General features: G+C 42.3%; 1 protein-coding gene and 1 pseudogene across 2 annotated transcripts; both read left to right on the top strand.

Moving 5' to 3' along the window:
- Positions 1-50,013: 50,013 nt before the first annotated feature.
- LOC126938203 (uncharacterized) lies at positions 50,014-50,223 on the top strand (annotated as a pseudogene).
- Positions 50,224-68,283: 18,060 nt separating this feature from the next.
- ERCC6L2 (ERCC excision repair 6 like 2) lies at positions 68,284-201,145 on the top strand. Of its 2 annotated transcripts, XM_050761827.1 has the most exons (19): positions 68,553-68,832; positions 72,842-73,266; positions 90,030-90,152; positions 97,610-97,803; positions 106,691-106,852; positions 107,248-107,455; positions 112,193-112,333; positions 113,325-113,438; positions 114,308-114,427; positions 119,112-119,183; positions 119,804-119,949; positions 133,049-133,144; positions 146,144-146,243; positions 154,890-155,042; positions 158,895-158,975; positions 160,250-161,399; positions 166,716-166,870; positions 188,892-189,073; positions 196,968-201,145. In XM_050761827.1, exons 1-19 carry the CDS (start codon positions 68,787-68,789, stop codon positions 197,953-197,955), a joined length of 4,656 nt encoding a protein of 1,551 aa, XP_050617784.1. In that variant the 5' UTR covers positions 68,553-68,786; the 3' UTR covers positions 197,956-201,145. The 2 variants fall into 2 exon arrangements, with proteins under 2 accessions (XP_050617785.1, XP_050617784.1); XM_050761828.1 differs by lacking the exons at positions 188,892-189,073; positions 196,968-201,145 and adding an exon at positions 171,253-177,717 and having other exon boundaries at positions 68,284-68,832.
- Positions 201,146-288,358: the final 87,213 nt, after the last annotated feature.

The raw sequence follows: 288,358 nt of genomic DNA, 5'->3' as shown, positions 1-288,358 counted from the left end.
ACAAAAACTAGAATGGCTGCCTTAGTCCCACAGGTGGAAGCTACATTTTAAGAATCATAAAGATGACCTTCCAACCCAGATTGCTTCTCTCGAGATCATATCAAACAAGAGAAAGTTATACCTATCTCATTTAAGTTTCTGTATTTTGGTGTCTTTTTGCTAAAGCAGCTTAGCCCTTTAATTTCATCCATATTGCATGTTTAAACAAACAATTGTATGTTTAAACAACATACAAACAGTCTTCCCCATCCTCTTTTCTTTTTCCCAGAAGCACCACCATATGTTTAAATATTACGTTTCTATTAGATATTTCATGTTTAGGCATTATCTATTGAGTTTCCAATTTGGAAGATGAATATTTCACCCTCTCCTTCTCTCCCACCTTCACCTCAGCCTCCCTTCTCCCATATACACTCAGCACCCACTCCTCCATCTTCCAAATATACTTATGTTGTAATTTTGGATAGATCAATAGATATTTAATATTTATACAATTATGACACTGCAAGTGGTATATAAAACAGTGTATGGGCCAGGTACGGTTGCTAACGCCTGTAATCCCAGCACTTTGGGAGGCTGAGGCAGGCAGATCACAAGGTCAGGAGATCGAGACTATCCTGGCCAACACAGTGAAATCCCGTCTCTACTAAAATTACCAAAAAAACTAGCTAGGCATGGTGGCAGGCACCTGTAATCCCAGCTGCTTGGGAGGCTGAGGCAGGAGAATGGCCTGAACCTGGGAGGCGGAGCTTACAGTGAGCCGAGATCGTGCCACTGCACTCTAGCCTGGGCGACAGCGAGAGTCTGTCTCAAAAAAAAAACAAAAAACAAAACATAAAACAAAAAACAGTGTGTGATGGATGCTTTTGCTTTCTTGAATAACATTTTGTTTTCCCTTTGAACTTTTATTCTTTACATTTGCTTAGCATCCCATTTGCTTGCTATTAATTCAACCCTAAACAGTGTCCCTTTTATGTGATCTCCTCTCAATATATTCAAACACACTAGGGATATCATTAGTTTCATCTGCTTGAAGAAATCTTCCTAGGGCTTCCTTTTTTTTCTTTTCTTTTTTCTTTTTGAGACAGAATTTCACTCTTGTTGCCCAGGCTGGAGTGCAACGGCACGATCTCGGCTCCCCACAACCTCTGCCTCCCGAGTTTGAGTGATTCTCCTGCCTCAGCCTCCTGAGTAACTGGGATTACAGGCATGCGCCATCATGCCCGGCTAATTTTGTAGTTTTAGTAGAGATGGGATTTCTCCATGTTGGTCAGGCTGGTCTCAAACTCCTGACCTGAGGTGATCCATCTGCCTTGGCCTCCCAAAGTGCTGAGATTACAGGCGAGAGCCACCATGCCCAGCCCCTAGGGGTTTCTGAGTATGGTTCCCTCTGGATTGGCTGCTCACTAAGCCTGACGTGTGTGTGTCCCATCTGCCATCTTATAACTGGATATCAGTCTTGGTTCTGTGTCTTCTGGTTGCCATGCAAGTCTTGCTGCCTTCAACAGCTGCAAAGGCTGCTGTGGCTACATGTCATAGCATGTTTCCTTAGTCTCAGTGGAGAGGGCTCTGCACGGAAGCATCCTCTTGGTGAAGGGCTTCTCCTGAGAGCATTAGCAACCTTCTGCACAATGAAGGGATTGGAAGTCTCCAAGCTGGATGAATTTCTTCATGCTGGGATTTCAAACTTCAAACTCTTCCTGGTTGGCAGAAAAATGGACTCCAGTTAACAGCCTTTTCAAAAACATGAATTCAAGATATTACTGTTTAATTGCTTCAATTCAATATTCTCTTCACTACGTCATTGCACATGGACGCTAGTCAATCTTCAATTTGACAGAATCCTCAAATATCTTGGGTATGGCACTGATGCACAATCTTTTGATCCTTGTCCAAGTACAGGTTTAGGTATAACTTATCAAGAATGCCTGGAATCTAAACAGCCTAGTTTAGAGCTTAAACAGAGTCACCTTCCTCTATACCCTTCGCTGCCAGCATAGTCAGAGCATGCCCCAGCTGCCAGTGGGCTCTGAGAAGACCACTTTCTTTGGTGTATTATATTACAGGCTAAACAACACCCCTAAACAACAACAGAAATTCTCTGAGGTTTCCCAATGCCTTCAAGTGGCTCTGGGAAGGCACTGGAAGGTTCTGGATGAAATTACAGGCTAAGCTGCTTTAGCAAAAAGACACACAAAATACAGAAGACTAAACTACGCAGGGAGTCTGGGAGAAAAGTTAAAGAGGAAACTGGTCAACAATTGTCAGCCTTATCTTCGCTTCAATTATCTTTCCTGAATTCCAGTATTTCGATTGCTTGAACAATCAGTGTGGTCTGATGAGAGTTTATCAGCTGAGAGTAGCAGGAGAAAGAAGTGAAGATAATTATTTCCCACTTGGAGCTGAATAAAGTGGAGATAAACCACTAAATGCAACTCCCTAAACACACACACACATACACACACACACACACACTCACACATACACACACAGAGCAATATACAAACTCAAAGCTTGATCATTTCAGTCGGGCTACTGATACTTCAAAATTGCATGGGAGGAAATTGTTATGAGTTGAATTCCAGTTGAATTTCTAAATGGAAATGCCTTTGACATTTGTGCTTTTATACCAGCAGTCATTACTTCACGTTTCTGAACATCTTCTACAGAGCCTATGCCAGGCGCTGCTGGCTGCATACACAGGTGATTAACAACAGATCAAGGTGGGATACATTAAATAGCCAACGGGATGGGAGAGGAGGAGATGGGACTTTATCAGCATTTCAAAGATGCAATGCAATGCCACGGAGGGGCAAGGAGTCCGTGCAAGGGGAGCGGCATGAACTTGGGGAGCAGGGGAAGAGGTGGGCCTGGCATGAATCTGGCACACTCAGAGAGCAATGAGTTTGTGCAGCAAAGCGGATTAAGGTATAGGAGTAATAAGGGCCCCTGTGAGGGGGTAAATGGACTCTAAATTTCGGTTGATGTAAGTTGGTCAATGCCATCTTGAAGGCATTGGGAAACCTGGGAGGGTTTCTGTTGTTGTTTAGGGGTGTGGTTTGGTTGGGGAGGGAAGGAAATGTGATATATACAAGACGCTGCTTTGGGATGAGTCATTTGACCATGGTGTAGGATGGATCAGGATGGAGAGAGAGCAGGAGCGTTGGGATTACTGCCGAGGCAGGGTGAGGAGCTGGGGGTCTGTGCTGAGGCTACCCCTGACCTACAGGCTGTGTGAGCCACGTGTTTCCCATCTTGTCTCCGTTCATCTTCATCATGCCCTGGGAAGTCGGTATCCTGCTCCATCTTACAGGTCAGGAAACTACTAGCAGGCAAGGTCCAAGGCCACGCAACTGGTAAATGCACAAGTGGGACTGGAACCCATATTTTGGTCTTGACTTGGAAGTCCATGTTCTTTCTACTATGACACATCAGCCTCTTGTTTTAAAGAAAATGGTGAATAATAGCGGGGACAGAGGACGTGGGAGGGACGCTGTTTGGAACTGAGTTAACTATCCTTGCAGACTCAGCGCCCTTACATTGTACCTCGATCGCATGAGTAAGTCCATATCCTGTTACCTCCCACCTGGGACTCAGGGAGTAAAACCCATTCCATGCTGTAAGAATCTCCCTGAGTGCTAAGTCTGGTGATCGCGGTGAGAGGGAAAGTGAGTAGCCAAACACGTTTCAGGTTTGTGGGAAATTGCAAAGGACAAGACAGAAATAATAAAGACGCAATTGAATTACACTGAGCCGTGGCCCCTGGGATAACAGCTGTTTTCCAGGTCTACAGTGGTTCTCATTAGGAAATTAAAAGCTCGAAGCTCCCCGTCCGCGGCCCTCGCACCGCTGGGCCACGTGGTGACAGGAAGCCCTGTGTTTGCACAGGTGGGGGAGCCAGGAGGCCTTTGCGAAGTGGGTGGCTGCAAGCTCGGCCTGGAGCGCAGGTGCGGAGTCCAAAGCGGACCCCGGCAGGCAGAGGCCCGAGTGTCCGGCGCTGTCAGCTCCCCTCTGGAGGGTGGCGTGGAGGGCAGCCCTCCTCCGGCGCTGGGTCAGCTCAGGGCCAGATTCGGGGAATGGTCGGGGGCTCTGTCTCCACCGAGGGATGCAGAAGGGTTTGGTCCCGTGCGAGGCCAGTTCCTCCTTCCGAGCAAGTCCCAAAAAGTGACCCCCAGCATGATACCTCTGTACACAGCTAAAAGCAACCCAAACTCAACAACATTCCTTTTGAGAACACAGGGAGGAATGTCAACTATTTCAGGAAGGACAAGTGTTTAAAAGCAAAGGGAAAAAGCCTCACCAGACCCAGGAAAGGGACCTCCTCCAGTTGAGGGTCTGGGGAGGTAGAGGCCAGGCTGGGGGCCCCTTGGGTGGAGGCACAGCGTTGTCAGGGTTCTGGTTTCCGGGTTGCCAGGTGAGTCCGTGGGAGTTGATATAATTATTTTAAAAAAAACAAACAAATCTCCATAGAAACCGTAGAGGGGCGTGCATGGACCAACGGGGAGAGTATGTCAAGAACCAAAGATTATTATTAATCCATTTCTGTTCATCCAGGTGCAAAAAGAGAGACTGGAGGGAGATGTATGCCAGGACCCCCAGCCGGCCCTCTTAGTTTGCTGGAGGGCCTGGGTGCAGCCCACTGTCCCGGCCTTCACCGTCTGCTGATCTCTTGGCTGTGGAGCCACTGATGCCCGCGTGTAAAGGGCACAGACCTGGACAGAAATTGCTCATTGAAATGAGTAATGCTAGAAACATTCACTTGAACACGGAGAATGGTAATAAATATTTAACTCAATCGGACATGTAGATGTCAATGATCATTTCGTCTATTAAAGGACATTTAATATCAAATAGAAAGTCAGAAAACTTAAATTTGGGAGCCTGACCTACAACAAAACAGCTTTGTAATCTCAAGAAATTAATTTTCTCCCCCGGAGGCAGAATCATCCAGGTATGCCTTTTATGGTTTCTTTTCCCTCCTTTCCTTCCCTTTTCCTCCACTTCCCTCCCATCTACTGTCTTTTTCTCCTTTTCTTTCCTCTCGGCTCCTTTCCATTTTGTTTTGTTTTACTTTCTTTCTTTGCTAATCTGACACATCGTTTCCACTCCGAAAGAACATAAAATGTTTAGAGTTTAGGCTACATGACCTCAGAGACACCGCGGGCACTCACATTCCTGTCCTGCGTGGGTCAGAGCAGGGCCCTGGGACCTGTAGTCATGACACCAGGCAGCGGCCACCCTCTGCAGCTGAGCCCGTCCCACTCAGAGCCATCTGGGGGCTTCTTCGGATATCTCACATGCCTTATCTTGTTTCTCTGTTTTTCCTTCTTTCTTTCTTTCTTTCTTTTTTCTTTTTCTTTTCTTCGAAGAGAGAAACAGGCATGAGCCTCCATGCATGGATTCTCTCTTCGATGTTTAAAAAAAAAATCTCAACTTTTCCATACCTTGTGTTTAAAACACAGAACTAGAGCCATAGAAAACCAGGGAAAGAGAAAGAGGGAAAAAAAAAAAAAAAGGCAAAGAGACTAAGATAAATGTGACTTTATGGTAGTCTGAGAAAAGCCAATTGACCACAATTAAAATAAAACAATGTATCTTTCAATGTGTCCTGTGAACTTCTCTCCAAATTCATAGGATTAAAATGTGTTCCTGGTGAGATGTCACCATTCATGGTATGGCTGGGAGGTAAAACTTAGCTCAACAAAAACATATTGTGGAACATCTGTGTGCCTGTGTTAGGCCCCGGAAAAAAGAAATGAACAAATCAGACAATGTCCCTGCCCTCAACAACCTTACATGGGGAAAACAAGAACCAGCTTCGTATTAGGAACTATAGAACATCAAGCCAGGCTGAGACAGGTGGAACGTCACGGAGGAGGTGGCCGCGGGGGCTGAGGGGCATTGACACCATGACAGAGTGGCCAGAAAGTTTTCTCTTCTGGGGAGACGTTGGGTTTTTTGTTCGTTTGTTTTTGTTTTATGTTTTTTGTTTTTTTTTTTGAGACAGGGTCTTGCTCTGTCTCCCAGGCTGGAGAGCTGTGACCCAGTCATGGCTCACTGTAGCCTCGACCTCCTGGGCTCAAGCAATTCTCCCATTTCAGCCTCCCGTGTAGCTGGGATGACAGAACTGTGCTACCACACTCCACTACTTAAATATATATATATATTTTTAGAGGTGGGGTCTCGTTATGTTGCCCAGGCTGGTCTTGAACTCCTGGGCTCAAGGGATCCTCCCGCCTTGGCCTCCCAAAGTTCTGGGATTACAGGCATGATCTGTGGCTCCCAGCTGCTGGGGAAACAGTTGACCTGAGCCCTGAGTGAACGGGAGAAGCAGCCAGGTACACATCTCTCAAATGAGCTTCCTTGGCAGAGGGAACGGGCCGCCGCTGCCTGACCCCTGAAGCAGCTGAGATGTGCCTGGCCTGACTGAATATCAGCGGAGGCCTATGTGGCTGGAGCCGCTATATGATTTGCAAGGCCCAGTGCAAAATGAAAATGCAGGGTCTCGTGTTCAAAAATTATTTAAACCTTCAAAAAGGCAACAGTAGAACACTGAACCGATTGTGGGGATCGTGGGGCCTCCAGGCTGGGCCCTGGGTGACCGTATGCGTCACCTGACCAGCTCCAAGCTGGGGCCTGGGTGACCGTACGTGTCACCTGGCCAGCTCCAGGCTGGGGCCCTGGGTGGCCGTACGTGTCAGCTGGCCAGCTCCAAGCTGGGGCCTGGGTGACCGTACGTGTCACCTGGCCAGCTCCAGGCTGGGGCCCTGGGTGGCCGTACGTGTCAGCTGGCCAGCTCCAAGCTGGGGCCTGGGTGACCGTACGTGTCACCTGGCCAGCTCCAGGCTGGGGCCCTGGGTGGCCGTACGTGTCACCTGGCCAGCTCTAGAGGCAGCAAGGCAGGTGATGAGGTCTTTCTGAGGACTTAAGGCTGATCCGATGGCTTGGTAAGCCATTATGGGGACCTTCGATTTTCCTCCAAGTGCAACAGGAAGCCATTGTCAGGTTCTGAGTGGGGAGGGGGTGGCCCAATATGCTTCTAGCAGGATCTCTGACTCCTGTGTGGAGGGGAGCCTGGGGAGATTAGGGTCACAGCAGGGACACCAGTGAGGGGTTCCAGCAGGGGCCTGGAGAATGGCAACAACTACAAGAGAGAAAGAAGGACATGCCAGGTGCAGTGACTCACGCCTGTAATGCCAGCACTTTGGGAGGCCGAGGCGGGCGGATCACCTGAGGTCAAGAGGTCGAGATCACCCTGGCCAACGTGGCAAAACCCCATCTCTACTAAAAATTAGCCAAGTGTGGTATCTCGCACCTGTAATCCCAGCTACTCGGGAGGCTGAGGCAGGAGAATCACGTGAACCTGGGAGGCAGGGGTTGCAGCGAGCTGAGAAGGCAAAGAGCCTTCACTCCAGCCTGGGTGACAGAGGGAAACTCTATCTCAAAATAATGTAATAAAAGAGAAAGAAGGACACCGCTCTCTCACCATAATTGGATGCAACGCTGCCCTCACCACCCCTAGTATTTGGAGCTTTCTGTGCGTTCTTTGGCTCCAGCCATCAGTGAAACTGCTCTTGGGCTGGAGTAGATGTGGGTCTCATGCTAAAAGACGTGGGGCAGAAAGAGAAGCCAGGGCTGCAGGCACCCTTTAGCTTCCAGAACGCACGCACCTCTGCTGCTGTGATGCCCAGTGAGGACGGGAAGCAGAAAGAACTTAAATACATCCCGCAGGAAAATCCTCTCCTGCAGGACCCTTACTTGGAATTCCATTTCTCTTTCTTTAAAGGGAAAGGAAATTCCTGAGGGCTTAAAGAATGTCTGTCAGTGCCTCCCTCAGGTGTCACAAGAGGGGAGGTTTGGAATTCTAACGGAGCTGAGCCGAAAGGAAGGGCCAGGCTTGAGGCGTGACCTCCTAGGTGGCCTCTGCAGGGTGCGACTGCATGCCCCTGCTCCATGGAGGGGCCCAGGAGACGCTGCCCTCTGAACAGTGCTGTGAGGGCAGACTTGGGTGGCGCTATGGGAGGGAGATCAAAGATGCTCCTCCCCAAAGAAGGAGGCAAAAGTGATTAAGACACAAAAAGGAAGAGGAAAGAACAATGAATGGATGAAAATGACCTGATACATCAATACAACAGAATAATGTTCAACAATAGAAAGAGTTACAGATGAACAATACATACAACATGGAGAATCTGAAATAATGTATGCTAAGTGAGGAAGTCAGACAGGAGTACTGTTGTGTGACTCCACTCACGCAACACTTCAGAAGATGCAAGCCCAGTCTTATAACAGGAAGCAGATGAGTCCGTGGTTGCCAGGGATGAGGAGTGGAAGGGGGAGCGAGGAAAGGGAGGATGGAACTTTTGGGGTTGTTAGATATATTCATTGCCTTCTTTGTGCTGATGGTTTAATGGGTATAATTCATACATCAAAATGTATCAAATTGTACAGTTTAATATATATGTACTTTATTGCACTAATTGTATTTTGATAAAACTATACTTTTTTAAAGAAGAAAAAAAGGGCTGGGCGCAGTGGCTCACGCCTGTAATCCCAGCACTTTGGGAGGCCGAGGTGGGTGGATCACGAGGTCAGGAGATCGAGACCATCCTGGCTAACACGGTGAAACCCTGTCTCTACTAAAAATATGAAAAATTAACCTGGCATAGTGGTGGGCACCTGTAGTCCCAGCTACTTGGGAGGCTGAGGCAGGAGAATGGTGTGAACCTGGGAGGCGGAGCTTGCAGTGAGCCGAGATCATGCCACTGTACTCCAGCCTGGGCGACAGAGCGAGACTCCGTCTCAAAAAAAAGAAAAAAAAAGGAGTAGAGTAGTAGAGTAGGACTAGCGGACTAGCATCACTAGCCAGCCATTTATGAACCACAGATACACTTTAATATGGATTCGTGCCTATTCACAGCAACGTTCCGGTTACTTCTTACCGACATTTGTACAGGAAGGAAGAGGTCGAGTAACTTGCCTAAGGTCACTATTTGGAAACAGAGGAATTTGGCTTCAAAGCCAAGCTCCTGGTTTTTCCATCTTGCCAAAACCATGATAGTGGGGTTGGATTTTTGTTCTGTTTTTAATGGTCACATATTACTCTCCCCTCATTAACTTCTCCCCTTCATTCTGTATGGGCTTCCAACTGCTTCAGCCAATGAGTATGAGGAAAGTGACTATATAGCTTCCGCTGCTAGGTCCGAGAAAGTGACACCACGTCTCTTCTAGCCTCCTGGGACTCTTGTGCTTGAAATACTTGCTCCTAGAATGTTTCCTCTTGGAACCTGTCAGCCGTGCTATGAGAAGCCCAAGCCATGCCGAGAGGCCACATACTTGTAAGTGCTCTGGTCAACAGTCCCGGTGAGCCCAGCTTGGAGCAGCTCAGCTAGGCATGTGGGAGAAGACACCATCTTAAAAGTAGATCCTCCAGCCTCAGTTGTTCCAGTCTTCCCAGCTGAGGCCCCAGACACCACGGAGCAGAGACAAACCATCTCTACTGTGTCTTTTCCAAATTGTCAGTCCGCAGAATATGTAAGCCTACTCTAAAGGCTATTGTTTTACGCCACTAAATTTGGAGTAGTTGGTTATGCCAGACAACTAGAGTAGTAATTTTGTCTTGGGCTGACTTGATGGTATAAATGGATCTAAGCAATAGATCCACGGTTTGGGACTATACTGACTACAAAAACAACAAATTAATCCTTCATCTGTTATCAACTCTAGTCCAGTTTTTTAGAAATATCATGTGGTCTTTTAAATGCTGTCATTCAAATAAGACCTTCCTGGGCCAAACAACCGATACATCTTCTTATGCAAGTTTAAATAAAGTCTTTCTGGTTTATGTGAGATCGTGAAAGCCTCCTTCTGACACAATAATCCCATGCTCTGTAGTCTGTAAAGTCATTTGGAATTACATGGCAAATGACATTTATAAAGCAACAACTAGCTGGTGAAAGCAACGTTAAATCAGAACATTTTAATAACTTCAATTTTTGTCAAGAGTAGTATGTTTTAGGCTGTATTTCTCAAACAAGAAGGCTTGGTCAAGTTTATATTTATTCAGATACCCAAACCATGTCCAGATTACATTTGAACATTTCTTTGAGGGCTCTATGTCCCATTTAACTGCTTTTGACAAGCGTGATACCCTCTAAACCTAAATAATGTGTTTCCCCTGAAAACCCCCTCAGCTAAAAACACATTGTACTGCAAGTAAAATGGTTGCATCATCTAAATTCCGTTATCTGTAGCGTTTTGTAAAAGGCCTTGTTCTTGATCTCGGGGTGTCTGAAGCAAGGCTTGAGCATGAAGCCATGAGGGTGCTGCCCTGCAGCCAGGGGTCCGGCCGCTCGTCCAGGACTTGATCTCCAGGCTCTTAGCTCACCAAGGTGGGATGCAGCAGCTTGCAACTTCTTGGGGGAAAATAATTCTTGAGAAGTAATTTCAAGGGGTAAACTGGTGATTTTTTGGACAGAGCTTGGGAGAATATCTGGGGCAGAACCAGAAGAAGGGAGAATGTGTAAGAGCTAAAAGGAGGCAACAATAGGAGCTAAGAACAAAGACAGGAGAGGAAAGAGTGGGCTCAGAGCAGGGGAGGGGGGTGAAGTAACACCTAGAACTCTGAAAACCCTTGTCTCCAACTGTGGCTGTCTTCACAAATCCAGACGGCAAAGGCTGCATGACCGTCCTGGTAACCCTCTGCCTCGAGGGCCTTTGGCCCTGCCCAAACCCATGGCCATGCTGCTGTGTTGGACCCATGAAGTGCAAATCCCTTTAGTGAGTGTGTGCAGAGGACTATGGCAGAAACCCACACGAGAGACTTGGGTACTGCAGCGATCCGTTGTCGGGGAAGATGAAGTGGCTCTGCTGGCTTCCATGCTGCCATCTGACTGTGGTCACCTTGAAAGTGAAGTGTTCACTTGTTTTGATCAGTGTGGCTGGCCTCGCTTCTGTTCTTAGGTTAAAAATACAACAGGGAAAACCCACTCCACCGCCACAAAGCGTAAGGCCTGGACGTGGCTAGAGGTTGGTTTTATGAGCTTGTCAGAAATGAATCATCAAGCTACTTGAAGCCAGAGACTCCAGGAAATCTAAACATTTGATAATGCTTGTTTTTGCTTAATTTAGTGAAGCAAGACTGGAGTCAAACCTGCTGCCATGCACAAGGCAGGCAGATTTTTATAAAAACAGGTTTGTCCTCAAGATTCCCAAACGCCTGTGTCATCAGGCTCTGTCTAGATCTATTGAAGGCCCACCCTCCTGTGAGAAGCACAGATGCAATTCAAGCCAAGTTCAACTGGATTGAAAGCTCCTTGGGGGTGGTTACTGCACCTCATACAGCTTTGTGTCCCTCAGAGTAAGCATGTGTGCAAGATCAGGTTCCCCAGAAACAACTCTGTGAGGTGAGGACGGAGTGGGAGGTGTTTGCTAAGGAAGTGTGCCGGGGAAGGCTGGGCAGGAGTGAGGGAAGCAGGATGGTGAGGGGGAGAAGAGCCACGCCAGGGGGTTATCTCAGGCTGCAGCCTGTGGGGTGGCGTCAGCCAGATCCTGCAGGGACCTCAAGAGGATAAGGCACCCGTCAGAGCTTGTCCCCGCTGGCAGCAAAGGACCTGAGCTTTCCTATTCTCCAGGCGTGAAGCCCCTAGGAAATATGGCCAATATTTTCTCCCATGGAAATATAATTTGGGTAGGGCTCAAGATCTGGAAAATGATGTGTGAGCTGATTGTTTTGCCACCTGCTACACAGGTGTTCAAACATGGCAGAATGTGAGTGAGCTTCTCCACTCCCGGTAAGGATCAATGGGGTTCCGAATGCTGAGTTCCTCCCACATTGGTGCTCCTCAGGGAGTGAGCCTCATGGCCCTGGAGTTCTCCTTTAGACTAGGTCAGCAAAGCGGGGCATGTCCTAACTATCAAGAAAACCATGCTCCTTACATATTTAGCTATTATGATTGCTTGCCACCACAGCAGTGCTAGCCTCTGTGGTACAAAGAAATCAGAAAAAAAAATGAATTCGATCCAGTCTATACTGAATGGCTGTTTTCATTAATTCAGTTACCTATGCCACAAATATGTACCGTGTGCCTTCTGTGCTCCAGGCATCATGCTTGGGTTTTGGAGACACAGAGCAGCAAAATATATAGTTTACGAATGAGTGGACATTCTTGAAACAGAGGCTGGGAGGGATGGAGGGAGGCGTGAGCCTGGAGGCTTAAGCAGGAGTCCTACTGGGAGCGACTTGGTGAAAACTGCGCTAGTGACCAAGCATTTTCACTGCTCATCTACCATGGGAGCTCTATGCCTCTTAAAATTTTATCAATGTCCTCATTTTCTTCCACTGCATCCTAGGAGAACCAAAGACCACAGGACGAAAACATGTTCAGACACACCCTCTCTCACTCCAAATCACAATTTTCACATCAAGCTCCCCTCAAAGGGATGCATTTCATAGAACTGGGTGATTGTGTTCTTTTAGGTGTATTGTCCATTTTTCTTGCCCTTTTTCTAAATTCTTTTATCTTTCGGGAACATGAGACTCACATAAAATAATAAAGGGTTAGGTTATCTTTTAAAATCCGCAATAGGTTAGCAATATTTACCTCCTTCTAACTTCAGTTATTGTGTGCAAGCTTTTATTATTGGCATGACATTTTTAAGTTCCTCAATTGACCACATATTGGGGTTCATTTTTTGATGTGCAGTATCTTATAATCCTAAGAGTACAATCCTTAAAAGGAGAGAGAAGGCCGGGCGTGGTGGCTCACACCTGTAACCCCAGCACTTTGGGAGGCTGAGGAGGGTGGATCACAAAGTCAAGAGATCGAGACCAGCCTGGCCAACATGGTGAAACCCCGTCTCTACTCAAAATACAAAAATTAGCCGGGCCTGGTGATGCATGCCTGTAGTCCCAGCTACTCCAGAGGCTGAGGCAGGAGAATCACTTGAATCCAGAAGGCAGAGGTTGCAGTGAGCCGAGATCAGTCACTGGACTCCAGCCTGGTGACAGAGCGAGACTCTGTCTCAAAAATAAATAAATAAATAAATAAATAAATAAATAAATAAATAAAATAAAAAATAAAAGGAGAGAGAAACGCCCTAAGAATGGTGCCCCAGTTCATAATCTCTACTTGGGTTCAGCATTGTAGAAATGTCGGCTTTCTCAGCCTGCCTATCTCTCTAGGATTCAAATTGCCTGATTGAGGTAATGTCGATTTCTTTTTTTGATGGATTTAAATTTTCTGGCTTAGACTAACGTCCACCAGATATCCAAGCCGGTGGCACAGCCCAGCCACGTTTCGTCACCACCCCAAGTTCAGGATGTCCTCCCATGGCCCGTGGGCTTTGAGCTGGAACTCCTGCTTCCCTGGGGAGGCACAGGCACATCCGTGTGCTCGGGGTGTTTGCAGAGAGCTGTCCCCTAAAGGGCCCCACACGGAGGAGTGGGCTCGGGCCCCTGGATGGTGCTGGGGCAGGGGAAGGTCACAGATGGGTCTCAAGCAGAAGGACGATGGTAAGAATGAATAACAGTCCAGGTTTATCACACTCAGACATGGAATGCAGTACTATTTCCACAGTCTAAGAGAAATAACCATTTCATGAAACTCTATAAATAATTTACACTCTTTAAAAAAAATTCGAAGTGGAAATATTTTATACCACCACTTAAGAATTTGTAACTTCAAATTGAAGTCGTGAGGTTTGCGTCTCTATTCCACAATTTATTGACTCTATGAGTCTGATCATGTTATGCAAAGTGTAAATAATACGCAGAGTGAGAATAATCATAACAATGTTATGGGCTGAACTGTGTTCCCCCGAAAGACACGCTGAGTCCTAAGCCTTAGGATCTGTGAACGGGACCTTCTTTAGAGACCCTACTACACACCTAATGAAGTTAAGGTCCGGTCACGAGGGTGGGCCCTAGTCTAACATGATTGTCCTTATGAGAAGAGAAGGGACGCGGAGACAAGTGCAGAGAAGGCTACGTGAAGATGGAGGCAGAGATTGTAGTGATGCACCTGCAGCAAGGAGCTGCCAACCACAGCTCGGAGAGGCGCCTGGAACAGACTCTCCCAGACCCTTCAGAGGAAGCGTAGCTCCGCTGACCCCTTGATTTTGGACATGTAGCATCTAGAACTGTGAGAGAAGAAATTTGTGTTGTTTTAGGCCACCCAGTTTGTGGTATTTTGTTACGGCAGCCCTATGAAACTAAAACAATACCTGGTGTGCCTTTCGCAAAGGCAATTGTGCCTGGGTGCCCTTTGGAAGCTATTATAGAAGGTTATTATTATTAGGACACTTTCTCTTGTGTGGAAACAGAAACAGAAAACTTAACTCATACTCACTTCAGTTTTTTAAACAAGGAAATTTACTGACTCAAGAGGTAAGTGAGTCGAGGCCTGGAGGGACTCAGGAGTGCAGATGAATCTCTCGGTTCTGCTTTCCAGAATATTTCTTCTTGTTCTAAGGACTCGTGTGGTAACTTCTTGCTGCTCCAGATGCACATCCTCCGAAATTCAGATTCAGGGGAAAAGACAGAGTGTCTCCCCTGTAGCTCCTAAAGAAGTTCAGGATTGTACCAACACAAGTCACAAGCCCATTTCTTAACCAATAACATGGCCAGGGGATGTGACGCTCCACGTGGCCAAGCTGAGTCACGTGCAGCAGCAGAGATAGGGCCTGAGCCGCTCTCAAACCATATGCGCTGAGCATGGGAGAGCAGAGATTCCTCAAAAGAAGCTCATGAACTACTAAAAGAAAGGGAAATCAATATTCCATATCTTCCTCCAATTTCTTTGCTCTTCTTCAAAGCAAGATGTCTGCAAAGAGTTTTTCTATTGTCACAACCTCTCCGCCTCTTGTCATCCCCAGGTGGGGTTCTGTTCCATCATCTCCAGAATGCAAAGCCAGGTCTCCAGTCTGTCCTCTCTGCTCTTGGCCTCTTGTCAGGTCGTCTCGGTGGCCCCTCCCTTCTTCCTGCGCACCTGCCCCTCACCCTGTCCTGTCTGACCCTGCTGCCTCTTGCCCTCTCGACACCATGCTGGCTTCTCAACATCGCAGGGCTGCCGGCCTCCCTTGGCCACACCCTCCCTAGCTGCCTGAGTGCTCAAACACAGCTGCATGCCACAAGCCCCAGGTGAAACCCCCAACCCTGACCTCTATCCTGGGCTCCAGATTTACAGCCCCTCCTGCCCGTGTCACCTTCAGAACATATCCGGCCTCTATGCACGTTCCCACATTGCTCCATCGGACGCATGTGCCTTGGTCCCAGCCAGCGGGATGGTATCCCCTGGACTCCCACGTCAATCTCCCTTCCAGTGTCCTGGCTTCCTCCCTGGCCAGAATGATTTGATTTGAAAACACAGTTCAGATTCTGTTACTCCCCTGCTTCCTCCCCTCCACCAACTTTCCACGGCACTTAAAATGGAAGGAAAATGACAGCCCAAGTCTTTACTGCAGCTTCCGGAGTTGCATATGCTCTGGCCCCTGCCTCCTGGAGATCTCATCTCCTGCCGCCTTTGATCCATCCAGGGCAGAGAGATGGGAGTGGCCAGCCCTAGGTGCAGGCTATAAGTGCATGCACTGACCGCAGAATATTAACAGATTGGTAAAACCATCACAGTTGGTATGATTTTTATTATCACCATGAGCCAGCAATTCTAAACAACCTCAGGGATAAAATACTCCTTCCCTGAAAAATAAAGCATGTGTTGGTCTGAGTTATAAGCTATTGCTGAATGTATGTGGAATTTTAACAATGTATAGGTAAGCTTAAAATTAGCACAATTGTATTACTTATCCTTTAATAGACATTGCATTTTACATGGAAGTTAGTTTAGAGATCCCCCAGGCACAGCAGTTGGGGAAGGTGCTACTACATACACTGGTTTGGAGAGTGAGTGTGTAACAGTTTGTGACCATTCAGGCTGTCTTTGGGCACAGTGTGCCTCTGATCCAATGATCCCATAATGCTTTCAAAGATGAAAAACAGAGGTTGACTTAGTTCAATTCAGTTTTCTATGTGGCTCTTAGAAGCTTTTAGTTTCAAAAAAAAAAAAAAGTGTTCTTTTTAAATTGCTAGCTATTTTATAACTTACAAAAAATAAAAAATAATGATGGCTCTGGATTGCTACGTGATTATTATAGAAAAGGATTTTGTCATAGAGAGGAAGCAAGCGTTAACAAGCACCTCCTGGCGTTGCTGTATTTCCTCGGACACATCGAGCTTGATCTTGACTCTGAGCCTTCACTCTAGCTCAGTGGTTCGCAACCAGGGCAGGGCAGTTTGGCCCCCAGGACATTGGCCAAGGCTGGGGACATTTTGACCATCACAACTAGGGATGGGGTATGGGAGTTGCTACTGGCATCCGGTGGTCAGAGCCCCGGGATGCTGCTGAGTGTCCTGCAGTGCACAGGACAGTGGCCCGAAGGAAAGAATTATCTGGTCCAAAATGCTGATAAGGCCAAAGTGAGAAGGTTTAGAAACGCTGCTGTCCTCTCTGCCTAGAACACGCCTGCATGAGAGCTTCTTGCGGCTCATTCCTTGACACTGAAGTCTCAGAATCAAAGGAACCTCCCTGTAGAGGGTTCCCCTGACCAGCCCCCCAGAGCGGAACTGAGTCGGTGTTGAAGGGTGGAATGGGTTTGAATGTGAAGGGATGGAAGTCGGTACTGAAGGGTGGAATGGGTTTGAATATGAAGGGATAGAAGTCGGTATTGAAGGGTGGAATGGGTTTGAATGTGAAGGGATAGAAGTCGGTGTTGAAGGGCGGAATGGGTTTGAATGTGAAGGAATAGAAGTCGGTACTGAAGGGTGGAATGAGTTTGAATGTGAAGGGATAGAAGTCGGTATTGAAGGGTGGAATGGGTTTGAATGTAAAGGGATAGAAGTCGGTATTGAAGGGTGGAATGGGTTTGAATGTGAAGGGATAGAAGTCGGTATTGAAGGGTGGAATGGGTTTGAATGTGAAGGGATAGAAGTCGGTGTTGAAGGGTGGAATGGGTTTGAATGTGAAGGAATAGAAGTCGGTGTTGAAGGGTGGAATGAGTTTGAATGTGAAGGGAGAGAAGTCGGTATTGAAGGGTGGAATGGGTTTGAATGTGAAGGAATAGAAGTCGGTGTTGAAGGGTGGAATGGGTTTGAATGTGAAGGGATAGAAGTCGGTATTGAAGGGTGGAATGGGTTTGAATGTGAAGGGATAGAAGTCGGTGTTGAAGGGCGGAATGGGTTTGAATGTGAAGGGATAGAAGTCGGTGTTGAAGGGCGGAATGGGTTTGAATGTGAAGGGATAGAAGTCGGTGTTGAAGGGCGGAATGGGTTTGAATGTGAAGGGATAGAAGTCGGTGTTGAAGGGTGGAATGGGTTTGAATGTGAAGGGATAGAAGTCGGTGTTGAAGGGTGGAATGGGTTTGAATGTGAAGGGATAGAAGTCGGTATTGAAGGGTGGAATGGGTTTGAATGTGAAGGGATAGAAGTCGGTGTTGAAGGGCGGAATGGGTTTGAATGTGAAGGGATAGAAGTCGGTGTTGAAGGGCGGAATGGGTTTGAATGTGAAGGGATAGAAGTCGGTGTTGAAGGGCGGAATGGGTTTGAATGTGAAGGGATAGAAGTCGGTGTTGAAGGGCGGAATGGGTTTGAATGTGAAGGGATAGAAGTCGGTGTTGAAGGGCGGAATGGGTTTGAATGTGAAGGGATAGAAGTCGGTAGTGAACGGTGGAATGGGTTTGAATGTAAAGGAATAGAAGTCGGTATTGAAGGGTGGAATGGGTTTGAATGTGAAGGGATAGAAGTCGGTACTGAAGGGCGGAATGGGTTTGAATGTGAAGGGATAGAAGTCGGTACTGAAGGGTGGAATGGGTTTGAATGTGAAGGGATAGAAGTCGGTATTGAAGGGTGGAATGGGTTTGAATGTGAAGGGATAGAAGTCGGTATTGAAGGGTGGAATGGGTTTGAATGTGAAGGGATAGAAGTCGGTGTTGAAGGGCGGAATGGGTTTGAATGTGAAGGAATAGAAGTCGGTATTGAAGGGTGGAATGGGTTTGAATGTAAAGGGATAGAAGTCGGTATTGAAGGGTGGAATGGGTTTGAATGTGAAGGAATAGAAGTCGGTGTTGAAGGGTGGAATGGGTTTGAATGTGAAGGAATAGAAGTCGGTAGTGAACGGTGGAATGGGTTTGAATGTAAAGGAATAGAAGTCGGTAGTGAAGGGTGGAATGGGTTTGAATGTAAAGGAATAGAAGTCGGTATTGAAGGGTGGAATGGGTTTGAATGTGAAGGGATAGAAGTCGGTATTGAAGGGTGGAATGGGTTTGAATGTGAAGGGATAGAAGTCGGTACTGAAGGGTGGAATGGGTTTGAATGTGAAGGAATAGAAGTCGGTGTTGAAGGGTGGAATGGGTTTGAATGTGAAGGAATAGAAGTCGGTATTGAAGGGTGGAATGGGTTTGAATGTGAAGGGATAGAAGTCGGTGTTGAAGGGCAGAATGGGTTTGAATGTGAAGGAATAGAAGTCGCTAGTGAACGGTGGAATGGGTTTGAATGTAAAGGAATAGAAGTCGGTAGTGAAGGGTGGAATGGGTTTGAATGTGAAGGGATAGAAGTCGGTAGTGAAGGGTGGAATGGGTTTGAATGTAAAGGAATAGAAGTCGGTACTGAAGGGTGGAATGGGTTTGAATGTGAAGGGATAGAAGTCGGTACTGAAGGGCGGAATGGGTTTGAATGTGAAGGGATAGAAGTCGGTACTGAAGGGCGGAATGGGTTTGAATGTGAAGGGATAGAAGTCGGTAGTGAAGGGTGGAATGGGTTTGAATGTAAAGGAATAGAAGTCGGTACTGAAGGGTGGAATGGGTTTGAATGTGAAGGGATAGAAGTCGGTACTGAAGGGCGGAATGGGTTTGAATGTGAAGGGATAGAAGTCGGTACTGAAGGGTGGAATGGGTTTGAATGTGAAGGAATAGAAGTCGGTATTGAAGGGTGGAATGGGTTTGAATGTGAAGGGATAGAAGTCGGTATTGAAGGGTGGAATGGGTTTGAATGTGAAGGGATAGAAGTCGGTGTTGAAGGGCGGAATGGGTTTGAATGTGAAGGAATAGAAGTCGGTATTGAAGGGTGGAATGGGTTTGAATGTAAAGGGATAGAAGTCGGTATTGAAGGGTGGAATGGGTTTGAATGTGAAGGGATAGAAGTCGGTGTTGAAGGGCGGAATGGGTTTGAATGTGAAGGGATAGAAGTCGGTGTTGAAGGGTGGAATGGGTTTGAATGTGAAGGGATAGAAGTCGGTATTGAAGGGTGGAATGGGTTTGAATGTGAAGGAATAGAAGTCGGTGTTGAAGGGTGGAATGGGTTTGAATGTGAAGGAATAGAAGTCGGTAGTGAACGGTGGAATGGGTTTGAATGTAAAGGAATAGAAGTCGGTAGTGAAGGGTGGAATGGGTTTGAATGTAAAGGAATAGAAGTCGGTATTGAAGGGTGGAATGGGTTTGAATGTGAAGGAATAGAAGTCGGTGTTGAAGGGTGGAATGGGTTTGAATGTGAAGGAATAGAAGTCGGTGTTGAAGGGTGGAATGGGTTTGAATGTGAAGGAATAGAAGTCGGTATTGAACGGTGGAATGGGTTTGAATGTGAAGGGATGGAAGCAAGAGCAATGCAGCCAGAGGGCATTTCATGAGCAGAGGCGTGAAAGCTGACGCAGTGCGGCACAAAAGAAAGCAGCAAGCATTTTGCTTTGACTGGACGGGGGATATGGAAGGGGAGTAACGGAGAACAAGGTTTCAATGGCAGTGGGGGCTGGGTGCTCCAACACACCAGAACTGTTGGCTGAAGTGTTGGGCCTCCCTGAGCTGTGGACGTGAAGCCACTAAGAGCTTTAAAGAATGCAGGCGAGATGACCGGAGCTTCAGGAAAAGGAACCTTGAAACACTGCTGAAGAAGAATCAGGTTTTTTGCTAAATCAGTGCAGTGACTCACACCTGGAATCCCAGCACTTTGAGAGGCTGAGGCGGGAGGATGCTTGAGGTCAGGAGTTTGAGATTAGCCTGGGCAACATAGCAAGACCCTATCTCTGAAAACAGATTAGCTGGGCATGGTGGACATGCCTTTAGCCCCAGCAACTTGGGAGGCTGAGGCAGCAGGATGCTTGAGCCCAGTAGACTGAGGCTGCAGTGAGTTGGGATTGCACCACTGCACTCCAGCCTGGGTGACAGAGTTAGATCCTGTCTTTAAAAAATAATAAAGAAGAAGAGGGCTGGGTGTGGTGGCTCAGGCCTGTAATTCCAGCATTTTGGGAGGCCGAGGTGGGCAGATCACGAGGTCAAGAGATCGAGACCATCCTGGCCAACATGGTGAAAACATCTCTACTGAAAATACAAAAATTAGCCGGGCGTGGCGGCGGCGCCTGTAGTCCCAGGTACCCGGGAGGCTGAGGCAAGAGAATCGCTGGAACCCGAGAGGCGGAGGTTGCAGTGAGCCGAGATGGCGCCACTGCACTCCAGCCTGGTGACAGAGTGAGACTCCAACTCAAAAAAAAAAAAAAAAAAAATCTAATCGCTGATAGAAAGAACCGATCTGGTTGGTGGACTGAAGAGGTATCTCTGTGATCCACCCTAGTAGATCCACGCTTTGAAAACAAGAAGCAAAATCTTCTTACACCAAGTCTAACCACCCCACCTAAGGGTAAAAGATGCTGATGATGCCAGTCCCCCACGCAGAGTGCTCCATCCCCTGGGGCCGCTGGGTCACCATGGCCCGCTCTCCCACTCAGACTCACCAGCTGTGTCTCCTGCTGCCAATGCCCTGAGCAGCAGTTATGCCACCAAAGCCATCACAGACACAGTCATTGCTGCCGACACACGTGGAAACTTCTGCATTGGGATAGTCTCCCACCCAAGTTGCTATGGCCAAAACCCAGGGCCCCTTACACCCCTGCTGCTAAAGCTGATGCTACTATCTTCAGCGGCTGCAGAGCTGCCAAGCAGGCATCCCTGCCATGATGTCAGGACCATCTTTTGAAATGACCACACTACTGGGGCCAAAGCTGCTGACACCCTGTGGCCTCAATGGCCCATGAAGGCTTTAATTTTTTGTTATACCCTCTGTCATTGTAGCACGTGATCATTACAACTCAGGCACAGGCCCATGAGGTCTGAGCTGGAGGAAAAAGTCAGTGAGACGGACACTGGGCTTGGGCTTGTCACTGTAGCAGACCCCAGCTCCCGGCCTCACTCCGCCCCACCTCAGCTGGGGCTACTCGCCGGATGGAGAGCACCAGTCAGCCCTGCTGTCTCCTCATCTCCCAGCCCCAACAACTGGCTCTCTGGCACATTTTGAACAATGAGAGGCAGGAGACCAGGGGGTGGGAAGGAACCAGCAGATAAATTCTTACCCGTCTCCATCCCCTGTTCCTACTTCTTCATAGACAGACTCTTCCAAAGGCTCTGTGGCTCCTGTCCAGAAGGCATCAGTGTGTGTGTCTCCTTGTGAAGGGGTAATCACCTCGGCAACGTCCGCCTTCCATTTGAATCCACTTTCCTTGTCTCAATTCCTTTTCTCCCCTCCCTTTACTCCCACTGCCTGTGATTACACACTCCGAGAAAGCTCTAGTTTTAGGCCACTCTGGTTAAACTGCCCCCTCTCGGACCCTGGCCTAATGTCCATTCTGTCCTTCCTGAGGCTGAGTTTTCTTAGAAGCTCCTTGAGTCTTCGTAACATAGGTTCCTTCTGCACTCTCTCAAGCTGCCAGGTTTGGCTGAGTTCTGTGAACCCAGCTCGGGCTGTGGGTGGGAACCCTGTAAATCAAAGTCCAATCAGGAAAACAGAAGCCAGGCCAGGGAGTCCCTCTGGAGTTTTATCGATAACAAGGATTCAGTAGAGAGAATAAAATGGCCAGTGAGGAAGGGGACTGGTAGAGCTGAAGGGGAAAAGAAGACAGAAGATAGTGAGGAAAACAAAGACACTGGCAACGCTAGGAAGTCGATGTCACCCTAAAGGTGGGAAGGACGCGGGACGGAGGTCGTGTTACCAGACTTAGCGGAGGGGAACCGCGGCCAGCAGCAGAGCCCAGGAGCTGGGCTGCAGAGAGGTTGGGGGAGGAATATTCTGGTTGCTCCCTTCTTCCTACCCTCCAGCCTCTAACCAGTTCCCCTCTTTCACCAAACCTAAGGGAAACTATTTGGTAAAAGAGCTTTTGGGAAATGAAGTTAATGAAGATCAGCGTCCAGTGAAACAGGAAAGGCGGGAGAGAGCGGGGAATGAACGGAAAGCAAGGAGGCCAACGCATAGCCCAGGATCCAATGTCCCCAAAGCTGAGCGTCTTCCAAACAACTGGACCCTCAGAGACACTGGGCTGGGCTGAAGGCGCTTGTTCGTCATGAAGTTTCAATGATGATTGCCTCATGTTTTAGGTGCTCAAGGGTTTTCTTTTAAACTGAGTTTTATGATTGGGGTTGGAGGTGGGTATCCCTATTTTCCTAGATCCAAGTATATCCAGCCTATGCTTGGAGTTGACACACGGCATTAGAATGTACAAGGCAGAAAGAAAAGGTTGACATGAACATATTCCTGAAAACAGTAATAATTTTCCAGGGGAGGGATAGCATTAGGAGAAATACCTAACGTAGATGACGGGTTGAGGGGTGCAGCAAACCACCATGGCACATGTATACTTAGGTAACAAACCTGCATGTTCTGCACATGTATCCCAGAACTTAAAGTATAATAAAAAATGATAATAATAATAATTTTCCATTTGCCAAAGCATGTAGTAATTTTTGTGACTAAGAAGCAAAGAATGTTGATTATATTTATTTATGATTAAATATTAAATTGATCAACATTAAAAGAAACTAATCCAGGTAAAGGATGCATTCATTGTTATTATATATAATATTAAGAGGGGTTAATCCATTTTAAATGAATTTAAAAATCAAATATAAGCTGGACTTTCAATTGAGATTTTACTTTTCAAATCTTAGGCTTGATCTTATTAATTTTGATGAAAGATCAGATATGACTCTTACATAAAAATTGTTATCTCTGTTTTGCCAATTAATGTTTTATGAGGTTTTCTACACAACAACCTCAAATATTTTTACATTTGAGGTTTTACATTGTAACTAGTTACAAGTTAAAATTTGTAATTTCAAATAAAATTATCTAGATTTTGAAATGGATAGGTTTCACTAAATAATTGCTAAATATGCAATCAACTCCATGCTAGGTAGATGTAGAGATATGTGCTTTATATGCTTTTATGGGTCTGTGGCTGTGCCTTGGCTAAAGCAGGGGAATGCTTCCTGGCAGCCAACATAAAAAGGAAAACAGGATACATGGCCTTCCTCGTTTGACATGAGGAAGAGTTCTAATTCACTGGAAGAGAGACGCTTTCCTGGAACTGCACCTCAATGTACATTTTGTCAAAAAGATCCAGATGCAAAGGGTATTCGAGCAACATTGCAGATAATCTCTTTAATAACAACAGAAAAAAAAAACCGAAACATATTTACGTGGGTTATTCTTAGAAAGTGTATACTCTCTCACTCTGCCTGAGCAATGCCAAATACGGCGGAGGAATGACACACGAATCTCTGCAAGATTATGTTGTCTTGTAAAGAGTTTTTAAAGTTCTAACTTAGTATAGAGGTAGGGGTTTGAAAACCTTAAGAACAAACTTAGCGTGTCTCATAGAATATGTTTCTGTAAACAGAAATGATCTTGAGCAGGTTTAGGCGAGGGCCGCTGAGCTGCCAGTTCTTGTTCCACTCAACGCCAAGTTGCCGGAGAGTGAGCAGCGTGTGTGCCTGGGTGGAAAGATTCCTATGCGTTAGGTGTTGCGTGCGGATTGTCAGGTTGATATTTTGTCAGGAAATTTAAACAACTTGAGTTACTTTTCTTTTTTCCTGGATGGAGGGCCATCCAGCTTCCTCACAGAAACGGGCTTGCAAACCATTCAGTCATTCACCCATTCAAACATTTGGTATTACTGACCAAAACCGATATGACGGGCACTGAGAAAACAGTGAACCAGAAGAGATTCTTCCATCCTTTACATTCAAGGAAAGGGAAGTATTTAAAAATAAACAAAATAACTTTTAGCTAACCCATGCCTCTTGAAAATCTTACATTCACCATTTAGAGAATGTATCATGACAGTCAACAAGCCACTCCTTTCTCCAATAAAAACGCACTTTGTGACTTTCAGTATGCTAATTCAAGCAGCCCCAGCTGTTGGTTAAGGAACGCCTGAGTGCGGCCTTTCTGATAGAATGCTAGCTCCCATCTTGGATGGTGGATTCTTGGTCAGGGTAACTGATAGAGCCTGTCTCGGTGGAAGTATTTTGTGACCAGTTGCTGACGTCATTATTGTCCACATTTGAAGGGAGGAGGAGAGTGAGGACACATCAAAGGCAGAATCCACATCCTTTACATTTTGGGTAAAACCCACATACCCACCAGAGTTTTCCAGCCAAATCGATTTTGATTCCTCAGGCCTTAGAATTTCTAGGAAAATAAAACTGCTGGCTATACTCCAATAAAGAAAAATGTTTACAGTTTTCTTATCACTCTGGAGACATCCACTTTTCTTACCTCACTCCTCCAGTAAACCGAAAAGATAAAAGCTTGAAATGATAACAGATTTCAAAGGAAAAACTTTAATCTTACCTCCTGCCCATCTAGCAACTGCAGGGTACCAAGCTGATTTTTATAAAATCCTGTGTAACGTATCTTTAAATAACAATTTGAAATGTAGTAACTATTTTCATTTCTGCATCTTCTTGGAGTTAAGACACCAAAACTGCAGGCCCATCATCCTGAAACATGTCGGGGGCGAACACTCTGGGCAAACAGTCTTTTAAATTGCCGATGCAGGCAATGGTTCTGCTAAGGTTCTACCAATAAGTAATCAACGTGGAAAAACTAGGCGTTCTTAGGAATCAGAAGAGGAGGACTCGGAGAAGAAAATACTTGCCCAAATTCACATATAATCACAAAGTAATGTTGGTCATTGGCAGAGAAGTGCAAAGAGACTTTCACTGTCATCTCTCATCAAGAGATCAGATTGGCCGGGCGCGGTGGCTCAAGCCTGTAATCCCAGCACTTTGGGAGGCCGAGACGGGCGAATCACGAGTTCAGGAGATCGAGACCATCCTGGCTAACACGGTGAAACCCCGTCTCTACTAAAATACAAAAAAAAATTAGCCGGGCGAGGTGGCGGGCGCCTGTACTCCCAGCTACTCGGGAGGCTGAGGCAGGAGAATGGCGTGAACCTGGGAGGCGGGGCTTGCAGTGAGCTGAGATCCGGCCACTGCGCTCCAGCCTGGGCAACAGAGCCAGACTCCGTCTCAAAAAAAAAAAAAAAAAAAAAGAGATCAGATTTGGGGATTATTTATAATGAGCCCATATAATGGGCTGAAAAATAATTCCTACTTGAAATACCCTTAACATTGAAGTTCTTAAGTCTCACTAATCCTGTGTAGAATAAATATAAAGGTTAATGAAACTGAAATAAAATGAGGCATCACCAAGTTTATAAAACTTATTTGGTGGGGCAGAGAATTCATGAGCCTCGGTTCAGTTATTTCAAGGGAGTAGCTTCCTTGCTAGGCAGATTAATGGACAGTTAATAGACAGTTAAAGCAAGCTGTGACTACCCCAAGCCTAGCAACCCTGTCTCTTGATTTAATAGACACGATTGGAACAAATAGTCTGGCAAAGTAAAAAAGGCGGCCTCTTAATGAAAACTCCCAAAACAAACAGAAATGTATTTACTTTTGAAAATAAACTGGTCTTAAAAAATAGAAATAAATGAAATCTTAGAGGGAGACAGCCACATAGCCTGCCAATGAATAAAGGTTTGGGGACACAGTGGTGCAGGAGAAGGATCCAGTGTGATATTCTAAGTGTTTCATTGCTGGAGTCTGGTAGCTCTTTCCTCTACCCGCCCTCAGTACAAGGTAAATGATTACTAGTGATGACTTAGAAAATGGCACGAAGTGAAGATCCTTATGCCTCCAGAGCTGTCTCCCTCCTGCTATGGTCCTGGATCTTAAATAACGATCCACCATAATGAAAGAACAGGAATGGCTGCTTCAGAACAGACTCACATGTCATCCATCATATTGTCCGAAGACCTACTCTCCATCTCCCTCGGTCATGCATGAACCAGCGTCCCTACTCCAGGTAAGAATTCTTCTCAACAAGATGCAGGTCTCTTCATCTACTATGTTGTATGAGGCTCGAACAGCCTTCATCTAATGACAACGGCTTTTCTGCAGATCTTTTCTACACTTGGCTTTTTCTTACTGAGAAGGTTTTTGAAACATGCTTTCATATTTATTCATCTCATGCTGTCGGCTAACCTGTATGATCTCAGAAAATTCCAGAATACAAATATTCCATCAGAGCCTATGAGGCTGGTTATACCACTTGTAGAAGCAGTGTGGATCAGAATAATAAAAATCAGATTCCAAGCTTCTATGGTATAAAATAGGAGAGTGTCCTAGCTTTCATTTCCATTAAGCTTAAATCTATGTAATGATGCTACATGTCAATGTCATGGTTTTTAATAATTTAATCCAGTAGTTATCATAAGAAACAATCAATTTGTTGGATAAGTGTTATTAGAAAAAGCACTCAATGGAAAAAGCAGAATTATTGTTAGTACAGAGGCTTTAGCATTCAGATGGAAAATGCAAATAATTCCAATGAACAGGTCACCTTTGTTTGTTTGTTTGTTTTTTCTGTAGAAGTAGAGAGTTCAATTCCAACAGACTATTATTTTGCTTGAAAACAGATACCATATAGTAAAAAATACAGTTTTTAGGAATTCAAATTTTTAATGGCCAAAGTGAGTGTATTAGTTTGCTACAGCTGCTGTAGCAAAGCACCACAGATTCGGTGGCTTCAATTAGAGAAATCTGTTTCCTCACAGTTCTGGAGGTTGGAAGCCTGAACTCCAGGTGTCAGCAGGGCAGGTGCCTCCTGAGGCCTCCCTCCTTGGCTTGTAGACAGCGTCTTCTCCCTGTGTCTTTACATAATCTTCCCCCTGTGTGCCTGTGTCCTCATATCTGCTTCTAATAGGGTCACCAGTCAGATTGGATTAGAGCTTTAATGACCTCATTTTAACATAACTACCTTTTTAAAGACTGTATCTCCAAATACAGTCACATTCTGAAGTACTGGGGTTAGGACTTCAACATAAGAATTTCGGGGAGGACAGAATTTAGTCTATAAGAGTGAGCAATTAAAATACTTGTCTTGGGCTGGGCACGGCAGCTCACACCTACAATCCCAACTCTTTAGGAGGCCAAGGTGGGGGGATCACTTGAGGTCAGGAGCTCGAGACCAGCCTGACCAATGTGGTGAAACCCCATCTCTACTAAAAATACAAAAATTAGCCAGGCATGGTGGTGCATGCCTGTAATGCTAGCTACTTGGGAAGCTGAGGCATGAAAATACCTTGGACCCGGGAAGCAGAGGTTGCAGTGATCCAAGATCATGACCCTGCACTCCAGTGTGGGCAATAGAGAGAGACTCTGTTTCAAAAAAAAAAAAAAAAGTCCTGGCTCAGTGCAGTGGCTCACACCTGTAATCCCAGCACTTTGGGAGGCTGAAGCAGATGGATCACTTGAGGTCAGGAGTTCGAGACCAGCCTGGCCAACATAGTGAAACCCCCATCTCTACTAAAAATACAAAAATTAGCGGGGTATGGTGGCAGGTGCCTGTCATCCCAGCTACTCTGGAGGCTGAGGCAAGAGAATCGCTTGAACCCAGGAGGCGGAGGTTGCACTGAGCCGAGATCACACCATTGCACTCCAGCCTGGGCAACAAGAGCAAGACTCCATCTCAAAAAAAAAAAAAAAAAAAAAAAAAAAAAACTTCTCCTGCAAATTCTAGGCAAAGTTATCTCTTGCATATTCTGAAGTACTGGACTCTGAGACACCAGAACAGACGAAAAACTCTTGAGCTTTTTGAGGAAAACGTGGGCCACTCCTCGCTGCTACTGGACGTCTCTATCACTAGGCCTAATTCCCATGTTTAAAACAGAACTAGTTTCCTGCCTCCCTCACCCTATCCTCCCCCAAATCCCAGTCTTTCCATTTCAGCAGGTTTAGCACCTTCACCCAGTGTCTTTGCCAAAACCCTCAGCATCATCTTTAATTTCTCTTCTCCTTTCACAACCCATATTCTACCCCTCAGCAAATCCCACCTAGCTACTTTCACAGCAGGGTCTGAACCCTATCCTGTCTCACTGTCTCCACCCTGAGAGCCCTTGCCTGGATTCCTGCAATACTCCCACTGGTCTCCCAGCTCCACTCCTGAGCCCTTTATATTTTCTTTGCAGGAGCCAAAGTGATCCTTTTAAGGTGTAAGTCAGATCATGTCACATCTAAGAAGATAAAATCTGAATTAAATTCTGTCCGGTTTTTATAAGGTCACATCATCTGGCCCTGGCTAAGTCATTGGCTTCTATTTCTGTCAGTCATCCTCACGCAAGATTCCATGCTGTGAATAGTTTCCAATCTTCTCCCACTGTAAAAACCTCCTGTTGTTGTTCATTTCCTTAGCATCTAGCATTCTGACAAAACCATCATGGCGAGGTTCTCGGTAAAGCTTGCGGGTTCGTGTATTATTTCAAAGTGACCTCTTTCATCATCACCAAGGGCCTTTTATGTGCCACATTCAGTGAAGGAACCAAAGTGGCAAATGTTAGGGGTCAGAATGGTCCAGAGGAGGAGGTCATTTTTAAGTGGGAGTCTTTACCTATGTCCCAAAATGTATAATCCATGGCCTCACAAACTGCTAGTCCCCAGTGCTGACTTCCTATTCATGAACAACATTAACTAGGCTTTCTGTTAGCGATTGTTAACGTTTTTTTCCTCTTGTTTTCTAGATCAATGGGTTATTGCCAATCATTGTCATTTTTATGATGATGATGATACACTAAACATCTTGTCTTTCTCTTATCTTTCTCTTGTCTTTCTCACTTTCTATAAAAAATACAATTGTATCTATTTTTTACATTAGGATATTCCCATTAAGCTAATGTGAGATGGTTGACTTTTTAAAATATACGGGCAAAGCAATTGTAGCAGATGCTGTTGGTGCCCCACCCATACTCCGGGTTCTATCACTTCAGTGCTGGCCTGTCACTTGATGGCTGATGGGAGCTGCATCTCTTTGCTTAGGAGGGGCAAGGCCACTCCTCCCACTCACTGGAGGCAGAGGTGCCAGGGGAATCAAGGGTTCCACCCCAGCAGTCTTTACAATAAGAGATTGCAGTTGGTGTATAAATACCCCAGCTCCCTCTATCCTCAGGCAGGTGAAATTTGCAATGTGTCCTATAACACTTCTCAGAGTTTCTTCACAGAAGCAATCTCTAGCTTTAATTTTAGGGGTAGCAGGCTTTAAAATGTCCCCTAACTGGAGGCTTTCCCTTCCTTGTCTTACTCCTCCACTCCTCTGCTGAGTTGCCCGTACCAGCAGCACGCTAGTAAACCAGTGCTCAAAATACAGAGGAAAACAACAAGTGGGACAGAAACAGCCCCTGCGGGAAGCAGCTGCTGGTCTCCATGGTGTCTATGCTCTCACCATGGCCTGTTTCAAGCTCTCAATGGGACATCCCTGAACCTGGAAAGGACAGCACTGTCAGCTCTCCCCAGTTAGGACAAACTGCCTCCAGCATGCTTCGTAAATAAAGTCCTTATTTCAGGGTGTGCCACAAAGGAAACACAAACTAAGACAGAAATGAAAGCTCAGAGAAAGTAATGCAGTTTTCTTAGGTATAAACACCTGGTCAGTGGCTGAAGGAACGCCTACTGTTACCTGATAAATTATACGGTAAACTGTGATATTAGCATGTTAATTACTTAGGCATTTACTTATTTGTCAAATAGTCATGCATTAAATACAGATACTTTATACAGAAGAGTGAAAGGAATTATAATTTTATTATTTTAAAGACTGTGAAGTAGATAATGAAATCCTGTATTGCAACATTATATCACAATGTTCTATCAAACGGCTTGATTTCCTCCTATTCACTATTTGCTGCATCAGTTTCACTGGCCCTGTTCTCATGTCTGCTTCATGTGAGATTAATTTTGCACAGTAAGATTAAGAGCCATAGCTATATATTGTATTCTTCAGTAGAACAGAAATCATCAGTCTCGGGCTTTTCCTTTAAAAGCATGTTGCTAAAATATATGTAGAACCTCGTAACTTTTGAGAACACTGCCTAGAAGATGCTTGTTTTTGAAAATATTTTCCACTGCCAAGAAATTCTAAGCAGCTCAACTCCTTTTGCTTTTCCTTTGCAACATGGGCTCCATTTTGCCAAGCTCGTGAAGCCTAATCTGCAGGAATGGCCCTCCAGTGTGCAAAATGAAAGAATTTCAATTAGCAGGAACATTCTGTTTGAACTACAAAAATGGGTCAGTGTGCCAAGTATGATACGTGATATGAATTGGATGCTAAGAGAAACTTGGCTGATTGATTCATACATAATTTTTCTTTTTTTTTTTTTTTTTTTTTTTTTTGAGACAAGGTCTCATTCTGTCACCCAGGCTGGAGTGCAGTGGCATGAGCATACCTCACCACAGCCTCAGACTCCTGAGTAGCTGGGACTACAGGTGTGCGCACCACACCCAGCCATTTTGTTTTTTTAAAGAGACGGAGGTCTTGCCATTTTGCCCAAGCTTGTTATTCCTACTTCTCATCATCTTTTCCTCTTCAGAATCTCTTCCTGCTCATCTGGTAGAAACAAACATGAGTTTCAGAGGTAAATCATTTCCTTTAACGCTATGAACCCCACGTGCAGATTTTAACTCTCTTTTACTATATTTGTGACTTTCTCAATACCCTCCTCTATTTAAATCCCTCTTCAAGTTATTCTTTATTTAGATTGTAGATTGTAATGTAGATTGTAATGTCCTCAATTGGAGAAGCCCAGGTCTATAAAGAATTTCATGACTATTAATGCTGTAATCATATGATTTTGTGGCACAGAAGTAGATATTGGGTCTAATTAGGCAAATTAACAGTGCATAAATTGTAAGCTAGGTCATTGGTGGGCTGTTTAGGTCTGGGAAGAGATAATACTCATTTAATTCATTCAAAGAACCATTTATCAAATGCCTACTTTTGTATCAGGAACTGGGCATGCTAAGAGTATTCTAATGGAATATGGAGGAGTTAACACCTTACTTGCTGTTTTGTTTTGTCCTTTTTAACTTGGTCAATGTTTTACTTGTATTACTCTCCTAACATCTTCAGTACTCTGTCTTGAATTTATTGATTTGTGTATTTATCTTCCCCCCTTCATTAGATTTTTAAGCACTTTCAAGAAAGGGACTTGGTCCTATTTACAGACCATGCATCCAAGTGCCTCACAGAGAGATCCTTGAGAAATACTGTTAAACTGAACTGAACTGAGAGGTGAGCACCTATGTTTTTCATCTGCACTTGAGTTAGCATCAAAACATAGGACTCTTGACTTCATATTCCCAGATGCTTTTCCCTCTATTTATAACTTGTACAGAATTTGTGACACAAATGCTTTTTGTGTCTGAAGAGTTTATTACTAATGGGACAGATTGCATGTTTCATATGGCAACATGTATGAGTGCCTATTTGGATAAGAGCTTTTAAAGTGTTGACTTTTATTCTGACTCAGCAGACTGATTCTTTCACTGGCTCCTCTAAATGTGGTCCAAAGTTGTGGGTGGCAAAAATGCAGGCTGTGGACCACCTGTGTTCTCTCGGCTGTATTTGAAACAGGGAGAGTTCTTCAATTCCAGATGTAATCCAGGCTTCCAGCACAGCTTGCTGAGAAGAGCCATGCCTAGGAGACTCTGAGCCAGTGATGGAGCTGGTGCCTGCAAATGCATTGTCCACCCTTTCCCCTCACAGTCCTTAGCCTTCAACCCAATTCTCAAGTTTTGGTCTGCTTTTAATTGAGTACTTAGGAATTCACAAGAAATCTTTGCACACACTTTTCTATTTCCCACTATGTTCTCCAACTTGATTCCATATGTCAGCTTTCTCCCTTGTGCCTTCCTCTCTTCATTCCAATCCTCTCCTCTTCCATGGGTAGAAAACCCTAACACCCCGGCTGGGCCATTTTGCTGAAGTCTTGCGTCAAAGACATATAACTCTGTGATGTAAATTAAAGTCAAGTGTACGAATGTGATTGTATTAAAAATGGATATGACAAGCACAAGATTAAGACCAGCCAACCTTGTGGATGATAAATATGTGGATCTGTGTTGTCAGTTCCTCCCCCTGTCCCGTAGTATGTCAGCCGCTCTCGTCCTGGAGCTCTTTCCCATTGAGCCTGGGCATGACTACAGCATCCTCTTCAGCGCTGAGTTTCAAGTGTCAATGACCTTCTATCAGAGTTGGCCACAATTTGGAAGCTTTCTTTAAAATCGTCTTTTGCATTCCTTCTCCTCTTGGGAGACAAGAACTATTTTCTAAAGGAGAGGTTTCTTCAAGTGTGGTTTCTCTGCCAGCAGCATAAGCATTACCTGGGAACTTGTTAGAAATGTAAATTCTCGGACTGGGCGCGGTGGCTCACGCCTGTAATCCCAGCATTTTGGGAGGCCGAGGTAAAGAGATCAGGACCATCCTGGCCAACATGGTGAAATCCCGCCTCTACTAAAAATACAAAAATCAGCTGGGCTTGATGGTGGGCGGCTGTAGTCCCAGCTACTCAGGAGGCTGAGGCAGGAGAATCGTTTGAACCCGGGAGGTGGAGGTTGCACTGAGCCAAGATTGTGCCACTGCACTCCAGCCTGGCAGCACAGCAAGACTCTGAAAAAAAGAAAAGAAAAAAAAAAAAGAAATGTAAATTCTCTGACTCCAGCCCAGACCTACAGAGTCAGAAACTCTGGGAATAGGACCCAGCAATCTCTCTCTCTCTCTCTCTCTCTCTCTCTCTCTGTCTTTCTTTCTCTCTTTCTCTCTGTGTGTGTGTCCATTGTGGCAAAATATACATAATATAAAATTTACCCTTTGAACCACTTGTAAGTATACAATTTAGTAGTTTTACATATATTCATGATATTGTGCAACCATCACTGCTACTCATTTCCAGAACGTTTTTTATCATCCCAAACAGAAACTCTATACCCAATAAGCAATAGCTTCCCACTCCCCCAACCCCATCCCTAGTCCCTGGTAACCTCTATTCTACTTTTTGTCTTTGTGAATTTTCGTCTGTTCTAGGTATCTCAGATAAATGGAATCATAAAATGTTTGTCTTTTTGTATCTGTTGTTTTTTTTTCACTTAGTATAATGTTTTTCAGGCTCATCTAGACTGAAGCATGTACTAAATTTCACTCTTTTTTGAGGCTGGATAATATTCCATTGTATGTATATGCCATATTTTGTTTAGCTGTTGATCTGTTGATGGCCATTGGAGTTGTTTCAACGTTTTGACTATCATGAATTATGCTGTTATAAACATTGTACCAATATCTCCTTGAGTCCCTGCTTTCAATTCTTTTCAGTATAAACTGAGAATGAGGATTGATGGATCACAGGATAATTCTCTGTTAGCTGTTTGAGGAGCTGTCAATCTGCTTTCCACGGCAGCAGCACCATTTCACATTCCTGCCAGCGTGACACAAGTGTTCCAATGTGTCCACATCCTTGCCAACATTTGCTGTTTTCTACTTTTTTGATAGCAGCCATCCTAATGGATGTGAAGTTACAGCCTATTATGGCTTTGATTTGCACTTTGCTAATGATATTGAGCTTCTTGTCATTTGTATATATTCTTTGAAGAAATATCTGTTAAAGTTGTCTTTTTTTTTTTTTTTTTTTTTTTTTTTTGAGATGGAGTCTCGCTCTGGCTCTGTCACCCAGGCTGGAGTACGATGGTGCAATCTTGGCTCACTGCAACCTCCACCTCCCGGGTTCAAGCAATTCTTCTGCCTCAGCCTCCAGAGTAGCTGAGACTACAGGCACGAGCCACCATACCTGGTTAATTTTGTATTTTTAGTAGAGCTGGGGTTTCACTATATTGGCCAGGCTCGTCTCAAACCCCTGAGCTCAAGTGATCCACTCACCTCCGCTTCCCAAAGCACTGGGATTACAGGGGTGAGCCACCGTACCCAGCCAAGTTATCCCATTTTTGAATTGGATTGTTTGTCTTTTTCTGTTGAGTTGTAGGAGTTCTTCATATGTTTTGGAATTAATCTCTTATCAGATAGATGATCTGCAAATTTTTTCCCATTTCGTGAGTTATTTTTTTCACTGTCTTTATAGTGACTTTTTTTTTTTTTTTTTTTTTTTTTTTTTTTTTTTTTTTTTTTTGAGACAGTCTCGCTCTATCGCCCAGGCAGGAGTGCAATGGCCCGATCTCAGCTTACTGCAACCTCCGCCTCCTGGGTTTAAGTGATTCTCCTGCCTCAGCCTCCTAAGTAGCTGGGATTACAGGTGCCTGCCATCACGCCTGGCTAATTTTTTGTATTTTTAGTAGAGACAGGGTTCTGCCATGTTGGCCAGGCTGGTCTCAAACTCCTGACCTCAGGTGATCTTCCTGCCTCAGCCTCCCAAAGTGCTCGTATTACAGGTATGAGCCACCACACCCAGCCTATAGTGACTTTTGATAGGCAAAATTTTTAATTTTGATTAAGTTCAACTTCTCTATGTTTTCTTTTGTTGCCTGTGCTTCTGGTGTCATATCCAAGGAATTATTGTCAAGTCCAATGTCATGAAGATTTCCCCCATGTCTTCCTCTAAGAGTTTTACAGTTTATGCTCTTACATTTTGAGTTAATTTTTATATATGATATGAGGTTAAAAGTCCAACTTCATTCTTTTGCATATGGATATCTAGTTTTCTCACCACCATTTGTTGAAAAGACTGACCTTTCTCCATTGAATGATTTTGGCACCCTTGTCTCAGTCTGTGTTTTAACTAGCATCCAGGTAATTCTGATGCTGTTTTGTGTGTGTTTTATCCTTTATCTTATGCTTAGCCAGTCTAAGATTGAGAGGGTCATAATCAAATGGCTTTCCCAATGCACAGAAGGCATTTTATCTTGAAATTATGATGACTCTCACCTCAGTATTCTAATGGGAATCCTAGACTCTGACATGACTTTTTGATATGACTCATATCAGAAAGGAAAATAACCAACTTAATCCATTCTTGGTATAACCAGTAAGTGATCCCCTGAGTTTCTCTCATGGCCCTGTGATAATTAACCACCAAAGAACACCGATGATATTCAGCTCATTGGACTCAAGAAATAAAGTTTTCTAACAGATACTCTTAAAAAGCTTTATATATAGTCTTTGAACATTTTTTTTTTTTTACCAAACTTGAGTTTAAACTTATTTATGGTAAGCAAGGTTCACCTCAAGTTTAGTGCTGTGAGTTAACAAAAATAAAATTGAAAAGCTCAGCTCAATTTTGTATTAAAACCTGATTTGAACCACGCTAAATTGGTACTAAGCTTTCATGTATTAATTTTAAACAGAGTCTAACACACCATAAACAGATCTACTTGTATAGTTAAAAGCTGGTGTGTGTATAGCCAAGCTCAATTAGCTACATCTAAGCATGGCATCTACATGCATGCCCGAGCTTTGTAGCAATACCCAGAGATTGATCTTCCACATAGTCCTGGGAGAGAAAGAGTTATGTTAAAGCTGCCAAACGTTCCAAAATTCAGTGACACAGACTGATTTCTACTTATTATTTAGATACTCAGGTTTACTTAACTGACAAACTGGACTTATTTATTAGTCAGCTATATCTTTCAATGGTCAGTCATCATCCAACCTTGAAATAAATGTTAGTTGATTAAAGCAGTAATGGTTCAAACATTTAAACCACATGCTGTGGATCTGAAAAATCAAGTCAATATGTGTAAAGGGAAGAATTATTAGAGGACTTATGAAATCTGGCCTGAACAAATTAATTCATCAGTTTAGCCAAAGGTCTGTCAATGAATTCAAGAACCTTTTCGAAAAGGGAAAGATCTGTTGTAATTTAAGTTTCTGTTTATATGTGAATGTGGTAGATTGTTCTTTCTGAAAAGGGATACAGTTTACACAAACAGATTTGAAAGTTAATTTGAAATTGCTCAATGTCTTTGAGAATTGGAGTGCAATCCTTCAGGGATTGGAACAATTACTGTCCTCTCCACCCCTTCGTGGTGATGGAAGGGAATTTGAACCTCACCAGGACTGCAAAATGTTCCAACAAACCACGATGCCAACTGTCCAGGAACAGACTACTGTCTAGATAATAATGCGAAGTTTCTACCTACCTGCGTTGGATTTGTTAAAATCATATACTTAACAGAAGATTTAAAGGTACTTCCAAGCATGTACATATACATACACCATACACATACATCTATTTCTGCCTTATACATTTACTTAGAATCTAACTTTTAAGTTAGAAGAAACTCCACTAGAGCCGGGTGCGGTGGCTCACGCCTGTAATCCCAGCACTTTGGGAGGCCGAGGCGGGTGGATCACCTGAGATCAGGAGTTCGAGACCAGCCTGATCAACATGGAGAAACCTCATCTCTACTAAAAATACAAAATTAGCTGGGCGTGGTGGCGCATGCCTGTTATCCCAGCTACTCGGGAGGCTGAGACAGGAGAATTGCTTGAACCCGGGAGGCAGAGGTTGTGGTGAGCCGAGATCGTGCCGTTGCACTCCAGCCTGGGCAACAGAGCAAGACTTTGTCTCAAAAAAAAAAAAAAAAAAAGAAGAAGAAGAAACTCCACTATATTTTGAGCTAGTGAGGTGGGTAATGCACACATTTAACAGACAAGAAAACTGAACCTCAGAATCATCGCCTGAATGTGTTCAAGACTGCACAGCTAGCAAGTGGCAGGACTTAAAACTGAACTAGTGTCATTTGACACAGATATTGCTTTTCCTGTTGCAACACACACCTAGCTATTCCCGGCTGTATTTTCCTAATAACGGGGGCTCATCACTTTGCTACTCAATCTGTGATGGTGGATCAGCATCATCAGCGTTTCCTTAGAGCTTGTTAAAATGCAGAATCTCAGGCCCTACCCCAGACCTAATGAATTAAAATACACATTTTGACAAGATCCCCAGGTTTGAGTTATTGTTTGAGAACCTCTGTTTTAGAGCTCACTTTGGGAAACCTGTGCTAGAATTTATTGAAATGCTGAAAAAGACCAGCTGAAACTCTTAAGATTCGATTTCAACATTCAAAAACTAATTTTCTATAGTTCAAAGATGCATAATGATTGATTTTTGTAGGTTTTGTTCCAGCTTTATTAAAGATAGAAGATCCACTAATTATTATGCATTTGAAACTAAATTTTTAATTTTTTTGTTTGTTTTTGAGACGGAGTCTTGCTTTGTCACCAGGCTGGAGTGCAGTGGCACGATCTCGGCTCACTGCAACCTCCACCTCCCTGGTTCAAGGGATTCTCCTGCTTTAGTCTCCCGAGTAGCTGGGACTACCGGCGCACACCACCACGCCAGCTAATTTTTGTATTTTTAGTAGAGACGGGGTTTCACCACGTTGGCCAGGCTGGTCTCGATCTCCTGACATCGTGATCCACGCGCCCCGGCCTCCCAAAGTGCTGGGATTACAGGCGTGAGCCACCGCACCCGGCCAAAGATATGTATTTTTATCAGCACAAAGATGTCAGAGGCGTTTGAACCAGAGCAACTCCATCTTGAATAGGAGCTGTGTAAAACGAGGCTGAGACCTACTGGGCTGCATTCCAAGGAGGTTAAAGCATTCTAAGTCACAGGGTAAGATTAGGAGGTCGACACAAGACACAGGTCATAAAGACCTTGCTGATAAAACAGGTTGCAATAAAGAAGCTGGATGCAGCTGCAGCAGCCCTCCTAGGGGCAGGACCTGGGCACCTCTGCAGCCTGCATCCTCGCGGGACCTGGGAAGGCCCACACTCCCCCCACCACATGCCCCTCCACCCCCACTCCCCACCCCCATCCCTGCTACCGGTGCCTGGCCTCTCTCCTCTTCCAGTGCCTGCTCTGATCTCAGAGGGGGATTGAGGCCGAGGCCCAGGACCATGAATGGCAGCGGGAGGCAGACAGATTCCTGGGCGGAAGTGGGTGGTCCCCAGTAAGTCCCCTCCTTCCGGCCAGGGAGGGCCTGTATGCTGGGAGCCTGGCTGCCAGTCCCAAGGACCAGAGCGGGGACTCAGGGCGCCTCTTCCAGGCTGCCTGTGGCCACCCACCAACTAATTAGCATGCACTTCCTCCCCTCTGAAGGCCATAAAAGCCCCCAGCTCAGCCGGAGCAGAACAGGGGATGGAGAGGCCCCCAGGTGACCAGTTGCAGAGAGGAACTACCTTCTCTGCTGACAAGACAACCAGCTGGCAGAGAGGAGCTGTCCTCCCTGCTGAGAGCTTCGGAGACCTGCAGCGATGTCCAGACCACTTGTCTGTGCAGAGCAGCCGCCCTCTCCAGGGCCTTCTCTCTGCTGAGAGCTGAACACTCCACTAGATGACCTGCATACAGCGAGGAGCTACCCACTGTGGGTTTCCTCTGAGCTGTTGCAACACTCAGTAAATCTCTTCATATTGTTCATCTTCCACTTATCTGCACACCTCACTCTTCCTGGATCCAGGACAAGAACTCGGGCAAAGGCCCCGCCGGCATGGAGGTTTCCAGACAGAAAAGCAACACCCCAAAGATCCCATCACACCACCAGCTCCAGCTCCATGGCGCTTTATAAAATGCATGGCGACGTCAGAAAGTTACCCTATATGGTCTAAAAGAGGGGAAGCATGAATAATCCACCCCTTGTTTAGCATATCATCAAGGAATAACCATAAAAATGGGCAACCTATGGAGTAGTCATTCTTATATCCCTTTGCTTTCTTAATAAACTTGTTTCACTTTACTCTATGGATTCGCCTGGAATTCTTTCTTGCACAAAATCCAAGAGCTCTCTCTTGGGGTCTGGATCAGGACCCTTTTCCCATAACAAAGGTAGAAGACAGCTTCTATTATCAAAAGGTCTTTATCAAGCTGTGGCTTCACAATAACCAGCCCTCCATGTCAGGAGCTGATGACAGTCACTCAATATTAAATTTTGGTTTGGGGGTCTTTGTGAACTGCAAATTCTCACTGGCTTTTAGAAAAAAAATTTGCAGCCATGACAAAAAGTATTCAATTCCTATCTCTGATATTTTCTGTTCAATAAAACTCCATAGAATTAAAACTTGAAATTCTCTAATTGTGCCTGTGATATACTTAAGCATAGCAGAGCCTCCACTGGTGATGGGACGGTACTCACCATGAGACCTGGCCACACTCAGACCTGTCAAGAGACCTGGCTGGGCTCCTAAGGGTCTATGCACATGAGAATCCAGGAGCTTTGGTGGGTCTGGCTTTCAACAGAAAATTACAAGGCATACTAAAAGGCAAGAATTACACTTTGAAGAGACAGAATAAGCATCCAAATCAATTCAGGTATGGCAGGAATGTTAGAATTATCAGACTGGAAATTCAAAACAACTGTGATAAATACGCTAAGGGATCCAGTGAAAAAACTCAGTAACACGAAAGAATCGATGTGTAATATAAGCAGAAAGATAGGAGTTCTAGGAAAGAATAAAAATACTACAAATCAGAAACACTGCAACAGAAATGAATACTTTTGATGGACTCATGACTCATGAGCCCATCATCCTGGATAGATGACGAAAGAATTTCTCATCTTGAGGATTTGTCAGTAGAAACTTCCAAAATTGAGAAGTCATAGGAAAAGGACAAAAACAAAAAACAAACAAAACCCCAGAATATCTAAGAACTCTGTGTAACATTAGCATAATGGAAACAAGAAAGAGAGAAAGGAACAGAAGAAATAGTGGCGGCAATAATGACTGAGAATTTCCCTAAATTAATGTCAGATACCAAGGCAGAGATCCAGAAAACTCAGAGGACACTGAGCAGGATTAATGCCAAAAAACCACACCTTAGATAGATCGTATTCAAACTGCAGAAAATGAAAGATAAAGAAAAAAATGTGAAAGAGGCCAGAGGAGAAAAACACCTTATCCACAGAGGAACAAGGATAAGAATTATGTCATAATCTCCTCAGAAACTATGCGAGCAAGAAGAGAGTAGAGTGAAATATCTGATGTGTTGAGAGAAAATAGCCACCAACACAGAGCTCTCTACTCTGCAAAACTGTTCTTCACAAGTGAAGAAATACAGACTTTCTCAGACAAACAAAAATTGAGTGAATTTACTGCCAACAGACTTGCCTCGCAAGAAATATTACGGGAGGTTCTTTAGAGAGAGGGACTACGCTACAGGTCAGAAACTGGGATCTGTATAAAGAAGAGTATTGGAGAAGGAATAAGTGAAGGAAACTTTTAAACATTGATTTTTCTTATTCTTAATTGATCTAACAGAGAACAGTTTCTTCAAAATAATAGCAGCAACAATGCATTTGATTATGCGTGCTTGCGTATACGTAAATGAATACAACGTGTGTGTGTGTGCTTATGGACAAGTGAAATGAATGACAACAATGATACAAGGGACAGGAGGGAAGAATAAGATTTTTTTTGTCGTAAAGTACTTGCACTACCTATGAAGGGATATAGCGTTATTTGAAAGGTGACTTAGATTAGTTGTAAATGTATATTGCAAACTCTAAGGCAACTACTTAAAAAACCAACAAAAAAAGTATCTTAAGAAAGGAGAGAAAATGGAATAATCTAAAATTATCAATTATGACCTCCAAAGGCAGAAAAGGAATGGAATTCAAAAATAAAAACAAAAAACAAAGGCAGTTGATAGAAAACTGTAATAAATATGGTAGATATTAATCCAACTATATCAATAATTACTTTAAATGTCAATGGTTAAACATATCAACTACAGCTTGTCAGGGTACATCAAAAAACAAGACCCAGCTATACATTCTCTACAAGAAACCCATGTTAAATATAAAGACACATATATTAGAAGTAAATGGATGCAGAAAGATATACTGTGCCAACACTAATAGAAAGAAAGCAGGAATAATGATATTAACTTCAGAAAGAGAAGAGTTCAGAGCACGGGAGTTGTTAGGGATTTTGGAGGGGTATTTCATAATGAAAGGGGTCATTTTGGGTGAAAACAATGTGTCAATAAAGGTTTATTGATCGTAACAAATGTAGCACTCTGTAGGGAGATGTTGATAGCGGCCGAGGCTGTATGTTTGTGGAGCCAGGGAGTTGATAGAAACTCTGTACCTTCTGATTAATTTTGCTGTGAACCTATAACTGCTCCATAAAGTCTATTTTTTTTTTTTAAAGAGTCTTGCTCTGTTGCCCAGGCTAGAGTACAGTGGTGCAATCTTGGCTCACTGCAACCTCCGCATTCCAGGTTCACGCCATTCTCCTGCCTCAGCCCCCCAAGTAACTGGGACTACAGGCGCCCACTACCACGCCCAACTAATTTTTTGTATTTTTAGTAGAGACGGGGTTTCACTGGGTTAGCCAGGATGGTCTCAATCTCCTGACCTCAAGTTCTGCCTGCCTCGGCCTCCCAAAGTATTAGAATTACAGGTGCCTGGCTTATAAAGTCTATTTTTTTAAAGCACACATGTCCATGAAATGACATATTTTGTAACAACCAAAGCAACAGAATGGAAATGGAAGCATTTGCATATAATGGAATACTCCATAGCAATGAAAAAGAACAAACCACAGCTGCATGTAACAACATGAGTGTATCTCACACACGTAAAAGACACGAGAGAGTACATATTGTGTTGTTCCATTCACATAAAGTTTAAGAACAGGTGAAATGAATTCCTGGTGATAGAAATCAGGATCATGATTACCTTTAGGCAGAAGGAGGTTAGGGTTGGGGGAAGCATGATAGAATCTTCTGGGGTGCTTTAAATGTTCATCATTTTGTTCCAGATGGTGGTTACACAGGTGGATTCGTATCCAAAAATTCACCAAGCCATATGCACTGAAGTTTTGTGCACTTTGCTGCACGGCACAGTCTTTCCCTCGGCTTGCTTTCAGCCTGGTTCCCACCTCTGATTTAAAATGAAATCAACAGCCACATCACAAAACAGAATTCACTTGAAAAATATGCTTTATTTTTTAAACTGAAATTCCAATTGTCCATAAGCCACTTTGCCATGAAATACACATGGAGGGTTTCAAATTGTTTACTGGCCAGAGTATCAAGCTATTTAGCACGCCCTTGGGGGAAGAGGTATGTTCTGGTGGAGAATCCGAGAATCATGAGCCTGAATGTACACCAAGGAGGCACGACCAGAAGTGAAAAGACAGGAAGGGACAGAAATTGGAGAGGATGGTTTGGTCCAGGGAAGGCTGTTAGAAATTTCTTTCACCTCACAGTCTTGCAAAAGACCTGGGTCTCAACTTCCAGCAAATCGAGATGGAGAATTTTTTAAAACCATAATTAGGTACTTTTAAGAAATCTTCAGGTTTTGCTTTAGTTATTGGCATAATTTCCTCTATTCTCTGGGTTGCCACAGTAATGAGGATCTGCAAACAAAAAGGCATTCTTCATGGAAACAAGGAGAAAATAAACGGTTCTTGTTTATATCAGCACTGTTTTTTTTCCTCTCTGACTTACTCATTCATGAGTTTCTCCAACTGTCTGAGTCTCTGGGAAAGGGTGTGTTTGCCCATTAATCAAGGAATAGCTATTCTCCCCTTCCTGCACTACTAATCAAGAGAAGCAACGTTTTCAATTTCTGAAAAGTCCATTTTAGATATTCCCTGTATGACTCAGTTGACATGTTCACTGGTGACAGCAATCTCGCTATGACTAACCAGCTTCTACTTTTGACATCTTCTAGTAGAAGAAATGAGTTGCTGTGTAGACATTTCCCTCCAGGTGGTCTTCACCTAGAGTATAACAATTAGCCGAGTCTATAACGGGAAACTTTCTTGCAAAGAGATCAGAATGTTGATGTACTATTGCAGAGTGTATGCTGCCTCCAAGTTCTACCTCTCATAATGTCAGAAGATGATGACTTTCTGTGGCAATAAGGATTTTTACCAGGTCTTTATTTGGTGCCCAAGAATAATACTTTTCTTGTGTTTCAGATTTTCAAAAAAATAAGAACATTCCTTCTAAGAAGCTGTTATCCAGCATCAGATCTCTGAATGCAGCTGACTGAAAAGTGGGCTTTTGCATGCAAGGTGGATTCAGTTGAAGGTAAATAGAAAGCTAAACTCCTTCCTGTTACACTGCCATGCATGCCAGGTCTTCTCGTCCTAATTGCCCTGAGGCCTCTGCACATCACCCACCGTGGGTTTTGAAGCCCACTGGGATCATCTAGGACCTTGAGCCGGGGTTGGCTGTTACAGGAGCGCTGGTCTATAACTGACAGACATTTCCTCCGTTCCATGTTTCATTTTCTTGTTTAACAGGTAGACCAATTTGCTACTAAGTTGGTTTCTCCAGCCTGGGCTGTGAAAAAGCAGTGTCCTTTGGGAAGCATTTTGCACTTACTGCAATATTCCAGCAATGCCAAGACACAATCTCAGTGAGCTCCACACTTACTCAGGTAAATTCAACTGATTCATGTGCTATGTTAGCTAAACGGAAAAATATTTATTTAACCATTCTGCTTACAAAGATTGTTAGATTTTATACTAAGTCAGAATTTCATCTGCCTCCTTTCTGACATCTGTGTAAAGGTTGGATGCCTATAACATTGACAATAATTTATAATATACTGACCTCTATGAGCCTACAGAGGTATAGTGCTGTAAGCTATTAACATCCTTATTTACTCTGAGAGGATGCAGGATAGTTAGAAACACAGATAATCAGTATTGTAAGGCCAATTGCCTATGTCTTAAGAATAATTACCATTATTTGCCTGGCATTTTATTTGGGTATAGGCGAATGGCATTCTTTATGAAGAGTGTTGTCTTATTGTTAAGTTTAGCTCTGTATCTTTAATGAAGATAATTCCTTAAGATCCTTTTTTCAAAATTCTAAAAAGACCTGTCTTTTACTACAAAAACTTTAATAATTTTTATTTTTTCCAGTGTTTAATTATGAACATTTTCTAACATATAGAAAATTCAGAAGAAAAATACAATGAACACTCATGTCACTTAGACACCTACCATTTAGATTCAACAATTGTTAACATTTTGCCAGATAAGTGGATGTGTGCACTTGTGTGTGTATGTTGTTTGCTTAACCTATTTCAAAATAAGCAGCAGACTTCATGATATTCTCCCCTAAATATTTCAGGGTCATCTCCTAAAAATAGGGCATTCCACTACATGATCACAATACTATTAACACATCCAAGAAAATTAGCAATTATTACAATACTATCTTATACCCAGATCATGTACAAATTTTCTCATTTGTTCCTCAGATATATATTTAAGCAATGTGTTGAATGGCTGGGTTTTGTTTTAAATCCAGATTATATATCGCATTTTGTTTCTGTATTTCTTTTAATCTCTTTTAATGCAACAGTGTTCTCAGTAGCACCCTCATGCCCCAACACATCTTCTTTTCTTTGGCATTGAATCTTTAAAGCATCCAGGACCGTTGTTTTGTATCATGTCTCAAATATGTTTATTTCTTCATAGTGTCCTATAGCTGGTTCATCTCCTGTGTATTTCTCATAAAAGTTGAGTCCTTTAGTTGCATCTTAAATATTTGATCCTAGTTATAGCCACTTATGTTGGCTTTTATATCCTTGCATGTAAATAAGACTTGACCTTATTCAACAAACTAAAGTCTTTCTGATTTTATAAAATATAAGTGCCTCTAAGTGAGACCTCTCTCCTGTACTTTATGACTTCTAAGTAAATGCATAGCACATATTTACCAGCTGAATCACACCATTCAGATTCAATCTCTCTGGATTCTTGTAAGTCATCCAAAATTTTTCATTTAGAATGTGGTGTACTACACTCAAAATTACTCTTTTCCTGCCAATATGCTGTCTTTTTTTCCTTAGGATTATCTCTTTGGAGATTTTTAATTAAATATATTCTTTTGTACTGAAAGGCAGTTAAAGTCTGAAACTTTAAACAGCTGGTTATCTACTTCTAGGGTAATAAGGTATTTTAGAAAAACCTAGAAATTCATGCAATTTATAAAAATAACTGAATTCTTTAGTGTATCAACTAAGTATGAGGGAAATCTGTACGCTAATTCTAGAGTGTGCAGTGAGTAACATGAAGTAGAATAGTCTCTAGACAAGTGTGAAATTTTTAATTAATCCAAGCTATAAATATCTGAAAAAGTGATGTTTGAGGGTTTCAGAGTGATTGTAAATTAAACTAATTACAAATTACCATTGCTAAGTTGGTCCTTTACATTTTTCTTAAGATAAAATGAAAGCTGAATTTTTATTTGTGACTGATTTGACTATTTCTGTACAATATTTGCTTTAGGGAAACCTTTTAGTGTTTTCAAAATTCACCTTTTAGCTGGATCCAGTGACATGTCTGACAAAATGACAGGCAATTTGGAAAGTAAACATGAAAATATCTGGGGAAGGGCAGTCCAGACTGAAGGAACAGCAAATACAACAAACCTAGAGACAAACCCTTAACCGATACTTAGTAAAAAATAAACTAGACTAGGAAAAATGTCTGAAAAACACTAGACCACCTACGTCCTCACTTGCTACAACTTGAATAGTCCTAAAAATATTCCCATGAATACTACATTTAAGAAGAATATTCAAGAAGAATAGTCCTTAAAAATATACTTGTGATAAATTGGGTAAATTTAGCAAATTGTTTTTAGGCAATTTGATGCTTTGCTAAGTTGACTTATAGAGGACTGGTTTTCAATCAATTGATTTCTGGCTAATTTACCTGCAGCTGTGCCTGCTGCAGAATAGACATTTAGTAAATGTTTATTGAAAGAATGATAGGAAAAAGCTTGCATGTGAAACAAAATGTCAAGGATTGTATTGAGTATTGTATCTGAGAAAATAACTTAACTGGAACCTAATTTGGGTTTGTGGCTTATCTGCCTTTCTGATATTTGATCCCATCCAAAAACCATCTGCAGGTTTTTTAACTGCAAAGCCCCACAAGACCTATCTCTGGGCCAGTTTATCTCCTGGTGCCTTCCTTTCATCTTCAAAGCAGGCCCCAGGAACTCAGCTTTCGTTCCTCTCCAGCAACTCAACCATCCTTTCTATCCCTTCAGATTTTGTTTCATATCACTGCATAATCTCCCTCATTTTGCAATTTCTTCTACATCTGTAGATAAGCGCAGAAACCTAAAAAATTTAAGGATCTGATTCCAGATCTCTGAAAAGAAATAGGATAATGAAGCCAACAGGATAATAGCCAATCTGGTAGAAGTGAGTAAGGTTATAGAATCCTTCCACAATTATCAGGTTATCTGTTCCTTGTCCCTTTTAAGACGGTAAATGGATCTAGGAGGATGAGACTTGTGTGTGTGACTTTTTCTCTCCCCGCTCAGTTGTATGAATTAGTTTTATCTCTTTAGGATTTGCCAAAAAGCAAAGCGGTTATCATTACTGGTTAAACACATTGATACTTATTTATTGTAGCAAACATGAAAGCACTTGTTACAACAGGACTACAACAGTCAGCAGAACTGGGTCCCAGCTGGTGGTGACTCCAGCAAATAGTCAGGGTCCCACCTTGTGCCCACTCTTCCATACCTTTCCTGAACAGTCAGTCATCGGTGTTCTAGGTCTGGTGTGTGTTCCCTGAAAGGCAGCAAAGAAAGAGAGTACAGACTGTAGTGTCCCTGATGAGATCATGTGTGGAGCTCCTAATATCAATTTGGCTTGAATTCAAGGACTGCTTTCCTGTTCCAAGGGCAGGGTGGAGGTACATTCCTAGGACAGGGAATGGCAGATGTCTGAAATATACCTTGCAGACCACTACACTTCGCTGAGGTGTTGCCCTCTGCATTTATCCTGAGGGTGGAGTTCACTAAACCCCTTTCTTCTCACCCCATTTTTAGATACAATCAAGGTAGAATAATAGGTGTTTCCTAAACTCAAATTGGCAGTTTGCAGTTTCTGGGACATCAGCAATGAATGACACCCTTTTAACGGACCCCCCGCCCTCCCTCTTCCCCCGAGGAATGATGAACATAGTTCATGTCCTTACTAATTGTCTGTGGCCCAATCACCATACAGAGTACAACGTGTAACTATCATGAAGACAGTGTTCAAGGGCAAGGCTTCAGTATATGAGGGGCAGCAGAAGTGATGGGGGGAGGAGGAGGAGTGGAAGACCAAGGCTGAGCCATTCCCCAGAGGGATCTTGTTACCACCAGGAATGTTGCCAAGGCAGGGGCTTTTGCAGCTGTGTAAAGAGCAGATTAGGAGCAAGATAGAAGCCTGTTGTTAAAACTGGGGCCCAAGATCAGGGCTGGACAACATCAAGCATCTTTGCTGCCAGAGTACCTAAGTGTTGAGTCACAGCAACTTAATCCCTCCTATTAATACCTGGTTTGATTCTGGGGACTGGAGTGAGGCTGAGTCCCCTATTGGCTGCCAGAATTTCAGCTGCAGGGAGAGACAAACTCCAGGAAATCTACAAGTTAGGCAAGAAGGATACGGGGAAAGAGAGGTCAGTTTCCAGAGAATTAAACAACTGACATCAAAGACGTAAGGGCTGTTCTTGGTAAAGGAATGTTTTGCATGTAGGAACTGGGCAAGGAGAAAAAGATAGTCCAGTTGCATTCACACTCTCACCTGAGTGACAAGGGAAGGCAAGATAACTAAGTGGAACTTTTTTCATTCTGTTGCTTTCTAAATTTTCGAACTAAGTTTAAAAAACAATGAGACTAAGTCTGAAGGTCACGACAACCTGGCTACTTCAAGCTAGACCCCGTGATCATGAGTGTTTGCTCTCACCTATCAATACCATGCCATTCTGAGACTGCCAGACCAACCTTCTTCCCAGCCCTGGCACCCAAGGCTCTGGCTCAGGTCTTTAATATCTACTTCCCTGCACTGACCTGATGCAGTAGCTGCTGGCCTTCCGGCTTGTCCAATGTCAGCCTAGCTCAAAACTGGGTCTTCATACCAAAAAAGTCCGAAAAAGGTGTTGAACTTGCAAATCTAAAGGCATCAAAGGGCTGCAATATGTTGGAGTGGAAAGAGGAACAGAAACTTAATGAAGTTGCCGGAGAGCAACAAGAAACCAAGAACACGCAGAGCTTAATTTTAGGCTCCAGGGATTTTCCCAGACTTATTTTCACTGTTTCTTAGGACTCCAATTTTCTAAGTCCTTTGTTCTTCAGTCAAATGGAAGTACAAGGAAACATGAGAACTCTAGATGAGGTCCTTAAGTCATTGCTACTAATCGAATGGCCCTGGCAGCTCAGATCAGCAGGTACTTTGGGAGCATCAGCAATGACCCCTGTGTCCTTGGGACGTCACTCTCCCGCTATAAAGTCTTCAGTGGATCTCTACTGCCTTGGAAGAATTGGACTCTCTGGCCTCACCTTTAAAATCTTCCAGGAACCTTTTCTCTCACTAATCCCCTTCAGGCAGCAAATACTCCAGCAAAACTTAATCACCGGTTTTTCACACTTGACAGGAACTTTTTCCATTTTCTGACTTTTCTCAAAGTTTACTTTGTGTAGAATAATATTTTATCTAACTGACACATCTAAATATAACTGTTCTTCAATGCCAGCTAAAAGCTTCTTTCTTCCAGAATGCCTTCTTTCTGATTACACTAATCTCTGATCACACTTACATTTACTTGACTTATATTACTCAGCATGTTTTTACTATAAAGTAAATCTTGTGTCATCTTCCTCATTTACACTGCACATTCATCAAATACAGATATTATATCTTATCAATGTTTTCAACTGACCTCAGTGCCAGAGAGTTGAACTAATCATATTCCTCAGTTCGTATCACCCAATCATTACAGTTGAAGCAAAATACTTAATTTAGATATTGATTCCTTTTTCATCTCATTCTCTGTTACCATTCCCTCTCCCATTCCCCCCTCTTTCCAGAGGCAAACGCTCTAACGAGTTTGAAGTCTAACATACGTGTATACACACTCTTGCAAAATATAATAATATAGTCCACTGTATCTTATTAGACCTTGTTCTACTTCTTATTTTTTTACTAAGCGCCGTGGGTTTTTGTTTGTTTGTTTGTTTTGTTTTGTTTTGTTTTATTGAGACAGGGTTTTGCTCTTGTCGCCCAGGCTGGAGTACAATGTCGCGATCTTGGCTCACTGCAACCTCCGCCTCCCGGGTTCAAGCGATTTTCCTGCCTCAACCTCCCGAGTAGCTGGGATTATAGGCACCCACCACCACGCCTAGCTAATTTTCGTATTTTTAGTAGAGATGGAGTTTCACCATGTTGGCCAGGCTGGTCTCAAACTCCTGACCTCAGGTGATCCACCCGCCTCGGCCTCTCAAAGCGCTGTTTTAAAGATCTATTCATATTGCTCTGTTGACACTTGGTTTGTTACTTCAAGCTGCCAAAAAATACTCAGTATTATGCAGTCTGCACATTTCACTCACCCCTTCCTCCAGGAGCGAACACCAAGATTTCCCCTCATCACTGGAAACACCACAAACAGCACTTCAGTGACTACATAATACATGACTCCTATGTGTGAAAACTTCTTTACAATATATATACCCAGGTAAGGGTTGGCTGGTTAATAAGGTGTATGCATGTTGAAATTGACTAAGTACTGAATTTGACGAGCTGAACCAGTCTGCTCTCACTAGTAGTTCACATAGGTTATTGTTTTCCCACATCCTTGCAAATACTTGGCCTTATCTGATTTTCTAATGCTTGTTTATCTCATGGATATCTAGTTGCAGTTTTTGAATTTGTTTAAATCACTCTTATCTGATTTTCAATACATTTGAGCATTCTTCATACATCCTTTAGCCATTTAGGTTTCCACTTCTGCGAATTGCCTATATATATTCTTTGTCTATTTTTCAATTAGTTTTCCTCTTTATTATTGAATGATTTGCATATGTTTTCTTGTACATCCTAAATACCAGTTAGCACATAGCTTCTCCGCCTTTTGGCTAAGATCAAGTGTGGTATCTGTTCTTATCAGTTTAAATACTACTTAGCAAATTGGTTTCAGTTTGGCTGTGGGGTCCTTCATTGAACAATTCTGATGAAGTCAAATTAACAATTCCTTACGTTTTGTTTCTGCTTTTGGTATCTTGCTTAAGAGTTCTTTCCCATACCAGGGTCATAAAGTTAGCCTATAGTTTCTTCTGTAGCTTTATAGTTTTGCCATTCATATTTAGATGTTTAGTATGTATACACATATATACATATATATTTTCACACACATATAAACACACACCCCTCTATATGCATATATATATGTATACAGTATGAGATATAAATCTGTTTTTCCTCAATATGGTAAACTTACTTTCCCATTATCATAAACAGGTTTTTTCTTTCCCCAAGGATTTGTGGTATCATGTTTATGGTATCTAAGACTTCCATCTGAGATCTCCGTTCTGTTCCATTTCTTCATTTACGTTTTTACACCAGTACCATACTATTGTTTGTGTTTTTTAAAAAATTATTATAGCTTTGTTTTAATCTTGAGTGTGGTAGAACAAATTCCTGCCCTTTAGTCTTATTTTTCAAAACTGATTTAACTATTTGTGGATCTTCATTCTTCTATATACATTTTAAAATAGGTAAAGTCCTTAAAAACATCTGGCTACAATTTCAATTGGCATGCTGTAGACTGATGCATCATTTGTCGGTTGGGGGCGTGGATGCTTTTAGAATGTTAGATGATCTTATCTGTAAAGATAAACTATTTCTCCATTTATTTAGAACTTCACGTCTTGTAATAGGTTTTTAAAACTTTAACCATGGAGGTCTTTCACATTCTTTCAAAAGTTTACTGACTTGTTATAGTTGTTTTTATTGCTGTGTATAGCAGCTTATTTCCTAATTATGTTTTCTAGATGGTCTTTACTGCTGCAGAGAAATGTTATTGACTTTTTAAAACTGATCTTGTATACAGCAACTTTGCTGAACTTCCTGATTTGTTTTACCTTCCTGACCTGTTATAATATCTATGTATAATACTGCTCTTTGCCTTTAGAAGATAATTTTGGCCTGAAGTCTTTTGATAGATTTAAGATCAAGATTGGTATTCTGACCTTTTTAATTGTTTATATTTCTTTTGTATATGTTTTTAGTGCTTTTAATTTCTACCTTTCTATGTCTTTTTGTTGTAAAGTGTAAGAATGTCTTATTCTCATACTTAGCACTTTGTTTTATAATCCAATATGAGTGCCATTTACTATAATTACTGCTATATCAGGATTTATTTTTTCATTTTATACTTCCTTTTACTATGTGGCTTCTTCTTCCTCTTCGTAGTTCATCTTGTGTTCTTCCAAATAAACAAAAATGATTTCTGCTGCTTTGAGTTTTATATTCTAATTTATTCATCTAGCAAGTTATCTCTAAGTTGTCCTTTTTGACTGGGGCTTATTTCACTTAACATAATGTCTTAAAGTTTCATCCATGTTGTAGTATGTATCAGAATTTCATTCTTTTTAAAGGCTGAATAATATTTCATTGGATGTATATACCATATTTTGTTTCTGCATTCATCTATCAATGGATAGTTGAGTTGCTTCCACTTTTGGCTATTGCGATAATGTTGCTATTATTCACAATAGCAACAACATTGCTCTATGTCTGTCTTTCTGTCTTTCAGTATCACACTATTTTGATTACTGTAGCTTTGAAATAAGAAAGTGTATGACTTTCAACTTTGTTATCTTACAAGATTGAGTTGGCTATGTGCAGTCTCTTGAGATTCTGTATGAATTTTAGAATGGATTTTTTATTTCTACAAAAAAGCATTGGAATATCAACAGGGATTGCACTGAATCTGTAGAATGCTTTGGGTAGCAGTGACATCTTAACAATATCAAGTCTTCCAATTCATGAACACAGGTTTTGTTTGCCATTTATTTGTGTCTTCTTTAATATTTTTCAGCAATATTTTGTAGTTTTTAGTGTACAAGTCTTTCTTTCACCTCCTTAGTTGTATTAATTCCTAAGTGGTTTTTGTTGTTATTGTTTGTGGCTGAAGGAGATGCTATTGTAAGTTGAAATATTTTCTTAATTTCCTTTTTGGATTATTCATTGCTAATGTATAGAAAAGCAATGATTTTTGCATGTCAATTTTGTGATTTTGCAGCTTTCCCAAATTAGTTTATTAGCTCTAACAGATTTGTTTGTGTAGAATCTCTAGGGTTTCCTACATGTAAAATGATATCATCTGTGAACAGAGACAATGTTACTCCTTCTTTTCCAATTGCGATGCCTTTAATTTTTCTTTCTTACCTAACTGCACTGACTACAAATTCTAGTACTATGTTAAATAGAAGTGGCAAAACAGCATCCTTGCCTTATTCCTGATCTTAGTGGAAAAGCTTTCAGTCTTTCACCATTGAGTATGATGTTTGAGCTGTGTGTTGTTCATACATGGCTTTTATTACATTGTGGTAATTTCCTTCCAGTCCTAGTTTGTTTGTTTGTTTGTTTTTAAATCATGACAGGGTATTGAACTATGTCAAATGCTTTCTCTGTATCAGTTGAGATGATTGTGTGTTTTTATTTCCTTTACTTGTTAATGTGGTGCATTACACTGATTGATTTTTGTGTATTGAACCATCCTTGTATTCCAGTAATAAATCTCACCTGGTCATGGTGTGTAATCCTTTTAATATACTGTTGAATTGGGCTTGCTAGTATTTTGTTGAGTATTTTGCCTCAATAATCTTAAGCGATATTTAGTTTTCTTTTCTGGTAGCATGTTTCTCTGGCTTTGATATCACGTAATGCTGGACTTACAGACTTAGATAAGAACAGCTCACTCTTCTTCATTTTTTTTTGGAAGAGTTTGAGAAGGATTGGCATTAATCTTTCTTTGAATGTTTGGTAGAATTCACCAGTAAAGACACCTGCTCCAAGGCTTTTCTTTGTTAGAAGGTTTTTGATTATTAATTCAATTGCCTTACTCATTAAAAAGGTCTACTCAGATTTTTATATTTCTTTATAATTTAGTTTTGTTAGGTTGTGTGTTTCTAGGAATTTGTCAGTTTCATCTAGGTTATCTAATTTGTTGGTGTACAATTATTCATGATACTGTCATAATTCTTTTTATTTCTATAAAATCAGCATTTTTTATTTTTATTTCAATCACTTGAGTCATCTCTCTTTTCTTAGCCAATCTAGCTAAAAGTTTGTCAAATTTCTTGAGCTTTTAAAATAACCAACTCTCAGTTTTGTTGATTTCTATATTATTTTTCTATTCTCCATCTCTATTCTAATCTTTGTTTTGTTTTTTTCCCCCTCTTTGCTAGGCTTGGGTTTAGTTTGTACTTGTTTTTCTAGTTCCATAAGGTAGAAAGTTAGAGCACTGATTTGAGACCTTTCTTCTTTTTTAATATAAGCATTTACAGTTATAACTTTCCTTCTTCACACTACATTCACTGCATCCTGTAAGTTTTAGTATGTTGTTTTTATTTTCATTTGTCTCAAGATATTTTCTAATTTCCCTTGTGATTTATTCTTTGACCCTTTAGTTGTTTAAGAGTTTGTTGTTTACTTTTCACATACTTGTGAATTTTTTTCTTCTGCTGTTGATTTCTAGTTTCATTCCATTTTGATTGGGAAAGATACACAGTATGATTTCAATATTTTTAAATTTGTTCAGGCTTGTTTTGTGACCTAACACATGGTCTACCCTGAAGAATGTTCCCTGTGCAGTTGAGAAAATATATGTATTCTGCTGTTGTTGGGCATAGTATTCTCTATATGTCTGTTAGTCTAATTGTCTACAGTGTTGCTTGTGTTATTTATTTATTTATTAATTTTCTCTCTACTTGTAATACTCACCATTGAGAGTATGGTATTAAAGTCTCCTACTATTATTGTAGCCAAGATTTTCAAGAGGGTCTTTTTGTTGCAACCTTTCTGAGGTTTTATATGGCTGAGATTATTTCCATTGCACTTTTCATATTTAAATGCCAATCTAGATGAGTGCAAGATTCTAGCTTCAAAGATTTTTTTCTGCAATACTAAAAAAGTATAACTCAGGCTGGGCATGGTAGCTAACGCCTGTAATCCCAGCACTTTGGGAGGCCAAGGCAGGCGGATCACGAGGTCAAGAGATCAAGACCATCCTGGCCAACATGGTGAAACCCCATTTCTACAAAAAACACAAAAATTAGCTGTGATTGGTGGTGCACACCTGTAGTCCTAGCTACTTGGGAGGCTGAGGCAGGAGAATAGCTTGACCCTGGGAGGTGGAGATTGCAGTGAACCGATTGCACCACTGCACTCTAGCCTGGTGACAGAGCGAGACTCCATCTCAAAAAAAAAAACCCAAAAAACTGTAACTCAGTGTTTTGTTTTGTTTTGTGAGACAGAGTCTCGCTCTGTCACCCAGGCTGGAGTGCAGTGGCACAATCTCAGCTCACTGCAACTTCCGCCTCCCAGGGTCAAACGATTCTCCTGCCTCAGCCTCCGGAGTAGCTGGGATTACAGGCACATGCCACCATGCCCAGCTAATTTTTGCATATTTAGTAGAGGTGGGCTTTTACCACTGGTCTTGAACTCCTGACTTCGTGATCTGCCCACCTCAACCTCCCAAAGTGCTGGGATTACAGGCACGTGCCACCATGCTGAGCTAATTTTTGTATATTTAGTAGAGGTGGGCTTTCACCATGCTGGCCAGGCTGGTCTCTAACTCCTGACTTCGTGATCTGCCCACCTCGGCCTCCCAAAGTGCTGGGATTACAGGTGCATGCAACCATGCCCAGCTAATTTTTGTAAATTTAGTAGAGGTGGGCTTTCACCATGTTGGCCAGGCTGGTCTCGAATTCCTGAATTCGTGATCCACCCACCTCATCCTCCCAAAGTGGTGGGATTACAGGCATGAGCCACTGCACCCGACCAACTCAGTTGTCTTTTTGCAGAAGTTTTTGAAGTGTCTAATATGAATATGTTACCTGTTCATTTGTAAGTGATCTGTTTCTTTCTGAAAGCTTTTAGAAATTTGCCTTTGATATTCTTAAATTTTACTATATAATGTGTCTAAGTATGAAAATGATTCCAATAATAGCTGTATTATTTAACTACATAAGAATTTGTGTACTCTCCATGTTTTAGCCAAAATTTTTGGATGCATTGATTTGACTTTGGGTTTTATGAGGGTAGGAACTATGTTTTTCTGTTTCATAGCTATATCTTCAGTGCCTAGCAGTGTTCTTAGTATATGGTAGATGTACTAAATAAATATTTGTTGAATGAATGAATAACTGAATAGTCACCCAAGTGACTGGCAACTTTTCTAAGATTTTCTAAAATATATTATTTCTTTTGTAATTTGTCTCAATAACTAGGGATTTTTTACAGCAGACAAATAAGACATTTAATAGAATTTAACACTAAACTGAGTTAGTTTCAGTAGATGGTCTACAGGTTATAATAAATCTTTAAAAATACATAGTTAGGAAAAGAACCATGCAAATTACCATTGGCTTATACACTCATATCTGAAATCTGAAAGATACTAGTCTTGGTCAAAAACACGTCAGTATGTATTTATACAGTATAGTATCACTCTGTACTTGTACTTGATTTACAACCCTTTCTTCCCTACTAAACTGTGACCAACTTGGAAAAACCACGTTTTTGAAGGAATAATATAGACCACAAATTTGTACTATACTCCTTTAGACTAGTGATACGTACCACTATATAATAAGTAAAATACTTAAAAGCAGAAAAGAGTGGTAATTTTAACTTTTTTCCTTCAGGAATATCCTCTTTTATCAATGAATGCTAAGTTAAAACACAAACAAAAGTGGAAGACAGAATGGGGACTTTCTTCATTTAATTCATCTTTGTTATGGTCTTAGGCTTATTTTGCTTAGTGGATTTATTATTTTCTAATGATATTCAACCATGTGTGAACTCCCCCCATCATCTACTTTTCTTAACTATCATCTAAAAATACAGTACAAATGTCCACCTTTAACAGGCATGTAAATTTTCAGGGTGCCACAGACTTAGGAACTGACATAATCTTTCTTTAAGAAAAGTAATAGGGCCACTGTGGTGGCTCACTCCTGTAATCCCAGCACTTTGGGAGGCCGACGCGGGTGGATCACGAGGTCACAGATCGAGACCATCCTGGCTAACACGGTGAAACCCCGTCTCTACTAAAAATAACAAAAAATTAGCTGGGCGTGCTGGCGGCCACCTGTAGTCCCAGCTACTCGGGAGGCTGAGGCAGGAGAATCGCTTGAACCCAGGAGGTGGAAGCTGCAATGAGCCAAGATCGCGCCCGTGCAATTGCACTTCAGACAGAGCAAGACTCCATCTCAAAAAAAAAAAAAAAAAGTATTAAAAAGGTTGATAGAAAAAGAAAAGAGATCCTCTTCTGGTTGTGAATATAAAAAGCCCAAGGACAATTCACAGTCATACGAGGCCTTATTGTGACAACACTAGGAAATGTATAAAAAATTTAAGAAAATGGTTTCAACTGTGAAATTATTGCAGGCGTTTAGATATTGAGAATCTATTTGTGAAACTGAGCTATATAAATAATTAATAGTAAGAAAAATAAAGTTCATGTTTTTCTACAGAAATTGAATGAATTATAGAAATTTGAGAAGGTGTTAACAATCTTGAAAATATGAATTCTTTGGGTTTTGCATTTCCACTGTGCAAAAGTGGTGTGGGATATTTCAACCAGTCTGTCAAATAATCTATGCATAAATTGGAGGGAGCAGTTCCCCTGAAAGAGTTGCTTTATATTAAAAAATAATAGTATCCAGTTTAAAAATAAACTCACTTACCTTTTACATCCTTTTTATGTTTCCCTTAATTCCTCAAGTTAATTTCTTTTTAACCAAACATTGTCAATTCCCAGATCATGCCATTGCATTCTAATTTAGGGCAATGTGATAAAAATGATCCTTATAAATGAAGTATAATATTATATTTGCATTCAGAATCAACTATTCAAGTCTGCATATCTTGTAATGGCCATAGAATTCTCTTTACCCTTGTTTCGTGGTACCTAAGCTGTCAATTACTTTGGGAACATTTTTGAAAAGTAAAACTTTGGTAACAATCTTTACAAAGTATATAGACATGGTTTAAAATTTGAACTTAAAAAATTTAAACCATTTCTATATAGCTTCTCTTTTGAAAAAGTCTGCCTTGCTTGAAGAATTTAAGCAATCAGAATTCAATTCAAGGAAAGTTGCCAAAGATGAGGTGATGCATTCTAAAATAACAGAGAGAAAAGTGATCTTCAGCAGAAATCACATAGAATTTTAGACTTGAAATGGATCCTATAGGTCATGTAATCTGAAGACCACTAGGGAAGTCCATGGTAAGAAGAGAAAAAAATTTTCACCCTATGATTTTACATATGATTTAAATATGTAATGTTTCCATGCAGATTTACACAATATTATAAATCTACATTTTGGGGGAAGATTATCTTGATGTCCTTCAAATGTAATTCATATTACTTTAGAATCTTTACGGGGTGGAGGAGGTAAGATTCTATTATGAATATGTAATTGATTTTTGGAGCTTATTCGTTGGAAAAATACATTTTTGTATTTTTCTAGATGGGAAAAAGTCTTTCTGTGGAACTTGTATCAGCCAGCTTTCTATGCTACACCACTTTTGGATATGTATGAGGGAAGGATAATAAGGATTAAGTACAAGTATTATTTGTCAATATTTTATGTGAAATCTTATTCAATTCGTAATTTAACTTTCAAGAATTAGTTTTAGCATTTTAAATTTTATTGTAATTAAGTCTGCATTTGTTGTATTTATTAAAGCAATGTTAATCTATTGATTTATGTTTACATTTTAAACATCCTACCTTTGTTTATTTAAAGCTAACAAAGGTGAGTAGCATGTTCTTATACGGACATGCTAGTGTTTTATGCTGATTATTTTTATAATAAGTTAATCACATATAACACAAATCTCATAAATGTTTCATGTTTATATTTTTTGCATTTGTCATTAAATTAAAATCTGACATTAAAAAACAAAAGAATGCCAAAAGGAATGCTCTGAACATAACCATATATGCATCATTGACATGCAAATTTTGACATGTAAACAATATAATACAATCCTATTCATTTAAAGAGTTAGGATAAAAGCATGTCTAGGAAGGCAGCTGCTTTATAAATAGTCCTACAAGTGGCATAACTATACCACTTCTTTTATCATTCTAGTACTTTACCACTCATTTGATACTTGACAGCTGTGCGGGGATGACTGGAAAATTTGAATGTGTAAAAATAACTTGTTGGATTGGTTTTTACATTTTTTCTAATTTTAAAGTTTTCTAAAAGTTTTGCACTTTACATTTTGCTTTTAATTTACTTTGAATTTAACTTTGTGTATAGGATAAGAAGTTCAACCCTATTTCCCTCCTCTGTGAAAAAAAAGTTCCATCACCATTTATTCCTCTTTTCCTTTTTGATGTTTTATCAAAATTGCCTTGATCATTCTTGGCACTTCACACTTGCATATAAATTTTACAATCCTCTTGTCAAAGTCCAGGGGAAAAAAACCTGCCAGTAATTTGGCAAGGAATTGCACTATGAATGATTTTGGAAAAACTGACATCTTTATTATTTTTTTATACCATGAACATGGTATATCTCTCCTTCCATGTAAGTTTACAATATGGTTTTATTATTGTCTCTATAAGCAACTTGCACACATTTTTAGATAATTATTAGCTATTCTTACATATTATTGGTTGCTACTGTAAAAATACATTTAAAAAATTATACCTTTCTAACTTGTGTAGCTACAGAAATAGTTGATTTTTATAAATTGCACTTGTATCCTCAAACTATGTTGAATTCTCTTATTCTAAAGATTTATTTGCATATTCTCTTGCTTTTTGTGTGAATAATAATATTGTTTGTGAATAGTAGCGGTTTTGAGTCTTCCTTCTCAATATCTATAATTTACATATAGTATCTTTTATTATTGAAATGGTTAAGATCAATGATGAGTAGAAGTAGTGATAACAGACATCATTGTGTTTATGGTTTTAATCTATTGTCATTAACATTTCATCATTTCTAACATTTCATCTAACATTTCATCGTTAACTATCATGCTTGTTGCAGGTTTCGAATAGATATTCTTTAATAAAGAGTGTCTTTATTCCTTAACTTAATAAGTTAAGGAATTTTCCTTTATTGCTTTTTATTTATTTATTTATTTTTTTGAGACGCAATCTCGCTGTCACCCAGGCTGGAGTGCAGTGGCGCGATCTCAGCTCACTGCAAGCTCCACCTCCCGGGTTCACGCCATTCTCCTGCCTCAGCCTCCCGAGTAGCTGGGACTACAGGCGCCCGCCACCACGTCCGGCTAATTTTTTGTATTTTTAGTAGAGATGGGGTTTCACCGTATTAGCCAGGATGGTCTTGGTCTCCTAACCTCGTGATCCGCCCGCCTTGGCCTCCCAAAGTGCTGGGATTACAGGCGTGAGCCACCACGTCCAGCCCTTTATTGCTTTTTTGCCAATATTTGGTTGGATTTTAGAAAATTTTTTGGTTCATTGAGATGACATAATTTTTCTTCTTTATTTCTTAGAGTGGTAAACGTCACTACTAGATTTTCCACTTTTAAACTATATTTGCATTCCTGAGATAAACCCAACTTGGTCATGATGCATTATTATTATTATCATTATTATTATTATTATTCTTGCTAGTATTATTCAAAATTAGATTCAGTTGTCCAGTATTTTGTTTAGAATTTTTGTATATAACTGTAAGTAAAATTTGCTTATGATTTCATGTGTCATGGTGTCCTTATTAAATTTTGCTATCAAGATTTAACCAAGTTTATAAAATAAGTTGGGGGGAGTGTTCCTTTTCTTGTATTCTCCAGAAGAGTTTATGTGATATTTATCTATTCCCTTTGACATTTGGCAGAACTTTCCTGTAAGTCACTTATGTCTGGTCTTTTCTCAGAGGGACATTATCAACTACTGACTCAAGCTTCTCCAATGGTTATAGATTTCTTCAGTGCTTCTTTTCCTTTTAGTTTTTTTTTTTTTTTTTTTTTTTTTTTTTTGGCGGAGTCTCACTCTGTCACCCAGGCTGAAGTCCAGTGGCACCATCTTGGCTCACTGCAACCTCTTCCTTGCGGGTTCAAGCGATTCTCCTGCCTCAGCCTCCTGAGTAGCTGAGACTACAGGCATGTGCCACCATGCCCAGCTAATGTTTTGTATTTTTAGTAGAGACAGGGTTTCACCGTGTTAGCCAGGATGGTCTTGATCTCTTGACCTTGTGATCCGTCCACCTCAGCCTCCCAAAGTGCTGGGATTACAGGTGTGAGCCACAGTGTCTGGCCCCTTTTTAATATATATTTTTAAGGCAGTGTACATTTAAACACTTTGGCATGAAATCATTTTTATTATACTCCCATATTTTTCTAATATTTGAATTCTCTTTAACATTGCCCTATTTTTCATTCCTAATGTTTGAGTTTTTTCTCTACTTTTCTTGATTCATTTCACCAGTGGTTTGCCTACTTCATTAATCTTTTTCAAAGAATCAACTTTTGGCTTTGTTGATCATCTCTATTGTGTTTTTTTAATTACTCTTTAACTTCTGTTTTTTATTTTTTCCTTTTATTCTAGTTTCTTTAGGATTAGTTTGTTGTCCTTTTTTAAAGTTGGAAGCACAGACAATTAATTTTCAGCTTTTCTTCTTTTTCAATGTAAGCATTTTTTACACTTTAGCAATGTCCCACAAACTTTGATATGTAGTATTATTACTCAGTTCTAATGGATGTTGAAACAGCAGGACTCTGGGGATGAAATATGAATATAAGTTCATTTATTTGAACAATACTCATTCAAACCCACTTTGAGAACCATTTTTTTCTTCATATTCTTGAAAGGCGACTAGGAAAAGTCTCATGATTCTTCTAGTCTCTCTTGATAATAAAAAAAATCCTGGGGTCACTTCTAGCCACTAAAAAGAGACAAACAAAAAGTTAGTTTGGTAAAGTCCATGTAATGAAAAAAAAATTAAGACTTCAACACTTGTTCAACCCTAAAGGCTTCTCCTTTCAGAGCTCACACTTGGTACAGGCAAGTGGTTGGCAGGGGAAAATGTGGGGGTGATTGCTTCTTTTATATGATTTATGCCTCACCTTCCTCTCCTACTTTCTAAGCTGCTTCCAACTTCTTTAGGGTTGATTTGGAAAAAGAGATAAAAATAAGGAACGAGGGCCAGGCGAGGTGGCTCACTCCTGTAATCCCAGCACTTTGGGAGGCCAAGGCGGGCGGATTACTTGAGGTCAGGAGTTTGAGACCAGCCTGGCCAACATGGTGAAACCCCGTCTCCACTAAAAATACAAAACTTAGCGAGATGTGGTGGCGCTCGCCTGTGGTCCCAGACGCTCGTAAGCTGAAGCAGGAGAACTGCTCGAACCTGGAAGGTGGAGGTTGCAGTGAGCAGAGATGGCACCACTGCACTCCAGCCTGGGTGACAGAGCAGACTCTGTCTAAAAAAAAAAAAAGGGAACAGGAAAGGTCTTATTTAACCAGCACTGCCGTGAGATTGCAGAGGTTCTCCTTGGGTGTCTTTCTCTCTTGGGTGCTTTTCTGTGTTCTTCAAAGTCACTACTTTCCGTTAGACATCCGGCTGTTCAGATCTCCTCCTGGGGTCATCTTGATAGTTCCGCTGGCTTTCACTTACCTATGACCTACATTTACACCAGAGGAAATGTGCATCCTTTCCTAACAGTAAACTCTGGGAGTGAAGTGGCCCCAAAAGTGTGAATCTTTCCTATTACATTTCAGAGCAGTTAGCCATCCATAGTACCTCCCCTTCAGATATCTAAAGTTTGAGTCAAATAGTTCACCATATCCCACAAATTCTAGGGAATGCATACCAAAATTTTCAGGTGATCCCTCTGAAGCCCCTTTTGTTTATCTGGAGGAGAGACATGCCACTGCAATAGCTGTGTCAAAAACATCTTCTCTTCCTCTAATCTCCCATTGCCAATCCTTTTATATTCTACATGTAGGCGAGGAATTAGGATAGTAAAATCTGTGTTAATGACTTCCTTTGGTAATCTTACATGGAATATTACCTTATAAGAAAATGTGGGCTTTGTCATCTTAGGACCAGCTGAAACCGTCTAAACACATTCCATTTTTGGGGTCTGTTGCATATTTACTTTCTAGTCTTCATCATTGTTGGGAACAGGCCCCCCAAAATCTGGCTATAAACTGGCCCCATAACTGGCCATAAACAAAATCTCTGCAGCACTGTGACATGTTCATGATGGCCATAACGCCCACACTGAAGGTTGTGGGTTTACCGGAATGAGGGCAAGGAACACCTGGCCTGCCCAGGGCAGAAAGCTGCTTAAAGGCGTTCTTAAGCCACAAACAATAGCATGAGCAATCTGTGCCTGAAGGACATGCTCCTGCTGCAGTTAACTAGCCCAACCTATTCCTTTAATTCGGCCCATCCCTTTATTTCCCATAAGGGATACTTTTAGTTAATTTAATATCTACAGAAACTAAGTTATCTTAGTTATAATATCTACAGCAAGCTAATGACTGGCTTGCTGTTAATAAACACGTGGGTAAATCTCTGTTCGAGGTTCTCAGCTCTGCAGGCTGTGAGACCCGATTTCCCACTTCACACCTCTATATTTCTGTGTGTGTGTGTCTTTAATTTCTCTAGTGCTGCTGGGTTAGGGTCTCCCCAGCCGAGCTGGTCTCGGCAATCATGATTTTTTCTCTGGCTCGTAAGTTATTTAGAAATGTGTTTTTACATTTCAGAATATATCATCCTTAAAAATATTCTTCAATACTGATTTCTAGGTGGAGAACATTTTTACCTCCTTGGTTTAAAAAAAAAAAAAAAAAGAGGCTGGGCATGGTGGCTCATGCCTATAATCCTAGCACTTTGGGAGGCCAAGGCGGGTGGATTGCCTAAGCTTAGGAGTTTGAGACCAGCCTGGGCAAAATGGTGAAACCCCATCTCTACTAAAAATACAAAAAAATTAGCTGGGCGTGGCAGCGTGCGCCTGTAGTACCAGCTACTCGGGAGGCTGAGGCAGGGGAGGGTGCAGTAAGCTGAGATTGCACCACTGCACTCCAGCCTGGGCAACAGAGCAAGACTCCATATCCAAAAAGAAAAAAAAGCCATTTATCATTTATGTAGTTAATTTATTTGTCCCTAAAGCTTTTTGCATTAAAGCTTGTTTTGTATAATATTAATATTTTGAGCTACCCCAACTCTTTCATTTTTTGCCTCCTAGTCTCCATTTCTTTAGACTTTTCTCTTATGTTTTCTACTTGGACTTTTTGTCCTGCATTTTGGATTGTTTATTTAGATCTTTCAGTTCACAAATTCTCTAGTAGGGTATGTTGAATTTGCTCTTTAAGTTACCATTGAGTTTTCCATCTCAATAATCAATTTTATTTTAAGAAGTTCCGGTTCTTTTTAAAAAATCTGTTTTAACAATGCCTTGTTTCCTAAGTTTTCAGTTCAGTTTTTAAAAATATCAACATGTATTTTAACCACACTTTATAAACCCCTTTCTATCGATTACTTCGATTAGCTAAAATTTCTAGGGCTCTATTTCTGTTGTTTGTTTTCTCTCCTGGCCCTTGTTCATGATGGCTTGTTTCTGTGTATGTTTTGCAGCTTTAGGGTTGTGAATTGTTAGATGAGACTTTATCTCCAGAAATTCCGAGGAGTCCTTGTTTTAACGTTTCCCTCTAGAAAGGATGTGCATGCTTCTTTCTAGCAACCTAGATGCAATTAACCGGGCACTACATTACGCTACTATCTTGGCTTGGGGTTTCCTAGGTAATGCAGATTGTATACATTGAAATCCTAAATTTGAGGGCATAGCTGTGGTTTCAACATTTCAGATGGAATTAACAATACCCCTTCAAAAGTCCCATGCCAAGACAGACAAATCCTTCTTCATCCTCCTCCTTTTCTGCTGTCCAGACTTTTTTCTTCTAGCTCACCTTGCAAGCTTTCTGATTTCAAATGAGAGGCTCCGTTTCAATGTGGGACGTTGTGGGAGCTTAAGACTATGTCTTCTGCTCCCAGAAGCCTGTTAAAATCCAGACCTTTTTGTAACTGAGCCAGACAAATGTGTCCAGGAAAGGAGTGGTATAAGTGCCATCTTAATAAACTAGTTTTCAGTTCCTTCCTTATTTTTGGTCTATGAGTATTTCACATACTTCTTGAAAGCTCAGCTATGTATTTTGAGATTTATTTTTTAAATGTTTATAGATTCAGAGGGTACAGTACAGGTTTGTTACATGGATATATTGCATAATGGTAAGGTTTGCGCTTCCACTGTACCCATCACTCAAAAAGTGAACACTGTTCCCAATAGATAATTTTTCAACCCTCACCTCTCTCCCATCCTACCCACTTTTGGAGTCCTCTGTGTCTATTATTTCCTTCTGCATGTCCATATGTACCTATTAGTTAGTTCCCATTTTTAAGTGAGAACACGTGGTATTTGATTTTCTGTTTCTGAGTCATTTCGCTTAGAATAATGGCACCCAGCTCCACCCATGTGGCTGCAAAAGACATGGTTTAATTCTTTTTTTTTATGGCCGCATTATATTCCATGGTGTTTATATACTACATTTTCTTTATCCAGTCGTCTCTTGATAGACACTTAGATCGATTCCATGATGTTGTTATTGTGAACTTCACTGTGATAACATACAAGTGTGGGTGCCTTTTCAATATAATGATTTACTTTCCTTTGGATAGATACTCAGTAGTGGGATTCCTGCATCAAATGGTAATTCTATTTTTAGTTCTTTGAGAAATCTCCATACTGTTTTCCATAGAGGTTGTACTAATTTACATTCCCATCAACAGTGTATAAGCATTGGCTTTTACATCTTGAGAGTTTTTATAAACATATTTCAACCAGTAGTTCTTGGTGTTTTGTTGCAGGATTTTTATACTTATCTGACATGAGGTATTAAATGTTCTATTATTTGAGTCTATTGAGTCTATGAAGTAAAAATGGTGTTGCTGAATATTCTAACACTTACTCTATATATCTTTCACTATACCTCGTTCAAGCCTCAAATTCTTCTTTCTTTGGCCGGAGCTTTTTTGCTGTGTTTTGCTTTATAATTGTGGTAAGAAAGAACACATTATATAAAATGTACCTTCTTAACCATTTTTAAGTGTATGGTTCAATAGTGTTAAGTATGTTCACATTGTTGTGCAACGTTGAGTTTTAAACTTTAAGATTTAGGTTATTTGTGGCAAGGAAGGACAGATCTATTTTATCTTCTTTCTCTTGCCTTCACTCATCTTTGCTTCCTTCTTCTTTTTTTTTCCATTGGCTGGAACAATGTATGAATGGAGAAATGCTGCAACCTAAAATCATCTAACTGAAACTCAAAGACTTAATTTCTCGTGTTGTCTTAAGAGTTTCACATCTATTTTTCCTGGAGCCTTTTTGCTACATTAACTCACAATTCTGGAGATCTGTCAATCACATACAGATATGTATTTGACTCTTGTAGTATGAAGATAAAGAGAGACTATTTTTTGGCAAATTACTGGTGGGTTTAACCTTCCTTCCATGAGCCTCTTTTGAAATGGCTGTGTTATCACCATCTGTGTTATTTTTTTCTCTTCTGTAGTTATAATTGGCTTAATTTTTGCTAGATCCTCCTTTGCCAAAAGTTTTGTATGTGATTCAGTTCATTTATGTGATTTATCTAACATCACACATATTAACTACAGGAATTCCGTAATATTTTACAAGATATTCAATTTAACTTTGAAGTGACTGGACTGACAGTGGTAGATGTCACAATATCAGCACCTACACAAGGATGTCAATGCAGAGACAAAAGCTACTGTTAGGTGGGGGAAGGAATATTTGAGGATATCTAGTTTTATGAGGCAACTAGTTCACTAGGACATATTTTCATGTCATGATTATTTCTGCTTCAGTATACATTGTAAGTACAGCAGTGAGGTTAAATAATAAACACTCAGAAAATGAGGTATCCTCCTGTTTTGTTAGTCACAAGGGTATTCCTTCAACCAGATGATACCTTCCATTTAAACCAAAATTTATTTCTGAATTTGCTTATCCCTTCTAATTAGAGGTCAGCTCTGTCAAGAGCTACATCTTAACTCAATGGACCTCTGGAAAAATAAGACAAAATTACACAACTAGTCATTTCAGAGAGGGAAAAAAAATCAAACTTCTTCCCTGGTAGTTGTAGGGGAAAAAAATAAGCTTGATTAAAATGTCAATTTGCATTTTGATTTTAGAGACAATGTGAAAAGAGATACAATCCATCAATAACAAGAAGCAGATTTTTCTAGATTTTAAGATTTCCAATATCAAGGTGTATGTTAGAATCAAGAATTACAATTATAATCAGTAGTGTTTTTTGCTGTGTCGCCAGATTGGAGTGCAGTGGTGCAAACTTGGCTCACTGCAACCTCCGCCTCCCAGGTTCAAGCGATTCTGCTGTCTCAGCCTCCCAAGTAGCTGGGATTACAGGCACGTGCCATCACATGCCCAGCTAATTCTTGTATTTTTAGTAGAGACGGGGTTTCACCATGTTGTCCAGGATGGTCTCCATCTCTTGACCTCGTGATCTGCTCACCTCGGCCTCCCAGAGTGCTGGGATTACAGGCATGAGCCACCGCGCCCGGCCTATTAGCCAAAATATTAAACTGACATAATGTCTATGTAGAATGCAACTTTCGAGTGGATGCATTCCATTGATAATAACAGTAATAACAACACATATATTCCTTACTATGACCAGTCACTGTTTTAGGAGTTTTACTCATCTTATTTTTTACAATTACCCTTTTTAGGTAGTTTACTATTATTAGTCTCACTGTTACAGTGATCGGTGAGGACAATAAAACACAGAGAAGTGACCTGGCCAACATCTCACACAGAGATGGCTGAGTTAGATGTTTCACTTAGGCTTAAAGTTACTACCTGGTGGTAAGCAAACAAGTTATATTTTAAATGAAGCATTTTATGAACACATACTACTGGTTTTTAGTATCTGCCAAAGAATTGAGATCTATTTGCAGAGCAAACAGCCATATTGTTTTCTTAAGACACTACTGTAGGCAGAATAATGATCCCCCAAAGATGTTTATTTCCTAATCTCTGGAATTCGTGAATATATTAGCTTACATGGCAAAAGGATTCCGCTGATGTGATCAAGGGCAGAGGCCTGGAAATGGGAAGATGATCCTGGATTGCTCAGGTGAGCCCTCAGAATCTTTTCCAGCTGCCATCAGCGGTAGACTTGAGGATGGAAGGGTCGGAGATGGCACGTCACTGGCTTTGAAGATGCAGGAAGGGGCCAAAGGCAACGAATGTTGACAGAAGCTGGCGAAGGCAAGCTAAGGATGGTCCTGTGGAGTCTCCAGAAAGGAGTGCAGCTAAGGTTACACCCAGTAGTACTTCTGACCTACAGAACCGCGAGACAATAAATGCAAGATGATATATTTGTGCTGTTTCAAGCTACAAAGTTTGTGGTCACTGGTTATTGCGGCAATAGGGAACGGATACAGGCCCCGTCAGGTATTTCACTCAATCCATGAAATACCTTAGAGTATGCAAATGGTAACAAGCGCGGAAGCCACTTACGGATCCCTCTGTCTGCGCTGCCTGGGAGCGTCAGGGGCCGTGTACCTCCTGCACCTCGCGGGTGGGCGCGGCTGCCTCAGATGCTCCGGGCTCAGAGCAGACGGCTGAGTCTCCCGCGTTCAGCGACCCGCCAGAAACGTCAGAGGGACGGAGGAAAACTTTACACTTTAACAGTATTTTTACGTTTATTCCCAGCAAATGTTGGCTTTGTATTTAAAGTATTTATGATTCACTACAAAGTGTAGGATCCAAGAAAACGCGCTAGTTTCACTTGGCACCTGTGGGTGTCCCGGGGAGCTCTCCAAGGAGGGACTGGCTCCTGGAAGTTCCTGGGGTGCGGCACCACCACGGACGAACCAAGCTCCACCGAGAAGCCGAGAGCCGCGACCGCCGGGACGCCCTCTGCCAGGCCTCCACCGCCTCAGTGGCCCTTCACAGCCACTGCCTTCCCAAGCCCCCCAGTTGTGACCAGCGTCGCTCAGCGCCCGGCCCACCCAGCGACCTCAAACCTCGCGACACTCGCAACTCCCGCGGCCCTTCCTGCTACAGGCCTCCTAGGGGCGAGACATCGGGAAGATGGCTCCGCCCACGGAAAGGAAGATTTCGTTCTCGCGAGATCCCAGTGACAATTCGGCAGCCCGTTCTCGCGGGATTTTCCAAGGCCGGGATGGAAGTTGCGGGGTTAGGAGACTGAGGTCAGATCCTGAGGAGGAGATTTGGGGGTCGCAATGCTGGCCTCGTGTTCTCCACCGGCGGCGGCGGAGCCCGAAAGAACTAGGTGAACACCGCCTTGCCAGCCTCACACAGCGTCCCGTGGCTCTGCCGCCGCTCCGGACGTCGCCCTCCCGTTCTCCTCGGGTTCCCTTAGTCGCTGCCTTAGCTGGGATCCTCCTCCTCCTTCCCGTGGCTTCGGGTTGCCGGAGAGCGATGCTCGGAGGGCGACCGGAAGTGGCGTTGGCCGCCATTGGCCCAGCGGCCAGCCACCTCGCTGTCCTCCGCCTTCCGGGTGTTACGTGCAGCCGGGCTCGGCCCCTCCCCCTGGCCGGATGGATCCCTCGGCGCCACAGCCCTGCGCGGAAACCGCGGGCAAAGGTACCAGCTCCGCGCTCGCCCCTTACCCAGAGGCCTGTCTGCTGCGTCGCGTTGGACCAGTTCTCGCCGGTGCCCTTCGGGTTGGGGTTTGCCCTGTAGATCGTCTTCAGTGACAGCTGCAGATTGTGAACCCCCTGCAGGCCTGGGACCAAATCTCCGATTCAGTGTTGAGAACCTGGACTCGGGGGTCAGCCCCTGGGATCTAGTGCTGCCTCTGACAGTTACTTGCTGAGCAACTTTGGGCAGGTTCCTCATTTGTAAAACTGGGTTCATTACTAGGTTCTTGTGATTTTTAAATGACGTGGACAATACGCAAAGCATTTATGTGACCCCGCGTCTGGCCCATATTAAGCACTCAGTAAACGTCATTTTCATTCTTTATCGTTGTATGCCCAGTTGTTAGTGAATGGCAGACGTTTGTTGTAAGTAGGTAAATGAAGGTTGAGATATTTAGTTCAGTGGAGGTTTATTGCCTATTGAGTCAGGGCATTATATTCTGCCTTAAATAGGAGGTTTAAAGAAGGTGTGATAATCTACCACAAGTCATCTGGGATGCCTTCTGGCACCCAAATGAATAGCTTTCATTAATAATTGTGCTGTATAACAAAAGCTACCAGGTATTGAGTGATTTTCCTGAGCCCACCAATATGCTGATTGTTTAACTACTTGCTTTCTTTTGAGGAAGATATCAATCTCATTAACTAGATGAATTCAGAGCTAAAGCTCAGAGAGGGCAAGTTACAAGCCTGAATTCTGAGGTCTAGGAATTGATGATGCTGTAATTCAGGGGCCACACATATAAATACCTATAGGAGACTGGCAGCTAAAAATAAATAGATGAAGCTGCCAAGTGGAGATTATGGTGACTGGGACGTTCATTCCTTCTGATAGATCTAGTCACTCTGGTATTTATTGGTGGAAGGAGCAGAAAGCTCCAGGGCCCCGAGGTAGGAACATGCTTGAGGAATAGCGAGGAGGCCATTGGAGTGAAAGAGGGAGAGAGAGACCCCATCACCAGAATGAATTGAATTGATAATTAGTTTAAACCAAAACAAATGATTTCGACTCATTAAATTATAGGAGACTTAACCCTGTTAAATCCAACAGGAAATCCTCACAATTTAAGCAGTTGTTCTGTAGTTTGGATATTGAGAGATTCCATTTCTAACTCAAACTTAGCTGAATTTTTTTCATTCTAGAAATTACCCAAACTCAGAAACCAAAAATACTCCAATAAGTTGTGTGATTCCCTTAAGGTTTTTTTTTTTTTTTTTTTTTTTTGCGCTTGCTGTACACTTATCTGAAATACAGTTCTTAGACCCCTTTCCCTTTTAAATTACATTTCTCAATACTCCCTTCTCATAGCATTTTTCTTCCAATGCACTTTTTACAGTTATGTATATGTTTATGTACTTTTTAGTTTTCTCTCTCGCAAGATACCAAGGATCTATGAGATCGATAATTTGTAATAGGCCAGGCGCAGTGGCTCACACCTGTAATCCCAGTACTTTGGGGAAGCTGAGGCTGGAGGATAGTTTTAAGTCCAGCCTGCAAAGTAAACGAGACCCTGTCTGTACTAAAAATAAAAATTTTAGCCAGGCATGTTGGTGCACACCTGTAGTCCCAGCTAATCAGGAGGCTGAGGCGGGAGGATGGCTGAGCTCAGGAGTTGGAGTTTACAGTGAACTATGATTGTGCCATGACACTCCGGACTGGGCGACAGAGAGACTCTTGTCTAAAAAAAAAAAAAAGAAAAAGAATGTGTAATAAATTCACATGTTCATTGAATGTCTGCTGTGTGACTCTGTGTTGGTCCTGGGGATAAAATTTATAACAGTACAAACTTTTTCTTGGGAAGGAAATTACTCTCTAGTGGAAGAAAAAGACAAAAACAAGTGGACATGATAATTAAATGTTATGGTAAGTGCTACAGAGGCAATAAAATGATGAGATATAGAATAATGGGGTACCCTACTCTAAATAGGTGGACTGGGAGCAGAGAGCCTGGTTAGGCTTAATTTAGGGAGAGTTGATGGTGGCATGCTTTAAGACAGAGGTCAGCAAACTACTGTCTGTGAGCTAAGACTGGTCTGACATTTCTTTTTGTAAATAAAGTTTTATTGGAATACAGCTCTGCCCATTTGTTTATGTATTGTCTGGTTGCTTTTGCATTACAAGGGCAAGAGAATGTATGGCCTACAAAATCTAAAGTAACGAATAGCTAATGACTGACTCTACAGAAAATGTTTGCCAGCCTTTGCTTTAGTGAGATGGTGGCATGGAGGAGAGTGATTCATTTTTGAAGTAAAACCAGGCCATTCTGACAGACTGGATGTAAGGAGTAATATTAAGTGAGGTTTAAGGGCTAACTAATGGTTTTCTACCTTGAAAAGTTGGTTAGATGATGATGCCAATTAATGAGATGCAGGAAAACTATTAGTCACCATCATTTTTGACATTAGTTTTTTTCATTTTATACCCATTATGTGGTATAATATTTGGTGAATAATTTGTGCTTAAATCACGTGTGTTGAATAATTGATAATAAAATGAGTCTTAAAAAATGATAGGGGAGGCAAACACATAATGGGAAAAGTAAGTAATGGGTTAAGAATTGCATAAGGGTTGCTTTAGGTTTTAAGGTGCAAATAGTACTGTTATGAAAATAGGGCCCATTGACCTATATGTTGTTTTACTTGTACAGTGGATCAAGGCTTTAGTTTGACATTAAAACACTCTTTTAGAATGGTGTAACAGTTGTCAACAGTTTGGGTCCAGAGATTAGAGTGGGAGAGAACGTTTTTCCCTGTGTACTCATTATTGTTATGGTAAAATAACCTCATCAAAGTTAGTGGCTTTACTTTTGAAGAACAGCTGATGGATGAGGAACATAATGAACTATTCTTGCTTTAGATAGTATAAACATGTCATGTTGTAATCTTGAGTGTTACAAAAATCTAACTCGAGGTCATCAGGAAGACCCTAGGAAACTGCCAGTGGTTATCTGATCTCAGTGAGAAATGTTTAAGAAAAATAATTCCTAGTATTCTTATATTTGTGGCCATAGAATTATTTTTGGATTCTTGCCATAAGATTCCATTTGGAAAATTATTTTTACTGAGTTTTTTTTGATACTTTTTAATTGTATCGGTAGTATACTCTATAGACCTCCTCCTCATTCATAGTGGTATATTTTCTGAGAAAATAAAATAGATAGCTGTACAGTTAATCTCAGAATAAGTTCATAGAGAGAGAGGTAATACTCTTAGCAAAAAGAGATCTTAGAATTCATCTCTTCAAATAATTATTCAAAACCCAGAAGAGTTCAACTACATCACTGTAGTTGAATTGGAGGTTCCTGTGGTTAGCTGTATACAAGCAGTGGTTAAAGTAAAGGTTTAGAAGCAGCAGTATTGCAGTGAAAAGAAACAGCTGCTTCTAGAGAAAGGCAATGGAATAACTATAAAAAAGCGGACAGATGAACCACAAAGCATTGCTGCCCAGAGGATTTTAGTTTACTCATTACCAAGTCCTATTCACGATTACTCTACCATATCATGAAATATATGTATATATATGTTCATGAGTCAGCAAGAATATTTTAGTTGGTGGTTCTCAACCCTGGCTGTGCGTCAGAATTATCTTTTGAATTCAACAATAACAACCAAACAAAACAATAAAACCAGATGCCCATGACCCCTATCTACTGAGTAAGAATCACCAGAGGTGGTGTCTAAGAATGTACATTTTTAAACTCCAGGGAAGATGATGACACACAGCCAGGATAGGAGCCACTGGAAATAAAGTATGTACCCTTTATTCTGTTTATTATAGGAGAATATCTGAAAATATATTTTAGAAAAATATCTATACATGTTATAATTTATCTTGTTCCAGTTTTTTGGAAAAGGCATTTATGTGAGGTATGTATTTTTTCTCATAGCTGTGGATAAATGAGGTGTTACTTTATAAGCTAGCTTTGGAAACTTTATTTTCTTTATTATTGCAGACATATGGCATCCAGGAGAAAGATGTCTTGCCCCTTCTCCAGATAATGGAAAACTTCGTGAAGCAAGCATAAAATCTGTCACAGTGGATGAAAATGGCAAGTCATTTGCAGTTGTCTTATATTCAGATTTTCAAGAAAGGAAAATACCTCTTAAACAGCTTCAAGAAGTAAAATTTGTTAAAGATTGCCCTAGGAATCTTATATTTGATGATGAAGATTTGGAAAAACCTTATTTCCCAAACCGAAAATTTCCATCATCTTCTGTTGCTTTTAAATTATCTGACGATGGAGACTCTATTCCTTATACCGTCAATAGGTATTTGAGAGACTACCAAAGAGAAGGAGCCCAGTTTCTTTATGGACATTACATCCATGGAAGAGGGTGCATTCTTGGTGATGACATGGGACTTGGAAAAACAGTACAGGTATTTATTTTAATTATGTTATAATTAAAATTCAGTAAAGTCACTTTACTGTGTACATGAGCGGATACTATCTGTAAATCTCTATTTTTACTGCTGTTATGGTAGCTATTTTGTGTGTGCGTGTGTATGTTTGTGTTTGTCTCACCAACTAGATAGTGAAGTCCTCAAAGTTGAGGACAGTGTCTCAGTTATTTTACCATTCTTCAGTACCCATGAAATATTGTATTCAAAAATAATGTTTTGGTACCACTTGGTTTGATTTCACCTTTGATAATACAGGTACTAAGATATCAGTATATTGGAAGTCATTTAACTTTCCTTCCACTTTATGGAAGGAAAACATTCTAATGTTTGCTATGCATGGCTAAATTGTTCCTATAGGCCTTTTGTGCGTATTGTTTGAAGTTTATCATGTTAGAAGTTTCTTAATCTGGAATCTCTGGGTCACTAGGGGTTGTGTTTGCGAACTTTAGAGAGACTTCCAAATTCCCTAAAATGTATACTAGAATTTGTACACACACATACGTTCCTAAAGAGGCGATTTGTTGTAGTTATCTGTTTCTGTATAACAAATTATGCCAACATTTAACAGCTTAAAACAGTATTCACGTATTGTCTCACAGTTTCTGTGGGTCGGGAATCCAGCTGCTGCCTAGCCTGGTCCTCCAGCTTTGCCTGTCACAGGGCTGCAGTCATCTCAAGTTGACTGGGGAAGATTCACTTCCTAGCCCACCTGTTTGTTGGCAGGATTCAGTTCCTTGTTGGGTTCTTGGCCTCAGTTTCTTGTGAGCTATTGGCTGGAGGCCTCCTTTGCTTCCTTGCCACATGGGTCTCTTCATGGAGCATCTCACACAAGGTAGCTTGCTTCGAAAAAGGAGAGCAAGTTGGAGGGCAAGAGATAGCACTAATAAGACAGAAGCCATGGTCTTTGGTGATGTAATAACGGAAGAGACATCTCTCACTTTTGTCGTATTCTCTTCATTAGAAGCAAGTTGCTAGGTCCAGCCAGAACTCAAGGGAAGGAGATTAAACAGAACTGGGAATACAAAGAGGTGGGTATTGTTGGAAGTCCTGTCAGAAGCTGCCTACTACAGGGTCTTTAGCTTTCGTTAGATTTTCAAAGAGGTTTGTGATCCAAAAAGAACAGAGTTTTGAATCTAGATTTTTTTTTTGGATACGGAGTCTTGCCCTATCGCCCAGACTGGAGTGCAGTGGCGTGATCTGGGCTCACTGCAAGCTCCGCCTCCCGGGTTCATGCCATTCTCCTGCCTCAGCCTCCCCAGTAGCTGGGACTACAGGTGCCTGCCACCACGCCCGGCTAATTTTTTGTATTTTTAGTAGAGACGGGGTTTCACCGTGTTAGCCAGGATGGTCTCGATCTCCTGACCTCGTGATCCACCTGCCTCGGCCTCCCAAAGTGCTGGGATTACAGGTGTGAGCCACTGCGCCTGGCCTGAATCTAGATTTTATACTAAACAATCACTTCAGATTTTCAGGAGTGTGTGCCTAGTTTGTGATTAAGTTATGCTGCTTCCTTTCTTATTGAGTTTAACCTATTTTCTTCTTCATATTACGTCCATTAGTTATTGGAACTCAAAGGTAAGTGAAAAACTAAATTTAACCTTTATAAATAGCCAAATTTCAGACACCAATGATGGAATAAGGAAAAATAAAAGAAAAAAAATAGCCAAATAATGCTACTGTGTGTAAAGGTCTGGTGTGAAAAGCTAGGCTAAAATAAAGTCTTTCAATAATCGTATTACTATTAACCCTACTCTATGTTCCTTCAAGTCTGGGATAGTTTAGACCTGCACATTGGATGTCCTAAATGATTGTTTGTGGAATAAATGAATTTGCTTTTCATTTATTCCACAATCATTTAGCACGCCAGCCTGTAGGTGGAGGATAGACAGCAAGAATAAAGAAAGGAACCTTCAAGAAACTGCTATTGAAACTGACCCAACAGTCCCACAGACAGTTTTTTTGTTTGTTTGTTTGTTTGTTTTTGGATAAACATAGAAATTGACCCTTCTGGTCCTAAAGCTTTAAACTTATATTTGTTTCATCTGAGTTCCTTCTTCAGGAAAGGACCCCCAGGCCTCTCAAACAGTATCAAAGAACTGAAACTCACCAGATCATAGAGTCCAGACAGTGAGACACCAGGCCTCTGATTCATCAGATTACTTCCTTAGCCCTCCCAAGTTCGTGTTTTCCCATACATTGTTACATTTGTTCCCTGCTGTAAAAACTCCTAATTTTGGTCAGGGATGTGGATTTGAGACTGATCCTTGGCTACAGAGCCTGATTAAAGCGTTTTTTGTTGGCAGTATGTGTTGTCTCAGTGATTGGCTGTCTGTATGGTGAGTAGCAGGTCTTAGACCGAACCCGTGGTATTTCAGTAACAGCATCTGTGACCAAGGTTACAGATGAGTACTAGAGGAAAATTAATTAATTAATTAAAGCCCTGCTGTAACTATTTTCACGTACACTTTTACTGTTTTTGCCTGTGGTAGAATGTTTGTTACCACAATTCTTTGATTAGCCAATGCATGTTCAACTTCAAAATAAGAAACATGAGACTGGGTTTGGTGGCTCACGCCTATAATCCCAGCACTGTGGGAGGCTGAGGCCGGCGGATCACAAGGTCAAGAGATTGAGACCATCCTGGCCAACATGGTGAAACCCCATCTCTACTAAAAATAAAAAAATTAGCCAGCGTGGTGGCGCACGCCTGTAATCCCAGCTACTTGGGAGGCCAAGGCAGGAGAATCACTTGAACCTGGGAGGCAGAGGTTGTAGTGAGCCAAGATTGTGCCACTGCACTCCAGCCTGGCAAAAGAGCGAGACTGTCTCAAAAAAAAAAAAAAACAAAAAAAACCATGAGGGTACTACATACAAAAAGTGATCTGTTTCGGAACCACCATCCTGCAACTTAAATACAATTCGAATTCAAATTCTTGTGCACATTTTAGTCTCAAATTTGAAGGCTGTCTTTCATCTCTGAGGCCCACGTTAAAAAGAAATTTATTTTGCAGTTCATAGGAGTGTATTTAAAGGAGCTGATTTTACTGCAGAATTTTGTGTCACGACACACTGTAATCATTGAAGGACTTGGAGATGCTGTGGTACATGCTGTCGGTGTGCTGTGCAAGTCTTTAGGGAGCCCATCTGAAGATTAGGAAGTGGTTTCTGTACTAATTTTGATACTCAGCCAGATTTGTCTGATGCTTAGGGACCTAGTTCTCTGGTTATTGTTGTTATAACTCAGGGAATAATTTCTACATAGATAGGTGGTTTGAAAGACCCATTTAAGATAGAGCTTTTATAGATAGATAAAGCTTCTATAGATATGACTAAGCCAGTTGAACAAATGTGAATGATTACTGTGCTAACTAAGATTTCAAAATGTAGTAAAAATTGGTAATGAAAATAGGCCATTGATATTTACTCTTTGAGCTATAGTTTTATCTTCTTTTCTTCTTTTTTTTCCTTTTTCTTGATTTCATCCCTTAAGTTTCCCCCTTTTCATATTCTAATTTGGCCATGATATGAAATTGAAGTCTTTTTTTAAAGCTTGTTTTACATACCAAATAAAGTTTCCTTCCCTCATTTCAAATTTAAAAGTAGGTGAATTTAATATTTTGCATTCTACAGGGGATGAGAATTGAAAAATGTCCATTTGTTCTAGTGACGTAGAAATCATTGGTATGCTGAACAAGAGCCATTTTGCTGGAGCTTTCAGACACAAACCATAACGGAGTAGGTGAAGACATGGACACAGAACGTGTATTTATCTCTTTAATAAATGGCTTTGAAAGGGAATGAAAGTGACCTAGTAGTAGCTGAAGAGAGGGATGAGAATTTGTGGGGGTCTCTTTTTTATTTGTTTTGTATTGTTTGGGGATAGGAAAGACTTGAGTATTTTTAAGTGAATTGGAAGGACAGATCTGGTGAAGAGGGCACAGATGAATATGCAACATACATAATGATATGCCCATATACATACATATACTTCTGTAAACACACACACAAACATACATAAGCAAAAAATGGAGTCACATAATAACTACTATCTTATAAGCAGATTTTTTTTGGTCAAAGGTTATAAACTTAATTTTTCCTGAATATCTTCTGACAGTTTTCTAAAATACAGAAGAGTTAAAAGAATGGTACAATGAAATGCCATATTCTCACCACTTAGATTCTGTTAATATTTCATTATACATGGTTTTGTAATATCCATCCAACTTTTGTTGCATTTTAAAGTAGCAGACATTAATATATTTTATCCCACATACACGCATCCAAGAAAAGATCATCGCAACCAAGAAGATGAACATGTCTATCACTCCCAGATTTCCTCATGTCCATTGTGCCCTTGATATGTTTAACACCATGCAGTTCATCACCTACTATTTTTACTTTTAGTGGGACTGAAAAATTAAAGATACTTGGGAGGAACTTTGAATACAAAATCCAAGATTTTTATGACTGTCTCCCAATATTTCACAGAATTTTCACATCGAATTCAACAGGTAACTTGAAAGTGAATCCCTTTTGTACATTTACGTGATAATTAGCTAGTGTAAGTACAGTAAACAATTTCAACTGGAGTATACAGGTTTGGGAACCTGACCTTTGTTAATCAGACAGCTCGGTGATAGGAAAAGAGGTGAGCGGGTGCGTACCGTGGAATAGCGGTTCTCTAAAGTGGGTCTTTGGGTCAGCAGCATTAGTGTCACCTGGGAGCTTGTTAGGACTGTAAATTCTGGGGTCTCACTGCAGACATACTGAATTGTGAACTCTTGGGTAGTAGGAGAGGATGGCAATCTGTGTTTTAACAAATGCTTCAGTTAATTCCAAGGCCTACTCAAGTTTGAGAGCCTTTGCTCAGACGGTATGTTTTTCAGAGGGGAGAGAAAACTTTGATTATCTGGTGAGTTCAGTAAACATTGGTTAAGGGATGTTTAGTCTATGTAAATCTTTTTTTCTTTTTTTGTTTTTTTGAAGTGGGGGTCTCACTCTGTCATTCAGGGTGGAGTGCAGTAGCGAGATCTCAGCTCACTGCAACCTCTGCCTCTGGGGCTCAAGCGATCCTCCCACCTCAGCCTCGAAGTAGCTGGGGCCATAGTCACATACCACCACGCTCGTCTAATTTTTTGTATTTTTGGTAGAGATGGGGTTTTGCCATGTTGCCCAGGCTGGTCTTGAACTCCTGAGCTCAAGTGGTCCGCCTGCCTTGACCTCTCAAAGTGCTGGGATTACAGGCAGGAAGTACTGTGCCTGGCCTCTGTATGAATATTTATACATAGGATTATGACCATTTCATTGTTTAAAAAAATACTTTTAGAAATGGAAATGATGTTAGAGACAATTTTGTTCAGCTTTTTAACTTAGTACATAAAACAGGCACAGGAATAACTTCCCTATCTAGGGTCAGGCACAGAAGTGACCATTTTCATTTCTGTTCTGGAACTCTTTATTTTTTCCCCTTCTATCATTTACTGCCTTCATCTTTTGGCTTAATAATACAGTTAATTAAAAGCCTTTTATTCAATTTTTAACCATTCATTCAATTGGTTGACATTTAATAAGTAGTCAGTCTGGGCCAGGTGCTGTGATTGGCACTGAAGAGCCTAATATAAATGCATATGATACCTACTGCGATGGTTAATACTGAGTGTCAACTTGATTGGATTGAAGGATCCAAAGTATTGATCTTGGGTGTGTCTGTGAGGGTGAGCCAAAAGAAATGAATATTTGAGTCAGTGGGCTGGGAAAGACAGACCCACCCTTAATCTGGTGGGCACAATCTTACCAGCTGCCAGCGTGGCTAGAAAGTAGGCAGGCAGAAAAATGTGAAAAGAGAGACTGGCCTAGCCTCCCAGCCTCCATCTTTCTCCCGTGCTGGATGCTTCCTGCCCTTGGACTCAAGTTCTTCCGTTTTGGAACTCGGACTGACTGTCCTTGCTCTTCAACCTGCAGATGGGCTGTTGTGGTACTTTGTGATTGTGTGAGATAACACTTAATAAACTCCCCGTGTATCTCTATGCCATTAGTTCTCTCCCTCTGGAGAACCCTGACTAATACACCTGCCTTACAGAGTCCACAAAAGGAAATGAGGCCAAGAATCATGATCCAGTCTGGTAAGTGGGTTGGAGGGAGAAGCAAGCCTGCCTGGGGGTGTCGAGGAAGACTCCACAGGAGGCTGGTGTTTTCACACTTTGCTTTTGGAAACCCACCAAACTATGAGTTTTGAATTGAGTTTTAATGATTTTTATTTTTTGCTGAAGGCGTAGCTCTAATATACTATTTGAAAAGTGTATCACAAAAGAGAAGAGCTCAAATTCATTGAATCAAAATAATTTAGTTTTTAATCATAATGTGGTAATTAGTTTTTACAGACACCAAAGTCTTAAGGACTACTATTAAGCAGATGCAGTAATATGTCTTACCATATTTATTTTCTCATCTGCTATGCAAAGAAGATAATAGTACCTTTTGAGTAGCAGAGAGAGAATTTTGCAAAGCGTGAACACATTCTTTGAATTTTTGTTTCTATATTATTAGATATTACATTGTTGAAAATGTCATTACTGAAGGCTGTCGTATTAAAAAGATGTAAACCTCACTCTTGAGAGAAATGGGATTGCTGATAATTAAAGCTTTCTTAGGTTATTTTTAGTACCATTTTTGGATAATAAGATCTTCAGTAGTTTCAAAACTACACTAAAATAGGAAGGTTCTTGGGATCTCAAGTCAAGTTGTTCACTCAGGAATATAGTAGTAAAGAGAAGAATAATATTGTCTATATTTTCATTCATTGAGAAAATGCTGTAATATCCAATGTGGAAGGTTAATTAGCCTCCAGATCCCTGAGCCCTTTTAAGCAGAAACAAAAATGTACCAGTATTTCAAAGATAAAATTGTGTTCCTTGTTTTGGCATGTAGTTCTGATTTTAGGAGAGAGCTTTGTAAAGATAAGTGAGAGAGACCCCATTTCAAAACAGCACTTTGTGTTTTGTTTTGTTTTGTTTTTCAAAGCAAGCAAAAATCATACTTTTGAAGTGTGGTTCTGAACCACTCTCTCTGTACCTTTTTATCTCCCAGGGAGTTGACAAATAAGGTAGTAGACTTTTTTTTTTCTTTTTGTCCTATAAGAAATAGACGATTTTTGCTATGCCTTCTTCTGTTCTGGCCTAAGGGAAGGTTTGTTGCCCTTTCCCCAACCTCAGATTTACTCTGTATGTCGTGAGCTGACTGTGAGTAAAGATGACTTGTAAAACTGTTGGCCGGCAGAATTTAGAGAGGAATGCATGTAAAAACAGAAAGCTTTCCCAGAGTGGTATTTCATTTCTGAAATGCAATTTTTGGCCTTTCACTATTTTAGAGGTGACTGATTTAAATATTTGTTTTTGTTCTTTTCATCTATAAGCAATTTTAGAACTATTCCACAATAAAACATCTTCTGGCTTTTTCTTTGCAGATAAGTTTCAAAACCTTCATTGTAAATTTGTCGTTAGTCTTCTGTGAATTAATATTTTGATAGACCTCTGCTGGACCACTATAGTGTGATAAGATGGCTAGATCTCCACCCAAAATACATATTTCCTTTGCCTTCTTAGAGTTTGGGCTAGCTGGCAGAGACTGCATTTCCCAAGTCTCCTTGCATGTCAGTGGAGCTTGTGACTGGGTTCCGCCAACAGAAATAAGGGTACAAGTGATGAGTGCCATTTATAGTCCTGGTCCATAAAATACACCTGTGCAGTTCTTCATATCCTTCCTTAACTGTCTTTTGTATATTGACACATTACTGCTAGCATTACCATGATACCTATTAGTATATTTTAATTACTATAATTAATATATAGCTAAGAGTTTGTTAGTGGTTTTAGCTAGCTTCTCCAGTTAGTTTGTATCCTCAACTAAAGTTTATTATTTCAGCTTAAGTTTTTTGGGAGTGGGTGGATGAGTAGTGTTAAGAGGTAGGGTAGATGATTTAAATGAGATACAAAGATTTTAAAAAATCATTAGTGGATTTAGTGAATTAAGTAAAGCTAATCTATAATTAAAGTTTATAAATTTAGCCACCACCTATGAAACATCTTACAAAGATCTGAGATTCTTAAATACAAGATACATTTCACATGTCTTTGTTTTAGAGAATTTGACAAATGAAGTTAGAATTAAGATTGTATATTACCTTAGATAGATGAACAAATTGAATTATGAATTTGTACAACTAGGAATATAATTTTCCTATAATGAAACAATCCGTAGGTGAGTTATGAGCAAATCAGTGGATTAGATCTTATATTACCTCATTTAAATTGTTACGGTATCTAGTAGGTATCTCTTTTGCCTTTTCAGTAGCCTTTGAGGACCAGTTACCTAAAATTAAAAAGAGTGTATCTATCAATATGGTCTGTGTGTGTGTATACATATGTGTATCTTCAATTCTTTAATTAAGGTGCACTTAATTAAACAGTAAAATGCACAGATCCCAGGTGTACTGCTTAATGAGCTTTGACAAGTGTGTCTGTCTGTGTAACTAATATGCTAATCAAAATACAGGACGATTCCATTACCGTAAAAAGTTTTTTCATGCCCCCTTCCGGTCAATATGCCAATTACCTATACTTCTGATTATAAATTTTCTGTGATCAGTGTTAAATTATATTCCAAAAGGTAGTCAGAACCCAAAATGTTATGCTTATTTACACCATCAAGGAATTCAGTAAGTTCTAATCTTAGATTATTTTTAATAGAAAACATAAATTTAAAAATATTTATAAAATGAAAATTGTGAACATGCATCAAAGATCTTTTACTTAAGTGGTGTTAACAATAGATAGTCCAATGCCTAAACTCAGTCATTTGTGGAGTATCCTTTCTCTTTCTTTTAATTTATGTTCTACATCAGTCAGTTTGCTCACATTAATCTCTCACTGGATTCTTCAGTAGCTGATTATTTTCTCCTTTTTTCTCAACCATGCTCCTTCAGCACATCTAACTACCTCTTCCCTGCCACCCCAAATCAACTTGACTTCGTACTACTGAATGATAGAAATACTCTTTCATCTAGACTGTTCCAGCATCTGGAAATAGCCTTTCATCTAGACTATTCCAGCATCTTGGCATTTAGTAGGTAATAAATATATTTTTATTGAATGCGTTAGTGAATTTTAAGTTGAATTGGGTAACAGTATGGTTCTATGGTTATAACTTACATTATCTATATTTGCCAGGCTCTGTGATAAACATTCTCCATTAAACTTTCGTGTTAATTAAGTATTCTTGCCTCTATTTAATTGGTGAAAATATTGACATTTATAGAAAGGTTATGTAAATTGCCCAGTGTCACATAGCTAGTATGAAGCTGGTTGGTCAGACACCAAAGTCTTTGGGATAAGTCCTGCAAATTGAAATGCAAATTTTGCTAGAATATTTTAAAACTTAGGACAAGTTTTAACCATCCTATTTGTCATTTTTTAATAATATTTTAGACAACATAATTTGCAAAAGCTACTTTGTGTATTATATACAAGATCATATGCAAGGAACAAAGCCTTCTTACCTTAAGGAATGATGCCAGAAAAATAGGTAATGTGTTTTTGTTTTTTCTGACAATGTCTCGCTCTTTTGCCCAGGCTGGAGTGCAGTGGTGCAATCTTGGCTCACTGCAGCCTTGACCTCCTGGGCTCAAGTGATCCTCCCACCTCAGTCTCCCGAGTAGCTGGAACCACAGATGCGCACTACCAGGCCTGGGTAATTTTTGTATTTTTTGTGGAGGTGGGATTTCACCATGCTGCTCAGGCTGGCCTTAAACTCCTGAGCTTGCCCGCCTCTGCCTCCCAAAGTGCTGGGATTAAAAATAGCTACTGTTTGTCTGTAATCCCAGCACTTTGGGGGCTGAGGTGGGTGGATCACCAGAGGTTGGGAGTTCAAGACCAGCCTGACCAACATGGAGAAACCCTGTCTCTACTAAAAATACAAAATTAGCCGGTCATGGTAGCATAAGCTTGTAATCCCAGCTAACTCAGGAGGCTGAGGCAGGAGAATCACTTGCACCTGGGAGGTGGAGGCTGCGGTGCTCTCCAGCCTAGGCAACGAGAGTGAAACTCCATCTCCAAAAAAACAAAAAGCTCTTGTTTATTGAATCATTGATATTTACTGACTTGACACTTTACATACATACTTTGTAATTTTTTTCAAGAATAAAAATAATTCTGATTACACCATAATATGCAAATGCATTCATATAAAAATGCAAGCTGTAATTTTTAAATTGAAGTTAAATCCACACAACATTAATTCGTTATTTAAAATGATTAATTGAGTGCATTTAATGCATTCAGAATGTTGTACAACTCCCACCTCTTTCTAGTTTCTGGGTTGTTCCCACTTTTAGTTATTATGAATAATGCTTCTGTAAACATTTGTGTACAAACATTTCTCTTGTATGTATTCCTAGAATTGGAATTACTGGGTTTTATGGTAATTCAGTGTTTCTTTTTTTTTGTCGAGGAACTGCAATACTGTTTTCCACAATGGCTAAAACATTTTACATTCCTACCAACAATTGTCCAGGTTTCCTATGCCTCCGCATCATTGCCAGCACTTGTTATTTTTTGGTTTTCTTCGTTATAGCCATCCTACTATGTGTGAAGTGGTATTTCATTACAGTTTTGATTTGCATTTCTGTAATGGCCAGTGATGTTGAACATCTTTTCATGTGCTTTTTTGGCCCTTTGTATATCTTTAGAGAAAGAAATATGTATTTCAGTCTTTTGCCTGTTTTTTAATTTCATTGTCTTCTTTATTGTTGAGTTGTAAGAATTCTTTATATATTGGGCCGGGCGTGGTGGCTCAAGCCTGTAATCCCAGCACTTTGGGAGGCCGAGACGGGTGGATCACGAGGTCAGGAGATCGAGACCATCCTGGCTAACACGGTGAAACCCCGTCTCTACTAAAAAAATACAAAAAAACTAGCCGGGCGAGGTGGCGGCGCCTGTGGTCCCAGCTACTCGGGAGGCTGAGGCAGGAGAATGGCGGGAACCCGGGAGGCGGAGCTTGCAGTGAGCTGAGATCTGGCCACTGCACTCCAGCCTGGGTGACAGAGCGAGACTCCGTCTCAAAAAAAAAAAAAAAAAAAAGAATTCTTTATATATTTTAGATACTAATCCCTCATCAGATATGTGATTTGCAAATATTTTCTCCCATTCTGTAGTTGTCTTTTTATTTTCTTGTTATTTTACTTTGATGCACAAAAGTTAAGTTTTATGAAGTCCAGTCTTTTATTTGGTTGAACAAGTTATAATTTTAATGTATGTGTAAATAAATTTTAAAAGTAGGACTATTATTTCCATATGTTATTCTGCTCCTTGCTTTTTTTCACTTAAACATGGGTCTTGGAGATCTTTTTATGTTGGTACATAAAGATTGTCCTCATTCATTAATTAATAAATTACCACATACTATAGGTGATATGTTGTAACTTCACCATTCCTCTAGGGACCTATGGAGAAGGATTTTGGGGTTATTGCCTATTTTAGGAAATGGCAAATGGTGAATATCTGTAGGATAGAATCCTAAGAGTATTTCTGTATAAGATAGATTCCTAAAAGTCAAATTTCTGGGTGAAGTGTATAAATCTTTTTTTTTTTTTTCTTTTGAAATAAGGTCTTGCTCCGTCGCCCAGGCTGGAGCACCATGGTGACTTCGGCTCACAGCAACCTCTGCCTCCTCTTCAAGTGATTCTCATGCCTCAGCCTCCCAGGTAGCTGGGATTATAGGCATGTGCCACCACACCTGGCTAATTTTTGTATTTTTTAGTAGAAGCAGGGTTTCACCATGTTGGCCAGGCTGGGCTTGAACTCCTGACCTCAAGTGATCCACCCACCTAGGCCTCCCAGAGTGCTGGGATTCCACGTGTGAACCACTGTACCCAGCCAGATTTGTCTATTTCTTTTAATCTGCCAGTTTTACCTTCATATATTTCGAAGCTCTGTTATAGGGTCACAAACCTTTATGGTTGTTATATCTTCCTTATGAATTGACTTTTTTTTTTTACTATGAAATGTCCCTTGTAGACAGCTCTTTTATTCATTCTGACAATCTCTGATATTTAATTGGAATATTTAGTTCATTTACATTTAATGTCATTCTTATGTTTGGATTTGGATATAACATTTGCTTTCTGTTCATTCGGAAACAGTCTGATTTGAACAGTTTGAACAACCTGTTTTCTGTTCTTCTTTCTTGCCTGCCTTTGGGTTGATACGATATTTTTTAGAATTTGATTTTAATTTTTCTATTGACTTTTTATCTATAGTTCTTTGCTTTTTATTTTTAGTGGTTCCTCTAGTGATAAAATATACATTCTCAACTTTTTGCAGTGTGCCTAATAATGTACTGCTTCTAGTAAAATATGTTTCTTGTAATAGGTCGTTCTATTCTCATTTTAAGGAATCTAAGTTAGGAATGCTACGTGTAATGCCTAAGATACCTAGCTGATAACTACCTAATATCTAAATTTCAAAGGTTAAACCAAACTTATATTTGCAGAATATAGCCAGTTTGGTTTTGGTATATATTATTTCCTTTTTTAAATTTCTGTGTTCTGTGTCCTAACATTTTGTTTAAGAGTTCGGCTTCTATATGAGTAAGAGAAACTGGCTTGTAAATTTCCTGTATTATAATGTTCTTGTCAGATTTTCTTATCAAAGTTATGCCAAACTCACAAAACGAGGTGAGAATATTTTCCCCTTTTTCTAAACCCTGAAAGGGTCTGTTATAGATTAGCATTACATTTTTCTTAAGCATTAGGTAGAATTTGTTGGCGAAACTATCTGGCCCTAAACTTTTCTTTGTAGAAGGTTTATAATTACATATTCAGGTTTATTTCATGGTTTTATGAGTATGTAGATTTCCTTTTCTTGTGTCGGTTTTTGATAAGTTCTATTTCTACATTTCCTCTAAATGTTTACATTTATTGGCAAAGCATTATTATGGATTATACATATTTTTTGTTTGCCTTTTTTCTTCTCTATTATCTTTATCAATTTTGCCAGGAGTTTATTTAAAAAATTCTTTCAAAGGATGATCATTTGGCATTGTTGATCATTTTAATTGTATTTTTTAGTAATCTCTGCTTTCTGTGTTAAATTTTCTGTTATTTTCTTAAGTTTTTGAGATAGATTCTTTGATAACTGATTAATAGTCTCTCTTCTTTCCTAATACAGATGCTCCTTGACTTACAGTGGGGTTATATCCCCATAAATATATGCTATAGCTTAGCCTGTCCTACCTTAAATATGCTCAGAACACTTAACATTAGCATGTAGTTGGGTGAAATCATCTAACACAATGCCTATTTCATACCGAAGTATTGAATCTCATATCGTTTATTGAATATTTTACTAAAAGTGAAAAACAATGATTGTATGGGTACTTGATTTACAGTTCTACTGAATGCGTATTACTTTTACACCATTGTAAATTGAAAAATTGCAAGTTGAGCTATCATAATAAGTTGGGGACTGTCTGTAATATTCATTTAAATCCCTAAGGTACAGCTTTAGCCGTATTCTACAAATTCAACACGTATTGTTACTCATTATTTAATTCAAATATTTTATAATTTATATTGTGAGTTCTTTGAACTCTGTTCCTTACTGTCCAAACATTTGGAGATTTTCTGCTTATATTTTTGTTATTTCTAGTTTCTTGTATTGTGATCAAAAAACATTTCTGTATGGTTTCTGTCTATTGAAATGTATTGAGACTTCAGTGGCCTGGCATACGTCAACCTTTTTTTTTGTTGAGACAGAGTTTCACTCTTGTTGCCCAAACTGGAGTGCAATGGCACGATCTTGGCTCACTGCAACCTCTGCCTGGGTTCAAGTGATTCTTCTGCCTCAGTCTTCCGAGTAGCTGGGATTACAGGCACGCGCCACCATGCCCAGCTATTTTTTTGTATTTTTAGTAGAAATGGGGTTTCACCATGTTAGCCAGGCTGGTTTCGAACTCCTGACCTCAGGTGATACGCCCTCCTCGGCCTCCCAAAGTGCTGGGATTACAGGTGTGAGCCACTGCACCGGGCCCCATATGTCAACTTTGGTAACTATTTCGTGGGTACTTGAACTGAAACTGCTTTGCAGTAGTGTGCAGTGTTCTAGCAAATGTTCACTAGGTCAAAGCTGACAATTGTTTTAAAGTCTTCTATATCTTTACTGATTATTTTGTTTGTTCTTGCTGAGTTATTTTAAAATCTACCATTGTGCTTATGGATTTGTCTACTTTTATTTCAGTAAATTTTTCTTTATTGATAAATTTAGACTTCTTAAAATTTCCAAGTGAACTCATTTTATTATCAATATTAAGTTAAAGTGTGCCTCTTTCATTTCATAATGGTTTTTTGCCTCAGCATCTTTGTCTGATATGAATATAGCTGTATCAGTTTTCTTTGATTTTTGTTTACATGGTCTGTCATTTTTATTTTCTAATTAGAACTTTATCCCTTTTTTTTTTTAGAAGTTTTTCTTGTAAATGGCAAAGAAATATATTTTATTTGGACAATCTTTATCTTTTGTTTAGACTGTTTAGTCCATTTCCATATAATGTGCTTTCTAATATATTTGGATTTAAACTTAGTATTTTACTGTTTGCTTTTTATTTATTCCATGTCACATTTTTCCCACTTTTTTGTGTGTCCTTTTGGACAGATTGTTTCCTATAACTTTATTATCCCCTTTTATTAGGTACACATTCTTTTATTCTATTAATGGTTACCCTAGAGATGACAATAGATACCATTGATTTATCATAATCTAACATAAATTAGTACTTTAATTTCCTCCCTACAGCATAGTGACCTCAGAATATTATAACTACACTTTTGCTCCTTCCGACTAATATACATTTGTTGTCATAGCTTTTAATCTGTTGATTTCAACAAAACTTTTTAATTGTTTCATGATGTCAATCAATATACATATATATTTTGTATATATTTACCATTTTGTTGCTCTTAATTTTTCCCTGTGTCACCAATCTTCTATCTAGAGTCATTTTCCTTGTACCTGAAAACATTCTTTAGATAGTTTCTTTAGTGTGGCTCTTTTGGTGACGAATTGGCTCACTTTTTGGTTGTCTGAAAATCTTTACCCTTCATTCTTGAATATCATCTGTAGGTATAAAAATATAGGTTGCTTTTATTATCACTTTGAAAATATTCTGTAGTACCTTCCATTCTTTTCCTGCAAGGTCAGCTACTTACCTATTTGTTTGTTTGTTTTTGGGTTTTTTTTTTTTTTTTTTTTTGAGACAGGGTCTTGCTGTGTGGCCCAGGCTGGAGTACAGTGGTGCCGTGACGGCTCACTGCAGCCTCATTCTCCTGGGCTCGAGCAATCCTCCTACTTCAGCTTTCCAAGTAGCTAGTGATATAAGCACGAGCCACCCTGTGCCCAGCTAATTTTTGTAATTTTTGCAGAGATGGGGTTTTGTCATGTTGTCCAGGCTGGTCTCGAATTCCTGGGCTCAAATGATCCGCTCGCCTTGGCCTCCCAAAGTGCTGGGATTACATGTGTGAGCCACTGTGGCCAGACCGGTTGTTGCTTTTTTGTAGGTGATCTGTTGTTGTTTTTTCTGGCTGCTTTTAACAAACATTTTTCTGTCTCAAGTTGTTTCAGTGAAGCACCTGCTTGTGGTTTTTTGTTAGTTGGTTTTTGGTTTTCATTTTGTTTTGGTTTTGGTTCTTAGAAGAAGATTTTGAATCTGTGGCTTGATTTCTTAAAAAATCAGTTAAGTTTTCAGCTTTTATTTCTTCAGACACTTCTCCTGTATCACTTATTTTCTTCTATCGTTTGGGATTCAGACTAGGTATCCACACCCTTGTTAAGTATACTTTTTTCTATAATTTTTCTGATTCTCACATAGTTTTTTGTTTTATATAGTTTTTCTTCTTATATAATTTATTTTTGTAAGGTAATGATCAGTTATTTTCTTCCATATAGATATCTCATATACCTTTCTTCCCAATCTTTAAAACAACCCTGCCAAAATTATTTTTTGCAATTTTTACAAATATTATTCAGAGAGGTTAACTACCTTGTCCAAGTTCATAGAGCAGCCAAGCAATCAGAGCCAACATTTGATTCAAAGTCTAATCAATTCAGTATTTCTTGCTCTTTATTATATGAGGTTATGATTCCTTTTTTCTATCTGTCTGTTTTTCTCACTTGATTTTTGGAGATGAGCTGTTATTCACAATGTTGTATATATTAATGAATTAGTCTATCTTAAAATAACATTTTGCCTTTTCACATATATTTATTAGATAAATAGAAATGTACAAATTTATGGGCCAAATATTACCCCCCTTAAGGAGTTTATTTTCTATATGGAAACAAGAATGTACAGTTGATTCTAATAGAGGATATGAAGAGATAGTTTCCATGGTTAGAAACAAATAAGAGGGTAGTGTCTCAAGTGGTGGAATTAAGAAAGAATTCATTGGGTAAGTAGAAGTTATCGTGAAAAGAGGGTAATGTGAGATTTTTGTTTGTTTGTTTACAAGTGTGAAAAATACTGTTTGTTATTAGAATTAAAGAAAATCTGTCCTCATATTTCATGTTCTATTTTTCCCCCCAACAAATCTCTTTGTACATACTTTGTCACTAATCGAACAGTCATGTAAGCAGTGAAATTTTGTACGTCATGACACATTATACACAGTGATTGAAAAAGTCTTTTTTCTGCAGGTTATTTCATTTCTGGCTGCAGTTTTGCATAAAAAGGGAACTCGTGAGGACATTGAAAACAACATGCCAGAGTTTTTGCTGAGAAGCATGAAAAAGGAGCCCCCTTCTTCTGCAGCAAAAAAGGTAAAATCCAGACATTTCCGACTCGTGTGCTGCATTGCAGAGCGCATAGAGATAGTTAAACGCCGCACATTAAAGTGATTAGCGTGAATTCTACAACCTGAGAACTTAAAGATGTTATTAAAATATTTGTTTTATAGTCCTAGTTTTTGAAAGATTGCCAATTTTATTCCCGAGTTAAATTTGATTGACTATCATAATGGCAAAACGGAATTTCAGCTTGGGTTTGCTGTGGGGTTTTAATCTGTTGCTTGGCTGGATTTACATAATTTACTTAGGTTGATTTGTTAAACTTCTATGAATGTATATGTAAAGTTAATTGAAACTTTCATTTATTTATGTTTTTTATTTATGTGAGAATGTAAAGGTGATAGTTACAGATATTGGTAACAAAAGTGCTCCATGAACTTATTTCAAGTTGTCTAGCTGACTAATTGCATCCAAAAAACATGAAGTAGGTTCTACCAATACAGGAAAGTTGGAATCAGAAAGACTAGGTCTGTGCTTACTTGTCTCTGCCCTTATGTCTGTGAATGCTCTTCATATCCATCCTTCAGTTTTCTCCTTCCTAAATGTGTGCTTATAAATACGTTATATATGATTCTTACCAAAAAGATTTCTAATAAGCAATGAAATATAAAAAAGTATATTATACTTACATGTCTTTTAAAAAATACTACCCTCAGCCTCCAGGAAACCAGATAAGAATAAAAATGAAGTGATTTTATGAAATCGTTTATCATATTTGGTAATGAACTACTTACCGTAAGTTTTAAAACAGACTCTTTCATACAAGTCTTAAGTACAAGATTGCCGAGAAGTCCAAGTTTACTCTTGTCTATCATAAAGACCATTTCAACACAAACTTTTCAGAACTACTGGCTCCAGATATTATAATTGTTGTCATTTTAAATTCTTTTAGTTTTTCAGTAGCATAAATGCATCCTGAGTATCAGATTCAATGTGATCCTGAAGATAATAATGGTACTTAATGTATTTTAAGTATTCAATAGCTCAAGTACTGTTTTTAGCTCTGAATTCAGTTGTTCCCTGGTTCTCAATGTCACTACAGAGCCTTTATATATCTCTTTTATGCCACTGTGACAGCAGACAGGAGAGAGAGCAAAAGAGGGAAAAGTAATATTTTAAATATATTAAAATACTTAAAAATATTTAAAATATTATAGAACAAGAATGGGCCAGGCACAGTGGTTCATGCCTGTAATCCCAGTACTTTGGGAGGCCAAGGAAGGCGAATTGCTTGAGCCCAGAAGTTAAAGACCAGCTTGGGCAACATGTCAAAACATCTTTCCTACTAAAAATACAGAAAATTAGCTAGGTGTGGTGGTGTGTGCCAGTAGTCCCAGGTACTTCAGAGGCTGAAGTGGGAGGATCACCTGAGCCTGGGGAGGTTGAGGCTGCGGTAAGCCATGTTTGCATCACTGCACTCCAGCCAGGGCAATAAAGTGAGACCCCTGTCTCAAAAAAAACAAAAAAAGAACAAGAATGAAAGAAAATAAAGTTAACAAAGATACTCATTTGATAATGTGGTAAAATATGCTTGTAATAGTTACCTCAGTTGACTCAAATTCCTCTCCTACCTTTCTTTTTCTTTCTCTTTATATATATATGTATGTGTGTGTATATGTATGCATATGTGATGTATCATATCTCTCTCTCTCTCTCTCACACACACACACACACACACACACACATACATACACATATATACAGTTGTCTCTTGGTATCTATGTGGGATTGGTTCCAGGACCTCTTTTGGGTACCAAAATGTGTGGATTCTCAAGTCCTTGATATAAAATAGTGTATTTACGTATAACCTATTATCTTCCCATATACTTTAAATCATCTGCAGTTTACTTAGTGCAATGTAAAGTCTACATAAATAGCTTTTATATTGTTTTGTTTAGAAAATAATGACAAGGTCTGTGTACATGTTTAGTGCAGATGGAATTTTTTAGTATTTCAGTTTGTAGTTAGTTGAATCCACTGTTAAGAAACCCACAGATATGGAGGAACAACTGTAAATTCCTTGCTATAATGTACATCGCTATTTACCTTCTTCAGTTGATTTCTTTATTTATTTTCAGTCTTTTTGTATTCTAATAAATTACCTTAAAGCTATAAGTGTTCCTTTGGGCCAGGCTTGGTTACTCACACCTGTAATCCCAGCACTTTGGGAGGCTGACGCGGGAGGATTGCCCAGGAGTTTGAGACCAGCCTGAGCACCATAAGGAGACCCTGTCTTTACAGAAAATAAAAAAAAATGAAACAGCCAGTTGTGGTAGTGTGTGCCTGTGGTCTCAGCTACTGGGGAGGCTGAGGTGAGAGAATCTCATGAGCCCAGGAGTTCTAGGCTGCAGGGAGCCTTGACCATGCCACTGCACTGCAGCCTGCGCAACAGAGAAGACCGTGTCTCACAAAAAAGTTCCTTTCAGTACTCCTTTGGCTGTGTTCTATAGTTTTTAACATGTAGTCTTTTCATTAGTCTTTTCTAAATTATCTGTGTCCCCAATTTTTATTCTCTTTTACCCAAGTACTATTTAAAAGAGAAGTTTTAAAATTTCGAAGTGAATAGCTATTGTTCGGGCACAGGATGGTAGGAGGGCTGAACCCTTTTTGACAATTTCTATTTTGTTGCATCAGGTAACAGCCTTGATATTTTTTTATTTGTGATTACATCCATGGATCAGTTTTTATGCTTTGATGTTGTGCATGGTGTAGTCTCTGTTGTTTTAAAATGTTGCTTATATTGTGCATTCTTTGTAATCATGGTCACATGGTTTTATATATTTCTATTTAATCATGTTTGTTAATTGCATTGTTAAAATGTTTAATAGTGTTATTTTCTTTTTGTCTGAGCATTTGGATCTGGAAAGAAATATGTTAAATTTTCTTGTTATGACTTTCAGTTTATTTCTCTTTGTGTTCATACCAACTTTTGCCTAATGTCTTCCGTTAATTCTTCAGAGGCCAGGTGTGGTGGTTTGTGCCTGTAGTCCCAGCTACTCGGGGGCTGAGGTAGGAGGATCACTTGAGCTCAGGAGGTTGAGGCTGCAGTGAGCCATGATTGTGCCACTGCACTCCCGCTTGGGTGACAGAGTGGGACTCTGTCTCAGAAAAAGAAAAAAATTCTTCGGTAAATTTTATGTGTTTGTATATTGCTCTCACACTTGATTATCCATAGGCTTATCTGCCTATAGAATTTTAAGTTCAAAATTTTCTTTTATAATGACAAAACTCATTTTATTATCTTCTGTCACTCCGTGTTGCAGATGAGAGTTCAATGTCAACCTGACTTTTTTCCTTGGAAAGAATTTTTTTTAATTGTTTGGAAGTATTAAGGACTTTTTTAATTGATTAAATTCGGAAATTTCCACGAGCCCTAACAGTCACTGTAGAATTCTTCCAAATAAATTTTGCTTTAGAAAAATATATACAGTGCTTTATGCAGGGAAAGTTGCATACTGATGCTAGTATCAGTTTCTTTGATGACTGGTGTAACTTTTCCTTCTTAAAATTACTTGGCCATTTTTTTTCTTGACTCAGTCTTTCCAACTGCCTTAGCTGTTTTGTTGAGTTTTGTTTTGCTTATCGTTGTTTTTTAGGTTCCTTCTAGGAAAAGTAAAGTTTTTAGTGGGGGAGGGCAGGGGGAGGTTTCGCTTTCAGAGGTGTAGGGTGGGTTGCTCAGTTCTTCAGGTGTGCCAGTTCTCATCTGCTCCTGCACTGTTCTGACCTGCTGATGCTGCCCTTCCAGGCATTCTACCACTATTATGGATTTATTAGGTTTGTTCTTTTGTTTCATTGGCATCAACACAAACATGTGTTGAGTTAGTCATTTGAACTGGAATTTAGAGTTTTTAATGGAATCACCAGTGACATTCTACGGTATTTCCCAGAAGTCAATACAAACAAAAATTGTAACTTTGAAAGTTTTGAAAGATAAATTTGTATTGGTTCATTTAAAACAATGTACGTTTTAAAAAGACAGTTTATGAAGTGGAGAAGAAATCAATTTTTTTGTATTTGTTATGCTAATGCCAGAATTACAATTGGATTCTGAAAAATTAATGGTGAAGCTTGTTGAAGAAAGCCCTTTAATGAACTGAGTGTTACAAATTAAGGAGTGGTGGGTCTAAGGTATGTGTGTGTGATACGATCCATCTCATACACATTTAAAAACTTTTCAAGTGTGAATAAATCATCTAAGAATGCATGAATGTTTTGTGCCAAGAATAAATTCTTAAAGGAAAAGACACAAGCTGTACATTTTAAACATTGATTTCTGGAATGGCTCTTTAGATGTAGGCTAAGTTTTGATTGAAATTCAGTTTTTATGAATCATAGTAAATTTATTATAAAATATTTTCTTGCATGATGAAGCTTTAGAGATTCTAAGTAAAATTCATAATTAATGCAAAAGAGGAGGATTTTTGTAGCAATCATAATACGAGCATCAGAAACAATTTCAATGACAATTTAACAAAAATATTTTATAATTATTTTATTTACTATACACTATTTTTTTAGTTCTTCGTATGTACCAAGAGGATTATGTTGCACATGATGCTCCCGTGAGCATCCTTATGCATATATCTTGACAACTTGTGCAACAATAACTGTAGGATAAATTCTTAGTGCTGGAATTGGATAGTGGAGCTGGATTTAGGGGATTACTTTTTGATAACTGGAGTTAAATTACCCCTTATCCCCACCAGTGGTGTGTAAGAATGTCTGTTTCCACCTTTTTATTTGCACTAGGTATTAGTAAACATAAATTTATGACTGAGAGATTTAAAATTTTTATCTTGCTTTGATTTACATTTCTTTATGAGTGAAGCTGTAGCATTTCAGATGCTTAAAAGCTATTTTTAAATCTAATTCTTGTTTTTAATCATAGTCTTTGATTAATAGTCCTTAACGATATATCCTGGAATCTAATTTTTTGCTCATAATATGTTTTGAAAATATTTCTTCGTCATGTAGAGTCAGCTTTGAATTGTGTAGTGATTTTTTTACAAATGTTTAGGTAGTTACAGGTATTGGTCTTTATAGTTTCTGGGTTTTATGTTTGCCTAGAAAAACCTTTTGTACTCTAAAATTGTAAGTACATTCACTCATGGTTTCTTTATAATATGTGTGATTTCATTTTATACCTTTATATCTTTGTTTCAGCTAGAAGTTATTTTGCTGTAGGTGTCTAGTAATCCAATTTTATTTTTCTCAGGTGGTTAGCCAGTTATCTTAATGCCATTTGTTGAATAAGTCCACTTTTCCACAGTGATTTGAAGGGCCACTTTTGTGTAAAATTAAACTCATTTCTATTTCTAGACATATTATTCTGTCCTAATTATTTGTTCATTTCTCTTCCAGTGCTACACAGTTTTAGTTATTTTAGCTTTATAATATAAGTTATTATTTGGTAGTTTCTCCTCAAGTTTTCTCAACTTATGAAAAATAAATTTTCTCCCAATTTCTCCTCAAAACCTATTGATATATATTAGTTGATACTGTGTTGAATTTATAGTTAACTTTGCTTGTCATTTCCATTCTTATATTTCTTATTTACTTCTCTTTTTTAATTGCAAGAGTTGATATTTATTGATCTGGTTTGTAACTTTCTGTTTTGATAGAATATCAAGTTTTGGCATAATGCCAAACTTTAGTACTTCATGTAGTACTTGGAAAATAGAAAGTGTTCAATTGATGAATGAATTAATACATGAAACCGTACATGTTGATGCTAAGTTAGGAATAATAATGTTTGTTCAGAGGACAGTGACAGTAGACTTGAAACAAAAGTTCTACCTGGGAATAAGTGTGATGTCAAAATGAAAAATAAATTACACCTTTACAGAAAAATTACAGAACGTAAAATTGGAATCTTTGCTAGAAAACTCGAAGTTCTAAAAAAAAAAAGTTTTTGTATTTATCTCTCCAATCTTAACTCTCTCAAAAATACCCAACATAGTTAATCAATTTATTTAATGCCAAAAGTTGATATTCTATCAAAACTTATGCTGTTTTTATACAAAGGACTTGGAAGGGCCCCTGACTACAGTGGATTCTAAACTGAAATTTCTGTATATTAAATAACCTTTGTATACTGAAGGAAAAAATGATCAGGTATGCACACAGTAGGGTATAAATTATGTTGGGTATTTTTGAGAGAGTTAAGATTGTAGCGATAAATACGAGACTTTTTTTTTTAGAACTTTGAGTATTTGTTAAACTGAATTTTTTCTGTATGTTTAATTGGTTCATCTCTGTCAAGTAGATCAAGTATAAAACTTTAGAAAAGAATCGTACTGGTAACCCTTTTAAACATAACAGGATAGGAATAGTGGTAACAGGGAGAAATAAAAACATTAAAAAGTTAAAATGGTTGATGACAGAGGATTCTGGGTTAGTACAGGAAAGGTACATGAATGTGAGGAATAACCAGAGAGATGTTGGTGATCCTCAGAGGGATTGATTGGTAGGCATTATTAGGGCAGAAGTCCTATTTACCTGAGTTTCAAGAGAGAACAGGAGGAGAGTTAAATATTGATAAGTCTTGAGGATCTTTGCTCTAGGGAGAGTAGAGTAGTGAGGTAATAGCTAGAGACAGATGTTGGGCTAAGGAAAAGAGGTTTTTTTAAATTTTCGTGTTTTGAATTTTTTTAACTCTGGGAAATATTCGAACATGCTTGTCCATAGGTGATACGGTTCATTAAAATAGAAAAGTTAATCAGGTAGGGGAGTTTGGGGGCACTTTCTGCAGCATTGACTTTAGGTTGGCAAGAAGGAATGGGAGCCACTGTGTGCATTCAGCGGTTGTTTTTGGAGAAGAACATGAACAGCATATCCATGGCAACAGGTGGGAGGGCAAAATATATGGAAATGAATATAGATAAGGTTATTGATACGATACTGAGACAAGTTCATCCAGGAAGTTTTCTTCTGATTGCTTCAATTTTCCAGTGAATTTTCCAGTTCTCTGAGAGTATCTGAGAGAGGGGAAGAGGAAGTGGACTAGGAAAATGCAAAAGGAAGGAGAGCTCAAGGAGACCATATATTTCAAGATGAACACGTGGCCTGCTGGTGTGTGTACATTACCCACTTGGCCTTTGAAGCTATTATTGGGATCCAGATTTTATTCTTTTCTCTCTTTTGGAAAGTTACTTCTCTCTTATTTCTAAATGCCTTTTTGGTAGGGGGAAATAAAAAACACGTGTTTCTTTGAGCAAGGTTAGGTGTCTATTATGTCCTGAAAAAAGCTAATTAAACAGCAAAGTACTTTTTGAGAATCTTCAATGTCCAGATATAGCTAATCACTCAGTTGTATTTATTGTTACTAACTAGATGTCAAAATGAAGGAAGAGGACTATTGATATTCTTGATTTCACTTTGGGATTATTTTTCAGTTTTTAAAAAACAACATTTTTTTATTCTTCTTTTAGATGTTCTTAATAGTTGCTCCTCTTTCTGTCCTCTACAACTGGAAGGATGAATTGGACACCTGGGGATATTTCAGAGTCACTATTTTACATGGAAACAGAAAAGATAATGAACTAATTCGTGTAAAGCAGAGGAAATGTGAAATTGCTCTAACAACTTATGAAACACTGCGCTTATGCCTGGATGAACTTAACAGGTAATGGGAATAATAGGAATGATTGTATTAATATTCTGCTTACATCCCTTTACATTAAGTTTTTTTTTTTTTTTTTTTTTTGAGACAGAGTCTTGCTTTTGTGTTTTTAGTAGAGACGGAGTTTCGCCACATTGCCCAGGCTGGTCTGAAACTCCTGAGCTCAGGCAATCCACCCACCTCAGCCTCCCAAAGTGCTAGGATACAGGTGTGAGCCACCATGCCTAGCCTATACTGTGATTTTTTAAAAAGAAGTAATGATTATTCCTATGCTTGATTTAATTTCATTTTAGAATTGTTGAAATATTAATTCATAATAACTTATTCTCTGAGAAGGAAAAACCTGCATCAGGTTTCCTAGAATTTCTTACTCTATTTCTGACATTGATTACAGGATACTTCTTCAAACAATGATTGTTAAAGAATGATAAGACTTGTCCTAAATCTCTTGTACAGCCTTTTATGCAGACCCTGTCTCTGAACTAGGTCAGTGATTTTCATGAATTATTTCAATTATGGGAGTCTGTTGTGAATATAAAGTGGCAAAAAATACGCACACACACACACACACACAGAACCACTGTAGCATAGAGTGTAAGAGAGAAGTGGCCAAAAGGTAACACCAGTGAGATAAACAGGGAATAGATTATAGAGAGTATTGGAAGGTACTTTGAGGATTTTGGTCTTTATCCTGAGAGCAATAGAGCACCCCCTACAGTGTTGTCAGCAGATTACCAATAGGATAAAAATGATCAGATTTGCACTTTGTGAATACCTTAGTTGCTGTGTGTGCAGATAGAGGAGAGACAAGCTGAATGGAGAAAGACCAATTAAGAGGCTTGTTATGGTCTGAATTGTGTCACTTCTTCTCAACCGCTTTCCACAGTTTAAATGTTCAGGGCTCAACCCCAGCACCTCAGAATGTAACTGTGTTTAGAGACAGGTCACTTTAAGTTTTAAAGAGGTGGTTAAAACCGAGGCTGATTGGGTGGGGCCTGGGTCCAGTATGACTAGTATCCTTATAGGAAGAGAAAGAGACACCAAGGACACACACATGCCACAGAGGAAGGGACTTGTGAGGACCCAGCAAGAAGGCAGTCATCTGCAAGCCAAGGGGAGAGGCCTCAGGAGAAACCAAATTTGCTGACACCTTGCTCTTGAAATTCGAGCTTCCAGGATTGCGAGGAAATAAATTTTGGTTGCTTTAAGCCATCTAGTGTGTAGTATTTTATTTTGGTAGCCCTAGCAAACCAATGCAAGGCTTTTATAGTAGTCTGGTCTCAGGACCATGGTAGTGAGGTCTGGACTCTTCATCGTTGTTCCGGCAACGGGCTGGACCTTGCTAAAATCATTGATTTCCATCTGCTTGGAGCCTAGATTTCCCTCTACAGGGTTACAATTTTTACCTTTTAGGTGAAGATGAAAGCGTGGCATTAGAAACAGTTATCTAATAAGTCTTTAAAATGTTTAGACATTATAGTTATACTCAATTTGAACTACTGCTAACGAAGGAGTTAATGATATTCCCCCAAAGTCAACCGAAGTTTAGAAAACTAGGTAATTTTTTTAAGGTGATACTTCCACATCAGCATTAAGATGATTTAGCACAGGATAAAAAGAACAGTTGATACTTGTTTCAAATTTTATAAGCACAAAATAAAGAGTAAAAAAATTACTAATTAGCTCTGTGGCTTTGGGTAAATCGGCTCATGTGGAAAATGACAGAGGATGAATTAAATCAGTCTCTGTGAAAACTAGCCCCTCGAGCCCAGCTGGAGAGTTGTATTAAAATCAACTTTAATGAGAGTTAATTTGTGTAGAATAATTATGCCATTTCAGGTATACAGTTTGATGAATCTTGACCAGGGATTGGTAAACTTTTTCTGTAAAGGGCCAGATAGTAAATATTTTAGGCTTTTGGGCCACATGTAGTCTCAGCTGCATATTCTTCTTTTTTATTTTTATGACCGTTTAAAATGTAAAAACTACTCTTAGCTTGCTAAGCATACAGAAGTGCCCGCGGGCTGGATTTGGCCATGGGTAGTAGTATACTGACTCCTAGTTTCGACAAAGGAGTGCAACCACTATCCCAAACAAGGTAAAAACTATTTTTATCATCCCAGAACTTTTCTCTTACCTCTTTACAGTGGCTTTTCCTCAACCCTCACCTAGGGCAACTACTGGTTTTAATTTCTGCCACTGTAGGTGAGTTTAAGCTGTTACGGAGCCTGTCAGTGGTATTACACAGAAAGCACCCTTTTCTGTGGGTGGCGTCTTTTGTTCAGCATGTTTTTTGAGATTCGTTGGCGTTGTGGAGTGTGTCAGTGACTGTTCTTTCTTCATGTTGCATTGTATTCCATTTTATCAATATGCACATTTTGTTGCCCATCCGTTTGAGGATGGGTTTTTGGGTTTTTCCAGTTTTGGATTATTATAGATAAAACTTCAAGGGATATTTGTGTGTAAGGCTTTTTTGGACATATGTTTTCATTTCTCTTGGAGTAGAATTTCTGTATTATGTGGTTTACTGTAGGTTTAGCTTTAGAAGAAACTGCCAAACCATTTTCCACAGTGGTTTTACTCCAGCTAGCAATGTGTGAGAGCTCAGTTGTTTCATATTCTCAGCAACATTTGGTATTGTCAGTCTTTTCCTTTTAGTTATTTTAGTAGGTGCGTAGTAGTATCTTCTAGTGTAATTTGCATTTTTCTGATCCATGTGCGCTTGGAAAACAATGTTCGTTCTACAGTTATTAGGTGTAGTGTTTATAAATATCAATAAGACTAGATTGGTTAAGATGTTGTTCAAGTGTTTTCTATCTTTGCTGATTTCCTTTTTGGTTGGCTTACAGTATCTGAGAGAGGAGAGTTGAAATCTTCAATTATAATTGTAGATATGTTTATTTCTCCTTTCACTTCTGTCACCGTTTAATTTAGTATTTTGAAGCTCTTTTATGAGGTGCACATGCATTTATGGATTTTTTTGTGATGAATTGATCCTTTTATCTTTAAAAAATAACTATTTCTAATAATATCTCTTATCTTGATGTTTTATCTGATATGAGCATAGCCATATTGTGATACATTTCAGTAGTATGTTCCTTTTTATTGCCGATGATACTGTCATATAGCTATCCCATATTTTGTCCATTCTCCAGTTGATTGACATTTGAATTGTTTCCAGATTTTGACTGTATGAATAATGCTGCTGTCTTATGCTGAGTCTTATGCTTACTGCATGTAAATAGCTTTTCATGTTTTTATTGCAGTACATCTGTTCTTAATATTTGGGGTGAGTCTCTTATAGTTCAGTCTTGCTTTTTCATCCATTCGGATAATCTTTGCCTTTTATTTGGGTATTTAGACCATTCACTTTGAATATAATTATTGGTAAAGTTGAACTTAGAGCTACCATTTTTGTCAGGTCTGGGATTTAATTTTATAAATCAAACTTGTAAGCTAATAAATTAGCCTGTTACTGTTTCATGGATCCTGACAGAAGACTAATCTGACGCATGGAGAGGTTAAATAATTTTTCTTGGCCTTGACAACTAAGTCAGTGGCAGACATGAGGATCGAACCTTGACCATCTAACGCCAGACCTCAGGTTTGGTTTGGTTTTGTTTTTGAGACAGAGTCTTGCTCTGTTGCCCAGGCTGGAGTACAGTAGTGCTATCACCGCTCACTGTAGCCTCAGTCTCCCACCTCAGCCTTCCAAGTAACTAGGACTACAGGCATGCGCCACCATGCCTGGAAAATGTTTTTATTTTTTGTAGAGACAGAGTCTCCCTGTGTTGCCCAGGTTGATCTCAAACTTTTGGACTCAAGCAATCCTCCCACCTCAGCCTCCCAAAGTGCTGGGATTATAGGTGGGAGCCACCATGCCTGGCCAGACCTTAGGTTTTTAACCAATATACTGTACCACCCCAAAAGATGTTTTGCAATTCGATAAATGTAATAAATTCATCTATCATAGCATCAGTCATATTTTAATTATTTCTTACCTGTCTGTCCCCTTAGACTGTAAGCTCTTTGGTATAGATTTTTATCTTTTTTTTTTTTTTTTTTTTTTTTTTTGAGACAGAGTCTCGCTCTGTCGCCCAGGCTGGAGTGCAGTGGCCGGATCTCAGCTCACTGCAAGCTCCGCCTCCCGGGTTTAGGCCATTCTCCTGCCTCAGCCTCCTGAGTAGCTGGGATTACAGGCGCCCGCCACCGCGCCCGGCTAGTTTTTTTTTGTATTTTTTAGTAGAAACAGGGTTTCACCATGTTAGGTTTCACCAGGATGGTCTCGATCTCCTGACCTCGTGATCCGCCCGTCTCAGCCTCCCAAAGTGCTGGGATTACAGGCTTGAGCCACCGCGCCCGGCCAGATTTTTATCTTTAAATTCTGTATCTCAGTACTTTTAGCACATAAGAGTTGCCAAATAAATGATTGTTAGGTGACTGTTTTTTCTGATTATTATAAATATTGTTATAAATATTAAATAAGAATTCTGAAGTAGAATTATGTAACTATAAATCATATATTTATAAGATTAGAGAAATGTTTATGATTTTATAGTTATTTAGTTGTATTTGTTTGTTCAAATGTCTCTATTTTGTGTTTGGCAAATATTAAAAATAATTAATATTTTACCTGAGCAAATGTTAAGTTGTTTTTGTGAGGACAGTGTTCTGTCCTTTTATCACGGATACTCCATGGAGGGGATGAACGTGCTATGTAACATGAGTGAGCTATAGTATTTTTCTTATTGCTGTTATATTTTTTTTTACTTCATTTCAGTTTTTATTAGAGTTAAGTATGTATATGATTTAAAGAGCCAAATATGATAAAAGACTTCTAGGGAAACCTGCAGTTCACTGTCCCCCAGTTACCTTTACCTCAGCTCTTACTGATCTTCATCGTCTTTACTTCCTTCGTGCTGAAGAACATGTTTATACTACAGCTTTTCCATTTTCCTTTAGTTTTCAGCATCATCTGTTGATTTCTTCTTAAGGAAAATTAGGATTTTTGCCCTTCTCTTGCCTGCTTTCGGATGGCCTGGCCCATCTACTTTGTGCAGCGGGAGGGTTCTTAAACAGACTGCTGAGCATTTACATGACTCCAGTTTCCAGAGGCATCTGGGGCCACCAGTTCTTAACTTTTCAAGAATGTGTAAATAATACTAGATTGCTTCTTGGCTCTTTCCACTATTGGCATAGGACACTGTAGTCTCTGCTTTTGTAAGCCATCTTGTCCATGTTCTTTTCAGCTTCTAGAATTTTTGCTATTTTCTCCTTTCTTTGTTCTTGAGGCTTCTAGCTTTTTTCAGCTTTATATTAAGAAAATGATGAAAGCTATAGAAAAGTTAAAATAACAGTACACGAACATCCATCCATATTCTCACTATCTAGATTCAGCAGGTGTGTGTGTGTGTGTGTGTGTGTGTGTATTCAAATGTTGGCAAAATATAAGTTTATGTAAATGTGTGTGTGTCTATGTCTGTGTCTTTGTGTATGGTGGTGGTAATGAGTCATTTCAGCAAGTTGCATAAAACATGACATCCTTATCCTGAAGTATTTTAGCATGGATTTCCTAAAACTAGTAATACTTGCTGTCATACCACATTATCATCGTCACACACGAGAATATTAATAGCAATTAAAATTTCCTCAGTCATTCTCAAAACATCTTTAATATCTAATGCTTATAAAGCAGGATTCAATAAAGGTTCAAATGAAAAGTTTGGTTAAGTCTATTTATTCTTCTAATCTCTATCATTTTTCCAATTTGTATTTTTTAATTATATGGCTTTTTGAGGGGACCAGGCCAGTTGTTTTAGGATATCTCACATATTAGATTTGTCTGATTACTTTCTCAACATATATTTATCTGTCATCTGTATCTTAATAATGTGGTTTTGGCCCAAAGGCTTAAATAGATTCAGATTAAACATTTTTGGCAAGAATGCTTCATAAATGATGCTGTGTGGACTTCATATTGCATCACTTCAGAAAGTATTAATGCCAAGTTGTTTGACTGTCAGTGATGCCAAGTCTGTCGCACAGGTTTAGGAGGTTACCATCATCAGATCTCTCCATTGTCAAGATACATTTCTTGCTTTATAATGATCAAATAATCTGTGGAGTGATACTTTGCCACCATTTAAATATTCTGGTATCCCTCAATCCTTTTACTTAGTATCAGCACACACAAATTATTCTTGTCTGAATCAGGTACTTTATTAGGTTTGGCAAAATAATATTTTTCTAATTTTATTATTTCTTTTCTACACATTAATGGTATTCTCCTGTAAAGGAAAGCTTTCTCTATTAATCAGGAATTAACCACAATTTTGACTTTAAAAAAACAAGATGAATGTTTGATTCTTTTGCCTTAATGACCAGTTTTTGGAGTAAGAAGTTAGCATAATGGTCATCTGTACTGGTGGCAAAGTTTCTCACCCCCTTCACTCGCTTTCTGTCCTTTCCTTCCTTCTTTCTCTCCTTCCTTCCTTCCTTCCTTCCTTCCTTCCTTCCTTCCTTCCTTCCTTCCTCTTTCTTTCTTTTCTCTTTTCTTTTTCTTTCTGTTTCTTTTTTCTCTTTCTTTCTCTTTTTCTTTCTTTCTTTTTTTCTTTCTTTCTTTCTCCTTCCTCCCTGCCTCCCTGCCTCCCTGCCTGCCTCCCTTCCTCCCTTCCTCCCTTCTTTTCTTCCTTCCTTCCCTCCCTCCCTCCCTCCCTCCTTCCTTCCTACCTTCCTTCTGCTGTGGACCCAGATTGGGTGGATTATTGAAGTATACTTGACATAAAATGTACTCTTGTAAGTTAGAATGATGTTTAGTAAATTTTAACAGTTGTGCTATGACCACGATCTAGTTTTTGAACATTTCTATCACCTCAGAAAGTTATTTGTCTATGGTCAGTCCCTGCTTGCATCTCCAGTCTCTGGCAGCTACTCATCTGCTTTCTCTTTCTATAGGTTTTGCCTTAACTGGACATTTCATATAAATGGAGCCATTCAATATAAAGTCTTTGGTGTCTGGCTTCTTTCACTTAACAAATGTACCACGTATTGTGATACATTTCAGTAGTTGTTCCTTTTTGTTGCTGAATGGTACTATTATATGGCTATCCTGTGTTTTGTCCATTCACCAGTTGATGGACATTTAACTGTTTCCAGTTTATGGCTATACAGATTTGCTGCTGTGAACATTCACATACAAGTCTTTGCCTAAGTTTTCATTTTTCTTGGGTAGATACCTAGGAATGGAATTGTGAGTTCTTATGCTAAGTATATGTTTACCTTTTTAGTAAACTGCCAACTGTTTTAGAACAGTCGCTGTGCTTTCCCAAAAGCAGTGTATGAGGATTCTAGTTTCTCCACATCCTTAGCAACACCTGATACTGTTAATCATTTTTATCATAGCCGTTCTAGTGGGTGCATTGTGATATTTCATGTTTTAATTTGCAGTTCTCTAATAACTAACGATGTTGAGAATTTTTTAATGTGCTTATTTGCCATCTGTATATCTTCAAATAGACATTTGGTGTCTATTAGAATCTTTTGCTCGTGTTTTAATTGGGTTGTTTAAAATTTTCTTGAGTTATAGTAATTTTTTTTTTTTTTTTTTGAGACAGTCTTGCTGTGTCACCAGGCTGGAGTGCAGTGGCGCAATCTCAGCTCACTACAACCTCTGACTCCCTAGTTCATGCGATTCTCCTGCCTCAGCCTTCCGAGTAGCTGGGATTACAGGCACATGCCACCACACCCAGCTAATTTTTGTATTTTTAGTAGAGATGGGGTTTCACCATGTTGGCCAGGATGGTCTCGATCTTCTGACCTCATAATCCACCTGCCTCGGCCTCCCAAAGTGCTGGGATTACAGGCATGAGCCACTGTGCCTGGCCGAGTTGTAATAATTCTTTATATATTCTGTATACAAGTCCTTTATCAGATTATGATTTGCAAATATTTTTGCCGAGTCTGTAGCATGTCTTTTTATTTTCTTAATGGTGTCATTGGAAGAGCAAAAGTTTTTAACTTTGATGAAGTCCAACTTACCACTCTATTTTTAATTCACTATAAGTTTTGTGTCATATCTAAGAAGTATGTGCCTAATCCAGAGTCACAATTTTTTTTTCCCATTTTTTAAAAAGTTTTAGTTCATATTTAGGTCTGTGATCTGTTTTTAGTTAATTTTCGTGTGTGTTGTGAAGTGTCTAAATTCATTTTTTCATAGAACTCCTGGATTTTTGTTTATTCAATATTTTATTTTCAATTGTAGTCAATATTCTTAACAATGCTCAAATATTCCAATTAGGCTGGCGTCTCTGTTCTTTGGATATATTCGCGTTTGTCTTTGGATACATCTGTGCTTTTCGGCTGTTCAGTGCGTCCCCCAACGTATGCCTGAAATCAGCTGTCTCCATTTTTCCGCAAGACTCTCGTTCCTTTTAGTGAAGAGACCACTATGGGTGCTCATTGCTACTGGGGTAACAATCACTTCTAACCTTTCTTAGTGGACAGGGCTATGTAATACAGCTTTTTAAAATCATGAGTTTATATTGATATTTTTCATTCAGAAAAACATTACAATAAAACATTGCAAGTTTTACTTGTTTTTCTGGTTTGCAACTTTAAAAAATTCCTTTATTGTTACTTCAGTGATGTTTAAATGAAATTTTTCTTTTTCCCATCATTAAAGAATGTCTGTACCTTTTCTGCATTTTATTTTTGTGGACTGCCCAAGGCTGTGACCATTTAACTAAGTGGGTAAGAATCCAATGGAGTCATCAAAGAGTAAAAAGGAAAAAATAATTCCAAAACTTTGATAGAGAAAGCTACTCTCTAAAAATGCTGTGGACTAAGAAAGGAAGTTTTCTCGGCCTCACCCTTCTTTTTTCTTACTTTATAGTTTGGAATGGTCAGCTGTCATTGTGGATGAAGCTCATAGAATCAAGAATCCAAAAGCTAGAATAACAGAAGTTATGAAAGCTTTGAAATGTAATGTCCGCATTGGTCTCACTGGAACCATTCTTCAGAACAACATGAAGGAACTGTGGTGTGTTATGGACTGGTGAGGGAAAACACCTTGTAAAAAATTGTTTCATAGTTCTTCAGCTGAATACTCTCTTGTTTGCTAATCATTAGTTTCCAAACAAAACAGTCGTTTTTCTGTTTTTAGATGTGTTTGATCCCTGATGTGTTATACAGAGTAGAGAGTCCCATGAAAACCTATCTTTATATATATATTACTCTTGGTCCCTGAAGTAAATATACATGTTAACTGCCAGTTTCATCCTTATAGTTATAACCTGAAACTATTGTAAAGAAAGAACATTCTGTTTTCTTGGCTTTTGTTTTTGTTACCATTGATAATCAAGTAATGTGGTATATCTCTTAGATGCAAGAAGTTAGTGTTTTCTTTTTAGATAATAAAGCCCTCACATTTTTCTTATTGTCTTTATAAAGGGCTGTGCCAGGCCTTTTAGGGACCAGGACCTGCTTCAAGAAGCAGTTTTCTGACCCAGTAGAACATGGTCAGAGACACACGGCCACAAAGAGAGAACTGGCCACTGGCCGAAAGGCCATGCAGAGACTTGCCAGAAGGATGTCCGGCTGGTTTCTCAGGCGCACCAAGGCTCTTATCAAGGATCAGTTGCCTAAGAAGGAAGACCGGGTAAGAACCGCATTTGTGTATATTTGTGTATATTATTAATTTGTGGTCATATTTTTTTTTACTTTTTAAGAAAAAGTCTGTCTCCTGTGGTATTTTGTAAATACAGTTTTTTTGCCTTTTATTCTGTATGGAAAAAAATTGTTAGGCGCAGAATTTCAGAAACCATTGATTGAGCTCCGTTGTTTTCCTTACTGACTTTATTAACCTGTTAACAGGTTTATTATTAGTATACATTAAACTCATTTCTCATCAAAACTTTTTTTGCTTTTTTGATACAGAGTCTGGCTCTATCACCCAGGCTGGAGAGCAGTGGCACGATCTCGGCTCACTGCAACCTCCCCCTCCCAAGTTCAAGCAATTCTCCAGCCTCAGCCTCCTGAGTAACTGGGATTACAGACGTGCACCACCACGCCTGGCTAATTGTTTTGTATTTTTAGTAGAGACAGGGTTTCACCATGTTGTCTAGGCTGGTTTTGAACTCCTGACCTCAGGTGATCCACTTACCTCGGTCTCCCAAAGTCCTGGGATTACAGGAGGGAGCCACCATGTCTGGCCTCATCAAAACTTTTGATGCAGTTTTTCCCCAGTAAAGAAGGAAGAGCTTCTCTCTCCAATGTGTTTTCTGTTCACACTTTGTCCTTCCTGCACTGTGTACTGTCCACCACACAGTGTATTCTTTGGTGCCTTAATTATAGCTGTAGAACCAAAGTGGTTAAGAACTTTGTAAAAAATACATAGGTTTGTTTCTTGTAGAATGCTATTTGCAGTTACACAACTAACCTAACTTTTAGAATTTGTAGAAAAACTACATTGTTAAATTTTTAAGAAAATATGAGGAGTGGACTTCAAAAGGATTTTTTAAAAATGTAGTCTTCTTTTATAGTTCTTAATCTTGTGTTTCTTCTAGCTTGGGCAATGAAGTAAAGGTTCTATAAATTACTATGGAACTAAACCTAATTAATGTTGTCCTAAATAAGGGCAGTCCTATGAAATGCCCTCTAATTTTAGTATATCCTCTTGATTGTTTCTTTAAAAAAATAGATTTGAAAGGAAAATATGATATGGATATTCTAGTTGGGGAAATAGATACATCTGACTTTTGATGTTTATCTAAAGCAAATATTGTTGTTAAATTGAGATACTTCATGAACTCTCACTTTTAAAAATGTTTTATGCAACTTCGTATATGTGATTTAGCTATCCATCTAGTAGGAACAATACAAAAGTACAAGAAGAGAATTATGCATAGAGATTTAGAGCTTGGACTCTGAAATCAAATACTATTTGATTAGAGTATTTGTGACTTGGAGCTTCTCTGCTTAGAGTTTTGTGACTTGGAGCAATTTGTGAGGCCCTGGAATCTGGGTTTCTTCCTCTGTTAAATGGTAGTGATGATAATAGCGCCCGCCTCACGTGGTTGCTCTGAAATGCATGACACATAAGAAATATTAAGTAATTGGTACTGTGTTTAATAATGATAAATAGCTCAAGATACCTTCGTGCTTCCGTCGTTGACCACCATCTTCTATATTCTCTTTTTTTCTTATGTGTACTTTTGTATTTAAGGTTGGGGTCAAGGTGTACTAAATATTTTACATAAACATTTTTTTAAAATCTAGCATTGGGAGGGGGCAGGCCGGATGTGTGCTGCCATGCATCCTTCTTCAGTCTGGTTTGAGTCTTTAAAAAATAAAAGATAAAAATAGCTTCCAAAAGAGTTCTCGTCATCCTGGCTAAAGGAGCAGAGGAAATGGAGACAGTCAGCCCTGTAGACATGATGAGACAAGCTGAGATTAAGGTCACCATGCAGGTCTGGCTGGAAAAGACCCACTACAGTGTAGCCATGATGTTGTTATTTGTCCTGATGTCAGTCTTGAAGATACAAAAAAGAAGGACTAAATGACATGATATTTCTAACAGGACATAATCTGAGTGCCGTTTATTTGAGTCTGCTGCCTTGAGAGAGATACTGAAGGAACAAGAAACGAGAAGGGCCTCATAGCTACCATCTATGCGGGTCCTGCAGGTCTGTTGGCTCATGAAATAGATTTTGGAAGTAAAGTTAAAACATACCTACTTGCCAAAGACAAAATGATGAATGGAAGTCACAGCTACTCTGAGAATCGTGTGGAAAAGGACGGCCTGAGTTTTACAAGTCGGGGGGCTTAGGACTGCCTTCATGTCTACTCTTGGGATTGTTGAGGCCTAAGAGCCAAAGAGGTGGTGGCTCAAGTGAGGGCTCCACTTGTTCTTAAAGACTAGGGCAGAAAAATGTGACCATCAGTTAGAGAAATAAGCCATTCTCATTGTGTTTTTTAAAAACAGAAAAATGGTAGGTTAATATGCTCAGAAGCCATCGTCATTCCTGCTTTTGTGAAGTATAGTTGTGAAGTAACAACTACATAGAGATTTCTCAACCTACAAATTGTGTCTTTTTTTTTTTTTTTTAAGACAGAGTCTCACTCTGTCACCCGGGCTGGAGTGCAATGGCATGATATTGGCTCACTGCAAGCTCCACTTCCCTGGGTTCAAGCGATTATTTTGCCTCAGCCACCCGAGGAGCTGGGACTACAGGTGTGCACCACCATGCCCGGTTAATTTTTGTATTTGTAGTAGAGACAGGGTTTCACTGTATTGACCAGGCTGGTCTTGAACTCCTGACCTCATGATCTGCCTGCCTCCCAAAGTGCTTGGGTTACAGGTGTGAGCCACAACGACTGGCCTGTGTCTATATTTCTGAGCCTGTTTACAGAACAAACAGGGCATTTCGAAAAAAAAAAAAAAACTAGCATTTTTTATATAGACATTACTGTATTTGCTTGTATGCACCTTTGCCTATTTATTACCAATAATCTGTTGTAGTGATATAAGCATATAAATATTTGCAAATATTTATATATTTATATTTTACAAATATAAAAAATGCTTTGTCCCTGAGGTCAGGAAGTGCCTTGCCAGCAAAGGACTACCTTTTAAAGTTCTGTTGATACTGGATAATCCTTGTGGCTACCCAGAACCGCATGCCGAGGCGTCAAGGTGGTCCCCTTGCCCCCCAAACACAACATGTCTAATTCAGCCTCTAGATGAGAGGGTCGTAAGGACCTTCAAGGCTCATTACACCTGGTCCTCTATGGAAAGGATTGTCAGTGCTATGGAGGAGAACCCTGATAGAACATCATGAGCGTCTGGAACGATTACACCATTTGAAGATACCATCGTTCTTATAGAAAAAGCCGTGAAAGCCGTCATTCCTGGAATAGTAAATTCCTGCTGGAGAAAACCGTGTCCAGATGTTGTGCATGACCTGACAGGATTTACGACAGAGCCAATCAAATAAATCACGAGAGGCAAAAAAGGTGAAGCATTTCAAGCGACGGATCTTGGAGAAATTCAAGAGCTAATTGAAAGAAATTCAGGATACCACACCAGAGGAATTGAAGATGACTTGATGCAAATACGTGCTTTCAAACCAGTGCCAGATGATGAGAAAGAAGACGTAGAAAAAGCAGTGCCAGGAAACACTGACACTAAATAATCTGGCAGAGGGGTTCTGATTATTTGAGACTGCTTTTGACTTCTTTTATGACATGGACCCTTCTGTGATATGGGCACTGAAACTAAAGCAAATGGTGGAAGAAGGATTGCCACCGTATAGAAACATTTTTTAGAGCAATGAAAAGCAAAAATGTCAGACAGAAATTACAACATGCTTCTGTAACGTTACACCGAGTGTACCTGCCTCTCCTGCCTCCCTTGACTTCCTTTTCACTTCCTTCACCTCTTCATTTCTGCCACCCATGAGAAAACAAGACCAGCCTCTCCTCTTCCTCGTTCTCCTCAGCCTGCCCAACATGAAGCCCTGTATGGTGACCTGCTTCCACTTAATCAACAGTGAAGACATTTTCGCTTTTTTATGATTTACTTAGCAACATTTTCTTTATAACATTTTCTTTTTTTCTAGTTTTATTGTAAGAATATAACATATATAACATGTATCAGATAATACAAAGTAGTGTTTTTCAACTATTTATGCTGTTGTTAAGGCTTCCGGTCAACAGTAGGCTATCAGTAGTTATGTTTTTGGGGAGTCAGAAGTTATACATGGACTTTTGACTGTGTGGGGAGTTAGCACCCTAGCAACATCCGTGTGCAAGAGTCAACTGTGTAAGGAACATCATTTGTTCACATTATGATTTCTTTTAATTAAAGTAATTCTATGAGGTTTATTTGAAAATGAAATTATACTTTATATTATCCAGGGTGGGGTGGAGAGCAAAGAATATAAGAGAAATCATCATAATGATGTAGAGGGAAAAAGTTAGTTTATAGCAATTTTCACTTTTTTTTTTTTTTTTTTTTTTGAGACAGTCTTGCTGTGTCGCCCAGGCTGGAGTGCGGTGGCGTGATCTCAGCTCACTGCAACCTCTGCCTCCTGGGTTCAAGCGATTCTCCTGCCTCAGCCTCCCAAGTAGCTGGGATTATAGGCGTGTGGCACCACGCCCAGCTAATTTTTGTACTTTTAGTAGAGATGGGGTTTCACTATGTTGGCCAGGATGGTCTCTATCTCTTGACCTTATGATCCACCCTCCTCAGCTTCCCAAAGTGTTGGGATTGCAGGCGTGAGCCTCTGCACTGGCCAGTTTTCACTGTTATAATCTGTGAAATAGATGTAGATTATGATTTTTATTATTGCTATAAACAAAATACTAATAACCACCTTGTATTTTATCTTGGCAGATGGTGTATTGTTCTTTGACAGATTTCCAGAAAGCTGTCTATCAAACAGTGTTAGAAACAGAGGATGTGACTTTGATACTTCAATCTTCTGAGCCTTGTACCTGTAGGAGTGGCCGAAAAAGGAGAAATTGTTGTTATAAGGCAAGCATTTCAATATATCTTTATAATCATGCTTTTGATTACATAGTACTCTGTTCTAGTGTAAAAGAAAGTAGCAGATAATAAAATACCTTTTCCTCAGATAGTTCTTTAAAGCTGTATCTTAAAAAAATAGTTTTCAAAAATATTTTACAATATCAAATAGCAATCACATATAAAATACAATATTCAAATATATTTTCAAAAAGTAAATTTCAGAAAGTAAGCTTAATTTTGATATCCTCCATTTTAGCTTTTTTTGGGAAGTATCCTTTCGTTTTGAAATTGCATTTCATTTTTGAGAAGTTTCTCATCCACTAATAGTAAACGAACATACTATTATATAGCAGGCTTAAAATACTATTCTGATGTTAGATGTGGTGTCAATTTAATAGAAACTGTATATCAAAGAAAGTGTTTTTTTTTTTAAGAAACAAAATTTATTTGTACTTTTTTTAACCTTCTGTCTATATTTCCTGCTCATGTTTCACCTCTGTTTTATTAAATTGTCTGTCACATATCTGTGTACAAAGAGGAACCCTAAGTGAATATTTATCTAGTTTGATATTTATTTGGTCTCGTTTAATATTTTGCTGTTTTCAACTACTTCCCTTTTTTGTAACAGCCCAGTTTCCTAGGAGCGTTGGAGCGTAAACGAGACGGGGTCCACATAGCACTGCCACTGCACTGTAGATTTCATTACCAGGCACCTCCTAATGGCAGCATTTCCATCACTGTGTGTCATGAGGATACTTTCTGTAATAAGGATGTTCTCCCTTTACGAAAAATATCATTGTATTATGATTTACCAAAAGTATGAGTCCACATTAGTGATTTGTGGATATTTTGTGCAGTAGTTGACCATCATTTTCTTGAAATTCATTGTGCCGAAGTAACCAGATAATAAATATTGTTGTATGTGATATATGTTATGATGTAAGCAGGTGCATAGCTATGTTGGTCCTTTTTATTTTCTATATTTTTCTGGTTACAGACCAATTCTCATGGTGAAACAGTGAAAACCTTGTATCTCAGTTACCTTACAGTCCTTCAGAAGGTAGCTAACCATGTCGCGCTACTGCAAGCTGCTAGTACTTCCAAACAACAGGTTTGGTTGGCATTTTACATTTCTTTGTGATGCTGTTGTTGTAAATATTTCATAAAGTTTTAAAATAGTTATTAAATAATGTTTTTGTGGATGAAATTTAGGAGGAAACTCATTTGCTCATTTTTAAGTGTCGATATCAAGGAGTATGTGCACTTAAGTTTTTAATCAAAGTGAACAAATTTAAGCTTAATTTAAAATAAGAACTATTTTTTATGCCTTTAATAACGTTCGTGTCTTTATTTTTAAAAACATTCTTTAGTATAATTACTAAATAACATATTTGATGAGTTAGTTCTATTCCTCTAATAATGTCTGTAATGGTATTTAATCTACTGGGTAAAATGAGGATTTATAGTAATTTGTATATTAAATATTAGGGCTGTTTACTAAACTGGCAAAAGTTGGTAATTTCAAAGTTTAGGTTTAAACTCAATCATTTACTGTGGTTGTTTCCTTTTATTCTAGAGCACACAAATGAAAAGATGTTTTTGTAATGATTTTATATTTTTTTCTATGTTATAGTTGATGCCATTTAAATGTAATTTTGAAATCTCATAAGAATTTGATATTGTTCTTTGATAGTACTCTTCACTCTTTTTGGGAGTATTTAGCACCTTGTTTTGGAAATCTTAAAAAATCTTTGAAAAGTAATGATCAAGTTAATAACCACAACATTAAGAATTTAACGCCATGTGTGCTTAACATATTACTTTAAGAGTTTTTGAATTCTTAGTCTGACTTAGGGAAGCAAAAATCTTCAAAGTAGTATATTCTTTCTAAGAAGAATTTTTTTTCATAAATTATTTCAATTCATACAGGTTTGAATGTGTTAAGTGGAAATATCTTTTCTTCTGCCTTTTCCCTTCAAGGAAACACTTATCAAAAGGATATGTGATCAGGTATTTTCCAGATTCCCAGATTTTGTGCAGAAAAGCAAAGATGCAGCCTTTGAAACACTTTCTGACCCTAAATACAGTGGAAAAATGAAGGTAAGTGCTCTTCTTTCAGGTTGCATACAGACATGGTACGCAAAATATTTACTCAGTGGTATGACAGAGACACCAACTAATCGAAACAGGTGCTCAGTCATTCAAGAAGAGATAGTGGCTATCGACAAGTGGTGCAGTTATATCAGCATTTACTAGGTAACTGTGAACCCCGAATGCAGATACGTGTACTCGGTAGGTCCTTTGTAGTAGTTGCTTCAAATATACTTCAGATTTTCCTTATTGATATATTGGACTTATGCCGTCTTAAAATGCGTGTGCTGTTATCACGTATATAATAGCTTGTCTTCAAATGTTTAAGGAAATAACCTGCCAGAAATATAAAACCTAATGCAAAACGGGGGTGAGGACAGGCATTAGTTTGGAATTAGAGAAAGGAATTTCTCGAAGAGTTCAAGATGGGCAAGGTCTGTATGTCTAGAATTTTCCGCATGTTGTTTTTATTTGCAGACCTAGATTGTAAAGTTGCAAATAGTCATTTGTCATACACAGTAAAATTGACCTGTAGCTGTGCTGCTCTTGGTAATGTGTTACTGAGGGAGGGATGGGAGAAGTAAGGCTAAGTTCTCCAACCTTGACCCAGGCCTTGGGCATTGCCTGTGGCAGCCGCATGAAATGCTGACAGCTTCCTGCTTCCTTGCAACAACAGAGTTAGTTTGTTTAACCCCTTAATAACCATCAATAATCTTTATTTGTAGATTCACAGATTTTTACAGAACAAAACTCAACTTTGTTATAATTTTTAAAAGGTAAATTCTTTCTTTTGACATAAAAGGAATAGAAAGGAAGTAATTCAAAGTAGTTTTTGTTTTTTTTAATTGTAAAAATACTTTTAGCAATTAATCGAGATAAGTTCATCATGGTTTAGTTTGCTTGGGACCTCTAAAATCAATGAAATTAAATAGAAGGTAGGAATATACATATGTACATAAAGACTGTTGCATTAAAAACTTTTAAAAAAATGAATGTTTTTTTTAATGAGGATATCATGTGATTTATTATCACAACAAATAATTCAAATCTAATGATATTTCCTAAGGTAGCAAGTCAATTTTTGTCATCCATCTCTTTGACTTTAATTATTTTTAAATTAAAATATATAAAAAGTCCGGTTTAGAACTGAGCACTTACTGTCCCACAGTTTAAGCCAATAGGATATTTCCAGAAATTATGGCCTCCTCTGAAAACTGCATTAGCCATTATTGCTACTCATTTAAATTTTATTCCCTGTGACTCTCCACTAAAAAATTACCAGTCTGGAAATTAAAGTTTTATAACTCTGCATTTTATATTTTTTATATATTCATTAAATATATACTTGTAAAATACACTTTTAAAGTTAATCTCCCTAGGAATAATAGTGTCTGATTAAGATAATGATTAGATTTAATTTTATTTTAATTTTTAGGAGGGAAAAGGCAAGCATAAATTGTTGCTGGAGACTTGGTAGTATTTTTACATGTGAATGATGCGGGTAATTTACTTGCTTTGTGAGAGAGCATCCACCAAACAGATGGATAGTAATAAGCTAGGGATATATTTTTAGTACTGTGTTAAATCATTTGACTAACAGCATCATCTGCTCATATATTGATTTGGTAATGTAAAACTTACAGGCTGATCATAGAATCATTCCCTATTGGTTTAAGAACTCCAAGATTTGAGTTGCATGTACTTTTTGATTTCAGGTGATAGAAGATCTTTGTTTGGCTTGGCTTGTCATAGGTCAGCCTGCAGGTGCAAGGACTCTGAACAGAATGCCTGCTATAATCTTCATAGCCTCAAAGCTACACTCATGACCCCAGCTGTTTCTCTTGAGTGTCAGAGTTTTGACCTCAGCTATCATTCCAGGGGTTAGCCACAAGTTGCAGTCATTCACCTGATGAAAATCTTCACTTTTCTTTCTCTTGAGAAATGCTGCAGAGCCACTTACTGTGGAGGGTGGGAATAAAGACTAGGAATGCAGCTTGGTGCTGCTGAAGTCACACAAGGGTCATGTTCATCTTTCTAGGCCTGACTGACCAAGTTGAGGAAAGTTAAGATCCAAGATTCTTTGCTGTTAACACCCACAAATATATGATTCCTTTATAGGTGGATTGTCTTGTTCTGTGGAGGACAGCTGAGTGATAAAACATTGGGTTTATATTGTTAAGACTCCAACATCTATTGATTACATTGTCATTGTGGAAATTTCTGGGATCTTAATTTATAGTCGTTCATTTAGTTAGTCTCTTTAAACTAGCCTAATTAAGACCTCAAGTCTAAAAACATTTACTTTTCCTCTGACTTGTTTTTACTTTAAAATATTTGAAAACACTTAAAGTTGCAATAGTTATGATACCACCCCAAACAATAAGAATGGATTTCTATACAATATATCCTTGATTTAAAATGTTAATATCTTAAGGAGAATGAAAAACCACAGACTGGGAGAAAATATTTAGCAGAACAATAAAGGAGTGGTTTACAAATATACAAATAACTCTTAAAGCTCAGCAATAGGAAAGCAAACAATCCAGTTTAAAAATGAACAAAGGATCTGAACAGGTACTTCCCCAGAGAAGATAACAGAGATGGCAAATAAGCATATGAAAAGAGGCTCAACAACGTATGTCATTAAAGAATTGCACATTAAAACAGCAATGAGATACCACTAGATACCTAATAGAACGGCCAAAATCCAGAACGTTGTCACGCCCAAATGCTGGTGAGGATGTGGAGTAACAAGAGCTCCCATCTGCTGCTGGTGGGAATGGAAAAACGATACAGTCACTTTGGAAGACAGTTCAGTGGTTTCTCACAAAGCTCTTAACTAAAAAATTTTACCTTAAATACTCTTACCATACAATCCAGCAGTTATGCCCCTTGGTGTTTACCCAAATGAGTTCAACTGAATTCATTGAGTTTTAATGAGTTAAAAACTTATATCCAGACAAGAACCTCACATGAGTTTATTCATAATTGTCAAAGCTTGGAAGCAACTAAGATGTCCTTCAGCAGGTCAATGGATTTAAAAAGCTGTGACAGCCATACTGTGGAGTACTATTTAGCAATAAAAAAATGAGCCATCAAGCTACCAAAAGACATGGAAGAACCTTAAATGCGTATTGCTGAGTGAAAGAAACCAGTCTGATAGGCTACATACTGTATAGTTCCAACTATATAGTACTATGAAAAGGCAAAATTATGGAGACAGTAAAAAGATCAGTGGTTGCCATGGGTTCTGGGGGAGGAAAGGATGAGTAGGTGAAGCACAGGGAATTTTTAGGGCCATGAAACAATTCTGTACGATACTGTAATGGCAGATACATCTCAGTATATATTTGTCAAAACCCATAGAACTATGTAACCCAATGAATAAACCCTAATGTAAATGTAGACTTTAGCTAATAATAATGTATCAATATTCACTCATCAGTTGTTGCAAATATACCACACCAATACTAATAATACTTGATGTTGTATTTTCTAATATTATTAATACAGATATTAATAAGAGAAGGTGTGGAGGAGGTTGGGAGTAGGGAAAGAGGAGCTTTGTGCATTTTCTGCTCAGTTCTGTAAAGCAGAAAAAATATTATCTACCAATTTAAAAAGTTAATATTATGTGAAACTCAAATTACATCATATAGAATCAGTTGTTTTATTAAAAAATAAACTAAATGCAAATAAAACTTCATATGTTCTCCAAATATTAAAGTAATGTTTACCTGATCTATAACATTTTTATTTACCATTTGATTGGTTATCTGAGTAGATGTTTTTTTTAACTCCATAGCTTTTTTTGAGGGTCTGGGGGGAGGTAGAGGTCAAAGTTAGCACAATAGCTTCTCTTGATTAATTATATTGAGTATTTTTTTTTAATTTAAAAGCTTAAATGTTTATCATTAAATAAATTGTTTTAGTGTTTGTTTCATCTTTCAGAAAAATTTTCGACTTTGTATAGAAAATTTCCTTTTCCCCTCTGTGGATTGCTTTTGCACATTGTTCTGGAGTTGTCATTGCCAGATGTGGAAATAAAAATAACAGTGTGACTGTTATATACAAGGCTTTGGACTGTTTGCTTCCTCCTTAAAAGCACTGTGTGTGGGGGCAGATTACTGGCATTTTGAGGTCAAAATCAAATCTGGAAGTCAGAGCTTACTGTAAATAGAGAAACAAAGGGGAGAAAATGAGAAGAGGTGTATATCTGACTGATTATTCTAAGAAAATAAATATCAAGACTTTTAGAACCTAGATGTAATTGAACACATTTCATTACATCCATCTAGGGACAATTTAAATACTTCCTAAAAGGAATGCTGCTCTATAATTTAGTTTCTTAACATATTGTAGGTATAAAGAAAGTGTATTTTGGAAATTAAATTAATCCATTTAAATGCATCCCATAATCTAAAATGCTTCCTTTTTATTAAAACCAGATGAGATGAAATAAAAGTCTTTGGGAACTTTACCTCCTTATTGACAATATGATGATGAATAACATTTGATGTAATAGCTAATACTTTATTTCTCTAACTTGGAAAAAATGAAAGGAATTAGAAAAGATGATTGAGGTTAGTATTATATGAAAATAATTTTAAAGAAATGCTCAAGTGATGTTTGTATGTATAAAGTGTACTTTTAGTTGGAACTGGTTCACTGATTTTCTGTGGTTCGTTTTCAGGTCCTTCAGCAGCTTTTAAATCATTGCAGGAAAAACAGAGATAAAGTTCTTCTCTTTTCTTTTTCCACCAAAGTGAGTTTCATCTAAAGTATATCCTTGATTGGCCAGCCCTAACTTTTGAGGCATAAAGAATAAAGCACGTGCCTACATGACACCTTATAGCCACATTTTCTCTTATCTACACAGTAGGAAATAGTGAGGCAAGCAACTTGAAGTTTTTAAACAGACACTAAAATTTCAATTGTTTTAGGGTTGCCAAATATCAAACTCAAAGATAGATTTTTATTTTCTGTTGATGTTCTTAATAATTACAATGTTCTTTAAGACATTTCAGATATTTTAGAACTTAGAAAATAGCACACATATATTTACGTAAATGATTTGACCAGTAATATTGTTTGTTTCTTAAACATGAAAAGATTCACATGTACCCTAGAACTTAAAGTATAAAAAAAAAAAAAAAAGAAAAGATTGATTTTTAAAACAAGTTCTGAATGTTAAAGCCGTAATGTTGCCAGATAACGGGAATAAATATATGGGTCAGAAGTGAGAAAAATATTTATTGCTCTTGGAATTGTAAGAAAGAAATTATGAACACCAATAATTAATACTTAACAAGTCTCAACTTTGTAATGGTCTGAAACTTACTTAACCAAGATTCATGTTTGCCCATCTTCATACCTGTCGTTTAGTTGCTTGATGTGCTACAGCAGTACTGTATGGCGTCTGGGCTTGATTACCGACGACTTGATGGAAGTACAAAATCAGAGGAAAGACTCAAGATTGTAAAAGAGTTCAACAGTACACAAGATGTTAACATTTGCCTTGTCTCTACAATGTAAGAAAATTAAATTCAATAACTTGATTTTTATCCAATTACTTTTGAGATTTAGGGTAATTTTTAAAACTATTACTAGATTAATTTTTAATGGCTATGCTTATTTAGCAGCAGCAAAAATACTATTATGACTGAAATTTCAATATCTTAAGTTTTAGCTAAGCTTTTCTCTCATTTCCTTTATCAACATTGAATTCCCCTGAGAAGTGTGGGTTTATAAAGGTAAAAATTTAAAAATTGATATTTCCTCCTATGAATTTTCTATGGTAATGTTTTGACCCAAGTCTCCTGGTGAGAATAATCAGACTTCTTATTAACTGGATAACTGAGACTCACTGTAGCAGCAGTTTTCCCACCATGTCAGGGAGCCCTTGAGAGCCCGCTGGGGCTAGGGGCTCGCGTTTCCCTCCCCTGCCTCTACCTCATCTCAACTGGAGCAGCTCTGCAGTTAGAGATTTTATGAAAGGTAAATTGGTTCTAACCCCTAGGTATGAATATCCCTTTAAGATCTTTTAGAGACTGTACACACTTCTGAAAAGATTTAAATCAACATAAACACCTAAGTAAGATTAATCCCATTTTAGGAAGGAACAGATCAATAACTTTTGACATCCTGTGTAATAAGAATTTTATAGATTCACTGCCACTGTCTTTCAGAATTTCAATGGACTTTAAAAATAAACATGTAAAATGCGCAAAGTAAAAATTAAATCAAAATAGAAATTAACTTGAAGAATAAAATATGTTTATGAATGAGCTAACATTGTTGAGCACTTTAATTCTTCTTGAATTCCCACCACTAAGGCAAATGGGGAAAAGCTTTGGATTCCCATTTTCCTGTAAATGAATGCAAGAGGTAATTTTTTGCACGCGTCCTTACATACAGAGCACAAATGACATAGATTACTGTGTTCAATTAAATTTCGTAAAACACATACGCATTCTAACTTTAAAGTGTTTCTAATTGATAGATGCACTAAACAACGGTTCCAATAATAGACTGTATAATGACAAGCAGTCGTCTCTCATCCCTCTTCTGCTTACTTCCAGCTCATTTGCTGAGATCCTCCATAAAGCTTCTAATTATCCCTTCACCTCTGTCAGAAATTGCTATTTAACCTATCCATTGAATTTTTTATTGTAATCATACTTTAAAAAACGTCTTTTTGGATGGCATTTTTGTTCTATCTATTAACTCCTGTACTTGGGGAGCTGATCCTTCTATTTGTTGTTTCCTCTGGCTCTTGCTTATGGGTAATGGCTTCTTCATGTTTGGTCACTTTTTTCTTTTGAGCTTATCTTCAGTGGGATTTTTTCTTCTGGAAATCCTTTGGAGACCGGTTGTAGGAGTTTTCCACTTGTGTGGTTTTGCTTTGGCTTCTGCTGGGCATCCTGACAAGACAAGGGAAAAAGTTTTGGATTCCTATTTTTCTGTGACAATTTGAATAATTTATTGCATAAGTCATTACATAAGGAACCTTGCATAATATAACAAATACATTCTTCAGCTGTGTTTTGCAAAAGACACATAAGCTCAGTTTTTGTTCTGTTTCTATCATTTCGCAAGGGTTTATATTTAATATCTGTTGTAACAGAAGTGTTTTCACATTAGCTTAGCCATTATCTTGCCAGAGTACAAAGTCTTCATTATGTTTTAGTTTATCAACTTTATATAACTTGGAACTTCTCTTAAGCAAGAGTATTAGGCTACTTTCACTGCTCTGTCCCCCTTTTTTCTCACAGTGTTTGCTATTTTAAAATTATTATTTGTCTATAAACTACTTTTGTAACTTTCAATCTTTGCACTTCTGCATTAGATCCATTGAATTTCCTCTTAGATCTTTTTTTCTGGATTCTGTGTCTTCTTTCTTGGTTTGCTGCCATATTTTACTGGAAAATGATTCAAGTTTTGATGTTCGGCTTGTTAACTTTCTACATGCCTTCTAAGTGTTTGTAATGTGTGGTATTAGCACTAGCACACACCCACCCACCCTTCTACTTTTGTCACCTGTACGTATTATCTGTTAACTGTTTTAACTTTTCCATCGTCAAGGGTATTAATGTTTTCAGTAAGTCCTGTACCAGTAAACAGTTATTGTCCATAGGTTGGCTCTAAAATGTGGAGGCAAAAAACAGTGTTTACATTACTATGTTTTAATAAACTAAGCGTCTTTGATGCAGGGGCAAGTAGTGCTGTAAGATAACTTATCTGAATGTTCATGACCTGTTGGTCAATTCAAGATTAGTCTTAACATCAACCTCATATGACTTCTCTTTCCTAAGACTTCATCCATGTTTTATGTTTGCACTGTTCAGTTCACTTCAAATTTCAATCATGACTTTTTCAGTCTTTCCCCCCCGCCCAGTCTGTTTTTGCCCTTTGTAATAATCCTCAATGTTACTAATTCTCATTCACACATTCTCTTCTGTCGAGTCCTCTGTATCCTGAACCTGCCTCCTGAAACCTTTATTCCTTGGTTTCAGTCTGTCCCAGTTGTTTTCTAGGCCTGATAAAGAACTGTCATGTTGAAGCTTTCTTTCACTGCTCTTCTGCATTGGATCTTTTTCCTGGGTTCCATGCTGTTTTTATTCTTGACTTGCCCCTTTGTTTTCCTAGGAAATACCCTCCGGTAACTTTTTATGCCAGAATATAGAGGAATTAAATTTTATGCATCTGCAAATGTAGAAAATGTATTTTATTGCTCTGTCACTTGATACTTTGTTGGACTATATAATTCTGAATCAAAAATCATTTCCTCTTAGATCTTCGAAGGGCTTGCAGCGTTGTTTTCTGATAGATGGTATGGCTAAATGGATGTGCAGTGCCAATCTGATTTTCATTCCTTTTTGGGAACTCATAAGAGTTTTTCTTCACCTACGGTATTCTAAAATTTCATGGTGATATTTGAGTCTTAGTGTGGATCTTCGTTCATTTTTTATGCCGGGTACGGTAGGCTTGTATTCTGAAGGCTTATGTTTTTTTTTTTTTCCAACTCTGGAAAATGCTATTTTATATTGCTTTAACAATAACTTTTTTCCTTCCTTTTTCTCTGCTCCCTTCCTCTTGCATGCCAGGTTGTCAGACTTTCAAGCTTTCAAACTATATTGGTTCTTTCAATCTCTGAACTTTTCTATCAGATTTTGTCTTTTTGCTCTGTGTTCTGAGAAATGTCAGTTTTTGATCTTATTTTGTTTGAAATGATCACTTTTTTTTTTAAAACGGAATCTCGCTCTGTGGCCCAGGCTGTAGCGCGGTGGTGCGATCTCGGCTCACTGCAACCTCCGCCTCCTAGATTTCAAGCAATTCTCCTGCCCCAGCTTCTCGAGCAGCTGGGACTACAGGCCCGTGCCACCACACCCAGCTAATTTTTGTGTTTTTAATAGAGACAGGATTTCACCATATTGTCCAGGCTGGTCTTGAACTCCTGACCTTGAGATCTACCTGCCTCGCCCTCCCAAAGTACTGAGATTACAGGTGTGAGCCACCAAGCCCAGCCATCACATTTTTAATCTAAAGTTTTTCTTGCTTTCTGACCTCTTTTGTTTTTGGAGTTACCTTTTGTTTAAAACATCAATGTGTTAAATTCTAGCTTTTTGTAGTCATTTGATTCAGTCTATTTAAAGAATGATCATCTGGCATTTTTCCTGGGGTTTGTTTTTTTGGTTTTGGAGAATCAATGGATTTATTAATAAGTTTGAAGAAGATTAGAGGTTTTAAGATATGAAGCCGCCCTATCCATAAACATGGTATCTCTTTATATTTATTTAGGTTTTCTTAGAAGCATTGTTCAAATGGATACTTCGTTTGACCTTTTATAATACTTAATAATAAAACTTATTTCGTCAAAGACATGTTTGTAGAACATTAAGATGTAGTTAAGGTGTATTTTCTGATACACTTACTTGAAACAAGAAGGGCATGTGGCAGACCTAAGGAATAAACAGCCTGCATACTCATTAGGTGACTCAAATACCAGTCCTCAGTTTGAAAAGAGCAATATTCAATTTTTTTTTTGCCTAACAAGTAACGTTTTGCTGTTAACCGTGTAAGAACAGAGTGACAAGTTTTAAAGCTGAGGCTTGTGAGTTGTGTTATCATCAAACGGAGAAAAGAGTCTGGGGCTTTTTTCTTCTTTAACGGGAGCTTTGCTTCTTCAGCAAGGACTGAAGTTACAGCTTCAGAATATCTTGGAAGATTGCTGCCTCAACTAGTAGAGATCTTACCTGTGGCTCCTATGTGGCATCTGAGATGGCATCATACATGGTTATGCCTGACCTTGCCATCAAGAAGGTAGCTGGAATAGTTGATTATATTTATTTGACATATAAACCTTTAACTTCTTTTCTGCTTTTTTGGTGTCTACATTCCACCCAATCCCCTAACTTACCCATTTTTTTTAATCCTTTCTGATACTTTCTCCCTATCCCACCTCAGTCTTTTCTTAGAGTTCAGGTCTCTGTGACGTCTTCATGGTGTGTCTAATAAGCCATTTTCCAAAGGAGAGAATTCAGTTTCTACTGAGCACTGAACTTCAAATCAGGACATTTGGGTTTGAATCGAGACACTTGCTACTTAGGAGACCTTGAACAAATTAATTTTTCTGGTTGTCAATTTCCTCGCCTGAAAAATCAAGATATTTTGCTTATAGAAGTCTTTAGAACAGGCCAGGTGCGGTGGCTCACACCTGTAATCCCAGCACTTTGGGAAGCCAAAATGGGTGGATCACCTGAGGTCAGGAGTTCAAGACCTGCCTGGCCAACATGGTGAAACCCTGTCTCTACTAAAAATACAAAATTAGCCAGGTGTAGTGGCTCGTGCCTGTAGTCCCAGCTACTCAGGAGGCTGAGACAGGAGAATCATTTGAACCCAGGACGTGGAGGCCACAGTAAGCTGAGATGGCGCCACTGCACTCCAGCCTGGGCAAGACAGAGCAAGACTCCATCTCCAACAAAAAAAGAAGTCTTGAGAACAAAAGAACTAGCAGATATGAAAATACCTTGCATCGTTCCTGATATATAGTAGATGCTCAATAAAGGTTAATTTATTTGCATTTTTGATAGAAATTGTAGGAGAAAAGATTATCATCATTTTTCTTTCCCTGGATGATTAGCATCCAGTGTAAAGCATTATCTAAGTGTGAGTTGTTTGTGATACAGTGTGGGCAGCTAATGAGGGAAAATGACGATGTGAAGCCTCACAGAAAAGCCTGAAAGACAGCTGGGCTTAGGAGAACACTTGAGGAAGAGAAAGAAAATCGTTGTGTTCTTGGATTTTGGTTTTGCCTTCTCTCTGTAAAAATGTAAAAATTTATCATTGTTGTCTTACAGAGTATTAAATATAGGATATGTAGATCAGATAGTTTAAAACACAGAAAGATCACAATTGTTGTTATTTAAAATTATATCGGCAGCTGGAATCTTCAACTCAGTATATACACATTATATACATTCAGTTTTGCCAGAAGTTTCCTTTAGAAATTTTATCCCAAGAGAAATGAGTAGTATGCTGATAGAAAAATGAATCTAGCAAAACCAGTATGTAATTTTTATACTAATAATAAAAACTGCCAAAAAATATATCTTTAGTGACTTATCTTCACGGTTACCTTAACCACAGGTCAAGTTACATGAAGACAAAACTTTTGGCTTCCATTGAAGTGTCAGAAAGACTCTGTAGCATGAATACTAGGCACACCTTCATTCTTGGTTTTGACTTTCAGAATCATACACTAGTCGACTACAAACAGGTTTCTAAGCAAACCGTATCATTTGAACTACAATGCTTTCTTCATACTTTTTAACTTATAAAGATTAAGCTAAGGTTTTGGGGTACTGTACTGCAAAAGTAAAATTTTCCAGATGATATTAAGTGCCTCTAGGTAGTCTAACACCAGAAATCATGAGCTTTGAGAGGATCTGGAGAAACATCATTTTCTGTCTCTCGTAACATTATTCCAAAACACTGTCAACTCTCCCAGAAAAATGAGGACATTTCTTTTGTTATGCACCCCAAGAGAAAGAGATTCTAAACCACTCTTTTCAAATAAATAATGAGAATCATATTATATGCCGGTTATTAAAATCTGCCTTTACTGCTTTATTTTGTCTCAGTCTCACACCTTTTTGTTCAACTATTGATATCGTCATGGACCCTTAATGTGCAGCAAGAAAAAGATAAGAATTTCTGCCTTTGAAGAGCAGTGTCGGGCGGCGCATGCTCTACAGAGTCAGGTGTGAAGACCGTAGGCATTTAAGAAACAGTGGAGTCAGGTGTGAAGACCGTAGGCATTTAAGAAACAGATACCGGAGTCAGGTGTGAAGACCATAGGCATTTAAGAAACAGATCGTGGAGTCAGGTGTGAAGACCGTAGGCATTTAAGAAACAGATACCGGAGTCAGGTGTGAAGACCGTAGGCATTTAAGAAACATACCGGAGTCAGGTGTGAAGACCGTAGGCATTTAAGAAACCGATACCGGAGTCAGGTGTGAAGATCGTAGGCATTTAAGAAACCGATAGATCAGAAAGTCCCATGGAAGGATGGTGATATTTTAACTGTTCTTTGGAGATATTTTATTAAAAAGAAAAGGAAAAGCAGGTTTTGGCAAAGGGCATTTTAGGCAGAGAGAATAGCATAGGTACCAAAATGACTAGAGAACTTATGTGGTTAGTGCTTAGCATTTGTGAAGGCAATAGCTTGGGTGTATGACTCCATAGGAGAACTCATGGGTTCTCCTATTTAACGAAGCTCAGTTTAACAAAGAGAGTGTTAAGTATCCACTCTGTGACAGGTCTCTCAAAGTTTATAACTCAAAAAGTAGAGGGGTGCAGGAGTTGTTGTTCAGAAACATGTAAAAGGATAGTTCAATACAGTATGGCGAATGCAGGGTAGGAGGAGGCACACAGGAGAGAGATTTAGTTCAGGCTTTGTTAGTGACACTTGAAGGACAAGGAGAAGGTAGCCAGGTAAATAAGAGAGCAGAGAAAATTGTATGAAGGTAACCTGAAGTGTTCTGGTCATTTGTGGGATAGGTATCAAGAATGACTGGTGTGATACCAGCTGCAGAGATGGTAGGCCTGGTCACTGAGGCCTATTGGTCTCTGATGAATAGGAATTAATGGGTTTTAAACTACAAACAGCTTTCTAAGCAAACCCTGTAATTTGAACTACAATGCTTTCATACTTATTAACTTGTAAGGATTAAGTTAAGGATTTGGGGGACTATACTGCAAAAGTAAAGTTTTCCAGTTGAGTGATACACTTAGTTCTGTATATTCTGTGCTTAAAATAATTTTTATGTAATGTGAGAATGGGCATGGATGTAAGGTCTGAAGTAAGGGAGGACAATTAGAAGGCCAATGAAGTAATACATGCAAGTGCAATCTAATAGCTCTAAAAAGGGCAGTGGTGACAACAGTGGAGAAGGGACTCAAGAGAAAAACATTTCTGAGCTAAATGTGACAGGACTTGATACTGGTTAGCTTTTAGTGGGAAAGGGAAGTAATGATGGAGAAGAAAACGTCTGTAGTGATACTTAGCATGGCTTTGGCTTTGATGAGTGAGTATATGGGTGGTATCACCAGCCCAAAGAGAAAATATATGGAGAAAAAGAACTCTGGGCCCAGGGAAGTATTAGATGTAGCTCATTATAAAATGAGCATTGATGTTATTTCATCTTGTTCTCTTCCTTTTGGAGAGAGAACGTGTGGCATCCTGTTGCAGTGTAACTCTTGGCTCTCTGTATTCACTATGACAAGCCTGAAGTATATGCAGTAGCACCCTGACTGCCTGCATTGTGATCAACATGTGGTGTGGAAATAATCTGTACTTAAGAATCCATTCTGTGTTAAGGCTATCTGGATGTTATTGTTAGCCATATTTTTAAATTAAACTTTTTATTCTGAGATATATCTAGATTCACAAGTAGTTTTAAGAAAAAATACAGTGGCTCCAGAGGCGCAATCGGTTAGCGCGTGGTACTTATAAGAAAAATTACAGAGGGATCCCAGGCCCTCTTTACCCAGTTCCCCCAATGTAATATCTTGTAAAACTGTAGTACATTATCACAACCAGGATACTGACATTGATACAGTGAAGAGCATAACATTTCCATCACAAGAATCCCTCATGCTGTCCTTTTATAGCCACATCTACTTTCCTCTCTCCCCTTTCTCCCTGAGCTCTAGAAATCACTAATCTGTTCTCCATTTCTATAATTTAGAATAACATAAGAACGTTACGTAAAGGGAGTCATAAAGTATGTAACCTTTTGGGGTTGGCTTTTTTCACTCAGCATACTTCCCTGTAAATTCATCCAGTTGTTGTATGTATCAATGGTTCTTTTCTTTTTATTGCTCTTAGTATTCATGATGTGGATACCAGTTTGCTTAAACATTCACCTGTTGAAGGGCATCTGGGTAGTTTCCAGTTTTCAGCTATTACAGATAAAGCTATTAACATTTGTGTACAGATTTTTGTTTGAACGTTAGTTTTCGTTCCTCTCGGATAAATGCTAAATAGTGCAACTGCTGCATTATGTGGTAGTTGCATATTTTGTTTTATAAGAAATTGCTAAACTGTTTCCAAAGTGGCTGTATGGTTTTACATTCCCAGCGGCAGTGTGTGGTGATCAAGTTCCTCTCCTTTTTCACTAACGTTTACTATCACTATTTTTTTAATTTTAGCCATTCTGATGGACATGTAGAGACATGTTATTGTGGTTTGGATTTGCATTTACCTAATATCTAATGATATTAAACATCTCTTCATGTGCTTATTGTATAAAGCTGGTGTTAATGCTTCTGTAAATGGTAAAATTCTTCAGTGGAATCATCTGGGCCTGGAGGGGTTATTTTTTTTCCCTAAGAGTTTTTTAAAATACATACTCAATTTCTTTAATGGTTATAGGACTATTCAGGTTGTCTGTTTCATTTAGTTGAGTTCAGTGGTTTGTAGTTTTTGAGGAATTGTTTTTTTTCTAGCTTGTTGAATTTATGACCATAAAATTTTTTATAGCATTCATTTATCCTTTTAATAGCAGTAGGATCTGTAGTGATACCCCTTACTTCGTTCCTACTATTGGTAATTTGTGTATTTTCTTTTATCTTTGTCATTGCTAGTTTAGCAACAAATCAGCTTTTTTTCATTGATTTTTCTCTATTATTTTTCTGTGTTCAACTTTATTGATTGTGCTTTTTTATTATTTGCTTTCCTCTGCTTGCTTTTTTTTTGCTGCTTTTTCTGATTTCTTAGAGGGAGGACTTCAGATGATTGGTTTGAGACCTTTAGCTTTTTTCTAATATAAGCATTTAGTGTTATAAATTTTCCTAAGCCCTGCTTAGCTGCTTCCTACATATTTTCAAATGTTGTGTTTTCATTTGTGTTACATTATTATTTATTTCTCCTTGTATTTTTTTTCACAATTTTTTGGGATTTCAGATTTTGTTTGACTCATGAGCTGTTTAGATGTATGTTGTTCAATTTCTAAGTGTTTGGAATTTTTTTTTTTGTCGTCCTCCTGAAATGTGTTGCTAGTTTGATTCCATTACTGTTAGAGAACATACTCAGTATAATACCGTTATACTCAGTATATAGCCGTGTAATTGCAGTTCTTTTAAGTTTGTTAAGGTTTGTTTTATGGCCCAGGATTTGGTCTATCTTGGTGAATGTTCTATAGGAACCAGGAAAAAAAAGTGTGTGTATTGTGCTGTTCTAGGTGGAGTTTTCTGTATCTGTCACTTAGATCCTGTTCGTGGGCCATTTTGTTCTCTCATATTCTTGCCAATTTTCTCTCTAGGAGTTCTATCAGTTGAATAATCCTCAACATCCCACATTTGTGCATTTGTCTGTTTCTCTTTTCAGCTTGATTAATTTGACTTCGTGTATTTTTCAGCTCTGCTGTTTTGGTGCTGTTTGGTATTTTGGCAGATTGATCTTTTTGTCCTCATGCATTGTCCCTGTTTTCACTAGTAACTTTCTTTGCTCTGACATATACTTGGACTAATATTAATATAGCCAGTTTTGCTTTTTTCTTTAATAATTGCCTGGTTTATCTTTTATCATCCTTTCACTCTCAACCTAGCTATGTCATCATATTTATTTTTTTTTTTTTTTTTTTTTTGTGGCGAGCATATTGTTTTTTCAATCTACCTTGCCAATCTTATGATTTTAAATGGTATATTTAGGCCATTATATTGAGGGTAATTATTTATATTTTTTATTTAACTTTTATCTTTTTATCTCCTATTTCTAGTTCCACTGTTTCTCTTATTTAGACATTTTCTTAGGATTCTGTATTTGTTTATGTATTTGTTTTGTCTGTGTTTTTTAGTATATTGCTTTGTGTAGCTTCCTGGTAGTTGCTCTGGGTATTACATTGTACATAGTAACTTCTCACAGTCTACTGATAAACAGGTTTACTAGTTTGAATGACATATAGAAATTTTACTTACATTTAAGCTTCTTTTCCTACTCCACTTTTAAGATATAATTGTCTTAGATATTTCCTCTACATACGTTAAGCAGCATATCAGATTGTGTTGCAGTTTTCCTTTAACCATGAAAGTGATTTATGAAACTCATGAGAAATAAAATAGTATTTATAGTCACCCCTATTTTAACCTATTCTGATCTTCCTCTTTCCTTTCTGTAGTTCCAAGCCGCCTTCTGCTATCTTTTTTTCTCTTCCTTATGAACTTTCTAGCCACCAGTCTTTTAGGTTAAGTCTGCTGGTAACAGGTGCTCTTAGTTTTCCTTAGTCTGAGAATGTCATATCTCCCTTCCCATTCTGAAGGATATTTTCACTGAGTATAGAATTCTGGGTTGACAGTTCCTTTCTTTCAGCACTTGAAAGATATGCCACTTTCTTCTGATCTCCATGGTTTCTGATGTTTCTCTCTGTTGTTCACATTTCGTAAATGATATTGGTTCTTGATTCTGTCTTTTGTCTTTTCCACTGTACTATTGAGCCCATTTGGCAAGTTTTGTATTTCAGCTATTTTTCCATTCCAAAATTTGTATTTTGCTCTTTATATCCTCTTTTTTTTTTTTTTTTTTTTTTTTTTTTTTTTTTTTTTTTTGCTGAGACTCAATTTTTTGCTTCAAGCATGTTTGTAATTGTTGAAACATTTTTTTGATGACTCTGTTAAAATTCTTGTCAGGTAATTCTAACATCTGATTCATCTCAGTCTTATTCAAGCTGTAATTTTCCTGGTTCTTGGTATAAGTGATTCTTTTTATTGTATCGTTGTGTCTTGGACATTTTGAGTATTGTGTTATGAGACTCTGCATCTGATTTAAATCTTCCATTTTAGTATACCTCCTCTGACACCATGGCAGCCAGGTAGGGGTGGAAAGCTAGGTTCCGTATTTGGTCTCTGCTGATAGCCTGAGAGGGAAGTGCTTTACTACTGCTCCCACCTGGCATCCCCTGACACCATGAAGGGAGACCCTGTTCTCATTGGGCAGAAAATGAAAGCTCTGGCTCCTCACTCATGCTTCCGTGACACCACCCTAGCAGGAATCAGTGGTAGTGTCTCATTACAGCCAGGCAACAGTGGAAGTCGAGCATCCTCATTCATCCTTTAGTGACTGAGGTAGGGACGGCGCCACAGACTGTCGTTTGGTGACTGAGGTAGGGACGGCGCCACAGACTGTCGTTTGGTGACTGAGGTAGGGACGGCGCCGCAGACTGTCCTTTGGTGACTGAGGTAGGGACGGCGCCGCAGACTGTCCTTTGGTGACTGAGGTAGGGACGGCAGGGACGGCGCCACAGACTGTCCTTTGGTGACTGAGGTAGGGACGGCAGGGACGGCGCCACAGACTGTCCTTTGGTGACTGAGGTAGGGACGGCGCCACAGACTGTCGTTTGGTGACTGAGGTAGGGACGGCGCCGCAGACTGTCCTTTGGTGACTGAGGTAGGGACGGCGCCGCAGACTGTCCTTTGGTGACTGAGGTAGGGACGGCGCCGCAGACTGTCCTTTGGTGACTGAGGTAGGGACGGCAGGGACGGCGCCACAGACTGTCCTTTGGTGACTGAGGTAGGGACGGCGCCACAGACTGTCCTTTGGTGACTGAGGTAGGGACGGCGCCACAGACTGTCCTTTGGTGACTGAGGTAGGGACGGCGCCACAGACTGTCCTTTGGTGACTGAGGTAGGGACGGCGCCACAGACTGTCCTTTGGTGACTGAGGTAGGGACGGCGCCACAGACTGTCCTTTGGTGACTGAGGTAGGGACGGCGCCACAGACTGTCCTTTGGTGACTGAGGTAGGGACGGCAGGGATGGCGCCACAGACTGTCCTTTGGTGACTGAGGTAGGGACGGCAGGGACGGCGCCACAGACTGTTCTTTGGTGACTGAGGTAGGGACGGCGCCACAGACTGTTCCTTGGTGTTTGGCAGGAGTAGAGCGGTTATTGTCTCACATTTTTCTGCCTTTCAAGGCTATACCTTTCCTGGTTCTTTGGCTAAAGGGAAAAGGCTCTTCTTGGGATTTTCTTTTCTTTTTTTTAGTCTGTGACTTTTGGCATTTCCAACAGCTTGGGATATGTTAAGAACCCAGCCTGTGGTATCTTAAGCAAAAAGGAAAGCTAAGCGTTCACTGTCATGCCATTCCTTAGGCCTTGTAGTCCCTAGCCTGCCTATCTTCTCTGTACCTTTCAGAATTTTGTTTATTTTCTGTGTAATATCCAGAGTTTTAGCTGCACTTAGTGGAAGAAGAAGATGTGCATCTATTCCTGAATTGAGTTTTTAAATGTATATATTACTTTATTTAGCTAGAATGTACTAACAGTTTTTAAAAATTATGTTAGGAAAATCTTGCAGAAACAGTATTTGAGTATCAAAAAAAAGTAAAAACCAGCATAACCTATTTACATGGGCTCTAATGGCCAGTTTTTAAGGGATTTTCTAGAGTGGTAGAAATAAAATTGTGCCTTAAATATTTTATTTGTGGCATATTTGTATTTTAATCACCACCTTACTTTGATGAAATTAATGAAATATTGTACTGTTTTGGCTATAGAAACCTGGCACAGTTGAGTTATAGCACAATTAGTTTTTGCTGTTCTAATGTGCTTTTTTTTTTTCTCTTTCCTCCAGGGCTGGTGGACTAGGCCTCAATTTTGTCGGTGCCAATGTTGTTGTATTATTTGATCCTACTTGGAATCCAGCCAATGATCTTCAAGCCATTGACAGGTATAATACAAAATTTAAAGTGATCTGCAAACACTTTTAATCTAAAAATACTCTTGAACTTTTAAGATTGCTTATACTATGACTATGATTAGAAGAAATGGGGAAACTTGTAAAAACGTACATTTAAGATAATCCTGACCTTCTCAAGCCAAGTAACAGTCCAAAAATAGCCATTTATTTTTCATCCATCTCAGAATCCTGTTAATATGACAGAAATGACTTAAAAAGAAAGAATAAATTCCTAATACTGCAGGAAAATAGGATAGTTCTATACTAGTAGATCCAAAGTTTTGAGAAACTCCTGGAAGATAAAAAGCAAGTAGAATCTGTGATCAGGATATCAGCAGAGAAATACTACAAAGTCTGCAGGAAAGAGTACAGAAATTTTAAGCATGGGGTTGCAACTACAGTATGTGGGAGTAGACAGAGTGCATCTTCTGGGAAATTGATAATGTCCTGACTCTAATACAAATTCCCCTCCCACACCCTACTTTACAGAGAGTTTGGCTGTAACAGGTACTCTTTGATTAAAGCTGAAAGAATAATTTTACACATTTTATAAATAAATGGGGAATCTGACTGTAGAAAGCTTCCTAGAATGGGTGTTGGAACCAGATCATAAAGCCAGAGCGAAGCCTGTAGTACTTCCAGATCTCCCCAGGACATGAAAAGGGGAAATACACGTGTTACCTGTGTGGAGACACAGACCGGCTTTCCAGTGATTCACCTAGTCATCATTTTAATTATGAATGGGAAATGAAGAATTATGAAACATTTTAATAAAGCTAGCCTAGCAAGAAAGCAAAGGACAAAAGTGAAAACAGGCATTGAAGGGAATAAAATAAGAATAGGATGCCAAGGAAAAAAGTACATAAAAAACCAAATTAGTTCTTAGAAGTTAAAACTCTTGCCAAAATAAAGTAACTCAGTAGAAGGTCTGAAAAAAATGGAGAGGGCTAAAGTTAGCAATTGATATGGAAGATAAAAGGAATGAATATTTTTAAACATAAAGTCAAGTAACAAATAGTGTGAAATATGAGTAAAAAGAAATTGAGGAAAAATCCCAGAAATCATCATCTGTCTATTCCAGAAATAATGAACAGAGAGGCTGGAGGACAGGGGAGATAATTGATGACATGATTGGAGAAAAATGTTATTAATTTTGAAGGGGCATTTAGTATGAAGTAGGAATAATGACAGAGAGAGAGAAAACATACATGTTAGTAATATTTCTAAGTTTCAAAGATAGAAGAGCTAAAAGGTTCCAGAGTGAGAAACAGGGAGAGGATGATTTATAAAAACTGCAACAAAAAGGAAAAGACACATTATCAACAAAGAAATGAGAATCAGACTCAATTCAGCAGATCAGACTTTGAAGAACATACATTTCATCAGCATTATAGGATTCTAGATGACAACAGAGTTGTCAAAATGAAAAAATTTATATGGCTATATGTGAAAGAAAATTATTTTGACTTGTATTTACAATTTGTGGCTAAAAGTTTAAGTCTGAAAAATCACTGGGAGCGTGTCTGAGAGGCTTCATGCAGTTATAAAGAAAGAATTCCCCAAAATGGCCGGGCACGGTGGCTCAAGCCTGTAATCCCAGTGCTTTGGGAGGCCGAGACGGGCGGATCACGAGGTCAGGAGATCAAGACCATCCTGGCTAACACAGTGAAACCCCGTCTCTACTAAAAAAATACAAAAAAACTAGCCAGGCAAGGTGGCGGGTGCCTGTAGTCCCAGCTACTCAGGAGGCTGAGGCAGGAGAATGGCATAAACCCGGGAGGCCGAGCTTGCAGTGAGCCGAGATCCAGCCACTGCACTCCAGCCTGGGCGACAGCGAGACTCCGTCTCAAAAAAAAAAAAAAAAAAAAAAAAGAATTCCCCAAAATATGAAGAGATGGTATGAAAAAATTAGTAACAATCAAGAACTAAAATGTTATATAATTTTGATAAAATGTCAGAATACAGGTAGAGGAGGGGTAAAATTGTCTTAGAATTGTCCTCAGGAAAGGACCAGGATACCCTGGTCAGTTCTCAAATTGTATGCCAAAAAATGTTTTTAAATGCTAGCAAAAAATTTAGGGGCAGCAACTAAAAGAGTGAGTTACAATAATTATCTGGTACAATTTTCAAAAACACAAATACTCAGACTCCATCCTGCAGGCATTCTGATTATGTAGATGTAGAATGGGAGTCAACATCCTATATTTTAAAAAACACCCAGGTTGTGGATCAAAGGACACTTATCAACAGAGAAAGAAAGCAGTCTACCGAATGGGAGAAAATATCTGCAAATCACATATCTGATAAAGTGTTAATATCTAGAATATAAAAAGAACTCCTAAAACTCAACAACAACAAAAAACACAACTCAATCTAACAATGAATAGGACATTTCTCCAAAAAAGGTATACAAGATATGTAAGTGGCCATTAAGCACATGAAAAGATGCTCAGCATCACTAATCATTAGGGAAATGCATATCAGAACTATAATGAGATACAACTTCACACACTTTGGGATGACTATTGTAAAAATAAAAGCAACAACAGAAAACAACAAGTCCTAGTTGAGGATATGGAGAAATTAGAACCCTTGTGCATTGTGAATGGAAATATCAAGTGGCACAGCTGCTGTGGAAAACAGCATGGTGGTTCCTCAGAAAATTAAACATAAAATTACCACAGGATCCAGCAGTTACACTTCCACTCTGGGTATATACCAAAAGGAATTGAAAGCAGAGACTTGAAGAGATATTTGTACACTCATGTTCATAGCACCTATATTCACAATAGCTAAAACGTGGAAGCAACTCAGGTGTCCATCGATGGATGAATGGATAAACAAAATATGATATACACATAAAATGGAATACTATTCAGCCTTAAAAAGAAATGAAATTCTGATCATTGCTACAACATAGACAAACCTTGAAGATGTTATGCTACATGAAATAAGCCAGCTCTGAAAGGACAAATATTGTATGATTCTACTTTTGCGAAATACCTGGAATAGTCAAATCCATAGAGATAGAAAGTGGAACAGTGCTTATTAGGGGATAAGAATAGGGAGGAATGGGGAAGTATTGTGTAATGGGTATGGAATTTCAGTTTAGGATAATAAAAAAGTTGTAGCAATGGATAGTGGCGATGGCTAGAAAACCAAATTTAATACCGTTGAACTGTATTCTTAAAAATAGCTAAAATGGTAAATCATGTGATGTGTTTTTTGCCACAATTAATTTTAAAAACCACCCAAGGTGATTATGATACAATTGGTTCTCAACTCCACTTTGAAAAACACTGAATATTAGGTGTAAAGCTTGCACAAGAAACAAGATTACCAAGAAAATGTAATTATTTTAGTACCTGATAGGAAATACATCGTTGTGTTGGGAAGATGGGGGAAACTCAGAAAGCATGACCAATGAAGTGTCAGAAGTAAATCCAAACATAAATATTAATATGTTGAGACTCTTTTTAGAAAGAAGGAAGAAAGTGGAGCTGGCAGAAAGAAAAAATTAGACTCAGGTTTATGCTTATTATGAAACATGTATGTAAATATAAAAGACACAGAAAGTTGAAAATAAGATTAAAAATTCAAAGCAGGGAGATGGTAACAATCCTGGCTAACACGGTGAAACCCCATCTCTACTAAAAATACAAAAAATTAGCCGGGCGTGGTGGCGGGCGCCTGTAGTCCCAGCTACTCGGGAGGCTGAGGCAGGAGAATGGCGTGAACCTGGGAGGCGGAGCTTGCAGTGACCCGAGATCGCGCCACTGCACTCCAGCCTGGGCGACAGAGTGAGACTCCATCTCAAAAAGAATAATAAATAATAATAAATCCACTAGGCTAAATAAGTGTATAAATTAAATAAAAGCTATCTACCATAATTTAATAACTGTATACAGACACATCTCATTTTACTGCGCTTCACTTTATTGGGCTTCGCAGATAATTGCCTTATTTACAAATGGAAGGTTTGTAGAGATCCTGAGTCAAGCAAGTCTTCCAGCACCATTTTTCCAATGGCATATGCTCACTTGTGTCTCTATGCCACTTGTATCTCTGTGAGAATGTAAGTTTTTCATTATCACATCTGTGATGGTGATCTGTGATTACTGATCTTTGAAGTTGCTATTGTATTTGTTTTGGAGTACCATGAACCATGCCCCCATAAGACGATGAACTTAATTGGTAGATGTTGTGTGTGTTCTGACTGCTCCACTTACTGGCCATTCCTCTGTCTCATCCCCTCCCTTAGGCCTCCCTCTTCCCTAAGACACAGTATTTAAATTAGGCCAATTAATAACTCTGCAATGGCCTTTAAGTGGTCAAGTGAAAGGAAGAGTTGCATGTCTGTCACTTTACATCAAAAGCTAAAAATGATTAAGTTTAGTGAGGAGGACATGCTAAAAGCCAAGATGGACCAAAAGCTAGGCTTCTTGTACCTAACAGTTGGCCAAGTTGTGAATGCAAAGAAAAAGTTCTTGAAGGAAATTAAAAGTGCTACTCCAGTGAATACATGAATGACAAGAGCACCAAACAGCCTCATTGCTGATACAAAGAAAGTTATAGTGGTCTGGATCAAAGATCAAACGAACCACAGCATTCCATTAAACCACAACCTAATCCAGAGCAAGGCTCTAAAACACCTCAGTTCTTTGAAGGCTGAGAGACGCAAGGAAGTAGCAGAAGAAAAGTTTGAAGCTGCAGGGATTGGTTCATGATGTTTAAGGAAAGCAGCCACCTCTATAACAAAAAAGTGCAAGGTGAAGCAGCAAGTGCTGATGTAGAAAAACTGCAGCAAATTAAGGCACCTACGTTAAACAGACTTTCAATGAGAACAAAACAATCTTATATTTGAAGAAGATGTCATTGAGGACTGTAGTCACTAAAGAGGAGAAGTCAATACCTGGCTTCAAAAGACAGGCTGACTCTCTTGTTAGAGACTAATGCAGCTGGTGACTTTAAATCGAAGCCAGTGCTCATTTATCATTCTGAAAATCTTAGGGGCTTTAAAAGTTATGCTAACTCTACTCTGCCTGGGCTTTATAAATGGAACAGCAAAGCCTGGATAACAGCGTATCTCTTTACAGGATGGTTTACTGAATATTTTAATCCCACTGTTGAGACCTACTGCTCAGAAAAAAAATGATTCCTTTCCAAATATTACTAGTTATTGACAATGCCCCTAGTCACCCAAGTGTTCTGATGGAGATATACAAGGAGAGTAATGTTGTTTATACAATAACACAACATCCATTCTGCAGCCCATGAATCAAGTTGTGCTTTTGACTTTCAACTCTTATTAAGAAATACAATTTGTAAGGCTATAGCGGTCATATATAGTGATTCCTCTGATGGATCTGGTCAAAGTCTATTGAAAACCTTCTGGAAGGGATTCACTATTCTATATACCATTTAAGAATATTTGTGATTCATGAGAAGAGGTCAAAATATCAAACAGGAGTTTGGAAGAAATTGATTCCAACCCTCATGGATGACTTTGAGGAGTTCGACTTTTAGTAGAGGAAGTAATTCCAGATGTGGTGGAAATAGAGAACTAGAATTAGAAACAAAGCCTGATGATGTGACTAAATTGTTGCAATCTCATGATAAAACTTTAATGACATCGGGCACAGTGGCTTATTCCTGTAATCCCAACATTTTGGGAGGCCAGGGCGGGTGGATAACTTGAGGTCAGGAGATCAAGACCAGCCTGGCCAACACGGTCAAACCCCATCTCTACTAAAATTAGTCAGGTGTGGTGGTGTGTGCCTGTGGTCCCAGCTACTCAGGAGGCTGAAAATCGTTTGAACCCGGGAGGTAGGGGCTGCAGTGAGCCGAGATAGCACTATACCCAGGCAGGATGTATACCCAGAAATGTCCTAAGAAGACTTTTAGCCTTCACCCTATGCTGTCCCCAAGGCTTAAGACACACCCTGCTAATTAGTGAAGGTCTTCCATACCAATTTGCAAAGACTGGGGGAGTTGGCTGTCTTTCCAAATGGTAGTTTTCATGAAAAGACCACAAGACATAAAAAAAAAAAAAAAAAAAAAACCGGAAAGGAAGGGAAAGGAAAGGAAGAAAATACGGCTTATTCAGAGTAACAAAATAAATCTCCAGAAACTAACTGTCCCTGAAGCAAAACAGGCATTGGAGCCACTAGACAAAGACTTTACAACAAGTGTCTTAAATACTTCAAGAGTGAAAGTAAAACACAGAGAAAGAACTAGTGAGGAAAAGGATATATCAGCAAGATGAGAATATCAACAAAGAGATAGAAATTTAAAAAAAGAGAGAGAACCAAACAAATTCTGGACATGAAATTCAGTTTTGGAATTGAAAAATTCACTAGAGGGGTTCCACAGCAGACCAAATAGGGAGAAAGAATCTGCAAACCTGAAGATAGGTTATTTGAAATTATTTAATTTGAGAAGCAAAACAAAAAGGGAAAGTGAACATATGGGACACTATCAAATGGACCAATATGTACATTATGGAGGCTCAGAAGAAAGGGGAAAGGACAAAAGGGTAGATTAAGAAATAATGAAAAGCTCTCCAAATTTGAGGGAAAATAGGGATATACAAATACAAGAAGATGAACCGAGTCTAGATAGTATAAACCCAGTGAGATCGACACTGTTGCACATTATAATCAACTGTCCACAAAGACGGCATCTTGAAAGCAGCAAGAGAAAAGCAACATGTCATGTACAAGGAATTTCCGTTAAGATTATCAGTGGATTTGTCAGCAGAAACTTTGCAATCCAGAAGGCAGTGGGATGATATATTTAATGTGTTGGGAAAACAAAACAAAACAAAAAAACTGTCAACTGAGTAACAAAGAAAAAGTGTTTACCGAGAATTTTATAGTGGGCAAAACTGCCCTTCACAAATGAGGGTTGAGATATTTGCAGACAGACGAAAACTTGAGGGAGTTCATTATCAGTAGACCAGCCCTGTAAGAAATCCTAGCCCTGGTGTGGTGGCTCACGCCTGTAATCCCAGCACTTTGGGAGGCCGAGATGGGTGGATCATGAGTTCAGGAGTTCAAGACCAGCCTGGTCAAGATGGTGAAACCCCGTCTCTACTAAAAATACAAAAATTAGCCAGGCATGGTGGCAGGTGCCTGTAATCCCAGCTACTTGGGAGGCTGAGGCAAAGAATTGCTTGAACCTAGGAGGCGGAGCTTGCAGTGAGCTGAGATTGTGCCACTGCACCCCACTCCAGCCTGGGCGACAGAGCGGAATTCAGTCTCAAAAAAAAAAAGAAAAAAAATCCTAAAGGGAGACCTTCAAGATGAAATGAAAGGACACTAGACAGTAACTCAAAGTCATACAAAAAGATATAAAGATCTCCGGTTAAGGTAAGTACATGGACAAATATAAATACCCATATCGTAATTTTGGCTTATAATTCTGCTTTTTCATTTTCTACAGGATTTAAAAGATACATACATAAAATAATTATAAATCTATGTCGATAAGTACATTGATATCAATGTAAGATGAATTGATTTAAGGTTGTTATAACTTAGGATATTATGTATAATCCTTACAGTAACCACAACAAAAGCATCTAAAGTATATGTAAAAGGAAATGAGAAAGGAATAAATATATGCCACTAAAAACATCAATTAAACACAAAGGAAGGCAATAATGGAGGAATTTAGGGGCAAAATAGTTAATAGGACATACAGAAAATAAATAAAGTGGCAAAAGTGAGTTCTTCCCTATTCTTAATTATTTCAAATGTAAATGGATCAAATTCCCTAATTAAAAGATGTAGATTGGCAGAACAGATTTAAAAAACAGTGTCCAACTATATCTTATCCGTAAGAGACTCACTTTAGATCCAAGAATTACACAGGTTGAAAATAAAAGCATGGAAAAGGATATTTCATGCAAATAGTAACCAAAAGAGAGCAGGGGTGGTTGTGTTAATATTAGACAGAATAGACTTCAAGTCAACAACTGTTAGAAGAGAAGAAAGGCATTATCTGATGGTAAAAAGTGGATTCACCAAGGAGGTTTAAAAATTATATACATAAATTCAACAAACAATAGAGCCCCAAAGTGTATGAAGCAAACAAAGTGTATGAAGACAGAATTGAAGGGAAAAACAGCTCTGCAATAATAGTGGGCGACTTCAATAGCTGACTTTCATAATGGGTAAAACATTCAGACAGAAGATCAGTAATTAATGAGAGGATTTGAACAACACTTAACAGAGATATATAGAATTTTCCTTCCAACAACAGCACAATACATATTTTTCTCAAGTACACAATGAACACTCCAGGATAAATCATGTGTTAGGCCCCAAAACAAGCTTTTAAATACATTTTAAAAGATTGAAATCATTCATTTTTTTCCAATGACAATACAGTGAAACTAGAAATCAACAGCAGAAGAAAAATTGAAAAATTCACAAATATGTGGAAGTTAAACAATACATGCTTAACGAAAGGGTTGAAGAATAATTCACAAGGGACGTTAGAAAATAGCTTGAAGTAAATGAAAACACACACCAAAACTTACAGGACGCAGCAAAAGTAACGCTAAGAGGGAAATTTATAGCTGTAAATGCTTACATTAGAAAAGAAGAAAGGTCTAAATCAACAATTAACTTTTCACCTTAAGGAACTAGGAAAAGGAAAACCCCCCCAGAGCTAACCAGAGGAAACAACAAATATTAGAACAGAGGTAAGTAAAACAAAGAACAGAAAAACAACAGAGGCAGTCAGTGAAACCAAGAGTTGGTTCTTTGAAAAGATCAAGAAAATGGTGGATAAATATTTAGCTAGATTGACTAAGAGAAAAGAAAGAAGACTCAAATAATTAACATCAAAAAAAAGAGGGGACATTGCTACTGATTTTACAGAAATAAAAAGGAGTATAAGAGAGTACTGTGAACATTTGCATACCAACAAATTGAATAGTCTACATGAAATGGATGAATTGCTAGAAATATACATCTAGGAAGAATGTCATGAAGACGTAGAAAACCTGAATATACGTATAACTATTTAAGGAAATTGAATCAGTAATCAGAAACCTCTGAACAAAGTAAAGCTCAGGACCTTAAGACTTTACTGGTGAATTCTACCAAGCATTTAAAGAATCTGCACCAATCCAACCGGGCACGGTGGCTCATGCCTGTAATCCCAGCATTTTAGGAGGCTGAGGTGGGCAGATCACGAGTTCAGGAGTTCGAGACCATCCTGGCCAACACGGTGAAACCCCGTCTCTACTAAAAATACAAAAAGTAGCTGGGCATAGTGGCACATGCCTGTAATCCCAGCTACTCGGGAGACTGAGGCAGGAGAATAACTTGAACCAGGGAGTCGGAGGTTGCAGTGAGCCAAGATTGAGCCGTTGCACTCCAGCCTGGCAACAGAGTGAGACTCCGTTTCAAAAAAAAAAAGAAGAATTTGCACCAGTGCTTCTCAAACACTTCCAAAAAACTGAAGAGGAAGAAACACGTTCCAATTAATTCTCTAAAGCCAGCATTACTCCAATACCAAAATCAAAGACTGCAAGAAAGAAAACTACAGACCAATAATCCTTATGAATGTTAATGCAAAAATACTCCGTAAAATGCTAGCAAACTGAATTCAGCAGCATATTGAAAGGATGATACACAAAGCAGGATTTATTCCTGGAATTCAAAAATAGTTCAACATCCTTCAAAAATCAGTGTAATACGCCACAGTGATGAATAAAGGAATAAAGACACACAATCATTTCATTGATGTGGAAAAGTATTTGACAAAATTCAACATCATTTTAAAGATGACAAAAACAACACATTAAAAATAAAAGGAAACAAGCCGGGCACGGTGGCTTGCGCCTCTTGAGGTCAGGAGTTCAAGGCCCGCCTGACCAACATGATGAAACCCCATCTCTACAAAAAAATATAAAAATTAGCCAGGCATGGTGGTGTGCTCCTGTAGTCCCAGCTGCTTGCCTGGGTGGCCAAGGCACGAGAATCATTTAAGCCTGGAAAATGGAGGTTGCAGTGAGCTGAGATTGCAACACTGCACTCCAGCCTGGGCGACAGAGTGTCTCCATCTCAATTTAAAAAAAAAAAGGGAAACTACTTCAACGTAAGGTCATTTATGAAAAACCCAGAGCTAACATCATCCTCAGTGGTATCATGATTGAATTGTTTTTCCTCTAATATCAGCTACAAAGAATGGATACCTGTTTTTGCTAGAAAAGGACAAAGATTGTATGATTTCATGTTGTACCTAGTCATCAAATTCACAGAGACAGAAAAGAGAATGGTAGTTGCTAGTAGCTGGGGGACTGGGGAATGGGGAGTTACTGTTGAATGAGTACAGAGTTTCAGTTTGGAAAGTGTCTGTAGCTATATAGGTGTTATAGTTGCATTACAGTGTGGATATACCTAATGCCACTTAACTGTACACTTAAAATTGCTTAAAATGATTTTTATTATGTATATTTTGCCACCATAAGAGGAAATCAAGAGAGAAAAACTTGCTGTTTAGAAATAACAGTGAAATTACTGTGGATCAATATTTAAATTCTGATGCTAATTTCAATTTTTAAATTCATTTATTAAAAAAGAAAGACGGAAAGTAAAAGAATAATTTAGAAAACTAGAAAAGGAACAAAGTAAAGACAATAGAATTATATGCGTTATTACATTATTAAGATAAAAACGAACATAATATAAATATTAACTAATTCATTGAAAAGAGTAAAATAGAGACACTTTTGAAAAGTCTAATCTGAGGGAAAAAGGCAAATACATAGAAACGCTTAAGAAGCAGAAAGGCCATCTAACCAATAACAATATTTATTTATAATAATACTTTGTGTACAATTTTATTCAAATACATTTGGAAAAATAAGGACAAAGGAATAATGGCTACACTTACTGAGTGTTTATGGTAAGGTAGGAACTGTCATTCTTGGTGCTTTCCATGGATTATCTCATTTAATACTCAGAATATCCTTTGTGATGGGCACTGTTATACCCATTTTACTTATGAGAAAGCTAAGGCACAGTGCACTTTAGGTAACTTGCTCAGGGTCACAACCCGTAAGTCGCAGGGTCGGGCTCTGAATCCATACGGTCTTACTGCAAAGCCAGCACTTTTCATCAACCTCTCTCCACAGACAGCTGTCAGGGAAATTGGTCAAAATGAAAACCACAGAAAAACCTCCCTATGCCCCTTTTTTTGGTCTTATGACATTTGTTGTATTTTGTACTTTTTCTTTAGGTCATCGAGACATATTAATTATCCCAGTATTCTTCAAAGCACAGTGTACTGTGCTTCGGTATTCACTGAAAGTTAGTTCACAGTAAAACTGAATAACTAGCATTCCTTTTCCTCTCCCTCTCCTTCCACTGACTCTGACAGCAGGAACTAAGAACAGAAATAAAGCTAATGACCTACCTATTGTATAACAGTTCCTCAGCACTCGTCTCCACAGCTAATGACCTACCTATTGTATAACAGTTCCTCAGCACTTGTCTCCACAGCTAATGACCTACCTATTGTATAACAGTTCCTCAGCACTCTTCTCCACATGGTGAGAGAGTCATCACTTACAAATCCTTGCTTTATGGATCAAGAAATGATGAAGCTTAGGCACACAGTAACACGTGTCTAAAATTTTTGTCTGTAAAGATTGAAGGATATGCATCCTAATGGAATCTCTCCCCTTCACCAAACAACTGGCTTAAGCATACATCCGAAGAACATTTTCTTAGATCCATTTCTGATTTTCTTTAGAACCCAAACGCATTGTACATTGTAGGAGAGAAAGGGATGCTGAGCCCCTCTCCTCTGCCTCCAGGTTACAGAATGGAAGTGAGAATGCAGTACCTTACCCCTGGCGGTGCTGCGTCGCAGGAGCCACCATTTCCTGCTGGAGATGTAAGATTTGCACGATCCAGAGATGTCCTCTAGTAAAAGTCCTTTGTGAGGAGGGGTGGGTAAAGGAGGCAGAGAGAACATCAAATATAACATATGGCCGACCTTACAAGTTCAAAGATAAATTTCCCCCGAATTGTAACGTTTTCAAGCATATAGGCAGTATGGCCTTGCCCCGGTTCCCCTCAGCAACTGTAACAGGCATTGGGTGCTCATACAGAGCATCGTATAAAGCCTCCATATGAGAGAAGCTGTGGGGAATAGACCCACAGCTAAACCACTGTGATGAATCAGTTTAGAATTTTAATTAGCACTAATTAAAACCATCCATGGGCTGTATGGAAACACCTTGGATGCCAGTCAACTGAGTGATTCAGTCAGATCTACTGAATTGAAATCTCTACAGATGAGGACTGTAAACCAGCACTTCCATAGACTTTCCAGTTGATTAACTACTTTTTGCTAAGTTGTGGGTTTTTTTTACTTTTTAATAGTTTTAATAAAGTATAATTGACATGCAATAAACTGTACATACTTAAAGTATACAATTGATAAGTTTTGACTTATGTACCTGTGAGACCATCACCACAATTAACATAATGAACATACCCATCACCCCAGAATTTTCCTTCTGCCCCTTTGTGACCCATCCCTCCCATTCTTCCCCATCCCCTTATCCGCAAGCAACCACTAGTCTACTTTCTGGCTCTATGGATTAGTTGGCATTTTGGGGATTTTTATATAAATGAAAGCTTTGGGGAACAATCTGTAAGCTTAAAGCTGCTATAAAAGAAAAACCTAAATTTAGGAAAAGTTTTTAAACAGTGGAAGGTGATGTTTATAACAGAAATGAAGTTGATATTCGTAGGTTTTCTATAATACTTTTCTCCTTAATAACATCTTTTTATATGAATTTGAATTTTTTAATTATTACTAAATAACATAGCATAAACATAAAATGTTTATTTTTAAGTTAATTAAAATTTTAATAATTTTCCATTTTTATGTTCCCGAGCTACCTCTTGAACCCAAAGTTGTTTCACTTGATTTTTGTTTGTGTTTTTAATCTTTTTACAGAGCATACAGGATTGGACAGTGTAGAGATGTCAAAGTGCTTAGGCTGATATCCTTGGGAACTGTGGAGGAAATCATGTATTTACGACAGGTATACAAGCAGGTAAATATGTTTCCCTTCTGTTTCAGAGGTCAACATTTATGTTTTTAAAAATTAGGAAAAACTTGTGTAATATGAAAGTTTTAAATTTTACTGTATCATGTAGAATTTAATAAGGTCATAAAAAATACCCTTGAATACACTTCTATGAAACAGATTAATTTTTGGGTTCATTGAATTTTTGAGCTGAAAGTTTTCTAGAGTAGTGCCTCTTAAACTTTAGTGTACATGCAAATTACCTAGGGATCTTGTCAAAATACTGATTCTGATTTAGTAGGTCTGAGGTAGAGCTCATGATGTGGAATATTTAACTGGCTCCCAAGAGTCCTAGTAAAACTAATCAGCAGCCCACAGTTTGAGTAGCAAGGTCACAGCTCCCCAAACTACAGGCCAAGATATAATGGTTTACCACAAATGGGCTACAGGTGCACTGAGATGTTGGTCCCACAGCTTTCTGGACAGCAAGAGTACCTAAGCCTGTGTGTTAGTTCATTCTCATGCTGCCATAAAGAACTGCCCAAGACTGGGTAGTTTATAAAGGAAAGAGGTTTAATTGACTCACAGTTCCACATGGTGGGGGAGGCCTCAGGAAACTTACCATCATGGTGGAAGGGGAAGTAGACGTGCCCTTCTTCACATGATGACAGGAAGGAGAAGTTCCGAGCAAAGAGGGAAAAGCCACTTATAAAACTTTCGGATCTCTTGAGAGCTCATTGTAATGGAAGCAGCAGCATGGGTATAACTGCCCCATGATTCACTTACCCACCAGATCCCTCTCACAGCACGTGGGGATTATGGGAACTGTAATTCAAGATAAAATTAGGGTGGGGACACAGCAAAACCATATCAGCTAGCTGCCAGCCTTGACTAACCTCTTCTTTTTACACCAGGTAGATATTCATATGTTACCATTCTCTATAGGTGCCATCACATGAAGATTAGGGAGCACTGCCTTAGAGGTACATACTGTACATGATGAAACTAGGACCCCAGAGATGTGCCAGTAAATGAAATTATAGGAACAGAACTTAAGTGTGCTAACTACTTTCCTGGTACTTTTAGTATTTGTCTAAAATTGCATCAACTCTTAAATATGCTTGGCATATCAATTACTACTTCATTTATGCCTCTAAACAAACAATATTTATTTAGTTTACAACTGGATACTTGAGACAATCTGGAATAAGGTTCAAGTGTAATCGTAAATATTGCATTTGAATTGCTTCCTATATGTTCAGTTGGCATCTATTTAAGAGCAAACATCTGCCACATGTGTTGGTAGTTAACCTAAGAGTGGTGATCCAATCTTAAATTTATGCTATTTTCTTCATTCTAAAAATAGAGTCATACACAGCAGTTTCTGTTTTTCTTAAAGCTTTTAGCTCTATAATAAACAGTTGATCTTTTTTTTTTTTTTTTTTTTGGTATAGCACAACTACTTGAAAATTATTTTTTTCTAACCTATTTAACCAACCTTGGGAAAAAGTGGGAAGTTACTCATCTTAGGAGCTGTTCTTTTGAGTACTGTCTTAGACTTCTCTCAAGTAAGAGTCTTTCCTCAATTATGTAGTAATTTTTTTCGGTCCATTACTGTATACATTTCTTTTTTACCTATTCATCTGACTCATTTAATGAAATGAAATGTCTTGTTATAAAATATACATTACACAGTAGTATATAATAAAAGAGGCTTCAGAAGATGAGGTAATTTAAGAACTTTATATGACACAAATAAAGAGAAAATGGCAATCATGTAAGGAAAAGGCACTAAATATGGTTTAAAGATAGTTTGGAATTTAAACCAATGGAGCATACCTTCTAGCCCCCCAGGTTGGCCTTCAATCTTTTGCGGGGACAAAAAAAAAAAAAAATTATGTTCTTTAAAAAAAAGAAAAAACCTGTAAAAATGTTAGAAAGCAAGAAGAGTTTTCTTGGTGGCCCCAAAATTGTAAGGAGTCCTAAAAGACAAGGAAGTTGGGATCTGATTGAAGGAAGAAGCCAACCTAAACTTAGTCAGAAGAAAACTACTGAAAAGGTAGGTGCAGCCTCTGGATATTCCAAGCTTAGAGTCAGCAGCTACTAAAAAAGAAGGAAGCCTTGGGGTATCACTGATGGTGTAACAAGACAGTTTATCCCTTATAATCTTATCCCGTTTGGACCAAATTACAGCCAGCAGAGGTGTCTACTCTCAAGTGAGAACAATAAGTAGAAGTACTGGAAGCAAAGAAGCAAGACAGAGCTCCAAATATTTGGAGAAAGTCCCTCCTGTTGCCCAGAAGCCTAATTACTTGCACCCTCCACTATTTTTCAGATAAGCACTGCAGTAGACAGAGATAAGCGTGTGAAGTATTTAAAAGCAGATGAATATCCCAGCCAGAAATAATTACCCAACAGTTTAGGAAAGTAAACACTTTGAAAAAGGCAGTATAGTGGGCTGAATACTGGCCCTCAAAAATATCAATTTCTAATCCCTGGAAATTGTAAATGGTACTTTATATGGAAAAGGAATCTTTGCATGTGTGATTAAATTATGGGTCTTGAGATTCGGGGATTATCTTGGATTAACCACAAGTGTCCTTATAAGAAAGAGCTGGAGGACAGTTTGACACAGAAGAGGAGAAGACAATGTAACCACAGAGGCATTGATCGGAGTGGTGTGCCAGAAGCTAAGGAATGCTGGTAGCCACCGCAAGCTGGAAGAGGCAAGAAATAGATTCTTTCCTAGAGCCTCCAGAAGGAGTGTGGTCCTGTCAACACCTTGATTTCAGTTCAGTGATACCGATTGCAGATTTCTGGCTCCCAAAACTGTGAGAGGCTCAAATGATCCTCCCACCTCAGCATCATGAGTAGCTGGCACTATAGGTGTGTGCCAACACACCAAGTTAATTTTTTATTTTTATTTTTTGTAGAGACAGTTTCACTATGTTGCCCAGACTGGTTGAAACTAAATTGTTAATTCAGAACTCTCCCACAAAGATAGATTCCAGCCCGGATGACTTCAGTGGTAAATTCTGTCAAACACTTAATATTGTTTTTGAAAACAGAGGAAGAGGGAACACTTCCAACTTATTTCACAAAGACGGAAGAATCCTGATACCAAACTTGACAAAGACATTGCAAGAAGAGAAAATAACAGATGAATATCTCTCATGAACATAAATATGAAAATCTTTTACCAAGCATCTGTTTTGAGTCAATTGCGTCCTTTCCCCTCAAAAGATAGGTTGAAGTCCTAAGCCCTGGTACCTGTGAATGTGATCTTATTTGTAAGTAGGGTCTTTACAGATGAGGTTAAGATGAGGTCACACTGGATGAGAATGGGCTGTCATCCATTGACTGATACCTTATAAGAAGGGGAATTTGTATACAGACAGCCACAGAGGAAGAACACCATGTGACAATGGAGGCAGAGATTGGAGTGATGCCACCACAAGCCAAAGAATGCTATGGATTACCAGCAACTGCCAGAAGCTACCAGAAGCTAGAAAGAGGCAAGGAAGGATCATTCCCTAGAATCTTCAGACAGAGCATGGCTCTGTGGACACCTTGATTTCAGATTTAGCCTCCACAACTATGAGAAAATAAATTTCTATTGTTTTAAGACATCCAATTTGTAGTACTTTGTTACAGCAGAATTGGGAAACTAGTATAGCCTCTAAGGCAAATACCAAGTAAATTTGACTATATTTTTGTATGAAACTTCTGTATGACAAAGGAACTGCAAACCAAATTCAAAGAGAGTCTAGGAGCAAATGTTTGCCATACATGTAATAAAAGAGCAGCAGCTGCAAAATATAAAGAACTCCCACTGTATTCATCTGTTTTCATGCTGCTGATAAAGACATACCAGAGATTGGGTTATAAAGAAGAAGAGGTTTAATGGACTCACAGTTCTGCATAGCTGGGGAGACCTCACAATCATGGCAGAAGGCGAAAGGCACATCTTACATGGAGGCAGGCAAAGAGAATGAGAATCAAACGAAGGAGGTTTCCCCTTATAAAACCATCAGATCTCATGAGACTTACTACCACGAGAACAGTAGGGGGGAACCCGCCCACATGATTCAGTTATCTCCCACTGGGTCCCTCCCACAACACATGGGAATTATGGGAGCTGCAGTTCAAGATGAGATTTGGGTGGGGACACAGCCAAACTGTGTGACCTACAAACCAATAAAAAGAATAATAGGCATTTCAGTGAAGAAAAAAATGCAAGTGGTTAACACATATGTGAAAAGATCTTTCTAACCACACTCATAATCTAGAGATAGAAAATGAGACCATTTGCATTGTATATTCTGTGAAAGCTTTTTAAAAAAAATGCATATCGAGGTGTTTTTTGTGGGGTTGGGGAGATTGGTGCTGTTCATTTTTGGTTGGGGCATTTGAGAGATGCTCATACACTATTGTTGAGAGTACAGCTGGTGTAGGTATTGTCGAGGCTCCATACCTAACTGACAGAAATCCTCTCACATATGCACAGTGAAGGGTGATAAGGGTTTTTACTTAGCATTGCTCTCATTTGTTTAAAAAACAAAGGAAACAACCTAAATGTCCGACAGTAACAGAATAAATTCTGATACCTATATTACTTCGTGACAGCAAAATTTAAAAAAATTGTAGTCAGATCAAATGTACTGATGTGGCAAGATGTCTGAAGACACTTTTAAGTGAATCAAAAAAGCAATATATAGAACAATATCTACAGTGTTTCAATGTGTTTACAAATAAAGCTGTTGCTGTGTGACAGACTGTTTTATGACATGGTTCAACTTAATGTTTTTTCAGTTTTATGATGGTGCTAAAATGATACCTATTTATGTATGAAGTATGTTCGTCTACTTACGATGGGGCCACATCCAGATAAGCCTATCGTGAGTCCAAAACCTACTTTAGACCTAATGGTGTGTTCAACTTACAATGGGTTTATCTAGTTATAGTCCCATCATCAATTAAGGAGCATCTGTATGTATAAATAGCTTTAACTTCATTGAAAGATATCTAGGAGGATGCACCTAAACATTACAGCACTGGTTAGACTAATAAGGAGTGACCTGTATTGTTCATGAGGGACTTTTATTTTGATATCTTTTGTTGCATCTGTTGTGATGATGCAATCAGATATTTTATACATTTTAAAAATATAAACATCACTTATACAGCAGCTGTGCTCCTTCAGGTTTGGAGCATTTAAGCAATCTAAAGTTTGGCATTCAGAAAGTCATCTCGTGTGTGTGTGTGTGTGTGTGTGTGTGTGTGTGTAAATGTTATTTAGAAGTGTTTGCAGAAGAATTGCAAGAATAGCAGAAAGAACCCCCAATTAGCTTCACTCAAGTTCCCTATTTGCTGACATTTTACACACCTGCTTTCTCTTTGTCTCAGCTATTGTCTTTATTCTTTTTCTGAGTCATTTGAGAGAGAGTTAGACTTCTCATCAGCATGTATTTCCCCAAAGAAGCAACACTCTAAATTTTCCAGTATGTATTTCCCCAAATAATGTATACGTGTATTTCTAGTATATATTCCCCACTCCAACTTAAATATACATAAAAAACAGTTTTATGCATTCTGAACACTCAGTTGTATATACAGTTCTACAACTCGCTTTCCTCACTCCCCACATTCCTCTCCAAAATGCAGTTATTCACATCAAGAAATTAACATTGATAAAACATCATGCTATAATCCACAGGACCCATTCAATTTCCCCAGCTCTCCCAGCAGTGTCTCTTTTTTCCTTCCTGGTCCAGGATTTCATCAAGGATCATGGCTCCATTTACTGGTGTCTCTTCAGTTTTTTTCAACCTAGAATATTACCCAGGCTTTGTCTTTCAAGACCTTGACAGTTTTAAAGAATAAGGCCTTTGTGTAGGATGTCCTTCAGTCTAGGCCCATTTGATATTTCCTCATGTCCAGACTGAGGCCAAGCAGTATTGGCAGGAATACCACAGACACGATACTGTGCTCTTCTCGTTGCATCAGTCACAAGGCACATGAAGGGTGACTTGCCCTACTAACCTTGATCACAGGTCAAGTTTGTGTCTGCTGAGTTTCTCCACTGCAAAGTTACTATTTTTTTCTTTGTAATTGATGTGTAATTTATGAGGAGATCCTCTGAGACTGCCAGTTTCTCATCAAACCTGCACCCATAACCCTTAGTGTTCATTTGTGATTCCCGCCTGAATCAGCTACCACTGTAATGGTTGTCAGGTGGTGACTTTCTTTTTCCATTATCCTTCTTGGTTGTTCTTTGGAACTCTACCATTAAAAAAAGAGCTTTCCCTTCTATTTAATTTGTGTGGTCTCATGGCTTCTCATTTTAGTAACAGATTACAACACATTGAATATCACTATTTAATGTTGACACTGTCTTATATTTGGCCAGTGGGCACCCATTAGGGTGGCTTGTGTGTCATTTCGACTTGCTCCCATCCTTCTTTTTGCACTTCTTTACTGTGGTAGGCTGAATAATAGTCTCCCAAAGATTGCTCACATCATAATCCCCCAAACCACCTGGGTTATCCAGATGGGCCAGTGTAATCACAAGGGTTTTTTTTATAAGGGTCAGATGTGCACATCTTCATCTCTGCTTTCTCTGACCCTACTGCCTAATAACCCATGGTAAGGAAGCAAAGAGTCAGAGAGAAAAATACGAAGATGCCACACTGCTGGCCTTGAAGTTGGAAGAATGGCCATGAACTTCTTAACATCATAAATGTTCTTTTCTTTTTACTTCTTTCTTTGTCTGTTGTTATGATGAGATCCAAGCATTTTCTCCCTTGTATGGATTTTTCATAAGCTAGAAACTAAGCTACATTTTCTAATTACTAATTTTTCCCCTACCCTCTTGAATTTTAACATGATTTTTTTTTATAGTTAGCCTACAGATGGAAGCACCTGGTTTCCACTTTTACTGGAGCCACTTTAGTGCAAACTAATGTGCTTTTTATAAATTTTGTGATAAAACTTTGCTAGGAAGCTTATAAAGACTCAAATTGAGGCTTACAAATTACCTTGGTGATTATAGTTACAGGTCCTACAGTCTGACATTATCGGTGTTTAAGGTAGTTCAGTAACAAGGGGAAAATCGGTAGGTCCCTGGGCTGTCACTTGCATCAATTGTTATTGTAATTTTGTGCTCCCAAGATTACAGCCCATGTTTCTGGACATTTGGTGTCAAACTGATCAAGTTGGTATATTGATCCATAACTTCTTTAAGTGAAGGTCCCGAGGGTTTTGTTTTAAGAGAGGTGTCTTGAAAGTGAGAAATTAGTTAATAGTATAAATTTTAGATTCAGCCAAACCAAGGTACAAATTCTAGGAATGACACTTAGCTGGCAGCTGTGAGCAAGTCACTTAATTTCTCTAAAATTAAGTTACTTTATTTTTAAAATAGAGAAATTTTAGTTATTTTATTTCTAAAATTGAGATGACATAAAGTTGTAAGGATTAAGTAAGAGTATGGAAATAAAATGCTACACATGTAATAAATATTCAATAAATGGCAGCTGTTATAAACAAAAATTTTAGTTGCCTAGAATCACTTATTACAGTGCAAATGAACTCTGATGATAATCTCAATAGTTAAGCATTTCTCTTTTTTTTTTTTTTTTTTTTGAGACGGAGTCTTTGTCACCCAAACTGGAGTACAATGGCCACCTTGGGTCACTGCGGACTCCACCAGGTTCAAGTGATTCTCCTGCTTCAGCCTCCCGAGTAGCTGGGATTACAGATGCCTACCACCATGCCCAGCTAGTTTTTGTATTTTAGTAGAGAAGGGGTTTCACCAAGTTGGCCAGGTTGGGCTCTAACTCCTGAAATCAAGTGTTCTGCCTGCCTCCACCTCCACCTTCCAAAGTGCTGGGATTACAGGCTTGAGCCATTGCACCCGGCCCTTAAGCATCTTTTTTTACTAATTTCTCCATCAATGGACTCTAGTTATTTTACATTCTGTGAATTCTTTTTTTCTTTCAAGAAATTTTAAAATACTCCTGGGGTTAATCAGATTGTATTTTAATTTTATATATTTATATTACATTTAGTAAAATATCCAGCAATTAGAGAGTGCATATTAATGTTGATACTGAAGTGGTGTTTTTAAATGTTCCATGTCAGTGTTCTTTCTGTATTCAAAATTATGTCAAAGATGCAGTGTTTCTTAAAACAGTGATAGGGCTTTTGCTGTTAGTAGACAATGTAGTCAAGCCACAATTAGTTTGACACCAAGGTGGTTATCATATCATTACTTTAGATTGTAATTTAACTTTAGTGATATAGTAATTACTTCTGCCAGTTTTAGTAGTTCCTGTTATAATAAGAGTTTTAAAAGGAGAAAAGTGAATTCAAATGTATGCTTTTATTATTAAACATTTATGTCAGGTTCTATATTCTATAGAGATGTAATCTTGACTCAGTTGTTAGAAAACAGATAAAATAGGAAATACAAGATCTCTGTTTCAATAATACTGGCCAGATTATTATTATTTCACCATAATGGCAACATCTGCCAGGGAAATTAAAACAAAATTTCCTCCCTCAGGAGATTCTGCCTGCTCCAACTAAAGCTGTGTATATACAGGGAATGCCAGGAAATTCTGACATATTGTTGGAGCAAACACTTCAAAATATCTTGTGTTTTTTCTGTTTTAGCAACTTCACTGCGTGGTGGTTGGAAGTGAAAATGCCAAACGATATTTTGAAGCAGTTCAAGGATCTAAAGAGCATCAAGGAGAGCTTTTTGGGATCCATAACCTCTTCAAACTGAGGTCCCAAGGGTCTTGTCTTACAAGGGACATTCTGGAGGTGTGATCATCTTCTCTAACCTTTTCAATAATATCTTAAATACAGTTTTTCTTCCTCAGGAAATTTGAAATACAATTGCTGTTGCCTTTTCAGAGAAACTTTTGGTTTTCTTTATCAAAAATGCCTTGGAATTTTTACTTGTAGAGAATAAGAGATGAATTATTATACCTCTAAACTAAGGTTTTCCCATGCATAATTACACATAATGCACACACGTGAACGTATATACAGAGCAGTGTGAACTCCAAGGCCGTTTTAAGATGGGCAGAGAGAAGCTTATTGTTTGGAAAACAGCTGCTGAAGTCAGGAACTAAAAAAAGAGGTTTTCCTAAATAAACAAAAATATACAACGTGTTTTGATTGAAAGTTACCAAATACTCCCTGAGATGTACTCTCATGTCTCACGGAGATTTTTTGTTTTCTGTTCCCAATAAAAATTCCACACCAATATTTTAAACTCTCCCTGTTGTGTTCATCCTCAACATACAGATGTTTCTTATTCTTCAAACAAATGTTTTATATCCTTTTTTAAAAAACTCTTTTAAGTTCTTTTATATAGCAGAATACTAAAGATATTAACTATTTTCTAATTGATATTCCTATAGGTATCATAAAATCCTGGAATATTATCTTTTTCAACCTCCTCATGGGATAGATGAGGAAACTGAGTCTTAGAGAACTTCAGGCTATTTCTCTTGACTTCCATGACTTTGTAGTAAAATCTTAATGTACTTAATTTATTCAGTAAGTACCATAAAGACAGTTCAAGGAGCAGTTGGTTCTTGTCCTTGAGGAACTTGAACCATCTTCTCCGGAGGTGGAAGAAAACGTTTACATAATAACCACGTAATGTCAGGAATCGCACGCTGAACAAGTTCAGCAGTACACCATGGATGGCTGGGGGGAGGAAAGTATATATTATTTGAATCCTATAAATATTATTACTATTGTACAACTTCTGATGTAGACTGCTGAGTTTCTATTTTATAGTAATTACATTTGATTCTGAATTCAGTGACCCATTTGAGTCCTGCTTTTTGGGTTCTTTTCCCCTTGCTTTTTAAATACGCTGTTTCTTTTATGAATTTGTTCTTTCCAGTTTCTCTTTTCATGTCAATAACTTTGTTTGCCCTCCAGCTCCCAAACCCAGCTGCTACCTCCATCTCAGAGTACTACTTGACATGCTTATATTCACGTTAAAGTCATTATCTATAGTATTAGCATTACATTATTTATCCTGTTTTCTGTCATATATTATGACATAGTTATCTGTGTTTATCAGAATAACCACCTATTTCTTTGTTAAACAAGTGTTATGTGAGACGTATCAGGATGACAGGTTATTAAGTAGAAAAAGTTCTCTTGTTCATTGTGCCGCTGCACTCCAACCTGGGTAACAGCGCAAGACTCCGACTCAAAAAAAAAGTCTCTTGTTCACTGGTTATTCTAAGAATGTCTTGTTTCACCTTCAGAAGTGTTTATTGATGACAGGACCATCCATGTCTTACATTTTCTTTTTAAAAAATATCTTTAAGTTATTTAATATACCAGAATACTAAGGATATTAACCTATTTTCTAATTGATATTAATAAGGGGTGACAAGGCCATCCATGTCCTACATTTGTCTGGCTAGGCATATCATTGGCACTTGATTATTAAGTTAAATTTTGAATTAAAATTACTCATTTGTCATCATTTAGAATGTAAACTTATTCAGGGTTGGTTAGATTCATGCTGCTTTGGTCCAAAGGTGCTTCTAAATATTATTATTAGCCCCATATAATGGGAGCACATATCATAAAGTAAAAGAAGTATTTCACTTCATGTGAGACATTTTTAATTTTTAAAGGTTGTATAAAATCTGTTTTAAAATGTTTTAAGAAGTAAAAATTTGAATCTTTACACTTACAATCTTATGATTTCTGGGCAGTTTCATTCTGTTTTGCATTGACTTTCCATTATCTATATTATGGTTTCTCTTCAAAGATAGACATTGAGAGTTCATTTTACAAATATTTGTTGAGCATCTGCGAAATGTCAGGTACTGTTCATAGAGCTGGTACATACATAAAAGAACAAAATAGACAAAATGATGCTGTTTACCAGAAGTCTACATTCTATATGGGAAGACAAATGAGAAACAGAATAAATAAGTAAAATACAGAATGTATTATGATAGGTAGATTCTAAGGATAGAAAATAGAACGGGGAAGGGAAATGGAGACTGTCAGGGAAGGGGCATTGCAGTTTTAGATGGGGTAGCCAAGGAAGTCCTCGCTCTGAGGGCTGCATTTGAGTATTCAAAGAGGTGAGGCAGGAAGGTGTGTTTTAGACAGGGGAAACAAATGCAGAGGTCCTGAAGGAGGAACATGCCCCATGTGATCTCACAATGTCAGGGAGGCCAGACTGGTTAGAGTGAGGTAAGCAAGAGAGCAAGAGATGGAGCCAGAGAGATGACAGAGAGCCAGACCATGCAGGAACTTTGACTTTTACTTGAATGAGACAAAAAGCAGTTAGAGGGTTCTGAACAGAAAGATGACATAGTCTGATTTATATTAGCTTGACTTACTATTGAAAACTAGACTATAGAAGTACAAGGACATAAGCAAGAAGCCAGTTAGGAGGATACTACAGTAATCCAGCTGAGAGATGATGTTGGCTTGAGCCAGGGTGATGGTGGCGGGTGGCGTGAGAAGTGGCTTGATGGTGTATATATTATCCAGCTGGCATTGACAGGATTCGCTGATGGGTCAGATACAAGGTATGAGAAAAAGAGAGAAGTTAAGGATGGCTCCAAGGTGTTTGGCCTGAGCAGCTTAAGACTGGAACGGCCATTTATCTATAATAAGGGAGTTTCAGCAGCTTTAAGATTTCTAGTACTGCCACTTTCACCTGTTGTAGCCATTTAGCTTCTGTTACAGAGATAAATGGTAGCCTGGGAGTGAGGCTTCCCATCCCATTGCTGTAATAGCCTCCAGGCATGGAGAGTAAAGGACTTGCAGCAATTCAGAAACCATTTGTCATTCCCTAGAGTTCCATAGGGGAGAGTCTCACTCATTGCCCTGGATACCAAGTGGCTGGAACCATGCCATTAGTATGTCTGTGTATTCTTCAGTTGGGCATTTGTAACTGTAGTGATGATAGTATTATTTCTTCTTGCTCTAGCAACACATACAGCCTTAAAAAGTGAATTGATTTCCTTTTGAGGAGAATTTAATATTCTAGAATCTAGGCCATTAGAACTTCTGCTAAATGATACACCAGAAGCTTTAAAGTCCAAATACTTTCCCAAAGATGTAGCAAGCCTGTTATATAACTGGAATATTGTTTTTCATTTCATAGTAGGATGGACCTTTTTGTTTTGATGCCTCCTATACCTAAGGGATATTTTCAAATGAATATGAACAATAAATATAGTAACAATATAGGCTAGAATATCAAGTTCCCAATATTCAACATTGTGGTGTTTGAAATGTTAACATGTCCTTACCATAATTATTATATGGGAATGGTTGTTACGGATATCATACTGGGTAAATATATAACATTTCTTCACTCTCCCTCTCCCCACTAGTACTTTTAATGAAGTTGGCTGGAAAGTGTTAGTTTTCTGTGTCTGTAAAAGTAAACTTTAAGACAAGAATTAAGAGTATTTTTTAAATGTTTTATAAATGTTTATATATGAGTTTCTTAATTAGCAAGTTGAAAAATAACTTTAAGAATGCTAAAGCAAGCTGCATGCAATGTTTCTTTCTTAACTTCAAGAACAGCATGCCTTGCTATTGCTTATCTGGTTGTGGCTACCCCCTGTGTTGCATGGCTATCTGCATTCTTTCTTACTGACATTATAGAGAGAAGGCCAAGTGGAAGCAGGGATCATGACAGCCACAACGTGGTTGAAAGAGGGACCTCCAGCACACAAACTGGAAATGGTATGTAATGTTTCAGCTTGTAGCCTACAACACCTAGAAAACATGCACTGTGACAATTTTGTTTCTTTTCCTTTTTCCTTCATTTTATAGCCTGTAAAAAAAAAATTAAGAGTCAAGGACACAAAGTCAGAGGACTATGGGTAAAATTAATAATTAAGGCTGATTTAACATTCATATAACAAATTCAGGAGCAATTCAGCCATTTACAGCTAAACTGAATTTTAACTACCCCAAACTGTAAATCCAGTACCATCTAGATAACTAAACCCATCCCAAATAAATAATTTTTGACTAAATGGTAAGTTAAATGGAAAAATCACCACCAATGTGTATTAAAATTATTGAAGCCAAATATTAAAGTTATTCTCTAACTGAAAGCAGATATTTTATTTGATTCCTTAATTTTGTGATCTTTTTAGTAGTTTGCCATCTCATGTACCACCAAATCTTTATTTCATCCTAAGGCCATCTTAAAGGTAAAAAGCATGTGTGGAAGGTTTTTTGTTATTGTTTCTGGTTTTTTCTTGTTTGTTTTTAGAGTCTTAACTGTCAGTTTATACCAGTCCAATGACTTTAAATTGGGGATGAAATTTTTATAAATTTAAAGAAATATATGAATATCAAATATTGGCAAAAGTATTAGCAGATAATACTTTCCCGCAATATTTTACTATTAGAGGCTCAGTTTTAGAAAACTAGGGTATATTTAACTCTGACTAATGTGAAAAAGTTACATATTGAATTTAAATTTGTAGCAAATTTTACTTCAAAATTCTTTATTTCTGGTGATCAAGAGCCTATTGGCCTTTTTAATCAATTAGAACAATTTTCCAGTCGTGAATTCTTTACCTTGTTAACTCCTGTAATCTGTCTTATTCTTAAAGCATGATTAGAAGTATCTGCTAGATGACAGTAAACTCCAGTAATTCTTAAGCAGTAAGTTGTATGCTTTTCACTTTCGAGGCCAGAATTACGTGTCCTTGCATCTTAGAAGCCAAACACTCCACTTTGTGTTTTTTTTCAAAATACTTTGATGATATGGTATTCGAGTTTAAACTGTTTTATTTTGGAACAATATTCAACATGGAAAGAGAAAAGACTACTAGACTATGATATTAAACCCTTTACTAAATGTTTATTAAATGTTGTACTTTTAGAAAACACTAAGTGATACACTTGTACCTAAATTACCTGCCCAAAGTTGATTCCTTTTCACTTGATTCCATATTATATCTTGAGGTTTTCTGATGTTTTTGTCATTGTTTCTTCTGTAGCCTGGAGAGCCTGACTGTCAGGAATGCAGAGGTCCAGAACAAGCTGCAGAGCCACTGACAAAGGAAGTGTGTGATCCCTGCAGCGACTTCAGTGATGAAGAGCCAGTGGGAGCCGCAGGAGTAAAGACTGCCAAAAACAGAGCACCCGATTCAAATAAAGCTTCCAGCTCTCCAGGACAGCTTACCTTACTCCAGTGTGGTTTCTCAAAATTGTTTGAAACAAAATGTAAAGCAGTTGAGGACAGTGATGGAAATACTGCCTCTGATGATGAAAGTTCTGATGAGCAGCCCACATGCCTTTCAACAGAAGCCAAAGATGCTGGTTGTGAGAAAAATCAGGACTCTCTTTGTACTTCAAAATATCAGAAATTAGGTAACATCCTAAATCCAAAAGAAAAGCATATTTTTTATAAAAGTGAGAAGACTTTAGAACAGAGTATTTCTTCTAAGTCTGATGAGAAAAAATTTAAAAATACAGATAAACATTGCATTTTACAGAATGACACAGAATCAGAAGATAGTGATGTCATCTGTCCTACACAACATACAACTGAGAGATTCCCCGACAATAGTATAAGGTTTAAGCCACCCTTGGAGGGTTCTGAGGATTCTGAAACAGAACACTCTGTAAAAACAAGGAATAATGATAATGGTCGAAAGACTGATGACCAAAGAAATGGAATAATTTCAGAAAAGTTAAGTCCTGAGAACACAACCCTGAAATGTATTGTGAAAAGAAAAGGCACCAGCGATATCAGTGATGAATCTGATGACATTGAAATTTCTTCCAAGTCAAGAGTAAGGAAGAGTTCATTGAGGTTTAAGAGAATAAAGGAAACCAAAAAAGAACTTCACAATTCTCCCAAAACAGTGAACAAAACAAACCAAGTATATGCAACAAATGAGGATCATAACTCTCAGTTTATTGATGATTATTCATCCTCAGATGAGAGTTTATCCGTCAGCCACTTCAGTTTCTCTAAACAGAGCCATAGAATAAGAACTGTAAAAGACAGAACCAGTTTTTCTTCAAAATTGCCTAGCCATAATAAGAAAAGTAGCACTGTCATGCCAAGAAAACCAATGAAATGTTCAAATGAGAAAGCTGTCAATCAAGAGCAGTCATATGAATCAATGGATAAATTTTTAGGTAACTAAAGACATTCTGAAAACTTTAAAAAGTATATTTGTTTTATCAAGTAGTCTGTGAGATACTTTGAATTAACTTGTAAAATAGCCCTGAAATCAAGATGCTGCATTGAGGCACAAATAAGGAAGGGTTGGGTAGCAGGATAAATGGGAGACCACATGTAGGTCAAGATAATGTTGCCATCTACCCCAGGACCCCCTCCATGTGCCCCTCTAAATCATAACTCCTCTGCCCCCATAAATACCAATTATTCTAGCTTCTATAATAATTACTTATTTACATTTATATGGTTTTATCACCAAATGTGCATCTCTAGGTGAATTAATCTGTTTTCACACTGCTGATAAAGACATACTTGAGACTGAGAAGAAAAGGGGGTTTAATGGATTCATAGTTCCACATGGCTAGGGAGGCCTCACAATCATGGCGGAAGACAAGGAGGAGCAAGTCATGTCTTAACATGGTTGGTGGCAGGAAAAGAGAGAGAGAGAGCTTGTACAGGGGAACTCCTCTTTATAAAACCATCAGATCTCATGAGACTTACTGTCACGAGAACAGCATGGGAAAGACCTGTCCCCATGATTCAGTTACCTCCCACCAGGTCCCTCCCATGACACATGGGGATTGTGGGAGCTACAATTCAAGATGAGATTTGAGTGGAGACACAGCCAAACCATATCACTAGGTATTATGGTCCAGTCTCATACATTTTTTTAAAATGTTAGGCAGTCTTTTTTAATCTACAGGAATCCTCATCCCTTTCATTGCCTTACAATGTAACTATGGAAGTACCTGGACCATGTCTTACAGAGTTTCCCTCAGTTTGTATTTCGCTAATTGCATCCTCTCCATGCAGTTAAACATGTTCTTCTGTCTTCTATATTGCCTGCAAAAGAGCAGTTGGTTCCTGAGACTGGATCAGACTCAGGTTCAGTTCGTTTGGCAAGATAAAAGTTAGTGTTTAACAAGACTATAGTAGGCACAAAATGTTTATTCTCTCTTTATGATCCTAGCAGCCATTGATGCTTAATACCTATACTTATTTATTCATTCATTCAGAGTAGCAAAATATTTTCTGTTTATCTCCTTTCATTTTCGTTTAATTATTTAGAATGCTTTTGTAAAGAGGTACTTCACTACTTCCCCTCATCTACTATTGCTTACCCAGTGGCCCATCCATATATGAGAGACAGGAAAAATGCTAATTGCTTGCTTTATTTACCAGTTTATAGTATAGTAAAAACTAAATATGTCTATATGCCATAAGAATGACCCATTCTTTTCTTAGTAATTGATTCAAACACATTTAATGGGTCTCAATTCATTGCAATTAATAATATTATTAAGGCTCCATTGTCCTATCTGTGGATAGAAGGGAGACTCTGAAATGAATATTTTGGTTCCTGAAGCCTTTTGGCATGCTGCTAGTCATTTTGGAAGCCTCTTTGTTGTCTAGTCTTAACAAGATGTTCCAGGATCATCTCATCCATTTTCTGTCCCAGACCTACAATCAGTCATTATTCCAAGAAGTCTTGGTTTTCTGTTAGAGAGAAAGTGTGTTTCCAGACCACAGTATGGTGGTAGTAATGATCATTGCTACTGTGGACTTGGTTATTATTTCTGGGCCTTTTCAGTGGCCAGATTGTATATATATCTCTCTCTCTATATATATATATATATAAGATATGTGTATGTATACATATATTTGTGATATATTTTTATATATGTATTTATGTACACATATTTGTGATGATGATAAAATACCTCGAGTTTATATTTACACTTTTTTGTATTGATACTTAATTTGAGCGATAGAGCTCTCATTTGGCCTCTTTATTATGTTTGAATACCAGTTCTACAATATTGATAATTCTGGTTCTCAAGCATATAGGGAATGATTTACTTTTAATGCCCCATTGTTGCTCATTTGCTTTATCCCGTATTACACAAAGAATAAAATAGCAGTACTACCACAGTTTGATTACTGACAACATTTAGGGTTTATCTGTTTTTGCCTCTACTCTCCCTTTTCTTCCATTTTTAAAATGAATATACTATGTCTTTCTTGTCAAAGATATAGACATTGCATTATATACTACCCTTCTCTTAGACTTCACTTGGTCCACAGGTAACTACACATTTCATGCTCCCCATCAGTCCTTAATGTCAGTGCTCCTCACGTCATTCTGGTTGTCTGAATCTGACTGTCTGGTAATTCCTCAAGAAGTGTTCGTGAGAATAATATTCCCTGAGATTCTTGCAATAACAGTTTTGTGCCCTTATACCTGAAAGTCAGTTTTGCTGGATGTAAAATACTTGACTCACATTGTCTTTTCTTGAGCGTCTTAAATATGTAGCTTTGTTTTCTTTTGGCATAAAGTGTGGTATTATGTGTTCTTTTTTTTTCCTTCTCCGTAGGTGCCCAGGGGATTTTTTTTCTTTTCATTATTGTCCAATAATTTTACTAGATTGTGTTTTGATGTTGGTTATCCTGGGTCCATATTCTCATATACACAGTGTTGTTTTCACTTAAATTTTATTTTGGGAAAGACTTGCTTGTACTAGTGTTTTTGGTTACTTTTTCTATTCCTTTGCTTTGGCTTTCTTCTTCAGGGACTCCTATTATTCAGATGTTCAGTCTTCTTTGCCTATCTTCAGTTTTTGTCACATTCTCTCATCTTTTTGATCTGTTCATTTCATTTTGCTTTTTTAAAATGTTGTTTGTTTCTCTTAAGGCTTATCTGTTGTGTTTATTCCCACTTATGTTCCTTCTAGTTTAGTCTTCATTTTTGAAATTAAAAAAAAAAAATTTAAGTCTTTCCTAAGTTCTTATCACTCATTGCTGGGTTCCTCTAATTCTGATTTACGTTGTTGATTCATGTCTTTTTCTGTTTTGTGAGCACATCTTTCTAGCACGTTTTCATTGGAGGGATATTATTCTGCTTGTTCTCTTTTTTCTCACAGTAATTTTTATGAGATTTGACCGTGCTGCTTTTCCCTTGGTCATTTTTATATGAAATTACTTACTCTAAATTTTACAAATGAAGCAGAGCTTAGAAAATCTTTTCTCACTTCACAGAGACCCATATGTTATTTCCATGTAGAGTGCTGCACTGTGTTGGACCTTCCTCTGGCTCTCCCTTGCTTTACACTAGATCTTTTCTTTCCCTCATCCTTGTTCTTCCTATCCTACTTATTTTGATTCTCCCCCAGCAGTTTTTCCTCTTTGTTGGGCCCTGACCTGGGTGGGGGCCCTGGTGGGTCACTTTTGGGAGTTCTAGCAGTTGGCCTGCTTTAGCCCCTCCAGGCCTTCTTACTGTGACCCCCTGCACCCTCTCAGCATTGGAGAGCAGGAAACCTTCCAGATTCAGCTGCTGTTCCCCAGCTGGCCCCTTGTGCTTTCCGGTGAATACCTGTTGGCAGTTCTGGGGTCTCCTGTTTTTAGGTCTGTCGGGCGCCCTGTTGCTTCCTCCTCCTTTCACACAGATACTGAAACCGTGCAGAGTTCATAGCTAGTGGAGATTTTTCCCACCTGCTTGTACTTTAGGTGTCATGAGGGTATCTTGTTACCTAATTTTGATGTAAATGTCCGTGGGCTTTTGGTTTTGCTGTCTGGTTGCTGTCTGTTTCTGTGTACAGATTCAGAGATTCTCCTGCTTCTCTTGTTACCACCCTCTGCCCAGAATCTGTATGGTGATTTTTTTTTTTTTTTTTTTTTTTTTTTTTTTTTTTTGAGATGGAGTCTCGCTCTGCCGCCCAGGCTGGAGTGCAGTGGCCGGATCTCAGCTCACTGCAAGCTCCGCCTCCCGGGTTCCCGCCATTCTCCTGCCTCAGCCTCCCAAGTAGTTGGGACTACAGGCACCCGCCACCGCGCCCGGCTAGTTTTTTGTATTTTTTTTTTTTTAGTAGAGACGGGGTTTCACCGTGTTAGCCAGGATGGTCTCGATCTCCTGACCTCGTGATCCGCCCGTCTCGGCCTCCCAAAGTGCTGGGATTACAGGCTTGAGCCACCGCGCCCGGCCAGTATGGTGATTTTAAGGCGTTGCCTTCACAAATGTCTGACTTATTCCCCCAAAAATTATGTGAAAGAAGCTGAGATACAAGCAAGGATATTTTGCTATAGAAATCTTAATTGTTGTATTTGATTTATGTATAAATCAGGCCTTCTTTGTGGCTATTAGCATTCTCATTTAAGAGTTCATTATTATATATATTTTGGTATCATTGTAAATAAGTACTGAATTATCCTTTGGTTTGTGTGCTACAGTTAGATTTTAGGTTTGAGGAATTATTGCATAAACTGTTTTTTAAATAATCAGCTCAGTTTTTTGTTTGTTTGTTTTTTACTGTGCAAAAGGTGTCAGTAGTTAGTTTAGAACTAATGCTATTTTGAACAATGGATAACATGTGTCATCAAAATTAAGAAACATCTGAGTAAATTTTCTGCTGTGAAGGTTTTGAAATTATGTGCCATATATAGTACCTGGTATTTTGAAGTTTAAGGAGAATGTTACGCTAGTTACTGTCTCATCATATTATTTAACAACGTTTTAAGTTTGCATGATTGGCAATTTCTGGTTGGAGAGGTTCAGTACTGAAACAGCACAAGTGTTGAAGGTCATACCTGAGGTTCATTGCCAGAGCTGTTGGAGGGAGCATTTATAGGCCTTGGTTCTGGCCTTCTCTTTTATGATCACAATTCAAAAATGAATTATAGGTGCCTAGAAGCAAAGCAATAAAAATCATAGCTATTTTTTAAACCTCTTTCAGATAAAAGCCATGAGTTAATTTTTTTCATTTCCTAAAAAGCTCTCATCTTGACATTCTCTGGGCATATGTACAAAAAAGACAAAATACAAACAATAAAACTGAGCAAAGCCAATCAAACGAAACTCCCTAGTCATAAACCCCATGCTCCCATTCCATCAGTGTAATCAAGTACATGTTTAAAGGAACAGAGAAGGTTGGTTTCATTCTTTAAATTAGTGAACAACTTTTTTTTTTTAATTAACAATAAAATTCATAGAGAGGACCTTCCTCAACCATGACTTTTCTCTTGGCCAAAACCTCCATTTCAAGTTTAAAGATTGTTACCTACTATCAGTAGTTCTCATCTCACATTGATGAGAAGGAAAAGGCATTTCCAAGGTAACCTATACTAACATATTTGAACTCTCTCTCTCTTCAATATTTTTCCTAAAGAGTATTGTGGTGTTGATGTTTCTCTTGAGTATTAAAAATAAGAATAATGTGTTTTTGTGGAACCATACTGCTGTATACTGATACATCACTTAAAAAATATCAATTACCTCCTAGATGGCGTTCAGGAAGTGGCTTATATTCACTCAAATCAGAATGTGATTGGATCGAGCAAAGCTGAAAATCACATGAGCCGATGGGCAGCACATGATGTATTTGAGTTGAAGCAGTTTTCCCAGCTGCCTGCTAACATAGCTGTTTGCAGTTCTAAGGTAAGAAAGATATAGGATAGTATCATCTTTAGTTACCTCATTTTTCACAGAAGTTACTCAATAGTATTTTCTCTAAGTATTCCCTCAAAAATAGCTACAAAAACTGTAAGGGACATACAAATAAGTGTAAAAATCAAAACATTTGGGAGCTGTAGTCATTGAAGATGCTTTAGATTAAACAACAAATTTACACCCAAATACCTAGTAATGTTGAGTTGCTTAATAGTTTTCCTCAATAAAAATTGGCCAGTACCCCCAAAATGAAAAGGAATGTGAGGGAATCATGTAGTTCAATCAGAACCAAAACCATTTCTGCTCATATGGAAAAAGGAAAGTATGTGATTAGATTGCTCCACAATTTTTCACCTAAAATGAAGACACACACAGATAACTCGTTTCATATAGAATTTATATTTTTAGCAAAAGGATTTTTATACTGTTAAAAGTCATAAATACTTCCTATGGGCTCTTCCCACTTCAAATTGCTGTTGTGATATTTTTGTTTATGCATAGTCACTTTCTTCAAAGGTTTTTACAAAATATTTTCTTCTGTTTGGCTTATTATTTTCTAAGAGCTAAGTGCCTCAGGAGTAATTTTACTGTCACTTTATGGGCAGGAGTTCAGAATGCGTACTGTATATAATACCAATATTTTGCTTCAACCTAGTGCTATTTTACTTTTAAGAATGAAGGTGGGGGTAGAATTCCTCTGAACTATCAAGGGAATTAATTTATTTGTACCTCACTGGTTTGACAAAGGAATCAAATTAGCTTAACAATAAAACCAGAGTACAAAATGAAATTCAGGACCAGAGAAAATATAAATTAAACTGGAAGTTTAAGACGGGGAGAAAGTTAGAATACAAATTCATAGGACATAACATGTTCTACCCAGATATTGTATAAAGTTAAAAAAGATATTGCTAATTTGATTGAGTTTTCTGGTAGAAAAATCAAAGGAGGTAAGCTGTCTATTTAGTGATACCTCAACTAGTGCATGTGGAAATGTGTGTGGGCAGTTTGGGTGGTCACAATGACTGAGTGTCTGACTGGCATTAATGTCTGGAAGCCAGGGATTCCAAATGGCTCTCCTGGACAGAGGACTGGGTTGAGGGGGCAATGGGGAGGCACTCCCACATGCAAAGAATTGTTCTGCCCAAAATGCCACAACACCCTGCTGAGAAAGGCTGAGTGAAATGTTTGTCCTTAAGGAAGAAAAAAAACAAAAAACAAAAAAGCAGTGGTTCTAGGAGAAGCAAAGCTTTTCCTAGCACTCACTTTGAAGGAAATTTGTCACTTGGGGTTTTTTGGGGACCACAGAACGATATAGTAAACAGCCAGTTGTCTTATAATAGCCCTAGAATAAATCTAATAACGGACTTTGAAAGGCTATCCTTTCTAGCCTTTTTCAATGTAGTCCATAGGCCCAATGCCAAACTACAACTTGTGAAAGCATTCTTTCATGACCCAAATATGCTGCTTTTTATACTCGTCTTCTCATTTGATCCAGGAATGTACCGTCTCTCAACCAACACTTTAAACAGCATTTCTACAGTTTGATTGCCTTGTATGTGCCGTCTGAAAAAGGCAGGCCGAATTATGTTGGGTTTTCCAGAAACTTGCTTTGTTAGGATAAAGAGTATGTCAGAATCTTTTAAACAGATAGCTAATTTTTTATTAGGATTTTTTTTTAACTGTGCCCTTTTTTAAAACCTTCTCCTTCTACATACAAACAAATTTTAATGTGAAATGTCAGATAATTTGGCAAACCGCTGTAGTGGATGTTAATGAAATAACTGGATACTGGTCGTTAGCTTATCTAAATATTTATTAGAGAAGAAATTTACAAGCATATAATTTCTCCAACAATTGACCTAAGAAGCAACCTGCTTCTTAAGCAAAGTTATAAAAATAAAATGCTGGAAACACAGTTTGCCTGTGAGCTCTTACAGTCCAAATATTTTTGAGGTGGACAACACAATCTCGTTAGAAACCTTGTCTCTTTACAGTGATTTTCAGAGGGAGGGGCATCTCTTGCTAGGAAACGAATTGGAATACCTACTCCCTGGGTGTTATAATATACCCTTGGAGGCTGTCTATCTCCCTCATCACACATACACCAACTTAGTAAACCTTTTCAGAGAAGATAAAGAAATTAGTTGTTTAATGACTACATTGTGGTGAAGTTTTAAAGCCACTAAATGGGAGGTCCATTCCCATGGCGCCCTTGCTAGCAGCCCAAGCACAGTCTACAGAAACACTCATTTCAGTGGCTGACTTCAGTCAGTAATTGATACAGCAAAATTTCATTCTAACATTTCAAAGCTGTCTCACAGAATTTCTGAGAAGAAAAGTTCCCAATCACTGATTTCATCATATCGCGTCATTATTACTTCAACACCTTTAATGAGGAAATCATTGAAACACACTCATCATCTTTGGCTAGAGAGACGTACGTTACTCAGAGGTTTTGCAGCTGGTGTGGCAGTGGGTGGCAATAGTGAATTTACAGTTTTGAAAAAAAAAGCTACGAGAAGAAAAGAGAATAAACAAAGGGAAAGGGAAATGAAGCAAGAACAAAAGAGACTCAATCATAGTGTTAGAAAATACCTGCAAACTTCTTGATCCTGAAGTCTCCAAAAAGCTCAGACCTCCCAGCGATAGTACAGTATCTTTCATCTGGGGCTCAGTCTAGAATCTTTTCGGTGACTGGTAATTCCTCTGAGTGCTTCATGTCTGTCATCAAAGTTTTATTAAAGAGCTTTACTTGTGTTTGAAAAGATTGTGTGTGCATGCATGTGTGTCTGTAGCCAGTTGCAGACATGTTGTCTCAGTAAGAAAATAAATCCTATTTGTTTTATGAAATCAGTACACAAGTAACAGTTGCCACAGTATACCAGTATTCCAACTTCAAAAGAGTACTGTAGAGTCTGAATCAGAACCTTTCACTAGATTGCAAGGGAATATACTAAAATGAAAACTTCTAAAAGAGAAGTAATAAACACCGTAATGCTAGATAAGATCCTATGGTCTTTCAGAGTTTTTCATGTATAGTAATTATTTGATGTACAGTAATTATTAATAACCAAAATGACAAAAACTGTGAATCTACTCTTCAAATTCAACCATGGATCTTAAAAAGGAGTAGAATGTACTCTAGAGTTCGTCTGTTATTTTGCTGTATGGAAGTATGTCGCGGAGCTGAACTGTACCTGTTTGTGATGTGATGCCCCCTTTTCTCAGTCAACTGCACGTTTTCAACTTAAGTTTGCATAAAATTTTCTGAAAAGAAATGTACAAAGACAGCCTTCAATTAAGGATTAATCACTATGGCAACTGAGATGTGGTGACTGAAGGGGGAGGATGTATTCTCCCCTCAGTTTCCTGCCAGCTGTCATAGTCAACCTCTGCTGCCTGAATCCAAGCCAAAATATCGACTGTGACCAACTCTAAGAAACTATATCTGTATTTTTATAAATTGGTACAAGTATCAGACTATAAAAGAAGACTTAATCCCTTGAATTGGATGACAGACACTTGGCACTCTTGTGAGTGTTTGACAGAGAAATAACGGGTCGCTTTGTAGTAAAACCTGGATTAATAGTAAGCCCCTCTTTATGTTATTGCAGTGTGGTGTAAATGAGAGAACTAAGCGTGCTGTCAGCCCGGGGCGGGAGGTAGCGTGGGGAAGTGTCTTTTATATAACCAGTGCAGGTTTAAGCACTGTTCAGAATACTGTAAATACAAAATATTGTGTTAGTAAGAACTTCTCTTTCTTGTATTTGTATTAGATTGGCATTCTGTAGATTACTTAAAGAAAGGATTTCTGTGAGCTACGGTGGGTTTGATTGCAGTATGTTTATACAGCTTTTGGAGTCAGCTAGGAGGGATGGACTGTTTACAGTGAGCAGACTTTGGGGAGATAGAGCATTCCATTATCCTGTTTTTCAGGATAATGAATGGCATGATGATTTAAAGTAATTGTTCACAAATGGCTGGTTTACAAAGTAGTCCAGTAAGCAAGGTTTACGGTTTCAGCATGTAACTCTTACTGGGTGGGATAGTTCATGGTCTTAATCATTTCTCTTTTTGTAGCTAGACATTAATTTTATGGCACTTGTATCAGAAAGTTACCCTTTCAAATAATTTTAGTAGAAATCAAGATTTTAAAATGTGTGTGTGTGTGTGTGTGTGTATGAAATTATGTGACTGGTATTGACATGAAAAAGGCTTTTGTGTTTCTACACCTAGAAGTAGGATTGGTTGTAGATAGCTTTCTGATTCGGAAGATAATATGTCATTTGAATAGAAAATACCTGCTACTTAGAGGAAGGAGAATCCAGTTTTTAAACTATAAACATAGAGACCTATTCCCCTGCTAGCTGGAGGCTACAAGAAGCTGTAGCATCTTTCCGCACAATGATGATACCAGGATTCATGGACTAATGTAACTGATGAGCTGATGTGTGCAAAACACATTCAACACCTTGCAAGAAAGGCATTGAAATTATTCAAAAAATGTAATTTTTTATTATTGTAATTATGATTATTGCTTACCAATGGGGTGATGTGTAAATAAGTCTCTACAATAACCTGCTATTTGCTTCTCTGGTTCCTTGTTTAAAATTCTTTGTCACCTGTGTCTGCTGATTGAACTCCTACCCCTTGTATCACCTGTGACAGCTCTCCCCCAACTCATCTCCAAAGCAATATAAGTTTTTCCTCATTCTTCTCTTTACTTGTGTGTGTTTATCTGCTATAGCAGTTATCTCATTGTATTGTGCAATACTAGATGAATATGTACAAGATGCTTTTGAGTGCAGGAAATAGAATAACCATCAAACATTGGGCTATATAGTAAGTCACTAAACTAATTCAAATAACAGCAGGTCTGGAAGGAGGCGTTTTCCAGTGTGACAGCCCCATGACACTATAGTGTCACTAAACTAATTCAAATAACAGCAGGTCTGGAAGGAGGCGTTTTCCAGTGTGACAGCCCCATGACACCACAGGGATTCAGGCTCTTTCATTTTCTGCCCCGCTATCTTTAGTAAATTAACTTTCAGTCCTTAGGTCTTTTGCCTCATGTTGCCAGATGACTATTGCAACTCAAGAACTCATTTCCTCAAACAAATCTATTCTGAGGATAGGGAAGTGTAATTGTTTTCATATATATCTCTCTCCTATTGTATTTATTTATTTATTTATTTTGAGACAAGAGTCTTGCTGTCACCCAGGCCGGTGTGCAGTGATGCAATCTCTGCTCACTGCAACCTCTGCCTCCCAAATTCTAGTGATTCTCCTGCCTCAGCCTCCTGAGTAGCTGGGACTACAGGCACATATCAGCACAACTGGCTGATTTTTGTATTTTTAGTAGAGAAGGAGTTTTGCCATATTGCTGAGACTGGTCTCAAACTCCCGACTCAGGTGATCCACCCACCTCGGCCTCCCAAAGTGCTGGGATTACAGGCATAATCCACCATGCCCAGCCTTATCTCTCTCCTTTTGTCGGGTGTATTAGTCCATTTTCACATTGCTGATAAAGACATACCAGAGACTGGGTAATTTATAAAGAAAAAGATTTAATGGACTCACAGTTCCACATGGCTGGGAGGCCTCACAATCATGGTGGAAGGTGAAAGTCATGCCTTACATGGCAGCAGGCAAAAAGAAAAATGAGAGCCAAGAGGAAGGGACAACCCCTTATTAAACCATCACATCTCGTGAGACTTACTCACTGCCATGAGAACAGTATGAGAGAAACCACCCCTATGATTCTATTATCTCCCACTGGGTCCTTCCCACAACACAGGAGAATTATGGGAGCTACAATTCAAGATGAGATTTGGGTGGGGACACAGCCAAACCCTATCATTCTGCCTCTGGCCCCTCCCAAATCCCATGTTCTCACATTTGAAAACCAATCATGCCTTCCCAACAGTCCTCCAAAGTCTTAACTCATTCCAGCATTAACTCAGATGTCCACAGTCCAAAGACTCATTTGAGACAAGGCAAGTCCTTTCTGCCTATGAGCCTGTAAAATGAAAAGCAAGTTAGTTAGTTTCTAGATACAATGGATGGTCAGGAATTGGATAAATACACACATTCCAAATGGGAGAAAGTTGGCCAAAACAAAGGTGCTAAAGGCCCCATGCAAGTCCAGAATCCAGTAGGGCAGTCAAATCTTAAAGCTCCAAAATGATCTCCCAGGACTCCATGTCTCAACATCCAGGTCACACTGATACAAGAGGTGGGTTCCCATCGTCTTGAGCAGCTCTGCCCCTGTGGTTTTGCAGGGTACAGCCTCTCTCATGACTGCTTCCATGGGCTGGCATTGAGTGGCTGTGGCTTTTCCAGGTGCACAATGGATGCTGTCAGTGGATCTACCATTCTGGGGCCTGGAGGATGGTGGCCCTCTTCTCACACCTCCACTAGGCAGTGCTCTATTGGGAACTCTGTGTGGGGGCTCCAACCCCACATTTCCCTTCTGCACTGCCCTAGCAGAGGTTCTCCATGAGAGCCCCACCCCTGCAGCAAATGTCTGCCTGGACATCCAAGGGTTTCCATCCATCCTCTAAAATCTAGGTGGAGGTTCCCAAACCTCCATTCTTGACTTCTTTGCACCCGTAGGCTCAACACCACATGGAAGCTGCCAAGGCTTGGGACTTGCACCCTCTGAAGCCATGGCACAAGCTGTACCTTGGCCCCTTTTAGCTGTGGCTAGAGTGGCTAGGACACAGGATACCAAGCCTCTACCATTTTTCTATGAAACCATTTTTTTCTTCCTGGGCCTCAGGGCTTGTGATGGGAGGGGCTGCCGCAAAGGTCTTTGATGTGCCCTGGAGACATTTTCCTTCTCAAAGAGGTTCTATAAATGAAAATGTGAATAATTATTCTAATTTGTTAGTATGAGCATAACTCTTTTGTGGTGAGTTGGCATTAGATAAGACAAATATGTCTGAACTGGAATTTGTGATATTTTGCAAATTATCTGATGAAGATAATACACCTTTAACTAGGATCTGCTCTCACAGTTTTTACAGCAAGATGGTAAGTTGATGTTTTATTTTAGAGATGTCAGCCATCTGGTTAGCCACATTACTTAGTATCAGTCAAATTTCAGTTAATCTATAAACAAGTCTCATGACTAGCATTACCTGCTTCAAAGTGGATTGGAAAACCATATCCCAGTATTTCATTTGCTATGTAAGGCTATTTTGTTGCAGGTGAAATAATTGAATGCCTTAACAGCAAGGACTTTTTATCTTGTTTAGAAAACTTGTTTGGCAAATGTCCTCCAGAAATTAAGTTTTCTTTGTCATTGAGTTGGGGGAAAAATAACCCTGTTGCTCCTCTGTTCTCACCTCACAACAATCAACACACAAGATTTCTGTGACCAGCTCTGTGGGGGATTCTCCCTTACACCAGCGAGCAGTCAATTCTGTAGCAGATGCCAGCTGGGTGTCCTCCGATTCCGTTCCAGTACTATCTGCCTGGATACAGTATCAGATCCAACAGGTTGAACACTCAGTCCCACAGACTGCCCGCAGCTTGTCACTCAAAAGACCCAGTTTGTTTTACCTGCGCTTCTAACCAAGCAGCTGTAAATCAGGGTTCCCACAGTCCGCTCCCGGGGCTTGTTTAATTTGCCAGAGCAGCTCACAGAACTCAAGGAAATACTTAGGGTTACCATTTTATTAGGATAGAGATGAAGAGCTGCGTAGGGTGAGGTATGGGAAGAGGTGCAGAGCTTCCACACTCAGTCCTGAGTTCTCCGCCCTCTGAGAATGTCCACCTTCTCAGCTATCCAGATGTTCTCAAAATCCAGTACTTTGGGGTTTTTATGGAGGCTTCGTTACATAGGTATGGTTGATTCAATCAGTTGTACCTATGTAATGGTTATGATGGTTAAGCCACTGGTGATCAGCATAACCGTCAGCCCCTGTTCCTTCTCTGGAGGTTGGGGGTGGGGCTGACAGTCCCAACCCTCTGACCCTGCCTTGATCTTTCAGGTGACCAGCCCCATCCTGAAGCTCCCTAGGGGGCTGCCAGCCACCAGCCAACTCATTAGCATAGAAAAGCACATCACTGTATTTCAAGGATTTTAGGAGCTGTATGCCAGGAAACTGGGACAGAGACCAAATGTCTGTTTCACAATATCACAGTCATATTTGTGTAAGTTTATAGTCATCCAGCAAGCATTTATTGAGAGCCTATAGGGCATGACTCAGGACTTAGTACAATAAAAATACATGGTTGCTCTCTGGATTACAGGAGTGTGATCTAGTTAAATAGATAAGACCTAAACAATCAAAATAATTTCAAACAGTACAGGGGGCCCTACCTATTCAAAGAGATCCCCTAGATTTCATTGTATTTCTCTGATGGGTGAAATGAGGATCTTTGGCCTATGTGCAGCATTATTTGGTTTGGTATGTTGTATGAGATGACATAAAATCTTAAATCAAGGTACATTCCATTTTATAATAAAGCTGCCAAATGAGAAATCAAAGCAATAATGCAAGAAAAGAGTATGCAAGGGAAGTCTTGTGAAGCTGTACCTTCGAGCATAGGTAGGACAGTGTTGGGCAAGGAACTAGGTTCTGAGGAGATCTGGAGCCAGAAATGTGATGATGTGTTTGGCAGCTAGTGAGAAGACAGGACTGACCAGGCAGACTTACATTGGACCACAGAGAGCAGTAAGGTACATAGGGGGTTAAGAAAAAGTCATGAAGAGCCTTTCATTTAGGGCAATAATCAATAAATGTTAAACTGATCTGAACAGACTGAGATGTTAGGCTTTATACTCTGACAGGTTAATTTTCAAGATATGCCAAATACCTAATCATTCCACAGTGAAGAAGGCCAGGAGCCAGGCTGGAGCAGGTTGATGTAATGATTATTCTAGACAAAGACTATTCTATTTTCACTGAACAGGTGGGGGACCATTTCATGTGTGTTGATATAAAGCTGGGTGAAGCCCAGACCTACTCATGATTATCATGATCAAACTTGCCAACATGGAGGTATCAAGTATGTGTTGAATGAAGACTTTCCAGTTTATTAGAGACTGACAGTTGTCAAAGTGTGGTCCGTGGACCCTAAGATAGCCCCAAGACTCAGGGGGGTCCACCTTTTCACTTGTTGACATTTGTACTAATGATTCAAAAGCAATGTTGGGGAGCCGGCTGGCAGATTAGTATGAACAGGCAGTGGCCCTTAATTGTAGTAGTGAGACAAGATAGCTCCCTTGACCCCCTTCACGGGCGGGAACTGGAGTGGCTCATTTCACTTAGCTCGCCGCTGGCCACTCCTTGTAGGAGGGAGTGTACAGGTGAGCAAGCAGGTATGGGAATAGGAGCGAACAAACGCTGCAACCTACGAGTCGCTCCTCTCTGGTGGGAGCAGGCTCTGTGCAGGCCCTGCAGCAGCATCCAAGCATATTAAAGAACCAGCGGTCTTTAAGCTCTGCCATCTGGGGACAGCTAAGTGCCACCCAGCTCAGTGGAGGGTCAGGGTGGCAGCCCCTGCCCTCTTGGCACTTGGGTTCTTGACCGGTGTCCAGGAAGAATCAGGTCATATGAACTGTTTGAAAGGTGATGCCTGCGGAAGACTTTGTTGAGCACTGAGCGGCTCTCAGCAGAGAGGGAGGCTGGAAAGGGGATGGGAAGGTGATCTTTCTCCTGAAGCCTGGCTGTCTCCGACCAGGCCCCTCTCCAAGCTCCAAGCTGCACCGGCTGAAGTTAGCTGCATCTGTCCGTAGTCTCCGATGCCCAGTTGCTTCCCTGCTTGCCGCTCAGCTGCTAGTGTTGCTCTGCCAGCTAAGTCTTTTATGGGCTCAGGATAGGGGCAGGGGCAAGCCAAAAAGGCAACGTTTGGGTAGAAAAACGGGGTCAGCTGTTTCCATGTAGGGCCACAGATCCAGGCTGGGCTTAAGGGTGGAGTTTAGATGGGAGCCCAGTCCTTCTGTATCACTAGTAGTTAATGGATTTTTTACCACCACATTGTTGCAGGAAAAGAAAACTACTTTCTGTTATGAATATCTTCGAGGAAGCAGCAAAATTAATTTTAGCAAATCTCAACCCTTTACAAGCCCATCTTTTTTGTATTCTGTATGATGAAATGGGAAGTATGCATAGAGCACTTGAATGATTGTTTGAGTTGCACATTGAACTGGCTGCTTTTTTGTGGAACACCATTTGGAAGAATGACTGACAGACGGGTTATTCAGACGTGGGTATTTGGCACTTCCTCGAAAAAATGAACTTATTGACCATGTCACTTCAAGGAAAATAATGGACAGTACTTGTTGCCAGTGATAAAATTCAAGCTTTCAAGTGAAAGTTAAAATACTGCAAAGCTTGTGTCTACTACCATAGCATTGACATCTTCCCAATACTTGTTTTTTCTGATAATAACAAAAGTGATTTTCTAATGTGGTACAATTAAATATGTCCATGTTTTGAAGATCTGCATAACTCTATTAATCAGTATTTTCTAAATGACCAGTGAATGATACTAAAAATCACACATAGGGAAAAGATTTACCAAAGTTCAAGATACACCAATGAATTTTAACAATGTAAACATTTTACTGAAAGGTTTCAGATTTTTAATGAAATTAACCTTGAGTTTTGGTATCGTGTCAAAAAAGAAAATCCATAATTATCTGAAAAGACTATTAAAATATTTTTCCCTTTTCTAACTGCACGTCTGTATGAGACCAATTTTCTTCATAAGCTTCATCCAAAACAACGTGTCACAACAGATTGAATGTAGAAACAGGAGAATTCAGCTGTCTTTTATTAAGCCAAATATTAAAGACATTTGTAAAAATGTAAAACATAGCCACGGGCCGGGCGCGGTGGCTCAAGCCTGTAATCCCAGCACTTTGGGAGGCCGAGACGGGCGGATCACGAGGTCAGGAGATCGAGACCATCCTGGCTAACACGGTGAAACCCCGTCTCTACTAAAAAATACAAAAAACTAGCCGGGCGAGGTGGCGGGCGCCTGTAGTCCCAGCTACTCGGGAGGCTGAGGCAGGAGAATGGCGGGAACCCAGGAGGCGGAGCTTGCAGTGAGCCGAGATCGCGCCACTGCACTCCAGCCTGGGTGACAGAGCCAGACTCCGTCTCAAAAAAAAAAAAAACAAAAAAAAACATAGCCACGCTTCTCACTAACTTTTTGGTTTTTTGCTTTGGAAAGTACAGTTACTTTTGTCTTAAAAAGTTCCTTATGTTAACATGTAATGGGCTTTTATTTTAATTAGTTAATAAAGACTTTAAATTTTCAGTAGATGTAACCCACACAGACAAAAACTCTTTGAGATTCTCAATTTTAAAGTATAAAGGGGTTTTAAGACCAAAAAGCTTCAGAACTACTGTCTTAGACCCATATGAAAACAGTTGCCTTATCATTAAATTCACTTCTGCAGGATATGCTTCCATTTGGCCTTTCTGTGTGTGAAAATGTTACTTTCTCTAATCATAACCAAAGAAAGCATATCAGAATAGAAGAGAGTAAAGATGATGTGATTATAGGGAATTAACTCTAATACTAAAAAAGCGGAATCTTTAACATATTTTAGCACTTTATTATTAATAATAAATAGTTACATCAAATCTCACAACTAGTTGTAATGTCTCAGTGTCATTTGTGGTACCTGCTTGAAATCTTCTTCCCCAGACACTGGAGAGCCATTTGGTGGCTTTCTAATCAAATCAGCCTAAGTGGCCCAGCTGGAGGCCTGGGCGGAGGGACGTGAGGAGCCTCAGCTAGCCACTGGAAAACAGGCAGCAGTGAGTGCCTGCCAGGAAAGGCTTTCTTTGGTTAACTTTTTTTCACCAGCACCATTCTTCTGTGATCTTTGTTGCCAGCGATACGAAATATAACAGGTATTGTTTCATATGAGGTCACATATAACAAGTATTATTTCATATGAGGTCTTCAGGTAGTCTTTATATAAAATATGATAATACAAATAAAACTTAGTACCTAGAGAGATTTGAAATTGAGGTCAAGGCCACAAGATGTGATGGACCTATCCATTAGTACTTAGTGGAGATCCTACAAAGACTAGTAGAATTGTGAATTTTAAATACGAAAGAGACTGGTAGGAGTCCCAGATCCAAATCTCCCATCTCCTAGATCCCATTCTCCAGATCTTTCATTATCCCCAAGATGATCCTCAGAAAGGTACAGAATCTCCCCAAATGGAAAGAGTAAGTGGCAAAGTAGGGCCTGGATGCCAGGGCCATGGTGCTGAGCCCAGTGCTCAGACGGCTCTCTGGAAAGGCTTCGATCCCTCTCTAGCCTTTGTCTGTAGGAGGAATTAATGGGAATTTACTCCTGGGCTGCACTCCCATGGAGGACTGAGGGTATCAGCGAAATTTTCCACTGCACATCTGCAAGCTTTGGTGAAGGTAATTGCTATGGTCTCGCTTGGCCGTTTCCCGCAGAGCCATCAGATCAGCAGCCCCCAGGGAGACGGAGTTCCTGGGTGTCTGTCTGTAGCACATGGCATTCACCTGCTCCCCTCAATGCTGCCACTTCGCATCGTTTTAGATAGATGGGTTTCCTGGACAGTGAGTCACCCCTGTGAGTGATGCTGAATTTCCACAAGCAGCTTCTATCAGATTTAATTTGATAAGTGCTTATTTGAAGAGATACTTCCATTATTCTTTAAAAAAAAAATTAAAAATAAAAATAAAAATAACAGCTCAGGACAGCCAGTATAAAGTTGTCCCTTTGTGGCTGACTCAGAAAGCAAAGCACTATTGAAAAAGAGTTTAGCTGGATTATATAATAAGTATTACTCCTTCCAGGAGGAGAGCAGACCCATGGCTAAAAACTTCCATCTCCCTCTCTCCCCAGAAAAGGTTTTGGATTTGAATGCAAATGCTGTTGTTTTTTTGAGATTTGAACATCATTTTTAAACATAGGCAGAAAATTTGACTCTTCTTTTGTGGTGGGTCCTCTGACCAAATGGCTTTTCTGCAGATGGTTAAGACAATTCAGGGATAGCTCATAGTTGCCTTAGGTTCTTTTTGAGTATTGGAAAACTGCGTTTACAGTAATGTTTTCTATCTCCAGGCACAAACCTTGAGTGATTTTGAGTATTTTCATACTTAAGCAAAAATCCTGAAATTTTTTGTTGTTTTGTCGCTTTGTGGCAGAGTTGGCATGATCAGGTGGATATGAGGGCTTGTGGCCACACGGTGTGCCCTTGTGTGATGACCTTAGAGTGTCTTGTGAAGCTCAGGAACAAGGTGTACAAAGAGCTGTCCTGGGATGGGCAGATCCTTTTTGACCTTAGAATCAGAGTTTTTAATTAAGCCTTCCACTCTAGCTTCTCAGTGGGTCAGAGCCATCAGAACCTTCCAGTGGCTTTGAAGATCTCCTCCTTGTTTCCAGTTTTCTCATTGACTCATCAAGCCTAGTTGTCTGGTTATGGAAGAGTTGGTGTAGCTGTTCAGCATGCACTGCTCTGTGTTCTGTTTGCTCCATGAGGTATATTCTGGAGAAGCCAGCCCAGTAGATAGATCCGTTCCACACTTGCTTAATAAAAGATTTCACTGCTTCCACGTAGCCTCCTGTGGACAGCGGTCAGGCTGTTCCGCTTCCCTGTGCACCATCCTCCCAAGCTTTCTCTGCAACTTGGAGTATACAGATGAGCAGGGGAGAATGAATCAGATTCTCTCTGCAGATTGTCAGCTATAGCTGTGTCTCCAGGAATTCACCCAGAGATTTAGAAAGATGCAGAGATTACTGAATACTTCTCCTGCGGAAATGGGAACTAGAGGCTGTTCTTGATTGCATTTGAAACTCACTCTCCTGGATTGTAACTTTTTTGCGTCGTTTGTTACAGTGTATGGGTATGGGAACGATTCCTCCCTATCAACTTTTTTTCACTCCTTTGCTATTCCTACCTAGGTGCCCTCTACCGTTCTTTAATAACTTACCTCCAAAATTACTTTTTACTTGGAGAATATTAATAGAGGGTTTCTTTTTTCTTAAACATTCTCTGAACAAGTCTAGTACAGTCTTCTACTATATAAAGATTTATTCCATATGTAGCTGAGTAAATAGAAAACTGCTGATTTAATCATGTGCCCGTGAGGTAGGGAGGAATCTTCCTTATGTTTTTAAGTATACTGACATCACAGATAGCTGTCTGCAAAGTTGTTAAGAGTTGATTTTGTTTTACTTACCCTTTCATATCAAAAATCTAAACTTTTTTAGTTGAGCCTTTCAATAAATATCATTTCAATGAAAATAATGCAACTTGGTTCAGATCTAATGCCTTGAAATACACAGAATACACTTTTGGTTCAGAAGAAAAAGAGTATTATCAGAGTTCATTTGGATGTTTCATACTGTCGGTCTAAGTGAAGATGAGGAACTTTTCTGCTGTTAACCAGTATAACCCTAAAACTTGACCGTAAGAAGCCAGTGATCGTAAGAAGTCAGTTATAGAGGATGATGGATAGTTAGTAGATCCAGGGTGGACTCATTCTGGCTACTCTGAAGAAGAAACTTTTCCCTACAAAAGTGCCTTCTTGTTTATTATAATCCTAATATATAGGCATTCCTTGTTTTAGTGTACTTCGTTTGATTGCACTTTGTAGATAATGCCTTTTTTACAAAGTTTTGTGACAACCCTGCTTCACACAAGGCTGTTGGCATCATTTTTCCAACAGCATGTGTTCACTGTGTGTCTCTGAGTCACACTTTGGTAATTCTCACAGTATTTTGAAGTTTTTCCTTATTATTATATGTGTTAAGGTGATCCACAGATCACATGCATGATCTTCGATGTTCCTGTTGTAATTGTCTTGGGCACCAACTGCACCCATTCAAGATGGCAAACTTAATAAATGTGTGTGCTCCGACTGCTCCACCAGCCAGCCATTTTCCCTCTCTCCCTCTCCTTAGACCTCCCCCTTCCCTGAAATGCAACAGTATTGAAGTTAGGCCAATTAATAATCCTACAATGGCCTTTCATTGTTCAACTTTAAAGGAAGAGCCTTACATCTCTCACATCAAAAGCTAGAAGTGATGAAGCTTCGTTAGAAAGGCATCTCAAAGCCAAAATAGGCTGAAAACTGGGCACCTGTGCCTAACAGCCAGGTTGTGAATGCAAAGGAAAGTTCTGGAAGGAGATTAAAAGTGCTACTTCAGTGAACACAAAGACGGTAAGAAAGTGAAACAGCCTTATGCCTGACGTGGAGAAAGCTGTAGTGGTCTGGGTCAAAGCTCACACCAGCCATAATATTCCCTTAAGCCACAGCCGGATCCAGAGCAAGGCTCTAACGCACTTCAGTTCTGTGAAAGCTGAGGAAGGTGTGAAAGCCGTAGAAGAAAACATTTGAAGCCAACAGAAGTTAGTTCATGACATTTAAGCTAAGAAGCTGTCTCCATGGCATAAAATTGCGAAGGTGAAGCAGCGAGTGCGGACGTGGGAGCTGCAGCGCGTTATCCAGAAGACCTAGCCAGGATCGCTGAGGAAGGTGGCCACACTAAACAATAGATTTTTCAATGCAGACAAAACAGCCTTCTGTTGGAAGATGTCATCTAGGATTTTCATAGCTAGAGAGGAGAAGTCAGTGCCTGGCTTCAAAGGACAGGCTGACTCTCTTGTTAGGGACTAGTGCAGCTGGGGACTTTACGTAGAAGCCAGTGATAATTTACCATTTGGAAAATCCTAGGGTCCATAAGGATTATGCCAAATCTATTCCACTTGTGCTCTATAAATGGACCAACAAAGCCTGGATGACGGCCCGTCTATTTACAGCATGGCTTACTGAATATTTCATGCCCACTATTGAGACGTGCTACTCAGAAAAGAAGATTCCTTTCAAAATATTGCTGCTCATTGACAGTGCATCTAGTCACCCAAGAGATAGGTGGAGATGTACAAGGAAATGAATGTTGTTTTCATGCCTGCTAACACCATGGATCAAGGAGTAATTTTGGCTTTCTTATTTAAGAAATACAGAGCCAGGCACAGTGGCACATGCCTGTAGTTCTAGCTACTCAGGAGGCTGCCTGGGAGAATCACTTGAAACCAGGAGTTCAAGACCAGCCTGGTCCACTTGGTGAGACCCCATCTCTAAAAATTAAATTTGAAAAGAAAGAAAATAAGTTTCGTAAGACTATAAATGGCATCGATAATGATTTCTCTGGTGGACCTGGGCATAGTCAGTTGTTAAGCTTCTGGAAAGGAGTCACCATTTTAGATGCCATTTAAAACATCTTTGATTCATGGGAGCGTGTCAGAATATCTACATTAACAGAAGTTTGGAAGAAGTTGATTCCACCTCTCATGGATGACTTTGAGAGATTCAAGACTTTAGTGGGGGAACTAACCGCAGATGTGGTGGAAACAGCAAGAGAACAAGAATTAGAAATGGGAGCCTGAAGATGGAACTGAACTGCTGCAATCTCGTGATAAAACTTTAATAGGTAAGGAATTGCTTCTTACGGATGAGCAAAGAAAGTGGTTTCTTAAAATGGACTCTATCCTAGTGAAGATGCTGTGAGCATTGTTGCAATAGCAACAAAGAATTTAGAATGTTACATAAACTTAGTTGATAAAGCAGTGGCATAATGTATGCACACCTAATAGACTACAATATAGTGTAAGCATAATTTTTATATGTACTAAGAAACCAAAAAATTTGTGGTGGTGGTCCAGAACCAAATCTACTATAGTAAGTTATAATTGTCACTACAAGAGCAACTGCACTGCAGCATTATTTATCTTGTACCATTTATTGTGAAAGATTGACTACTATTTTAATGAAACAAACTTTTCTAACGAGCACTAAAATGTTTATAAAGTAGATATGGTTTTTCAAAAAACAAGAATATTTGAAAACTATACCAATGGCACTGCTGCTTAAAACAGCGGTTTTTCAACTCTTTCTGGCCACATACACCTTTAAGAACATGATTAAAGCCATGGGCTCTTTTTTTGAAAAAATGTGTTCATGCTCAAATGTGTAAATACAGCTTCAGGGGATTCATCAATAACGCTTTCTGAAGTCCCTGAAACCCATCTGCTGAACATTTGGAGGGTCAGTGGACCCAGGTTAAGACCCCCACTCTCCCTGCCAGTGAAAAACAATTAATGGCCCCCTCAAAGATGTCTGTTGACTCATTTCTGGAACCTATGAATACATTACATTACCCAGCAAACAGGAAAAGGAATTAAGGTTGTAGATGCAATTTAGGTTGAATCAGCTGACCTTGAGATGGGTCAGTTGGATGTATGCAGTTAAGGATGTTAATTAACCCGCTTTGATCCTGGATTATCTGGATGGGCCCAATCTAATCACGTTAGTTATTAAAAGCAGAGCACCTTTCCCGGCTGTGGTGAGAGGGTGATGTGACTCTGAAGAACAGAGAGGAAGGGTTGCTAGCTTTTGAAGGGGACCACAAGACAAGGATTGTGGGCAGCCACCAGGAGCTGGAAAAGCAAAGAAATTCATTATCCCAGAGCCTTCAAAAAGGGATGCAGCCCTGCCAACATCTTGACTTTAGCTTAGTGAGACCCATGTCAAGCTTCTGACCTACAGAAGTATAAGATAATGAATTTATATTGTTTTAAGCCACTAATGTTGTGATACTGTTACGGCAGCAATAGGAAACTAATCCAGTACACTGCCCCCAACCCATACATAGTTTATACATGTAACCTTTAGAGCTTTCATTCAGAATAAGCCTAAATGGCACATTGATTCCTAAAATCTATTTTTAATGTAACTATTTTGTTTCACAGCCTTGTTTCAGTAAAATGTTAAAAGTTGCCTGCTAAAATGAAAATATGAAACTAGATAGATTTTTAAAAATAAAAGATAGCTGTTGAGCCCATGTTAAATAAGAATGATTTTCCTGGCCAGGCACGGTGGCTCACACCTGTAATCCCAGCACTTTGGGAGGCTGAGGCAGGCAGATCACAAGGTCAGGAGATTGAGACCATCCTGGCTAACATGGTGAAACCCGGTCTCTACTAAAAATACAAAAAAATTAGCCGGGCGTCGTGGCGGGCGCCTGTAGTCCCAGCTACTCAGGAGGCTGAGGCAGGAGAATGGCGTGAACCCAGGAGGCGGAGCTTACAGTGAGCTGAGATCAGGAGACAGAGTGAAACTCCATCTCCAAAAAAAAAGAAATTTATTATTGCCTAAAAGAATCAGATTTTAAAATGTGGAATGTTTGGCAAAAAATTAAAGATCCACATGTCTAATAACTATGGTTGCAAAAGCTGAATTTTCCTAAAGAAGTTATGAAACTGATTTAAGAAAACTGTATCTGTATACATGTGAGCTTTGCAATGCTACCAGGGTCATAAAGACCCAGAGTAAACAAGTAAATAATTGACAATTGCCATTCCCTTGGCATGATTTCTCTATGGCTTCAGAAGTTGCAAAATATGAGAATGGAATTTTCTTGGTTGGCCCAGTTCCTTCTCTTTCTGCTTACTCCCTTTACCTTCATGTAAGCAATATCATCTCATCTCATAGTAATGAATGATTATTTCTTGGGGGTATGCTAGGATGATGAGTCTTTGTATTAGGAACTTTTAGTGTTCATTTTGTTTTGTGATGGAAAATAAATGCATCAAATATCTTTCAAACTTTAACAACATTTTTCTTTCCATTAATGTTTTAAGATACAATTTTTTTTTTTTTTTTTTTTTTTTTTTTTTTTGAGACGGTGTCTCACTCTGTTGCCAGGCTGGAGTGCAGTGACGTGATCTTGGCTCACTGCAACCTCCGACTCCCTGGCTCAAGTTATTCTCCTGCCTCAGCCTCCCGAGTAGCTGGGATTACAGGCACTCACCACCACTCCCAGCCAATTTTTGTATTTTTGGTAGAGATGGGGTTTCACCACGTTGGCCAGGATGGTCTCGATCTCCTGACCTCATGATCCGCCCGCCTTGGCCTCCCAAAGTGCTAGGATTACAGGCATGAGCCACTGCACCTGGCCCAGTTACAATTTTTTAAAATATATTTTTAAGGAAAGTATTTTTAACATTACTGATATAAAGCCCTGGTTCAGCCTGACCACCTGGCATTTTGTGTTTGTCCATCTGAACCAAGTAGCTTTTGAAGATGTCAATTTTCCTTAGAAATGGTTCGTTACTAAAGAACATATACTTGTTTTTGTCAGTTTCAATGAAATGAACCGGAATATAAGTTATAGAGGAAAATGTCTTATACAAAAAAGAAAAAAGATAAACATATCGTATTTTTTTAAATGGCTTGTTACTTTTAAATCCCTTAAGGGTAGGGGGAATAATCTTTGTATATATAAATATCTTTGTATCTCAAATGCATAGCATGTTGGCAGGAATGTAATAGGTGCTTAGTAAATATTTGTGGAATTAAAAGCCATTCCCTGCCCACATTCATTGAATGTATCACTGCTTAAATCCCATTGAACTTCTATTAAAAAGAAAAAAAAAGACCAGGCACAGTGGCTCACTCTATAATCCCAACACTTTTGGGAGGTTGAGGCAGAAGGATTGCTTTTGAACCCAGGGTCTTGCTATGTTACCCATGCCAATCTGGGCAACATAGCAAGACCCTGTGTCTATAAAATGATACAAAAATTAGCTCGGCCTGTGGACTCATGCCTGCAGTCCCCACTACTCGGGAGGCTGAGGTGGGAGGATCACTTGAGCCCAGGAGTTTGAGACTGCAGTGAGCTATGGTTACACCACTGCACTCCAGCCTGCACAAAAGAACAAGACCCTATCTCAAAAAAAAAAAAAAAAAAAGTATATCAATAGCAAGAATCTAATGAATTCTAGTAGTCTTTGTATGTCTGAAAAGTTCTTACATGATAGTTTAACTGGGTATAGAATTCTAGGTTGACAGGTTTTTTTTTTTTCTCTGCATGTTGAAGATACCCCATTTTCTTTTGGTGGATAGGATTGTGATGTTAATGAGAAGCCTGATGTTAGTTTGGCTTTTGTTGGTTGGTTGGTTGGTTGTTTTCCTGAGACATGGTCTGGCTCTGTCACCCAGGCTGGAATGCAGTGGCACGAACTTGGCTCACTGCAACTTCTGCCTCCTGGGCTCAAGCCATCCTGCCACCTCAGTCTCCAGAGTAGCTGGGACTACAGGGGCATGCCACCACAGCAAGCTAGTTTTTGTATTTTTTTTGTAGAGAAAAGGTTTTGCCACATTGCCCAGGCTGGCCTTGAAATCCTGGGCTTAAAGCAATCTATCCGCCTCAGCCTCCCAAAGTACTGGGATTACAAGTGTGAGCCACCGTGCCTGGCGTAATTTGGCATTTCTTTGTAGGATGTCTTATCCTCTTTCTCTGGTAGTTTTTAAGGTATGCCCTTTATCTGTGATATAACAAAATACAGATTTATTTTCATTTTTCCTACTAGGGATTCTTTCTCCTTTTTCAGTTTGAGGATTCCTTTCTTTTACAGGTCTCTGGCATTATCTCTTCCATTTTCTCCATTCTCTCCTGGCATTTTAGAAACTTTGCTATGTCTTCTGTCTCTTAACTTCCCTATGTTTTTTAGTCTCTGCACTTCATTCTGAGTAATTTTATCCTTCCAATTTATCAACTGCAGTGAGCTGTGATCATGGCACTGCACTCCAGCCTGGGTGACAGAGTGAGACTCTGTCATGTGTTTATTTATTCATAAATGAATATCTTTTCAGATTGCTTTATTATAGGTAATTCCTCAGATTTCAGTTCTTATATTTGTTACATATGCTCAACTTCATGATGGTAGGTTTTATATGTTCTTGATAATTTTTGTCTGAACTCCTCCTGTTTTCATTGGAATCAAAAGCATTCTCTGGCTTATGGCAGTCTTCCCATGGTATATTTTTTATTCACCCCTGATTGAGATCTGTGGTTTTCACTAGTTCTGGACAAATTGTTTATGTTGATTTTCAGCTTAGAGTTCCCATACCACCAGGTGGTACAAAATCACATTCCACACGTGGCACTGGCTGGGCATTCCTGTTCGTCACCAGTTATTCTTTCTATCTAGAGTAAGAAAGTGGTCTGCTTCTAGCCTGTGTCCCAGGTTTGGCTTTCCTGGCTTTAATTTGCAAATGTGACTCCTCATTCCTGTTTTGTGTTTCTTTGTTGTTTAGTGCAGGGAGTTATACCGCGTTTCCATCTCCGCTCTCCACATGAGTGCTGTAGACTATAACTTAAGGACCGACCCTACTAGGGCTGCTGAGCTTCAGCTCCTGCTCACCACTGTGGGACTTCCTTGTTCGGGGCACCTAGACATTCTGCTTGCTTACTTTTGAGCTCCAGTGTAATTTTGTTGTTGTTACTGTTAAATTGTATTTAGTATTTCTCTTTTTGGAATAGGATGAGGACTCTCTACCTATTCATACTGTATCATCTTGTCGGGAAAACTGGGACTATATATAAAGTTTATTTTTCTTGACTCACTGTCAGTAAAATTTGTTAGACAGGCAATTCATGGTCTCTGTAAAACGATTATGATTCCATCTATAATTCAGCCAACTGTAGTTAGCATCTCAAAATCACTAAATATTCTTGCAACCCAGCAGAGGTTGAAATAAATGTAAGATTTATGGTTTCTTATTTATTTATTACATAAAGATTGCTATTTTTTACATTTATGCATTATATGAAATTAGACAACTGAAAGACTGCTTAATAATTTTGCAATTATTAAATTAGAAAATTTTAGATATCCCATGTTTATGCCATAGTGTATATAATCATTAATTTTTATCCTTTGGTATAGTAGATATCAACATATGTATCAGTATGCCCGAGTCTTGACAACGGAAATAACATGTTATTGCCAATACTTTTATATCTTAAAGGTATAAAATAATTTTTTCCTGTGTCATTTTCTTAAAGACCTAGGTTAACATCTTCTGACGTTGATGTCAGTTGGGGAATGTGATTTACTTCATTATAAAGAGTGTGACATTCTCGTTATTTGACCAACAGTGACTATGTTTTCAGACATAGCTTTTGTTTCCTTTCTTTTTTTCAGACATATAAAGAAAAGGTGAATGCAAATACATTGCCACACACAAAGAAAGGCCAGCAACCAAGCGAAGGCAGCATTTCACTTCCTCTTTACATTTCACACCCTGTGAGCCAAAAGAAGAAAAAAGTCTACCGTACAAACCAGACCACCTTCATAATTGGAGAAACACCAAAAGGAATCCGCAGGTACATCGTCTCTGACAACACTAGACTTGGAGAATAATTCTGAAGAGAAATGTAGCTTGGTAGTGAAATATACAAATATTTGGATTATAACCATAACTGACATCTGAATATTTCAGAAAAATCTGAATTTCAAAAATAAATTGCAAATGTTTTAGATATTGTTAGAAGGCTAATCCCTGAATTGATTACCATAAAAAGGGAAATCATGTTATACAAAGAAATGAAATACTTGGCCGGGCGCGGTGGCTCAAGCCTGTAATCCCAGCACTTTGGGAGGCCGAGACGGGCGGATCGCGAGGTCGGGAGATCGAGACCATCCTGGTTAACACGGTGAAACCCTGTCTCTACTAAAAAATACAAAAAACTAGCCGGGTGAGGTGGCGGGCGCCTGTAGTCCCAGCTACTCGGGAGGCTGAGGCAGGAGAATGGCGTGAACCCGGGAGGCGGAGCTTGCAGTGAGCTGAGATCCGGCCACTGCACTCCAGCCTGGGTGACAGAGCGAGACTCCGTCTCAAAAAAAAAAAAAAAAGAAATGAAATACTTAAGTACATTTTATTCATTCAGTCAATGAATATATTTTGAGCACCTAATATATGCCCAGGCATTGTGCTGAGTCTTGAATATACAGTGTGAAAAAAGGACAGATGTAGAGCCTGCACTACAGAGGAATGAGGTTGGCATCAAACCATAAAGTTTTAAAAAGTAAACCTACAAATAATTATAAAATGGTGTGTTATAAGAAAAAAGAGAAAGAGAATAATAGAATGGGGAGGGGATGTAGAACCACCTTTCTTTTGGGAAGTCAGGGAAGACTGTCTACACAGGTAGCGTTTGTGTTAAGAGCTGAAGGATAACCATGCAAAGAACCAGAGTAGGAGCATCTCCAAGGAGGGAACAGGTTTGGTGTGGTCAAGGAGCTGAGAGAAGACTGGTGACCTTAGTGCAGAATAAACCAAGCAGAGAGTAGCATGAGATGGAGGGTAGAGACGCAGGCAGGGCTGGAGCGTGCCAACCCTTGGAGGCTACAGAAAGACTTTGGATTTTGTTCCAAGTGCAGTGGAAAACTGTTGAAGAATGGCACGATCTGATGTATCTTTTTGAAAGACAGTTCCAGCTTCCCTGTGGAGGAGGGCAGAATGAACAAGGGTAGATGAGAAGGAACTCAGTGATGGGGGTTTGCACCAGAGTGGTTGCCATGAGGATAGAGCCAAGTGGATGAATTCAATTTGGTGATGGACTGGTTCGGGAAAGAGAGAGAACAAGATTACTTCTTTCTGTCTTGAGCAACAGAGTGGAGGTACTGAATGGGGAAAACCAGAGAGAAACAAGTTCAGAGAGGAAAAAAATCAAGAGTTCCCTTTTGCTCGTATGAAATGTGACATTCTGTGGAAAGGTTCAATAGGCAGTGTATGTATGAGCTACTTCTGGTTTGGGGATTCAATTAATGGTTTAAATTTGGGAGTCATCAGCATAGAGTTTATAAATGGTCTTCAGAACTGTGAGACTATGTTTGCAGCCTAGGAACAGAGCACAGAGAGGAGGAGAGAAGCCCCAGGACACAGACTGGAGGCAGCAGCTCCTCCTGGAGGGAGGTGTAAGAGGCACAGTGTCAGGTCCTGAAGTCCAGGAGTAGTGAGAGGGTCTTAAAGGGAAGGAGTTCTTAACTTTAGCAAATACTGCTGAGAACCAGAAGCAGATGACATGGGAAACTGCCCACTGGAGGTAGTAGCAGAGCACTCAGCAGGCACCTTGGCAGGAGCAGCCTGGGAAGCAGTGCACAGGCCCTGGCGGGAGGTGGCAGGTGCTGTAAGATTGGATGGAAGCGGTGGGCAGGTGCCTGCTGGTGGGAGGTGGCCAGAGCTATAAGTTTGAATGTAAAAAGTAGCAGCAGCCAGAGGGCATTGCGGGTCTTAGAGTTGAGATAGCAGAACCCGTTGTGTGTTGAGGGAAAAGACTTGTAGGAAAAAAAGAGATCATGTCAGAGAGGTGAAAACAGAAAGAGGGAGGGCCTGGAAGCAGTGGAGGGCGGTACCCAAACCACAGGCCATGGTCTGGCCTTTGAGAGGCGTTGAAAGAGAAGGGACTAACACAGGCACAGACGTGACATTTTCTCAGTGAATTGAGAACTGAAGCCCTAAGTTCAGAAAGAGAAAGATTTAGGGAGAGAGAAGTTAGGAAACAAATCATTTATAAAGTAGGAAAGTAGGCTTAATGGGACTAGAATTTCTGGATGGCGTTAAGTTCCCATTTGAGAATAATTTCAGGAAAATCATCTGTCCAGTTTGCATATTTTATTCAGCAAGCTTCAGTTGCTCTGTTGCAGACACAAGTAGAGAGATGGCTGGGTCTGCCCAGGGGTTAGAATGAAGGGAGAGAGAAGCAAGGAAGCTATAGAATGTTTGTAAAGGAGTGATTATAAAGTTAAACCTAAGCTGGACAAGGGAGGCTGATGGATCGTGCAAAAGCACAAGAGTCCGTGAATTTGAGGACTTGAGTTACCAGCATATCCCCCGGCATTGCTGTTGTGGGCGATCATCAAGCAGCTGAGCTGGAGCCTGAGATGACTGAGTCAGGGACTGGAGGTTGAGCTGTTGATGGTAATGACAATGGCAATTTATAAACTTGGGAGTAGGGGGCTAACATGGAGTTGAGATGAGTTTGGAGGTGAGCTAAAGAAAGTGGTGGGCCAGGTATTGATTGGGCGGGACATCCACATGGATATTGATGTTACCAAGAATGATGGCAAGAGATGGGGTGGGAAGCAAGATTAATCCAGAATCTTGAGAGTTTAGCTGCTAGCAGGAAGCAACGAAGGGGTCACTTAAGATTAAGGAGAGAACAGTTTAGCTGGATGGCATAAATGTTAAAGAGGGGAAGGAGTTTTCTAAGAAAAGAATGGTCTGGAAGCAGCAGTGTCTAGAAGCACTAACCCTGAGGTTGGAGAGCCATGAGAGGCAAGATCCTTGCCTTGCAAGGGCTGCATGGGAAGAGGCAGTATCATCAGAGCACAGGACCATTCAGCATAGAAGTAGAAGACTCGGGGGACTGTTGGTTCCGGGGGCACCGAGGGATGGCTTGGAAGGGTGAGGGATTGGATTAGATCAAGATGTACAGTAGGAGGAGATGAGAGGCCAGTGGTGATGGATGACGGCAGTGAACAGGCATGGGGGGCGTGGTCGGGCTGGCCCTGCTGGCTTCTGGGGGCAGTGGGAAATGTCTCTGGCTCTGTGGGTTCAAAATACTTCCTGCAGGGGTTTGGCGACTCCCAGGCAGCCAGTTCCTCAGCTGCCCGGGGAAGAGCTTGTCCCCTAGCTCTTTGGAGTGCTAGCGTGGCTTGTTGGAGTATGGCTCCCAGCTGTCTGTGGTTGCACAGAAAGGTGAACACCCCCCACACTGCCACACAGCGTCCTCCCACAGACGGACCCGCAACCAGCGTGCCTCCCACAGACGGACCCGCAACCAGGATTTTTGCGGAGTGCGCCTTTTCACTTTGGGCAAATATTTTGCCAGGAGGCTGACCATATACCTTTTTCCCCCGAAGTTTGCATGCGTTCTCTGTTCTCGATTGCCTCCAAGAGCCATGTTAGGACACGGTTTGTTCTGTTCCGGGCTTCAACGTAGCTGCAACTTGAATCTCTTCCCTAGATATATTGTATGCTGCTTATAGTCCTCCTTCATCTTCTTTGCTCATCAGTGCCTTCTTAAGAAGTGGTTTGGAAGCTGCCTCTTCAACATCATGATGAATAAGTTTGGAGGGAACTCCTTTGTTGACTGGCAGTCTCTGAAGGAAGTATCTAGCTTTCTTTTCCATGCATTTGCAACCTTACAGAGAGCAGGGAACTTTGCAGGTGCTAATTCTTTGTGCCCTCTGAGTCAGAAGGAAGACTAAGAAATAGAAAGAGTTCTTCCTCATGTTTCTCAGTGAGTCGTCCTTCAATGCTCATGAATTTCATTATGTCACAACCTGCACCAGGGAGCAGTGAGGCATGATTGAATCCTTCCTCAGTGAAACTTCACATTGTGACATATGAGGTCATTTCAGAAAAGGTTGCGATGAGCTTACACTGACTTATGAAGGCTCAGTCAGTGACCCCAAGGTTAGGATTGGCACCAGGTTGAAAGAGTGATCGTGTCAGCTTGATGTCAGGGCCCGTGCTAGCTAGTCATGCTGTGGCTTTGTTGAAGTCACTGCTGGGTTGAGTTCGACGGAGGTTGTGGTGCCTCCTGGCTTGACGGCTGAGAGGAGGGCACTGAGTCTTTTGCTTATCTGCTGCATCGGGTTACAGCTGGGCTTGCACACAGCATGATAGATGAGCAAGAAGGCAGCCTTCACAACCTTCCACTTGGTGGTAAATTACCCATGGTTTTCCAGTCAGGCATGCACCATGGTGCTATTTTTATTTTGCCTTTCTCTCCAACAATTGATCTGTCCGGCCTGATGAAATCCTTCAGCTCCAGCACCAGATCAAACATTGTAATCAGCATTGTGAAAGTGACTGATACAGCACCTGCTGTGTGGGGAGTTTGCTTTTGGAATGGACACGATGCCGTACGGCACGCTGCATACGCATCTGGAGCTGTGGGCAGAGCAATGACAGACTCATCAGCTTCGTTGAATTCTAGTGGCACGTTCAAGTGTTTCAATCACTACGTGCCTTATTGGCTTTGGTTACCAATTAGGGATGTAGAATTAAAACCGTCAAACCATGTACATTTTACCACCCTATTTTCCATTAACTGTCCTAGTCAATAGAATCAAGACTGCGCCTTCCTCCACTGCAGTCACATGATCATCTGAATGAAGTGTTCAGTCCTACCTCTCCTTCCGGAAGCTTAGGCAGACAGAAGATGAATTCAGCTGTGTTCCACCTCCCTTCCTCCAGAAAGGGAGAATTTTGAATTGTATCCGTGATACATAACTGCTTTGGATACACTTGCTGAAAGAGACATATCTTTGGTTTCTTTTTTCCCCCTTTCACTAAATGGGTTATGGAAGTCTACTCTAGTTAACTAATTTTTCTTCACAAAGTGGCTGGCTTATGCCACCTGGTTGTACCCTGCAGTTCCTTACGTTCTTAGAGAAAATTCTGAAGGCCCAGAGTTAGGAAAGCCAGTTAGAAGGCAAAACTAAAATGAATGATAATTATAGCTTATCCTGGCCAGGTGCGGTGGCTCAAGCCTGTATAATCCCAGCACTTTGGGAGGCCGAGACAGGTGGATCACGAGGTCAGGAGATCGAGACCATCCTGACTAACACGGTGAAACCCCGTCTCTACTAAAAAATACGAAAAACTAGCCGGGCGTGGTGGGGGCGCCTGTAGTTCCAGCTACTCGGGAGGCTGAGGCAGGAGAATGGCGTAAACCCGGGAGGCGGAGCTTGCAGTGAGCTGAGATCTGGCCACTGCACTCCAGCCTGGGCAACAGAGCCAGACTCCGTCTCAAAAAAAAAAAAAGAAGTACTGAATTATAGCTTATCCTGTAAGCAGCAACCACGTGGCTTAGTGTACTTGCAGACTACTCAGAGAAAACGAGGTTAGAAGCAGCTCTCCTCCCAGAGCTCGCAGGGTCGCCACTGAGGCCGCGGTTCCAGCACAGCGGAGGTGAAGTTACTTTGGCAGTTGCTGACACCACCAAGCCTTAGATAAATAAAAGGCATCAGCTTGTAACCTGGCCAATCACTGAATCTTTACAAGCACAAATATTTATTAGAAGGGCCATGAAAATGGATTTGAAGATGATTAATAAACAGAATAATATCTCATTATTTCATGTGAAGTGAAAACTGACACCTCTTAAGAATATGCTTGTTACTTTCCAACAAGAACATTGGCAATTTCCAGGACAGAAATTTGGAGTCATGTATATGTGTTATTAAATATTCTGTTGGAGATGAAAGTGGCTGTTGATAAAGCATGGATAGTATCTGGATTTGGGGAAGTTAACAAGATACTGTAGTGAGGACTAGAAGCCATGGGCCCATCTGAAGCCACAAACAAAAGTTGTGAGTGTGCTTTATGGTCTACCACTAACAGCAAAGGAAACACAAACTATATAACCTGGTCTGCGTGGCAAAAATAAAAGTGGCATTGAAGCTCCTACTTACATACATTAAAAGTAATTTTTTTTATGCTAAGGATTCTGTTGTGCATAAGATAAAATTCAAACTTCTGAACTTGGCCTACAGACCCCCTATGACTTTTAGCCTCTTCCTTGCAGTTTCTCCTGCCACTCTTTGAACCAGGTCATCTTGGACCTGAGACTGTACATGCGCCCTCTCCCCCGGGAGACTTCTCACTCATCATTACCTGACCGACTTATCAGGAGGAGATGCCTTTTCTACCCACCTTGCCTACCACCAGTCACTGACCTAGGTTCCCTTTCTATGAATGCCAGTAGCGCCCCATATTTACCTCATGGTAAATTTACATTATGGGTTTATCACTCTAGTTTGATTTTCATGCATTTGTCTACCCCAAGTAAACTGTAAACTCCTTGAAGATAGAAACCGGAGTCTTATTTGCTGTTATATAGTTCCTGCTATAGTTCTTAGCACATAACAGACTCTATAAATATTTGTTGAGTGAATAAAGGAATGTTTTAAGGAACTATGGTATAAAATATAATTTCTAAAACTTTAGGACTTTTAATCATGGGCTGCTCCACTCACTCTCTATGACTTTTGTTCAAAGGAGTATTTATAAACATTGAGCTGTTCTATCTCTTGGCCCAAACTCTTCATCAGCAAAGCAATACCCACTGTCTTAGTCTGCTTGGATTGTAATAACAAAATACTATAGACTGGGTGGCTCAAACAGCAGAAATTCATTTCCACAGTTCTGGAGGCTGGATGGCCAACAATAAGAAGTTAGCTGATTCAGTTTCTGGTGAGGGCCCTCTTCCTGGCTGGCAGGTGGCCACCATCTCCCTGTGTCCTCACATGGCAGAGAGGAAGAGGCGAAGAGAAACTGTGCGGGTTCTCTGGCATCTCTTCTAAGGACACTAATCCTGTTGGATCAGGGTCCCACCCTTATGACCTCATTTAACCTTAATTACCTCCTAAAGGCGCTAACTCCAAATACTGTTACGTCCTGGGTGAGGGGGCTTCAGCAGGATTTGGGGGAGGGGCACAGTTCAGTCCATAGCACCCTCGTTTAGGGAAAGGAGCAGGGCTCAATGCCCAGGTCCCTAAGTGTTTCTGCCTCTATCTTACCAAGGTTCTTGAAGGCCCGTTTCCTCATACATGTATACAACCGCTTTTATTAGTGTCTTATACTAAGAATACAACACACTTCTAATAGCATCTCACTTCTTAGCTTAGGTGTCCATACCAGCTGGGGGAAAATAATCTGGGTATCAGTTTAGAACTTCCCTTTGGGCTCATCAAAAAGTCTTATGCGATTTCAATATTGTATTTGTAGAAGAAGGGGAAAAGGAGAGGGAAGGGAAAAAAACAAATGTCTTTCTTAATTTTTCAGAATTTGCTCTTTTCATTAAAATTCTTTGACAACTTTATTTCATGGGACTTGAATACAATATGGATTTTCAAGTACAGATTCTGTAAATCATGATCCTCATGTCAGTCATAAATCACTGGCTCACTGGAGGAGTAGCATGCTGGGTCTCCATAATTCCCCAGAAATACCTAATATAATAGCATAAATCAAAATAACTTACAAAGTGATGATTTTGTGAGCTAAAATACTTTTCTCAGTAGCATCAGGGAAGAGGCCTCATTCTACTAGGATAAAATGCATTTTCATTATGGAATTCAGCAGACATGCTAAAGGAACAAGATTACCTTCCTTGGCCTCTACATTTCCTGTTACTGGTGATGAGTTATTTCAAAATAAAATGTAATGAAAATAACCACTAGTTTTGTTCATTTAATCTTTAGAAAACAATTTGAAGAAATGGCCTCTTATTTTAACTCGTCTTCTGTAAACGAATTTGCTGAACATATAACCAGTGCCACATCAGAAGAACGACAGAAAATGCTAAGAGACTTTTATGCTTCTCAATATCCAGAGGTAAAAGAACTTTTTATGGATTCTGCATCAGAATTCAACACTTCTTCCTTTGAGAAAGGAGAGTGCACCAGGAAGAAATCTGAAAAAAGAGACTCTCTTATAAAAGCAAGGCTGTCAGATTCTGAAACCTTGTCATTTAAAGATTCTACCAACAAAATTTCTCAAGTTTGCAGCCTAAAAACATATAAAAGAAAATCAATTAAGTTTCAAAATCATAGTTCCTGTAGAGAAGAGGTGTATTCTAATGATGCAGAAACTAAGAAATCACCTGTTAGTTCTACTCAAAAGACTGACAGTGGGAAAAATAGCCAAGCATCGAAAGATACTGTGACATCCCGTTCTCAGAACAGTGAGTCTGAAACACATGAGAGAAGGTTAGAAAATACCATGAAAGACAAACAGGACCTCACAAGAATGGGCATTTCAAGAAAAGAACCCCTTCTGAAATTGGAAAACAAAAAGATAGAAAATCCAGTGCTGGAAAATTCTTCTGTGATAAGCTTACTTGGTGATACCTCTATTCTTGACGACCTTTTTAGAAGTCATGGGAACAGTCCCACACAACTGCCAAAGCAAGTTCTTTCAGGGCCCGTGGAAAAAGCAAAACAGAGACCAAAAGATTTCTGGGACATTTTGAATGAGCAGAACGATGAGAGTCTTAACAAACTCACAGACTTGGCAGTAATAGAGACTCTGTGTGAAAAAGCACCTCTAGCAGCACCCTCCAAAAGGAGAGAAGAGCCAGCAACTCCTCTTTGGAAATCAAATGAGAAATTTTTATGGAAGAAATTTAACTCAAGTAGTACAGATGAAAACACAACCAATACACAGAGTACTACAGAAGTATATAAATGAATTACTGCACCAGTGAACTGCTGCCATCACTGTTTACGGCACTGGATTCCACACTGATTCTATTATCTTGAACACAGTTGTTGACATACATTTTTATTAAATTATTGCTTTAGGATTTTTTAAAGTCTGAAGTATTATCATGGATCTGTTTTTCTTGATATTTGATTTGATCTTTCAAGAATATGATTGTATTTGTAGTATAAACCTCTGTTATGAATTAGAAAAGATTCTAGGTTTGTTAGTAGGAGACCTGGGACATCTTTCTTACTGTATTACATAATGATGTGACACTTGCCCTGTGAGCATTGTTTCCCAGTATGAAAGATGAAGGGTCTGAACCAAAACAGCATGAATGTCCTTCCAGTTTAAAAAAGCTTTGCTTTGCTCTCCTGATGGCTCATAGTCTGAATCATGTCCGCCCCTCAAATCAGGTGTACACCAATGTGTTTCTTTTTTACTAGCACTTGGGAAAGTTATTAAGTATTTTCTTTTTCCCTGGGTATCATGTTCTATTATTACTTTAGAAAAAAGTCATAACTAGTACTGAATATATGGTATATATGATATTAAAATGGTAATTTTGCAACAGCTCAAAGTTAAAAGGTTAATGTTACTTTGCTGTGTGAGCTGTGATTACTACCATTAGCCACAGACACCAGTGCCTCAACTTTTTATGTACCTGTTGTGATTTAATCAATGTAAATAAAGGTTTGTATAGTATTTTTGAAGTTAAGTATGAAGAAATGAGTCAACTTTTTATTTTGTTAGAAACTATTACATTTTGAGTGTAATTTATATGGTTTACAACAAAATGAATGTGCTCGTTGTTGAATTCGTATGGATTTAGAAGCCTTTCCTCGGCCCCTGCGTTCTGTGCTAGGGGCTTGAGCTGTACAGGTAAAGGCAGAGCTACAGGTGAATGAAAGGAAATCATGTCGGTGAAAAATCATGGTGGAAAGCCCCGGGTATCTTGTGTGCACGCTGTAGGCAGGACCTGCACTGCCTCCGCTGCAGGTTCAGATGCTCCGCTGCAGGTTCAGATGCTCCGCTGCAGCTGTCCTTCAGTCAGTTCACAGGGCTGCGAGAGGAGGACACACCCATCCAGAAAACGGCCTGGGCCGGGAACTGGCTGTGCTAGAGAGCACTGCTACCGAGTTGAGGAGAGAGGGCTTCCGTGCACCCAGGATGTGGAGTCATTGCTCAGAAGTGAACAAAAAATCAAAAACCAAAGTCTTCTCAAGGGACTGATCGGCCAAGTGTGCTCTTCTTTAGAGCAGTGTTCCCTTAAAGCCCTGAAGACACCTCTTCAGGGAAATAAACAACATCTGCAAATGGTGCAGCTGCCCCTAAGTATTCAAGGCAAAGAAGCCTAAGTTTGCAGAGATGATGATGAACTTTTCATTCGTCCACAGAAATTGAGAACGCCACAGGAAATACACGCTTATTTTCTAATTAAAATTCAGTGTGTACACTTTTTAAATTCTGAAGTTATCCTTCCTTTATGATATCAAAATAACCCTCTTTTATGAAATGATGATAGATCATAGCTTTTAGTCTTTTTCATTGTCCCTGCCAAGACTAAAAGTTGGCAGTCACGTCGGTCCCAGAAGTTTTATTTGACACTTACTGGTCTATAAAATCCAAAGGAATGGGGATCACTGCCCGCCTTAATGGTTTTTTGTTTTTTGTGTTTTTGGCACGTGGAGGATTTTTATGTCACAAATCCAGCTAACAGTGGGTCTAGGATCCAGGCCTCCCCAAGGATGTTGCTGAACCTGCCAGCCCCAGTGACAGGCCCGCACCTTCAGAGGGCAAGAGTGCCCATCACTGTCTGGGCTCAATGCAGACTTGTTTCTGGTTTCACCTCCACCAGAGACTGCAAACCATCTTCCTTCTGCCCACTGCTTCTGGGAAGCCTTACTGGGATGGTTCATAAGCCACCTTGCTGTGGGTGGTGCCCCTGTACACTGTGGCGTGTACGGCTGGCTCCACTTGGTGTTTGTTGCAGGCGGGAAGAACATCTCACTTTTGCCTGGCTAAAGGCCCCCCCAGGAGGGCTGTTTTGCCTCGTAGGGTGTTGCAGGGTTTCGCTAGGAAAATGGTGCCTCTGGTAGTTACTCTCTGCCCCTAGGAGGAAAGACAGATTGGCCCTTCCTTCCCGAGTCCCAGGCTGTGTGGTTCCCAGCCCCAAGGTAGCAAGGCAGCACCTCCGGAGAGGCTTGTAAGCATGCAGGTGTCCAGGGTCCTCGTCAAGAGACTCTAAATCAAGGGGTCTGGGGCTCAGCACAGGCACCCTTTTTGTTTTTGTGCTTTCACAGGAATTCTGATGTGCCAGTGACTGTCTGAGGTTTGCCCCTGGGCAGGACCCACCTGCCTGACCTTCTGTCTCCCGGGACGCAGTATTTCCAGAGAGGCGCTTCAGTTGCCCCACCACGACTTCCAGCGCCCTCCGTGTCCACATACAGCTGAGCTCATGATGGAGCACACCGTGTGCTTTGTGTTGTTACATTCGTATCGAAATGCCCACACATATCTGAACATCTGTGTTCACAGTGGTATTATTCACAATAGCTAAAACATGAAGAAAGCATTCCAAGTGCCTATCAATGAATAAGCAAAATGTTATACACACACATGGGAATATTATTCAGCCTTGAAAGGAAATTCAGACACATGCTACAACATCGATGAATCTTGAGGGTGGTGTGCAAAGAGAAATAAACCAGACACAGAAGGACAAATACTGTATGATTCCACTTACATGAAGTACCTAGATGAGTCAGATTCTTAGAGACAAAGTAGAACGGTGGTTGCCAGACACTGGGGGGAGGGGAGAAGGGAGTTATTAATGGGTATAGAGTTTGTGTTTTACTGGATGAAAAGTGGCCTGAAGATGGATGGTCATGATGGTTGCACAGCAATGTGAATTTAATGACACTGAAGTATACACTTAAAAGTCATTAAAATGCTAAATTTTATATGTATTTTACCACAATTTTAAAAATAGAAAAAAAGTATAACCAAAAGCAACACCTCTCCAAAATGTGTTATATGCCAAATTTTGACATATGTGAGATGGCTGACTATATTTTACTTATAAATTTGAAATTAATATGGTTTTTACATTGACACTCCATATAAGCCATTATTTTGAAAAAACATTTTCCTTATTAAAAGATTGGGAAGAAAATTCACACATAGCATTTTCTTTTTTTGTAAGACAGGGTCTCACTCTGTCACCTAGGCTGGCGTGCAGTGGCGCAATCATAGCTCACTGCAGCCTGGACCTCCTGGGCTCAAGGGATCCTCCCACCTCAGCCTCCCAAGTAGCTGGGATCACAGACATGCACCACCCTGCCCGGCTAATTTTTGCATTTTTTTTGTAGAGACAGGGTTTCGCCACATTGCCCAGGCTGGTCTCGAACTTCCGGGCTCAAGCAATCTGCCTGCCTTTGCCTGCATTGTTTTTCTATTATACTTAATGTATTTTGTTTGCTTTGCTGCAGGTGAAACTATGATGGTTATATTTATTGCCTAAGTTTCCATTAAGACCAATCTTAATCATACCAATATGATACCTGTCGTGGACAGAGATAATACTCATCTGATATTCTTGGTTTTTTACTGCTCTGTTTTGTAGGTAAGAATCAAGAATGCTTCTTTCTACAGATATCTTTTTTGTTAGCTAAATAGGCCTCGCAGTCTCATTGAAAGAAATAACTAAAACTCACTTTATATTGTTTCAGTTGATCTGGCGGGGAAATGCATGCAGCTCTGAATTCCTAACACATCTCTAAGGAAACCCCAGTGAGTTGTCTTGTCAGATTAAAATACCAATTATCGACCTCCATACTTTCGGATTTTCTTAACTTTTTTGTAAAGTGGGACATGTTTCTGAACTGAAAGAAACTTCAAAAGAAGCCTCGTAATAGCTCATTCATATTTTTTCTTCTTTCCTAAAACTATTATAAAAGCATTAATAGGAACAAAATAATTATTTTTCAAAATATAAATGCCAGAATGCACCATATGAGAATCCCCCAGCCCCCTCTGCTTGCCTCCCAGCACCCTCATTGTGCTCCAGTGTTCAGCTTTCTCTTCCTCTCCGTCCACCACTCACTGCCCTCTCTTCCCACTGCCGGTACCTAAGTGACCTTCCTTCACCTATGCCTGGCAAAGCCCCAGGTTCCTTCCACATCACGCCTGACTCCGGAATTGACACCTCCCTCTCTCAGCTTCCTGCTCACCATGGAGCCTCAATGACCTGCCCACCATTCCCTCAGGCAGCACTCCCACTGCCCCAAGACGCCATCACACCTTCACCCTGCTGGGACCTCCTAGCCCCCTCAGCTTCCCCTACTCCACATGGTGGGTGTTTCAGTCCGTTCTCACGCTGCTATGAAGAAATACCCGAGAAATACCAGGATTAATTTATAAAGCAGTTTAATTGGCTCACAGTTCCGCATAGCTGGGGCGGCCTCAGGAAGCTTACAATCAGGGAGGCAGTTCGCCTGAAGGGGGAAGAAGGGCACCTTCCTCACAGGGTGGCAGGAGAGAGAGGAAGGGGGTGGGGGAAGCCCTTATAAAACCATCAGATCGCCTCACGCCTGTAATCCCAGCATTTTGGGAGGCCGAGGCAGGCAGATCACAAGGTCAGGAGTTCGAGACCAGCCTAACCAACATGGTGAAACCCCGTCTTTACTAAAAATACCAAAAAAAATTAGCCGGATGTGATGGCGCGCGCCTGTAGTCCCAGCTACTCGGGAGGCTGAGGCAGAGGTTGCAGTGAGCCGAGATCGCGCCACTGCACTCCAGCCTGAGTGACAGACACTCCGTCAAAAAAAAAAAAATCTCGTGAAAACTCACTGTCACGAGACCAGCGTTCGGGGAAACCACCTCCATGATTCAGTTACCTCTACCTTGTCCCGCCCGTGGCACGTGGGGATTATTAAAATTCAAGGTGAGATTTGGGTGGGGACACAGAGCCAAACCGTATCAGGGGGACGGACAGGCCTTCGGCAGGTGGATAAGATAAGATGGGAGGAGTTCTGAAATGCACAGCCAGGATGTTCCAGAGGCCAAATCATCAGGCAGGTCATCCCAAGGACAGCAGTTAATTCACTGACATGCCAGCAAAGGGCAAACCCAACTGGCGCTGGGGAGCCCAGGTAGGGGCGCCGCTCACCTCCTAAAATGCCCTCAAAGACCCCTTAGGGCACCGCCAAATGCTGGGACGTGTTGGGGTGGACAAGCAGGTCTCAGGAAGCTTAGAAGGTCCCCTAGGTGGGCGCCGAGGGACAAGACCCACGGAGGAAGGCAGCCGCGGATGATGGAATGCCCCCCCAATGGCTTCCGCAGCTCAAAAGGAGACACACGCTTGGCGCTGGAGTCCTCAGAAAAGGCCACTTCCAAACTGTGGGGATGGGGAGTGGCCGGGCCTAAACGAAGGGGAAGGCAGAACAGCCCCCTCCAGTCTCCCGCGGCCGTGAAAACCCCGGAGCAGCAGGCGCGTGGGCCGTTGGGTGCGCAGGTTCCTGGTGCGGCTTGGCCAGGCGGGGAGCGCGTCCGACAGTTCACCCGCCGTCCAGGACGCGCGGGCCGGGGAGGGGGAGCGGGAGCGGGCGGAGGGCGGCGCGCCGGGCCCGTCGGGCTGTGGGACCGAAAGTCCTGCGTGTCGGGGGCTGGCAGCGCAGCCGCGGCGAACCCAGCCCCGGGGGCACCGCCTGCGGGCACAGGAGCCGTTCGGCTTTGCCCCTCGCGCCCGTTACTCAGGCGTCCCGGGGAGCCCCGCGGGCAAGTGTCGGGCTGCGTCCGGGCAGAGGCGGCCTCGCCTGGGTCCGCGCGTTCCCGAAGCCCCCGCGGCGGGGCCCACAACGCGCGCCGGGACCCCCGGAGCCGTCCGCTCCTCCGACCCAGGCTGCTTTTCCCTGTGCGGGAAAGAGAAAGCGAACGAACTAGCTGATGGCTTGGCCGGCTGGAAACGGGCAGCGAGGTCCAGCTGGAGGGCACGAGCTCTCCGGAGCCGCACACCTCGGGGAAGCTCAGTCCCCCACCCCCGGCAGGAGCGAGGGGCGGTCCCGGGGGCTGCTCCCGCGGGGAGGGGAGGGGAGGGAGGGCGGCGCGACCCTCTGCGGGGTCCACCGCTCCATCCTCCAGACCCCGCGGCCTGCGGGCCACGGGGCACATTCTCGGGTAGCGACGGGCGGGAAGGGCACCCGGGCTGGCGACGGGCGGGGTGGAGGGGAACTCGGTTAGCGGGGACGATGGGCCGAGTGCCTCCTGTGCCCCCGCGCGAAGGCGAGGCCAGTGGGCCGGCGGTGTGGGGCGAGGCCGCCGGGGGCCCAGGCACCTGCAGCCGGGAGGGTCCGCTCCCTTCCCCGCCCTGGACGGCGGCCTGCGGGAAAGCAGCCTCCACTGGGTCCCGCGCGCGTCGCGCCGAGGTCGTGGAAGGCCGAGGGCGGGAGGGCGGAGGCGCCGGCAGGGTCGGCGGGACTGGGGCTCGGACGGAGGACAGGGGCTCGGAGGAGGCAGGAAGGACGCCGGGTACTGCGGGGCGCCTGGGGGCTTCCGAGCGCAGCGGCTGCGGAGCCGACCCGCCCAGTGGGAATCGCGGCCCCGGCGCGCCCACGACGCTCCTCCAGGCCGAACCCCTGCGGCCCCGAGCCCCCGGCCTCTCGCCCCCAGCCACCCCCCACTCCCACCCCGCAGGTCGGCCCTGCAGCTGCCTTCCCTTCCTCCACCTCCCTCCCGCCTCCGAAGCCGGAGCCCCCGGCCAAGTGGCCGCTCTCAACCTGTTACCAAGTCCTAGAGAGAACTTCTCCAAAATATGTCCTGGATCCCCCTGCCAAGGGCCCTGTCCCGCCCCTCCAGCTCCCATCTGGATGCCTGCAGACCTCTCCCTGGCTTCCGAGGCTCTGGCCTCCTCCCTCCCTAATCCATTTTCCACACCGCTTCCCCGGGAGCCCGTTAACGCACACCGGGACCGCGGCGGGGGCAAGCCGCCTGTGTCTCCACATAGCAGGCCAAGGGGGACTGGGTGGGGAAGAATAAAGGCTGCAGGGGACATCGGCTAGCAGGTGTGAAGCCCTTACTGTGCGTCATTTGTTAAACACTTCCAGTGGATTTTCTCGTTTAATCTGTCCAACAATGCTTCTGGGCCGGTAATCGTATTGTTTTACAGAGGGAGAAACTGAGGCACGGACGGGAACTCGGCTTGTAAGCAACGGAGTAATCCAAAGCCAGTCAGCCCCACGCCGAGTTTATTCACCCTGGCAGGGGTTTCCGCGGGAACCATGACCCTTCCTAACTGGGGTGGAAGGACCCGCAGCGCCAGCGGGGTCCGGGCCAGACAGCAGCGAGCGTCTGTTAACAGCGATGCTGAGTGGGTCAGGCCGTGGGGCTCAGGTTCAGTGTGATCTGGAATGCCTCCGAGGCCCCCTCGCTCATCCACCTGCCTTTAGGGGATGGGTGGTCTGAGTTTCTGGAGATGGACAAGAGGAAGCCGTCTCTACACTTGGCTCTTCAGCCCCGGCGCCCCCCACAGCCGCCTCTGCTTTCCTGGAGACACCGCAGGCTCCTGACCTCAGGCCGGCTTGTGCTGCTCCACCCTCTCCCTCCTCCACAGACAGGCCACTTAGCGCGCTCTCCCATCCCTCATCCCTGCCAACAGCAGGCTCTTCTGGCCACTTCCTTTGCATGTGAATGAGTCCAGGTCTAGGCTGCCTTTGTCCAGGGAGGCCGGTGGGATTTCCATCAGTAATTAGCGGTTGGTGAGTCAGGGGTCAGCAGTGGTCTCCTTTCCAGGACCCAGAAATGACACCACAAGGGTAACTGGCCCTTGCTTCCTGCCTAGGAATTAGCAGCATCCCACCCCAGCACTCCACGGCCTAGATAAGATGGACCAAGACCCCAGAGACAACAGGACTCTGGGACAGGGAAGGGATTTATGATTAGCATCGGCTCTAGTTAAATTCTTTTGTTTATTTCTGTGCATTGATTGACCTATTATGTAATATGCTTTTGCTTTTTTCTTCCTGGAATACAGATCCTACCAGTGGTTTTATTCCTTTTTTATATAATGTTTAATTCATCTATCTCTATAAATCCATAACATGCAATTGAAAGGGTCTCAAAGAGCAGTTTCTCCCCTAACTCTTCCACTGTTGAACCCAGGGGCAAGCACTGTCATCCCTCACTGCTACCAGCTTCTGGTCAGGCTTTCTGGCCACATGTGTGTAGACATGCTTCATTCTTTTAACTGTGTTTTTTATATTTTCTATATTAACACCAAAAAGAATATACTAAGAAATCAGTGCTATTTCCAAATGGAGCCCGGAGTTCCTCAGCACTGCGCTCCTCCCATCCCAGAAGCACCTACTTCTCTTCCTTAGTTGCCTCATCAATCACATGGGGCTGGGGCAGTGAGGAGGATGTTTGCCTCTCATAGAGACTTAAAGGTTTTCCTCATCTCCTCTGGGTACAGAACAAGAAATTAAGGATGACCTGAAATATACAGGGCTTGGATGAGACTTGAAACAATCGTGATGATAGGAATTGCTGGGTTCTGGAACCGAGGAGTGCAGTAACCAGGGGCTCAGCAAGCTGAGATATCCCTCCAGTGAAAAGGGACCCGGGAGCATAACTCAACAAAAGTCGTTTCTCTTCCTCAAGATGGATATTTCTCCTTTTCTAGTAAGAGTGTCAGTATCAGCATTTATCTGCTGGAGATTGTTTAAATATCAGGTGTACTTAGTAACTTTGCATCTATTTTTCTTAAACACGAATTGCTTCCCAGAAGTGAACCGAAATGATCACCTCTAAAAGTTGTTACTAATTATTGCTCCAGAAACCAAAATGATCCCACTCCCATGGCTGGCCATAGTCTAATTTCTTCACAAACAGAGGCAGAGCAGCTTGCGCCACGTAACCCCAAAGCTTTTCTGTAACTGATCAGAAGTTCCTTTCTCCACCCTTTAGCAGAGGTGCTGGTGACCAGGGAAGAGGAGAAGGTAAAGAGCAGAGTGAATGAAGGGATGTCGGGGACAGAGTCTTTGAAGTCTGGGTAATCAATCCCAATGTATTCAAGAGAGAACTCAACTTGCTTTCCTAGATGGGACGCGGTGGCCCATGGCATCCACGGCAAACCACTCCCTTCTTGGATAGATGGCTCCCAGACTTGAAGGCTGTGCTCCTTGCTGTCCTTGGACCTCTTCTGGTTTCCTTGGTGGGCTCCTGCTCCTCACCTTGTCCCTTGGATTTCCCAGGGAGCTATCCCCAATCTAGGGTTAGTCTCATACACCCACCATATTCTAGGGGCCCCTCCACTCTCATGCTTTTAATGAATTCGTTTATGGGTGATCACGAATCTTCACCACAGCCCGATCACCCTTCTGAGTTTCAGGTGCACACCCTGTTGCTTTGGTGTGACTGCATCCCGTTGGGTTATCCTTGGGCACCTCACACTCATTGTGTCCAAAGCAGAATTTTTCATCCTCAACTCTGCACTCATCCTTCTGTATTTGAGACTCCTAACTCAGTTAATGGCATTGCATCAGTCATTGACCTGGTAACCCAAATCTCAGCACCATCTTTTTTTATTTGGTTGGATGCTTCCATTCCTCTCAGCCACTGTATTCACTCAGTAACCGAGACTTCGAGTTGACCTCATAAATATTTCCTTAACTCTGATGCCTTCTTTCCAGTTTCCTACCAGTGTCCTAGTTCCTGAACCATTGCAATAGCTTCGGGTCTTTCACTTCTTAGGTGTTCTAGAGAAATCTGTCATCTCTAGTAGAACTCTTTTGTTGAAAATGACACAGACTGGCTTAAGCAAAAAGCAAAATCATGGATATCAGGCTGGTTTCAGGTGTGGCATGGTGTCGAAGCTCAAGGGACACCACCCACACCCTGTGTCTCCAGCTCACCACTCAGGTCTGCTCTCCTCTCACTCTGGTGGGCTTCATTCTCAGGCTGCATCATGGGAGTGCAGTAGCAGCAGCAGGTCCAGCTCACCTGGTGCTTCCAGTGTCAAGTTCTACAGGAAGGAGGCAGGCCTGAGGCCGGATGGCAGTGAGTTTCTGTTAACAGCGACACCAAGTGGGTCAGGCAGTGGAGCTCAGGTTCGGTGTGATCCAGAATGCCACCGAGGCCCCCCTTGCTCATCCACCCACCTTTAGTAGATGGGTGGTCTGAGTTTCTGGAGATGACTAGGTGTAGCAGGAAGGGACACTGAGCTACACAACACATCCAAAGCCCATCACACATCAGACCCACAGATTCCCCTGCATAAAGTTCCCCAAGGCAAATTCTGCCAATTGAAATTTTGTCAAGATGATTTGATTCTTCTGTTGAAAAGCAGCATTAATCATTGTTGAACTTTTTCATTTTGTTTGCATTGATATTTCCACCAGTCATCTTCAATAAGAATGAATTTTTGGATCTACTCCTCAACTTGCAAGGCACTGTGCACAGTGTTGTTAAGACCATGCCTCTGAGATGACCGGAGAGACAGATGGAGAGGTGGAGGATTTGTATTTAGAGTCTAGTCAGGGAAACACACCTCCACCCTCAGATAGAATCTCCTGTTGTTGGTCGATACTGGAGGATGGAGCGGCAAGCCCAAGCCAGGATTCAGATATGGTGACTGATAGAAGCAGTGAAGGTCTCTAAAGGGCAAAGAGAAGTCATGAGGGGTTCTGAGAACCAAGGTCCTGGAAGCTGGAGAGGGGCTCCTGGGGAGTGGAACCGACCTCTGCACTCGCCTGGCCCTGGGGCCTCCCGGAGAGCTGGACTCAAATCCCTGAGATGCATCAGCCGGCCCTGGGCGGCACGCGGGCAGGCAGGTCCGGGGAGCGCAGGAAGCAAACTGGAAAACTGGTCACGACCGGCCACCGCGGGGAGTCCCGGGGGCTGCTGGGGCTCTGCTGACCGGAACAGGCTCCCGTCCTGGGACCTGCGGCCGCCACGCCGCCCTCCGGGGCCGCTGTTGGCAGAACCTGGCGGGAGCTCGCTGCCCGCAGAAGGCTCAGGGCCTGGCAGCCAGGGCGAGGAGCCCAGCAGGTGGATTCGGAACTCAGTGTGGGGCCGGAGCGCCCTCAGTGTGGGGCGGGGCGGGGGGAAACGCGGGAGAGCACGGGGTCTCTGGGCCAGCGCGTCCCCAGTGCCAACGCCCACGGGCCAGGTGGCCTCCGCGGCATCTGCTCCACACCCCACTGGGAGAGGGGCTTGTAGTTTCTGCACACGCCCCACTGCATGCACACCGCACCACACACACCACACTGTACACACCACACACACCACACCACACTGTACACACTACACACACAAACACACCACACACAAACACACCACACACCACAGCCCACACACACCACACAGCCCACACACCCTACAAACACACCGCACACATACCACACACAAACACACCACACTATACACACCACACACACCACACTATACACACCACACCACACTGTATGCACCACACCACACAAACACACCGCGCACACACCACACACACCCCACACACACACCACAGCACACACACCCTACAAACACACCACACACACCACACTATACACACCACACACACCACACTATACACACCACACACACCACACTATACACACCACACCACACTGTACACACCACATACACAAACACCACACAGTACACCACACACACCACACTATACACACCACACCACACTGTACACACCACACACACAAATAGCACACACACACCCCACACACACCACAGCACACACACACCACACACAGCCCACACACCCTACAAACACACCGCACACACCACACCACACACACACTATACACACCACACACACCACACTATACACACCACACCACACTGTACACACCACACACACAAACACCACACAGCACACCACACACACCACACTACACACAAACGGCACACTCACCCCACACACACACCACACACAGCCCACACACCCTACAAACACACCACACACACCACACACACAAACACTACACACACAACACACGTTATACCAAATACACCACACGCACCGAACACACCACACGCACACACACCACACAAACACACCACATGCACCGAACATACCACATGCACACAAACACACAAACACAAACCACACTACACACACCACACTACACACACCACACACATACCCCACACCACCCCCACACATGCCACACTACACACCCCACACACACTACATTACACACAAACACACCACACACACACCCCACACACACACCCCACACTACACACCACACCACAGCCCCGCCCCCAACACCCACCTCCCGCGCCCCCCTCCCGCCTCCGGTGTGTGGTGTGTGCTCTAGTTCCCCACAAAGCAGGTGGGAGACGGAGGGGCGGAGGGGCCGGCAGGACGGGCCGCCTGCGGAACCGGGAACGCCAAAGTGGACGCAGGAGGAGCGGGCGGGGAGGGCCCAGGCCCCGTGGGCGGCGGGAAAGGAGAGGGCAGGGACGGCGAGGGGGCAAGACCCGGCGCGGGAGGCTGCGCGTGCCCTGGGGGAAGGCGGCCCGGCTGGGAGCTGAGGCGGAACCGAGGGCGCCCGCGTGGAGGCCGCAGCCCCTGCGCGGCCGGGCGGGTCCAGAAGGAGCCCAGGGCGCACCCCCAGGCCGGCCCCACCGCGGCCCAGCGCCCGCCCGCGCCCCCAGCGCCGCTCCACTTGCACCTTCTCCCGGGGCGCCGGCGGCCTCGGCTGCCCCCGCGGCGTTTCCCCAGCTTCCCTCCGAGGCCCCCGCCGCCCTTTCTCAGCATCCCTCGCGGCTTCCTCTCCATCCGCGCGGCCTTGCCAGGACCCTCCAAGCCGTTCTCCTCCAGGCTGGCTCCCAGGGCGCCGTCCAGGCCCGGACTCACTTTCCCAGTCCTCATGCAGAGCCCGGTCCCCGCACCGAGGCGGCAGAGCCGGGAGCGCGATGCAGTTCTCCGCGAGAGCCTAGGTCTGACTCTAACTGTGCCCTGGATCTTACGCTTTCTAGGAGCGCGTGGCATCGGCGGTCAGTTCCGTCATCTGGGCTCTCCCACCCGTACCACCCGCCCCTGGGAACGGATGCGACAATGGACCCGAAGGCACCCTGCAAACTGTAACACTCTCACTTGCCAGACGGCTCTGCCTCAAGGGTCACACTGAGTATCTGCTTTCAGAGTTTCCTATTTTCTAGGAAAAAAAAAAAAAAAAAATCCCTATCTGTGCATTAAAAATGCAGGCCAAAACGTATTTTCCACCTCTGCCCTCTGTTCACTGGGCTTTGGCTTAGCATTTTCCCAAGCTGTGCTTCTTGGAGCACGAGTGCCCTTGAGATGTCAGTAGATGCCCCATGAGAAAAGTCAAGTTCAGGAATATCCCTTCCTCGAGGTTAGACTGTGCCCTCTCCTGTGAAAGGTCCTGAGAGGCGTAACCTTTTTAAACCAGTTTTCCAACTGACTGAGCCACAGGTCTTGTTCTCCTCCATGGCACTCTCTAAAATTCCTGGGGACCACTAGGGTCCCACGCAACAGAGGTAGGAACCCTGCTCTAGGCAAGTCGAGCCACTTGCCATTCCGTCTCAGAAAGGTGGTCCTTGAGTTCTTGCCACCAGGATCCCCTAGTAAGGGCATCCCGGATCCTCTTCCTTCCAAAGCCTGGCTGTTCCCCTTTTCCTTCTATTCTATGAGCTGTGCAGAATGGTTCCGGTACACCCACCTTTCTGAGTCAGGTTGTCCAAAGCAAGTTCTCTTTCTTGCAACTAAAAGACTGACACAGACCGGCAGACAAAAAGTCAGTGAAGGAATTACCATTCCAAACTAGAAATTTCCCACATTCACCTTAGCATTGGAATGGGTGAGTATAGGTCATATACATTGTGTGATGTATTCACACATACTGCACAGCAACAGGAATAAACTATCTTCAACCTTAGGCAATGACGTGGATGAATTTCACAAATACAGTTTGTGAAAACACAATGAGCTAGACCCAATTTGAATTCATTTATAAGAAGGGAAAAGCCAGCAAAACTAACCTATGTTGTTAGAAGTTAGGATGGGGGGCCGGGCGCAGTGGTTCACGCCTGTAATCCCAGCACTTTGGGAGGCCCAGGTGGGTGGATCACGAGGTCAGGAGATTGAGACCATCCTGGCTAACATGGTGAAACCCCGTCTCTACTAAAAATACAAACAATTAGCTGGGCATGGTGGCACGCGACTGTAATCCCAGCCACTTGGGAGGCTGAGACAGGAGAATTGCTTGAACCCAGGAGGCAGAGGTTGCAGTGAGCTGAGATTGCGCCACTGCACTCCCGCCTGGGTGACAGAGCAAGACTCCATCTCAAAAAAAAAAAAAAAAAAAAAAAAGGATGGTACAGTTAGGACAAGTTAGTTAAGATAAGAAGTTAGGATACAGTTATACAGATGAAAAAGAGGGAATACAAGAAGGCTTCCAGCTGCCCTTACCACTCTGGTCTGCGTGCTGGTTTCCTGGATGTGTCCAGTTTGTGAACAGTCATGAGCTATAACCTTAGGATAGATGTGAGTTTCTGAATGTATGTTGTACTCCAACAAAAAGTTTCGGAGGTGGGTGTCAGAAGAGATTGTTTCCCCACTGAGGGATTCCTTTTGCAAAACCACCCAAAGGAAACGTGTTGATTTCAGGACCAACAGAAATCGAATGATACACCAAGTCGTCTTAGCTTACTTCACGTCTGCTTGGTTCTCACATTTATCTATACATCTGCATGCACGATCTTTACATTGCCGCACATGTCAAAGAGTCATTCTGTATTGATCATGGGCTTTTTAGTTTTGTTTTTTTCTACTGATTTTATGCTGCTTCATCCTTGGGGCCTTGTGGACTTAGGAAGGAACTGCCCCTTCCAGAGTTAGCTGAGTCCTCCGGAGAGCAAACGACTGGCTGTTGGGCGTGCCATTGCTTTGCAAGCTGACCAGTCCAGAGCCCAGACACCAGCCACCTCCTCTATTTGTCTTTTACACTTCCAGAAGGCAGCCTTCCTCTGCCCCAATCCCAGTGAGAGGTAAAGCCAGCTGGACTTCCTGGGTCCCGTGGGGACTTGGAGAAATTTTCTGTCTTACAAGAGGATTGTAAAACGCACCAGTCAGCACTCCATGGGTAGCTAGAGGTTTGTAAAATGTGCCAATCACTGCTCTGTAAAAACACACCAATCAGCGCTCTGTAGCTGGCTAAAAGTTTGTAAAATGCACCAATCAGCACCCTGCAATATGGACCAATCAGCACTCTGTAAAATGGACCGATCAGCAGGATATGGGCGGGGCAAATAAGGGAATAAAAGCTGGCCCCTCCACTCAGCCGGCAGCGGAGCCATTCGGGTTCCTCTCTGTGCTGCGCGAGCTGTGTTCTTTGGCCCTTCACAGTAAATCGTGGTGTTGCTCAGGCTTTGGGCCGTGCCATCTTTAAGAGCTGTCATTCTTTCACTCCTGTAATCCCAGCACTTTGGGAGGCCGAGGCGGGCGGATCACGAGGTCAGGCGATTGGGACTATCCTGGCTAACACGGTGACACCCCGTCTCTACTGAAAAAAATACAAAAAAAAAAAAATTATCTGGGCGAGGTGGCGGCGCCTGTAGTCCCAGCTACTCGGGAGGCTGAGGCAGGAGAATGGCGTGAACCCGGAAGGCGGAGCTTGCAGTGAGCGGAGATGGCGCCCCCGCACTCCAGCCTGGGCGACAGAGCGAGACTCCGCCTAAAAAAAAAAAAAAAAAAAGCCGTAACACACCGCGAAGGTCCGCAGCTCTAGCGAGACCACAGACCCCCCAGGAAGGAACAAACTCCGGGCAAACCGGGGCAGCTCGGGCCCACAGGACAGCCCAGGGCACACCTCATGCATTCAAGCCATCCGATCCTCAACCCTCTGAGCCTTCATTCCTTCCGGGAAACCAAACCGCGGTGAAGCCCTTGCCGCATCCCTGGTGCGTCCGGACAGGCCCTGGTGCTGGCCGCGCCCCTGCTTCCAGGGATCTGCGAGTATAAAAGCATCTCCCTTCAGGACAGTCATCTCGGTGTCCCCGCGTCTGCCGTACCTGATTAAATAACAAGTCCCGGACACATTTTAAAGCCTGCATTCATGTCACAGTTTCCAAAGCACCTGCTGTGTGTCGTGCACTGTTTTCGGGGTTGGGCTAGAGCCGCGTCCATGCAAACAAGGCGCTGTGCTCTAGGAGCCGCTGTCTGATGGAGAGAGAAATTCAGCGAAAAGATTTCCAAATAGAGTGAAGTGGTGCGAATACAATGGACCAGGGTGGGTTGTTTTGTTTTGTTTCTTTGGGCTTGGGTTTTGTTTTGTTTTTTGTTTTTTCTGAGACGGAGTCTCGCTCTGTCGCCCAGGCTGGAGTGAGTGGCGCGATCTCGGCTCACTGCAAGCTCCGCCTCCCGGGTTCACACCATTCTCCTGCCTCAGCCTCCCGAGTAGCTGGGACTACAGGCGCCGCCACCTCGCCCGGCTAATTTTCTTGTATTTTTAGTAGAGACGGGGTTTCACCATGTTACCCAGGATGGTCTCGATCTCCTGACCTCGTGATCCGCCCGCCTTGACCTCCCAAAGTGCTGGGATTACAGGCTTGAGCCACCGCGCCCAGCCGGCGCGGGGGGTTGTTTTTTAAGGAACAGTGGTCAGGGAAGGTCTCCCGAAGGAGGTGACGCTTCAGCCACAGTCCGAATTGTTCCTCGTATGCCAAGGGCACCCAGAGGTCTGTGCTCGGGGCCTCCAGGCATCCAAAGTAACCAACATGATGTGTCTGCCACTGGTGCTCAGCCAGAACAAACCCTGTCCCTTTCCCAACAAGCAAAGTAGGGCTTCCATCCAAGAGAAAATCATTTCCCGGCATCAGCAGAGTCCACAGCCTGCTCCAATCAAGTTGCTTTCCAAATGCTATAAAGTCGAGGCGCCCAAGCACCAGGATCCAGGCGCTGGGGTGGCAGCGTGCCAGCGCCCTGAGGGCAGTGACAGCTCGCATGTGTGTTTACATACTGTTTGCAAATAAAGAGTAAGTGGGCAGATCCCTGAGCCCTCACAACTTCCCACCATCCCTGGGGACCCGCTGCCTAGTTCAGCTTAGCAGGAACTCAAGCTTGAACCTGGGCCCTGCAGACTTGACCCTACCACCACAGGCCTGGTCTGGGAAGCCCTCCTGCTTGCTGGGCACATCCTGAGTGACCGTCTTGCATCCGTGTGAACAGCACACAGACATTCCCACCCCTTCTTTAAAAAATTTAGATCCCTCTGACTTTGGACAACATTGCAGACAAGAAAAGTAGAACAATTTAAATCACAAGCCCTCAACCTGTGGGTGGCATGTCATGAGTCACTGGCATGGCATGGGTCAGTCTCTAAGCCCATCAGGCAGGGAACGGAAAGTGCTTCCACATCTCCCTTCCTCAAAGCTTCCAGGTTGTGGCTGGGTATCCCCGGCCCGGCCGCTTCACCTTCCGCACTGGAACCTTCCACATTTACCCTGAGCCCCAAGGCCAGCACCCCACACACCTCCCTTCATCAGGGAAAGGCCAGGGACCCCAGATCTGAAAAGCCACTCCCATGCCTTCCACTGGAAACCCCCAGGAAAGAGCAGCTCCATTCATGTGGGGCAACTGCCACTGGGCCAGGCAGAATCAGCTCTACCAATGGAAACCACCCTCAGCGCCTTCCTCCGCATCCTCTTCCACAGCCTCCTTGAGCCTCACCGTCTATGTCAGTGACAGAGCCTCAAGGAGCATCTCCTAGGAACCCGGCATGAGCTGGCTGGAGGGCCGCCGCTGACTCATTTACCTTTGCCTTGATCCAGAGTTTGCCTCCCACCCCACACCTCCCTGGCGCACCTGCTTCTTGGGTGTTCATTCAGACGCAGCCTCCGCTTTGGTGGGTGTCCTCCAGGAGCCCTTTCATCTACCAGGAATGTCACACTCCAGAGCCACAAAAACTTGAAGCCACCCCTCACACCTGTGGCAGCTGAGAACCAGTTGGCACCTCACCAGGAGCCTGGAGCCGGCAAAGCTGGGGAGGGATTATGTGGGCCCAGATGCAACGCTGGCCATCTCCAACATGCCATTGTCCTCTACAAACCCCACCTAGCACTTCATACTCTGTGAAAGGTCCATTCCCTGGTATGTAGGTCAAATTTCAAATTCTCAAGGCTCCCAGCTGGCTTAAAAATGTCAACAATGACTCTTTCTACTTACCAAGCATTTTCTATTTCCCCACTGAAGCAGGAACCCCCACAGAGGCACGGCCCAGACTCGTTTAATGTCAAACCCAGGCCTCCAGGCTCGTGTGTTGGTGAATTAGCAGCCTGTACCAGAGGCACCTCCTTGGAGCAAAGCTTTCATGGAAAGTGCTTAAATCCTATAAATGTAATGTAGTTGCTTATCTACCGAATTATAATATTCATTTATTTGTGTAAACCTGCCAGTCACCAGTCAAAAATATGAACCACAAGAAACTTTCCATTAGGATTTAGGCCCAGTCATTGTTTCCAGTTTGAATCTGACATATTATACCTGAGAGGATTACAGGAAACCATAAATGATTCTTTTGTTTGTTTGTTTGTTTGTTTTGAGATGGAGTTTTATACTTATTGCCCAGGCTGGAGTGCACTGGTGTGGTCTCGGCTCACTGCAACCTCCGCCTCTCAGGTTCAAGAGATTCTCATGCTTCAGCCTCCCAGTAGTTGAGATGACAGGCACACGCCACCATGCCTGGCTAATTTTTTGCATTTTCAGTAGAGATGGGTTTTCACCATGTTGGCCAGGCTGGTCTCGGACTCCTGACCTCAGGTGATCCGCCTGCCTTGGCCTCCCAAAGTACTGGAATTACAGGCGTGAACCACCATGTCTGGCCATAAATGATTCTTAAGTTCTGCAATAGGTCTACGTATAATGAAGGTTTTTTGCTGTTTACAAAACAAAAAGTAAAACCCAAAGTCATCACCCCCAGGAGGCTGGGATCTGGGCGGCCAGGAAAGAAGAGCTACGTCTTGGAAGAACACTATCCCTTCTGTTTCTATCCGTGAAATAAAAGGAGATGCTCCTTGCTGTTTGCAGTTGTCCTCTGGCAGCTTTTTGAGAAACAACTTATTTGGGGGATTCCGCACTCGATTCAAATCCAGACGCCCAGTGCAGGATCTGGACTGAGCCTGGTCACAGGCGGAGGAGATTTCACTGCAGAATGGAGGAAAGCAAACCGGGGCTCAGGAGGCCAGGAGGACCATCACCGGCCTGGTGCAGGGACATCACCTGCAAATGAAGGGCTCATTGTCTACACCAGGATTTATGTGAGTGAGCAGCCAAGGTGCTCCGGGTGGCTGCCAGCTCTGAGCCCCGCTGCTCTCCGGTCGCTGGGAAACCCATCAGAAGCCTGGCCTGGGAAGATGCTGCCATTCTCCCAGGCTGAAAGAAGGTACATTCTTCTTCTCAGGCACGAAGGCAAGCGTTCTGTGTTCCCATCTCAGTGCTGCACGCACTCAGGGTAGGACAGGAGGGGGTCCGGCTGACGTTCGCCATAGTGTTCACCGTGGACCCTCTTGTCTGATGCCACCGGCACCTGTGCAGGCTTTGAAGGACACCTGTATTGCTCTGGTTTGCAAACGTGGATGTTGGAGGAAGCTGTAAGTGTAGGCGGAAGACACAAACACATTGCAAGTGACTGGAGGGCCCTCCAGGCCTCCCGTGAGAAGAGCCAGGGGGCCCACTTGCCTAAAGCTTCCCTCTCAGTGCCCATCAAAGTGCCGGAACTCTTGCTTTTACAGCTTCTTAAATCTGCAAAGGAAGCTGGTGTGGGATGATCTGTGATAGTGATGCTTAGACATTCAGGGAAGGCTTCCTGGGGGAGGTGGTCTTTGACAAACAAGCAAGAGCATTATGAGCAAAAGGGTAGCGAGTGAGATGTAGAGGCTTCGGGCTGCAGCTGGCTCCCCACAAGCAGCAGCTGGGGCTGCACACTCCATGAAGCTGGTGGGAGCCCTGCCCCTTCTGAGTTTGGGTGAGAGTTTCCCAGGTACCACTGCAGCTGCCCAAGCTGCAGCTGTGGACAGGGGCCCCACCCTCCTACATGGGGCTACAACCACCCAAACTGTGGCTGTGGACCTGAGCCTCTCTGTGCTCTTGGAAGGAGCCAGGAGCAGGCAGGATCTGCCCTCCTGCATGAAGCTGCAACCATGTGACCCATTGCTGCAGACCTGGGCCACTCGCACCATGGAGCAGGCAGGAGCCAGGGACAGGCGGGAGCCCTGCCCCTTCTGAGATGGTGAGGGGAGAGCTCCCTGGGTACAGTTGCCACTGCCCTCCCAGGCACAGGACCTGGGCATCTCTGTAGCCTGCACCCTTGGGGGCCTGGGAAGGACTCCCCCATCTCCCCCACCACGCCCCCATCCCTGCAGGCTCAGGGGTGTCTGATCCCACTGCCTGTCCTCTCTCCTCTCCCAACACCTGCTCAGATCTCCAAGCAGGATTGGTGCTGAGCCCGGGGCCATGAATTGCAGCAGGAGGCAGACAGATTCCTGGGCAGAAGGGGGTGGGTCCCAGTAAGACCCCTCCTTCAGGCCAGGGAGGGCCTGAAGGCTAGGGGCTGGGCCACTAGTCCTGATGACCAGAATGGAGATTCATGGCGCCTCTTCTGAGCCTGCCCCTGGCTGCTCATGGACCAATTAGCAGGCACTTCCTCCCCTCTGAGGGCCATAAAAGCCTGGTGCTCAGCCAGGGTAAACGATGGCCAGAGACAGAAGATGGCAGAGAGAAGTTGGGATGGTCAGTCAAAGAGAGGAGCTACCCTCTCCACTGATAGCTTCAGAGATCTGCAGAGAGGGTGGGGCAACCTGCTGGGCAAAGAGGAGCTGCCCTCTCCAGGGACTCCTCTCTGCTGAGAGCTGAACACTCGACAGAATGACCTGCCTGCCTTCAGAGGGGAGCTATCCACTGTGGGTCTCCTCTAAGCTGTTCTAACACTCAATAAACTCCTTTGCATCATCTTCACCCTTCACTTGTCTGCATACCTCAGTTTCCTCGTTCTTCCTGGATGTAGGAACACTGGACAAGATAGGCAACAGGTTAAGCTTGCTCTAGAAAGATCACTGTGGCCAGAGGTTAGGAGATGGGTTGAGGAGGTGGGAGAGTGGAAGAGCAAACCAGTGAGGAACCCAGGAGAAGCTGAGCCAGGGCAGTGAGTCTGGAAGCATCTGTGATGTGCAGTGAAGGACTCCTTTTGTTTCTGATCCTTCTCAGACTGAAACTTTTGGAAAATAAATTACCAGACAAATACAACTTTAAAAGACATACAAAATACAAGTCCCATTTTTTTTAAAAAAAATTTTGTTTTAATGGGGGTAAGATAACATACATTTATCATCCCAAACTTATTTAAGTGCACATTCCAGTTATATGCACTCACACTGCCGCGCTGCTAGTGTCCAGAACGCTTTCCTTTTTGGCAAAACCGAAACTACCCATTTAACAGCAGCCTCCCACTTCCCGCCCCCAGCCCCCGGCAACCACCCTGCTACTTTCTGTCCCTATGAATCTGACAACTCTAAGTATCGAACATAATTGGAAGTACACAGTATTTGTCCCTTTGTGTCTGGCTTGTTACACTTAGCATAATGTCCTCAAGATTCATCCATGTTGTAGCATGTTTTGGAAATTCCTTCCTTTTTAAGGCTGCATAATATTCCACATTTTATTTCTCCATTCATCCACGATGGACACTTGGGTTGTCCACATCATGAGTGTTCGTGCTGCTCTGAATTTGGGTGTCAATATCTCTTCAAGCACCTGCTTGCCATGCCTTGGCCACATACCCAGAAGTGGAATTGCTGGATCACGTGGTAACTCTAGTTTTCATTTCTTGAATCACTATACTGTTCTCCACGGAGGCTGCACCATTTTACATTTCCACTGACAGTGCACAAGGGTTCCAATTTCTCACATCCTTGCCAATATGCGGATTAGTTGATGTCTTTTTCCCAGTAGCCATCCTAATGGGTATGAGGTGAAGCCCCATTTTTTTTTTTAATTATTAGACTCAAAAGGTATGAAGTTACCCTGTCAAATTTCTGTAGTAGTTTAAAATGCTTACTCTCACCTTCTACACTTACCTCACTGCAGACCGACATCAAACACTTCCGGAGCTGGCCAGCCCTGAGGTAGCCTGGCCTGGCAGTGCCCATCCCTGCACGTGGAGAGGAAGAGCAGCCGGAGCTGCTATTGTCACCTGCATGCATTGACCGTGTGATCAACACAGCAGCCCCAGGAGGTACCTTTGGTATGATCTCCAGCCAACATACGAGGAAACAGTGGTCCAAAGAGGCCGGGGGCCTTGCCTGAGTCAGCAGGGAAGAGGGTGATGGAGGCGACAGTGAATGCCCCGTACAGCCTCTGCCTATTTTTGACATTATTGTCTTGTTTTATTTTCCAAGATAAATTAACTGATTGGTCATATTTGGGGGAAGACAGAAGGCCCCCAGGTTCCGGCCTGAGTCACCAGGTGGAGAGAGATGCCATCCACCAAAGCAGGAAACACGGTCGGGGAGGGCACGGAGCCAGGCCCACGTCAAGGTGGAAGTTCAAGTGATGTCCAGGTGGGAGCAGGGCCAGGGCAGTCGGGCAATAGCTTCTGAGCACCTGAACGAGGACTGGGCCAGAAGAGCTGGTGAGGAACGCTGGGGCAAGGATAAAGGATGAGTTTGGTGAGATCCCACAGATAGATCATAACATTCTAGAAAGCAGCAGAGGAATGAGGTGGCGGGGAGAAGGAGGAGCCAGAGGAGATGGGAAGAGATGGAGAGAGAGAAAGTACCACAAGGAAAGAGATATCAACAGGTGTCCAGGGTGACACAGGGGCCACAAAGCACAGGTAATCTAGTATCTATGGATTTGTCCATGTGGTGGCCCTTGACGGCTGGAATGAGGGCAGAGCAGCTGGTATCATAGAAGCCAGGAAGGTGGAGGCTAGGCTGGCATGCGTGGGTAGGTGGGTGGTGGTGGGAAGGGGGGAAGAGTGCAGACCACTCTTTCTAGAAGCTCCCAGGAGACAGGGCAGTCCCTGAAGGGTGAGTGTGAGGTTCTGGTGTGGAAGAGGGATGTTGGGCCAATGATGGATTATTATTTTGTTTTATCTTTAAAAAAATAAATACCTGGAGCAAAGTTGAATTTGTTTGTATCAGGCAGGGGAGGCAGGAAGGCAGAGCCAGTGGAAAGGTGAAGGACTGGGAGCGATCAGTGACGACTGCTGGAAGGATGTGGGAGGATCAAGCCCGAATAAAAGGAGAGAAGCCCGTCTTCCCCAAGGTGTGCGGGAAGACCATCTACACTACAGGGTCGTGTGTGCGGGAGACAGTCTACACTACAGGGTCGTGTGTGTGGGAGGACCGTCTACACTACAGGGTCGTGCATGTGGGAGGACCGTCTACACTGCAGGGTCGCACGCGCGGGAGGACTGTCTACACTACAGGGTCATGCGTGCGGGAAGACCGTCTACACTACAGGGTCGTGGGTGCGGGAGGACCGTCTACACTGCGGGGTCGCATGTGCGGGAAGACCGTCTGCACTACGGGGTCGTGTGTGCGGGAAGACAGTCTACACTACAGGGTCGTGGGTGTGGGAGGACCGTCTACACTGCAGGGTCATGGGTGCGGGAGGACCATCTACACTGCAGGGTCATGCATGCAGGAGGACCGTCTACACTGCGGGGTCGTGTGTGCAGGAAGACCGTCTGCACTACGGGGTCGTGTGTGCGGGAGGGCCGTCTACACTGCAGGGTCGTGTGTGAGGAAGCACATTGCCACTGAGCAGGGCAGAGAGTGGTGTCTGGGCACTGGGAGAGAAGCAGGCTGTGGATGTGCCACCGGGAACAGCAGTGGGTGCCACCTGGGCCCGAAGAAGGCCAGAAGCAGAAGGAGCCCAGTGGGGCCAGAAAGCACGAATCCGCACAGCCATGTGGCCATCTGGGGTTGGCCTCCATCAGGGCTTAGCTACCCTGCCCGGGGCAGAAGCAGAGGTGTGGACGGCGAGCTTGCTCGAGTGAAGGCTTCACAAGGCAGCTCTGGCTACAGTCAAGGGGGCAGGAAAGAAGGGTGACTGCTGTCATGTGGGAGAAGAATGAAGTGAACTGTGGTGGTTTTGAAACGTGTCCACAGATTCCTTGATCTTCCTCTTTTCAAAAGGTGGAGTCTAATTCCCCTCACACTGAATGGGGGCTGGACTTCACGATTTGCTTTAAATGAACAAAATGTAGCAGCAGTAACAATGTGTGACTTCTGATTCCAGATCATAAACTTCCTTCTCAAACTTGTTCTGGAGGAAGCCAGCAGCCATGTCATAAGGAAGCTCAAGCAGCCATATGGAGAGCCCACATGGGAAGGGACAGAGACCACCTGCCCACAGTCGTGGAGATGAACCACCTTGGAGGCAGTTCCCCTAGCCCCAACACACAGATGATCACAGTCCTGCCTGATATCTTCACTGCAACTTCACGAGAGACCCCAAGCCACAACTTCCCAGCGGAGCCCACAGATGTGGTGTGAGATGATGTGCTTGTCGGCTTAAGCTGTTAGGGCTTTGGGGTGATTCGTTAGCAGCACTGGATAACTCCTGCACTGCCTAAGTGTGAGGGCAAAGAAGGTGGAGCATGGGGCGGGTCCCGATGAAGGTTGGGCAGGTGAGCCCTGGCAGAGGTACATGGGGCCGTGTGGTGGAGCGATTAGTGGCTTGAGAAGAAAAGATTGAAGTGGGGCCAGAGGAAATGGAGGATCACAGCACCAGAGGTCCCCATGGAAGTAAAGATGTGGACTGAGGCGTAGAGAAGAGAGTGGAGTTTCCTGTTTGAGAGAACGTTTCTGGGTGGATGCAGCTCAAGGTGTGGCAGAGTTTGGGGAGGGAGAAGAACAGTAGAGTCATGACCCCTGGACAGTGAAGCCAGCCAGGGTAGCCAGGGTAGCAGTGGGACTTGGCTTGGGGAGAAAGACCCACCTTCCAGTTCCTAAGGCCTTAACCTACGGGGGAGTGGTGGGGACTAGAGATGACAGGTGGTAAAGGGGCCTCTCGGGGTGGCTTGACCCTGCAGGGAGGTTTTCCCAAAAAGAGGAGGCATAGCTGCCTGTAAACACCCAAGAGAAGACTCCGAAGGCCAGCTCCACCCCTTCTGGCTGCAGACGACAGGGGGTGAGAAGAGTCTCTGTCCCCAGGGCTGCACAGAGGATGGTGTGGCCAAGAGAGAGCAGGCCACAGTGGACAGGCAAGCAGCAGGACTGGTGCTGAGTCACTCCACAGTGTTGAATCTACTATCTGCAGGACGCCAGGGACACCAGAAAAAGATGTGGTCCAGGCTGGGCATGGTGGCTCACACCTGTAATCCCAGCACTTTGGGAGGCCGAGGCAGGAGGATCATCTGAGGCCAGGAGTTCAAGACCAGCCTGGGCAATATAGCAAGACCCATCTCTAATTAAAAAATAAAAAATAAAAAAAAGACCTTATCCAGAGGAGAAACAGGCAGCAAAGGCAGTAAAGCCCTCAGAGAAACTGTCTCTCCAAGAAACACAGTCCTGCCCTCCCTCAGCCCCCCAACAATAGCTCTTTATTCCCTGGGGGCCTCCTAGCTGCAATGGCTGCCAGCCTCTGCGCTCTTCCTGCTCGTGTCCTCATGCCCTTTTTCTGGGCGTCACGTCCTCCCTGGGCACGACTCTTCCAGTGGAAGTGTCTGCTGCTGTGGTCATGAGACGTGACCTGGAGTCACTGCCCTCTCTGGGCCTGGCTTGTCGGCTAGATCCTCTCTGCCCTTGGGTGAGTTTTCCCGGGAGGCCTTCGGTTCCTCGTGAACCAATTCTCATGAAGGCCTGGCCTCCGATTCCAGGCAAGTCTGAATCTGAGGTGGTAGAGCTCACGGCCAGGCGCAGGTGCCCTTGGAGCTCTGTGTATCTCCCCGGAAATCCTGGGATCTGTCCCTATGTGTTTAACCCCACTAAGGTTCCTAAGTCCAGACCTACCCACAAGGCCAAGGGCTTTCACAAGGACAATGGTGACACCTGGGTGGTCCCTGCCCCCCATGGCTCTCGTGTCCGTGTGCGTGGGCCACGGCCACACCTCATGGGGAGGTGACCGGAGCCACGGCATCTGCAGAGAATGAACACTACTGCATGACAAAGCCAGCAAGAAACGCCTTCTGCAAACCACGCTGGAAGTGAAAGGAGACGCGAGGCGTGCCCTGGGCCATCAGTTTTACCCCTTTGATTCTGCAGTTGTTTAATGTTGAGACAAGTCGACTTGAAGCTGTATAATAAATGAATTCCAGCTTGAGCCTTGGCAGGGTTTGTTTGGCTTGAGGGAAGTCGTTTATGCTAATGGCCCCCTCTGCAGAGCTGGATTTATATTATACAGAGTCTTGTCCATCATCTGGATGCCGCCGTAAACAAGATGATCTTTGTCTGCCAGGAGCGAGCCCGATGCCAATAACTTTAAATAAACATGAGCCCCAGGTTTGTATTTACATTGTCTGAGGTAACCGCTGGCGAGTTTGTCACGGCGCCGTCGGCCCCTCCCTGGCTAAGGTAGCGTCGGCTTTCCCACTGACCTTGTTTTTAGAGGCCTCGCTCAGGGAAAGGATCTCACGTGTAGCCGATGAGCGCTGCGCCCCGGGCTGGGCCGCATTCTTTTGCACGGTTTTGGCGCTTTATAGTTCTGTCAAGTTAGCATGGCTTCCTTCTGTACCGGATGGAGCAGGACATGGGTCCGGGGCAGGAGCTCAGACACGGAAATGACATCACAGACCTGAGCTCTCGATGCCCGCGATGGCAAGGCTGCAGGTGCCGGTGGGCTCCAAGGATTCTATTACTAATAGGGCTGTGACTTAGCTCTATGGAAGCCATCAGTGTTGAATTGCATTCCATGTGGAAAATAAATAGAATTTTGCAGACGTCTGAGTGTCTGTTGCAACTCCAAACTGAGGACCGAGCAACCACAGAAACATACAACTCTTCAAATAGTGATAAATGGTCTCCATGGAGGACTGAGGGGAAAAGCCATGGCCCCCGCCTCCACCGCTAATCTCCTCTGCAAAGAAAGCAAAAACTGGACAGGGTGTAAGACGCACATTCCTGTCCCTGGGCAGAAGCACACTGAAAATAGCTTTGCAATAGCAACTATTTGGTTGCGATTCCAGGCTTCAGGTGCAGAACATGGGAAACCCATTCCTAAGAGCAAATGGGCTGCTTATGAGGACCATTCTCATGAGGGGCGGTGCTGGGGAATGTTCCGTGAGGAGAAACCTAATCAGAGTGAGGTCTCTGATGACCCTTGTTTGAGACTGTCAGAGCTCTGGAAGTTTCTCAGATGTGATTTATAAACCCTCTAACTGAGCTGAACAAATAGTAGTTTCATAATCAGAGCATTCGATATCACTTCATAACTGTGAACTGTATGGTGTTTGGACTAATTCTGTGCAAAATAATCGAGCTATTAGGCCAATTGGGAGGGTCGCCAAGGGTGACAGTAAAGACTGTAGGACCTGGAGCCACACGGGGTAGGGACGAGAGTGGCTTTGCCTCTTTCTGTTTGAGTGAGACCTCAGGCAAGTCATTTAATCCACTTGTGACTCAGTTTCCTCTTCTGCATGATAGGAGTAATAATAGTACTTAGCTCATATGCCTATGGAGAGGATGGAATTCACTTTAGTGTGGCACATTGCAAGTGATTGTTGTGCTTCTTTGATGGCCCCTTCTTGTCTAGTATGATGCGAACTCATAGCAGACATTCAAAATAGACCTAATAGAATAGCTGGGTCAGTGCGGGCTCAGTTGCAGAGAACAGAATTCACTCCTGGTAGTTTACATGAGTTGGGCTTAATTAGGCAAAATGACTGATAGAATTGATGGGAAGGCTAAAAAAACCAACTTGAGGTTGAGCTTTCAGGGATGATTCCCAAACCCATTCAGTAGAAGCAAGCCACCAAGACGCAGCAATCTCTTCTGTAATCCAGAAACAGTCGCGGCTGCTGCAGGCTCCAGAAATCACATGACCCAGCTAAACAGAGGCCCCCGTGCCTTCTAGACAGATGTCCGTGAACTTGCCAAAAAACTGCAGACACTGACACCACTCCGCTCTCACCTTCTAAATCTGTGACAGATACAACTGAGTGGCTAACTCCAACTCACACGCAAAAGCTCAAGTACAAGAATGTTTGGTGAAGTTGCTGAGCATCCCAGCCCCTGAGTATCAGGGAGATAAGCCAGAAGGTAGGTGAGACGCAGGCTGAGCCCCAGCCGCCACGCCATCACAGCAGTCAGGAAGCAAATGCCTACAGACGGAGAGACCAGAACAGGCCTCTCTTTTCCTGTCCTCATCGTCCAAACACCTGTGGCCATGGATGAATTTCAACGTGGTTCTACATGCTGTGTTCTTTTTTTTCTTTTTCTTTCTTTTTGTTTTGAGACAGAGTCTTGCTCTATTGCCCAGGCTGGAGTGTAGTGGTGCAATCTCAGCTCACTGCAACCTCTGCCTCCCGAGTTCAGGCAATTCTCATGCCTCAGCCTCCTGAGCAGCTGGGACTACAGGCGTGTGCCACCACACCCAGCTAATTTTTTTATTTTTAGTAGAGATGGGGCTTCACCATATTGGCCAGGCTGGTCTCGAACTCCTGACCTCATGATCCACCTGCCTCGGCCTCCCAAAGTGCTGGGATTACAGGTGTGAGCCATGGTGCCTGGCCAATGCTGTGTTCTTTTAGACTCGTACTATAGAGAGTACTAGCAGATTCCAGAAGTTTCTAGAGAGGAAAAATGGAAAATACTAGCAGAGACGCAGTGGGTATTCTGAACATCTACAAATATTGAAGGAGGGTAGATTTTTTTTGACGATCAAAAAATTCCGAAAAGTCTTTTGTTATTCAACCAATGTCAGTTTTTGTTCAATTAAGACCACTTGTTTAGCAAATTGAAGTTTGCTGTTATTTCCCCCAGTTTGGAGAAATTTAAGAAGTCAGAAGGCAAAGATGACCGTGAGAAATCTGTTCTGAAATTGTCTGGCCAATTCTGCAAATTCATCAAGATAAAGATTGACAAAACTAAGCAAGGGTCCCTTGACTCAACTCCCTGCTAGGGACCCACTTAGCTGCACAAGTGGGTAAAATGGCCAGGGAGTGGTGAAGCGAAATTCCTGGATCCCCTTGAAATGAGAACTCCACACACTATGGTACTGAAATCCACAGGTACTGAAATCCACAGACTGACAGAATATACGCATGTCAGGGCCGGTAGGGTTACGGCAGTGGGAATGTTTAAACAGGTTTTATTTAAAGAGGTTCTGGCCGGGCGCGGTGGCTCATGCCTGTAATCCCAGCACTTTTGGGAGGGCGAGGCGGGCGGATCACGAGGTCAGGAGTTCAAGACCAGCCTCCTGACCAACATAGTGAAACCCAGTCTCTACTAAAAATACAAAAATCATCCGGGCGTGGTGGCACACACCTGTAATCCCAGCTACTCAGGAGGCTGAGGCAGGAGAATCACCTGAACCCGGGAGACGGAGGTAGCAGTGTGCTGAGATGGTACCACTGCACCCCAGCCTGGGCGACAGAGTGAGACTCCATCTCTAAACAAAGAAGTTCTGCCTCCTTTACCTGAATGTTTCATAGGAATGGATATTATATCTGGTTGGGGAACGCTTTTCCTACCCAGGATTGTAAAACCAGTACATGTTGATAAAGTCTGAGTGGAGGCTACAGTTGAGGAAGTCAGGGTGGATGGAATTCAGGTCAACCTGCAGGGGAGAGGTGGTGTATCTGAACAGGCTTCATGGGAAGTGGTTGCGTCTCTTTCATCTGATGGTATTGTGGGGATGGACTTTGTATCTGCCTGGGGAACGTTCTCCCTGCCTTGTACTGTAAAATGGAAGGCAGGCAAATCGACCCCTCGAGCAATATGAATTGGACATGCTTGTGGGAACAGTAAGACTGCCTGAACCCACACAGTGAGGAGTAGAAGCTGGAGTGCTGGGAGGGACAGATGGCCTATTTCGAAGTCCTCTCCGGATGACAACTGGAGCTTATGGCGAAAGCCGGTGAGTGCCTCCCACCGACAACTGCTGAGACTTTGGACCAGAGAATTTCGACTTGAGGGGTATTACTGCCTTGCTATTGGACAGTGATTGAAGCTACCGCTATGACAGAAGGACATAAAATGGTCTTGAAACCCGAAAAATACCCACGATGTCTTGGGTGATGTTGGAGAAACACTCTAATGGGAATAGTGCCCAGGAACGTTCCATAATGAAATGGAAAAGGTTTCTACTGGATTCTGCTACTTGGGGAACGAATGCAAGGAGACACCCCAAGCAAGGAGCCTCTTTTCCCCTAAGCCTGACTCTGGAACTAGAGTAAGGAGCTGTGGGAGCAACTGCATCCTACTGACAGCTGGACCATGCCCTATAACCAGCTCTCAACTGACCAGCAAAGCACTGCTTGGTTTGTGGACGGCAGTTCCAGGCAAGGGGACAACATTCTGTCTGGAAGCTGCCACTCTGACCAAGGAAGCCAGAAGCAAATCAGCTCGGTGGCCGACCTGCATGCTGCTTTCCTAGCAATGACTGGGTGTGGCAAAGCCTCTGTGTCTGCTCTTCACTGACTCCTGGGCAGTGGCCAATGGCCTGGCCACAGGGTCAGGCAGAGGGGCCATGGGAACCTGGCCTGTTAAAGGGATGCCCGTATGAGGCCCGGCCCTGTGGAAATCTGAAGGGTGCATGAAAGTAACACATCGAATGCCCATCAGAAAATTTCCCTTCCAGGTTGGAAAGGTGCCTGGAATTGGCAGATATCCGTTTGCCATTCTTACTTAGGGTGGCCACCTGGGTCCGTGAAATGAGTGGCTATGGGAACTACAGCAGTGCAGAGATGGGCTGAGTTTAGACACGTTCCTCTTGCACCCTCTCAGGCACAAAATGCCAGTAAGGAGTGTTCTGTCTGCCCGCAAGACAGACAGAGACTGCCGATGGCTCCGGGATAGGCTCCCTGGCGGGAAGGCCCTGAACACAGCTGGCAAGTGAGACTGATGGGGTGGCTAGGGGCTACACATGGGTAGTTCTGTAGTACTTATGTCACCTTATTCTATCTGGGTGAAAGAGGACTGAGGAGGAGGTACTGGTATTGCTATCTGCAATCTACACTAGCACAATGGCTGATCCTAATGTCCATTGCAAAGGTGGAAAAGTTTGGGTATAAATGGAGAGAGAAGGAATAGTAGCTGGGAGTAAAGAAATGAATCAATGACTTATAGATAGAGGGAAATCCAATATTACACGAACACCTTGAAAGAGGCTTGGAGCAAGAGACTGTACTCTCTTAGCTCAGTGATCCCAGATGCCTGAAAGGGCGAAGCCATGTGTGTGCCGAGACCACTCGCTTTCGGAACCTGACGAGACGGACTGGAAACCAGCAGACGTGAGTGGCCTTGCCCTGGCAGACACTCATACAATCTGATGGACTGGATTGGGTCCCACTGATATGGCAGCGTCTGAGTTGTTTGTCCTTTCAACTGAAGGGAATCTGTGTTCGAAGACTTGAGGTGGACTTTGCTATGGTAAAATATATACATGATCTTCAGCCAGGTTCCCTGGCATACAACTCCCAACATCCTTAGACTCTCCAAAGTGCTGTCTTTTCTGTGCTAATGAACGGCCTGATGGGTGGCAGCTCCTAGGTAGCTTCAGGATGGAGCTGGTGAAAGACCAAAGCAGGATTCGAGGGAGGGTAGAGGGGCTGAAGGTTAAGCTGACCACCAATGGCCAATGGTTTAATCAATCCTGTCTACAGAATGAAGCTTCCATAAAAATCCAAAAGGACAGCGTTTGGAGAGCCTCTGGACAGCTGAACACGCAGGGGTTCCTGGAGGATGGCTGCACCAGGGGAGGGCATGGCAGCTCCACACCTCTTCCCCATACCTTGTCCTATGCGTCTCTCCATTTGTATCCTAGTAATATGTTTATCAGGAATGGTAAATTTAGGTGTCTTCCTGAGTTCTGTCATCTTCTCTAGCAAAATAATCAAACCCATGGAGGACGTGGTGGGAACCTCGATTTATAGGTGGCTGGTCAGAAAGACAGAGTAGACAAGCGGGGGCTTACGATCCGCCTCAGAAATGAGGGCAGCCTTGTGGGAGCGAGTCCTCGACCTGTGGGATCCGCCGCTGTCTCTAGGTAGATAGTGTTGGAATTGAATTGAGTTAAAGGACGCCCCACCGTGCTGCAGAATTAGCTGCTTGCTGGTCACAGAAGTCATCTGTGTCAGTTTCTCTGGGGTGAGAGCAAAAGAAAAACGGTTTGTTTTTACCTCAAGGAGGATTAAGGAGCAGCTCTGGGGTTGGAAGAGGACTGAGCTGAGGGTGGGTGGTGGTGCCAGCGGCAGAGGCAGCAGGCGGCCTCTCAGCCCAAAAAGGGGATGGGTGGAGGGAAACCGTTTGCGTCGTCCCTTGTTCCTTCTTTGTGGTTCCTGCTGTGGGCTGGAGAAGCCGGGGCGGTCACAGACTCTGAGGTGGCTTCGGGAAACCCCCGGGAAAGAACTCTTCCTCCTGACCAGCGGCCCTGCTTGAGGTCGGAGATCTGTGTGCCCGGTTGAGACACCCTGGAGCTGGGTGCGTTCTTCATTTCAAACCAAACCAGAGCCCCGGAGTGCGCCCCACTTTTTACTTGTCCTTGGCAAAAACATCTTATTTCAAACAGCACGCGTGTAAGAAGAAAGAAGACACCAAGCCGCTCCGGTCACTCTCCTTGAAGCACCCTGGGGCCTTCGGAAGGGACTCCAATCCCAACCCCACAGGATGGCAAGGAAAACAGGAGCCAGGACACAGCGTTGCCAGCTTTGCCAGCCAGATGCAATGCCGATGGCGGCGTGGGCTGCAGATTTGGGGTAATGTCCATTTAATAAGGAGCGCCCTACAGCATTTCAATAGGCCCTGGGGGCTGCAGGGGCTAGGCTGTGCCCCCATCACCCTGCCCAGTCCCCGTCCTCACCCTCCCCCCGCCCCAAATTTACCCTGGTTCATTGTACCTAGGAAGCACCATAAATAGTTCTTGAATTTAAGTGCCTCATTCTCCCTGAAGAGACGGGAGCCTACTTTGAAATAAAAGTTCAGAAGGAAAAGAAGAAAGCCTCACATGTCCCAAACTTCAAACGGTCAGAGGCAGTTCGCTGGGCTTGAAGTCTGTGGTCAGGGAGGGCGATGGCGAGGAGAGGGCAAGTGACACGGCCCCAGTGTGTCCTCGAAGAACCCTCCTCCTAATCACCTCCGGTTTCCCCCGTGTCCCACAGTGACGGATTTGACATAAGCAACTGCTCCATGCAGCCAGGCCGACCAGGCTCCTCAGGCTGTGCTGGGGACACGGGGCCGGTTGGTGGGGGTACCTGCCGGACCCGCTGAAGTAGGGGCAAGTTGTGACAAAACCAGCCTTATTGTTGGGGAAAATGTGTGAGCTGTTTTTTTTTTTTTTTTTTTTTTGTTTTTTTGTTTTTTGTTTTTTTGCTTTTTCTCCCACACAAAGGTGATTTCAACAATTCCATTTGGCTGCAACGTTTTCTTCTCTGAGCAGCCGTGTTGAGGTGGCCCTGGCTGTTTTGTGAGCTGTCTTTAGTATGGGCTGCACACACTGTCATAATCCATTTTTTCATCAGCTCCAGGCTCACAAAGGGCCCCCTAAGCCCTGGAAACCCCCCTCTGACGCCGATTACGGGTTTCCTGGTGTCAGTCATGGCCGGTTTGTCAGCGCGAGGGAGAGAGAGAGAGAAAGGGGGAAGGGGAGGAAGAGAGGGAGGAGGGGGCTGCGGGGGAGAGGGGAAGGAGGAGAGGGAGGCCGCTGGAGTTCAGCCGCCTCTGTGTGTGGTCTCAGGCTAGTCCTTATTTCATGAAATACATGCTTCATTCCTGGCTCAGGGTAAACCTGAGCGTCACTGAATGAGTCCCTTATCCACTTTCCAAAACACTGATGCAGTTTGAAAGGGCTCTGTGGGTAGACTGTGACTATCAGCAAAACCAAACAGGCCAGCTTATTTAGCTAAGCATTTTTAATATTTAAACATCCCAGCCTTCAGCTATTGGTGAACCGCGCAGCCAACAAGGCAAGAAGTCAGGCGCGCGGCGAAGCTGCCCGTGTTCCCGCAGGTGGGCCTGCTGTCCTCCCTCCTCTCACTGCCTCAGAGCTGGAACTGAGGACCTGGGGGAGCTCCGGGCCAGAGCCCCCTCTGCCGCCCTCACCCAGGGCAGTCTGGGTGGCGGCTGGCTATGGAATCACTCACAGCCTCTTCATAATCAGATGTGGTTTAAGCTTAACCTAGTGTTTTCCACCCTTTGAAAAATAAACGTCTAGGCACCCCCTCCTCGTAGAAAAAGAAAGCGCTCTGATGGCAGCGTCATTAAAATGCTAAGCTGGGAAGCTGCGGGCGTCCCAGGTCGGGAGCAGGTACAACAAATATTATCCCTGTGGACATGGCCAGGGCTCCCGCTCCGGGTGACTGGCGGCCTGTAAAATCGGCCTGCGACAGACCACAGGCTGGACCCCTCCCTGCCCGGACAGGATGGCACCAGACACCCGCCCACCAGACTTCATGCCACCAGCTGGAAGTGGCTTTCTGGTTTGTGGAGCAAGACGGAGCTGTAAAGCCAGTCGTTCTCGTGGGCCAGAGTCAAGTCAGCGCCCCCGCCTCACCCGAGCCAAAGGAGGCTTCTGGAGGCCCCGCCAGGTCCCCCTGAGCCAGCCGGAGCCCAGCCAGGCCTCCGGGCCAGACTCACCGGGTGCCACCGAGGGCCTGAATGGGCTCCCTGTCTGCCAGAACAAACAAGCTCCCTGGGCAGGGAGCCCTGGGCACAGCCTGGAGCGGAGCAGGCCGGAGGTTACGAGTGACGCCAGGAGGACAGGGGACTTCTTCTCTCTGGAGATTCCATTAGGGAAAGCCTGCCAAGAAGTTTGCCAGGAAGTTCAGTCTGCTCCGATATTGTGGGTTCACTGACAAATAGCCCCATTCAAGGAGGACAGGGCCTGAAGGGCTTTGCTAAGGCGACCGCCCCACCCGGCCAGGACCCCCTCCTGCCACCCCAGGCTGCTACCCAGGCTTCCTCTGGGGCGGGCTCCCGGGCTGCTCTGTGCTCCTGGAGCAGTTTCCAGCCCAGCTCCTGTTTGCCCGTCTATAAAATATGTGCATTGACATCTCACTGAGGGGTTTAGAAAAGGGCCTGACTTAGATAGTGCCTGGCCTTGGGGACGCCTCAGTGAATGGGGACCGTTGTTACTGCGACTCAAACTTTGGAGCAGTTTGCAGACAACCTCAGGCTGGAGGCCTGGGGACACCCATAGCCCCGGGGACTGGTGAGGTGGGTGGTGGGGACCACCTGACATTCCCTACCCCTCCCCCCCCCATACGACCTCCTGGTTGGGTCTCCCCAGCTAATTCCACAGAGTTCTCTAAGCTCCCCGCTTCAAGCCTCCTGCGACCCTAACCTGGGCAGCATGATGCCTCCCACTGAGAGCTGCGTCCACGTGGACCCCAGGCTCATCACAGAGTCGCGGGATGGCAGGAGGCAGCCAAGGCACACAGAACACGCCTGACTCCCGGCCCATCATCCCTCCGGCAGGCCACCCTTCAGGTCACAAGGGGAGTCTTGTGATTGCGCTGCTGCGTGCAGCCCCCATGGTCCCCCATGGGCCGTCCTCGGAGGCCACTGGAAGCGGACTTCTTGGCCCTGTGGCCCAAGGGGAGACCGTGGACCTTGGAATCTTAGACAACTGCCATCGCCCCTAGCTTGGAAGCCTGCAGGCAAAGGGCAAAGCAGGGTGCTGCACAGGGCGGTGTGCTCAGTCAGGAGGTGCTGACCGCCCTTCGATTCTGAAGGAAGAACGCAGAAACCATTGGAAGGTGTGGCTGGAAGGAAGGCGAGAGGGTGTGAGAGGGAGAGAAACTCAAGCTAGAAGGTGAGGGTCTAGAGAAGCACCTCAGTGTGAACGCTGCTGGGCCATGGCAGGGCTCAGCACAGGCGCTTCCCTCCCCGGGGTGCGGCTGCTGGGGAGGAGCAAAGGTCTGACAGGTGTGGTCCGAGACACAGAGCTGAGCGCAGGGAGTGTGTCACCGGAGCCCGGCATCTTTCACTGGTCGATAGAGGCAGGACTAGAGCCTGTGTCTTCAGGCTTTCAGAAGCGGATTCTCCCCACACTCCGGAGGATCCCGTCTGATGTTATCCCCACTTGGGAACCCAGCGACCCAAGCACCTTATCTGGCTCCTTTGCATTCAAACCCTGGGCCGTGTTCTCTCCCCACGGGCGCGGCCTCTCTGCCAGCCGGGACATCTCCAGGGGTCTGTGGGCTCAGCCCCTGGCTGTGGACTCCGGAACCAGGGTGACATCAGGGCAGACTTCTGCCAGGGACGGCCGGGCCCCACATTCCGGGGAGAACTCTTCACCCCTGCAGCTCCCGTGTGAATCAGGCTCCGTGAGAAACTGCAAAGCACCCCAGCGACATGCTGTAGACAGAGTATCTGTGTCCCCCAAACTCATATATTGAAGCCCTACCCACCACTGTGATGGTGTTTGGAGGCGAACCCCTGGGAGGGGAATAGCGGGGTGACAGGGTTAATAATGCCCTTGTGTCCAGAGTTGGTTCCTGCCCGTGGATTCCTGGTCCGGCTGCTGGAACTTCTCGGTGAGTGTTACAGCTCTTAAAGATAGCACGGACCCAAACAATGAGCCATAGCAACGTTTTTTAGGAAGATCAAAATGACAAAGATTTCACAGCCTGGGTGAGAACCCCAGCAGGTTGCCGAGGCTCGCGGGGGGGTGGCCAGCTTTTATTCCCTTATTGTCCCCGCCCATGTTCCCTTTCTGTCCTATCAGAGTGTCCTTTTTTCAATCCTCCCTGTGATTGGCTACTTTTAGAATTCTGCTGATTGGTGCGTTTTACAGAGAGCTGATTGGTGCATTTTACAATCCTCTCATAAGACAGGAAAGTTCTCTAAGTCCCCACTGGACCCAGAAGTCCAGCTGGCCTTACCTGTCACCCTTATGCGAAGAGAGAGGAGAGATTCTCTTTCTCCACCAGCAAAAAGGCATCTGTCTGCAAAACAGGAGAGGATCGTCCCCAGACACCAGGTCTCCTGGTGCCTTAATCTCCGACTTCCCAGGCTCCGAGCAGTGAGAAATACATTTCTGTTTTTCAAGCCACCCAGTCTGTGGTATTTGTTAGTGCAGCCCTAACTGACTGAGATCATTAGTAGAAAACTGGCTGAACAAATTAAATAGAGCCATGCCATGGAATACAATACAGCCACAATCAGGAGTGCACTGGAATGGCCTTGTGCTGGTTTGCAGTGATCTCTAATATGAAGCAGGTGAAATCAGCAAGGGCCGGAGTTGTGGGTATAGAAAAACTTCTTTTATGTAAGTAGGGAGCACATCATCTTTGCTGGTTTAGGAGTGAACCTTTTTCTGCCAGTGTACAACAATTAAAAGTTTCCCGTGCGGAGAGGCGCCTGGAATTTCACTGCACATTCCACTGTACGGTTTAGGGTTTTTTTTTTTTTTTTTTTTTTTTTTAGTTTAAATGAGAAAAACTGCATGTGCTGGTTACCCGAGGCGAAGGACACTTGGAGGGAGTGTTGTTTAAAACAGAGAAGGAGTTGATCAGTAGAAGGGAGACAGGAGACCCTGCCTGAGTTCAGCATGTTTGTGACACTCGAGGCGGTTTTAGCTCAAGCTGTTTCCGATTAATATCACCGTCCTCCAGATGAATGGAATGTCAATCACACACCAATTATGAGAATCCCAAGAAGGAAACTCCCTCTTCCATCTGACTATCCACCCACTTGTCCGCCCACCCACCACATGACTGCAATGTCTCCCAAGGGAAAGAAGAAAGAGGGAGAGAAGAAGAAGGAGGGAAGGAGGGAAGGAAAGCAGGAGGGAGGAAGGGAGGGAGGAAAGGGGAGGGGAGGGAATTCTGCTGTCAATACTAAAATACACCCTTGGACAAATCAGGCAAACGCACTCTGCCTTTCTGGTTTCCTCCCCAGGGCCGTAGCTCAGCACTAGTGGAGGGAGATTGAAAAGCAGCAGCAGAGCCACATGCTCACATATTAAAAGCCATGGTTGGTAGTGAAAGAAATCATTTTTCCTGGTACTCAGAACATGTGCAGTAAGGCCCTGTGGAAGCTGCCAGGGCATTAAGAGGTAAAACAGCCATTGTGAAAGGCACCTCCTAGAAAGAATCCACCAGAAAGTGAGGCTTTCTGTGTCTGCACACTAGCTCTGACCTCTTCCAGCTCCTCGGCCCTCTGCTTTGAAATCAATGATGAATTCAAGTCAACCCATACCCATATCTCCTGGGTATCTCCTACAGCCAAGGCTCTGTAGCGAAGGTCAATAGGAGGTTGCCCCTTACTTCATCAGGTGCAGCTCACCGGGAGCTGATCCCGTCGGCAGTGCGGAAAAGTAACCATCACTCCCGCGTGACTGACTGCACGCAGGCAACGGGCCGGTTCTGTTGTCCAGCAGTCTCCAGTTTGGGTCAGGGCACCTGGATCTTATTCCTAGGGTTACAACTAGCTGGCAGCTCATTCAGGTCCTCTTCCTCTTTCGGTCTGTTTCCTCTGCACAGCGTGCGGGACAACTCACACTGGAAGAGGATTTGAGTGGCCTGAGCAGCGGCCTCTCTGGCATACGCCCATGGGTAAAAAAAGACATATGACTTTTGGGGATAACGGAAAACAGCCGTGTCCACCAAATCAAGGTGGGATCCGGAGGTAGAAGTGAATTTTCTTGCCAGATGAGAGAGTAGAAATTGTCTAGGTTGTGAGCGGCTGTGAGGAAAAAGGAAGGTGGGTGGGTACAGGAAATGAGAGGAAGACATTCAGAGGCCCTGGCCTCACTCTGGTGAAAAGATGGATGGGGAAGTTTGGAGTTTCTGTAGGAGAAGGTATGAGTAAAGAAGATGGACAGGAAAGGATCTTTGACATCTGAAGTTTACCAAACCCCAGGAGTACAGAGGGATCTGAGGTCTGGCAGAGCAGTGGAATGGCGCTTTGGGAGCTGCACGCTGTGTTTTGGGGTCTGCAGAGCAGTGGAATGACGCTTCGGGAGCTGTACGCTGTGTTTTGGGGTCTGCAGAGCAGGAAGCTGGTTTTCTCCAGCTGCCTCATGGAGCTGCTGATGCTCTGCCAGCCCGGCAGGGATGCCCTGTGATAAACGCCAACCAGCAGGCTTCCAGATTTGTGCTCTGCGCCTGGACTCCCCGCACATCAGCCAAGCGAGGTTTCCAGCTGATTTTCTGAGGGGCTGAGAGAGCACCCGTATGGTGGGTGACAGAGGGGGCCATGGCGCTTCCCAGCAATGTGCCTTCTGCCCTGCGAAGTCCTCGCATTTCCCTGCCAGACTTACCGAATACACAGATAGGGGGACCGTTGGGGCACCCCAGGGGGACGAACAGGGGAAGAGGGGCCAACCAAATCTTCTGAAGCAGGGAAGGTGGTTGACATGGTTTGGAGGTTTGTCCCTCCAAATCTCATGTTGAAATGTGACCCCCAGTGTTGGAGGTGGGGTGTGGTGGGAGGTGTTTGGGTCATGGGGGCAGATCCCTCATTGAAAGCCTGGGTGCTGTCCTCACAATAAGGAGTGAGCTCTCTGTTAGTTACTGTAAGATCTGATTGCTTTAAAGAGCTTGGCTTCCCTCTCTTGCTCCCTCTCTTACCGTGTGATGAGCCAGCTCCCCCTTCACCTCCCGCCACGAACAAAAGCTTCCTAAGGTCTCACCAGGAGCCAAGCAAAGTCGGGTGCCATGCTGTACAACCTGCAGAAACAGGAGCCAAATACACCTCGTTTCTTTATAAATTACCCAGTCTCGGGTATTTCTTTATAACAGTGCAAAACAGACTAACCCAGTGGTGTATCCTTGAAGGGGCCACAGAGTCTGTTGATGCTGCAAAAATCTTAGCCCACATTTATGTGTGACAAACCACCTCTGTGGCAGGCACTGCTTTAAGCATATCTCAACTCATGACATCCTCACCTTAGCTCTGTAAAGTAGATTTGTATGATTATTATCTTAATTCCTATTTGATGAATGAGGAAACTGAGGCAAGAATTGATTTAGTGACTTGCTCGAGGTTACACAGATAGTAAGTTTATTAGTATCTATTGTTGCCTCATGAATTACCAGCAGTTTAAAGCAAAGTACATCTAGTGTTCTCCAGATTTTGTGGGTCAGGAATTGCGCACAGCTGAACTGAGTGATCGGGCTCAAGGCTTCTCATGAGGCTGCAGTCCAGGTGTCACCCAGGGCTGGGGTTTCATCTGGTGGCTTGACTGGGGAAGGATCCGGTGCCAAGCCCGGTGGCTCTTGGCAAGTGGCTGTTCTTGAGCACCGTTGGAGCCAGCACCTCAGTGGCTTGCTGATATTGGCCAGAGGCAGCCAGAGTTCCTTGCTTCCTCAGCCTTTCTGTATGGCTGCTTACACATGGTAGCTTGCATGCTCAAAGCCAGCTGGAGAGGGAGCCTGCTGGCACAGAAGTTACAGACTTAGGGAACATCACCACAAAAGGGACATCTCATCATTTTTGCCATATTCTATTGGTTACAAGTGATCTCTAATCCCTTGCACACTCAAAAGTGGGAGTCTGCTGACACAGAAGTTACAGACGTAGGGAACATCACCACAAAAGGGACATCTCATCATTTTTGCCATATTCTATTGGTTACAAGTGATCTCTAATCCCTTGCACACTCAAAAGTGGAGAGACTGAACACAGACAAAACACCAGGAGGCCAAGATAGCTGGAGGCCATCTTTGAGTCTGTGTGCCACAGTAAGTGATGCACCATATTTGAATGCAGGCATCTCGGAACCAAAACTTACATATCTACCCACTGTGCTCTTCCCCTGATGATGGTTCTCCATGAGCACCCAGATCCTCGATGCCTGACCCTTTACCCTCTTTCATGTGCCCTTATCCCTAACTCTGCAGACACTTTGTGAGAAGTAGCAAAGCTTCTGCTGGCTTCAAGCCCTCAAGCTGCTGGTAAATTGAGGGAAGGCACATTCTCCTATCAAAGGATTTCTAAACTCTCCAGCCTTATCAGACAGGGTCCCAACAGGAAGCAGAAGGCACACTCAAATTAGCATCATAGAGGAGAGTTTCTCTATAAACGGACTACATATCAGGTGTGGGCAGGTGCAGTGGAGCCCTGTAGGAACCCCAGGCCATAGCAGCTGAGCTGTGGCTGGCACCAGATCCAGTGGGTTAGGGGAGGGAGAGGTTATAAGAACCGAAACATGGAAGGAGAAAGTTGTGAGGAGGACGCCCCCTCCAGAGGTGAGTTTACAGAGTCGGGGGATGCAGAGCAATGAGAAGTCTCACTTTCCTCTCTCCCCTTGAACTCCTGCTGGGGCTCCCCCTGACCTCTGGCCAAACTCACCCAGAAGCCAGAGGGCCCAGGAGTTGTAGAGTGCAGTCCATGCAGCCACACAGGCAGGAGGGGCTGGCAGGTGGAGAGTGGGTTTGGGGGTGATGGAAGCAGCACACAAGGACTCCCTGCACGTGGACGATCCTTTAGCAGGTTCTCCTAGAATGTTTAAATGTTCACCCAGCCTTAACTTCTTGGGAGAACTTTAAAGTATTAACAGCAGGGAAAATTGAGCACCAATTTAAAAAGGTAATTTAGCCATTTCCAAGTGTATTAGTCCATTTTCAAAGTGCTGATAAAGATACACCTAAGACTGGGCAATTTACAAAAGAAAGAGGTTTAGTTGGACTTACAGTTCCACATGGCTGGGGAAGCCTCACAATCATGGCGGAAGGCAAGGAGGAGCAGGTCATGTCTTACATGGACAACAGCAGGCAAAGAGAGAATGAGGAAGACACAAAAGCGGAACCCCCTGATAAAACCATCAGATTTTGTGAGATGTATTCACTACCACGATAACAATATGGGGGAAACCTCCCCCATTATTCAATCATCTCCCACTGGATCCCTCCCACAACACGTGGGAATTATGGAAGTACAATTCAAGATGAGGTTTGGGTGGGGGTGCAGAGCCAAACCATATCACGAAGTTTAAGTGGAAATGTATACAATTCCAACATACAATCCAAGCTCTCTGCCTGTCCCTCACTGGTGTGAAAAGCACTCTTTTGGGAAGTCTATTTTCCATGGTACTTCTCTCCTGAAGATAACAATCTTCTCTCCTTTTCAGATGTCCTTCCAGTTTTAGATTCCATTGTGTTCTCTAGTGAGTTTGTAAACATTCTCTTTGAAGAAATGTTTCAGATTGAGGAAGGCTCTTAAAGCCATGATCCTCCCTAGGACAAATGGATTTGCTTCTCAGCATCTTTTTCTGACCTCCCTTTGAAAGGATGGAAGGCTGGGGATATTTGACAGCTAGTGGTCTAAGTGTTATGAGGGATTGGACCATACTTTTTTTCTTTCAGGTATAACTTCTCTCATTGGAATACCTTCTCTGTCTTTCAACTTTGATATTCTTGCACCAGAGCGGAACAAGTACAGCCAACCCCAAAGGCCTGTGTTGGTGGGGATCAGGAAGTGTGGTGGAAGCCCCTGCCTCCCACAGGCTGTGAGGGTGATCCCTGCCTCACACCAAAACTCACACTGCTCCAGGTGTTCAGAAGCCATGCCCATGGGCTGACAGAGATCCTCCTGAGCTGTGAAGACCAACAGAAGGGTGGGAAGGGAGAACAAACACAGGATGTGGCCAGAGACATAGTCAGGTGCTAACACCCAGAGCAGCTGCACCTTTAGAAGGCCCCACCCTCACAGAGGCAGGGGCAGGACCTGGCTGGGCCCTAACTGGGAGCTCATCAGCAGGGGGAATGAGTCACGTGAAAGGCTCCACCCCTGAGCAACAATATGGAAGACAGCATGTGAAATGGTTTGGGTGTTTTGTGCCCTCCAAATCTCATGCTGAAATGTGCCCTCTAGGGCTGGAGGTGGGGCCTAGTGGGAGATCATGGAGGTGGATCCCTCATGAATGGCTTGGGGCTGTCCTCACTCACTCTGTGACTTCACAAGAGATCTGGTTGTTTAAAAGAGCCTGGCAGCTCTTCTCTTTCTCTCTTGCTCCCTCTCTTGCCATGTGATGCACCGGCTCCCCTTAGCCTTCCACCATGATTGGAAGCTTCCTGAGGCCTCACCAGAAGTAGTTGCCAGTGCTATGCTTCCTATACAGCCTGCAGAACCATGAGCCAAATAAACCTCTTTTCTTTATAAATTACTCAGCCTCAGGTATTCCTTTATGGCAACAAAGAATGGACTAACACACTGTGGTTCTGCCATGAGGATAAACTCTTAAATCAACAAAGTAGAATAGAGTCTGGAAACATACCTGTATGTGTATGTTTAATTGATTGTGGACAACGTTGCTAGTTGACAGGGAAACAATTGTCTTTCAACAAATGGTGCTGAGACAAGTGGATAGCCACACACAAAAGAACAAACACCATATACAAAAAATTAACTCAAAATGGATCGAAGACCTAAATGTAAGATCTAAAACCATAAAAATCTTAGTGGAAAACCTAGGAGTAAATCTTCATGACCTTGGATTTGGCAATGAAGATACAGTCTGTATCTTAGATATAACAGTAAAAGCATAAGCAACAAAGGAAAACAATAGATAAATTGAAATTAGAACTTTTTTGTGCTTCAAAAGACACCATCAACAAAGTAAAAAAAAAAAACCCAAAGAAAGGGAAAAATATTTGCAAATCATATATCCAATAAGGGACTTGCCTTGAGAATATATAAAAAATTGTTGCAACTCCATGACAAAAAGCCAAGTAACCCAATTGAAAAATGAGCATAAAGTCTGAATAGATAATTCTCCAAGGAAGGTGTATACAAATGGCACATGAAAAGATGCTTCACATCATTAGTCATCAGAGAAGTGAAATCGAAACCACCTCACACACACTAGGATGGCTAGAATAGAAAAGTCAGACAATAGCAAGTGTTAGCCAGGAGGCGGAATCTTCGGAGCCCTCATACACTTTGCTGATGGGAATGCAAATGGTGAAGCCAGTTTGGAAAACAGGCTGGCAGCTCCTGAAAGGATTAAACAGAGTTGCCATATGACCAGCAATTCTACCATTATGTCTATACCCCAGAGAAATGAAAACAGGTGTTCCATCAAAAATAGCACAAATGTTCAGAGTAGCATTGTCTATAATAGCCAAAAGGTGCACATAACTAAATGTCCATCAGTGGATGAATGGATACACAAATAGGGTATATCCATGCAATGGAATGCTATTCAGCAGTAAAAAGGAATTGTAGAGGGCTTGAGAGATTTGGGGGCTCATCAAGGAAAAAGTGGTGACCGTGAGAGGTAGTGACACACGCAAGCTTCACCTTGCGGTGCTGGGACACCATTGCATGAGTAGGGAACTCCCTTGCTGCATGAGACTTTCAAGCGGCTTATGGCGGGGGCGTAGGGGGATGCACCTTCCAGAAGGGGAGGAGGCAAGGGAAATGGGAAGGGAGCCAAAAAGGAGGCTTCTGTGCCTAGGAGCTGCTGCTTGGCAGCATGGCGGGGAGTCTCTGGGTCCGAGAGCCTTGGAAGGTAGTAGCACCTTGGGACTGTTCTTACAACCACGAGGCTCAATCTTATCAGTGTCCAGCAGGTAGTGAGTGAGGTCTCCTGAGGAATGCAAAACAGGCAGGCCCTAAGTGGCTAAAAGTCTGCTTGTTTCTGCAATTCTCAAAACAACTGGATATGTACATTTCTGAGTTTGATGCCAGTGGGGTTTTGAGCTTAGAGGTCTCAGCCTTCAGTGAAGAGATAAATAACCTAGGAGCCACCACTCAGAAGCCACCTTTGGCTCGTGTGTATAAGAATGAAGTGCTGGTGTGTGCTACAACGGGTGACCGCAAGCAAACTGTGCTAAGTGAAAGAAGACAGACACAAAAGACCGTATACAATGTGATTTCCACCAAACGTGTAGATGAGGCCGGCAAATCTACAGAGCAGACAGGAAATCAGTGGCTGCCAGAGCTGGGCGCAGAGTGGGATGCGAGGGGTGAGAGCTAGAGGGTACAGCATTTCTTTTTAGGGTGGTGAGTGTTCTGAAGTTGATTGCGGTGAGGAGTGCACAACTCTGTGCATGTATTAAAAACCATTGAATTGTGCACTTTAAATATGTGAATTGTATGGTATTCAATCAAGGCTGTTCCAAAGAGAAAAACAGATGAAAACTTAAAAACAAAAGGCTCCAACCACAGGCTGTTTTCTCTAGCGCTGAGGTCTCAATATTAAATGACACACTGGCCCTTCTTGAGTGAGGACACAGAAGCTGCTTGAATAGTGCCCTGTTGAGTGAGGACACACGCCAGCTCCCCAGCCTGAGTCCCCAGGTCTGGATTTGTGGGTGAGGTCAGCCTCGTACCCAGGCTGATAAGTAATATTAGACCGCATGCTTCTTTTTTTAAAAAAGCTCAAATGTACAGAAATTACAGAAAAGGTGCAGGAATAGTTTTAATACAAAGAACACCGATATGACCTTCACCCGGGTTCACCCATTGTTAGCATTTTGCAGCATTTGCTAGATCACTCTCTCTATTCTCTCTCTCTCTCTCTCTCTCTCTCTCTATATATATATATATATATATAAAATCTATGTATCTGTCATCTTTCTTTTTTTTTTTTTTTTTTTTTTTTTTTTGAGATGGGGTCTTGCTCTGTCACCCAGGTTGGAGTTCTATGGCGGGATCTTAGCTCACTGCAACCTCTGCCTCCCAGGTTCAAGTGATTCTCCTGCCTCAGCCTCCCGAGTAGCTGGGATTACAGGCATGTGCCATCACACCTGGCTGATTTTTTTGTGTTTTTAGTAGAGACGGGGTTTCACCGTGTTAGCCAGGATGGTCTCAGTCTCCTGACCTCGTGATCTACCTGCCTCAGCCTCCCAAAGTGCTGGGATTACAGGCGTGAGCCACTGCGCCCCGCCTGTATCTGTCATCTTTCTAGCATCTATCTATCTATCTATCTATCTATCTATCTATCTATCTATCTCGTCTATGTATCTGTCATCTTTCTAGCATCTATCTGTATTATCTATGTATCTGTCATCTTTCAAACATCTATCTATCTATACCTATCATCTATGTATCTGTTATCTATCTATCTATCTGTCTATCTATCTATATCATCTATGTATCTGTCATCTCTCTATCTATCTATCTATCTATCTATCTGTGTATCTATCTATATCATCTATGTATCTGTCATCTATCTATCTATCTATCTATCTATATCATCTATGTATCTGTCATCTCTCTATCTATCTATCTATCTCTCTATCTCTCTCTGTGTATCTATCTATATCATCTATGTATCTGTCATCTATCTATCTATCTGTCTGTCTATCTATCTAAGAGAGAGAACACAGGGTGTGTTTCTGACCTCTCAATGCTATTTCGCTGATTTATAAGTTTATCTTTGTGGTAGGGACACACTGTTTGATTACTCTTGCTTGAAGATGGTACCTTTAGTCTCACTTATTCCCCCAACAAACAAACTGCCGCAGTCAGTCCCCAGCCCAGGCCCTGCCCTTGCCCCTAAGAATGTGGTGCCTTTTAAAGGTGCTTCTTCCCTGGGCATCAACCTGTGGCTGTATCTCTGTGTTTCTTGTCCTTTCCAGCCTCTCTGCCGACTTTCTGTTGGCCATTTCACAGCTCAGGAACATTTCCATGGTGTTGTCCTACAAGCCCCCCTCAGAGGGGATGGGTCCGAGCAGGGAAGGCTCTGTTGTGGGTTGAACTGTGCTCCTCATATGAAGTCCTCACCCCGAGGAACTCGGAATGTGACCATCTTTGGGGATAGAGGCTTTACAGAGGTCATCAAGTGAAGGTGAGGTCACTAGAGTGGGCCCTCGTCCAGCGTGACCAGTGTCCTTATGAAAAGGGGAAAGGTGGACACAGAGATATGCTTACAAGGAAGGCCGTGTGAAGGGAGAAGACGGCCATCTACAAGTCAAGGGGAGAGATCTTCCCTCATGGCCTCACGAGGAACAGCCCTGATGATGCTGGATCCTGTGGCTCTCGCCTCCAGACTGGGAGACGAGAACTTCTGTTGTTTGTGGTGCTTTGTCACAGCCACCCGAGTAGGCTCCTTGCTCCCCCTCCTGGTCCCTCAACCACAATGTTTCCACTTTGCCTGGATGAATATTTCATTTGAAAAGTGGCATTGGTTGGTTTAAAAGAAAAGTTTGGAAGTTCCTTATTCGCACCCACACTTCTCTCAGACGGGCTGATGCCCACTGAAATGCTCTCTCTGAAGTTACAGAGTCCTTTCCTGTGACTCATCATTTGCTTTCTTGGAGGATGAAGAAGAAAGGAAGGAAGAGAGGGAGGGAGACTGGACCCCAGTCCCTGTGAGGCTGCTGGTGGCTAGTGAAGGAACAGCATAGCTGCGTTGGCTTTGCAAATCAGCACAGCCAGCCACATCTCATTCTGTGGCAGCCTCAGGGAAGCAGACGGAGCCCTGTGTGTAGCTGCAGCGTGGCCACTAGCCTCCTGGGTGCAGATGCAATTGCCTAGCTCAGCATTTCCGCCTCCATGTGCTCCTGGGCCATCCCTGCCTTCCAGGATGCGCTTGGGTGACTGGTCACTGGATTCCTGGGGACTGTCAACTCCTAGAGATTCTGAAGCAGCTGCTGCAAGATTATGAAGCCATTTGGTTTGTTTCATTGTTTTCCCTCCTCCTCTCCTCTCTTTAAATCTTTCTTGCTCCCCTGCCTTGCATACTTGTGATGGATGGAGGTAGAGAGATTTCGGTGCTTTTGGTTTTACAAAGCTCTGGATCCAATCAGTGTTGCCAAAGATAGGATCACATCTTCTCCAGAAGCTTTTCGTAAGTTTCTCATGTTCGTTATGTCATGTCCCGTTCCCTCCGCCAGAAACACTTGCATCAGCAAAAGTTGAAGTTGTTGCACGTTATTACTGGAAATGAGTTAACTTAAAACATGCTTGTTTAGGGAACCCACAGAGGCCGTGCTTTTGTACTGACTCCATGCCAAGCCATTGTTTCAGTGTGGGAGCCTAAGGCTGCCCTCGTGAAGTCCTCGGCCCTGGGTGCCATAAGGTACACAGTCTCTAAAACCCTTTGCTCCAAGTCTCCCTTATTTTGATGACATCTACTCAGAACCATCACTGGGCTTCACCCTCACCCTTATTCTGTGCTCCTGGTAGAAGGGGCAAGGAACGCTCTACCTCAGGAACAAAGGTCACAATGGAGCCAGGTGCTACCCTTCTCCGGACAATGCTGTTATGACCAACGGTGCGGCTGCCTCCCACTGTAACTTTCCCTACAAAACAGGCAGTGGCCACTTTGGCCTGCAAGCCTCTTTCTTTCTTTTTTCTTTCTTTCTTTCTTTCTTTCTTTCTTTCTTTCTTTCTTTCTTTCTTTCTTTCTTTCTTTCTTTCTTTCTTTCTTTCTCTCTCTTTCTCTTTCTCCTTCTCTTTCTTTCTTTCTCTCTCTTTCTTTCTTTCTTTCTTCTTTCTTTCCTTCTTTCTTTCTTTTTTTTTTTTTTTTGAGGCAGAGTCTTGCTCTGTCGCCCAGGCTAGAGTGCAGTGGCACTATCTCGGCTCACTGCAAGCTCCGCCTCCCGGGTTCACGCCATTCTCCTGCCTCAGTCTCCCGAGTAGCTGGGACTACAGGCGCCCGCCACCACGCCCGGCTAATTTTTTGTATTTTTAGTAGAGATGGGGTTTCACTGTGTTAGCCAGGATGGTCTCGATCTCCTGACCTCGTGATCCACCCATCTCGGCCTCCCAAAGTGCTGGGATTACAGGCTTGAGCCACCGCGCCTGGACTCTTTCTTTCTTTTTTGAGACAGGGTCTTGCTTTGTCACCCAGGCTGGCGTGCAATGGTGTGATCACAGCCGGCTGCAGCCTCGACCTCCTATGGCCTGGAAACCTCTTGTTGATAAGTCACTTCACCTCTCTGAGTCCTCGTGTCTTCATCTATGAGTTCTCCAAATATCTCCTGTGGCCTTTCAGTTCGCAGGTCCCAAGCAGAGTCATTGGAACAATGCGATTGGAATCCCCACCCGCCCTGAGGTGGCGCATCAGCCCGCTCTTACTGTGTCTCCTGGAGTCCTGAGTGTGTGTGTGACTGTGTGTGTGTGTGTGTGTGAATACAGTATACACATCTGTGTGTGTGCACATATATAAGTAAATAATCCCATAATCCCTCTGCTCTGCATGGCCTCCTCATCCGCCCACCCACCTCTCTGTGTTTACCCCACTAGTCTACACTGACGTCAGGGCCCCACTGCTCAAGCTCTACACAGGCGGTTCAGTGTCACGGCCCAGTTTCTCCATGCAGGTCCCACTCACAGTGACCTCCATGCCTCAGCCACCTGCCCTCAGCCCCTGACTCCCCTGACCCCCAGGAGAGCCGGTTCCGTCTCTACCTGCCATCCCTGCCTATCTCCCCATGGCCGGGAACACACCCCTTCCCATGGCCCTGTGCTTGGAGCCCAGATGCTGTATTTCATCCCGTTCTGTCTCCCAGCCCCCATGGGAGTGACGCTCTCTGGTGAGGAAGGCTTGATGTCTTCAGGGAGCTGTAAAGGAGATACCTGAGCCTGGATGTGCCACTCCCTTCTCATGGCACACCCGTGTCCCACCCCCCCCCCCCCAGTGTGCTGAGGGCCTCCCTCACCTGGGGAAGGTTCCTACTCAGGGGATTCTTTGCACTCCCATTTCCCAGAGGGTCCCAAGTCCTTCGGACATTTTTGAATCTCACTTGTGGCTTAAGTTCTTTTCAGTGGAGTCCTAGGAAATTCAGGACAGACAACTGGACTCCAGTTTATGTGACCCTGAGAACTTAGTCACAATTAAGATGGTTTTGTCTGCCCAGAGCACACAGAGGCCCCCCTGGGAACCAACACCCAACTCCACATCCCACCAACTCCGAGTCTCAAGTCATCCAAGACACTCCCTCTCTCTTGTAAAATGAGTTTTACTCTATTGTGTCTCACTGCCTTGCAGCTCTGAACTCCCGTGACTCCCCAACAATAACTAGGGGGAGGAACAGCCAAGTATTAGAAAGGCCTTCCTTGGACTAACTGGTGTAACCGGGAAAAAAGGTATAAAGTCTGTGACAATTCTAAACACCTGGCTGTATGCAAGAAACTCCAGATTTGGGAGTATAACATAGCCTGTGTTTTTGGCTACTTCTAATAATTAAACCTGGATCTGTTTCACCACAAGCAAGAGCACTAGTGGGCCGGGAAGAGTGAATGCAGAGCCGTGTGGTTCTGGGCTCACTGTGCAAAAACCCAGAGCTCACCCAGAACCCTCCTTCCAGCAAGGAGCTTTGCTGCACCAGCACTCATGACACCCAGGGCTTTAGCCAGTTAGAGTCATGTTGTGCAACTGACATGCCCGTTCTCCCAGGCCGGAGTGACTACAGGTGTATCACTTGTCTACTGCTATGAGAGAAACCACCTTAACACCTAGAGACTTACGATGACGACAATCAATTATCACTCTTGATTCCGAAGGTTGGTTTCTCCACTGGTTCACCTGGGCTCACTGACATGGCTGCATTCAGCTGGAGGGTCAGCTGGGCTGAAAGGTCCAAGGTCAACTTGGACCTTGGAGATCGAGCCTTGGAGATCACATAACCCCACTTCTGATGCAGCCTGTTGGTCAAAGCAAGTCACATGTCATGCCCAAATTTAAGAGGAGGGGAAACAGATTCCACTTCCTGATGGAAGTCGTGGCAAAGTCACATCACAAGGAATCATGGGCTAAATTGATGTAGCCATCTTTGGAAGTGGTTGGAGTAGCAACGCAGGCGTGAAGTCCTCCTGACTACTCCTGGCTTTATGGGGAAGACCCTGCAGGAGAGGCCAACATCGCTCTCTGGACAAAGGCCTTCTTTGCAGGAAAAAGAAAAGGACAAAAGGACTCTGACATCTTTGGTTTGGGGCTCAGCATGGAGTTTCTGCCTCTAACTAGTTAGAACTATCTAGGTTGCAAGTGACAGAAACCCCATTCAAACTAGCTTCAGCCAAAAGGAGAAACTACCGTGATTGTGGATCCCAGTGGCAGGAAGGCGGCAGCCTTGTGCACTGTAGGAAGCAGAGGCTCCATGCCCCAGGACTCTCCTCGCCTCTGCTTCCTGTTTCTCTGGAGCTCTGGCTTCCTTCTCTCTGGCTGTGGAGCGCATTCCTCCCTGTGGTGGCAAATACAGTTCCCAACAGCTCCAGATTTTACAACTATCGAGTGCGTTCCTCCCTGTGTGGCAAATACAGTTCCCAACAGCTCCAGATTTTACAACTATCGAGTGCATTCCTCCCTGTGGCGGCAAATACAGTTCCCAACAGCTCCAGATTTTACAACTATCGAGTGCGTTCCTCCCTGTGTGGCAAATACAGTTCCCAACAGCTCCAGATTTTACAACTATCGAGTGCGTTCCTCCCTGTGGTGGCAAATACAGTTCCCAACAGCTCCAGATTTTACAACTATCGGCGAGAAATAGACCCTGTCTCCTGTGTAGTTTCAAGTTGAAATATATTGGGGAAAGAATTCATTAACAATGGGTTCAGGGCTTGTCTGTAGAGCAGTGAACCATGGCCAGGGGCAGGGGCAGGGGCAGGGCCAGGTGATACTATCGAAGCTGTCATGGAACCATGTTGGTGGAGCATGGCAGGGCATCCGGAGGGAAGGCGTGAGCAGGCAAATCCATGGGCATCCACTCAACAGCCTCGGAGTGGACAGGCAGGAGTGGCTAGAGGGACAAAGCCCAGGGTCAGGCTGCCTGTGCTGGGGTCTTCATTTCACCACTCATTAGCTGAGTGTCATTACTAAATCCTCTGTGCCTCCATTTCCCCATCTCTGAAATGGGCATAGGAGTTCTTACACAGTTTGGAGGATAACAATGCGTTCATATATGTGTTACGGTCTTGATATCTGTCCCCTCCCAAACTCCTTTTGAAATTGAATCCCCAGTGTGGCAGCATTGAGAGGTGACTGGGTCATAAGCACTCTGCCCTCCTGAATGGGTTAATTCATTCATGGATGAATGGATTACTGGGTCAATGGACTGGTGGATTATTAGGGAGGGAAACAGGTGGCTTTATAAGAAGAGGAAGAGAGACCTGAGCGGGTGAACTCAGCCCCCTCGTCATGGGATGCCTTGTACCACCCTGGGACCCTGCAGAGCCCCCGCCAGCAAGCGCGCCCTCACCAGATGCACTTGGACTTCGCAGCCTCCAGGAATGTCAGAAATAAATTCCTTTTCTTTATAAATTACCCAGTTTCAGGTATTCTACTACAAGCAATAGAAAACAGACTTAAAATAATATGTGAATCAAATCTTCTCCAGCAACGCCTGAGTCCATCGTGTGTGCCCACGATGTGTTAATCGTTAGTAATAAGAGGAACGGTGTTGATTCTACTGATTACATTGATATGCTATGATGCAATATATAGAAGTCCAAAAAAGTCTGTTTTTTTTCCTGGAACCGAGATGATTAATTTGGGGGAAAATGTGTATTAAGGGTCTTTTGTCTACCTCAGAACTGCTCCCCTGGCGTTCACAGGAGAGGCGTTCCCCTCTTTTATGCACAGATGTATAAAAGGCTGCCCCATGCCAGCCACTGCTCTGCAGATGCCGTGGGGAACCAAGGCCGACTTCCTGCAGCTGAGTGCCGGGGAGTATGCCGGGTTTCCACGTAAATGTGCTTTTCTAGGAAAGTAAAGTTTTCTCAGGCCTAAGGTTGTGTCAAACACAGCAATTTTTTAAAATGTCACAGGAGATGGCCTGAACTAGATTTTGGGCTGCACACCACAGCAAACCTTCACTTCTGGTCTATTCAAGTAGTTATTTTCTTCAGTTTTCCGAAATTCCCTCGAGTTCTGCCACCAACCATCCACCCAAAATTAATCTCCTTTATTCTGCTGTAGGTCAAAGGAAGGGAAAGATTTCCTGAGGGATTCTTTGGGCAAATACCATGGACTTAAATCTGCACTCAGGTGTGATTCATACATACTTTTCTCCTCTCCATTTCCAAAATTAACTTTCCTGGAATCATCTTTGGTGAAGAACAGTCTTTATCTCTGGAGAAGGCGTTCCCGGAACAGCGACCATGTTTTACTATCCTCATCGGGTCACTAAGGCCTCCAGGGGCCAAGTCCGGGGCCCCCAAAGTAAGCAGGATCCACAGACCTCCTGCGCCCTTTGGGGACAGCTGAGGGGGGCTGGGTGTCCATCCCTTTAGGAAAATATTTGAACACAGCTGGTACCCTCTTTCCTGCCACCCATGTGGTTGTGTTTTTAAATATGGCTTGAACTTGAAGCAGTTTCCATTTATAAAAATTCCTTTGCAAAATGTTCTTTCCAATAACAATATTCCCATGTGTGCCTTTGCTTCTGATATTTTTCTTATAAATTAATCTGCTAAAACAGAGTCCTCTTGGCCTTTGGCTTTTGGTGTCCGCAAATGATCCCGCCCCCACCCTGCGGTTTTGGGACCTCCTGCTTTGGCGCTGGGACCCAGAAAGTGTAGACCGCCTTCTTTTCATTCCTGGGAGCTTATCTTACAGGATTTCCACAGTCTGTGCAGTGCTTAGGGCCAGATGTGCGGCTGCGGCCTCCACACAGCCTCCGAGGCTGCTGGCCCCGAGCAAGCCCAGGCAGGTGGCCTCCAGGGGTACCGCGCACACCCTCCTGCTCCTCCCCACCGCCTTCCACCTCTGGGAAAAGAGAAGACAGGCTGCCTTCTTGCTTTGTGTCCTCAAATACCAATGACCCTGCTGCCGGGGTTCCCAGTTTGGGCTCAACACAGGAGTCACATTTCAAAATCCCTGAGCCAGGCCCCACCCACTCCCATCAGAGGGGACCCCATAAAGGAAGGACCCCAACAGGAGGATGTTTGGAAGCTCTCCATGACTCCAAGGTGCCGCTGCAGTTGAGAACTTGTCCCGGAGGACACCCCACAGCACCCCAGCTAGCATGCAGGGGGACTTGCCAATAACTGATCAGCCCAGTAGGGGTTTGATCACGGGACTGGGTTTCTCCCCCTGGCAGAGGGCTTCTCTCTGCCACATGAGGATTCAGTCAAGTGCATGGCTTTGTAACTGGAGCTGTATAATATTACTCACTTCCAAACAGTGGCAGGCCTAGAGAGATGACCAGTGAACATTACGAAATGCCTAAATGCCTGCGGTCACTGCTGTGGCATCTAGAACCACAAACCAATTTATTTTTGATTTTGTCAATATTACATTTTTCTAGTATGAAGAAAAAATGAGGCACAAACAGAAATGTAAATACATATACATAGATATGCATATGCTTGTACTATATATGTATACATGCATGTATGTGAGTAAATATATACATTTTAATATATACACATAATATGTAAATACTTATATACATATATATGTCTGTACACACATACACACACATCTAGAAATGATTCCAGAAGGACATTGGCTTGGGTTTGAACTTTGGAAAGGAAGACTGATACTTTAATACTCCTTTCCAGAAGCAACAAGCATCCTTAGTGGGAATGCTGGGGTTTTTATAGAAAGAAAACCGTAGTGAGATGGGCTGAATTAAAGAAAATCTTCTGCAGCCAGACACAGTGGCTCACACCTGTAATCACAACACTTTGGGAGGCTGAGGCAGGAGGATTGCTTGAGCTCAGGTGTGCAAGACCAACCTGGCTGGGCAACATGGCAGATCCCCATCTCTACAAAAAATACAAAAATTAGCCAGGTGTGGTGGGACATATCTGTAGTCCCAGCTACTCGGGGGGCTGAGGTGGGAGGATCCCTTGACGCCAGGAGGTCAAGGCTGCAATGAGCCGAGGTCGTGCCACTGCGTTCCAGCCTGGGTGACACAGCGAGACCCTGTTTCAAACAAAACACGAAGGCTCTTTGAACTTGACAGACAGTGTAATGTTCAGGGTGGAAAATCATTTTGAAACGTGAGGAGCGTGGCAGGCCCCTCTGAAGGACTCCTGGTCTAGGGGCCCCAAGGTCTGGCACGCTCCTTGATGGCAGGGCCTTCGTGTTCCTCTGGTTCGCTTGTCCGGCAAACACCCAGCATCTGACCGGTGCTCCTGTGATATCCGCTAGAAACAAACAAATGAAACCCAATACTTTTGAATTTCTGTAACAACATTTGTCAACCAGGTTTCAAGTTTAGAGGTAAATTTCAAATATTATTCGTGTGAGGCCCCCTCCCCCCTCCCCACTCACGTACACACCTTCCCACAGTTCCTTCAACCCGTTTAACTGGCTCTTTTCCTCCCTGATTCTTCTTTTCTAAAGAGCTATCCTGACAAAATCACTGGAACACCTTGATCTATAAGGGCAACAACGATTTGAAAAGACAGCGAGGACAAAGAACCTTTTTCTGGGTTCTCCTAGGAAGGGGTGCGACGTAGTTTTTCTGAGGTATGAGCCTCTCGTAAAACAGTTGGGCAACTGGCTACTTCCTACCTATAAATGGGCATTTCAGGGAGACAGGGAAGCTGTACACACACACACATTTATAGAGGAAAGATATTTTTAAAATGTTTCAACCAATAATAATGTAAAAATACCCAGGAGACTTGTGATGTGGAGCCAGAGGAGTCTATGAGGTGAGGTTATGTCTGCCCCAGCCCCCTTTGAAGCACTTAGAAATGTGACAAATATAGAAAAAAACCAATAATCCAAAAAGGTGGGAAAGGGGTAGGGAGGTCTTTACCCTCGGTGACTTGGGCAAGCTCTGTGTTTTGAAGGAAAAGCGAAGTGTGAGTCTAAGTAAGAAACATTTTAGCACTTGCAGGCAGGGGAGGTTTGCAGTGCTAGAGAGAGCCTGAATTATTTTGAATCGTAACATTTCATAGCACAAGAACACCCAAGATTTTGCATACTAGATCACCTAAACCAATTATGCTTTGTTACATTGTAATAAAAAGTCTTTATCTCTTGAGAAAACTCAAACAATTTGTCCTTGAGTGCTGTGTAGGTCTGATGGAAACCTTCTGCTTCCTCTGTCTGAATTGGGACTGAAAGGCTGGCAATCAGAATTGAAGAGACCTGATTTTCTGGGCAGAAATGTTCGGGTTTTTAAATGCCCCGTCCACTTTTACAGACCTGCTTAGGTCACTCACAACTTGCAAATAAGACATGCTCAGCAGTTTATAAATGGGTTGTGTGCAACTTTGGAAACATGCTTGGTTCTTTATGCTTGAGCCCTGACCTACGCAACGTGTTCTATGCTTCAGCGTCACTGAGCTCACCGTTCTGCTAGCTGTCTCTGTCATGCCTTCGTGCATTTGCCTATGCGGTGACCTCTGCCTGGAATTGCCTTCCTCCACATCTCCAGTGAGCAAACACTCAGTCTTCTTGCGAAACCTGGTGTCACCTTTGCTCTGAAGCCTTGCCTGATCCCACGAATAGATGTCATTGTCCTGCTCACAGAGCAGGTAAGCGCACTTACCTGTTATTATGTATCTTTCCACACGTCTTCCCCACCAGCAGGCTGTGAAACCCTTCAGGGCAGGGATGATGCTTCATTCTTCTCCGTATGTCTGGGGCCTGGACCAGCACCTCTTGGGTTGTTAGTCTAGGAGTAATCAAGCAGGAAAGTTCCAGCAAAAAGAAGTCCCAGTAAATGAAGGAAAAAGACATGGAAACCAGGAAATAGTGCCTACATGAGTGGTAACAGCAAGTCCAGGAATAACGGCTGTGCTGCGGACCCTGCTCTCGGCCACAGAGGAGGAGGCCTTTGTGAGGAAGAAAGAGAGAATACCTGATATGACGGGGACTGCAGAGACAGGAGGGCAGGGAGGCTGACGCTGTGATGCTGGCAGACAGTACAAAAACAAAGCCTATTCACAACTCTAGGAAAAACAAAAAACTTTATAAGAAATGATTCATTTCATGGAACTAGAGCAAACAATACCCACATAGTCATAAAAATAGAAATTTTGAGAACCAGGCACGGTCGCTCACGCCTGTCCCAGCACTTTGAGAGGCCAAGGTGGGTGAATCACGAGGTCAGGAGTTCAAGACCAGCCTGGCCAACATGGTGAAACCCTCTCTCTACTAAAAATACAAAAAATTAGCTACACGCAGTGGCAGGTGCCTGTAATCCCAGCTGCTCTGGAGGCTTAGGCAGGAGAATCGCTTGAACTGGGAGTTGGAGGTTGCAGTGAGCTGAGATCATGACAGAGTGAGACTCCATCTAAAAAATACATATATATAGAAATTTTCATTCTTAATTTAATGACAATAGTGATACACCTGTATCAGGAGAGAGATGGCAAGGACACAGGTAACTAAGTTAGGGCCAATAAAGTCTGCACCGAAGTTGTTGGTGGGACTTATGAACATGCTCCTTAAAAAGTCAAAAAACACTTGGGACATCCCCCTTTTCCTTTCTCCTGCCTCTTTCTTGCCAGACGTGGGGACTTCAGGGTTGCTACGGCAGATCCATAATCATTTGGATCCGATTTCCTTCCATCTTTCTGCTCCTTACCTACGGATTCTCTTACGTGAGAGAGAAACAAATCTTTATCTTGTTTAGGCAACTTTTGCTGGCTCTCTGTGCTGGCAGCTGAATGTAATTTCTACCTGATATAAGACATGGAGCTTATTATTTAGAGATATGGAGCTAACCATCCAAAGAAACACAGGCCTCCCAGCTGTGCTAGACAACTTGGGGCATGTACAGGTTGGGGGGTCTGTGGGAGGCACAGGCACACTCTTGAGGCATGTGTACCCCATGCTGAGGGGCGACCAGTGAGCAGGCTGAGAAAGCCAGGCTGAGTCAAGGAGTGCCTCCTCCCAGAAGCAGCTTTGCCTAATTCCTAATAGGATGCGTGTGTCTGGCCATCGATTTAAACAGCAGTTTGGATTATGGAATGATTGTTTGGGCAAACTAGGCCGGACACTGCTGACTGAACCCCAGAGCTGACACTCTTCCATCTCCTCACTCCCCTCTCCTCTCCTGCTTACATTCTCTGCTGAGGGCTCAGCCTTTCGCAGTTCCCACTATCCCGCACAGGGACATTGTGAATGGCTACTCAAGTCATGCACTGAACTAGTCATTCATGGAATTATTATTATTATTATTATTTTACTTAAGAAAGGAATTCCTTTTTCTAAATCACAGAAAGCCCCTGTATGGACTAGGATCCCCCTTTCTCCCCTTGCCCTTAAGTAAAATCCAAAGTGGCCTGCCCCCACCTACCTCACTGAGCCCATGGTGACTGCCCCTTGTGCACATCACCCTAGCCATAAGGCACTTCTCTTCCTTTCTCACATGTATCAGACCTGTCGGTCCTAGGGCCCTTATGTTTGTCCTTCTCTCTGTCTGGGATGTTGTCCTCTAGATTTCCATTAATCGGGTTTCTGCTCAATATCATGTCTCCACCAAACCCTCCCAGACGGCTACACCCAGCATTGCCTTTTCTGTAACCACCCTGTTACACCGTTTTATTTTCCTCATAACACGTATCGCCATCTGACATTTGCTTGTTTGTTTACTTGTTTGGTACTTGCCTTCCTCGTTAGTGTGTAGACTCCGTGAGGACAGGCTGTGTCTGGGACAGGTTGGACTCCCAGAGAAGCAGACTGTCAGAGACAAGGATGGAGAGTTACCAGGGTGTACTCTCAGGAACCCCCATCTTGGGAAGGGAAGAGAAGGGAAGGGAATAGGACTGGGCAGGAGGAAAACACACCACAGCCAGTTCATCAGAAACATCAGCCAGTCCCGCAGCGAATTCTGAGGGTGGGCTAGCCCTGCGGCCTTGTCCCAGGTCAGCACACACACCGCTGGGCTTTGTGCTCCTCGTTGGAGCTGTGATCTTGAGGGAAGCAGCTCCCTGTAGCTCAGGCAGTCCCCAAAAAGGGCTGACAGCTGGGGACTCCCTGCCAGCAACATCCCCAGCAGTGTCCTTTATCTGGGGGCACATCAGAGCATCCAGCATGTCTATCTTGCCCATGACTACGCCTCAAGTGTCCACAACATCCTCGGTCCATAGAAGGTGCCCAATAAGCTTTTGATAGATGACTAAGGGACATACAGGTCTTGGTGGCTTGAGGGTCACCCTGTATCCTTCAAGCACCCACTGCATATGACCACTCCACACCACTGTGTTTCAATCTCATGTTTTAATCCCTGAAGGACGTGTGACTTCCTTGATTTTGGTGCTGATTATCAGGCAGGGGACAGATCACTGTCCCAATTGCCTTTTACCACCAAAACACAGAGCCCGAGAGAGGCACACATCTGATCAGCCCCCAGCCCACTCCCCGGGCACTCTCTCTGCCCACGCTGGGGGCTGCTGGCCCCCGCGGATCTGCCGCGCCCTGACTGTGGACCAGCTCCCACAGAACGCAATGCAACGGTGCCTCTCTTTGGGGGTCCCCGTGGCAAGTCTTCACTAAACTGTGGCAGCCTCTCAATCTGACGCCTCCACCTCCCGAAGAATGTTCTATTGTCACACAGCCCTTCATTCAGCACAGATGACTCACCCCAGGCCTCCTTCACTGATTACCGTTTCTTTAGGCACAGATTTTAACATTTGTGCAGATGAAGATTAATTTTACGTTGAAAACTGTAGGGTGTTAAGCTTGAGAATTTGAAATATGAAATACATCTTATTGAGGTCAGAAACTGTCCCAAGGTCATGATGGCAGAGCATCCTTTTCAGGGCGAGCTCTCTGCAGGCACCAGGTCGTCACAGCAGCTGTCCCGGGACTGTGCAGTCGCCATTCCTCCCTGTGTCAGCCGTGGGGCTGTTCACAAAGTGTCTGGTCCCGTATCTTCCAGAACATGATAGGCTTGACCTTCTCCATCCCTTTGAAATCGTTGCACATGTGATTTGTTCTTGTAATGAAATGTGAGTGGGAAAGATGTGCACCATTTCCTGGAGGAAGTTTTGAGGACCAGTGCGTGTTTGAAAACCAGAACTGCCAGTTCTTGTCCTGCTTTTTCAATGGTGATAACATATCTCAAGATGGCACGCCCTCAGCTGGGCCTCTGAGTGACTGGGAGGCTGACGTGCAAGGGAGCAAAAAGCAAACCTTGGCTGTTTAACCACAGAGGTGCAGGATTTATTTGTTACTCAAGCATTACCTAGGCTGTCCTGACCAAGCCGTACCCTCCCTCCTCTCTCCTTCCCTCAGTCTCCTGCTGTTTTTCTCCCTCCCTCCCCTCTCACTGCTTTTTCACTCTAATCACCTTGGTAAATCCAGACTGACCCTTGGATGCTGCTTTCAAAGTGCCTCACACATGTTTGGTGGCCTCTTCCAGTTACCCCCCTATCTCTCTCCAGCCACCCCTGGAATTGTCTCTGCTACTCTGAGAGATCTCAAGTTTCCACAGCTTGTCCGCATCCTCCAAGTGTTCACACCTCGGCTCCTCTGGCCCTGGCTTCCCAAGCCCCTCTCTGGGTGCCGACCTCTCATGCCAATCCTGCTTCTGGGCACAGCCCAAAGAGAGGAGGCAGATCACTGGAGCAACTTCCCAGCCATTCCCCATCCGATCTCACAGGTTCCCTCCCTTTCCTTCATTAATCTCAGAAGAATGTATTGTTCCAAAGGCAGAGAAGAAGAGAGCTGTCTTGCTTTAAAAGTCATGCTTGTGAGTAGATAATTTCTTTTTCCAGTTTCCTGCCCTATTCTTGACTTCAATGCGTGGCTCTAACTTTTTTTTTTTTTTTTTTGTGAGATGGAGTCTCGCGCTGTTGCTGAGGCTGAGGCTGGAGTGCAGTGGCACGATCTCGGCTCGCTGCAACCTCTGCCTCCTGGGTTCAAGCAATCCTCCCACCTCAGCCTCCAGAGTAGCTGGGACTACAGGCACCCACCACCACGCCTGCCTAATTTTTTTGTATTTTTAGTAGAGACAGGGTTTCACTATGTTGGCCAGGCTGATCTTGATCTTTTAGTAGAGATTGGGTTTCACCATGTTGGCCAGAATGGTCTCGATCTCTTGACCTTGTGATTCACCTGCCTCGGTCTCCCAAAGTGCTAGGATTACAGTCGTCAGTCACTGTGACTGGCCCCAATTTTCTTTAAAATATGATTCAAAGCTCACCTTGTATTCAGGAGCCGTTTCAGGACCGCACGAATCCGCTCACTCCACCGGGGTGGCCTCGAGCGGAGCTGTTCCAGGGACTGTGTTACTGCGGTCTTGCGGGTGAGATCCTTTGTCAGTGCGTTCTTTGGATCTCTATGCTGCCTTTTCAGACTAGATTTTGCTTAGGAATAGCAAAAAGAGCTCAGGGTTGACATACAAGGGGATACATTAATCTTTCGCTGAGAAATATTAGAATAGCTTACTTTAAAACAATAAAGAAGTCATTTAATTGGAACCTTCTCTGAGGCCAAGTCTCCTGTGTCTTCAGGAAGCTTCGACACTGGTAGAGCTGAACATCCGTGGCATCCAAATAGGACTTTAAACTAGGTCAGGAGATGTATTTTCTGAGGCAAAACTTTCCGTTATTTTCAGCGAGTTACTTTCACAGAAACCAGTTTGACACGATGGTTTCATTTTTGCAAACTGGTTGATGTTGGATGATGTTACTGATCTATTTATCTATTTGTTATTAAAAAGCACTCAGTAAACACGGGAACATGGCACTCTGTCTAATGTGAGGTACGCAAGGGGAAATAGAAGCTGTGATGCCTGCCTCTGTGGAATTGTTGTTGTTGTTGTTGTTGTTGTTGTTGCTGTTGTTGTTGTCGAGAGGGAGTCGCTCTGTCACCCAGGCTAGAGTGCAATGGCTCGATCTTGGCTCACTGCAACCTCTGCCTCCCGGGTTCAAGCGATTCTCCTGCCTCAGCCTCCCAAGTAGCTGGGATTATAGGCGTGTGCCACTGCACCCGGCTAATTTTTGAATTTTTAGCAGAGACAGGCGGTCAAGATGCAAAGCCAGTGGCGGGCTCCTGCTTACTAACTGGGTACAGAGTGGAAGTCGTGAGGGAAAGCTACACATTTCCTTCCCGTTGCCTTTTCCGCTGCATTTTACTCTCGCTAACACCATTCATAGCTTTCACGGATTGAAGATCCTAGACACAAATTGGGGCAACTGCCTGGTCTACAGGGATTTCCTGAACGCCTCTGTCTCTGTTTGAAAGGTGGGCATGTGACCCAGCTAAAAGTAGCCATGGTGCATCCCGTCTCCGGCCGCAGTGCGGAGCAGAGAGGTGAGCACGCATTTCAGATGAGGCTCCTCAAAGACCTCGGGGTCTGCTGAATTAAGAGACGTCCGTTCCTCTCTACCTGTGAAGCTGTCGAGACGCGGGTCTGGAGCGGCTGGGACCACGGTGGCAGGTTTGTGGATGGCTAGGATGAAGCCAGCACACCCAGGGGACCGGTAGGCCCTCCCAGCTCCCACACCCACCCTGCCCTCCTCTTGGCTTGTCTACACTGTAGGTAAAGGAACCCCCTGCTTTTTTTTTCTTTTTCCATAAATTCAAACTGGCTTTTATCATTTTCAACTTAACAATGTTAATTAATTGTAAAGGCCAACAAATGCTGAACATTTTACACATAGTCTCATTTAATCCTCACCAAAAAAACCTCTTAGGTTGATACTATTAAGTCCATTTTACAGATAAAGCAATGAAAATGCCAGGAGATTATACACACGTCTTTATTAATTTTTGTTATTATTGATAACGTTCTTTCCTTTTTTTACTACAGAGCTTTAAAAAAATTTTTTTTTTCAAGTTAAATTCCTTCATTCAAACTGTCTCAACATCTTTTGCCGCCCTTAGGAGTTTTTTTTAATTCCCCCTATTTCTTCACGAGCCCCTTCTAAATCAGCCTCGTTTTCTCATTCGTTCAACATAACATATATGGAGCAACTAAGATCAGCCAGGCCTCGCGCTAGACTCACTGTACAGCAGTGAGCGAAACAGACACACTCGCCATCTGCTCAAAGTTCCAAGTCCAGTCGGAAGGAGGATGACCCGGCAGCTTTACTTACAACCCAGGTTTCTGTGAACTGTGGAGATAGGACACGGTGCCGTGGAAGCCCAGGACGCATGTGCTTTCTCCACTCTGGAAGGAAAGACCCATGCACCATCTGAAAGCACCCTTCTTTTCGTCCTTTACGATTTGTCTCTTACGATTACTTTTTATTATCTATTTCACACAATGTATGGTTTTTGTCCTTGCGGGTCTTCTACTCATCGCTTTTAGACCTGAGTGGTTTAGTTTAGCTGAGTCTAACAAGCATTTATGGAACATCTACTACGTGTTGGGAACTTAGGGAGAAACTGATAGGCTCTTGAGGCGACAGAAGCTACACAGAGCCTCTGGTGGAGTCTGGAAGCTTCTGCTGCCCATCACCCAGGACGCTGGGGAAGCCCAGGTCAGGGGTCCTCCCCAACACGGCACCCCATGGCTGTCTCTGGTGCTTCCTCTTCTCCTTTTCCGCTTTCCCGGATCCATCTTCTGTTGCATTTCCCATTGGATTTCCATCCCCCGTGACCTCTCCTCATCGTCACACCTGCAGAGCTGCCTCTCTCCACATTCCCTAATCCCACCATTATTACCATTGAAACGAGGAATATGAAAATAAACAAAGTGGTTGGATTTATCCTATTTTTTTTAGCAAGCATCAAAAATGCATTTAGGCCAACAAGAACCAAAGTTCACAAAACAGGAAATTTGATTGCGTCAAACTGAAAAAAAAACCCTCCACCGACATCCCACTGTCCAGCTTCCTATTGGCTTCATGCCTTCGGTTGCATTCTGCATGTTCCCCACATTCATTTCATTCACGCTGTTGCTTTTGTTTTTGAGGTTCCATTGTCTCTAAATCTCTCCTGACAATAGGATGGGGGTGGCATGAATGAATGAATGAAGTACTGAATAGGATATTTGGGCTATGTAAGAAGGGATTAAGAGGGTAGAAAATCAACTTTGCCCTATTTCTTCTGCCACTCATTTATTTCGCTCTGTCCTTGGCCTCTGTGAGTTCTGCTCCTCCCGAGTTTCCATTGTCTGCTTAGGTTTTCTCCCTTTCCCGCAGGCTCCTGCTGACTCTGTGTGGTTGCTTCTGAGACAAGAGTTGCTGACTCTCCCAATCTACACTGTAACCAGCCAGGGAGAAAGCACAGCTCATTTTAATGCAGTTCATTTAGTCTACATAACCTTGGCTTCCCCATTACACTCTTCCTGGTATGTAAAACATGTAAGCGCTGAGATAAGACTTTTAAAATATTAACATAATCCAGGCCTCAACACAACATAATCCAATGGAAATAATATTTATAGCAACAGCGCCCCCAGGTTCAGAAGCCACGGCTGAAATGTTATTATTGTGCAGTGGAAATCTGCAGCCTTCCCACTATGGAATCAAAACATGAGCTTGAACTAAATTATACTCTGTTTTTCTCAAACCTCAAGGACAGCCTAATCACCCTGCAATGCATAAGCAATTCACTTTTTTTATTTTATGAAAATAAAACTGCGAGCTTTAAACTGAAAGTATGACAGCCAAAAAAAATTTTTTTTATTTATCCTTTCGTTCAACAGAAGACTCATGTCTTTACTTCAGTTCCCTGGGCACTGCCAACTATGCAGTGTGAAGGTGATATCAGACGGCATGGAAATCTCCTAAGCCAGGTCATTTTCTTTCTATCCTATTGGAAATTAAATTATTCTAGTAGTCAGAAGTTTAAGCAGAGAATGTAGAAGGAAAGTGGGAAGAGGGAGGAAGAGGAAGAAGAAGGAGAGGAGAAAGGAGGGAGTAGGAAAAGGAAGGGAGATAAGAGAAAAAGAGGCAGAGAGGAGTTGGTTGAATAAGAGAAATGAAAGAATTCCTCAAACAATAGGACTGGGGGGCAGGCAGGATGCAGTTGGTTTGGAAACTGTTCTGAAATATTTTTCCTTCGGGTCAAATGGAGCAGCTGCTATATGGAGCAAGGGAAATCCCAACAGCTTATGTGATGTGAAGTGCTGAGGGAATCAGAGAACCTAAGCAGGGAAGGCGATGTGAGCTTACGGAGCCCAGCTACCCACTTCATCCTTGAGTCTTCCCGCTTCCGGTCTCCTCACAGATCTGGAGTTTTAATCATGGTGTTCACTTCTCTTTCTAGTTTTTGGAAGTGGATTTTTAACCTCTTCCAGGATTTAGTCTTTCCTGGGTGTTCGTGATAACTTTGTTCTCTGATGTCCAGGATATTCGGTATTACCTATTTTCCCTAATTCCTACTTGTCCTGTACTTTTTCAAATGTCAGCTCCCCAAATTGTCACCCTCTTCCTTAAGGTGGCTTGCTCTGAGCTCGGCGTCCGCATTTTCCCACATCCTGGAAAGCACGGTAGTTCCTGTTCCAATCACGGCCATGACTTACTCAGTAAAGGTGAGCACCCTGGCACCCACCCTGTGTCCGGAAGGCAGTGCCAAGGTGAATCGTTCTAAGCAATCACTAGAAGTCGCAGGGATTGCCCCAACCACGATGCTGGAGAAATGCCCAGAACTCACCCGGCTAAAGAATCAACTTGCCTCCTCCACCTCTCCTCCCAGATTCCATCGAAAGCCAAGACTTTTCTTGGCTGGCATCTCCAAGATATTAGTCAGTGTCATTTAATCCCAAGGAGAATGTCCAGGGCACCTCACTGATCATAAGGAAATCAGAAGCAGAAGTGGATCTGCTGGCCCTTCTGTGCCTAGTCAGGCCACGGGACAGGTCTCCCTGGAATGGTAGCATGACCAAGAGGCCAGTCAGGCTCTGGGTTCAGACCACTTGGGATCGAATCCAAGTGCTGCCACTGCCTAGCAAGGTGACCCGGCAAGCTACTCAAACACCCTCGGCTTTCATTACTCCATATGTAAAGGGTTTGAAAGAGTGTCTGGCAGGCACATGACACGTGATTAATAAATGCTGGCTGTTTTTATCATTACCACCTTCATCACCTGTGGGTTAGATTATGACCTGAGTTAAAAGAATAATTAAACCGTGCATTTAGTTCTGCCAAATATTAACATAATATTATTATGTTATAATATAACAATATAATAATCAAATATATTATATAATAATAAAATGTAATAATAATCATCATAATGTTATTAACATAACAAATAATTATTAACATAAACTCACAGTCGTGCAGCATGCCTGTGTGCCTGAGTGCCTATGTGCCCAGCACTGTGATAAGGGCACAGCGGGCATCAGTGGCATTTAATATTTTCAGCAATGCTGCAAGGTGGGACCACATCGTGGAAATGGAGATTGAGAGAGTCATGAACTACTCAAGGTCACCTAGCTAATAAGAAGAGAGGCCATTGATTCACCCCAGTTCTCGGACCCCACACCCATGTTTAACCCACTGTCAGCGGCTGCGTTCCTGTGCAACAGCTTGTGTGAAAGCCAACCTCAACACTTCAGGTGTGAAATGACATCAGCAGGGATCAAATCATATGTGGGGCTTTTGCATGCCTGTACTTGTGTGTGCTTATTTGCTTCCTTAAATTGGATTTATCAGTTAGAAAAAGAAAATTCAGTCATTTCTCTCTCAAACACTGGTCCAGACCTATAAGACAGAGATGGCCGGAAGGCCCTGTACAAAGCACCCCATGCCAGTGAAATTACCCCCAAAGGGAAAGTGGATCACCTGCTTTGAGTCCCTGCCCCTTATCCTTCCTCGCTGGCTCCCAACTTGGCTCTCCTATGCAAGACTTACTTGTTCTGGCTGTTAGATCTGTTCTCAAACAACGAATTCCACCTCAATCCTTCACTTTTCATCTGAGTTATTCAGAACATCATTGGCGATGTTCAGTCACAGTGAGACTGAGAGTTTGTATGAGGGGAAAAATGTTTTTTTTAAAAAGTGAAATTAACACAGGGAAAAGCCATTGCATGAAGATGTTATGTCCCTTGGAATCTGTGGGAGATCAGTGCCAGGACCTCCAAGGGTGTGCAGGTTGCTGATGTAAACTGGGGTTGTGTTTGCACATAACCCACACACATCCTCCCAATGCTTTAAATCATCTCCAGATGACTTACAATACCGAAGACAATGTAAACACTAGGTAAATAGTTCCTGTACTGTATTCTTTTTAATTTCTATTATTTTTATTGTTGTACTGTTATTTTTTATTGTTTTCTTTTATATATTTCCTACCCATGGTTAGTTGAATGAGTGGAGGCAGAGCCCGCAAATACAGAGGCCGACTGCTGTAACAGGTACCAAAAACTTAGAGGCTTAAAGCAACACAAAGTTATTTCTTATAGATCTGGAAGTTAGGAGTCCAACATGGGCCGTGGTGGGCTAGCATCAAGGTGCCTGCAGGACTGCACGCATCTTGGAGGCTCCAGAGGGAACCCATATCCTTGTTTCCCAGCTCTAGAGGTTGCTGCACTCCTTGGCTTGTGGCCCCTTCCAGCCACATTCACATCACTGCAACCTCTGCTCCCATTGCTCCTGTCGACTGGACTGCAGAGAAGTGTGCATCCACCCTTCCTGGGAAACATCTGGATGACTTTTTTCCAGCCAGCACCTAATGTCTCTAAGAACCTGGATTGTCCCCTGGAATATTCTGGATGTGGTATCTTGGGTATGTCTGCTTTCCATGTAAGCTTAGCATCCCTAGAGTCTGAGACTGGCTTCAAGCTGTCATGAATAGACTCGCTCTCTGCCCTATAAAAGCGCTGGGCTGCTTCTGGGATTCTATGCCTGTCTCCTCCAGACTTCTGCAGGCTGTACGGTGCTGGCCACACAGCCCTGCCCTGTGGCTGGCTCTGTTGCTGGAGGCCGAGCCTGTTGGAGGCACACTGCGGACCACACAGGGACTGCCCATCATCTTGTTGCGCCCACTGGTACCCAGGCCCATGCACCCGTCGTGGCACTGCTGCACCTGAAGAACTGATCTCTGAAGCGAATACCCCCAGGCAGGCACCTCAGAACTGGTTGGGGTTTCTCTCTGTGTCTGGAAAGCTCTTTGCCTTTCATCCTTTTCCCTTACGTCCTACTTTCTCATCTTCCTTGCAGTTTCTGCCCATACTCTGAAAAAGCAAAACACCCAAACATTGGACCCACCAAGTAGTTTGTGTGTGTTTGTTTTTTGAGACAGTCTTGCTCTGTCACCCAGGCTGGTGTGCAGTGATGAAATCTCTGCTCACTGCAATCTCCGCCTCCCGAGTTCAAGCGATTCCCCTGCCTCAGCCTCCCTAGTAGCTGGGACTACAGGCATGCGCCACCACGCCCGGCTAATTTTTTGTACTTTAGCAGAAACGGGGTTTCACCATGTTGGCCAGGATGGTCTTGATCTCCTGACTTCGTGGTCCACCCACCTCAGCCTCCCAAAGTGCTGGGATTACAGGCGTGAGCCACCATGCCCGACTGACTCACCGAGTAGTTTTAAGAAATGGTTTTCACTTCAGCATCAAAGGTATTTAGGACCAGACTGTTTTAGACATCACCCCAGTGGAAAGGGGCAGCTGTCACCTTTCAGACAGGACCACGACGCTAAGGGTCCATGAACCACCGGCAAAGGGAAGCTGGCCGCCATTTTCCTTTCTAGAAGGTGTTTGGTTACATTTAGCTTCGTCACTCGCACACCCTAGGAAACGTCTTCAGAAACAGCATATAAGGCCAAGTCCCCCAGCTAGGGAGGAAGAGGGAGAGACCTTTGTGGCTGGCCCCCTTGGGAGAAGAAAGCGCAGATCCAGGGCCACCGGGCCCTGCCCTCCCGGCCTCCCTTCGTGCCTGCCTTGGCCGTTCCAAGCATGCTGACAGCCATAAAAAATCAGGCCTGTTAGCAACAGGAAAGATCACAGGCCCGGATTCCTGTTGAGCTCCTCCAACAACAGCTGCCATCTGGCTCCCCATCACGGCGAAGGCAGGCTCTGATTTATGGAGAGGCGCAGGTCAGGGAGAGGGCCACGTGCATTGCCCTTTCCCCCGCAAACACCCCAGTGGGTGGGGGCCCATGGGAGGGCCATTGCGGGTCATCAATAAATCCTGGGGATAAAACAATGCAGAGGTTATTAAAGGGAGCCGAGAGGGGACGGATGCGAGTTATTCCAATTACAGGCACGGTTATCTTCCCCTGTGCAGTTCAAAGTGTATGCGCCCTAATGCATTTCAGCAGCTAATAAAAGTACTGTAGGGTTTCTTTTTTTCTCCCTCTCTCTCTTTTTCTTCTTTTTTTGAAACCCATAGTGCTTATAAATTACAGGGTAGAGGGGTGTGAAAGATACATAGCAGCTTTGAAGCAGCACTGACAACCTCAAACTAATTGATCATAAAAGGAAGTCAACTGCAATAGATGATGAACCATTTATCTAGGCAAAAATAGCCAAGGTTTTCCCTATGGGGATGGGAATGTAAAAAAAAAATACTAAACTAAAATGAGGGGAGGCCTACGGGGAACAAATGTAACGTTTTGAGCCCTTCAGTTGCAGGCACTAAAAGTGGAGGCCTTGCGGATGTGACTGTGGCTTTGCGGTGGAAGACCAGGACAGGAGCGCTCCTTCCATAAACACAGAGGAAGTCCAGACCGCTGTGGTCAGCCTGCAGGCAAGAATGCTCTCAAAGCTGATCAAAAGCTTTATCTTCTACATCTTTTTCCAGATGAAAATTTCACCAGACCCCTCAATTGCTGGCCATTAAGTTCCTTTAGCTTTTATTGTGCTAAAATGGAATGGACTGGAGAGGGTAATTTAAATTGCATTGATATAAGTTAATGGGGTAGGGTAGAGAGAACCCAGACAAAGATGCAGGAAAATGATTGTGTTATGCGATATACATTAAAAGATGTGGCCACGGCTGGGCGCAGTGGTTCACGCCTGTATCCCAGCACTTTGGGAGGCCGAGGTGGGCGGATCACGAGATCAGGAGTTCAAGACCAGCCTGGCTAACAGAGTGAAACCCCGTCTCTACTAAAAATACAAACCCACCTAGAGGTGGATTTAGATGAGGCCAGTTGGAAACAAACTCAGAGGGGCACCTGCCTCCACTTTCCGCCCTTTCCATTCCTCCCACCCCTTTCCATGGCTGCCGCCCCTCCTGTGCCACCGGAGTTAACCTTAATTACACATGGGAAGGCGAATAGCATGGCTCCTGTACGTCCCATCCTGTTGCCACCAGCTCATCACTGACAGCCACTCAGGCCACAGTCCTCACCTCACATTCAAGGCCTCCGGCCTCGGGACTTGTGCTGGGAGTGACCACACTCTCACTGGCATGCGGCCGCACCTGCCCCTCCGCGTCCAGCCGCGCCTGCCCCTCCGCGTCCAGCCGCGCCTGCCCCTCCGCGTCCAGCCACACCTGCCCCTCCGCGTCCAGCCGCGCCCGTCTGGGGTCATGATCCTCCCTCCAGATGCAGCTCACTCCTGGTCGCTGGTGCGTCCCTGTGCATGCTCGGCTGTCATCTGCTGTCACACAGAGCTGCAGTCCTGTGCTCCCTGCTCTGTGTCCTCCCTCGAGGCACGCTCTCAGGGCCGCAGACAGCCTTACTGCATGCATCTTTGTCTCCCCTAGAAGTGCTCAGTACGTGCCGCTGGCCCGTGGCTTTCATCCAAGCAGGAGGGAGGCAGAGTGAACCAGTGAAGGGAACCTGGGCAGCAGAGCCAGGAAGCGACTCGTCAGGGCCACCCAATCAACAAGTGGTAACATGGGGCTCACAGGAGGCTTTTCTGCGTCAAGGCTTTTCATCATGAGGAGCTGTCACTTAGCATCTGTTCCCACACATTCAACCTAGAGTGCGCAGGAAGCAATCGTCCCAGAGGCAGCTTCCGACACTTTGGAACCGGGAGGCTTTGCCTGCAAGTGTCACCTGTGGGATCTATAAGGGTGCCCATTTCAGATGATTATTGGAAGAAATTAAGTGAGATAATATGTGCAAAGTTAGGCAGATCAAGAGGTCAGGAGATCAAAACCATCCTGGCTAACACGGTGAAACCCTGTCTCTACTAAAAATACAAAAAATTAGCCGGGCATGGTGGCGGGTGCCTGTAATCCCAGTTACTGGGGAGGCTGAGGCGGGAGAATCACTTGAACCCAGGAGGCGGAGGTTGCAGTGAGCTGAGATCGCACCACTGCACTCCAGCCTGGGCAACAGAGCAAGACTCCGGTTCAAAAAAAAGATACTGTCTGACACAGAGTAAGAACTCGAAAATGTTAGCTATTATTAGTTGTTAATTACTTCTACTAATGCTCATATGCAAAATAAATGCATCTTCCCATCCAGCAATGAATATCCTCCTTTTTACCGCTACACACATCTCAGAAATAAGCATTCTATCCCCAGAGTTACAATTCCCACGCCTTCGTATTTCCATGTTTCTAATGTTCATCCCATGTGTATTTTACCCCACATAGAATGTGCTATGGAGTCCTAATTTCCAATACCCTAACCAGCAGTCCTCATGAACCATCAAAATTATTTGGAAAATACCATTTTCATTACCGAAACTGTGTCTCCTGGGCTGCCTCTTTTACCTGGGAGCGGAGATGAGAAAAAAATGTGTTCCTAAAATTTAACTCTTTTTGGCATTTGGAAATTTGAGGACACTGAGATGGAAAGCCCTGTCCGTCACCTCCCCAGCAGTCACAGAGGAGCTGGTGTCTCCCTGACCTACCGCCCGACTGCCTCAGCCGTGAGGTCTGAAGTCCTGGGAGGAGAGCCCAAGCACATCTCCAAGGCAGCGCTGTGTGCCCCCAGCCTGGGAGAGCCCTGGTTTCTTAAGGCGCTCAAGAAGCATTTGCTGAATGAAGGAACAAGCAAACTCAACACCTGTCCCCGGCGCAGGCACACACAGATACTCTGAGGAAGGGGGCATGGCAGGCAAGGGGAGACCCCGGCTCCTAATGACCCCCCGGAGTGTCCTGAGCAGAGCCTTGGAGGGGTGTGGTTCCCAGGACGGCTTTTGACCCCTTGAGGCTCCCATCAGAAGGCAGCAGTCCCCCGGGGCCTCACACTAGGGGAATCGCTGGGTGTGTGTGTGGCCGAGGTGCAGACTTCAACACGCTCGCTCCATCACCCACCACAGCCAAGGTCTGTTTCTGGAGCTCTGCCACGTATCTCTTCATTATACCACAGGAAGGATTTTTGTTTTTTTTTTTTACCATTGCTGAACTGAATGCTGTTTTGTTCCCATGGTGAGAAAAGGCCTTGGCCTTGGGAGTTGGGCTGGGCAGGGGTGGAACAGCCTCCTGCCCAGGTGGATGGATCAGCCCTCAGGTGGGCTGATTCTGGGGGCTCCTCCTGCAGAGGCTTCCCTCACCCGCCCTGTTCCTTCCATCCGGTTCCAGATAGCCGTGTATCTCTCAGGCAACCGTGGCTGTCCTCCCCTCCTTTTGTCTTCTCTTCTCTGGAATCTGATAAGAACCGCATGAGATCATTGGAAGGCTGCCCTCCCCAGGTGCACATCACCTAAGAAAGAGCGTTCTGACTGGCACAGCTGCCGCCACTCCCGCTGCTCGTGGCGGACCAGTGACTTTGATTTATTGCTCTACGAGTAAATACTAGTAAATAAATGACAGAAATGCCTTTTCCCCTGGCAACTCCCCAGCCCCACGATAATTAACTTGTTCTTCTTTCCTCCCTCTCTTACCAACCGTGAAGCAGTGCCGTTCTCTGATGAATGAGTTGCCCATGACTATCTTGCCAACAGGTGTTTCACATAAAAGATGAGCCATCCCAGGAATAGTGTGAAGCGGGTGTTGAAATCTAGAAGCTCACGGGTCAGTTTGTCCCATGCAATATGATTTTAAAGGTTGGGCTTACACTGGGAAAAGCAGATTTCACATGGAAATTTATACTTCAGCCTGCTTTTGGAAACTGGAAGGTCGTCTGGAGATGGTGGGCTTCCATTCCCGCCTGGCAACAAATGCCTGGGCAGGCCCTCCCCTTCCTCTGGCTCTCTGATACCAAAGGCTGAGTATCAGTTGCTGTTTATGATTGTATTTGCTCTGTTGTTTTCTTATACCAGAGACATATTGCTCTGCATCCATATGTTGTGAATTGAAAACAGCTGCAAATTCTTTGTCACTTCTCCCATTGAGAGGTGAAGTCAGTTCCACCTCCTCTTGAATCAGGGCTGGCCTGAAATTTGCTTTGACCAACAGAATGTAGCAGTGATGCTGGATAACTTCTGAAACTGGACCTTAAGAACCACAGTCTCTACTCCCACCTACTTGGAACACAACTTCTTAGAGCCCAGCTATCACACTGTGAGAAGGCTGAGCCACTTAGGCTACCTGGAAAGAACTGGAGCTCTTCATTCTACAATTCCAGTTGAGCTCCCAGCCAAGAGCCAGCCCAGTTGTCAACCATGTAGGTGAGCCATCCTGGACACTACCAGTGGTCAGGCCTCCAGAAGACAACCCTAACTGACACCATCTGGAGCAGAAGAAACACCCAGCAGAGCCCTGCCAACCTGCAAAATGGTAAGAGGTGATCACAAATAGTAAGAGATCACGAATGGTAAGAGATCACAAATGGCTGCTGTTGCTTCATGACACTAAGTTTTTGAGCGGTTTGTCTGGCAGCAGTAGCTAACACCTTATCTTTATCAAGGTTTGGGAAGAAAAAAAGACAGGTCAGAAGGCTACATATGTGAAGAAAAATGAAAGAAAGTAAACATTTTTGAGACCAAAGACTCCTACAGCTGAATTTGTACATAAATACTCAGCTTGCTTCAGAAATTCATACCAGTAAACCTCTAAAGATTTCATCTGCGGGCTCTGGCTCTGAAGGAACATGATCATTGATACAAGAACTCTGGAGCCACAGACCACAGCCTCCTAATGGCAAACAGTCATCAATTCTCTGGCCTTCCATTTTCCCATCTGTGAAAATGGAATAACGGTATCTGCTCAGTTAATCTTCTATGAATATTGTAGGACTCAAGGAGAATTATATAACTGAATACATTTTATTAATTACAAAGGACTACAAATGCTAAGTATTGCTATTCATATAATGTGCCCAAGAATTTTTTAATACCTACAAAGAAATCTCCATAACTCTTTGGGACCCCAAAGCATAATATATTAATATTTACATTTTATATGCTAAGAGCTATTTACATTGGAATTTATTTATCCAACTGACCTTGAAGTCCATTTCTTTGGACCAGAAATAACAAAGAAGTTTCAACTCAAGTGCCAAGTCCAGTTGTGTGTACTGCCTGGAGAAGTTTGTTGAGGCCACATCTGGGAAGGCAGATAGGTGGCATGCCAGACATGCATCACTCTTCCAGCATTGGACAGTCTTTTTCTTTCAAGGCATTTTGTTTTGTTTGGTTTTGTTTTAAAAGGGCTTTAGGATGAAATAACAAAATATGAGATAGAACACAAGAATTTGAAACCTCACTTTCTTTGCCTACTAACCAAGTGACTGTGGCCAGAGACCACAGATATCTCTCTGAGCCCAGTCATATACTCTGAATCAGTGATGATGGTAATGATGATGATGACAATGATGATGATGACGATGATTATGACGATGATGATGATGAGATGATAAGATGATGATGATGAAGATGATATGATGAGATTTGATGATGAGATGATGACAACGATGACGATGATGATATGATGACAATGAGATTTGATGACGAGATGATGATGATGATGATGATATGATGAGATTTGATGAGATGATGACAACGATGACGATGATGATGATATGATGACAATGAGATTTGATGATGAGATGATGATGATGATATGATGATGAGATTTGATGATGAGATGATGACAACGATGACGATGATGATATGATGATGACAATGAGATTTGATGATGAGATAATGATGATGATGATGATGATATGATGATGATGATGCATTTCATGAACATTTACTCCATGGCTGATATGTACTCTTTCATTCATTCCTCACGAGAACCCCTGGGAGAAGGTCTGCTTTATCATTATCCCCATTTAACATATGAGGAGTGGAGGCACATACAGAGAAAGGCCCTTGCTTTGGTGGGAAACCAGGATTTGAACCTTGATAGTCTAGACCAAATGTGGACAAACTTTTTCAATAAAAAGTCAGATGGTGGATATTTTAGGCTTTGTGGGCCATACAGTCTCTGTGACAACTCCTCAGCTCTGCTCTTGTAGTTCAAAAGCAGCCAGAGACAAAATGTAAACAAACTGGTGTGCTGTGTTCTGATAAAACTTTATTTACAATATGCCCAGATCAGCTAGATTTCGCCTGGGGGCTATAGTTTTCCTATATGTGGTCTAACGGAGTGCTGTCCAGTAGAAACAATGCAAGCCACAAATGTAAGTCACATATTTAACTTAACATTTTCTAGCCACATCTTAAAAGTAAAAATAAGTGAAATTAATACATATTTATAAACACAATATACCCTAAATATTTCAAAATGTAATCAATATTTTACATTCTTTTTTTCTTTTTTTGTATGTATTTGAAAGCCAGTGTGTATTTTACACTTAGTGCCCATCACCACTTGGACCAGCCACATTTCAAGTGCTTGATGGCCACATGAGGCTGGTGGCTACACAAAGGACCTGGAAGTTCTAGAACCCAGCTCTTTCAATCCTCTTCCATGGGGATCACCAGGACTGTAATGCACAAGACCCACTATGGAAGTGCAATTGTTGTTACTGGATTCAGCTGAACCTCTTGGATGGGTTCCAGCCCATCCAAGAATGTATGAGACACGTCAAGACTTTAATTTTAATTTAGCAACCTCGTACTCAGAATGCATTTTTCCTCAGAAACAACTCTATAAATTACCATAGGTGCCTTGAGCCCTCCCACCAAGCCCTCATCAATGGGCACTATACCTGTTGAACAAAGTGTGGCTCGAATCACCCCTAGTGGCCATTCTAAGGTTACCTTCTGTTAGTTTTAACTAAGGATTCGGGGAAAGACTGCCCCAGAGCAGCAGGACACAGCAGGCGCCCCCCAAGCTTTGGTGGGGTGGCTGCCCATGGAGCTCTGTCGCTCTTGCTGGCGCCAGCTACAGATGCCCTTGCCGAAGCTCTGGAGAGGCGCATTCCTAAGTCAGAGACACTCAGCCCATGTTCTTCTTCATCAGGCTCTTGGATAAAGCTTCTAGTGTGTGTTTGTCATTGTTTCCTGAAGGCATGCCTCAGGCCTTGGGAAAGTAAGCCATAGAACATTCAGCAGTGATTTCCAGGCTGTGAAATTTCACAGGCCAATCAAAATTTTAAAATAAAAGAACTGGGGGACCTATATTAGGTGACCAGCTTGTAATTTTTCCAAGTAAACACATTAAGGAAAAAAAAAAAGAAAGAAAGAAACCCAGCATCTGTGGGCCCTATCATTTTCACACCAAATCATGTTAGAATGATATTTTAACACAAAAAAAGAAAAACAATCTCAGAATCAATGACAATTTTTTCAATTGAGTACATTTGGCTTGGTGGGGAAAATGCACATCATTGCCTTTATTTTTATTTTATTTTATTTTTAACTTTTACTTTAAGTTCAGGGGTACAGGTTTGTTACATAGGTAAACATGTGTCTTGGGGGTTTGTTGTACAGATTCTTTCATCACTCAGGTATTAAGCCTAGTACCTATTAGTTATTTCTCCTGATCCTCTCCCTCCTCTCACCCTCCACCCTTTGAAAAGGCCTAGTGTGTGTTGTTCTCCTCTATGTGTCCATGTGTTCTCATCATTTAGCTCCCACTTATAAGTGAGAACGTGCAGTATTTGGTTTTCAGTTCCTGTGTTAGTTTGCTAAGAATAATGGCCTCCAGCTCCATCTGAGTTCCTGCAAAGGACATGATCTCATTCTTTTTTATGGCTGCATAGTATTCCAGGGTCTATAGGTACCACGTTTTCTTTATCTACTCTATCATTGATGGGCATTCGGTTGATTCCATGTCTTTTCTATTGTGACTAGTGCTCAAAGAACACGATACATGCGTGTATCTTTATAATAGAATGATTTATATTCCTTCAGTAATGGGATTGCTGGGTCGAATGGTATTTCTGTCTCTGGGTGTTTGAGTAATCACCACACTGTCTTCCACAATGGCTGAACTAATTTACACCCCAACAACAGAGTATAAGTGTTCCTTTTTCTCCACAACCTTGCCTTCTTCTGTTATTTTTTGACTTTTTAATCATAGCCATTCTGACTGTTGTTAGATGGTATCTCGTTGTGGTTTTGATTTGCATTTCTCTAATGATCAGTAATGCTGAGCTTTTTAATGTTTTGCCAAGGACCATGAAAACTTTGCCTCCAGTGCAGAGGCTCTGGGGCTAGCATTTGGAAACTCCTGTCTCCTAGAAGGGTTCACTGTACTTGTGCAGGGTAATTGAAGGTTCTGGACAGAAGAGAGAGGGAGGAGCATTAGAACAGCTGGGAATGAATCCATCAGGAGGAAGGTGGCCTGCCCTCTAAGGGTTTCGGGTGAGAGGAATCACTACAGCATCAAATGTGTCTTTTATTGGCACAAATAACTTATGCTTGTTTCTTGTGGTAGACATTGTATCTGCTTGCACACCCCTTTTACTTCTTTTGATCCTTCTAGAAACACCACAAGATAAACAGGAGAGATACCATGTGCATTTTACAGATTAACGGTAACAAGTACAGAATTCCAAGGATCACTGCTATGGTTTAAATGTTCATGTCTCAAAAATTCACATGTTGGAACTTAATACCCAGTGTGATAGTATTAAGAAGTGGAACTTTTGGGAAAGTGATTAAGTCGTGAGGGCCCCACTCTGAGGAATGGATTAATGATCTCACAAAAATGTTGGAAAGCCCTAGTTCCTCTTTGCCCTTCCCTCTCTCCCACCATATGAGGACACAGCAGCATCCATGCCCTTTCACCCTCCCGTGGTGTGAGGATGCACTAGAGGCACCATCTTGGAAGCAGAGAGCAGCCCTTACCAGACACTGGATTTCTAGTGCCTTGATCTTGGACTTCCCAGCCTCCAGAATCGAAAAATCAGTTCCTAATATTTATAAATTACCCAGTCTAAGGTATTCAGTTATAGCAGCATGAACAGGATAAGATAATCACAAATATATATGTACACATTTGGATATTTTGGAGACTTTTTACTACACCCAAGCAATGAGTTTGGAGAAATTAGTGCTCTTGGGTTATATAAACCACCAGTCATTTGTAATCTATCTGTAGAGCAGTAATAGTAATACTCAGTGACACTGAGGACCTCATGAGTTTCCGTAAAAGGTTTTCTCCTCGTCAGTGGGCAGTAGCCCCCAGCCACCTCCTCTCTGCTGCCAGCAGGGATCTGAGTGCCTTTGCCCAGGCTCAGTGCTACTCAATGCCTCAACTTTCTGTTTCCTTCCTAAAAGGTTGCTGCTTCTCTCCTGTTTACAATGACCCTGTCTCGCCCATTGCTGTCACGGCGTTTTATTACTGGCCCCACAGCTGAAGGGTGGCAAGGCAGATGTAGGCCTCGGGTTTGCAGAGTTGTTTTAGTGATGTTTCCTGCATAAACCATCTTGGAAGGACAACTGCCAATGGTAGCATATTATCATGCCAGCGTTTTCCTGACTCTGAGCTGGAGAGTTCAAAAAAAAGAAAAGAAAAGAGAGAGAAAGGAAAAGGACTCCCAAAAGCCAGCATCTTGCCGTGGACATTTTCAGCTCCATAAATGAGGAGTTCACGTGGATATTCTGGGAACTACTGGAGTGGCCTGGGATTGTCCCATCTCCCCACCTCCACCCTCACTCCCCAAGACGTTTTTTTAAAACCATGCTTCTGTTACTAATTGTTCTTTCTTAACTCACCATCCAGTGCTTTGAAGTAACTATATAAGGCAACAGACATACTGTAAGCAAACGGCAGAGTCCTGAGATACGGAACCCAAAATTATTTTCAACTTAATACTAATCTATTTTGCCCTTCACAATCTCTGGAATTTTGCTTTGACTGGGAATCAGTGTTTGATGACAAAGTCTTCTCTTCTTATGTTTGCATCTAGCAAATGTTATGTCTTAAATGCCCCTCCCTGTTTTCCACAGGACTTCATGTGCAAGTGCTTTGCCTTAATGAGTAGCTGCAGCAAACGCACAGTGAGGGACTCTTATTCAAGGCAGGAACAGCAAGCCTGGCTGCGGCCAGGCAGTGGATTGAAAGGGCTGGGACCCTGGACCCAGGCTTGTTCTTGGATCACAGGTTCCCTTTGGGGCTCGAGACCTGGGAGGGAGGAGGAGACATGGGCTGTTGGTGAACTTGTCCATATCTTCAGCAATCTTTCTTGTAGAAAGTGCCTGCAGGAACCTTGCTCACCGTGCGAACACATGTGCTGCCTCTGTGTGCTCTTGCCTGAGTTTTAACTTCATTAACATTGTCCCCTGTTCTCCTCTCCCACTACCATTCCCACAAAGGCAAACACTTAACCTACCGATGTGTGGCCGTAGGCAGAATGCCACTGCTTTGCGTGCCGCAGACGGCACTTCCCCATCTTCAGTGTGCCCACCTGGGCATCCTGTTCACAGATTCAGATTCAGGAGATGGAGGCAGAATCTGCGTTTCTGCCTGTGCTGCTGGCCCCCACCCTCACTTACAGTGGCGGGCTCTAGACCACATTTGTTTTCTGCCTTTTCACTCTGAACTGCTATGAGACCACCTTCCTTGCTGGCAGTATACCTAGCTTGTTGCCTGTAAGTACCGCAGACTGCTCTGCCTCAGGCACCTCTCACATGGCAGTCCCCCCTCCTCCGGACTGTGCTGCAATGAAGCACACAGCTGAGGGGGACATAACCCCCACGGCCCGTGAGCAGGTAGCCAGAATTGCTGCAGGCAGGCTTCGTGTGTTCCTAAGTGCTGCCTGGCCAGGCACGGCGGCTCATGCCCGTAATCCCAGCACTTTGGGAGGCTGAGGCAGGCGGATCACTTGAGCTCAGGAGTTGGAGGCCAACTGGGCCAACACGGCGGCACCACGTCTCTACTAAAAATACAAAACTGGTGGCGGTGCCTGTAGCCCCAGCTACTCGGGAGGCTGAGGCAGGAGAATCGCTTGAACCCAGGAGATGGAGGTTGCAGAGTGAAAATAATAATAATAATAATAATAATAAAGTGCTGCTAGATTGCTTTTAAACAAGCCCTGCCTCCTGTTAAAATGCTGTTGCTAAGACTTTCCACTATTATCCCAAAGTAAAATTTCCATAATAGTAACAGTAATATTCAAGACAGGCAAACATGGTGGAGGGGAGGTTCCCACGGATGGCAGCTTAAGGGAAATGTCGAGGAGAGGGACAGACACGGCTAATGAGGAGACTGTCTTGTGGCATATGACTTAACCACATTCTCTTGTCTCCAAGAAATCTAGAATGAAATCTCTGCTGCCTGCTACAGCCTGTGGCTTTGGATTTCCTCGAGGCCCCAGAGCGTCAGGTAATATCTTGGAGCCACTTTTCATGTCTCAGCTCACTGGTTCCCAGCTCACTTGTGAGAGAAGGGCTATTAGCCATCTCCTTTCATAGATGAGAAAACGAAGGCCCCGCTCCCCTCCCCCCAACACACACTCTTATCTCTAGGCTGTACCAGCTTCCTGAGTGGTAATAAAGTGGTGAGCTCCATTTCTGGGGGGTGCAATAGGAAAGCAGTAACTTCCTAGGGAGTCTCACCTTGTAGGAGGAAATACTTTCATAACACACGGGAGAGGAAACTGAGGCACAGAGGAATTAAAAGTCACTCACCTCAGCCACGCTCACAAGAAGGGGAGGCAGCCTGGGTCCGGAGGCAGGGGGAGCACACTCATCACCCCCTCGTGTCCCCCTGCAGAAGTCACTTGGTCATTTTACCGAATTGCAGGACATCCATTTAACTCAGGATTCAAAGTGAGTGCTCACCACCTTTGAAAGTGTGAGACCATTCGCAGCCCCTTTTGACCTCTGCCTTCTGCTTGTGAGTCGAGCACTGCTGGTTTCATCCCACAACCGGGAACACTGGGAAGCTGGGGTGCATGACGTCCATACGCCGCGGGCTCCATCCACGCTCTCCCCATTTCTTTCCACAGAGGAAGTTTTCCAAATGGCATTCTGCGTAGGAAGGAGCTTATGCACGTGCGCACTACGACCGTCTGCCCTCAGCACTGATTCATGGGACGCTTCTCAGCTGTAGCCCACACTGTGATGACTGAACGTGTCCCCTCACATTTCCAAATGGGGGGGTGCAGGAGGCACTGCTCACTGTTGCACCCCCTGACCCACGCTGCCAGTCCTGCCATCACTGCTGGGTGTTCACCTGGACCCTGGAAAGGTCTAGCTGAGCCTTTTAGGGCATGAGGATATTGGCGAGTAGAGGTGGCTCCTCTGAGAAGCCCGAGAAGTGTGAGTGTATAAATGCAGGCTGAGGTTGCGTCTCCCTGGGATTGAAGCCACCCAACCTCACCCTCCACGTAGCACAAATGCCCAGCTCCTCCAGGGAAGTGTTCAGGGCCAGAGTCCCACGTTCCCTGCCGTCAGCAAGGCCCTGGTGTCATTCCTCGCAAGGGACATGGCACCTCCCCCCACACCAGTGACCATCATCTCTCTCCCCCTCCTCCTTCTTTCCCTGCTTCCATCTCCCCCTCCTCCTCCTCTTCTTCTTCACTAGACACACTTGTTATATCTCCAAATGGGACAAAAAAAAAAAGTCTCATCATCATCATGTGCCTCCTCTTCCTCCCGTTCTTCCTCAGAAGTTGATATGTGATTGGTATGGTTTGGCTCCCCCAGTATGGTTTGGCTGTCTCCCCACCCAAATCTCACCTTGAATTATAATAATCCCCACGTGTCAAGGGTGGGACCAGGTGGAAGCAACTGAATCACACGGGCAGTTACCGCCATGCTGCTGTTCTCATGGTAATGAGTGAGTTCTCACGAGATCAGATGATTGTATAAGGGATATTTCCCCCTGTGCTCAGCACTTCTCCTTCCTGCCACCATGTGAAGAAAGACGTGTTTGTTTCCCCTTCCATCATGATTGTAAGTTTCCTGAGGCTTCCCCAGCCCTGCAGAACTGAGAGTCAATTGAACCTCTTTCCTTTATAAATTGCTCAGTCTTGGGCAGTTCTTTCTAGCAGCTTGAGAATGGACTAATACAGTGACAAACTGTAAATTGGACTTTTCAGTGTGCTCACACCGTAAGGAAGAGAACAGTGTCATTTCTGGGTCGGAAAATGTGACCACCATTAGAATTTTCACATGTCTGTAACTGCCCAGTATTCATAGCCCAGGATGCTGGTACAACTTTCTGAGATAGAGAATTTTATATCCTCACACAGAAGCTGCTGTGTGGCCCTCCCTCCCCTTGGTCACTCATGGCTGGGTGAACAGACCCAAAGACAGAGACCAAAAAATCAAATTCTTGCATTTTCAGTTCTGAATAGACTCTTGAAACTCAAAGGCCATGGCCTTGTAAGCCCAGACGCTAATTTGTAAAAGTTGGGAGTTTTGAGAGAAGAAAAGAACCAGGGCTCCCTGCCAGGTGTCACACCCTGGGCCTCACGGAGGCCTCCTCTTTCACCGCATGGCACAGCAGCATTTCTGCTGAAAACAGAAAAGGGCTTCCTTCCTAGGACCCACGGTCTGTACTCTTCCACCTTGCTTTTCTCCATTTCTTTCACCTGAAGTCTTCACCACCAAAAGCTGGAACATTTTCCTGCTATTTCCTTACACTTGAGTTTCCGGGCAAAGAACTTCCGAGTTCAAACAGCAAGGTAATGCCATGAAAATAAGACGTGTCAAGCTTTTCTGGCATAGGAACAAGAACATGATATAGACACACACTACCTAATAGAAGAGAAGGCCCAATTTCAACCACATAACGGGTTCAAGAAGTTCCGTGTTGATTCCTCCTTCATATAAAATAAACACTGGAGATTCCAGGGACAGAAAAGCAGGGAGTTGCAGATGTGCTGAGGATTTCATTGCCATCTAGCATGAAACCCTGCTATGAACATTGCCATCACTGATTTTTATATTATTAAGAGATGGGCCCTTTTATTGCACTGGTGTCATGAAAACAACAAAATCCCACATGAAATTAGGCACAACTCAGGACTGTCCTTTTGCAGAACATGGCTTTTTAGTTATAGGATTCTCCAAGGTGGTCTCACAAGTTTGTAATGAATTGGGTTGGGAAGTTACTGCTTTAGAAGGCAGAAGCAGTTTCAAGAGTGTGCTCTGGGTTAAAGAAGTCGGCCAAACCCCACCAAAATCAAGATGGTGATGAGAGTGACTCTGGTAGTCCTCGCTGCTACACTCCCAGCAGCGCCATAACAATTTACAAATGCCATGGCAACATCCAGAAGTTACCCTGTACCGTCTAAAAAGGGGAGGCATGAATAATCCACCCCTTGTTTAGCATATAATCAAGAAATAACCATAAAAATGGGCAACCAGCAACCCTCGGGGCTGCTCTGCCTATGGAATAGCCACTCTTTTATTCCTTTACTTTCTTAATAAACTTGCTTTCACTTTACCCTATGGACTCGCCCCAAATTCTTTCTTGCGAGAGATCCAAGAACCCTCTCTTGGGATCCGGATCAGGACCCCTTTCCAGTAACAGCCCTATTGTGAGAAGGTGCCTTAAACGGCTGGAGTCCTGGCGCGGAGCTGTGTTTTCTCTCTGGGTAGTTTGTCGTTGGCTTTTCTAACAGTTTAATTGAAATACAGGTAAGATATAGTACATCAGTGAAGATATAGTTCCATTCTTGTGTTGCTGTAAAGGAATACCTGAGGCTGGGAAACTTATAAGAGGTTTGTTTGGCTCATGGTTCTGCAGGCTGTACAAGAAGCATGGCACCAGCATCTGCTTCTGGTGAGGGGTTCAGGAAGCTTCCAATCACGACGGAAGGCCAAGGGGAAGCAGGCAGAAGTGGGAGCAAGACAGAAGGAGAAGGAGGAGGCCAGGCATGGTGACTCACGCCTGTAATCCTAGCACTTTGGGAGGCCGAGGCGGGCGGATTACCTGAGGTCGGGAGTTCAAGACCAGCCTGGCCAACATGGTAAAACCCTGTCTCATCTCTACTAAAAATATAAAAAATTAGCCAGGTGCAGTGGTGCACACCTGTAATCCCAGCTGCTCTGGAGGTTGAGGCAAGAAAATCACTTAAACCCAGGAGGTGGAGGTTGCGGTGAGCCAAGATCGTGCCACTGCACTCCAGCCTGGGCTACAGAGCGAGACTTCATCTCAAAAAAAAAAAAAAAAGAGAGAGAGAGAGAACGAGGGGACCCAGACTCTTTCAGCCAACCAGATCTCAGGTGAACTAAGTGAGAACTCACTCATCAAGAAGGGGATGCCACTAAGCCATTTGTAAGGGGTCCACCCCATGAGCCAGTCACCTCCCACCAGGCCCCACCTGCAACGTTGGAGATCACATTTCAGCATGAGATTTGGAGGGGACATCCAAACTATGGATGCCCTCCAATGCCCACATATGGCACAATTCACTCATTTCAAGTGTACAATTCAGGGGACTTAAGTATATTCACAGATATGTGTATCTGTAAACAGATGCAGATATCATCACAGTCAATTTCAGAACATCGTAATCACCTCAAAAAGAACTCTTTAACCATGACCTCCAGCACTCCCAGTCCCCACCTCTAGGCAGCCATTAATCTACAAAATTGTAAAGCCAGTCAGATTTAGCAGTGGGGGATTATATACCAGCTTCAGTGACACTAATGTTAATAAGTTCTGATAACCCACTAACATCGGACCAGCCTCTAATCTTTATTATTTTCTTTTTCTGCTTCTTTTAGGTTTAGCTCTTCTTTCTCTAAGGTCATAAGATGGAAGTTTAGGTTATTGGTTTAAAATCTTTCTTCTTTTTTCTTTACATTAAATTATTTATTTATTTAGTAAAAACAAGGTCTCACTATGCTGCCCAGGCTGATCTTGAAATCCCAGTGTCAGGCGATCCTCCTACCTTGGCTTCCCAAAGTGATGAAATTATAGGCATGAGGCATACACCACTGCACCCAGCCTTGCTTTGTCTTTCCTTTTCTTTTCTTTTTTGGATACAGGGTCTCACTGTGTCACCCAGACTGGAGTGCAGTGGCACGATCATAGCTCACTGTAGCCTCAACCTTGGCTCAAGCAATCCTCCCTCCTCAGCCTCCCAAAGTGCTGAGATTACAGGTGTGAGCCACTGTGCTTGGCCTTCTTTCTTAATATAGGCATTACAGCTATAAAGTTCCCTCTAAGCACTGCTTTCGCTGAATACTGAAAGTTACAGTATATTGTGTCTTCATTTTCATTCATCCCAGACTCTTTTCAGATTTCCCTTTTGGCTTCTTCTTTGACCTGCTGGTTATTTGGGAGCGTGTTGTTTAATTTCCACTTATCTACGAGTTTCACAAATTCTTTCGCCTCTCCACTTTGATTTCTACTTTCATTTCATTGCAGTCACAGAACACACTTTTGTATTATTTCTGTCTTCTAAATTTACTCGTTTGTTTTATGGCCTAGCACATGGGCTATCATGGAAACCGTGCCATGTGCACTTGAGAAGAATGCAGATTCTGTCGTTGTTGGACGGAGTGTTCTACAGATGTCTGTTAGGTATCATTCATCTATAATGTTGTTTAGGTCCTTTATTTCTTTGTTGATCATTTGTCTAGTTGTTCTATCCCTTACTGAAATTGGGATATTAAAGTCTACAATTAATATTGTCAAACTGGCTATTTCTCCCTTCATTTCTTTCTGTTTCTCCTTCATGAATTTTAGTACATTATTAAGTGGTTTATGTTCATAATTGTTATAGCTTCCTGATTAGTTGACTTTTTATAATTATAAAATATCCTTCTTTATCTCTAATAACAGTTTTTGTTTTAGAGTCTATTTTGTCTGATATCTGATATCAGTATAGCCACTCTAGCTTTTATGTAGTGGTTGTTTGCATGATACATCTTTTTTCCTTGCTTTTATGTTCAGTCTGTTTGTATCTTTGAATCTAATGTGTGTCTCCTGGAGACAGCATATAGTTGGATCATGTCTTTTTTATTCTAGTCTGACAATTCCTGTATTTTGATTGGATTGTTCATTCACATTTTAATGTTATTATTGATATAATTAAATTTATGTCTGACATTTTGCTTTTTATGTTCTATATGTCTCATATCTTTTTTGTTCCTCTATTCTCCTTTTTCTGTTCTTTTGTATTAAGTGAATATCTTTGAATGTAGCATTTTATCTTCTTTACTGATTTTTTTCACTATATTCTTTTAGTTTTTAATGGTTGCTCTGAGATTACCCTATGCATCTTATCAGAATCAACTTCTGATTTATATTATTAGTAGCTTAATTCCAAAGATATGTAGAAATATTATGCTTACATAGCTATAGTCCCTTTTCCCCCATCTTTGTTGCAGAATCATTATTGTACATATTAGATCTATTAATGTTACAAACTCAACAATACATTTTTATAATTATTATTTTACCATCTATCTTCACTTTCTCAGTTCAATAGAGCTTTGCTTTCTCCCACCTCTTTTATGCATTACTGGCAAATATATTATGTATATCCTACATATTTATACATATAGACCCCAAAATATATACATATTATATTATACTAACTTTTAAAATCAGTTAAGAGAAGGGAGAAAAATTTGCATTTAAACTATCTTTTATAATTATATAGTTACCTGTGGTATTTGTTTGTTGCATGTGAATTCAGATTACATTTTTTCTCAGCCTGAAAAATTTCTTTTACTATTTTTTGTAAGGTAGGTCTGCTAGTAGCGAATTCTCTCACATTTTGTTTATCTAGGGAAATCTGTATTTTGCCTTCATTTTTAAAAGAAAGCTTTGCTGGATGTAGAATTCTTGGCTTATAGGTTTTTTTTAAGAGTCATTTTTATCTTGCTCCTTTCAAGATTTTCTCTGTATCTTTAATTCAGCATTTGTATTATGACGTGTCTGTTTAGTATCTCTTTGTATTTATTTATCCTACTTGAAGTTTGTTGAGCTTCCTGGATGTGTAGGCTATTGTCTTTCAATAAACTTGGGAATACTATGAACAATTCTATGCCCACAAATTTGATAACTTAGATGAAATAGACCAATATTTTGAAGGACGCAATCTAGCAAAACTCACACAAGAAGAAATAGATAATCTGAATAGGCTTATATTTATTAAAGAAATTGAATAAATAATTAATAACCTTCCACCACAGAAAACACCAGGCCCAGATGGGTTCATTGGTGAATTCCACCAACACTTCAGGAAGAAATTATACCAATTCCCTTATAAGCTCTTTCAGAAGATAGATGAAGAGGGAATACTTTCTAACTCATTTGATGACGCTAGCATTATCCTAGTACCAAAAGCAGAAAAAGACATTACAAGAAAAGAAAACTACAGACCAATATCTATCAATAAATTTGGGGGAACTTCCAAACACTAGTTCTTCAGAAAAAAAAAAAAAAAAAATTGAGACAGGGTGTCACTCTTTCACCCAGGCTGGAGTGCAGTGGCACAACCATAGCTTACTGTAGTGCAGATCTCCCGGGCCGAAGAAAACCTTCCGCCTCAGCCTCCTGAGTAGCTGGGACTACAGGTGCACATCACCATGCCCAGCTAATTTTTTTTTTTTTACAGAGACAAGGTCTCATTAGGTTGCCCAGACTGGTCTCAAACTCCTGAGCTCAAGTGATCCTCCCACTTACTCTTCAAGATTTTTCTGCTTCTTTCTCTCCTTTCCTTCTGGTACTTCCATTACATGTATGTTGCTGCACTTAATGGCGTCTCACATTTTCTGAAGTGCTCTTCACTTTCCATTATTCTGTTTTCTCTCTGTTCTTCAGCTTGCATAATCTCTACTGATCTATCTTCAAGTTCACATATTCTTTCTTCTGCCAGTTCAAACCTACTTTTGAGCCCCTTTAGTGAATATTTCATTTCAATTATTGCACTTTTCAATTTCAGAATTTCCATTTGATTACTCTATCTATCTATCAATATTCTCTATTTGATGCAACATGGTCATCATCCCTTTTTTTTTTTTTTTAGCTCTGTGAACATGTTTATAACAGGTTTTTTGAGGTTTTCTGTTGTTTGTTTGTTTGTTTTTACAGGTCTCACTTTGTCACTCAGGCTGGAGCACAGTGGTGTGACAGATGCCTAGCCTTAATCTCCTGGGCTCAAGCAATCCTCCCACCTCGACCCCCCAAAGTGCTGAGATTACAGGCACACTCAGCCGTGTCTTATCGTTCTTAATGGTAGTTTCTTTCTCTGCTTTTTTTCAGGTGTATGGATCATATTATACTTTCTTGTTTGCATGCCTTGTAATTTTTTGTGAGGAACTGGACATTTTAGATAATGTATTCTACTGACTCTGGGTATAAGTCTCCCCTCCTTCAGGACTTGTTATTGTTATTTGCTTATTGATTTTTTTTTTAGTGACTGGCTGGTTTATTTTCACAGTTTACTTTACTGTGGCCCTGGTCACTTTTGCCCTGGCTCTTGAAGTGGTGTTTGCATGCCAGAAGGCTCAAGTTAAGAAGATCACTGGCCACCCCCGACTCCTCCACCAAGCACAAGTAAACTGTGAAGTAAAGTTGACACTTGAACAAAGTAGGGATTATGGGCATTGACTGCCTATGCAGTAAAAAAAATTGTGTATCACTTTTGATGCCCTAAAACTTTACTAATAGCCTACTGTTGACCAGAAGAAGCCTTACTGATAACATAGCTAGTCAATTAACATGTATGTTGTCTGTTATATGTATTATATACTGTACTCTTACAGTAAAATAAGTTAAAGAGAAGAGCATATTATTAAGAAAATCCTAAGGAATGGCAAACACATTTACTATTCATTAGGTGGAAGTAGATCATCATAAAGATCTTTATCCCTATTGTCTGCACGTGGAGTGTGCTGCAGAGGAGGGGGAAGAATAGGGGTCAGTCTTGCCTCAAGGTTGGCGGTGGTGGAAGAACATTCATGTGTAGGACGACTCACGCAGTTCAAACCTGTGTTGTCCAAGGGTCAGGTGTGTATTTTCCCTCCCAGAGTGTTAAGCCTCTCATATTGTTCCCTAAAGAGGCTCAGTTTTGGATGTGCCCACAGTCGCACTGGGATGGCGGTGGTTTTGCTAGGGCTCTCTGGCACTTCCCTAACCACATCCAGCTGTTAAGCTCCCTTAATTGGTGGCCGATTGCTCTATTGTTTTCAACAATATCCTGGGGCATAAAGTGTTCCACAAACTAATCCCATTAAATTGTGGCTCCTTTGAAAGAATAGTTTCTGAGGTCAGTGTTTGATATTTGTTCTGACCCCAGAAGGGTTCCTTCCCAGTGGTTTATTCTGGGCTCTCTCCTGCAAACTAGCTTCTCCCAACGTCCCTTCACCGCAACCTCCACTGTGCTTTGAGAGTGTCCTTAGGCTTCATTTTCTCCAAGCTCCGTTAAACACGACGTCAGTTCCTTTGGGAAGAGATTAAGAATTATCTTTTTTTCTGAACTGCTGCTTCTCCCCTACCTCGCAACAAAAAATCTGAACCAGAGCTCCGGGGCTGGGAGTGGAAACAACGGTGAGCTTTTCTCTGAGTGACACCCCCTCCCGCCCCTCCCCCTGCCCCCGTCTAGGGGCTGGGTGCTTGGTGGAGGAGTCGGGGGTGGCCAGTGGTCTTCGTAACTTGAGCCTTCTGGCATGGACACACCACCTCAGGAGCCAGGGCAAAAGTGACCAGGGCCACAGTCTTCTCAGCACGTCACACCCAAGGTACAGCCTCCCTCCATGAGTAGGGGGTAGGGGCGGCATCCGCCACCTCTCAACTGCCTTCATCTGAGACAGCCTCAGCAGCAGGGAGCTGGGGGCAGGATGAAGAAGGCTGCCCCCCTACTCCTCCCTGGAAAGAGGCCGTCTGTGCTGGGAGGAAGGAGACCTGTGTTTTGGCCGTAGACTCGCCACCTGCTGAGCCGGGAGTGGGGAGGAAAGAAGTGGTCTAGGTTCGAATCCCACAGATTCACCTCTCCTACCAAATCAGTACATTTTCTTTTTTTTTTTTTTTTTTTTTTTTTTTTTTTTTTTTTTTGAGACGGAGTCTCGCTCTGTCGCCGGGCTGGAGTGCAGTGGCCGGACCTCAGCTCACTGCAAGCTCCGCCTCCCGGGTTCCCGCCATTCTCCTGCCTCAGCCTCCCGAGTAGCTGGGACTACAGGCGCCCACCACCTCGCCCGGCTAGTTTTTTGTATTTTTAGTAGAGACGGGGTTTCACCGTATTAGCCAGGATGGTCTCGATCTCCTGACCTCGTGATCCACCCGTCTCGGCCTCCCAAAGTGCTGGGATTACAGGCTTGAGCCACCGCGCCCGGCCTCAGTACATTTTCTTGAATACGGGTTTCTTCCTTTGCTGTTTTCCCTTGGGACTCTTTCCAGAAGCCTTAAATGGCTGTTTTTACCAGTTTCCCTGGAGGGGTGGGTCAGGGGGCTC

Source organism: Macaca thibetana, chromosome 15, assembly GCF_024542745.1.
Source record: "Macaca thibetana thibetana isolate TM-01 chromosome 15, ASM2454274v1, whole genome shotgun sequence".
Taxonomy (NCBI): Eukaryota; Metazoa; Chordata; class Mammalia; order Primates; family Cercopithecidae; genus Macaca; species Macaca thibetana.
Note: the sequence above shows the minus strand (reverse complement) of the source record. Positions and strands in the feature narration are given on the sequence as shown.

Bases quoted from the DNA above. Each gene is read 5' to 3' on its own strand.
- ERCC6L2 (XM_050761827.1), top strand. From the start codon at position 68,787: ATGGATCCCTCGGCGCCACAGCCCTGCGCGGAAACCGCGGGCAAAG. The intron at 68,833-72,841 runs GTACCAGCTCCG...TTATTATTGCAG, and splicing joins CGCGGAAACCGCGGGCAAAG to ACATATGGCATCCAGGAGAA. The intron at 107,456-112,192 runs GTAAGAACCGCA...TTATCTTGGCAG, and splicing joins TGCCTAAGAAGGAAGACCGG to ATGGTGTATTGTTCTTTGAC.